At 42.2% G+C, this 288,358-nt stretch overlaps 1 protein-coding gene across 5 annotated transcripts; it reads left to right on the forward strand.

The window, feature by feature from the left end:
- The first annotated feature begins 31,526 nt into the window (after positions 1-31,526).
- On the forward strand, positions 31,527-146,420 carry P2RY8 (P2Y receptor family member 8). 5 transcript variants are annotated; one of them, XM_073616413.1, is made up of 4 exons: positions 31,552-31,706; positions 71,835-71,917; positions 96,291-96,363; positions 140,916-146,420. In XM_073616413.1, the coding sequence occupies exon 4, from the start codon at positions 140,963-140,965 to the stop codon at positions 142,040-142,042; it is 1,080 nt and encodes a 359-aa protein (XP_073472514.1). In that variant the 5' UTR covers positions 31,552-31,706; positions 71,835-71,917; positions 96,291-96,363; positions 140,916-140,962; the 3' UTR covers positions 142,043-146,420. The 5 variants fall into 5 exon arrangements, 3 of the variants coding, with proteins under 3 accessions (XP_073472514.1, XP_073472513.1, XP_073472515.1); XR_012241741.1 differs by lacking the exons at positions 96,291-96,363; positions 140,916-146,420 and adding an exon at positions 101,404-109,139 and having other exon boundaries at positions 31,527-31,706; XR_012241742.1 differs by lacking the exons at positions 96,291-96,363; positions 140,916-146,420 and adding an exon at positions 72,010-73,988 and having other exon boundaries at positions 31,527-31,706.
- Positions 146,421-288,358: the final 141,938 nt, after the last annotated feature.

Consider the following 288,358-nt stretch of genomic DNA (forward strand, 5'->3'; position numbering starts at 1 on the left):
TTTTTTTTATGTTACTAGGATCAGTAGTAAGAGTAATAGGAGGCAGAAGTGTAATGGGGACGGTACCATGGGCTTAGTTTTGGAAGTTTTGGTGGACATCTTAAGAAATGGCTGCTGTATTGAAAATTATATCATATAATGTAAGGATGTGGTCTTCTTACAAGAGACACATTTTTCGGAAGGGTCTATTCCCAGCTTGCCTCAGCATGCAATTAATCAATGGTACCATGCAGTGTCACCTATCGCAAGAGCAAGGTGGGTTACAATCGCCTTTAAGAAATCGTGTCCATGGAAACTGGGGTCCTTGCAGATGGACCCAGAGGGACGTTTTCTATTTGTGAAAGGCACACTGCATGGTGTATGCTATACGTTTGCATCAATTTACGCACCTAATGAAGGGACAGTTAACTTTCTTGTTAAGACTTTAAGGATGTTGGAAAAATTTAGGGAAGGATGTTTGATTTTGGGTGGGGATTTTAATCTTACACTAGATCCAAGTATGGATACATCAACAGGTAGAACTGTGTTGTCCTTTAGAGCCCTAAAACTTCTAAAGTAACTTTTACGTTCTCACCATCTTGTAGATAGTTGGCGGGTAACGCACACAGGAGTTAAAGACTACAGTTATTACTCTAAAACACATGGTATGTATTCCCGCCTGGATTTACTTTTGGTAGACCAATTTTATTTGGAGAATGTCCTCAACTGTACAATCGAATCCATAACCATTTCAGATCAGGCCCCTATAACCTTGACCCTTTATCTAATTCAAGTAGGCCATACAGAGCGGACTTGGCGGCTGAATGAGTCATTATTAGATAAAAAAAATATAGTGGAGGAACTATATAAGGAACTAAATAAAAGCATACTTTGAAATAAATGTGCCAGGGGAAGTGTCAGAACAAGCTGTGTGGGAAGCACATAAAACAGTCATTAGAGGGGAATTGATAGCATATGATTCGTATATTAAAAAAGAAAGGAAGAAAGAAATAAATGATTTATTGGAGAAAATTAGTGTACTGGAGACGAAACATAAAAAAAACCTTGACCCCGTAGATATTCAGCAATTAGAGAATTTGAGATTCGAGCTTTCACAATGCCTGGATCGTAGAGTTAAAAATAAAATCAGGTATTTTGCTAATAGGTTTTATGAACAGGGGAATAAGTGTGGGCGGCTATTGGCCAAACAACTTAAAAAAACAACAGGAATCTAGACATGTTCATAACCTATTAGTGCAGAATAAAAAGATAGTTGAAACGCAAGCTATAGCGACAGAATTTCGCAGATTTTACAAGGCACTATATAATATTCAAACGATGGATACTTCGCAATCAGGGGATATAGAGAGACAACATAGGGAGGAGATATGGGATTACATCAAAGACGCATCACTGCCCACATTACCTAATATGATCATAGAAGAAATAGAACGCCCAATTACGGTAGAAGAGCTGAGTGGAGTGATAGCAGCCTTGCCATTAGGTAAGAGTCCAGGGCCGGATGGCCTGACAAACATATACTATAAAAAATTTATTTCAGTAATAGCATTACCGCTATGTAATTATTTTCATTCAATTAATGCAACCAATACATTACCTCCAGAAGCCCTATTGTCCTATATAACGGTACTTTTGAAAGGGGGGAAAGACCCCCAACATTGTGCCAACTATAGGCCTATCTCTCTACTCAACTCTGATACTAAACTCTTAGCGAAGATCTTGGCCCTTAGACTTCAAGAGCATATAGGCGAACTAGTTCATCCAGACCAGACAGGATTCATGAAGGGACGTGAGGCGAGGGACAGCACTATCCGATCGCTTCACGTTCTTAATTGGATGCAATATGGCCCTGATAGAGCTCCAAGGATCATACTGTCAATGGATGCCGAAAAGGCATTTGATAGGGTAAACTGGGGCTTTATGATAGAAGTGTTGAGGGGGGTGGGTCTGGGTGAACGTATGATGGGATGGATAATGGCCTTGTATACGGATCCAAGAGCTAGGGTCAAGGTGAACAGTACACTATCAGAATGTTTTAATATACGAAATGGTACGAGGCAGGGGTGTCCATTATCCCCATTAATATTTGTGATGATACTGGAGCCCTTCCTTCGTAAGATTAGAGGAAATAGAGAGATATTAGGAACGTGTATTGGATCTGATGAATATAAAGTATCAGCCTATGCGAATGATCTACTCTTTTATCCCTCCGCCCCACAGACATCCCTACCAGCACTTATGTTGGAAGTGCATAGATTTGGTAACCTATCTAATTTTAAAATTAATTTTGAAAAATCTATTCTCCTACCTAGTCATGTCCCTTCAGTGCTGGCAAGGTCTTTGCTACATCTATATACGTTCATTTGGAACAAAGACTCCTTGGTTTACTTGGGGGTACACATTAGTGCAGATCAGAAACTGCTAACAATCTTAATTATGGCTCCCTTTTGACAGAGATAATAGGAGATATGAAGAAGTGGAAGGGCCAGTATCTGACATGGTTTGGGCGAGTAAGTGCTATAAAAATGAATATATTACCCAGAATAATCTATATATTACATACGGTACCGATTACATTACTAGAGACCCTTTTTAAACAAATACGAAAGTCGTTTGTGGCTTTTGTGTGGAACGCTAGAAGACCAAGATTGGCACATGACATTCTGCGAAGGAGTAAAGCAGAAGAGGGAATGGGACTACCAGATATCTCACTGTATTATAAGGCCATGGCTTTAGTTCGGATCCTGAACTGGCAACATGACTCTCAGTATAAACTATGAGTTCGATTAGAAAAGATAATGGCAGGGAGGAACCTGGCAGGGGCCCCTTGGATTCCAAGTTCATCAAGAGGGCTTTCACAGTGGGCATCACCATTGACACGGAATTTCTTGTTAGTATGGGATAATTTGAATAAGATGGGTAAATATGCTCCTCAGATGTCCCCTCTGGCTCCCCTGGAGGGATTCCTTTGGTTCCCACCGGGGGAGGAGACGGGTTATCTGGGGGCATGGGGTCAGGATGGAGACACCACGTGTGGCAGGTTTGCCCCACGTGAAGTCCTGTTAACCTTAACGGAACGGGTGTCAAGCTTAGGGAATATACCCTTAGCGGAATGGAAATACCATCATTTGGTGAGTTTTTTTAATAAAGTCAAACCCTTATTAAAATCTTTAAACTCACTCACTATATTTGAAAAGCAATGTGTACAACTGTCAGATGCTAGACATCTGCCGTCACAAATGTATAGACTGATTCTCAGTGGGCAAGACGCGAAGGTTACCTACTTTGTTAGAGAATGGGAAAGGGAATTAGATCAGATATTGACAAACACACAAATTAAAAAGATAATTAAATTAACCTATTCCACATCCATAAGTTCGAGGGTGCAGGAAATGGCCTATAAATTCCTAAAAAGATGGTACAGGACCCCAGTTAAATTATCCCAGATGTATCCAACAGCAGATGACTGGTGCTGGAGAGGCTGAGGGCAGAAAGGTACATTTCTCCATCTGTGGTGGACATGTCCCGCGATTAAACCATTCTGGAAGTCAGTTGCCCCATGGATTGAGAAATTGACCCCCAGATCCCCGGAATTTGCACCTTTACACTATTTATTCCATGGGATTCCTGGGTCTATTAAAGCCTATAGGAGAAGTATTACCCCGCACTTATTAAATGCAGCTAAATTAGTTATACCTAAATACTGGAGACAGACCCACTGCCCTACTCTAATAGATTGGAGGAATGAAGTTAACTTAATAATGGAAGCTGAGAGATGGGTCATTTATAGTGAAGGACCAAAGAGGGAAATTTGAAAAGATATGGGCAGGGTGGGTACATTATACTATAGATTTAGGGTAAGAGGGAAGTATCATGAAGTGGGTGAGATCAGAAAGTGGTATAGTCCCTAGGGACTGATATAACCTAAGAGGTTGACATAGAATTGGAATTGTGAATAAACTGAATACTGATCCTATTTAGGGGAGAAGGAGAGTACTCTCTTCTCTCTCCCCTTCTGCTACCTTTCTCCTTTACCCAGTCATCTCCCCCTTTTTTGGATATTCCCTTTGGGCAATAATATGGCTAATAATGGCCTCTTACACAACTTGACAATCACTCGATAAACATTCCTTTTTTTTTTTCCACAAGGGACAAGAGAAGGGGGTTATCACTAACCCCTTACTCCATTTAGTTTTTTGAAGGGATTAGTGTGGTTGATAAGGACACTTCACTTTCACTGGCATTTTTTTCCTTATTATATTATATGGCCATGAAGGCCTCATACACAATTTTTTATTTATTTATTTTTTTTTTTTCACAAAGGATCAATGAGGAGGTGGTTATCATGATTTTGAGGTTTCCTCTCAATTCATGTTGTGTTTATGGGACAGGAAGTGGGAGGGCATCTCCACAATGGGAACACAGACAACATGAAGTAACCTTTAAGAGATTTCATCTCACTTTTTGTTGTGTCTCCAGGACAGAAAGTGAGGGGACACCTCCCTATGGGGATACATCAGTAAGTGTCAAGAACCATGAAATAGACCAAGACAGAAATGCAGTAAAAATCACACCTTTTATTGTAATGGTAAAAATTTTACAGATCAGTAAACATAGTCAAAACATAAGCCAGGGATTGGAAGCCAAAGCACATAGTCAGAAAAGCCAGTGAACAGGAAACCAGAGATCAGCGTAGTCGGACGGCAGAAGAACAGGATCAGAAACCAGAAGAGGCGTCAGCCGGGAAAAGTCTTTCACAGGAACACAACAGAGATACTCCAGATATGTTGACCAAGGCGAAGGCACGAAAGGAACGAACAAGGCAATTTAAATAGCCAGAAGGGGCTGGCTGTAGGCTGGACTGACAAGCAGGTAATGATCACCAGGTGAGCCACTGTAGAAATGAGTGCTGGCAATAATCTGACAGCTGAACAACCTGAGCACAGAGAAGAGAGCTGCTGAGATCCCTGCCCTGACAATACCCCCTCCCCAACGACCCCTCCCCTTCGGAGGGGCACCAGGTTTGAGGGGAAAACGTCTATAGAAAGCATGGAGGAGGACAGAAGCATGTACCTCTGAGGATGAGACCCCAGAGGCTTCCTCTGGACCGTACCCTTTCCAATGAACAAGGTACTGTATGCGCCTACGGAACCTACGGGAGTCAATGATAGATTGTATCTCATATTCCTCATGGTTCTCAACCTGAACCGGGCAAGGACATGGTACAGAGATGGTAAAGTGGTTGCATACTAAAGGTTTTAATAAGGAAACATAAAATACATTAGAAATACACATGTTGGAAGAAAGCTCTAAAGCTTAGGCCACTGGGTTGATCCTATGGAGAATACGGAAAGGCCCAATATACCACGGTGCCAGTTTAAGTGAGGGAACTCAGAGTCGAAGGTTATGAGATGACAGCCAGACCCTCTCCCCAACTTGGTAGGAAGGTGCAGGTAGGCGTCCGTGGTCAGTATGGAGTCTGTACCTCTCACTGGCACGTCGCAAGGACTCATGGACCTGCACCCAAGTGGAACAGATATCACGGAGATGCTCCTCTAACGTAGGAATTCTTTGAGGAACAAATGTGTCGGGTAACATGGATGGCTGGAACCCCTAATTCGCTATAAATGGAGACAATCTGGAAGCGACATTGATGGCACTATTGTGAGCAAGCTCCGCCCAAGGTAAGAGGTCTGACCAGTTGTTATGGTGGTCAGAAATATAGCAACATAGAAACTGCTCCAAGGCTTGGTTGGCTTGTTCTGCGGCCCCATTGGACTGCAGGTGATACGCAGAGGAGAAGGAAAGCTGAATTGCCAAATGTGCACAAATGGCTCGCCAAAACCTGGGCACAAACTGGCTACCCCTGTCTGAGATGATAACCTTGGGTAGCCCATGTAACCGAAAGATCTCCTGAGCGAAAATGGATGCCAGTTCTTTGGATGTGGGCAACTTCTTAAGTGGAATACAATGTAACATCTTTGAGAACTGGTCAACCACCATAAGAATAACTGTGTTGCCCTGGGAGTTGGGTAACTCCACAATAAATAGGGTGTCGTGGTGTTTTACTCTGAGCATACACGGAACAAGTGGCTACAAAGGCGGTTACATCAGCGCGGAGACTAGGCCACCAGAATTGTTGAGAACTAGACCAGATGAGTTGATTCTTCCCTGAGTGACCAGCTGCCTTGGGAGAATGGTAGGTCTGGAGCAAAGCAGTGCGGAGATTCTCAGGGATAAAGCAGCAGTCACAAGGTTTCTCAGAAGGAAAATGGATCTGAGCAGCAAGAATTCTGTCACCCAAAGGTGAAGTGAGACTGCTGTGAATAGTGGCTAGAATACGATTGGGATGTATCACAGGAGTAGGAACCGACTCCATCTTGGAGGAGGAGGAAAACTGTCATGACAATGCATCAGCCCTTACATTTTTAGTACCGGGTAAGAATGAGAGAGAGATAAGCGTTTTGCCTCAGACAAGAATGTGAGATTCTTATGGTCAGTCAAAATAAGGACCGCCACAGTGGTACCCTCGAGGAGATGCCTCCATTCCTTAAGAGCTAAAATTATAGCTAACAGTTCTCTGTCCCCAATCTCGTAATTGCATTCTGCAGGAGACAATTTCTTAGAAAAGTAACCCCAAGGATGCATAGCGTTCTCAGAGGTAGGGAGTTGAGACAGAAGAGCGCCTACTCCAATCTATATGGCCATATGGTGTGACCAAATCCCCATAATTTTGAATATGTTCAGATGTTTTAAATAGCCTTGCAGGATTTAAATGTCATTTTTGTATGTGTGCGTAATCTTTTGTTCTGTTTGTATGGTCTTATAGCTGCACCATCTTTAATGTAATGCATTTTTAGGGTGTGCCCCCCAAGTCTTTGTTTGTCTATTGTATGGTCCTGACCAGATCCCTTGGGCTGGAGCACCCCATCCCCCTGCCATTACCTCTAATTAGTGCCCTTCTGTGTTATAGGAAGAGTACTTTAGTTCTCCCATAAAGAGGAGTGTATTTCTCCCATGGTTGAGAAGCAGGATCTTTCATTCTATGAAATAGTGTAGGACCCACTGATAATGGGGTACTTTGACGCAGTTGTGGGCTTAATCACTATATGACCATATAGAGTGACCAAATCCCCATATTTATTAATATGTTCAGGTGTTTTAAATAGCCTTGCAGGATTTAAATGTCATTTTTGTATGTGTGCGTAGTAATCTTTTGTTCTACTCCAGTCTCAGACACATCAACCTCAAGAATGAAGAGTATTGTAGGATCAAGATGTGCCAGCATAGGAGCTGAAACAAAGGCAGCCTTGAGAGACTCAAAGGTTTTAAGGGAATCCAGAGACCAATTCTGTGGGTTGCCGTCCTTCCTGGTCATATCAATCAGATCCTGGTGGCCTTGTTTTACAGGAATATTAGTGCCAGCATAGTTCTTTCAGGAGGATTGTTTATATAGGGTCCCTGTTGTTAGGGTCCCTGGTCATATCAGTCAGGGGTTTGACCAGAGAAGAGAAATTACGAATACATTCCTGATAATAATTGGCAAATCTAAGAAAACGTTGTAGCGGACGTAGACCTATGGGTCGAGGCCACTGCAGAACTGCAGATAGTTTCTCTGGGTCAGTAGAAATGACATAACCCAGAAATTGAACCTGTTCCCGATGGAACTTGCACTTCTCCAACTTACAATACAGGTTATTATCTCTTAACCTCTGTAGCACACGGGAGACATCTGTGTGGTGGCTCGCTAAGGATTTTGCATATATGAGAATATCGTCAAGATAAACCACCACATATCGCTGCAACATATCTCAGAGGACATCATTGATGAATTTCTGAAAAACTGCAGGAGTGTTGCAGAGACAAAATGGCATTACGAGGTATTCATAATGTCCGGTCCTGGTATTAAAACGCAGTTTTCCATTCGTCGCCCTCCTTGATCCTCATGAGATTGTAAGCCCCTCTAAAATCGAGCTTTGTGAAAACCATTGCTCCCTTGAGGCAGTCAAATAATTCTGTAATCAGTGGAATTGGAAAAGTGTTCTTAACCGTGATGCGATTGAGACCCCTATAATCAATACAAGGTCTCAGTTCACCACTCTTCTTTTACACGAAGAAGCCAGCATCAGCAGGAAACAAGGATTTGTGGATGAATGCCCGAGAAAGTGAACCGGCAACATAGTCCTCCATGGCTTTATCCTCCGAGCCAGACAAAGAATAGACCCGGCCACGAGGGTGCAAGGCACCAGGTTGAAGGTCAATTGCACAATCATACGACCGATGTGGAGGCAAACTACCAACTTGACCTTTGTCAAAGAGATCGCTAAATTTGCGGTACCCTCTGGCAAAGGAGCAGAGTGAAGAGGTGCTGAAGTGGATGTAAACCCAATTCATGAAATTTGACCTGGGCACGTATCTTTCTGCTGCTCCGTTCTTCTGTTATCAGCATGATAACTTCTGACAAGTTCTCTGTCAACTATGATAAAACCAGCCTGAATTTTGCGTCAGGATGGGTGGCTAATAGATTAGCAGAGAGCTGGTCTATTCACAGCACAGCTCTGCAAGTCTCTGCCTATGTGGAGAGGGGGTGTGTGCCTTTCCTCCAGTCAGCTGTCTCACAGTGTATGGCAAGAATCCACACCCACAGATGAATCAGGAAGAGAAAATTCTAACAGGACTTGCACTTTTTAAACAGTATATAAAGCTGAAGACAGCAGATATACATGTAAAACATATGTAGGAGGATTTGTTTCATCCCTGTGTATCATCTGAGGCTGTTCACTTCACCGGGTATATGTCAGGGTTTACATCCACTTTAACCACTTTCTGAAAACTGTCCTACTGCATTGTGGCGACCAGGAAAAAACCTCAGCATGATGCCAATCAAAAGAGGGCTTGTGCCTCTGTAACCAAGGATAACCAATGACCACCGAGTAAAGAGGTGAGGAAATTATTTGAAATTGGATTATCTCATGGTGAAGAGTCCCAAGGCCATGGTTAATGGAGCAGTCTCATGAATCACATGGGCAGGCTGTAAAGGTCTCCCATCAATAGCCTCAATGGCAAGTGGATTGGCACGAAGCTGCAGCAGAATTCAAGTGCTTAGACACAAAGGCACTATCTATGAACAGCCCTGCAGCCCCAGAGTCGATTAGAGCCTGTGTATCGATGGACAACTCCTTCAGGATAACTGGGGACACAACAACGCCACCTAAGGTCTGTCCCCTACAAGACCTTTGTTGGGCGGGTAGGACAAGACTTCAAAAAAGTGACCTGCCTGGCCACAATAAAGGCACAATCTCTCCCTCCTCCTAAAAGGCCCTCTCCTTCGCAGAGAGACTTGTAAAGCCCAACTGCATGGGCTCTACTTTACTGGCGGACTCGGTACCAGGAGGCATGGGAGGTGAGGGAGGCAAGGGGGGAATGCAAAGCTCGGAGTTACTATGTTGCTTCCACAAGTGCTCCTTAAAGGAAGGTCTGGAGTCAATGAGAATGGCAAACGTGGTTTGCCATTGTACGTCGGCAGAATGGCACGGGCAGGCAAAAGGACTTACAGGTACGTCCTTGCCTGCCCGCGGGTGGGGGATCCGATCGGACCCCCCCCGGTGCCTGCGGCAGTCGGCAAATCTTCCCCGGCGATCGGAGGTGAGGGGGAGGCCATCCATTCACTAGTGACAAATGAAATCAAAATAGTGCATATTGTCCATACATATTCTGATATAGTAACAAACTGGGGTGTTGAATTAGATGCACGGCTAACCCCACCGCAAAACTTTATCACATTAAAATATATCGTGCTTAGTATTCATATAGTGTCCATAAATACAAATAAGTGAATCCCTGTTTGGGTAAATCCGTGACTTCCACCGCAATAGACCCGTCACCAGAGGAAGATTAAAGGCTTACCAGACAGCCCTTAAAAAAAGGCATTAATAACCTCCACTTTGGATGTTGTCCCTTCAGTGAATGGGTCTCGTCCGGGAGCGATGAATAAGTGACAGCAGACGGTCATCAATAGGGAGAATTCACTCACTGGTGACATTGCACAGAGACATGATGTGTAAGGAGAAAAGCCAGGGCCTAATTCAACACCCCAGTTTGTTACTATATCAGAATATGTATGGACAATATGCACTATTTTGATTTAATTGGTCACTAGTGAATCATTGTGCACTGTGGTTTTTTCTTTTTTAATGCTTTTTCAATGTTTGTTTATATCCAGTGCTGCACTTTTCTTTATATATACAGTAGAACATGCCAGGCACACACTACACCCCCGATCCCCCCCCAATCACCCTCCCCCCCCCTGTCACACTGACACCAAGTAGTTTTTTTTTTTTCTGATTACTGCATGGTGTCAGTTTGTGACAGTTAGTGTGGTAGGGCAGTTAGTATTAGCCCCCTTTAGGTCTAGGATACCCCCCTAACCCCCCCAATAAAGTTTTAACCCCTTGATCACCCCCCGTCGCCAGTGTCGCTAAGCGATCATTTTTCTGATCGCTGTATTAGTGTCGCTAATGACGCTAGTTAGGGAGGTAAATATTTAGGTTCGCCGTCAGCATTTTATAGCGACAGGGACCCCCATATACTATCTAATAAATGTTTTAACCCCTTGATTGCCCCCTAGTTAACCCTTTCACCACTGATCACCGTATAAGTGTTACGGGTGACGCTGGTTAGTTCGTTTATTTTTTTATAGTGTCAGAGAACCCGCTGTTTATTACCGAATAAAGGTTTAGCCCCCTGATCGCCCGGCGGTCATATGCGTTGCCCCAGGCAGCATCAGATTAGCGCCAGTACCGCTAACACCCACGCACGCACCGTACACCTCCCTTAGTGGTATAGTATCTGATAGGATCAATATCTGATCCGATCAGATCTATACTAGCATCCCCAGCAGTTTAGGGTTCCCAAAAATGCAGTGTTAGGGGGATCAGCCCAGATACCTGCTAGCACCTGCGTTTTGCCCACCCAAGTGCAGCATCGATCGATCACTGTCACTTACGAAACACTAAACACATAACTGCAGCATTCGCAGAGTCAGGCCTGATCCCTGTGATCGCGAACAGTTTTTTTGGTAGCGTTTTGGTGAACTGGCAAGCACCAGCGGCCTAGTACACCCCGGTCGTAGTCAAACCAGCACTGCAGTAACACTTGGTGACGTGGCGAGTCCCATAAGTGCAGTTCAAGCTGGTGAGGTGGCAAGCACAAGTAGTGTCCCGCTGCCACCAAGAAGAAGACAAACACAGGCCCGTCGTGCCCATAGTGCCCTTCCTGCTGCATTCGCCAATCCTAATTGGGAACCCACCACTTCTGCAGCACCCGTACTTCCCCCATTCACATCCCCAACCAAATGCAGTCAGCTGCATGAGAGGCATTTTCTTTATGTCCTCCCGAGTACCCCTACCCAACAAACCCTCCCAAAAAAGATGTGGTGTCTGCAGCAAGTGCGGATATAGGTGTGACACCCGCTATTATTGTCCCTCCTGTCCTGACAATCCTGGTCTTTGCATTGGTGAATGTTTTGAACGCTACCATACACTAGTTGAGTATTAGCATAGGGTACAGCATTGCACAGACTAGGCACACTTTCACAGGGTCTCCCAAGATGCCATCGCATTTTGAGAGACCCGAACCTGGAACCGGTTACAGTTATAAAAGTTAGTTACAAAAAAAAGTGTAAAAAAAAAATATATATATATATATAAAATAAAAAAAAAATAGTTGGCGTTTTATTGTTCTCTTTCTCTCTATTCTCTCTCTATTGTTCTGCTCTTTTTTACTGTATTCTATTCTGCAATGTTTTATTGTTATTATGTTTTATAATGTTTGCTTTTCAGGTATGCAATTTTTTATACATTACCGTTTACTGTGTTTTATTGTTAACCATTTTTTTGTCTTCAGGTATGCCATTCACGACTTTGAGTGGTTATACCAGAATGATGCCTGCAGGTTTAGGTATCATCTTGGTATCATTCTTTTCAGCCAGCTGTCGGCTTTCATGTAAAAGCAATCCTAGCGGCTAATTAGCCTCTAGACTGCTTTTACAAGCAGTGGGAGGGAATGCCCCCCCCACCGTCTTCCGTGTTTTTGTCTGGCTCTCCTGTCTCAACAGGGAACCTGAGAATGCAGTCGGTAATTCAGCCAGCTGACCATAGAGCTAATCAGAGAGTGGCTCCAAACATCTCTATGGCCTAAGAAATCGGAAGCTACGAGCATTTCATGACTTAGATTTTGCCGGATGTAAACAGCGCCATTGGGAAATTGGGAAAGCATTTTATCACACCGATCTTGGTGTGGTCAGATGCTTTGAGGGCAGAGGAGAGATCTAAGGTCTAATAGACCCCAATTTTTTCAAAAAAGAGTACCTGTCACTACCTATTGCTATCATAGGGGATATTTACATTCCCTGAGATAACAATAAAAATGATTACAAAAAAAAAAAAAAAAAATGAAAGGAACAGTTTAAAAATAAGATAAAAAAGCAAAAGAATAATAAAGAAAAAAAAAAAAAAAAAAAAGCACCCCTGTCCCCCCCTGCTCTCGCGCTAAAGCGAACGCAAGCGTTGGTTTGGTGTCAAATGTAAACAGCAATTGCACCATGCATGTGAGGTATCACCGCGAAGGTCAGATCGAGGGCAGTAATTTTAGCAGTAGACCTCCTCTGTAAATCTAAAGCGGTAACCTGTAAAGGCTTTTAAAGGCTTTTAAAAATAAATGTATCTATTTTGTTGCCACTGCACGTTTGTGCGCAGTTTTAAAGCATGTCATGTTTGGTATCCATGTACTCGGCCTAAGATCATCTTTTTTATTTCATCAAACATTTGGGCAATATAGTGTGTTTTAGTGCATTAAAATTTTAAAAAGTGTGTTTTTTCCCCAAAAAATGCGTTTGAAAAATCGCTGCGCAAATACTGTGTGAAAAAAAAATGAAACACCCACCATTTTAATCTGTAGGGCATTTGCTTTAAAAAAATATATAATGTTTGGGGGTCCAAAGTAATTTTCTTGCAAAAAAAAATAATGTTTTCATGTAAACAAAAAGTGTCAGAAAGGGCTTTGTCTTCAAGTGGTTAGAAGAGTGGGTGATGTGTGACAAAAGCTTCTAAATGTTGTGCATAAAATGCCAGGACAGTTCAAACCCCCCCAAATGACCCCATTTTGGAAAGTAGACACCCCAAGCTATTTGCTGAGAGGCATGTCGAGTCCATGGAATATTTTATATTGTGACACAAGTTGCGGGAAAGAGACAATTTTTTTTTTGCACAAAGTTGTCACTAAATGATATATTGCTCAAACATGCCATGGGAATATGTGAAATTACGCCCCAAAATACATTCTGTTGCTTCTCCTGAGTACGGGGATACCACATGTGTGAGACTTTTTGGGAGCCTAGCCGCATACGGGACCCCGAAAACCAAGCACCGCCTTCAGGCTTTCCAAGGGCGTAAATTTTTGATTTCACTCTTCACTGCCTATCACAGTTTCGAAGGCAATGGAATGCCCAGGTGGCACAAACCCCCCCCCCCAAATGACCCTATTTTGGAAAGTAGACACCCCAAGCTATTTGCTGAGAGGTATAGTGAGTATTTTGCAAACCTCACTTTTTGTCACAAAGTTTTGAAAATTGAAAAAAGAAAAAAAAAAAGTTTTTTCTTGTCTTTCTTCATTTTCAAAAACAAATGAGAGCTGCAAAATACTCACCATGCCTCTCAGCAAATAGCTTGGGGTGTCTACTTTCCAAAATGGGGTCATTTTGAGGGGGGTTGTGCCATCTGGGCATTTTATGGCCTTCAAAACTGCGATAGGTAGTGAGCAGTGAAATCAAAAATTTACGCCCTTAGAAATCCTGAAGGCGGTGATTGGTTTTCGGGGCCCCGTACGCGGCTAGGCTCCCAAAAAGTCCCACACATGTGGTATCCCCATACTCAGGAGAAGCAGCTGAATGTATTTTGGGGTGCAATTCCACATATGCCCATGGCCTGTGTGAGCAATATATCATTTAGTGACAACTTTTTGTAATTTTTTTTTTTTTGTCATTATTCAATCACTTGGGACAAAAAAAATTAATATTCAATGGGCTCAACACACCTCTCAGCAATTTCCTTGGGGTGTCTACTTTCCAAAATGGGGTCATTTGGGGGAGATTTGTACTGCCCTGCCATTTTAGCACCTCAAGAAATTACATAGGCAGTCATAAACTAAAAGCTGTGTAAATTCCAGAAAATGTACCCTAGCTTGTAGACGCTATAACTTTTGCGCAAAACAATAAATATACACTTATTGACATTTTTTTTACCAAAGACATGTGGCCGAATACATTTTGGCCTAAATGTATGACTAAAATTGAGTTTATTGGATTTTTTTTATAACAAAAAGTAGAAAATATCATTTTTTTTCCAAATGTTCGGTATTTTCCGTTTATAGCGCAAAAAATAAAAATGGCAGAGGTGATCAAATACCATCAAAAGAAAGCTCTTTTTGTGGGAAGAAAAGGATGCAAATTTCGTTTGGGTACAGCATTGCATGACTGCGCAATTAGCAGTTAAAGCGACGCAGTGCCAAATTGTAAAAAGTGCTCTGGTCAGGAAGGGGGTAAATCCTTCCGGGGCTTAAGTGGTTAAAGGATGCCAGAAACTCAGGGTAACTCAGGACAATGTGTTTTTGCATCTCCCATAGAGGTTTGCTGAGACCAAGGCTCTAGCAGAAAGCAAAGACATAATGAAGCCTACTTTTCTTCTGTCCATGGGGAACGCCTGGGGCAGCATCTCAAAGTATATCCCAACCTTGTGGAGAAACCCTCTGCATTGAACTGTATTGCCCCCAAATCCCTGGGGAAGCGGAGCAGAACCAGACATACCTCTTACAGAATCAGGAGCACCTGTAATGCTATGGCAAACTGATCCATGCGGTGGTCCTGCTCATTCAATCTGGAAAAAATATTACCAGTTGGTGGATTGCCTGAATCTTCTAAATCCATTGCCTTTGCCTACTCTCAGGAACCATGAATCAGACTGAGACAGAAATGCAGTAAAAATCACACCTTTTAGCCACTTCCGGACCGGCTCATGCCGATATACGTTGGCACTTTGAAGAGGGATATCATTATGGCAGCAGCTAGCTACCATAACCCTGGTATCCTCTTATTCAGTGAGCGGTCAGTTAAAAGTGGTCCCTGCGGTGGATTCGTCGTGAGTTCACTTTTATCGGCAGCGGGAGAGGGCCCTCCTCCCACCGCTCTGTGGTGCCCTCCGTCGCTTAACGGAGCCATCGGTAGTGGCGGAGGCGATCGTATCCCCTCCCTGGCTTGGTATGGAGATGAGTGAGGTGAGGATGGCCCCCACCCGTCTCCATATCAAGGTGAAATCCACCTTCCAATAAAGGTGGATTTCAGGTTCCGAATAAGGGTCTGAGTGAAATTTTAAAGTGAAACTATACTCACCTCCACTCCATTGATGTGCTGTCCTTTATCACCTTGACACCTGACATCTTCTGCCAGTCTCCTTTCAGGTTCTGATTTTTAGTCACTTTTATTGGCTGGGACAGAATGATGTCACTCCCACACATCCATGGAAGTTCATTCATCTTGGCAGATGCTGAAATTGTACTTTGAGTTGTGTGTGCTGTGTATACATTAAGGTAGGAAAATTTTAGTTGAGAATTATTAAATAAATTAAATTAAATTAAAATTGTAATTAACTATTAAATTAAAAAGCATGTCTGTTTGCACATTTTTGTTTTATGAGTAATGTTCCCTTTTATTGTGTAAAGTACTACTGTTCATGAAAATTGGATTGTTCTGTAACACCACCTAAAGCTTTAAGACCCCCCCCAAGAATGTTATTTAAAGGCGAGCAAAATTATGTATTTTCAATGTTGCTATCAAAGCTGTTTCCTATGGCAGTGCCCATCTTCCCTTGTCCTTTTTTCTAGCCCAAAAAATAGCCAGACAAAAATAACCAGATTTGCCCCTCATGTACTTGTAACACCTTCCTAAGTAGATTGCTAGGTGGTAGGTAAATTTTTTTTGGTCTCACTGTAATCAGTGAAATTGCCTTCAATTGCTTTGGGCTGTCTAGAGTTCATTGGCTTGATTGCTCCCCCCTGTTTTCATAGGGAGGGGAGTGTTAAATAGGCAGCATAAATATTTATGTGTCAGCCAATCCCTGGGAGGTGTGCCCAGCAGGCGACTGGAGAAGAGAATAAGTAGCATGGGCTCTAGAACAGCAGGGGAGCAGGGGCTTCCCACCCCCCCTCAGGCATTTCTGCTGATTCAAGCTGACATTCATCAAGGTTCCAGTCCAGCTGTGGCAGAGCAGGGGTGGAAGGGGGGCATCTACTTAATCATCTCTGACACCCTAAGAGTTCTCCTGATGGATCCAGTCTACATAATTTCAATGGAAGGCACCTGGAGGGAGCTAAGAGTGTGCAGTTGCCCCATGGCCTCATGAGTACTAACTATAACACAAGATCCTGGTGGCCTTGTTTTACAGGAATATTAATGCCAGCATAGTTCTTTCAGGAGGACTGTTTATATAGGGTCCCTGTTTCTGACCTCCTTTTAAGTCCCTTGAGGGGAACTGTATACTGAAGCTTAGCAGGGAGAGTTGTTCAGAGAAGCTTTGTTCAAAGAGTGCCCGCTCATTATTGTGTCCTGTAGTCTGGAGTATCACATACTCTGCACCTCCTCCTACCATTCAAGTTATCAGTAATAAATCACCAAACAGACATTCATCTAGACTACTTTCTTGTGTCAGTGTGCTTGGAACTGGTGCTTTGGTGACTCGACAGCCCCTGCAGTAGTAGGAAAGAACCTTTGTCATCATTGTTATCTGTGTCATCTTCACTTTCAACCAGCGGTCTGTTCGGGAACTGTGCTACATACTTAATTGGGGTTCACAGCTTTAGCATGTGCATGCTTTATGCTGGATTCACTGAACCTCCTACAAACTGAAACCAGGTAATTTGCTCTTCCATAATGATGACTTTGAGGGCTTGTCCCCATTCTGGGGCAAGAGAAAAGAGGACTGATACATTAGCTGCTGTTAGACCATAGATAAGGTGAGTTTGTGTCTCTATTAGGTTCCTCCCTACACAGAACAAGCTTTACAGTATATCCTGCAAATGCTAGGATGGGGGTCAGGGCGGGTACAGATAGGTTCTATTTTTTGGGCCACCCAAATTTAGCTTTAAGGTGGAAATCAAGTCTATGCATCACTGCTGGAGATAGATTAAAAACAATGTTCAGCTTTTTGCTGTTTTCTTCCTCTCTGGGGATAAATTTGGAAAGCCTTCCAACAGAAATGTATATATCAAGAAACACTATTTTTCACCAGAGTGAGGAAAGTTTGGAACTTGTGTTGTACAATTTTTTTGTTGCCTGTGCTCTCAGTGGGGGGATTCTTCTCATATTTTTTCTAGCAATGATGGTCATCAGGACAGGAACTGATGGGAAATATCCTCAGCATTTTATTACTAGTCCTTGTGGAAGTGTCCTCTACGCTAAAAGGTTTACCATACTTTCATATGTGAATTACTTACACTTTTTTTTTTAATAGCTTACTTGCACTATGAGTTTAGTGGGCTAAGAGTTTTACAGCATGTCTGTAAATTTTATTATTTATCTTGGTCATTGTAAGTTAGTCACATTCAGGGGAACTTGTTCTGTTATATAAAAGATGTTGCTTCATGTTTCAGACAGATATGTCCTTTCTTAAAGTCCAACTCCAGGCAATTTTTTTTCATACAAATGGACCCAAGGCACGCTATAAGATAAAAAAAATGGCTTGATTACAATACTCACAGTCAATCCGAAGCAGTCTTCTGCAGTATTTATCTATGGGCACAAAAAGTCTTTGGTCTTCTGGGTTGAATTATGCTTAGCGAACATACTACAGTTGAATAGTCATCATGACCTCACCCCCTAAAGGGGCATCAGAACAGTCCCTTTCATTCATAATGCAGAGAGTGGCACTGACGTGATAACATCAGTGGTGCTTTCCACAACAGCAGAGGTTTATCATCGGCTAGAGAAGTGGTAAAGAGAAAAAAGACCCAGTATGTAACTTGGTCAACCTGAAGACATCTAAAAAGTGTAAATATAAAAAATAGCAAAACATATACAGTATGTGAAGGGCCCTGTGGGAGTCAGAGTTAAGTGGGAAAAGGGGGGCTAAGCCGAAATTGGGCCTTGAAGTGTTAGTTCACCTTTACTGAAAATTATGAACTACCCCCCCCCCCCCCCCCGGTCTCTGCTGCAGTTACCTCCTGGATCATACAGTTCCACCATCCACACAGCCTGCTGAAGCAATCCTGGGGTTTGGAAACAGTGCTGTTCTTCCTCTTCTCTTTCTAGGGATGCTGGGACAGATCAGAACGTTTCTGATTGGTCAGCACCAGCATATGACTGCTGCGTGGAGAGTGAAACTGTATGACCAACGGAGATGAGTTCAGTGGGAAACAGGGGGTTGTGTAGGGTGTTAGTTCACCTCCTAATTTTTTCTGAAAAGTCGAACTCTTACTTTAAGCATTGATATGTTCCAGATTCTAATTAGAACTTGAGGAACAAACATGAATAAATGGTGATTCATTAATATCATAGAGCAAGTCCAGCTGAATGTCGCTAATCACTACTAGCTATTTTACCAACAATTTAGTGCTACAGGAAGCTCACAGTGAAAGACCAGTATCTGATTTTTACTGATTGCAAAAGTATGCTGTGTCTGCAAAAAAATTTTTTTTTGTGATTTCTGTTTTTTGTTGCTTTGCCACCAATATGCTAAAAAAGAGGGTTTGGAACTTTAAATGAGGTAGATCTAGCATGGCTAAAAGATGAGTCAATGTAACAAGACATGTTTTATCCATTACAAAACATGACATGGCAATATGAGTACATACATAATAAGCATAACAATCAGATATTATTGACCAGATATTCATAAAAACAATCATAGCAACTTGGAGATGACATATTGAGGTATCAGACAATTTCCATAGTAAAGAATCGCTTGAAAAGCAGCATGGTGGGGTAGCTTGGGAGTGGATGAAATAAAACCATCTAAAAAGAAAATGGTGCCACAAAATTGGCCCGACGCACGTTACGTGGTTTCCTACCACATCATCATCAGGGGCGAGTGCACCAATGTCTGTAAAAAATCATAAGTAAAACGATATGGTCCAAAGTTACACCCAAACACAAAGGAGACTATATATGTAAAGGAGGGGAGAAATGAACTCATCCCACTAAGTACTTACATGTCAATTAAGTTTAGACCATGTGAACATGAAAACTGGTGGCAGCTTGAAATGTTCATCCCGGGAGCTCATGCAGGGGCCCGCAGGAGAGCCGGATGCACACAATGATCCCCAGAGAAAAGGAAACAGGTGGTCAAAAAGAAATCCATTTGGGCTCCAATGCTGTAAAAGTGAATAAATCAGGTAGACTATGAGTATATGATGATAAAAGTGAGTGGTGCTGCGCTAATCCAAAGCAATTAAAATTAGATAAAAGTGTGTGTGAATAAATAAATAGATGCGTGTATCACAAATTCAGTGCAATTTCTTAAAAGAAAGTATGTATGTGTAACCCAAATAAGATAGTCAATTATTTGGATGGCTGGTGCGAAAGTGGCAGGCATACATTATAAATAAATATTCACTTAAAAAAAAAAGAATTGGTATATTTACAGATCCAAAACGTGGTTAATGAGACTGCCTATACAGCAATAGCTAATATTCAAAAATCAGTTAAACATAAATAAAGTGCAAATATAAACAACGTGCATCTATAATAAAACCAGCAAAGTGTAGAGTGCAAACACAAAAGTGCAATGTGCAACCTTACGAGGTAATAACTAACTCTTATTCATATAATACATGTGTGTAAAGATGACATCAAAAAATAAAAAAGAAAAAAGAAAAAATGCCAAAGAAAAAGCGCATAAAAAAATGCATATAAGAGTCCGTTTATAAAATTGTGACAGCAACGTCCTGGCATGCACACGTTGCAATTAAAGTGCTGAAGTGAGCCACATCAAGTGTTTTCTTCGTGTACACAAACCACTCGGATAGGTAATGGCCCCTTACCTTAGGGTAATAGGGCAAAAGCATGTGTCAGGATAGTTGTTAGGGCGTCCACCTATAGGCTCCAAAACACGTCCCTCACTGTCCTAGATCCAAGGATGAAGTTCCCTCAGGTAGAATGCGGGGGGGTTGTAGGTATAGGGGGTAATCGGCAAAAGAAAAGCCAATAGTGTAATCCCGTTTGGTGAATAATTTTCTCTTTATTAATAAATAATATAGGTACTCACATAAAGATTAAAAAACAGCGGTATCAATCCGACGAGCGGCGAGCTCGTATGCCTCTGCTAGTGTATTCAGCCTGTCTCGTCCCTACGCGTTTTTTAATCTTTATGTGAGTACCTATATTATTTATTAATAATTTATTAATATTTATTAATATGCGCTTTTTCTTTGGCATTTTTCTTTTTTCTTTTTTCTTCTTTTTTCTTTTTTATTTTTTGATGTCATCTCTACACACATGTATTATATGAATAAGAGTTAGTTATTACCTCGTAAGGTTGCACATTGCACTTTTGTGTTTGCACTCTACACTTTGCTGGTTTTATTATAGATGCACGTTGTTTATATTTGCACTTTATTTATGTTTAACTGATTTTTGAATTTCCAACAACGGATTTTGTTGTCGGAAAATTTTATCGCCTGCTCTCCAACTTTGTGTGTCGGAAAATCCGATGGAAAATGTGTGATGGAGCCCACACACGGTCGGAATTTCCGACAACACGCTCCGATCGGACATTTTCCATCGGAAAATCCGACCGTGTGTACGGGGCATTACTTTAAGCATTGATATGTTCCAGACTATAATTAGAACTTGAGGAAGAAATACGAATAAATGGTGATTCATTAATATCATAGAGCAAGTCCAGCTGAATGTCGCTAATCACTACTAGCTATTTTACCAACAATTTAGTGCTACAGGAAGCTTGCAATGAAAATCCAGTATCTGATTTTCACTAATTGCAAAAGTATGCCGTGTCTGCAAAGGTTCTGCAAAAAAAAGTTTTTCATGATTTCTGTTTTTTGCTGCTTTGCCACTAATATATTCAATTCCCTTAAGTTGACACATTGCACCCAGCGTGAGCCCGCACCCTTCCTGTGTGAGAGATGTGAACGTTTCTATCACAATCTTCCAACGTGTTTGTTCTTATTTCTAAACTGCCCTATTCCTACTTCGTGGTATGGTGCATAGATATCAAACTGGATTATTAATGCTTTGTTGCAGGAACACCTATAAAGAAGCATTGAAGTGCAGGTACTAATGCGCAAACCAAAATAAATAATAAGCTAAGTACTGTAGCTGCCAACATACATGGTGTTCCGACACAGTGCTAATAATGTAATGAATAATGTGGCGCTTATTCAAAATGTAATGTGATGTATCTACAAACTCAGCGATAGATCAATTGAACAAATAATAATAATACTGGATGTGCAACTATACACAACAATGAATGAATACTGATTTCTTCATAAACAATATAGTGCAATATTCCAAAGTGAACAAATAATGAAAACGCTGGATATGCAAATATACACAGTAATAAATAAATATAATATCATTTTTTTCATAAATAAAAAAGTGCAATGATTCCAAAGTGACAATACAGTGAGAAAACGTGATAGACGTGCCTATTCTTAGAGTTCATAATAAATAAAGTGCTTGTGCAGAAAACAAGGGAATTCAATATGCCCCAATGCTTCCACCATCCGTAGTGCGCTAGTGGTTTGACCCAGCCTCTCATCTTAGACAAAGACCCCTACAGGTCAAATAAAGCCTCTGTATAAATGTAGCTCCAGGTTCCAAGGCAGTGAAATTCTTTCTCCATGGACACCCAGCCAGATAGATAATGTACCTTGCACTGGCGATGTTGATCTCTTTACAGATCGTTCCTTCCCATCAAATGTAGTTTACATGGAACAAAGAGAGGTCTCCATGGTGTAGTATTCAAGTATATAATTTATTAAACAACGTAGTAACTTACAGTTGAAATTAGCGCTGTTCAGCTTAACAAACAATGAAGCTTCCGGTCTCGGCCACGACCGGAAGTAACGTCATCCAGGTTCCTCCCGACGCGTTGCATCACTGATCAGGTGACTTCATCAACCTTACACTGATCACGTGACCTTACACAGCCTGTCAACTATCACAATGCAAGTTGCCCCCTACTTTAGGCAACAGTTCCGTTTTTTTTTTTTTTTTTCAGCCAGCCTACTGTAGAAATCGCCCGCTAGAGCATAAATAGCAACAAACAAAGAAAAAAAAAAGAACCTTGAAAATCATTGTGATTTCTCCACATTTCCTTTTCCTGGGAGAACACATGGATCTATAGCCTTTTTTATTCAAGTTCTTGTGTGCCTCACTTTGTGCTAGAGTCCTAGCAAAGGTGCGCGGTGAGGACATCTCCACTTTGCGCTTATGGTAGGCATCACTTAGTGGCAGTCTCTCAGCACGCTCTAATGCCCCGTACACATGATCGGACTTTCCGACAACAAAACCGTGGAATTTTGTTCGAAGGTTGTTGGCTCCAATTTGTCTTGCATACACACGGTCACACAAATGTTGGCCAACAATTACGAACATAGTGACGTACTAGACGTACTACGTGGTTTTATAGCTCTTTAGTGCCACCCTTTGGGCTCCTTCTGCTAATTTCATTTTAGTAGAAGTTTGGTGAGTGTTGATTCACACTTTTCTTTTTGCGTTTTTCATTTAGCGCTATTATTATTATTATTCTTGATATCACTTGAAAAAAAAAGCCTTTGAAAATTTGTTTGCAATAACTCCATCAGTATCCCCAGCAAAGCAGCATCATTATTATCCCATTAAAGAAGAAGAGAATTGTGCGCTGCATTTGGAGATTACCTAAATTGCCACGCCACAAATGTTAATTCTCCATTACGAAGGCTAGTTTACAAGATCGGCCGCTTCTGCTTCTGAGCATGTGTGGATTTCTGTCTGACGGACTTGTGTACGCACGATCGGAAATTCCGCCAACAAAAATTTGTTGGCGGACAATTTGAGAACCTTGATAGCCAACATTTGTTGGCGGAAAGTCCAACAACAAATGTTCGATAGAGCATACACACGGCTGGACTTTCCGCCAACAAGCTCACATCCAACATTTCTTGTCGAAAAATACGATCGTGTGTACAGGGCATAAGAGTTGATCTGTGTGCTCCTTTTCTGCTGCTTTAGGGTCTGGTCCAATGGGACCCTCTGCCTCACGTTGCTCCACTCTTTCTCCCCTTGACTATTTGGACTTTGACTACCCTGGAGTAGCCCACTTTTCTATATTCCTTCGTGACTGCTCTGCATCAAATTTTGGTGACCCTGGGATAGTACCTTCATCACTGGCTTCCCAGGCAGGCTCACCTTTCTCTGATGCAGCCTCCGGCTCCTCTGTGGCACAGCAAAAATTAAACAAATAGGTCCGAATGGCCGCACCCCAATGAAAATGATTTCTTTATTGTTATAATAAATCAATGCAGCAAGGATAAAACCACTGACGTGTTTTACACTGTTATAGCAGGTGCTTATTCATAACTCCTCTGTGGCACAGCTCACAGCCACCGCTGGCCTCTCTGGGACAGTTCTGGAGAAAGCATCTTTAAGTTAGGCAAATGTAGGGGGTTCCAGCTTCCCCATAGTGGACCTCAGCCCGTGGCTGCAGGTGTAACCCATGATTTTCAGTTCTGACCTCAAAGACACATCAACTCCTTCCCGCTTGACAGTTGTGGTGGAGGCATCTGAAGCCCACCCCTCGGTGCAGTAACTTATGCTCCAATCCATCCAAAAGACACTTGGTAGCAGTTTGATAGACAACAGATCTAGAATCACTTCCCTGCAGTGCTCACATCAGACCCAAGCCTTGATTACAGAATTCAGCTTCCGGCACCTCATGCACACAATCCCCAAGTGCTCTGCCCCTCTCACTGTGCACAGGGCCAGACATCCGCTGTGTGGCAGGTCCACTCCTGTGTCAGCAGCTCTCCCCGGAGTTTAGCCAGCCAGTCAGGACATCCCAGGGAAGTCGCAGTCTACGCCACCATCACAGCCCAGTACCTAAAAAAGCGATAGTGTGCCATCTTGGAACACTTATAAATTCTCTCCTGTTGTGCACAAATCAGACATAGAAACACCCCAAATCCAAAATTTCCAGTTGGTTGCTATGGGCGACTACAGGGATATCATGTAACTCGAGACCCAGGGTTAGCCTCAGAGGGGCTGCTAGAAATATACAGGTTACATGCACAGGCTCATGCACACCAACAATAATGGCTCAGTCTAGGGGATATCTTTTAAGATTTATTGCTGAAGAACAATTAATGGGAGCATAAACTTCTTAGTAGAAAGTCCTAACAGGTGTAGACACACACAACATTCCAAAATCAGGTTTTACTCATAATGTCCCAGGAGCTGTCTGCATTTACAGGTAGATTCTCAAAGAAGAGGATATAGATCCTTCTCCAGACTAGGACTTCAGGATGGTGCCCTCCAGCAAAAAATAATCAGGAATCTTCTTCAGGCCTGCAAGCCAGCTCCTGCTAAGGTCCAGATTGCAATTCTTCTTTCTCTTTAGCTGCCTCCCAGGGAAGGCAACCACAAAAGGACTGGAAACCTCCCTCATGAGGAAAGGACACTCTGGAGAGGCCTCCCAAACATTTACCTCCTTCCCTGTCATCTTCTAGATGCCTAGGGATTGGCTGGGGCATGATAAGTATTCATACTGGTCATTTGATTCTCCTCGTCCTATATTCTGAAAGCCTCTTCCAGAAGCAGGTGGGAGATATCAAACACCCAGTTAGGAAACCTTGTATAGACAAAAACAACCAATTGCTGCTCACATGATTACATTTAATCTAACAACCTAATGAGAGGAGGGTGCTACACAATCCATGTATATTTTTATGTTATCATGTTAAAAAAAATGCTGCCAAGAGGTGCCTACGAGGGAAGAGGTAATGAAATGGAGTACCCACTTACTCACTATGCTCAGATGCAGGCACAGACTCATTTAAATCTTTTTCCCATAACTCCCTGGGTTCCTGGACACACCCAGAGGAGATTAATTTCTCTGTTTCCCTTCCATCAACATCCCATTGCGACCATACCTGAACAGTCATAAGTAGATCTGTAGCCAGATGAGAGGCCCTCCACTGTCAGAACTGGCAGGCATACTCTAGAAGCATGCAGCTTCTTCAAAAGACCCAGCTACTAAGGGAAAACCCTCCCCCCAATTGCTACCAGGGTACTCTAGTTTCAGTGGTGTCCTTGGGCCTTGGATCCCTCCATCTGTTCACATGTGTTATCTAAGATAACCTGGATTTACTGTGAGAGACATTGTCTATGAGAATAATCACAAGTGTATGCATGCTTTGCTATTCTGACCCTGTTTTGCATTTATTTTGCACCTGTTTAGTAAAACAGAAGTTACAGTTATAATCAGCTGTCTGATTATTCATCCGATAACACATCCTGTTACACAACTAGCAGCTAATATCTAGAATTTACTTCTCAGCACCTTTAATTAGATACAATTTTGAACATCATCATTCATCCATAAAGGGTTAGTCCTAAGCCCCATACGCACGGGCCGAATGTCAGACGACATGGACCATTTTAATAGAAACCAGCCGACATTCGGCTCCTGTGTACTGCAGCCGGTCAGCCATTCAGTCGGCTTTTGTCGAAGGGGCATGACCAAAAATGGTGTGCTTCTCTTCTGGCCGGGGAGGGGGGGTGCTTCTCCCTGTCAGAACATATTGGAACAGCAGGGGCCTCCGACCTGAGCTGTCAGTCTTTTTTTGTTTTTTTGAAGGGTTGAACAAAAAAAGAAATAGTAGTGTGTACTAGGCTTTACTCTTCAGCTTATAAGAAAAGTGCTACTTTGGCGTTCCATACCAGTAGGCCATTTACAGGCTATCCACAAAAATTTCAAGTAGCAAAAAGGTGAATCCCCCCGCGTAAATGGCAGAATGTTACAACTGTATTCATAAAACAAAAGGAATAAGTGTACCAACTCCTTTAAAGATCACTGTAGACACAGCAGTTGAGCTAAGAGAGGAAGGGACCACTCACTGTGCATGCGCAGTCTTTGAACAAGCTGGTACACTTGATGGAATAACAAAAGAACACCATTTTAACAGCTGGAAAGTGGATTGTAACATGCTTGGGATGCTGCAGTACATAGGATGTTTAGTGGAAAATGTCCCTACAGTAACCCTTTAAAATACAGTATATGTAGAATTTTCTTAATTTTGAATATAGTAGGAAATGAGTAAAACCTCCTCTAAATAACCAGTAACCACTACCCTCTCCCATCACTCCCTGAAGCTCCCTGCCTTTTTTTAAATTATTATTATTTAACCTGCTGAACAAAATAAATCAATACATTTAGTAGTCTAAATTGAAAAAAAAATGTCAGGGAGCTACAGGGATGAACAGATTCCTCCATCCACACAATTGAGGTGGATAGAAAAATCCTCCACGCTGAGACATGGTATTCTGACAGTGGAACTCTCCCCTGTCAGAATACACTGGTCAACAGTGCCTGCAGCTAATTGGATTTCCAACTTTTCTACAAGCCTGCTTAACAGAAGTCAATCATTAGATTTACTTCTGTCGAACAGTAGCAGCCACATGTGGATCAAAATTTGGCCGGTTCCTGCTGAACCAGACGATTTTCTATTAATCTATGGTGATTTTATGAGTAAGGACTACTCACTGTGTTGCTTTCCAGTCAGGAGGTGTGTCCTTGAACAGTGGCGGGTGGTGCTCAAAATTTTTGGGGGGGCGCAAACAAACGGAAAAATTCTGAAAAAACCCCATCAATTGCAGCCTCACTGTGCCATCAATCGCAGCCAATGTGCCATCAATCGCAGCCACTGTGCCCATCAAATGCAACCACTGTGCCATCAAACACCGCCACTGTACTCATCAATTGCCCTCACTGTGCCATCAAACGCAGCCACTGTGCCATCAAACGCAGCCACTGTGCCCCATAAAATGCAGCCACTGTGCCCATCAATTGCCGCTACTATGCCCATCAATTGCAGCCACTGTGCCATCAAACGCAGCCACTGTGCTCATCAATTGCTGCCACTGTGCGATCAAACGCAGCCACTGTGCCATCAAATGCAGCCACTGTGCCCCATAAAATGCAGCCACTGTGCCCATCAATTGCCGCCACTGTGCCCATCAATTACCGCCACTGTGCCATCAAACACAGCCACTGTGCCATCAATTGCTGCCACTGTGCCCATCAATTGCCGCCACTGTGCCCATCAATTACCGCCACTGTGCCATCAATTGCCGCCACTGTGCCATCAATTGCCACCATTGTGCCATCAATTGCCGCCACTGTGCCCATCAATTGCTCCCACTGTGCCCGTCAATTGCTCCCACTGTGCCCATCAATTGCTGCCACTGTGCCCCATCAAACGCAGCCACTGTGCCATATCAAATGCTGCCAGTGTGCCCCCCCCGCCGGCCCGCCGCCTGCACTTGCCTGTCTCGGTGGGACAGCTCCTCGATGTCTTTTCCTGTCCTCTGCTATGATTGGACGCTTGGCTTTCAATCATAGCAGAGCCAATCAGCCAATCAGGTGACGGGTAACAGATCCGGGCACCTGATTGGCAGAGAGGTGGTTTAGTGCTGGCGCTCACAGGTCACCTTTTTTGACACCTATTAGAGCCTATGGCTCTAATCAGATGCTTTAAAACCACCCCCCCGCTGCTGTAGTTCAGGCGCCCTGCTACCAAAAAGGAGCCGGGCATTCATGCAATACCCTTTGCAGCTATAACAGCTTTAACTCTTCTGGGAAGGCTGTCCACATGGTTTAGGAGTGTGTCTATGGGAATATTTGACCATTCTTCCAGAAGTGCATTTGTGCAGGCCAAACAAGTTCCTCCACCCCAAACTCGCTCATCCATGTCTTTATGGACCTTGCATTGTGCACTGGTCCAAATCATTTGGTGGAGGGGGGATTGGTGTGGGGTTGTTTATCAGGGGTTGGGCTTGGCCCCTTAGTTCCAGTGAAGGGAACTCTTAAAGCATCAACATACAAAGACATTTTGGACAATTTCATGCTCCCAACTTTGTGGGAACAGTTTGGGCTGGCCCCTTCCTGTTCCAACATGACTGCACACCAGTGCACAAAGCAAGGTCCATAAAAACATGGATGAGCAAGTTTGGGGTGGAGGAACTTGACTGGGCTGCACAGAGTCCTGACCACAACCCTATAGAACACCTTTGGGATGAACTAGAGCAGAGACTGCCAGTCAGGCCTTCTTGTTCACATCAGTGTCTGACCTCACAAATACGCTTCTGAAAGAATTGTCAAACATTCCAGTAGGTACGCTCCTAAACCTTGTGGACAGCCTTACCAGAAGAGTTTAAGCTGTTATAGTTGCAAAAGATAGGCCAAATCAATATTGAACCCTATGGACCAAGACTAGGATGCCATTAAAGTTCATGTGTGTGTAAAGAAGGTAGGCGTCCCAATACTTTTGGTAATATAGTGTGTGCGTGTGTATATATATATATATATATATATATATATATACACACACAGTGCCTTTAAAAAATGTTCATACCCCTTGAAATGTTCCACTTTTGTAATGTTACAACCAAAAACATAAATGTATTTTATTGGGATTTTATGTGATAGATCAACACAAAGTGACACATAATTGTGAAGTGGAAGGAAAATGATAAATGATTTTCTAAATTTTTTACAAATGAATATCTGAAAAGTGTGGCGTGCATTTGTATTCAGCCCCCCTGAGTCAATACTTTGTAAGACCACCTTTCGCTGCAATTACAGCTGCAAGTCTTTTTGGGTACAGTATGTCTCTACCAGCTTTGCACATCTAGAGAGTGACATTGTTGCCCATTCTTCTTTGCAAAATAGCTCAAGCTCTGTTAGATTGGATGGAGAGCATCTGTGAACAGCAATTTTCAAGTCTTGCCACAGATTCTCATTTGGATTTAGGTCTGGACTTTGACTGGGTCAATCTAACACATGAATATGCTTTGACCTAAACCATTCCATTGTAGCTCTGGTTGTATGTTTAGGGTCATTGTCCTGTTAGAAGGTAAACCTCCACCCCAGTCTCAAGTCTTTTGCAGACTCTAACAGGGTATCTTCTAAGATTGCCTTGTATTTGGCTCAATTCATCTTTCCATCAACTCTGACCAGCTTCCCTGTCTCTGCTGAAGAAAAGCATCCCTTCAACATGATGCTGCCACCACCATGTTTCATGGTTGGGATGGTGTGTTCAGGGTGATGTGCAGTGTTAGTTTTCCGACACACATAGGGTTTTGCTTTTAGGCCTAAAAGTTAAATTTTGGTCTCATTTGACCAGAGCACCTTCTTCCACATGTTTGCTGTGTCCCCTACATGGATTCTCGCAAACTTCTTATGGCTTTCTTTCAACAATGGCTTTCTTTTTGCCACTCTTCTATAAAGGCCAGATTTGTGGAGTGCATGACTAATAGTTGTCTTGTGGACAGATTCTCCCACCTGAGCTGTGGATCTATGCAGCTCCTCCAGAGTTACCATGGGCCTCTTGGTTGCTTCTCTGATTAATGCTCTCCTTTGCTGGGCCTGTCAGTTTAGGTGGACGTCCATATCTTGGTAGGGTTGCAATTGTGCCCTACTCCTTCCATTTTTGGATGATGGATGTGCTCCGTGAGATGTTCAAAGCTTGGGATATTTTTTTTATAACCTAACCCTGCTTTAAACTTCTCTACAACTTTATCCCTGACCTGTCTGGTGTGTTCCTTGGCCTTCATGATGCTGTTTGTTCACTAAGGTCCTCTAGCAAACCTCTGAGGGCTTCACAGAACAGCTGTATTTATATTGAGATTAAATTACACACAGGTGGACTGTATTTACTAATTAGGTGACTTCTGAAGGCAATTGGTTCCAGTAGATTTTAGTTAGGGGTATCAGAGTAAAGGGGGATGAATACAAATGTAGGCCACACTTTTCGGATATTTACTTGTAAAGGAGTTGAAAAAGAAGGGATGAGAGGCTAACCTAGGTTATTAAAATAGTGCCACATCCAATATAAAGGATAAATATAGAAAAGAGTTCCCCTGGGCAGACTTTAAAGGCACTTAATGTTTGACTTGAATGGAAATGTATATACAACAGTATAAAGATAAACAAATGTTATTTAGAAAAAAACATTAAAAACAATACAATGAAACATAGACATATCTGAGTACTTCATTTATATCATTATACAAAAAGAATGGAAAGATGAAAAAAGAGAAGCTCTTCTCACACCCAACGCTTTTCGGGATATAGTATAGTCCTTCTTCAGGGATGCAGAGAGAGAGAAGAGAGGAATTTATATAATTTGTAATGATGCAAAAGTTGTTACAATGTTTCGTTGAATCACATTAAAAGGTTAGAATCAAAATAACTCTGGGTAATGGTACTGATAAGTTTGCTTTCTAGCGACAAAACGTGGGCATCAGAAAGGTCTATTAGTGTGTACCGAATAGTATTGTCCTTAAATTGAGGGAGTTCCCCCCGGGGAGCGCACATTCCACGGCAAGATGGTGGCCAGAGCGATATACTAGGGCAAATGGAGTCCCTGTATATGTAGATAAGATGGTAACAAGCAATATAGGATCAAAAAGGAATCGATTTGGTAACTTAAACAAAGTAAATGAGAGAGACCTGCCACACGTCCCAGCATCAGGCTGTCCAGTGCCTTCTTTTTTTATCTTTCTATTCTTTTTGTATAATGATATAAATGAAGTACTCAGATATGTCTATGTTTTGTTGCATTGTTTTTAACGTTTTTTCTAAATAAAATTTGTTTATCTTTATACTGTTGTATATACATTTCCATTCAAGTCAAACATTAAGTGCTTTTAAAGTCCGCCTAGGGGAACTCTTTTCTATATTTATCCTTTGTAAAGGAATTGTAAACCATTTATCATTTTCCTTCCACTTCACAATTATGTGCCACGTTGTGTTGGTCTATCACATAAAATCCAAATGAAATAAATTTACAAATTGTGGAAAGTTTCAAAGGGTATGAACACCTTTTCAAGGCACTGTATCCACTGTAATATACATATCCACAAACATACACACACATGCATGCATGTGTGTTTGAGCCTTGGTGTGCACACCCTAATGCAATAGGCTATGCACACCTACGATTAACTGTCTGCCTTGCATTTAACTGTTATTCCTCACAGTAGATGTCCTCTTGTTACTTGCAGAGAACGAGGAAAATAAAGCATGATAGAAAAAAAAAAAAAAAACATTTTATTGATGTTTTATTGTATATAAACATATAAAAAAATTTTTGTCAAATGTTTCATTTGGTAATTCATTTTCATATTGCCCCCCCCCCCCCCCCCCCCTTAGAAATACAACACTGCCCTATGATGCCACTCACTGAGTATTGCTTCAGTGTGACCAAACAACAAGTTCAGTTGAGTCTTCCCTCCTTTGAACCACGCCTCTTCTGCCAGCTGAGAAACAACTTCAGTTGAAGAAACTAATTTAATTTCCTGTCTTCTTTAAAATATTTTTCTCTCACATTTGATGACAAGATGACAAGGCTTCTTGAGTTGCAACTGTGCTCCATGCTGGGTAAGCCGTGATTGCTTGATCTTATCAAATGCAATGATTATTTCTTTTATTACTATTTTAATTCTTTTTTGTTTTTTGCATGTTGTTTAAGTTTCAGCTTCCTCTTTTAGGAGCTTCGTATCTACTGCATGAATCTTTATTCTTTCTGAACAAAGCAGCCTTTTATGTTAGTAGTTTGTATACAAAACTAGTAAACTTTGCTTTCTATGCTGTCATGTGCTTTTGTTAGCAGCTGCAGCAGTCTGCAATTAAGACGGCAGAAAGAACAAGATTCAATTAGTAATAAAAATAAATTATCGTTTAGTCATTAATAGAAGCATTACCGTAAGAGTGGTTTCAATATACTGTTCAGATTTTTGTTGTTTCGCAAGACTTTTTGTTGCCTTTTAGTGCTAAAGTATCCATCCTGCAATTTATTACGTGTTTAAGTATTTTGTAGTTATTCTTTTACTATTGCCAGAGTCAAATGGATTTCACTTATATTATTACCACCAGTGTTATCATTTACAGGTGCATTTCTGCAATAGTGTTCATTTCTTTTAAGCCCACAAAATGCATATATCAAAATAGACTTTGAAATACTTGAGGATGTCAGTTTGCGTAGTACAGAATTTGCAAGGGGCACAAACGCACAATAAAGCACAAAGGGCAAGCTATGGCTTATATTGTATAAATTATTAAAGATTAGACTATATAATGGAGAGAAATTGGGGCATATGCATGAAAACAAAATTGGAACTGTACCAATTATTAGATTTGACTTTTACAGAGAACATTAAAAAAAAAGGATTTTATTTTAATTTTTCCAATTTTAAGGCAGCAGCCCATTTGTTGAGTTTGTTTTTTAACCTCTTCCATCCCAAGGTACGTCATATGACATCATTGACTTTGCGGGGTTATATCTGAATGATGCCTGCAGCTGCAGACATCATTCATATATCGGCTTTTTCAGACGGCGATTCCCTACACTATAAGAATGATCATAGTGGCTGTTCCACCTCTTGATCATTCTTACAGGCGGCAAGAGGTGACACCCCCCCTCCCGCCGCCCTCCGGTGCTTCTACAGACTCACCGCTTCCATTGGTGAGTTGGAGACAGAATCTGCCGACCCCGGATGGTAACCATAGAGATTTCCGGTTGACCAGATGGTCGCCGGAGTCTCTATGACCGTTCGGAGGGCGGGAGCAATGTTATGACCTTACACCCGGCCTCTGCATTCAAACTAATTGCGCCACCTCGGCCGGGAAGCCGAGATCGTTTTATTTTTTTATTTTATTTCAGGCTTCCCAGCCTAGAGGTGAGATTTGGGGTCTTATTGACCCCATATCTCACTGTAAAGAGGACCAATCATGCCATATTCCTATTACAAGGAATGTTTACATTCCTTGTAATAGAAATAAAGTAATCAGATTTTTTAAAGCGCCCCGTCCCCGTGTGCTCGCACGCAGAAGCGAACGCATACGTAAGTCCCGCCCACATATGAAAATGGTGTTCAAACCACACATGTGAGGTATTGCTGCGAACATTAGAGCGAGAGCAGTAATTCTAGATCTAGAACTCCTCTGTAACTCAAAACATGTAACCAGTAAAAAAATTTAAAGCGTTGCCTATGCAGATTTTTAAGTACCGAAGTTTGGCGCCATTCCACGAGCGTGTGCAATTTTGAAGAGTGACATGTTAGGTAACTATTTACTCGCAGTAACTTCATCTTTCACATTATGCAAAAAAATTGGGCTAACTTTAATGTTTTTTATTTTTTTAAAGCATGAAACTGTTTTTTTCCCAAAAAAAAGTGTTAGAAAAATTTTCAAATACTGTGCGAGATAAAAAGTAGCAACGACCACCATTATATTCTCTAGGGTCTTTGCTTAAAAAAATATATAATGTTTGGGGGTTCTATGTAATTTTCTAGCAAAAAAATGATGAATTTTACATGTCGGAGAGAAATGTCAGAATTGGCCTGGATGGGAAGTGATTAAAGCCAAGAGTTTGAAGATCCCTCCAGAAGATAAAAGGAAACCAATGTATTGTGTAGGTTTGCAGAATGCTGTGCACTGTACAGAATGCAACACCTACATGTTTTTCAGAGAGCCCAATACATTTTTGGTAGATCCTGGTGGATCAAATCACAGATGGGCTTCTTATGTATCTTGGGAATACCAGTGGTGAGATCCAGAGCCAGATTTAGACCTTGGGGAGTCCGGGGCACTTTAAGTTCAGGGGGCCTCTCAACATAGAAATTAAATTTTATGACAAACAAAAGTGAACTGAAATGAATGACACACCACATTCGTTTTAAAAAATATATAGTTTAGGTTCTGAAGACGACACTTGTCTTGTTTTTTTCCTTTCTCAACTTTATTGACTGTTATGCCCCATACACACGATCAGAAATTCCATCAGAAAAAACTTGGATGTTTTTTCCAACGGAATTCCGCTCAAGCTTGCCTTGCATACACACGGTCACACAAAAGTTCTCTGAACTTTCGTCCGTCATGAACGCGGTGACATACAACACTATAACGAGCCGAGAAAATGAAGTTCAATGCTTCCAAGCATGCGTCGAATTGTTTCCGAGCATGCGTGATTTTTTGCACGTCAGAATTGCATACAGACGAACGCATTTTTGGATAGGAACTTTTTCCAACTGAAAAATAGAGAACATGCTCTCAATCTTTTGCTGGCTGGAATTCCACCAGCAAAAGTCCAATGGAGCATACACCCGGTCGCATTTTCCGATAAAAAGCTATCATCTGAGTTTTGCTGGCGGCATTTCCGATCGTGTGTACAGGGCATAAGAGATGACAAAGGTAATTGGAACATGCAAGTCATCACAGTTATGCATCACACTACAATATTTATAAAAAGTATTTCTTCTGGCACTTAGCATTTGCAAAATCTTGAACTAACTCATCAAACTGTATCATATTGATGAGACTGCTCCTGACAGCCAGTAGGCACAGAGCACGTAGCCTTTCCTGGGTCATCGTAGTTCCCAGATAATTCTTAATCAGTGTCAATTTGCTAAATGACCTTTCTCATAAACAACTAGTGACCATCATGCTCAAATATTTTCTAAGAGCTTAATTAATACCTAAGGTATCATCAAGCCCTTGATCATGTAATAAAACTGCCTGTTGAGATGGAGTGAGACCTGACCAGAGCTTGGCAAAGGCTGCAAACTGGACAATTTACTCAACAAACCTTCTATTGAAGTCTCAAGAGAAAATAAGTTAATTTTTTTTATAAAGGAAGTCTGGGGCCTCCTCTGACAGGGGGGCCTGGGGCAATTCCCCCTTTTGCCCCCTTATAAATCTGGCACTGGTGAGATCTCTGTACTATGTCCTAAGATTTATCCACCTGCTGTGGATGTAAGTTTAGGATCCTATACTGCCTGTGGAGTTCTCATTTTTATTTCATCAAAAAACAAAATGGCAGAGCCAAAATTTTCAGCAAAGACAGCTCAACACTAGAGATGCCAAGAACAAAGCCAGACCGAGAGGTACACAAGGAGACGCCAGTGCTTGAGAAGGAGGGAGAGGGGTGCAAAAGGCATCTGCAACCTATGCTGCTAAAGGAATTCATAGCTCATGGGGGGGAGGGAGTCATGATTGTGGGTGCTAAAGCACCTGGTACTGTTACTGGCCAAGAAGTATAGAAAGCCTAGGTGACTGAGCCCACTAGATTCCACCTATCAGTATGAGAGGATTGATTATTTTAAAGGGGTTGTAAAGGTAAGTGTTTTTTCACCTTATGCATCCTATGCATTAAGGTGAAGAAACACCTGGCAGTGACCGGCCCGCCCAGCCCCCCGCTTTATTTACCTGAACCCTCGAACTTGTCTCACGGGGACCTGCCATCTCTTGGTTAGGGGGGTTCTCGGCTGTTGATTGGATAGATTGATAGCAACGCAGCCACTGGCTCCCGCTGCTGTCAATCAAATCCAATGATGCAGCCGTCGGGGGCGGGGCCAAGTCCTGCATTCGGCGTCTACGGACGTCGAATGCTGGACTCAGGAGCACGCCCGCAAGGTAACCTCCCAGGGAGAGCGCTTCTCCCAGGGGTTATCTAATACAGGGAGGAGCCAAGAGAGCCGCCAAGGGACCCCAGAAGAGCAGGTTCGAAGCCACTCTGTGCAAAACGAGCTGCACAGTGGAGGTAAGTATGACATGTTTGTTATTTTTTTTTTTTAAAAAGGAACCTTTAGTATCACTTTAAAGAGTAAGCCCACCAAAGATGAATATTACAATTTTGTGGTAGATGATAAAGAGTTAAACCACATGACAATTTCATTCGAGGACTCTGTCGATCAGACATCTGCACTTGAGTTCCAGGGTCTGCACACTTGTGGCTATTATTAGGGGTTCCCACGCTTCTTGATCAGTTTTTTTTTTTGTATTATGGAGATGGCAGCAGGTGATTCTGGAACACACAAAAGTGGGTGGGAACACCCAAAACTCCCAGAAGTCGAAACTATGGCAAGCAGATCTCACTGTTGTATCTAGGAATAAGAAGAAGCCAGGGGCTTGCTCAGTCTTCTGGTCTCTACACATAACTAAAATATTAATTTGGGTGGACTGCCCCTTTATTACTGAAATAGTGAACTAACTCAATTTCCAGTTCTGTTTTAAAACATAGTTTATTTTGCTTCAGTATTTTTCACTATGTGCTCAGTTTTAAAGCTGATAATGCATTGCATGGATATTACAGCAGAATTGGCCTATGTTGACTTAATTTATTAGTAAGCACTCAGTCTTTCAGATAAAGTAAATTCCTGCAACCATTTGATATGTGTCTCAGTGTTTGAATATCAAATGGCCAACATAGGCACTTATAGTAAATATATATAATCATAAATACATTAGTTTGCCCTGATTTAGTAGTTATGTGACCTACAGTATATCAAACAGTATAATAAATGAATACAATAAACAAAGAACATATAATTCAAATACATATAATAGTCCAGAATGTGCTCAATAAAGGCATGTGTGAAAGTGTACACATAAAATCTATATAAAAAATGAAAATTTGTAGAATGAAAAAATTGTGAATTGAAGAAAGTTCCATATGAAATTCCATGCCAGGTGAGAAAGGGATCCAGGGACAGCAAATGCGATACCCAGGAAATTTCTACTCTAGGGGCTTACCAGAAAGCCAGCAACCCCTCTTACTCAGGGAGGTCAGAGAGCGCTCTATCAATCAATGGATCTAATAATGGAAACTTGAATATCAAATTGGGTGACTCCAGGCAGCCAATTCACAGGTAAAGCCAGACAAGTGACTCCAGATAGACAATCCACTTGGTCCTCACCTGCAATCAATGGGTCATATACTGTATATGCAAGATAAAAGGCTCCACATAGTGTAGTATTGTAAAAGCATCCATTTTATTTGAAAAAGTATTGCACTTACATTATATCAACAGTAAAAAAGCATATATCACATCCAAAACCGCAAACAGGTCAGTTTCCAACATCAAAGAGCACATTCTGGACTATTATATTTATTTGAATTATATGTTCTTTATCTATTGTATTCATTTATTACACTGTTTGATATAGTGCTGCACTTTTTTCCACTTTTTTTTCCACTTGTTATATGCTTAGTATCAAAGGTATAGTGTTCAGCTGCTGAATATATGATCCAAGCGCAGAAATCCTTTTTTTCTTTTTTAGTTATATGACCTGTTTGCGTTGTGCAGATAGGTTAACCAAAAACATCTACAGTATAAGTTTTACAGATCTGGCCATGTGTAATGGTTATAATGCCACATATCATTTTTATATATCTTTGAGGAGTAACAGAGGTTAGGATGACACATAGCTTTGAAGTATAATTCAGAGCTATCTCAAGGTGGGTGAGTCAAAGGATGCGTAAAATATGCATCAATGTCACATTCAGGAAAGGTTAAAGGATATCTAAACCCAAAAAGAAAAATGTAATATACCTCAGCCTTGGGCAGGGTGCCGCTATCAGTTATCGGAAAATATTTCTTTATTTTCACAATGTCTATGCAGGGAGCCTTCCTTCCTTTGTTAACCCATTCCCAATGCCTCCTGGTGGTCTTTAACCGATTGCCGACCAGCCGCCGCAGTTATACTACGGCAGAATGGCACGGGAAGGCGAATCGCTGTCATGTCAGCTCCAAAGGCGGCCACTAGGGGCGCGCGCCCGCTGCTCGCCCTGGAGCCAATGCGAGTGCCGGCTGTCTCGATGACCGCCAGGCTCCTGCGACCGCTTGTAACACGGCGAGAACCGGGAGCTCTGTGTAAACACAGAGCTCCCGGTTCTCTGAGGGGAGAAGTGACAGATCATCTGTTCATACAAAGTATTAACAGCGATCTGTCATCTCCCCTGGTCAGTCCCCTCCCCCCTTCAGTTAGAACACAGAGAGGGAACACAATTAACCCCTTGATTGCCCCCTAGTGTTAACCCCTTCACTGTCAGTGACATTTTTACAGTAATCAATGCATTTTTATCGCACTGAACGCTGTATTAATGCCAATGGTCCCAAAAATGTGTCAAAATTGTCCGATGTGTCCTCCATAATGTCGCAGTCACAATAAAAATCGCAGATCGCCGCCATTACTAGTAAAAAAAAAAAATAATAATAAAAATGCTATAAATCTATCCCCTATTTTGTAGACACTATAACTTTTGCGCAAACCAAGAATACATATCGGCCTAAACTGAAATTTTTTTTTTTTTTTTTTAAATGGGGATATTTATTATAGCAAAAAGTACAAAATATTGTGTTTTTTTTCAAAATTGTCGCTCTTTTTTTGTTTATAGCGCAAAAAATAAAATCCGCAGAGGTGATCAAATACCACCAAAAGAAAGCTCTATTTGTGGGGAAAAAAGGATGTCAATTTTGTTTGGGTACAACGTCCCACAACCGCGCAATTGTCAGTTAAAGCGACGCAGTGCCGTATCTCAAAAAGTGCTCTGGTCAGGAAGGGGGCAAAATCTTCTGGGGCTGAAGTGGTTAAGTAGGTCTTAGGGCCCTTTCACACTGGGGCGGTTTGCAGGCACTATTGCGCTAATAATAGCGCCTGCAAACCGACCCGAAAGTGCTGCTGCTTTGTCTCCAGTGTGAAATCCCCGAGGGCTTTCACACTGGAACGGTGCGCTGGCAGGACGGGAAAAAAAGTCCTGCTAGCAGCATCTTCGGAGCGGTGAAGGAGCAGAGTATATGCCGCTCCTTCACCACTGCTGTCCATTGAAATCAATGGGACAGTGCAGCTATACCGCCGGCAAAGTGCCCCTGCAGAGGCGCTTACCGGTGGTTTTTAACCCTTTCTCGGCCGCTAGCGGGGGTAAAACCGCCCCGCTATCGGCCGAATACCGACTACTGTAAGCGGCGCTTTACCGCCGACGCCGCCCCCGCCCCAGTGTGAAAGAGCCCTTAATGCTGGAAGACTTCCAAATCATGTGACTACTGTGATTGGCTGTCACAATGGGCTCATAATTGTCTGTCACAGTGGATGAATAAGGAAAAAAAGGTGTACTATAACAGTAAACCTAGGTCGGACTTTAAAGGCATAGGAAAAAATGAAGAGGTATGAGAATAAACATTATTTATTGAAAAATACACAACATGAATAGAACAATACAGAAGAATTAAAAATCATGTATACTAATACATAATGCGCAGTAAGCCCTTGTGTATCTATGCGTTTCACCGTTAGGCTTCTTCAGGATACAGTCAAGGTTCTACAGATAAAAAATAAAGCGAACGGACCTCACTGTCTTGCAGAGAGATAAGTCTCAATTATAAGTATCCAGAAACTGATTCAGAGGGTACCATCCCACTGGAAACAGGTTCTACTACACCACCGTCAGGATCTATGCACAGATGGGTCAGGCCAGCCCAATCTGCTAGTAAGAGAGGAGCAGAAAAAGCCAGATGGTTCCAGGGACAGGGGCAAAATAATGCACAAAGAGTGGACTCAGTACTAAAGAGGGAGGGGATCCAACTATGGGCTTCAAAGCCCACCAAGCAATGAGGACACCCACCGGAAAAATAGTCCAAATATGAGACTGAGAGATTGTCCACAATGTGTAGCAAGATTTTAATATTTAGACAATGATGTATGGCCCCTGGGAGACAGCCTTGTGCTAGTCACTAGTCCAACCTAGGTTTACTGGTATAGTACACCTTTTTTTCCTTATTCATTCCCTCAATTTACGGATGTGGCTATGTGAGTGCGTTCCTTTTCTGTTTATGTCTGTCACAGTGGTTACATGACCACGAGCACATTCTACTAGCTCCTAATCATAAGTAGAGATCGAGAGCTGTCTGTGACAGCTTAGCCTCAGTCCCTGTGTTAGGAGTGCGTAAGGAAGCATATGTGCAGTGTGTGAATGTTAAGGCCCACCTGCTGTGGTCGACAATAGGAAATGTCTGTTACATGGGGATGAGTATAGTTTATAGATGGAAGATAAAATTTGTTTTTGCTTTCAGTTCAGCTCACAGGAAGTGACAAGAAAATTGCATTTTGGAAAGAGTTATTTTCTTTACATGCTTTAAGTTTAGGTTTCAATAAATGACATTTTTGTCCTTGGGTTTAGTTCTCCTCTGAGGACCAATACTTAACGTACTTGTGAGGCCAAAACTTTTTTCTTTTTTTTTTGATAGAACAAGGAATGGTTAAAACCCTTGTCAGCTTTTTTTTAATGGTATCTGTGTCTGTAATTCCCCTTCACTTTCTGTCCTGTAGAGAGGACAGGAAAATGTTCCTAAACTGAAAAAAAACAGAAAGCCCCTCTTAGAATCCAGAAACAAACTTATCTCAATTTTGTCATTTCTGATAAGTTCCTTAAGGCTAGGTTCAAATTTTATTGTTGAAGTGAATTGTCTTATTGCACATGTGTTAATGCATATTTTCATTAACATACTTCACTTTAATGCCCCGTACACACGGTCGGACATTGATCGGACATTCCAACAACAAATTCCTAGGATTTTTTCCGACGGATGTTGGCTCAAACTTGTCTTGCATACACACGGTCACACAAAGTTGTCGGAAAATCCGATCGTTCTGAATGCGGTGACGTAAAACACGTATGTCGGGACTCTAAACGGGGCAGTAGCCAATAGCTTTCATCTCTTTATTTATTCTGAGCATGCGTGGCACTTTGTGCGTCGGATTTGTGTACATACGATCGGAAATTCTGACAACGGATTTTGTTGTCGGAAAATTTTATAGCCTGCTCTCAAACTTTGTGTGTTGGAAAATCCGATGGCAAATGTGTGATGAAGCCTACACAGGGTCGGAATTTCTGACAAGGTCCTATCACACATTTGTGTACAGGGCATAAGGCAGCCCATTCAAATGAATGAGCTGGCAAAACCCCAAAACATCCCAAAAAAGTATATGCAGCATTTTTTTACAACTCAGCTCACCACAACATTACTATGCCTCCCTGTGCTTTGTGGTGCATTTCATGTATGTTGGGATGGCAATGCAGCCGAAAATGTGAACCCAGCTTAAATTTTAAACATGTTTATCAATAAAGCTGGTACTGATTCTTTTTAAAATAAAGCTTGCTCTGTTGAAGCAAACTTGTCACCAAACTTAAATTGCTCATAAAACATGTGCCTATAAACCACACCACTGGACCTCCTGAATGCCTTACTACCTTTTCAATGCGGGCACGGCATGTGGACCCCCTGAGTGTATTTGGGCATATTACACGAATGGCCATGTCCTACTTGAATAAAAAGAAAAAAACTGCGCTAATAAATATGTAATTGAAAAACAACCTGATGAGAAAAAATAAATGAATAAATTGAAATCAATGAAGTGGATGAAAATATGTAAATATGTGACAAAAAAATCATCCATAGAGACAGAAAAGTCCAAACACAGAGGCACAAATCCCTCAGTCAATCCCAGTGAAGGTTGTGTAGGAAACATTGGATGAAAAACCACCACTCATTGTGATCCACCACCACATAGATGTCGCGCTTACCAGAAGGCAAGCTTGATAAGCCTGTAAGGAAACTGGACATCCAGACGCCTGACCAGTGGCGTCGCTTCTCTGTGTTCAGCGTCAAATTGGAAGTACAGCAGGCTTACGGACCATACACCAAATACAGGCTCAGGATCATGGAGATGAAAAAAAAGCCATAGTGTAAATCCGCATAACAAATTTAATTTATGAAAGAAATGCACTTACAAGAATAGGCAGTATAAAGCATCCATAAAAACAATTCGCCGGCCTGCGTTGCATACACCCGCTCACATCAGGGTCGCAATGACGTCAACGCGTCAACCTCCCGACGTACGTTTCATCTATAATTGACGTTGTCTGGGGAATGGGCGATGCACTGACACATCGCAATAAATACATGTGTGGGTAACCACGCCTCGTTGTGACTCCTCAGTGGCGGGAAACCAGAATGCCTCAATGACGAGGTATGTTGGGATGGCAATGGCAATGCAGCTGAAACTGTGAACCCAGCTTAAATTTTAAACATGTTTATCAATAAAGCTGGTACTGATTCTTTTTAAAATAAAGCTTGCTCTGTTGAAGCAAGCTTGTCACCAAACTTAAATTGCTCATAAAACATGTGCCGATAAACCACACCACTGGACCTCCTGAATGCCTTACTACCTTTTCAATGCGGGCACGGCATGTGGACCCCCTGAGTGTATTTGGGCATATTACACGAATGGCCATGTCCTACTTGACATCCTGAGGACACCTACAGGACACCATATATATATTTTTCAGTCCACTGGCACTTGGGTCTATTTTGACTACATTTTGGCCTTGCTTCAGTTCTTAACATCGTGAATGGACCATACTTTATGTACTACTAGCCGGTTTATATAAGATATGGATTTTACCACTTACTTCTGGGTTCCTCTTCCTTTTTGGATATATTAAGGATGCCTACGTACATTGTCCCTAATGACCTACTGTGAGTGATCCTGCCTTGTGTTAGGGTTAATGCAGAAGTGAGCCTGATTTTGCACTTTCAAGCTTTAGTAAATAAACCCCATTGTGTACTTAAAAGTGGGGTATGCCTGTAATAGCTGGATGTGCCTATAAAAAGTAAATACCTACCTCTCCTGGCTGCACCGCTGAAAGCTACTCCACAAAAGAGAAAGTGCTGGCTAAAATGTTCTTTTGAAATGGACATTTCCAGGAGTGTTTATCCCAAGACCCTCACTGTGCTCAGTGGTGCCTCCTACCAACGCCAACAATGTCACTACTGTCTTGTAGTGGCTTAAAATGTATTTCTACTTTTGCAGGCAAATTTTAGAAACCCTCACGATATGTTTTTTTTGAATGTGTTCTTATTCACACAGCATGCCTATAAATAATTTTCAAATATATTTCTTACCTTTCTACTTGTTGAGCAAGTTTATTCATGTAACTCTATAGGAAGTTTGAAATTGCTCAGCATAGCTTGTAATGTACAATTAGGGGACAGATTGAAGTACATTACCATACAATGGGCGCCGTTCACTAAAGCAGATCGCATGTGGTATTTAGGTGATCTGACACATTTTTCCCAAATACTGCGTGCAATGCTAAAAATGTCAATCTACTATCCCTTTATGTGGTATTTACCTCAAAAAGCAAAAACACATGGTAAATACCGCATTAAATGGCATTAAAATCAGGCACCATGTTCTTAACAACTATGACTCATCTGCTATCAGCAAGGTTCACCCGCTGGCAGTAGAAAGTAAACAAAAGAAGTAATGGCAGCACAATTAAAAAAGAAAAAAAAACAGCGTGGGGGGCCAAAATTTTAAAAAATGGCATTGGGTCCCCCCCAAAATCTATACTAGACCCTAATCAGAGCATGCAGCCCAGCTGGCCATGACCCAGGGGGGACGAGCCCTCCCGATCCATGCCAGGCCACATGCCCTCAACATGCGGTTGCTTTGGGGGAGGGGGGCATCCCATGTTGATGAGGACAAGGGCCTCTTCCCCACAGCCCTGGCCCAGTGAGGTTGAGGGGGGCAGCAAGAGGGCTTTAGCTAGGGGGCCCCCAGATCCTGCCCCCCCATGTAAATAGCCAAAAAAAAAGTGCAAAGTAAAAAAGAAAACAGTTTTTAAGTCCTCTATTCAACCCCCCACGCCCCAAAAAAAGTAGATCCAATGTCAATCATGATGAACACCAGCCGCTGACTCAAACGAAAAAAAAAAACCCCGCACTGACACCTGGCAGCCGCCATATGACAGCTCTGCTGCCTACCCGCCGCTAAATAAATTAAGGGATGGGGCCACCCAATGGTGTCAAATAGTGACCTTGCCCCCTTATGATGTGATCGACCCAGCAAGCCTCGTTTGATAACGTCCATGCCCATGGAAGGGGATGCTTTAAAAGCCTTTACAGGTTACTAGTTTAGAGTTAAACAGAAGGTCTGCTAGAACTATTGCTCCTACTCTGATGTGATACCTCACGTGTGGTGTAATCACCCATTTGCGGGGAGGGATAGGGGTGCTTTCTTTTTTTTTTTTTTTTTGTTTATTTATCTATTTTATTTAATTTTTTTTCACTTTTTTTTTATTCACCTTTATTGCTATCACAAGGGATGAACGGGATCCTTTGTGATAGCATGGGCAGTGAAAAGGTACCCTTTATTAAGGGTGGGTTACACTGCATACATTAAAAATAACACATATAAAGTGATTGTAGATGATCACCTTGTAAAACAACCCATTCAGTAGAAATAAGAAATAGAAATGAAATGCAAAACATTTGTGTATAGATATAAAAAAAATTATAAATACCTTTTTTTTTCCCTTTTTTTATAAGTGATCACATTTCCTCTGCTGCATAAGAGCTGGGGGGAAGAGAAGCAGGATACTGAGATTCCCAGTGAATGGCTGTGCAGGGAGGGGCGTGTTAGGACTAGTCTGATCATTGCAGAAGAGCAAGCTGAGTTCCCAGCACAGCTAGAGAACTGATCACGGTGTGCTCTCCTGCTTAGTGTGGTCAGTTTTTAATAGAAAAGCAGAGGGACTGGAAGGAGCACCAGGGTTTTTACACAAAGGAAGCAAAACAAAGAGAACGGGATCATTTTCATACAAGTACATAGTACAGCAGGCACATATCAGGAATATGAAGTACTGGGGTAACACTTTAAGGATGTATTAATGATTGCAGAGCTGCATTCATTTGTTTCTTTTTTATCTGCTTGGAATGCAGCTTTAAATGTTCACTTAGAATTGTCAGTGGTGCCACCTGGCAAAGGTGGTTAGGGACTTTCCAAGTAAAAACAGCATGGTGTTTCCTGCCATGTCCCATAAGTCACTCACTATCACATTCACTTTAACAGAGCTGGCAAAGGCTCAATACACAAATTTGAAACATCAAGACAAGGATTCTTATTTTCAAAAAGTGACAGTTAGTTATTTTCAGCCAATGGGATTTTAAAATTTCATTCACATAGCTCAAAAAAAATCTATATCCTTGTGTAAAGCTTTGTAAATCGAGTCTAATCAGATCACCGGCACTACCATTGCTTCACTTTACCCGATTTAGTGAATCCAATCCTATACTGTCTACATCAAATACTTAGAGCCCTTTCACACCGAGCTGCCCCGGGCGTCAGCAGTAAAGCAGCGCTATTTTTAGTCGTTTTAGCTGTGCTATTCAGCCTCTAGCTGGGTGATTTTAACCCCCCCCGCTAACAACTGAAAAGGGGTTAAATCCGCCCGCAAAATGCAGTCGGAGCGGCGTTTTGCCAGCGGTATCGCAGCGCTGCCCCATTGATTTCAATGGGGAGCAGCGGTGGAGGAGCGGTGAGTTCACCGCTCCTTTACTGCTCCAAAGAAGCTGCTGGCAGGACTTTTTCTGACGCCCTGCCAGTGCACCGCTCCAGTGTGAAAGTCCTCGGCCTTTTTTCTTACTAAGAGCGGGGATACTAAACACACTGTCCCCAGGCACTATAAACTGTCAACGTGTAGTCAAGGGGACACAGTTTGTGGTGATTGATAGGTATGTTCCCCCCTGGAGAGGTGGTGCCGTGACCAGAGGGGTCTCTCGTCTAGAGACCTTCTGGATCCACGAGCTCCGAATGTATTTTCCTTCTGGCATGAACGTGGAGCTAGACATCAATTCCTTTATTAACAAGGCCTGATGTCCAGGTCCAACATGCCCATCTTTCTCCTTTCTTCAGTATTTTTCTCCTTCCTTCAATATTTTCTTTTCCAATTTTAATTCCAAATATTATCTATGCATACACGTAGCTTTTTATTTTTATTTTAGGTGGGATTAGGATCCTTACATATTAGTTTTTCCACATGTTGGTATCCTAATTTAATGTTTTGACCTCTAGTGATTCTATTCCTATGGACTTATGTCACATATATGTCCAGCCATGTATAGATACATTTTATATACAGTGGTAGCTTTTTTCTTCTATGTGTATATTATAGTTGTTTGTACATGATTCCCCATGAGAGTCCACTCCACATGTAGGCACTCGGGTTTTTATTATTATGGTTCTTAATATTTTTTATTGTATTTTCCATTTTTTATCACTTTTCACATACATGTTTTTAACATGTTTCTCTAAGCACAGAAAATACATTTTATTTTTTTTTATCCCATGTGTGGGATAACACATCTAGCACACTGATCTCCAGCCATTCATCCACAATTTTTTTCTTTTTCTGATTATTTTTGGCCAAGGGTATGTTTTCCCGTTCCCTGTCTCATAGTCACACTGCCCTTTATTGTTTTCCTTGTTTGCATACAATAATTTCACCGATTACTGCGCCCCATATACATCATCACGGCATCTAGAATACAAGATGTTGTTGCCGGCCAGACGTATGATGCCATTTTGCATCAGCGCAGTGCAGCCCCTCTTTAGATGCCTCCCACTGAGTCAGAAGGGATCACATCACTTCCTTCCGGTGTACACATAGGCGCACCACGGCCTCTTGGAACACAAGTTCCGGACGTTGGCTGGAGATGTCACGTCATTTTCTGTTGTTTCCGGCCAGATGTACAATGTCATTTCGCATCGGCGCAGTGCGGCCCCTCTCTAGACGCCTCCCACTGAGTCAGAATGGATTACATCACTTCCAAATATTATCTATGCGTACACGTAGCTTTTTATTTTTATTTTAGGTGGGATTAGGATCCTTACATATTAGTTTTTCCACATGTTGGTATCCTAATGAATGTTTTTATAGTGCGCCGGCACACACACAGGCGCACTACGACCCTTTGGAACGCAAGCTCCGGACGTTGGCTGGAGACGTCACGTTATTTTCTTTTAAGTGCACTCTCGTCACTCCTTTTGTATTTTCACCACTTTGTTTATACAGTATAGCATGGACATTGAGTGCATTGACATTCAATGCCCAATATGACAAATTAGTGGACGCAGTACTTATTTTATTAGAGAAACTTCCGGCATGTGACTGCAATAGGCCCCACAGTGAGGCGTGGAATGCACGCCGAGCGGCCATTTTGCTCAGTTACCGGAAGTGACACTATGTACATGCCGAACACATTGGGAAGTGGACTCTCATCTTGGTGGTTACACTGTCTATATAAACCTTGCCGGTTGCAGTGGGGGGGACCCCCCCAGGCGATGTTCAAAGAGACGAAACGCGTCGGATAGGATCCCACTGCCGCCATTTTACTCATACAGCGCTGTTTTTATCCATTCTCATGTGAGTGTATTTCTTTCTTTTTAAATAAATTTGGTACACATTTTTTATGGAATTACACTATGTGGCATTCCTTTTTTCCTTTCCATCCAATGTAATTATCATCTACTCTGGGCATCACCCCTGAGGGACATACCGGTCCACGATCATCCCAGGACCTTCTCTCAACTTCCACGGAACCCCATCAGCTGGTTATCACCCAAGCTTGTTTGACCCAATTGAACGTATGTTTCTTTGGGTTCAAACGTTCCGGTAACCCTCCCTGTTGTCGGTGGTGGTGTTCCTTTTATTCCAGATGTCACGTGCACATTGATAAATTCTATGTATGAAGTCACACATTTATTGAGGACTATTATTCCATCACTTTGTATGAGTCATATACTCACTGAGGACTTCAATTCATTCACTTTTTTGATGTTCCCTTTTCTTACTTTTTATTGTTTGAAGTTCGCTAGTTTAAAGATTTAATGGTCTTTACAAGGGCTTACATATTGTGTGTTTATTTTACTTTTCATATTAGCAATACACTTATTTTGTTTTCTGATTTATGCACATATCCTACTGGCCGTGTTAGCTGCTTATTCTTTTGGGCAGTGCAGAATTACTTGTTATACTTTTTCACACTGGAGTGCACGGAGCAGCTGTTTTAGGGTGTTTTGCAGGCGCTATTTTTAATGCTATAGCGCCTGCAAAACGCTCCAGTGTGAAAGGGGTCTTAAAGTGGTTGTAAAGGCAGAAGGTTTTTTATCTTAATGCATTAAGATAAAAAAAAAAAAACTTCTGTGTGTAGCAGCCCCCCTCAGCCCCCCTCAGCCCCCCCTAATACTTACCTGAGGTCTATCTAGATCAAGCGATGTTGCACGAGAGACTCGGCTGTCTGGGACTCCCCTTCTCACTGGCTGAGACAGCAGCAGTGTGGTGACATTTGCTCCCGTTGCTGTCAATCACAGTCAGTGAGCCAATGAGGAGAAAAAGGGGTGGGGCTGGGCCCCAGCTCCATGTCTGAATGGGCACAGGGTGCTACAGCTCAGCTCAGGTGCCCCCATTGTTATTTTTAACAAAAGAAAAAACGAGTCTTTAGCATTATTTTAAAGCAGTATTAAACCCAAAAGCAAACATTTATTATATTACAGCTTACCAATTCTTAGATGTGATGGCTGCATTTGTTTCTGTTTTCTGCTTTCTGTTCTTTATTTTCACCTGGTGATCCAGCCAGCGAGTCTGTTGTTTTTTAACAGAATAAGCTCTCCTCCAAATACATCAGTTAGAGCAAAGGTGTCAAACTCAACTTCAATGTGGGCTGCATCAGCATTATGGATGCCCACAAAGGGCTCTTTGTATCTGTAAGACTATATAAATGTATCCAGGGCTTTTCTTTTCCTTAGATAAAAGGTGCAGGAACTTAACCACGCCCCCCCTCCTCCCATGCCGAACCACATTGAACAGTGGGTGTGGCCAAGTTGAACAGTAAGAAAATCGTTTAATTCGACTCCTCCATGATGACATCATGGAACTGGTGGATGGGGGAATCCTTCCCGCAGAGCTATTGTGTTATCCCGGTGGGGGGTGCCAGTAGCCGTCCCTTCTGGGACAACACAGAGTGATTATCGTTAGCGGCTAAAAAATCCGACATGCTAGTTGTACCCAAGTTGATCAATCGATCAACTTGGGTACAATCAGCCTGCCCATACATGGTTTGAATTGCGGTCAGTCCCTGCTGAACCGGGCCGAGATTTGAATTGTTTACCACTGAAAGAGTAATTACAATGATCAGCTTTTATTTATTTAAGCTAGATCTTTATCCCAGAAGAAAAAAAAATGTTTGGTTGACTGCTAATAAAAAATTAGCTGGATACTGGCTTCAATTTATTAGTGTATTTAGATCTGCTAGTACATCTAAAAAAAATGTCTGGTTGACTGCTAATAAAAAATTAGCTGGATACTGGCTTCAATTTATTAGTGTATTTAGATCTGCTAGTACATCTAACACTCCCCTCCCCCAAGTCTGGCAATGCTGCTGTCCAAAGGTGCCATCTGTGCCCCTTCATCCAGAGTGGGGGCACTCTAATACAGGAGGTGTGTTACTGGCCAGATCACCAGGTGAAAACAGAGGGAAAAAGCTGATATATATTACAATTTTGGTTTTATATTTAATACTGCTTTAATGCGGACCTAAATTCATCAGTTTAACTGTTTTCCGAAACAGTTACATTCAAGGCATGCTGTGAACTCTAACTGTCACAGTTGCTTGTGCTCTCAACCAAATTATCAAGACATCAAATGACTGGTGTCATAACTAATGACATGTGCAACACCATGACAATTGCAGATCAAGCAGAGGCTAAGATAGCAGCTCCTTTGGCTGTAAGGAACAGGAGGGTTTAATGCCGCTTTAAATATTTTAAGATCTTCGCTGTTTATAAAGGTCCCAAGTAATCTGCCATATACAGTGCCTTTAAAAATGTATTCACACCAAAAATGTAAACATATTTTATTGGGATTTTATGTGATAGACCAACACAAAGTGGCACATAATTGTGAAGTGGAAGAAAAAAGATAAATGTTTTTGAACATTTTTTAAAAATAAATATGTGAAAAGCGTGGTGTGCATTTGTATTCAACCCCAATACTTCATATTCCTGATATGTGCCTGCTGAACCAATATTTTGTAGAACCACCTTTCACTGCAATTACTGATGCAAGTTTTTTGGGGGATGTCTCTACCAGCTTTGCACATCTAAAGTGTGACATTTTTGCCCATTCTTTGCAAAATAGCTCAAGCTCTGTCAGATTGGATGGCGAGCGTCTGTGAACAACAATTTTCAAGACTTTGCCCAGATTCTCAATTGAATTTTGGTCTGGACTTTGACTGGGCCATTCTAACACATGAATATGCTTTGATCTAAACCATTCCATTGTAGCTCTGGTTGTATGTTTAGGGTCATCCTGCTGGAAGGTGAACCTCCCCCCCATGCCAGTCTCAAGTCTTTTGCAGACTCTAACAGGTTTTCTTCTAAGATTGCCCTGTATTTGGCTCCATCCATCTTCCCATCAACTATGACAAGCTTCCCTGTCCCTGCTGAAGAAAAGCATCCCCACAACATGATGCTGCCACCACCATGTTTCACGGTGGGGATGGTGTGTTCAGGTTGATGCGCAGTGTTAGTTTTCTGCCACACATACTGTAGCTTTTTGCTTTTAGGCCAAAAGTTCAATTTTGGTCTCATCTGACCAGAGTTCCTTCTTTCATTCAATTGCTGTGTCCCCCACATGACTTTCTGTAAACTGCAAATGGGACTTCTTATGGCTTTCTTTGAACAATGGCTTTCTTCTTGCCATTCTTCCATAGATTTGTGGAGTACACAACTAATAGTTGTCCTGTGGACAGATTCTCCTACCTGAGCTGTGGATCTCTGCAGCTCTTCCAGAGTTACCATGGGCCTCTTGGCTGTTTCTCTGATTAATGCTCTCCTTGACCTGCCTGTCAGTTTAGGTTGATGGCCATGTCTTCTTAGGTTTGCAGTTGTGCCATACTCTTTCCATTTTCAGATGATGCATTGAACAGTGCTCCATGAGATGTTCAAAGCTTGGGATATTTTTTTATAACCTAACCCTGCTTCAAGCATCCCCACAACTGTATCCCTTACCTGTTCTGGTGTGTTCCTTGGACTTCGTGATGCTGTTTGTTCACTAAGGTTCTCTAACAAACCTCTGAGGGCGTCACAGAACAGCTGCATCTATACTGAGATTAAATTACACAGGTGGGCTCTATTTACTAATTGACTTCTGAAGGCAATTGGTTCCACTAGATTTTTGTTAGGGGTATCGGAGTAAGGGGGACTGAATACAAAATAATTTATCATTTTACCATTTATCATTTTACTTCCACTTTACAAGTATGTGCCAATTTGTTTTGGTCTATCACATAAAATCCCAATAAAATACATTTACGTTTTTGGTTGTAACATGACAAAATGTGGAAAATTTCAAGGGGTGTGAATACTTTTTCAAGGCACTGTAAGAGAGGGCTGTATGCTATCCTTGACACCTGGAAACCATTTGGATTATTTTGTGTTAACTCTAGTATCTCTTGTTGCTGTCTTTTTGACATGTTTTTTTGAGTGCAAAATACATTGGCCTGATAACATATGATTTCCACCAAAATATCTCTAAACCTGGTTGACCCCAGTACAACTGTAGCTTAAAATAATTATGTTTGAAACATGACGGTACAAAAAGGGACCATTGTTGCATATATTTTTCTTCCTGGTCCTGCACTCTTGGCATAGTAGCTTCTTGAGGGTGAAAAACATTAGTGTGAGCTCTGGCGGCAATCAAATACTGTATATGCCAAAAAGCTTTAAAACTAGTTGGTGCCGTTTAAATTAAATACTAAAATCATTACGATTGAAACATATTGGTTACAACTGTTGCTTGTATTGCTTACTCCTGGTTTTGCTTTTTAGCACAGTATGTCTTGGTGCTATCTTGGTGTCATGTTCTTAAGTATGAAATCAATTGGCGTAAACACTTTTGGCCTATGTGTGATTGGCACTGACATATCTGTAAAACTGGTTGGCACCATTAGAACTGAAGACCAAAAATTTTTAGGCCTGTGACATGCCAGCCAAAACAGCACACATTTTCAGGATTAGAAACAAGCACACTGGAGAATTAGTATTAAGCCCAGGTTCACAATGAGCTGCGGGAATGAAGCTGAACTCGCACGATTTCACTCCGGCATTTCAGTCCCGATTTCGGCTACAATTTCAGAGACATCTGTGCAGGTTTCTAAATTACAGCCCAAAATCGCAAAAAGTAGTACAGAAACTACTTTTTGAAATCGGTCCGGCGCGGCACATGCAGCGTTGCACCCATTAGGACGGTGCAATTGCCGCTGATTTGACATGCAATTTGACATGCCATCTTTTAGCCCTGTGAACCAGGACTAAAAGACACATTTCTCAGTCCTAAGACACAGTCCTCAGACACAGTCCTCAGACACATTAGCCAAGTTAAGTTGTCAGAGGTCAGTTGTAAAGTATACCAAATGTTAATATAGGTTACAAAACCATTTCTACTTCTGCCTTATGCTATAAGACGCATGTGTAAAATGTATATCCCTGTTCACTCAGCAGTATTTTTCCACAAAGTTGATTCCCCTGCTGACTCTGCCATTCTGTTTAGTACAAAGTCCTGTCAAAAAAACAGACATCACAAGATGTCCACAGTTGCCTTTATAAGTTAGAAACCCCCTCTGTGTAGCTCTGTGATGATTCCTTGTTCTACTGTTCCATAAGGCAAGATGCAGTTTGAAGGACTGAATTCTAAAACCAGGCAAGTCAGGCTTCTAGTAATATGGAGCTAGATTCAAAAAGACAAATAGGTGAGCATTTTGTGGCTAAAAAAATAATGTCAGCTTCTGATGGTGTTTGCTCTTGAGTAGAAGATTTGCTTTAAGGCTGGGTTTCTCCGCATCCAATTCGCATAGCAGGAGAATGTGACTGGCTCTTTATGGAGCCGGTTCACATATCTCTGCAGTAGGTCCGGTGCATTTTGCAGGAAAAAGTGTGCCTTTTTTGGTCTGTTTCAGGACCGAATTCAGCCCAAAATTCAGGCTGAAATCGGACCTGAAACGCTGGACCAGCACGCACCGGACCCCTGCTGTGCGACGGATGCGGCTCATATGTGAACCGAGCCTTAAAGATGAATTCCAGGTATGGCAATATTCACACAGTTCCTCTGGTCTAGCTTGGGCCAATGTAAGTATATAAGTGTGTATATACCATAGCTGTGGAATCTCTGTGTAAGCTGTAAATCTCTGTAGTAGACATCAAAGATCATATAAAGTAAGTATGATTGATAACCTCTAGCACCAACATTCCGATAAAGATTAATATATAAAAAAATGATTGGATGAGTGGGACTTTAAAGGTTCATACACCCTCAGGAGAAAACACATAGAAAACATATGCGTAAAACCATACATTTTTGTTACATGAAATATTAAAAATGGGTTAAAAGCCCAGAATAAAAGTCACATTTAAATAATTCCTACAAATTATTACAAATGCAAAAGATAACAAGTGCTGTAACATCATATTAAGTCATGTAAATTGTGGGGAAGTGTATTATCCAATGTATTGGACAATAACCTCCCCACAATTTACATGACTTGATATGTAACAGCATTTATTATCTTTTGCATTCATAATAATATACTAGGGGAAGTTGTATGGGGGCTTGCTGAATTTTGTAGGATTTATTTAAATTTGACTTTTATTCTGTGTTTTTAACCCATTTTTAATATTTCATGTAATAAAAATGTATGGTTTTACATATGTTGTCTGTCTGTTTTTTCCTGAGGGTGATATGAATGCACCTTTAAAGTCCCACTCTTCCAATCATTTTTATTTATTAACTGTAGTAGACATCGCTACTACAGTGATCTCCACTAACTTCTGGGTCCCATGCCAAGCATCTGCCCTGCTGCATTGTGGACACAGGACACTGCTTGCTCAGTGTAGGCACCATTAAGAGAACGCTTTACATTTTCTCAAAATATGCAAAGTGTGGAGAGGTGGGTGATTTCATGATCTTCACCTTATCCAATCAGAGAACACACTGCTTTCATTGAGAAAATTAAAAGTTTTCTCTGAATGGCACCCGTGCCAAATGGGCGACCTCCTGTGTTCATGTAGGCAAAAGTTGCCATACCTGGGATACATCTTTAAGATTTTAGAGTGATGGACTTTACCTTTAAGGTTGGTCATAGGTGAGGCTGATGTCTTCCTTAGACATCTGCCCTTTCTAGATTACACTGGAATCCACCAATGTACATACACTGCTTGCTAGGGGGCATCAGTAAGCATGTTCAGACACAAGATAGTAGTCGTACAACAATTAGCAAACCATCAAAATTCTGCAGGAGACAATGCACTGCTGCTCATTTCTTAGGTTTTGTTTTTTATTCCCTCTAAAGCAGGTACACGAATGCAACTCTGCAAATATGGTTCAATACAGGTTTCCTCTCAGCTGGGAGGGCAGTGGATGCAAAAATTAAGACATATCTTTTTTTTACACAAAACTTGACTGTGCATGTGCATCTTAGGCAAAAAAGGTTTTAAACCTGTAAAGGGAACCTATAATAGCTTTGGTTAAATCTCATTTCAATGGTTTTTCTTTTTTTTTTTTCAAATATGATTTTATTAACGCCCAACATGGGCAAAGATATAACAATACAGACATATTACATTGTTAAATATCTTACACAAGTAAAAACATCAACAGTCTGAAGAGATGGGGAAAGGGGGGGGCTACAGATGTGTGTTGATCTTGTGGTTTTTTGTAAACGTATGACAGTTCCTGAGTTGGTGTATGATAATAAAAGTCTATTACATATGTACAATTTTCCATTTAGAGGAATAGGTAGGACAAGGAAACGCAAGGTGTCCCTGTCTCTACATCTGCTCCTCTTTTTCTTTTTCTATCACCCAACCTCTCCCACCTCTCCATTTGCGAATTTGGGAAAGTTGTAGCAAGAGGGAGACCTAGGGGAGAGAAGGGGAAAGGGGGAAAAAGGGGAGGGTAAGAAGGAGGAGAGAGCATGTATGTGGGTTCTGGAGGCAGGGTATAAGAGGGCCCTGATTGAGTCGGGACGATCCAGAGTTTTAGTCGCGTGGGGAGTTTTATTCCCGTTAGGAGGCTCTAAGCGCAAATCCTTCTGAGGAAACTATAAATTGTTTCCATAACGCCCAAGTCTTATTGTATTTTTCTTGCTGGTGTTTGGCAGTAAGTACTGAGTCCTCCATTTTACTAATATCTTCCACTTTTTGGATCCAGCGTGCCACTGTGGGTGGTGATTGCCTTTTTCCAACAAAGTGGAATGCAGGCCTTCGCAGCGTTTAGCAGGTGATGTACAATCAACTTTTTGTATAGATTTGCCGGTATGGTAGAGACATGTAACAGAAAGAAAGCTGGATCATCAGGAATAATGTATTCTGTGAACTGCTGAATTGTCGCTCTGATCGTGGACAAGAACGACAATATTCTTGGGCATGACCAGAACACATGTAGTAACAGACCTCTGTCTCTCCTGCAACTCCAATAAAGTTCGGACACTGCGGGGTAGTAGATATGTAAGGCATGTGGAGTATAGTACCATCTCGTTAATAGCTTATAATTGGTCTCTTGTATGTTGGTACATATAGAGGATTTTAGGGCAAACCTGACAATACGTTGAACCTGGTCTGAAACAAGTCAAGGTCGTGGCTTCTGCTGGAGAATTTAGAAGGTTGTACATTAATGAAAGAACCCGTGGGAGATTATCTTCAGACACACAGTATTCCTCAAATGTCGTTAATGTTTTATCAAAACGTTGCAGGTTTGGTATTGAGGTGAGGTAGTGTCGCAGTTGCAGGGCAGACCAAAATGGCAGCTGAAAGGGACCTGTATCGGATATTAATGTTTCCAGTGAAGGCCATGAGCCGTTTGTTACAAAGTGTTGTGCCCGCGTGCGGTTGGCCGCTCAAAGTAGATCCCCGATTTGAGGCTCTAGACCAGGGGGGAACTGTGGATTACCAATAATCGGGAACAGTGGTGAGTCGGGCGTGGATAGTGAGTGTGCAAAGCAAGCTCGCAGTCCTATGCGGAGTATTGTGCCTATAAATGGGTGTTTTGTCAGGTGTTTTGGTAGGTGGCCGTAGCACCAAAGTGCGCTCGACATTGGGATCTTTACCTGGCCTTGTTGTAACTGTATCCAGAATTTAAGGTCTCAATGTCTACACCAATGAATAATTCTCCCTAAGTGGGATGCTTGCTGGTACTTCCGCACGTCAGGGACCACCAATCCCCCGTTAAGCTTAGAGTGTGACAGAAGGTTGCGGGCTAAGTGCAGTTTCTTATTTGCCCAGATAAATTTAGTAACTTCAGTATGTACCTGTTTGAAGAATGACGTTGGAATGGAGATCAGGAGTGTCTGCAGCAGGTAAAAATATTTAGGTAGTATACATATTTTGATTAGGTTACATCTACCAAACCAGGAGTGAAGACCGTTCTGCCATGCGTCTAATAAGGTCTGAGTTTTAATTAGTAGGGGCGGAAAGTCAGGAATGGAGGTTCCTAAATATTTAAATGCGTGAGATGTCCATTTGAAGTTAAAACCGGATTGCAGTGTCGAAATAAGAGTGGTTGGCACTGCTATCCCCATAGCCTTCGATTTGCTGTAATTAATTTTTAGATTGGATATTGCTCCGTAAGTGTCAAATACCCGGAGGAGGTTTGGAAGGGAGATAGATGGGTTTGGTAGAGAAAATAACAAGTTGTCCGCATATGCTGAGACTTTGTATTGGGTATCTTCTACCTTAAGGCCCTGTTTGTCTGGGTTCAGTCTAATTCTACATAGAAGTGGCTCGAGAGACAAGGCAAATAAAAGGGGCGATAACGGGGAGCCTTGCCTGGTTCCATTTGTTATCTGAAAGGGGTCGGAAAGGAGCCCGTTGGTTTTGACTTGAGCAGTAGGGAATGAATAGATCTGGGAGATCCATTTAATCATGGACCTATGTGTTTTAGCACCGCAAACATATACTGCCAATGAACGCAGTCAAACGCCTTTTCCGTGTCGGTGTTGATGAATATTGATGGTGTATGGGTTTGGTTATGGTTTTTCTTTTAAATAAAAATGTTTGTTCTATTATTTAACTACTTTCCTACCTGCCCATAGACATATGACGTCCGCAGATGGGATCTCCAGCTTCCCGGCGGTATTGGCGGCGTGCACGCGCCTCGTCACTGAGGAGCCAATGCACGTGCCTGGCAGCCGCGGTGACCGCTGGACACTCGCGAACGCTCCTTACAGAGCAGGACCTTGGATCTGTGTGTTTACACACAGATCCACGTCCTGTCAGGGGAGAGGCAACTGATCGTGTGTTCCTTGTATATAGAGACATCAATCGGTCTCCTCCCCAAGTCAGTCCCCTCACCCCACAGTTAGAATCACTCCCTAGGTAAAACATTTAACCTCTTGATGGCTCCCTAGTGTTAACTCCTTCCCTGCCAGTGACATTTATACAATAATCAGTGCATTTTTATAGCAGTGATTGCTGTGTAAATGGTCCCAAAATGGTGTCAAAAGTGTTCGATATGTCCGCCGCAATGTCAAAGTCTTGATAAAAATCGCAGATCGCCGCCATCACTAGTAAAAAAAAAAAAAAATAATAAAAATGCCAAAAAGCTATCCCCTATTTTGTAGAGGCTATAACTTTTGCACAAACCAGTCAATATACGCTTATTGCAATTTTTTTACCAAAAATATGTAGAAGAATACATATCGGTCTAAACTGAGAAAAAAATTCGTTTTTTTTTTTAAAAATGGGATATTTATTATAGCAAAAAGTAAAAAATATTGTGTTTTTTTTTTCAAACTTTTCGCTCTTCTTTTGTTTATAGCTCAAAAAATAAAAACCGCAGAGGTGATCAAATACCAGCAAAAGAAAGCTCTATTTGTGGGGAAAAAAATTATAAAAATGTCATATGGGTACAGTGTTGCATGACCGCGCAATTGTCATTGAAAATGTTACAGCTCTGAAAACTGAAAATTGGCCTGGGCAGGAAGGGGGTGAAGATGCCCTGTATTGAAGTGGTTAAATACCGTCTTTGCTTCACAATATAGAATAAACATTTCAACACTCATGATAAAGTATTCCTAAAGCACTATGGGGATCATTTAAGCAAAATAGCAGCGGAGACCCAAATCAGGCTGCCTTTTATTTGCAAAAATCTTGGGAACAATTATATTGTGTATTTGAGACCCTTGCGTTTGGAATCTTGGGCAGCCAATGGCAGATTTGAAATGTTTTGAGTCAAATGTTTTACTAAAGATGAGACAGATTTTCATAGAACAAAACAGAGACACAATTAAGAAGTGATCAGCGTCAAGTTTCATTCTGTCCCAGTGCTACTTTAGAGTAGAGATGGGCTCGGGCGTGTTCGGGATCTTAGTCCCAACCCACCTGCCCGATCCCGCCAGGAAGCCGTCACTGCACACAGCTAATCAGAGGCAATGAGGCATTTCCCGGTCTGTGCAGCTGCAGATCGGGAAATGTCTCACTGCCTGCTATTAGCGATGTGCGGTGTCGGCTTCCTGGCGGGATCGGGCACATGGGATCCCAAACACGCCTGAGCCCATTCCTACTTTAGAGCATCTGAGGGAGTCATTTATGACTCAAGCTGTGACAATAATTCTGTCCCACAATCTGCCTGCCTCACTGCTCCTGTTAAGCATTGCCTTACTGTATGACAGAAATGATAAATGGTCCTCTATGGGATTTCTAAAGAGAAGGCACAGCAGATGTTAATTCCTTTTAAAATATATCGGGGGTTGATTTATTAAAGGCAAATAGGTAATTTGCTTTGCAAGGTAAGTTGCACAGTGCAAGGGAATTTTCCTAAAACTTAGTAAATGTGGCAAAGTTTCATTTGGTAAAGAATAACCAGTCACAAAAAAAACAACATTTTTGCTTGCACATTATTGAAAGATGGAAGTCAGCAGAGATTCACCTCATTCACTAAACTCTGGGGAAACTTCACTTGCAAATTGCAACTTCCCTTGCAAAGTGAACAATCCCTTTGCCAGCCCTAAATCAACCCAATTGTGTGTGATTGAAATCATAGGGAGTCAATGATCTGACTAGTTCCCTTGTTTGTGTAAATTTCACATTAGGTATTGAGCTCTGTAAACAGCAGGCTTTTATCCAGGAGATAAGGAGAAACTGGAAAACATATGTTAAACAAACACTGTCACTTTGCCCAATTAGAAACACATAGCCCACACCTTCCCAGACGTGTACATAATTGCCCAGATTTGTTCCCCCACCACATACCTGCTCCTAGACTGTCTAAGCTCTGGTGTCAGACTTTGGAGATGGGGTTGATATCACAGCATACCCTGGGTGACAACATTTGGGTCTGGTAACTTGGCCTAGCGCTGTCACATAGGAAAGCCCAAGTGCTCCCCTATATTTGGAAGCTCCCTTCAATTGCCTGTGGGGGGTGGGCTATGTGCACTGAATGGAAAAAGTGACTTTAAAAAGCTCCAGCTGCTAGGTTGAAAAGCTGAATACAGAATACCAATATGCAATATTGTAGATTCATATGAAATAGTTAGTGCTTAACATAGTAAATATTAAAATAATATATCTAAAAATCTACTTACAGTCAATTCAGTGTGTGCAGCAGATACACTATATTACCAAAAGTATTCCCATAGACACACTCCTAAACCTTGTGGACAGCCTTCCCCGAAGTGTTGAAGTTCTTATAGCTGCAAAGGGTAGGCCAATTCAATATTGAACCCTACGGACTAAGACTGGGATGCCATTAAAGTTCATGTGTAAAGGCAGGCGCCCCAATACTTTTGGTAATATAGTGCATTTCTAACAACTAAACTAAGAATATACCTTTTCTGGATTTTTTTCATCCATACACATCGATATTATAAAAGGCTGCTAGAATGCAAAGCTAATACCAGTTTTTTCTTTATGAGTGAACAGTGATATTACATATCGTAAATTATTCAACACTTCATGTTGTCCAAAAGTAAGCAAGATATGAAAAAAAAATCAGTCCTTTTTATAACTCCCCACTAAATATTTTTATTAAAACAGGAGGCATTAACATTTTTTTTTTTTAAATTAAATCTTTATTTATTCGATATGTAAAAACAATACATAAGACATAGAGACAGGAAACCATAAAAAAAGACAAAAGAAAATTATCTGTTGGTCAATAGGCCCATCAAGAGCCCAACTTGATACATGTAAATGGCTCCGACTGATCATCCGACATAAGGAACATAAGGGCATTTAATCTGCCATATTCCTATCAACAAATCCCGGTATCCATTAACACCCATCCATATATTTTTGTAACATAGAGGGTAATATCAGGGATAACCAACAGGGAAGGTCATAAGAGCACAACCAGAGAATGAAGAAAGAATAAAGGGGGGAGGGAAGATGGAAAGGGGAACAAAGTAAAGAGGTAACAGAGAACAGCACTCTAGAAGTATACAATAGAAGTATACAATAGAATACTCCCTTGGATCTAATCCATTGACTCTTAAACTGTCAATCAGCAACAAAGTCCCTCCGTTCAAGAAGTTGTTGGTTGAGAATTCAGTGGGAACAACTAGTGTAGTGAATCCACGTAGCCCGAGTACTGTAAAACTTGTCATGTCTATCTTTGCATGTCGCCATCTATTCCTCCACGGCCATAATATTGATTACTAAGTGAATCCAATCTTCCCTACTAGGAATTTGAGCTGATTTCCAGTGAACTGGAAATAATCATCTAGCCGCATTCAGAAGATATGGTAAAACTGATTTACAGTAATAGCTAAGAGGGAAGGTAGGGACATGTGACAAAAGCTCCTACAGGGAGCTGGGTAGTTCAAGATCTAAAATTACTCTGACCTGAGTTCTGATATCTTGCCAATAGGGTCTAAACTTGAGGCTTTCCCACCACACATACAGAAATGTGCCTCGCTGTCCACAACCCTTCCAGCAAGCACCAGTCAGTATTGGGTAGATTCTAGCAAGTTTGGAGGGGACCCTATACTAGCGAGTCAGTAATTTGAACCCACACTCTTGCATTTTCGTATCTACAGAGCTGGAATGTGGAAAGCGATAACGATGGTCACGTTGTAGCTCGGTGAATTTGCATTGCAGGTCTCTCTCCCATTCTCTTAGGTAAAGGGGTTTCCCCCTTGGCTCTAGTGACTGCAACATCCCATATAACACAGAGATAGAGTGCGGTATCATAGAGGTGGACATACAGAGCTTCTCAAGGGGGGTAGCAGAAGAGGGGGATTGATTGGCCTCAGGAAAACTGTTAATGAAATGTCAGAGCTGTCTATTGCGCCACTCATCCATAGGAAAATAGCCATATTGGTCCCTGAGAGCTTCTAGAGTTAGCAGCCCCTGGTCTTGAATAAACCTGCCACATCGCGTCTCACCATCAGAGGCCCATGAGAGAAAGAAGGAAAGGTGTTCCCTCGGCATGAACCAGGGGAAGCCCCCAATGGAGCCAGAGGCGAGACTGAGGGGGCAAGCCTTCCCATGCCATTTAAAGCATGCCACACCTTAAGGTGTGGATAGTAACAGGGGAGGTATATTCAGACAAACCCCAATGCTCCCTGGGTACCCAAGGAACCCGAGCCAAATTCCGACCCGCCAAGAATTTTCCAGAGGAACCCACAATTTAGTCATTAGCCCATGATGCCAGTCCAATATCTGCTGTAAGAAAAAAGCCTCTTAATATTTGCGAATGATAGGCACACCCATGACTCCCGTCCGCTTATGCTGCGTACACACGAACTGACTTTTCGACGGACTGGGTCCAGCGGACCGGAATCCGTCGAACAATTCGACCGTGTGTGGGCTCCAGCGGACTTTGTTTTCCCAAAAGTCTGACCTAGAAATAAAACATGTTTCAAATCTTTCCGACGGACTCGAGTCCGGTCGAAAAATCCGCTCGTCTGTATGCTAGTCAGACGGACAAAAACCGACGCTAGGGCAGCTATTGGCTACTGGCTATGAACTTCCTTATTTTAGTCCGGTCGTACGTCATCACGTACGAATCTGTCGGACTTTGGTTGATCATGTGTAGGCAAGTCCGTTCATTCCAAAGTCTGTCAGAAAGTCCATCGGAAAGTCCGCCGGACCTAGTCCGTCGAAAAGTCCGCCCGTGTGTACGCAGCATTAGAGCGCTGCAAGAAACGGGGGGCCAAACATGGGCCCCATTCATGCCATATATATCTCAGGAACATTGTTAAGGGTCGAGAAGAAAGATCTGGGTAAAGAAATGGGCACCATTTGCAAGTAGAAGAGTATCCTTGGTACATTCATTTTTAGCACTCCATCCACGAGAATGTTGCCCTGTCCCATTTTTGTAAATCCTCCCTTATGGTAGAGAGATAAAGATCAGAGTTCCCCAGCCAACTCAGGGGTGGTGTTGCCTTTTTGCCTAAGCTCTGCAGTTCAAATTTTCAGCAGTAAGTTCTGTAAGTCCCCTTCCCATGAGTTTTTTAATCTAGATCCTTGAGAGATAAGCTCTCCCCTGATGACTGCCTTATGACCCTCCCAGATGGAAGCCACCCCCACATCATCTGTGGAATTCTCCACAGAGTATCGAGATATCGAATCCGATACCCATCTTAGCACCACCGCATCATCTAAAATATTCTCATTTAGAGGCCAAGTCCATGATTTTTTGTCATAGGATAGCGTGTGTAAGGCAATGGAAACTGGGGCATGATCAGATATCCTTAGCGATCTGATTGACACACCGGAAAGAGAGTCCAATGAATACTGATCCATCATCTATGCGAGTATAAACGGCATGAGTTGCCGAATAGTAGCTGAAGTCTTTATCAGCAGAATGGAGTGTCCTCCAGCAGTCAACCAGATGTTGAGCATGTAGTGATTGAGGTAGGCAAAGGAATGTGTGGAGTGGCCTGTGGACGTATCCAGCTGAGGATCTGGACACACGTTGAAGTCACCCCCCAATATCAATTGGCCATCCCAAAAAGCCGAGAGTGACTCTAGGAAAGAATCCAGAAAGGTGAGTTGTTGAGTATTCGAAGCGTACACGGCTGCAAATGTAAACTTGCTGGCAAGGGTGGTGCCCTTTAAAAACACATATCTACCATTGGGATCAGCTAAATGTTCCTGTAGAACAAAAGGGCATTGCTTGTGTATAGCTATGGCTACCCCCCAGACTTAGGCCATGGAGAATTACTGAGGAACCATTGGTTATATAGGTGGGTTGGTAGACGGGGGACTGAGTCAGTGTGAAAATGAGTCTCCTGCAATAAAAGGATGTGCACCCCCAGTCTCTTCTTCTCCAGCCACAACTTACCGTGTTTACAAGGCAACCTCAAACTGCTGACATTGTAAGATACGGTTTTCAGGGAAGCCATGGCGAGGGATGGAGCCTGGGACCTTGTTGATCACCATCATGAATGGAGAGAGACCTGCAATGAGCCGATCCACAAGATGATGAGTGCTGAAAAAACAAGAAACTTACATAAAAACCAGAGAAACAAAAAATCAATAAAGTACAACGAGAAAATAAAACTCGGAAAAAATAGCCAAGCATCCAAATTCCACCAGTCGGGGGTCTCCACCCCATCCCTTGATCAAGGGAAGAGTGAAGACCAGCGACTAGGGAGAGGCCCCAATACAGAGATCATAACTCAGAGGAGTTGACCTATTGTGGGTAAGTGACACAACACTCAGGACAGATGCAGCAGAGCAGAGGACCCACTATTGAACAAGTGCAAATCTATAACATCAATGAGTTTAATTTCAAACAAATTACCACGGCAGCAAACGGGGGGGGGGGGTAATTTCTCAAAAATGGGCAACAGGATTTCAAAACATAGACGTGCCTGGAGAGTTCGTCAAGGCACCATTCCAGAGTGGGGAAATATGGAGACTGCGGTTACGACCTCTCCATCGAGCGTGTTAACAGGGCTGCGAAAGAGATGGAAGTGGAATCTCCAGTCTGGAATGTCAATTGTTGGAATGTCTGGAATGTCAAATGAAGGTGTTTCAGGAATTGGGGTAGATCATCTCTATTCCTCAAAACGTATTGCTGACTGACAGGTGGAAAGGAAAGCCCCATCTGTAAATAAGCTTAGCATCTTGTAGTGCCTCAAGGAGCGGTTTGAGCGCTCGACGTTGCATTGGCGTTCGCCTGGATAAATACGGAAAGAGAGATAATTTAGCTCTATCAAATTCCACATGGTGGACACCCCGGACATGAGACGTGATCCGTTCCTTTAAAGCGTATTTGTGGAGTTTGCAAATGATGTCCCTCGGTTTATCCAGATCTGCATAAGGCAAACAAAGTGCTCCATGAGCCCAATCAATTTCAATATGATCAGGTGCCTCACGGCCCAGGATTTGCTTAAAGATTACCTGCAGGGTGGGAACTATGTCCCGGGGCCCCATAGCTTCTGGCAAGCCTCTAATACGAATATTTTCTCTGTGGCTCCTGTTCTCAAAATCATCCATCTCATCTACTCTAATAGAGAATTAGGCTGTTGGTCTTGAATTTTGCATTTTTCAGTAAGGGCTTGCACAGTAGGTGACTCATCCTCCCACTGTTCCTCCAGGAGTTCCACTCTACCTCCAAAATGTGCTGTGTCAGCCTGCAGGGCTTCTATGTCCTGTCGCAGGGCCTCTCCGCTCTGTGAGCAAATAGCTCTAAATCAGCTTTAGTGGGAAGGGACAGAAAATGGACTCGCAGATCCCAATCTTCAAGGGTTTCTCCCAAATCAGATAGTTTAGCAGGACTGTCTGAGCCTGAGGGTGAGGTGCGGGGAGAGAGTGATAGCACAGACATCAGTGGTAAAAGAATCAGAGACGCTGCACATGCAGCATTTGCTTTCTAACTGGGCGCCTTCTTGGAATGTCCTGGAGGTTCCCATCGGGTCTCTGTAAAATAGGCATCCAGCAATTCCGAGCGGCCCCAGGGGCACCGCTGGGGCTGCGGGGACTGCTGCCCTTATGGGGTATAGTTAGGGGTCTATTCCTCCCAGTTAAGCTGCTGTAGGTGCAGGTATGACAGCGGGAGAGCTCTGCAGACACACGTCTTTACTCCTTCACACTGTGGCCATGCCCCCCAAAATTAACAGTTTTCATATATCGAGGCAATTAACCCATGGCGACCAATAACAAGTTACCCATTATTCTCTGGAAAAAAGACCCAAATAACAATGAAACATTGTGTAACATTATATTGCAACCCTACGTATAATTTTAAATGTGATTCTCAGAATAAAAAGTATTCACACTTTATTAAAGGAAGTGGTCACACACCAACATCAAAATCTATGCACAGACATAATGTCTTACTAGGTCAAATATTTCTCAGTTATTCTCCATGAATATTACAAGGTCATATATATATTTCTCAGTTTATACTCCATGAATATTTATAATGCCTTTAAAGTGGTATTAAACCCAAAAACAAAAAATTTATAAACTTCAGCTCACCAATTCTTAGACATGGTGGCTGCATTCGTTTTCCTTTTTTAGGCTTTTTTCCTTTACTTTCACCTTTTGATCCGGCCAGTAAATCAGTTTTTTTTACTCATTTTAACAGACCAAACTGTCGTGACATAGTAGCAGTTCGAGGGTTGAGACAAACTATTTAACACTGACGAGGTGCTTATAATGGCCAGTTTTTATTAATTCATGTAAAACCTTTTTCTCAAAAGGAAACAAAATAACTGCTGTAAATGCTTATAAAGTGTTAGCTGGAGTTCAATGTCAGTTTGCACTAGAGCCTGCCAGACTGAGAGATAGGGGTAAGAAATATCTATGCACCCCTAGACTAAACATGCATTTAACCCTAGCAGTGCAGAGGGCTCCACTACAAAGATCGATTTTGTCTAATTCCTGGAGGTCAGCTTTTAAAGCTGGTACAGATTTTATACAGATGACAATGACATTTGTTGTTGTCAGAACCTAAAACTTTCTGGACTGTCCTGTCCTGCAGCAATGGTTATGTCAGCTGCTTTTCTTCTGACTTTCAGCTGTTTTACATAGGAGTACTGATAACTGTCTAGTTGCATATACATCATTTGTCACAGATGGCTCATGCCTATGGGCAGCCAAGTCTGTTCCACTTGGGTGCATATTCCCCTGAACAATGTACTTTATTTTTATGTAGCAATTTAAATGATCAGAACTGCGGTACTTATATTTTGCCAAAAGGGCTTATTCATTAAAAGCTATCTTTGACTCCTTCAGAATTCCTTCATAACTCTCTCTTCCCCTCTCTCCTTTTCTCTCTAGATCTTCTATCATTTGTTTTGTTCCTGTATACACAAAGGCAGACTTAATTAGCCCATAGACATGAGATGACAGTTGCCAAATCCAGCTATTTTTGAGGAGACAATCTCATCTAGTGCAGCAAACGGATGTCCACTGGTGAGAAGCTCTTAGGGCTATATTGACCAGACAGGTTCAAAAATTATTTTTCTATTATGAGTTTAGAAATTCTATCCTGGTTGCTTTTGTTCTCCTCTGAGACAATCGGCACCATTAGCATCTTTCCGGGAACTCTCCACCATACCCTTTCCCAAAATAAACCTGGATATATAAAAAAAAGGATGAAAGCAGAGTGATCCTGTGCTAAAGACATAGGGTGCCATAATCTGAAACCAATACGACTACAACCAGATAAAAATGAGGGACTTTATAAGAAGGCACCTAAGGATACAGATTTAACACACAACTATAAAAATTATTTCCAAATGTATTAATCACAACATTTAAAAATTAAAAGAATCCAACGAAAGGATGCTGAATACAACAAAAAATAACAAAGACCACTCATATATACACTATTTTACAGATAGCATTTTGTGATCAATGTGTTTCAAACAGTAGATACATCCACTTTATCAAGACCAGCAGTGAAAGGGTTACAAGATATCCAGGAAATTTCATTGATCTCAATATAGTGGTCACAATAGATTGAACTTTACCCATAACAACGTGATAAAAATAATGTTCTTTAGCAAGGGACATACACTACACATGAATAATTCTGGTACCAAGATTATTGTGGACTGTAAATGGCCTCCACCATTGTTCCTGTTTCTTCTTGCTGGAGGTGGCCATTTTGCTGAAGCCCAGAGTACCTGAGCAGCAGTAGATCTTTAGGCTGTCAGTGAATGGGCCTCTACAAATTCGGCTTCAGTGCCTAAAAATCAAGAGGAACTGAGCATGTGCAGAGTAGGGTTAGACAGTGTATTACTGGATTATAAACAGTACAGACATGTATTTTTAATGTTTTAAATAGCTATACCTGCAAAAGGGGCCAGCCTGAAATGATCTAGCAGGACTTAATTTTCGACCAAGGTTCCACTTTAAGGCATTAAATGATTATATCAATCTAACGATATACACTATCTCCACAAGGCATTAGCTAATAGTTTATTCTTATAGGGGAATAAGAGGTAAAGAGGTCCAGGACCTAAAATGGAACTAAGCTGCATCTGAGCACCACAAACTGAAAATGCCATTTAACCGCTTCAGCCCCGGAAGATTTTACCTCCTTCCTGACTAGAGCGTTTTTTGCGATTCGGCACTGCGTCGGTTTAACTGACAATTGCGCGGTCGTGCGACGTTGCTCCCAAACAAAATTGACGTCCTTTTTTTCCCACAAATAGAGCTTTCTTTTGGTGGTATTTGATCGCCTCTGCAATTTTTATTTTTTGCGCTATAAACAAAATAAGAGCGACAATTTTGAACAAAAAACACATTATTTTTTACATTTTGCTATAATAAATATCCCCCAAAAATATATAAAAAAATTTTTTTTTCCTCAGTTTAGGCCGATCTTATTCTTCTACATATTTTTGGTAAAAAAAAGTTATAGCGGTTACTAAATAGGGGATAGTTTTATGGCATTTTTATTAATTATTTTTTTTTACTAGTAATGGTGGCGATCAGCGATTTTTATTGTGACTGCGATGTTATGGCGGACATGTCAGACATTTTTGACACATTTTTGGGACCATTGTCATTTATACAGCGATCAGTGCGATTAAAAATGCATTGATTACTGTGTAAATGACACTGGCAGTGAAGGCTTTAACCACTAGGGGGCGGGGAGGGGTTAAGTATGTCCTAGGGGAGTGATTCTAACTGTAGGGGGGATGGGCTGTGTGTGTGACGTCACTGATCTCTGCTCTGATGACAGGGAGCAGAAATCCAGTGACACTGTCACTAGGCAGAACGGGGAGATGCTGTTTACATCAACATCTGCCCGTTCATCCTCTCCATGAGGCGATCGCGGGTATCCCCACAGCGACCGAGTCCGTGGGACCCGCGACCCGACTCACGGAGCTCCCGGCCGGTGCGCACGCAATTGCATGGCGGGGAATTCAAATGGACGTACCTGTAAGTCCATTTGCCCAGCCGTGCCATTCTGCCGATGTACATCGGCGTGCGCCGGTCGGGAATCGGTTAATTCATTTTTAATATTGAAAGCAAATCCACCAATCCATGTCTCCATGATTTATTTTGTTGAGAAATCACTTTGAAAAACACCCCCTTAGCTTTTCTAGCCACGGCTATGATGAAGGGCAGAAGATTCATGTAGCATTTGCTTCCTGGAGTCCATCTGCCCTTAGCTCAGGTATCTGCACTGAGCTCCAGATGAAAGAAAAAAACATGCCCACGAAGACTCCTAGGATGTAGGTCATAAACAAGGAAGCAAAGTAAAGAAATGTAAAAAAAAAATTACTCTTTAGCAGCATAGGGATTAAAATAGTTAATGCTGATTATGAGATTTTAGTTCTGCATCAATGTTGTACTGTCATGAGATGTGATATTTGAGGGAAATTCCTCCCTGCCTGGTCCACAAAGTAAGAATGAGCCCAAAATAAACTTGCTAGTTTGACTGACCTTGTAGGTTTTGGGTGCTTTGTAGCATTCTAAAGACATGCTGCCCTCAGGATGGTTGTATCAGGCCTTGTTCAGTAAATCAATGAGCTACATGCATAGTCCAGTAAATATAAATGTAGTGCTAATCCCGGAGGAGCCAGAGGAATTACTTGTCCAGGTCTTCCCAACTTCAGCCCCACAGCCAGGCACACAACAGACTCGTTCTTTCTCCAAAGACCAGTCTAGGGTATGTTGTGTTTGTTGTTTTTTGTTTTTCGAGCACTTGGATAGGGATGAGGGAAGTGCTGGGATACTCCAAGAATAAGAACTATGTACAACTGAGGACTTGGTTTTCCTTTCTGAGCAAACTTTAGCGAAGTCCAGGATTGTAACAAACAGTAGACTTCAGCTTAACCTCCCTGGCGGTTTTCCCGAGTGTGGCTCGGGGTTGAAATTCAGTACCATTAGCGGTAACCCCGAGCCACACTCGGGATCGCATTGCAGGATCCTGGGGCGGCGTTACTTACCTTGTCCCCGGGATCCTGCGATGTCCCCCGCAGTGTCCGAGGGCTCCGTCCTCCTCCGAAGCCTCTCCGTGCCAGGCTCTGTTCCCTGCGAGCGGCGCGACGCACGGGGGCGGAGCCTGGCGGCAAATTCAAAAAAATGTCAAAATCATAACACATACAGTACTGTAATCTTACAGATTACAGTACTGTATGAAATGATTTCACATCCCTTTTGTCCCCAGTGCTCTGGCCCATGCCCTGCATGCAGTTTTACATGATATACACTGTTCTTTCTGCCTGGAAACTGGAGATTGTCCATAGCAACCAAAAAGTGTCCCTTTACGTCAAAAGTGGCTTTAGACCAGCTAGAAAACAGCGATAGTAAATTAGAACACTTGCAGAATTGAGCGATAGTGAATTGTGGGGAAATTTATTTTATTACTATTTTTTTTTATTTTTTTTAATTATTTATTTTTATTTATTATATTATAATTTATGTTTTTGTGTTTCAAACTTTATCATACCCGGGATATCTACTAGACTCTGGTTTGGACAGATTTAAGTGTGTTATTGTTAAGATTTACAGACCTACAATATAAAACGCCAAATTTCCATGCAAAATAATTGTACCGCTTTCAGCACCTAAAATCCGAAATAATCATACCGCCAGGGAGGTTAAGTAGTAGTAGAGCCACTAGAGCAAAGTCCTTTTTAAGTGGGCAAATAACTGGACAGAGCTCTTCAGGACACTAGCCAGTGTCCCCTTTAACCGACCCAGAGCTGACTATAACTAGGCACCATAGGGGTAGCTAGAGCACAAGGTCCCCAAGCTCTTGCAATGTCTGTACTCACAAGGCCCAAGGACAGATGGATGCCTCCTTCCAATCTTCCAAGCGATGCCCTCCAGTGATACCAGACAAATCTATGGCAGACAGCACCCCTCAGTCATCTTCTTCCAAGCTCCTTGGTCTCAGAATTCCTCCCTCTGGTCGCCCACCTGAGGCCTCCTCATAGCAGGCTGTGCCTGAGAGGGCAGCATGCCCCTGCCCCCACTCAGGCTGGACTCCTCCACTCTGGGACAAGATCCAGAGCTCTGTGTGCTCCCAGAAAAAAATATAGTCTCCCAGCATGCCTTCTCTCTGGGGTAGGCTGGGGCTGCATCAATATTCATGCTGCCATCTGCATAGCTTCACACCTATCATCCAGAAACTTCTCAAGCTGCCTGGATACAGAGGGAGGTATCCAGCAGACTGGCAGCAGTAGAGCACACAGATCAGGCCTAACTAAACAATCACAGCTCACTGGATACAGTGAGCCAAACTATGCTTTTACCTTAGCCAACAATTTAATAAATTCTGATTGATCTCAAAAGTGTCTAAAATGATGTCAAACTGATGTCAGAAAACACAAGCCCGAAGCCCGTCAGTACAGCCCTTTGGACACTCTATTTTTGTCCATGTAACTGTAATCTGAAAAACTTGTTGGATTCAACTGAAAACAAGTGTAATTTTTTTTGGAAGTAAGTATTCATATCCTGGTGTGTTAGCTTGTGAAGTGAGTCTGTTATCTGTTGTTTGGCCCCCATGCACTTCAGCACGTGGTACAGGCTGGGAACTGTACCTAGCACCATGTTGACTTCTTTACCCTGGTGGCTAGGTGGTTAACTCCTCTGCGTGGGTTTCCTCCAGATGCCTGTTTCCTTCCACAATGTAACAGTTCACAAGTTATAACTGTTACTCTCTTTTAGCACCAGTATTGAAACTGATTACGCTCTGACTGCCTATCGCTTGCAAACCAGTACATCACCTATCTAAATACACAAACCAGTTCCCCCCTCTGTTTATGCATTTATTATGTATACATCCTGTTTGAATCGCTCAGGTTTGTGGCCAACTTTATGTCAAACAAGTTTCTATGAAGTAGCCGAATTATGAAAAGGAACAAAGAGTGCAGGCAAAGTTGCAAAGGGGTTGATTTACTAAAACTGGAGAGTGCAAAATCTGGTGCAGCTCTGCATAAAAACCAGTCAGCTTCCAGGATTTTTATCAAAGGTTAATTGAGCAAGCTGAAGTTAGAAGCTGATTGGCTACCATGTACAGCTGCACCAGATTTTGCACTCTCTAGTTTTAGTAAAGCAACTCCAAAGTCTCTTAAAAATTAAGCCCCTCCAAGCCATTTCTGTCCATCTTTGCCAATTGCCACATTTTCCTGCCACCTTGTTGGCCCTCCTTCGTATGGCAACACATGTGACAGAATGTAGTGCTTGAGCATGAGCAACCAATCACCAAGTTTGTACATTGTCAAACGAGAAGAAAGGCGCCATCAGCCCTGTGTATTATGACAGGCAGACAACTGTCATTTTTAGGAGCATCCTATACATTTCCCTAAGCCTGTGTCTTGTTTTATAACTTGTATAGAATTGCACATGTAAATGTGTTGTTTAATTGAGAAAAAAATTGCTGGTAAGATTCTAACTATAGTTTATTTTTTGGTTTAGGTTTTAGTGAAGAATGTCTTATTTCTTGACAATCAGTAACATCAGTACAAGAAAAGGAATAAATGAACACTTATAAATGAAAGGTAATTGTAGGCAAGAATCCAGAAAAGTAAATATGTAATGGTTAAACCCTGGTGAAATAGCTAACACATGTAAAATATATATATGTTACAAGGATTATGTATCAGTTAGGCGTATACAGTATCGGTTCAAACTAATGCCAGAGGAGAAAAAGAAGGACCCTGTCAAGTGGCTGTCCAGAAGAGATCTAAAAATTAAGGTATGTATGTATTATTGAATACAATGGGGGTGCATGGAAGGGAGAGGGCAAGAATTGGGCTTGAAAGTTTACAGTTCTGAAGGTGTCCCCCTACAACCCTGCAGTTCTGAAAGTAAGGTATGTCGTTTTGCTGATGACACTAAAGTTTGCAGTAGGGTTGATATTTATGTAGGTGTCTATGACATGAAACATGATATGACATTGCTGGAAGATTGAAGAAAAGAAATGGAAATTGCCATTCATTTTTTTCTAAATGTCAAAGTATAATATTGGTGGTACAGTGTTGGCCAGACCTATAGAGGAAAAACTTTTGGGAATACTTATTTCAGATGATTTCAAAATGAGCAAAAAGTGAGGCCAGGCAGTGGGAAAAGTGTATAGAATTCTAAGTTGCATCACTAGAGGTGTTGCCAGCAGGAGGAAGGAGGTCCTGATTCCCCTATATGGATCTTTAGTGAGACCTTAATTAGGCCCTGTTCATACTGGCTTTAAAAGAAGGAGTTTGGAGTGCGTTTTTATAACTCTCCTCAAACTCCTAGTAAAGCAGTCTGTAATTAATACTTTGGACAGCGCACAGTGCTGTTCACATTAACAAAACATGAAGAGTTTGTGTCTGGTTGCGTTGCTGTGCTTCAAAAATGAAGCTTCATGTAGGGTTTGGAAGGAGTTGAAGCATCTTAACTCCTTCTATTCAAGTCTATGGTAAAGCACAAATAAAAATTCAATGGCTTGTGCTTGCAGTGAGTTTTCGGCACGTTTGCAGGGAGTTAGGCCTTGTTCACAGCAGCCAAGAAAAAACCTAGGCATCTATGGTGAGTCTTTAACGCTCATCAAACTCGTGTCAAAAGCACATAAGGTGTTTGTGGAGTGTTTTTAACTCACCGTTAACACGCGTTAAATGCGATGCAAACTCGACAAACAACTTACATTAACACTATAGGCATGTTTGTTAAGTCTCAGTATTTTGAGCAAGTGTGAACAAGTCCTTAGAGCATTGTGTCTAGTTCTGGAGACCTTTCTTAAAAAAGAATATTGATAAGATAGAATGAATGCAGAGACAGGGCAACAAAAAATGGTGAAAGGACTGAGGGATAAAACATATCATAAACTTCAGGAATTAAAGTGGTTGTAAAGGCAGAAGTTTTTTTTTATCTTAATGCATTCTATACATTAAGCTAAAAAGCCTTCTGTGTGCAGCAGCCCCCCTAATACTTACCTAAGCCCCATTTTGGTCCAGCGATGTGCACGAGAGCCTTGGCCATCTGGACTCTCCCTCCTGATCGGTTGAGACACAGCAGTGGCGCTATTGGCTCCCCTCTGCTGTCAATCAAAGTCAGTTAGCCAATGAGGAAAGAAAGGTGGTGGAGCCGAACCGCAATTCCATGTCTGAATGGACACAGGGAGCTGTGGCTCGGCTTGGGTGCCCCATAGCAAGCTGCTTGCTGTGGGGACACTTGGCCAGGAGCTCCTGTGAGAGACCCGAGAAGAGGAGGATCCAGGCTGCTCTGTGCAAATCCACTGCACAGAGCAGGTAAGTATAATATATTTGTTATTTTCAAAGAAAAAAAAAACAAGACTTTAGTATCACTTTAATATGTACAGTCAGGAGGAAAAAAGAGAAAGGAGAGATATGATTGAAACCTTTAACTATGGGGTGTGAATAAGCTTTAGGTGGGCAGCAGTGGCATCGCTAGGGGGTGGCTTTTGGGGCTATAGCCTCGAATCTGGGGCCCATATCCCTGAGTCTTTGCAGGGGTCCCCAAGGGGAGGGGAGGCTCTCTGGGGACCCTGATTTAAGTGGGGGGCTCTCTGGGGACCCTGATGCAAGAGGGAGGCTCTCTGGGGACCCTGATTTTAAGGAAGAGGCTCTCTGGGGACCCTGATTTAAGGGGGAGGCTTTCTGGGGACCCTAATGTAAGGGGGTCCTCTTTGAACCCTGATGTAAGCAGGGGGGGGGCTCTCTGGGGACCCTGATGCAAGGGTAAGGCTCTCTGGGGACCCTGATGTAAGGGGGGGCTCTCTGGGGACCCTGATGTAAGGGGGGCTCTCTGGGGATATATACACACACACACGTATATTACTGTATATACATGTGTATGCCTGCCCAAGCGTATGACTTTCTTTACTACACTACTATGGGCTCTAGCCCCAGATCTTTTGTAGACCTAGCAATGCCCCTGGTGGACAGTATTTTCAATGTAAAGCCAAGGTCAAGAACATGGGCATATGACCTCAAACTAGGAGGAAAGTTCAAAACTATTATTAGAAAATATTATTTTACTGAAAGAGTAGTTGATGGTTGGAATAAACATCCAGCAGAAGTAGTAAGTAAGAAACGTAGAGCAAATAAATATAGTATAAAGAAAGGAAGAAAAATCATACATAAATAAATAAAATAAAAACACAGGACAGACTTGATGGATTACTTGGTCTTTTTTTTCGACCATCACTCTCCTATGTGTCTAAAAACATTCCTAAACTCCTGTGCTGTATACATATTCTGGGGCAGTGGCATCAATTGTATCAAGGCTAACTAGCTCAAGTTTCCTGCCCTGGACAACTATGGCTTGGGGGGTAGGACATGGCTGCTTCCATCAGATGCCCATGAGATGGGTATGTAGATTCCTGCTGAGGCTAAATTCTATGTACAGTAGGTGTAAAATACATAATTTTATCCAGTTATATTAGTAAAATTGGTAAATGTGCTTTTACATACAACTAATTTACAGTTGGTATCCTTTTTTATAATAGCTCCCCCATATCCCTTGTACAACAAGCCTCAAATTGAGAGAAGGAGGGTCAGGCCTTTAAACTAATCAGGGTTGTATCGATTTGCAAAGTTCTAGGGGCTAACACTGTGAACATGCTTACAGGAGGGGAGAGTATATGCCTCATTCCATTAGTCTATCGCTGTCCCTTTACTGTCCAATCAGTGGGTGCATTAGAGGTCATAGGAAAAGGAAAAATCAAACTGCACTACAGTACATAGTAAATCTATAACCCATTCAAATTAATCAATAAATGAATAAATACGTGAAAGATAGCAGCAATTCTCCTGAATAACATAAATACAGTGTACAGCAATTGGAAAACATAGAATCGCGCTAAATACATAAGTGAATAATATGATCATGTACTGACTAATCAAATAAACAATCAAAAACCTAGTGAGTATTTAAAGTGGACAAAGGTGTACACATTGAAAGTAATTGAATATTGGGCATCCCACCTCCTCGTGTGGGAATGTCGCACCAATATTCCAATAACAGTGTAATAAATAAAAATTAATATTATTTGACCGCAGGGAAGTATCCAGAAAAGCCACAAGGCCTTATCCCCCGTGATTGAAAAGTCCAACCATGAAATATTTTTAATTGCCTCCAAATTATTCAAAATATCAATGCAACCAGATCCTACTACGGCATTACTTAATCTTAAACCTGTATGCTTGACGCATTTGCAGTTCAAGCTTTTTGTTCAGCTCCTCACAGCTGCAAAGCAAACTCTCGCGAAAGCATGGAAATCCCCTTCTTTAGTGATAGCTGAGTCAAAACATAGAATGAATAACTTTATGATCCACTCTAAAATGGCTGCCATAGAACACAATCAAATTCCAAAATTTGAAAAAATGTGGTATTCATGGGTTCACTCTTTCGCATCATCATCCTTTGATAATTCAGTCCTCCTGCCATGGTAGTTGATTATATGTGATGGAACTCAAACTTTACTAAACCCCACACTGGCTCTCGGATCAATCCAGTAAATCTCTTTTCTCCACTCTTCTCCTCTTCTTCCTTTTCTTTCTCTATTCCCTTTCCTTCCTCTCCTATCCCCCTCATTAATTCTTGAAGCTCATTGTTACTAATGTTGTATCTTATTCACATTATTTTGGAAATTAACATTGTAGGAATAGATGGATACCTTTTGATAAAATGTATCAGTTTTAAAATCTCTATTCCAAACATCCCTATTTATTTATCATACTTCATTGTGTGTTTTATATTCTTACCTACTTCTGTAAATATTGAGCTTCATTCTTTATGTTAACATGTATCCATAAACATGTATGTTAAGCTTATTACTATAAAATTAATAAAAATCTTTTGACAAGGAAAAGTCCAACCATAAAAAGTGTGTTTGCAAATAAGGAAACTTTTGAAGGAAATCCACCACCGGTGAGTAAGGGGTAACTGCTTACCAGAAGCCCACGATCCCCCACTACAGAGGATCACGGGAAGCCTGTGTACAAATAATTCTTGCAGGGCACATCAAATGGATCAGCTGTTATATGAAGTGGGGATAAAGCAACGATCTCCACAGCTCCTCAGCAGGGCTCCTAATAATCAAAGTTCTCCTCATGCCATAGTGGGGTCAAAGATGGATATACATAGCGGAAAGAGAAATAGACGCTCCATAGTGCAAAATCTTCTAATTTATTGAAAGTAAAAACTAATACACTTACATAAAAAAGCAGAATAGCAAGCCTTGTTTGTCTGGCCGGTAGCACACAGACCAACCCGTCCTGCTGAACGATCAGTAGCAACATGAGGTGACGTCAGTGCGTCGCTCCGCCCTACGTGGCGTTTCGTGATAGGTCACGTCGTCCAGGGGCACGGGCGGCACTGATCACTGACCCCAGCTTTGATCACCTTTGGTAGCCTTCAGATATTATCAGCCTGTTCAGCGCTGATGCGCATGTCCAACGAGTGGCTAAATCCCAAAGCGAGGTCTGGTGGGGTTTCCTAGGTATTTAGGGAGGTGACGCAGCGTGCCGCCGTGCCCCTGGACAACGCGCTGACGTCACCTCGTGTTGCTACTGATCATTCAGCAGGACGGGTTGGTCTGTGCTACCGGCCGGCACACCAGACAAACAAGGCTTGCTATTCCGCTTTTTTATGTAAGTGTATTACTTTTTACCTTCAATAAATTAGAAGATTTTACACTATGGAGCGTCTATTTCTCTTTCCGCTATGTATATCCATCTTTGACCCCACTATGGCATGAGGAGAACTTTGATTATTAGGAGCCCTGCTGAGGAGCTGTGGAGATCGTTGCTTGATCCCCACTTCATATAAAGCTGATCCATTTGATGTGCCCTGCAAGAATTCTTTGTACACAGGCTTCCCGTGATCCTCTGTAGTGGGGGATCGTGGGCTTCTGGTAAGCAGTTACCCCTTACTCACCGGTGGTGGATTTCTTTCACATGTTTCCTTATTTGCAAAGACACTTTTTATGGTTGGACTTTTCAATCACGGGGGATAACACCTTGTGGCTTTTCTGGATACTTCCCTGCGGTCAAATAATATTAATTTTTGTTTATTACACTGTCATTGGAATATTGGTGCGACATTCCCACACGAGGAGGTGGGATGCCCAATATTCAATTACTTTCTGTGTACTGTACTTACTGTGTACACCTTTGGTCCACTTTAATTACTCACTAGGTTTTTGATTGTTTATTTGATTAGTCAGTACATGATCATATTATTCACTTATATATTTAGCGCAATTCTATGTTTTCCAATTAGAGGTCATAGACATAGTTATGCTATCTAGTAGAGGGGCATCTAGGCATTGATATTGCTGGCTGAACAATAAAACATTTTTTTAGCAGGTAGAAAGCAACACTTCATCTATGTATTTATTTGTTTCCCTTCAACTTTATTTAGGCAAAGCTGCAAATTTAGAAAAAGGACAAACAAAAAGAAATCAATAAATTATACTGTATTTATGAATGGTTCTCTTCTCCTAAAAGTGAAGATTATGTGCACATGGTTGCCTAGTGTTTTGACATTCATCCAAGGGAGAACTTCCAGTGGAATCGCCTAGGCCATCTGAGCGGAGGTGGGAACGGGTACCTGTCAAAACTGAGTACCTGCTCCCCCACAAAAAAAAGCTCCAAAAGAAGAAGCGGAGGGGGGCAGGAAGACATAAAGCAGAATTTTGTTTTCACTTTAGGGTGAAGTTCCACTTTAACTTTAACTATTGTGATCTTAATGCACAACAGTGAGTGTTTCTATAGCTGCTAGTATGTATGAGACATTTACATTTTCAGTCCATGTGTCATTGCATTGAGAAAATATGACAATGACATTATCTGGTTCTGTATTTACAAAAGTAAAGGTTAATGTATTTTTATTTGAAGCTAGTTTAAGCATATTAATCTATCTTTACATTGTGAGAGGAAGAAGCAGCTCTGTGAACCAATCAATCTCTAGTGCATTGCATATTGCTATGAATATATTGCGGTGAAAGCTCGGTGACAGGAAAAAATAACAAAGTGATGACTTTGTCCATCAGGTGTTGCTCCTTTATTGTCCATTTACAAGGTTAAGAAGGGGCTGATAATTAAGCTGTATTGCTTTATTGCAAATTAAATAGAAGGTCAGCCTTGCTGTGTAAACTAACAGAAGGGCCTTGATCACTCAACAAGCTTGAACACTATCACAAATTATTTTACAGTTAAAATGATTCACATAAGTGTATTTGAAGTGAGTAATAAGCTGTTTTCATAGGTGTGCACAGCCTATTGCTTTGCATTTGTGTATGTATGTGTGTGTTTTTATTATATATATATATACACTGTATACAGTGGCAGCTGGTGTTCTTTTTTTTGGGGGGGGGCACAACCCCCCCCAGTGGCTGGCAGCACCTCAACCCCCCTCACGCTCACTGTCTACCATTCGGTCCGGCACTTATCCCATCTGGGTGGCAGGTGGTGGACAGCAGGCATCTCCTCCCCTCCTTTTCCGTCGTGCGTCTCTTCCCCTCCTTTTAGGCCTCTAATAGGATCGCCTGTCCTTTCAGCCAATCAGGTGATGAGTCTCAAGACCCGCTTACCGATTGGCCGGGAGGAGGATGAATGTTACAATAGCGAATATTAATATTAATTATTAATCCCGGACCTCAATTTCCGGGAGGCCGTCATGGGATGTCCTCCCCTGTGCACGCGCAGCACACGCACCCTTACTCACAGATCCGAGTCCCGGCCCCTTACCATGTGATCAGCTGTCAGCCAATGACAGCTGATCACATGATGTAAACAAAAGCTCTGTGATCGGTTTTGTTTTCTCAGCGTGAGGAGGAAAAAAAAGCCGATCACCGGCTTATGTCAAAGGGACATCGGTCCCGAAGAGAAAGGAGGCACATATGCCTCATCTGTGCCTGCAAGTGCCATCTGTCATTGCCACCTGCCAGTGCCCACAGTGCCCAGCAGTGGCACCTATCAATGCCCACAAGTGCCGCCTATCAATGCCCACCAGTGGTGCCAATCAGTGCCACCTAGCAGTGCTGCTATCAATCAGTGCCCAATCAGTGCCCATCACTGCCACCCATCAGTGCCCATCACTGCCACCTATCAGTGCCGCCTCATCAGTGTACATCAATGAAGGAGAAAAGTTACCTGTTTGCAAAATTTTATAACAAAATTTTAAAAAAATATAATTTTTTTTTTAAAAGAAATTCTGTCTTTTTCAATTTTTTTAACAAAAACTAAAAACCGCAGAGGTGATCAAATACCATCAAAAGAAAGCTCTATTTGTGGGAAAAAAATGATAAAATTTTCATTTGGGTACAGTGTTGTATGACCGAGCAATTGTCATTCAAAGTGCGACAGCGCTAAAAGCTGAAAATTGGTCTGGACAGGAGAGGGGTTTAAGTGCCCAGTAAGCGAGTGGTTAAACACACCTGGGTGGGCTCAGCTTGCATTCTCTGCGCTCCAAGCCCACCCTGTTTTGAAGCCTATTAGAGCCTCTGGCTCTAATCAGGTGCTTCAAAAAAACACTCAACCCCCCATTGGAATCCGTGCATCCGGCATCCTGAAAGGGGCCGGATGCTTGGATGGGGGGGGACGCCTGTGCGCCCTAATGGATGGGCCGCCCCTGACTATATATATATATATATATATATATATATATATATATATATATATATATATATCTCACACACACACACTCTTACAAATAAATGTAAAAAACATTATAAAATGTTTTAAAACTTAGACAGTGTTAGTAGGGCAGTGGACGTGTCAGTAGGGCAGCGATTGGTGTCAGTAGGGCAGTATAGGATGGTGTATAGTTTTTTTTTATATTATTGTTTTATTATTTTTTACTATTTTTTTAGTAGACCCGTTGGGGGGCTTTGGTGAAAAAATCAGCAGGGGGAATCTGGGCCACATGGGATGATTAGAGTGTGCCCCTGCGCACACCTATGACTGTTTTTCAGGAGTTTATTTTGAATATGATATTCTCCTGTTTGCCTTATTTACCTGTGATCAATTTCCACATTCTGCTATTGCAGACAACATGGCTTTTTTATTAATTGTTCTAACAATATCTTTGCAGTGTCAGAAATGTCTAGACGCTGCAAGGACAAACGCTGTAACCTCACTGCAACTTTCAGTACACATATATGTGTAAAGTAAACCCTGGTTAGGTTGTGGTAAAAGACATTTTTTTCCTACGATGATACATCCTGAAACAAAAAGATGACACACATTCTCAAATAATAATATATTTTTAATAGTTTTATATAAAGTATAATATAGTATATAAATTTTCAATTTGAGGTAAAGCACATATATAAGACCTGACTGCTCTATTGGCACAACATCTGCCACAGAACCCTCCATAAGCTAGGTCACAGATGGTTGCGAATAGAGAGGTGAGGAGGAAATTTTGGAAAGAAGAGGAAGAGTCCAATTGCTTTCTCAACTGACAGTGGCTAACTAACAGGCTTGCAATCCACCTGCAGACATGAGATCACTGCCAGATCTCACTATACTGGGCAACTGTCATCTGAGGTCTAGAGGTACTTTTAAGGCCTTGTTCAAACCATGTGCAGAAATGTCAGTTTTTCTGCACATGTTCTGCAAGGGCACAAAAAAAAATTGTTTTCTATGTGGGCTGTTCACACCACAAAACTGGTATCACGTGCGGATTTTTTTTCGCGCAAGAATCTGCAACATGTATGTAGTTTTTTGCACAGGAAAAATAATGACATGACATCAACATTGTTGCGATCAGTTACATAACTGACGCTCATGCAAACAGATGTCAACGTGCATAAAAACTCACGGAAACGCACAAGAAAACAGATATAAACTGAGGTGAAACTGATGTGTCTGCAAGTGAAAGCTGTGCAGTTTTCCCATCAGTTCCCCTCAGTTTTCATGTACGTATGGTGTGAACAAGCCCCAAATCTCCTTAAGGTAAACCTATTACACATCTCCACAATCTAAAGTTCTTGCTTAATGCCGAGCACACACGATCGGACATTCCGACAACAAATGTTCGAGAGGAGCTTGTTGTCGGAAATTCCGACCGTGTGTAGGCTCCATCGGACATTTTTTGTCGGAATTTCCGACAACAAAAATTTGAGAGCTGGTTCTCAAATTTTCCGACAACAAAATCCTTTCTTATAAATTCCGAGCGTGTGTAGACAATTCCGACGCACAAAATTCCACGCATGCTCGGAATCAAGCAGAAGAGCCGCACTGGCTATTGAACTTTCGGAATTTCCGACAACATTTGTGCAACCGTGTGTGTGCAAGACAAGTTTGAGCCAACATCCGTCGGAAATAAATCCAGGATTTTGTTGTCAGAATGTCCGATCGTGTGTACACGGCATTAGAGGAGGCACCACATAACATTTACTCCCACAAAGCAGGTGCCTTGCTCCAAAGGGAACCCAGACATGCAATAATGAAACTTTAACCATAGCTCCCAACTGTCCCTGATTTGGAACAAAGTCCCTCTATCCCTTTTTCCGCCTCATTTGTCCCTCAATTTGGTCTGATCTATATATTTGTATATAAAAAGCACTATTTAGCTTTCAAACAGTGTTTCCCAGTGCTAAACCTTTCATCCAATTTCTAGATTGCTGCATTTGTAAATGTCAAAAGCCAGTATAAAGGAAAGGTTGTGATAAAAAAAAAACACTTGTGAGTTTAACTAATCATTTTATTGTATAATTCTCTTTAAAGAGGCATGGCAGGGCGAGTGTCCTATGCCTACATACTTTTGCTAATAGGTGTCCCTCATTCCCATCTCAGAAAGTTGGGAGGTATGCATAACTTTAGCTCCATGTAGAATTCTGCTATACCTCCTGGCATCCAACAATGCAGTGCCATGTGCTTAAAGTGTAAGTAAACCCCCCTATTGTTTTCAGCTAAGGAAGCTGCCATCTTTGCCAATGTTTAATCTACAACTGCCATGATGCTGCACATGTGATCAGTTATGACACCAGCCATTGGATGGTTTGATAGCACAACCAATGGGAATGTTACATCTCCGGCACGTGCCAGAAATTAAACTGTTTTATGGATGGGTTTACTTACGCTTTAAGTGTACAACAGGGGTCCACTTTCTGGGGAGCAAAAGATATCTGCAGGCATCTTTTGATTAGATCATCTCAACTATAGTTCATCCTGACTGTGCTTTCATAGTTCCATCACCACTGTCACTGGAAAATCTAGTGGTGTGGGACCATTGGAGCCTCTCCACTAGTCTTCTAGGTAAATTAACACAGCGATCTTTCTGGTTGACCTTAAAGAGAGCATTCTTTTACTTGAGCATCAATGTAAGGGGACATTCTTTCAACAAATCCCCAGCATTAAAGGACATTCTTTGCATTGGCAAAAAGGAAGGGGGTGCCCCAAGGGGATTGTGTGGGTAAAAGGGTGGACAGGATATTGGCAATATAATCATAGAAGCTGTATATAAAAATATAAATGTTATTGGATAAATATATACAAAATAGAATAGAATATACAACAAACATCTAAAATCATGAAATTGAAATACATGTACAATAGAAATCAGCAGCTAATTGGATGTTGAGAGCACACAACATTACTAGACCGGAAGTCGATTGAATATGGTGGTCACAACAAGTCCCAACATGTTTCGGAAACAGAGAAAAGCCAAAAGGCTAAACAGACTCTGTATTAATTTCCTTCTTCAGGGGTTAGATGGAAGCATGCTGGTAACATTATGACATATATTCCTAGACAGTGTTGCACAGCATTATTCGAATAGATGATTCCTCACGCCTCAGACGGAAGGCTAAAATCGCATGGCAATATTCAGCAGATGAAAGCAAGGCATTTTATACTTTTAAAGGATTTTGGAAGATTCCCAGAGCACAAATAGTAGGTGGTTGAGGATGACGTTTTCCAGTGGGAGCGGCAAACCAACAAGTGCCTTAGACAACCGTTTAATAGCCAAGTGTCTGCAATTGCATGGATACCAAGGCTGTGCATTGGCCATCAAGGGCACTTCTCCACTTATTCTGACTTTCTGTTCATGGTGGTTACTGAAATGTTGTTGTACAGAGTATGTGTGTGTGCTCTTTGGGGAGGTGGGGAGTGTATTAAAAAATGATCTGTTCATTGCTCTACTCTTAGGCCAGTAACTTGTTCACTTAAAAGGTATCTAAACCTAATTCCTAAAAAATGTAATATATTGCAGCTTACCAGTCCTTAGAGTGATGGCTGCATTCCTTTTGTAATTAGTAATTCTTTTGTAATTAGTAATTTTGCCAGTAACAAACTTCCTGTCTTAGGGTGACACGCTACAGTATACAGTATCATGACAACAGAAAAAGGACAGGCCCAAAAAACCTTCCTCTCTCCTCTGCTCTATAGCATTTTATCATAGCAGACATTTTTTGCATAATAAAATATTTGTCCTCCCTAACAATAAACTTCTCCTATTCACTCAATTTTGGTCTGTTAAATATACAATGTTTGTCTGTTTGTTAACCTCCGTGGCGGTATGATTATGTCAGATTTTTGATGCTGAAAGCGGTACATTGTTTCACATGGAAATTTGGCGTTGTATATTGTAGGCCTGTAATTCTTATGCCGCGTACACACGAGTGGACTTTACGGCAGACTTTGCCCGGCGGACTTTTCGACGGACTTTACGACAGACTTTCTGAATGGACGGACTTGCCTACACACAATCAACCAAAGTCCGACGAATTCGTACATGATGACGTACGACCGGACTTAAATAAGGAAGTTCATAGCCAGTAGCCAATAGCTGCCCTAGCGTGGCTTTTTGTCCGTCGAACTAGCATACAGACGAGCAGACTTTTTGACCGGACTCTAGTCCGTCGGATAGATTTGAAACATGTTTCAAATCTAAGTCCGTCCAACTTTTGAGAAAACAAAGTCCGCTGGAGCCCACACACGATCGAATTGTCCGACGAAATCCGGTACGCCGGACCAAGTCTGCCGTAAAGTCCGATCGTGTGTACGCGGCATTAGGAATAACACACTTAAATCTGTCCAAACAAGAGTCTAGTAGACATCTCGCGTATGATAAAGTTTGAAACACAAAATTGTAAATTGCAATATAATAAATAACTATAAATAAGTATAACAAATAATAATAAAATAATAAAATGTATTCATAGTGTAATCAAATCAAAAACTGAAATTCGCTCAGTTGCAGAATTGTCGCTGTCATTACATTCGGTGTTTGATCACGGATTTCCCCACAAATCACTATGGCTAAATTCTGCAAGTGATTCTAATTTATTATCGCTGTTTTCTAGCTGGTCTAAAACTGCTTTTGACATAAAGGGACGTTTTTTGGATGCCATGGACAATCTCAAGTTTCCAGGCAGAAATAACAGTATATATAATATAAAACTGCATGCAGGGCACTGGACAAAGCACTAGGGACAAAGATTACAGTGTACTGTATGTGTTATGTGACTGCATGCAGGGCACTGTGATGAATCGAGCGGAGACACGGCTCGCATACACAGCGGAAGGACATTGCAGGATCCTGGGGACAAGGTAAGTAACTTTGCCTGGATCCTGTGATGCGATCCCGAGTGTGGCTCGGGGTTACCGCTTTTGGTATGGAAAATTCACCCCGAGCCACACTCAGGAATACGGCTAGGGAGGTTAAAGTGGTTGTAACCCCTTACATATACCCAGTGAAGTGACGGGCCTCAGATGATACACAGAGATTAAATAGTTCCTCCTACATCCTCCTGCATTTACCTGATACTACAAGCACCTTTAAAGTCCCGGGGGCTAATTTACCCCAATCCCTTTACCTTTGTATTTAGTTATCCTCCTACATAAGTTGTACCTGTCCATCTGCATGCTTCTCTTCTCTTTTCTACATCTGTTCAAAGTGCAGAATTTATAAAAAATTGTCTGAGAGTTCAAAAAAATGGGGCGGAGAGCTGAAATTACACTCTGAGAGCTGATTGGAGGGAAGAGACACACCCCCTCCACACAGCACACAGGATCAGAGCTGAGGCTGTCAATCTGCTGGAAGTCCCCTCCCCTGTCACCATATTTCTCTTGGTGTCAGGAAAACTTGTCAAAAGTGACTCATGCTGATACCAGAGGAACAAAGCAGCAGACAGAAATTTCACCTAGTGCTCTTAATTGAGACAAGTACACACTGTAGAGGGATATGCTTTGTTCATATTTCATATCTGAGGTTTACAACCACTTTAAGTGCAAAAATACTCATTGATGTGTTCAGAAAAAAAGCTGTCCCTTGTCTTGTTCTCGGTCTATGTTATCTCATGGAGCCAATCAGTCCTCCCAGTTCTTATCTTGAACTACAAAACAATTACTCTGCATGTTGCAGAGATGAAGAGAGATGGAGGATTTAGGTAGTTAAACAAAAAGAGTATTAGGCAGGGCTGATACTAATTTTTGTGACTTATGCCCATAAAATCTGGTATGTTGTCATTTACAATATGAAATTAGCAGCCTAGTGCATTTTTTGGCATACTGTATCTACAGGACCCACTTGCAGCTTATTTAAAGGAATAAAATATAGGTAAATGTGCATAGATGCACTGCGTATGTTTTTTTTTACCTTGACATACAGTTTAAGCAGATATTTCCATTTGTTCAGGGAGGTGTGTAAATGTCCCACATCTGCTAGGGTCACAATTTTCTCAAGCTAAAACCTACATATATTTCACATATCGAAACTGGTGCTGAACTTGATGGAAAATCCTTTGTGCAGTCATATTGCAGTATGAATTTTCCTATCGTCTTGCACAATTTTATTATAATATGTCTGAGATGAATATACAAACAATATATTTGATAATGGTTTTGGCATAATTGCTTATTTCTGGAATCTAATCATGCCATGTCTGCAAATATATAACCTATATTTAGATATTTTCTTTAGCGTTGTCCCATTTCTTCCATTATTAATAGATTTTCTCATTTGCCCCCCCCCCCTTTTATTTGTGGATCTGTCTTTGTTTATTTCTTTTAAGGCTCCATGCACACAGAACGATCAAAAAAAGTATTTCTGGATGTCGGATTGCTGGCAAGAAACGCTGCTTCAAAAACGCACTTTTCAGCAGTGTTTTTACAAGCGTTTATGTGTGTTATTCAGCCTCAGCATTTCTGGGCATTTTTAAAAATTACACCAGCTTACATTCAGCTCAAAAAACGCTGATAAAAGCACGTTTATGCGCGTTTATTGACGTTTTTCAGCGTTTTTTGTGGTCAGAGGAACTGCTCTTGAACGTGATTTTAGGGCGTTCAGGCAACAGCCATAAACTCCCCTGCTGTTAAACATCAAAAAAGTCCATGTGTGCATGGAGACATAGGATAACATAGAGGGGAGTTTAAGGGCTGTTAAAAAAAACGCCCAAACTCGCAAAAACGTCTGTTTATCTCTTTAAGTGTACATGAGGCCTTAATAAACTGTAAATTTTCCACCAGCTTTTGCAAATCAAATGTTCGTACTTTTTCCCTCCCCCTGTAGGTAGTAAAGCATGACTTAACTAATGCTAAGCATGCGTATGTTTGGTAATTAAAAATGCACCAATGCAATGTCATAGGTGAACATTTTAGAGCTCAGGTCAAGTGTATTGTTTTCAATGAACTTCTGTCCAGCCAGTAAAGTTTCTTTCAGGGCTTTTGGGAAAACTTTTTTGAAAAATAAAATTAAAAAAATAGACAAAGAGTTACCCTTGCAGAGGATTTCAGCGTCACAACAACAAAAAAACAAAAAGATCCTCTAGCCCTCTTGCTATCTAGACTGCATAGCCCCTGAACCTGTCTCCGCACAGATTTACCACATTACCTCATTCAGCTTGGTGACAAACAAATAGCCCATGATAGGGCTGCACAGGCTCCTGCCTAGGTACACACAGTCTTATAATACGTCTCAGGTGACAACCTTGAGGCCAGAAGACACTCTCCCAGTGGAAGGAGCCCTGAAACATAGACAGTCCTTATACTAAAAGGGCTGTGCACAGCTGCACAATCAGGATGCCGGTTTGCAGTAAATTGTGGACTGAAGGTTTCTTCCCTCTTAATCCTCCACAAAGCCTCTGGGCTTCAGAACCCAATCTGGGAATTACCAATCCTGGAAAAAAATGCAAAACAAGTTTTCTCAACTTAGAACCGAAATCCCTGGATCCTTTAAAGCGGCATAAGTGAGAACCCTGGGTGACATCTAACCCTTCTGACCACATGACAAGGGACAACCCTGTCACACTAGGTAGAGATACTATTGCCATAAATGAAAAGGTAGTTTTTTGTCAATGGTCAAAAAAGCTGTCAAACCGAGTCATATATCAATTGTCTTTCCTCCCTTCTGTGGGGATGAAACTTTTTTTTTCTGCATGTTGGGGTGGTAATAAAGATATTTGCACTTGTCCCAACACAAAAGCCGGAGGGCTTTCACACTGGAGCGGTGTGCTTGCAGGATGGTAAAAAAAAGTCCTGCAAGCAGCTTCTTTGCAGCGTAGTAGGAGCGAAATCAATGGGGCAGCGCCGCCAAACCGCCGGCAAAGCACCGCTGCATCGGCATTTTGCGGGCAGTTTTAACCCTTTTTCAGCTGCTAGCAGGGGTTAAAAGCGCCCCGCTAACGGCCGAGTAGCGCCGCTAAAACGATGGTAAAGCGCCTCTAAAAATAGCGGCGTTTTACCGATGAAGCCCGTCCGCCGCAGTGTGAAAGTAGCCTAAAAAAGTCCTGCAAGCCGCATCTTTGCAGTGTATACACCGCTCACTAAAGTGCCCCTGCCCATTGAAATCAATGGGCAGCGCCGGGTACTTGCGGGGGGTTAAAAGCGCCCCGCTAGCGGGTGAAAACCTCAGCAAAAATGAAGGTAAAGCACCACTAATAATCGCTTTACCGCCGATGCCCCATTGTGAAAGTAGCCTAAGGCCCCTTTCACAGTGAGGCACTTCTAAACTGCCAGTAAAACACTGAGCACATTTGAAGAACTTTTCAGGCGCTTTTGAAGAGCTTTCCATTCATTTCAATGGAGAGGGGCGTTTTTTCACCGCCCTGCCAGCGCACTAAGTTTTCGTGAGCTTTTCAGGCGCTTTTTTTAACGGGAAAGCGCCCGAAAAGTGCCTCAGTGTGAAAGGGGTCGAAGGGGTTAATTTATTAAAAGTAAATAATCTGTTCACCTTGTAAGGGAAATTTTACTTTTCTCTTAGCTAAGTAAATGTGCTGAAAATTCAGTTTGCAAAGAATGCCCAATCAAGTGCAAGAAAAATAAAAAAAAAACAGTATTTTTGCTTGCACATGATTAGATGATAGTAGTTAGCAGAGATTCACCTTATTCACTAAGCTAAGGGAAAATTTACTTGCAAAGTGAACAGCATTTTTGCCTTTAGCAAATCAACCTATAAGACTACGAGATAGGGCCTAGATGGAAGGCAAGGGAGTCTGTAACCAAGGGTTCTTGTAGCGGTCACATACAGTGGTGTTTAGATTAATGAAGTGTCATAAGACATGCAAAACTGCCAGCAAACCTGAAAAGCAATGTAAAAAGGAAGATCCACACTACCTAATCCCATATACATACCTCCCAATTTAGTGGTTAGCCGGGTGTCCGAGGATCAAGGCACCACATCCAATAAATGGTTGCCAAAAGAATATATATACAAACAATGTTATGTCAATTATGGCATCTTAAAAATCCCATAATTTTGTATATATACCTCCCAACTTTTTGAGATGGGAACAAGGGACACTTATTAACAAAAGTATCTAGGCATAAAACACACCCACCTGCCTTGCTTACCTAAAGGAGAATTATACAAAACAAATGATAAGTTAAACCAACATGTGATTTTTTTTAACCACTGTTATTCCTTTATATTGGCTTTTGGTATTTACAAATGCAGAAATGTAGAAATTGGATGAAAGGTTTAGCACTGGGAAACACTTTTTTGAAAGATAAAAAGTGCATTTTATATGCAACTATATAGATCAGACTAAAGAGAGGGACAAATGAGAAGGAAAGAGGGATGAGGGACTTTGTTCCAAATCAGGGGCAGTCCCTCGAAATCAGGGACAGTTGAGAGCTATGCATAAAACCCCTTATTAGCAGCTATATCTCAAAAGGATTTAAAAAATACCAATGCAGAAAATTTCATAAATGCCTCTGATGAAATAAACCATAAAATTACATCATAACATCAAAACATTTAAAAAAACATAAAAATGCACAAATTAACATGTACTGTAGTGTATAGGTGTCTCAAAAGCTGCAAAGTACAAATAGATGCAATTATAAAAGTCCATAAACAGATGCGTAACTAGAACCTTCAGGGCTCAGATACATGAAGGACCCCCTAGCACCCGGCTGGGACCCTTTCACATGTTCTGCAGTGGGCCTCCCCCCCTTGCGACTCTGGTAGTTCCGCCACTGGTGTCGGTCATTTTTTTTTATTTTTGTTATTTTATTTTTGAATCATTTTTTACCTTTTTTTTTTTTTTTTTTACAATTTTATTCTTTATATTATTATTATTTTATTATATTTTACAGTTTTTTAGGAGCCCCATTGGGGGACTTTGGTGAAATATCAAGGGTCTAAATAAACCTCTGATGTTCCACCTTTGAGACAGAGAAAGGAGATTGAGGACACGGCCCTCAATCTCCATCTCTGCAACCTCAGCTACACAGAATGAATGGACAGGAATACCTCTGTACAGGCTACTTTCCACAAAGGGGTCATTTTGGGGATATTTGTACGGTCTTAGTGGTTCCGGGCCTCAAGAAATGGGATAGGCCGTCAGTACATCAGAATTTACCAATTTTCAGATATACAGTATATGCCATAGTTTGTGAACTCTATAACTTTCCTACAGACTAAATAATATACACTGATTTGGATTATTTTCACCAAAGAAATGTAGCGGAAAACTATTTGGTCTAAATTAATGAAGAAAGATTATTTATTTGCAAAATTTTATTACAGAAACTAAGAATACCTTTCTAAATTTTCTGTCCTTTTTTAGTTTGTTTAGCAAAAATTAAAAAGTCCAGTGGTGAATAAATACCACCAAAAAAAAAAACTCTATGTGTCAACAAAATGCCAAAGATTTCATATGGGTACAGGGTTGTATGACCGTGCAATTGTCATTTAAATTGTGACAGTGCCGAAAGCTGAAACTTGGCATGGATAGGAAGGGGATGAAAGTGCCCAGTATTGAAGTGAATACATGATTTGGGTAATTTCAATGTCTTCCTCGTCACCCTCTATCCACTGCAGGGTATTTTTTTCAATTTCTGTTGCATTGGTACATGTCCCAATGGCACTGCCTAGCTTCCCATGCCTTTTTTGACAGTAGATTCCTATTAGCCATAAAAATGACCAGAACTTACTAACAGGATTCGCCTCCCATAGGCTTCAGCAAGGTTTGCCTTTAGCATTGGGTTTAATGAATTTCAAACAGAATTTGCCGAGCCCTTGGTGATTTGACTCATCCCAACATGTACATTACATTACAAGAGTAAACAAGTGCCCATCTAGCAGTATGTGTACAGCGATTTTACATTTTCCCAGGAGATTTAACAGAACTACATTTCTGATTGTTCTGCAAAACTCACAGTATTAAATACCGTAAATCTTCTGTATTTCCCAATCCATTCTGAACTTTGCCCTCAATGTTTACCCCTTCCTCATGCCACTTTCTTTTTTATGTCATCTTGGTGATCTTCCTTTTCTTTTCCCCCTTTTTTATTTTGTAGGAATTCATGAAGCTACAGTAAAAGCATGGATATAACCAGTCTATGAAGTTAATTCGATAAATGTTATTTTTGGCATCTCATAAAAGAATAGCTTATTTAGCTAATGCATTCATATTGCTTTTCATACCAACAATGAATTTAAACTGTTGATGTTCTCACAGGTTCTCGGACTGCAGACATTTTTCTTTTAATCCTATAGCTTGCATTTAGATTTTTAGAAATGCAAAAGTGTGTATTATTGCGTATTTTTGTTATACACCAATACACCATTTTAGTTTTGGATAGGGCAGGGAAAGGTTAAAATCTCAAGTTTTCAAGCAGAACTCTAGATAAATATAAAAGACACAAATTAATACATCTGTGTAACCATTGTTATGTTAATAAATGTATTTTTTAATGAAAGCAGTACCTAAACTTGAGATAGTATCAGCCTCATGCAGTCCTTGTAGAGGAGAGATGGAGTGTAAGAGGAAGAAGCAGTATGTAAGTAGGGGCCTGCCCTGCTCCTCTCCTGTTAGGGCAGTGATCCTCCTGTTTAGGCTTTAACCCTCTGCCATCTTGTGCCCCACTCAACGCCAAAGGCCTCCTCCCGTCATGCCTGGCAGTTGACCTTTATATCCCCAAAGGAAGGAATGTCCACACGTTTTTTTTTAACATATCTTGATATAAATGCAGCCTTACTTTATTTTAATACATTTTTTTTTTAAACGTCTTATTAGCAATCTCACTGATCAGCGATACAGCAGCAACCTTCCGGGAATCAAAGAACTCAATGACGTCAGCACATTGCTCCTCCCTACGCATTTCGCCAAACAATGACGTGCCTCAGGACGATGTCATGGTATGGCGAAATCCCTTTTAGTGATATAATGGGTTACTCAGTGTCCACATAAAAGACAGGGTGGGAGGAGCCCTAGAGAAGTAGATGTAGCCAGCAAGTGGAGGCCCTGGACAGGGCTAGAGGCCAGGGAGAGATAGACCTGCATCCGGAAGAGCTGACAGTAAGATTCCCGACTCTTATGGAGGTGAGATCTAGGGTGTGTTATAAAAGGCCTTTTAGGCCAGGTCATGAGTTCTCTGAGTGAGGCTACCCCCTTAGTGGGTCCCGGGACAGGGGTACCTATGGAGGAAGTGATTGCAGATATCCTTTCCCAGTGAGTACTAATGACTCTGGGTGGAGGGAGATTATTAAGAGAACATGCTTTACTTCAATGGCTGCACATTGCTTTCACATGTCACTACTGTGGACCATCCACTAAATGCGATTCACTATATGTTGTCAAGTGACCCTGGATGGTATGTCGGTGTGATGTGACTGTTTGTGTCATTCTCCAAATACCACCAATAAAGTGCATCAGCCCTATTTATGTGTGGACATTCCTTCCTTTGGGGATATAAAGGTCAACGGCCGGGAATGACGGGAGGAGGCCTTTGGCGTTGAGTGGGGCACAAAATGGCAGAGGGTTAAATCCTCAGCAGGAGTGTCACTGCCCTAACAGGAGAGGAGCAGGGCAAGGACTTGTACTCTTGACACCACACATCTAGCCAGCCGCAGGCCCCTACTTACTTACTGCTTCTTCCTCTTAGACTCCATCTCTCCTCTACAAGGACTGCATGAAGCTGATACTAGCTCAAGTTTAGGTACTGCTTTCATTAAAAAATACATTTATTAACGTAACAGTGGTTACACAGATGTATTAATTTGTGTATTTTATATTTATCGAGAGTTATGCTTCAAAACTTGAGATTTTAACCTTTCCCTGCTCTATCCAAAACTAAAATAATAAATAAATAAATAAATAAATAAATAAATAAATAAATAAATAAATGCTTTAATAGGGCTGTCAACGAGTACCTGTGCAAGTATGGCATGACGACAGGCTCAGGCCGCCTCGACTTTTTTTCCCCACGCCAATGGCTGATCATTAAGGATGCATGCACTGTATTGTCACCAGTTGAGGAGGCCACAAGGAGGGTCAGCAGTGACAGTGCATGCATCAGTGACACAATCCCTGTTGTGTTCCTGCTGGAGCAGACTCTGCATGGCATTATGGACAGGGCACTGGAGGCAGAGCAGCAGGAGGAAGAGGAGGACTTCCTTTCCTCTCAAGGCCCACTTTATCCAGACACCATCATTCCTATATCACAGAACACACAGGAGGAGAGAGGGGAGGAGGATGAGGAGGAGGATTTTGGTACTTTCATAAGCTTCGAAGAAGAGGAAGAGGAAGAGGAAGGAATGTGTCAATCTGTAAGTGATGGCTTTCCAACCCCAGGACCCTTGGGAGTAGTATGTGGCTGGGAGGAGGACGTTCCAGATGCTGTCGTCCTGAGTGACCCCGAGGAGTCTGCATCTCAAGCCTCGGCAAATTTGAGACGCATGGGCAACCTCATGCTTCAAAGCCTGTGAAAGGAACCAAGAATACGTGGCATAAAGGAGAAGGATGATTCCTGGTTGGCAACCATCCATGGCCACTGTTATAGGGGAAAGGTCTCAGAACTCATCCCATTCCCACAGAGAGTGCAGAAGATAAAGTCTCTTGAGGACACGTTAAGGAGGATTTTATTGAACATTTTTTCTGACTCCAGTAGGTTACAGTGTCATGGAAAACATAGTCTTGAGTCTTCTGTTGGTCAAGAGAGGAGCGTTGGAGAAGGCACCCGCCTAAGTGAGGCATTTCAGGATTTTTTAGTCCTCACCGCTCAGGGCTGTCAGCTTCCACATCCCATTGGCAGCGTCTGCATCACATGGTGGACGATTACCTCGGGGCCAAAACAGAGATGGAAAGCTTTCCAGCTGACGATCCACTGACTTACTGAGTCATGAGAATAGACCACTGGCCAGAACTTGCCCAGTATGCTATTGAGTTGTTGGGTTGCCCTGCATCCAGCATGCTTTCGGAATGGGCATTCAGTGCTGCAGGAGTTTTCATTACTGATCATAGAACGCGTCTGTCCACAGACTTTGTGGACCGTTTGACTTATATAAAAATGAATCAGTCCTGAAATACCAGCTATGAAGCCCCTGAGCCGATGTCACTGATTAAGTCTTTTTGGGATGTGGAATCTCTGCAGGACTTTGAGGCAGCCTAGCTTTGAGGGTGTTCAATCATTTCATCTGGAAGAATGTTTTTGGTATAGGATTCAGGGGCACAATTAACACCCAAAGACCAATTTTTCAGCCCCTGTTTGACAGGTGCATATCATTGCAATTTTTTACAGCAAAGCAATTCTTGCTTTCATCAACAGTACCTCTATAGGGTTACAGTGGGAAGGCGCCACCGACACCCAAAGACCAATTTTTACATGCCTGTTACTTCTATCCAGCTTCAAAGTGACACCAGAATGTATCCAAAAAATCTCTAACCTTCTTCCCAGTGCACTACATTGTGGCCTCATCATACACATTGGCTCCCCAGCTGTTGCTGCGCAAAATAAAGGCAGCTTGCAGGGAAAATGTCATTTTTTTGGGGCTTTATAAATGCAATTAATACTGCAGCAGATTCTAGACATGGTACAGATCTGCCACTTTACAGGTAGACTAAGGGGACCCCCCAGGCTCTATAGTGGAAGGAAATTTTAATTTTTATTCTTTCACTTTAAAAATCAAAAAAATCACTGCTCATTTAAAAATGACTTTTTTCACAAACTTTTTTTTTATTGATACATGTCCCCCCAGGGCAAGACCCGGACCCCTATAACCATTGTATGCCGAATTACTTGCATATAAGCCTTCAAAATGGGCACTTTTGATTTTTGACGTGCGGGTACCATTAACTTTAATGGGGTTCGTTATTGGGGTCCAAACTGTTGCGGTGTTCGAAAGTTCTGGTGCGAACTGAACAGGGGTGCGTTCGGCCCATCCCTACTTACAAGGTATTGAAGGTACTGGCAGTCAGGAAAATAGCAAATTAGCAGGTCAGCAAAGACAGCCTACATTTCCCTTGGGGTACAGACTTCCTTTTAACTACTCATGGACAATAAATAACAGTCATACTGAAACTCAACCTTATGGCATGCTGAAAGTGAATGTGGACTAGTAAAAGTGGACTCTTGGGAGCTCTTTCTTTGACTATTTGGGTAAATGATCTGCCTTAGTCCCCTTTCACACTTATACGACTCGTCCCACGATTTTGTACTGCAAAATCGTATGACAAGTCATTCTCCATGATTTTCAATGACTACCATTCATATTGGCAAGACTTTAAGTCGTGCCAACTTCAAAGTAGTCCCTGCACTACTTGGGTCCAACTTCCATGCGAGTTGTACTCCGTAGACCTCAATGTTAAACCCTCAAGTAGCATGTAAATCATACCTGAATAATATAGACACGATTTCAGTATGACTTTTAAGCACAAGCTGTAAGCACAAGCCTCACACTATGTATGTTTTCATTTGTTAATGCCAAAGTTGTGGCAAAGTTGTACAAAGTAGTACTGATTGCAAATCGCTGCAAAATTGTGCAAATTCACAGTAAAATTGCGGTAAAATCGCGTGACTTTGAAGTAGCACAAGTGTGAAAGGGGCCTAAAGGTACTGTTAACACTCCCTCTGGTCCTGGCAGGGAAGCTCCAAGTGTCTACTGCTTATATTCAAGATGCCTAATAAGAGAAAAAAGGTAACTGTCCAAAAATTCTGATAACGTATTAGGCCTCTCTTATGATAATAAATTCAAAGGAAAAAAACACTATGCAAAGATTTGTTCCTTTAATAAAAAAAAAAAATACATCTGTTTTCTTGCACATAGGAATCAATATGTTCTTTTGCACTATTTGCTCAACAGTGTTAGGCAGGCCATGATGAGTCCTTTTATTTTTTTCGTTCAACCAGCAGGTTGAACGAAAGAAAAAAAAGTACACAAAAAAGACTTGATTTCCCTATCCACACGTTTGATGTGGATGACAGAATCCAACCTGCTAAGTTATTGTATCCTAACAGCCGGGAGCTATAGCCGGCGGTGCTGATTGAATGGGGAAAATTCAACAGGCTCGGTTGATCGGTAGAATAACTTATGTACATCCAGCTTGCCCATACATGGACCAAAATTTGGCTGGTTCAACAGGGACCATGTATGGCCGGCTTTAGTTTGTATCTTGCATTTCAACAGCATTTATAAACATTTTTCAGCAGCTTTTACAGACTCACCTCCAGCCAAAACATTTTTTCTTTTCAACAGATTGGGAAGGATTAGGACTTCAGACAGGTTTTGTTGCAACATAAAGAGGGAAGACTATGCAGACTACATTTAGGTAAAATCCAGGTGGTATTTAATTAATGAATAATTAGGCTGTTCTGTAGACCATATGGATGTCTTGTGACCACTCATTTGTTCATGTGAAGGAATGTAAGCTCATGAGGGCTATTTTCTAATGCCCTGTACACACGGTCGAACATTGATCGGACATTCCGACAACAAAATCCATGGATTTTTTTCAGACGGATGTTGGCTCAAACTTGTCTTGCATACACACGGTATGTCAAAGTTGTCGGAAAATCCGATCGTTCTAAACGCGGTGACGTAAAACACGTACGTCGGAACTATAAACGGGGCAGTAGCCAATAGCTTTCCTCTCTTAATTTATTATGAGCATGCGTGGCACTTTGTGCATCGGATTTGTGTACACATGATCGGAATTTCCAACAACGGTTTGTTGTCGGAAAATTTTATAGCAAGCTCTAAAACTTTGTATGTCGGAAATTCCGATGGAAAATGTGTGATGGAGCCCACACACGGTCGGAATTTCCGACAACAAGGTCCTATCACACATTTTCCGTCGGAAAATCCAACCGTGTGTACAGGGCATAACAGTATCTAGCAGTAACCTGGAGTATTTCAGGAATCTGAAATTGCTGCTTTGGGGCTGATTACTGTGTGCAAACAGGAAGCAACAGAAGATCCAGTACCAGTGACCATTGTAGTCTGGGTGCCCACTTCGTCTGCTAGTCAGAGGGACAGTAAGTGTAAGAAAATTTCTTCAACTGGGCCAGAAACAACAAACACATTTTTTGGTACATGGGAGAAATGCTGCAGCCTCGGTAAAGTTTGTATTGCTTTTGTTACCTTCCTGTCCTCATGAATTTTTGTTCTGGTGCCACAGGGGTGTCATTGAGACACCCAGTGAGGGCAAATCTTCACAATGAAGTCATAGACATCAATAAAACTTGGTAGATCTTCTAACCGTTCCCTACCCTTATCAAAACTAAAAATACATAGTCTAAGGCTGTTTATGGAAAACATCTTCTTTTTTGCACAGAACTTCTTCTGGCCTGAATTTGTCAGATGTGTGTGTAGGCAGGTGCGGTCTATATTCTCCATTACAGGTGGTGCTCTTCCGCAGTGCCACTGTTGTTGGAGAGGAAGTTAAGAGGAACATGGTTCTTCTATGGTTTTCTGGGTCACTGGGGAAGCTTTCCTATCTGATGCTGCTGCTTCATGTGACTCAAACAGCCATCTTGGGTCAGGCAGAGCCTATTTAGGGCTCTGGTTACAATGCTCGGCACACATTTTGCAAATTGGCAGAGTAGGGACAGGTACCCTGTCTATTGGGGACGGTTCTAGTGGTAGTGAAAGGCTGGGATTAGCCCTTCCTTCCCTGAGCTGGCCGCTCAGCTAGCGGCTAATTGGCGGCTCCAATCTCTCCACAGTGACTCACCTGTTGTTGATATCCTGCTTGTCAGACCTGCCTACTTAAGCTGTCCAGTCCAGATGATCTCTGCCTTTGCCCTGATCACATCTCTAGAGATGCTCTCCTGTGCTCCTGTTAAAGACTTGCTTGGCTGACATTCCTTCTGGCTCCAGATCCTGCTTGCTGTTCTACTATGTTGTTCTCTGGTTCCCTGACGTTTTGGCTTGTCTAACTATCTTTTCCAGTTCCTGTACTCTGGCTATGTTTTGACTACGTTTACTCTGTTTACCTTGTTTTATTATTATTATTAAACAAGTGTGATTTAATTGTACTTCTGTCTCAGTCTGATTCATGGCTTCTGATCGAAAGGTTCTTGATGAGGAGGGAAAGCGTAGGGTTGCTGCTCTTCTGAGCATCTTCCAGATTAGGCAAAAGACAGCCATACCGCATTCTGTCCTTCTCTAGACATGCTGTCAGTCCAGCTGAAACCTGCTCTGTTCATGTGCTGGAAACCGTGAGTGCACCCAACTGGGCAGTCTTTTCACCAGGTTTGCTGTGAACTGCTGCTGCATTACTTCAATACAAGTTTTATATTGCACCCGGCTGTGTGAATTACAAGTTTTATATTGCATCCGACTGTGTGAATTATTGCCGCCGCACCACGCTGCACCTCTCACCCACATGTGTGTGTTTTTGTGTGATTTCACTTTGTCTAAAGATTTAATATAAAAAAAATAGCAAAGTATATGTAAACATTGTTTAGAGGAATTCCAAAATGGCTTCATAACTTAAAGGAGAAGTATAGCCAAAGCTTGTTTTGCTATACTGCTCTTGGGGATCCCAGGATTGCAGTTCGTTCTGCACTCCTGTGACCCATTTTCAGCCGACAGCGGGATTTACATCACAGAGCTGGTCCAGGCTCTGAAAATATCCTGACCATATGGTCAGGATTCGCCCAGAAGCATGGACCAGCAGCTAGCTCAGCCTCTCAGCGAGCTGCTAAGAGCCTGAGCTAGCCACTCCCACCCCCTCCTCATCACAGTACTCTAGTGAGCGCTGAAGGGGCAGAACAGAGAGCCAGTGACTGACAGTCATCAGCTCTCTGCTCACGGAAAATTGTGAACTGAGCGATCAGTGGTCTTTGATCGCTCAGTTCTTAGTCTCGGAGAACTGCTGCATCCACCTAGGTGAGTGTAATTTTTTTTTTTTATTTTTGTTATCTCAGATTTCTTGTTCAATTCTTACCAGATGTACTCTTAGATCTACTGCCTTTGATGGCTCGTTGACTTCATTATGCCAAGGCAAAAGAAATAAAAGATAAAAACATGCACATTTCCCTAACTTTTATCTTTCGCAAGTACATATCAGGTAGACATACCTGTTGATCTGCCTGAAGTGCATTTAGCTTGTAAGTACTGTTGTGGCATTTTTGTGGTGTGAGTAGCATCAGTCCACTCCATGTGTTTTGCAAAATTACTCAACCACTTCACTCTCAGATCTCTATAGCAGAAAGGCTTATCATTCTGTAGTCCAAGATAAGAACTATGAGAGCTCTTCGGACAACACAGGAGGTGTGCAGAGTTCACAGGTCAGCTTTGAAGTTTTGACAAGATCAACTGTTTTTTTGTACATTTTTTTGACCTTATCAAACAAATATAACAAAATTCTTTCAGTCATATAATAAACACACCAAAGGTAGCAAATATGAGAAGTTCATTGACGAGGCTCAGAGAGCAGAACAGAAACAGGGATGTGAAAAAAAAGTGAAATACAGCTTTATTGTGAGTGACATAATGGGAGCAATAGTGAAATAGCTATGGTTGGATAGTGACAGTAGTTGGACACTCTTGAATCTATAGACGTTTTACTCAGCATTGGGTCAATTTATTAAGCAAAGACATGGCATTTCCCTGGTCATACCACAAAAATGCGGGTTTATTTTTAAAGCACAGTGTTGTGCTTTATAAATGTTCTTAGCACATTTTTGTGAATAGGGAAAGAAAGTTGGGAGATGGAGAGCCTTTGAAAGGTCATGTGACAGGCCTATCATCCCATCACAGAGTGTTCAATGCAGTGATACGCAACTTATTAGTTATGCAGAAAATGTAGGCTCCACTGCTGTGTCCAGTGGACTGTGGATAGCGATAACAGGTCCCTGGATTAAGAAAGGCCCTTCTGTGTAGCCATACAGAATCTAGTGATAAAACTCCAGGAACAAACGTCTAAAAGTGCAACACCAGGACAGTTTAATACAAAGTTAGCAATACCTAACTGAATTAGGTTTTTTTTATCTGACTACAGTGGATATTTAATGTCATTATTGATTAGGGCCCTTCTCTCTGTTGCATTGAATCCCTAAAGTTTCTCTAAAATCACATCTACATGGGCTAAATAGCAGGTAAATGTTATAAGAAATTTCAAAAGGCAGTAATACTCAGCAGACAACCCGGGTCTATCTTTTTCTGGTCTATCAGCGGTAAGCTGATATCTGATTAATGGCTTAATCAGTGTGTGTTGCCATATTAAAGTGATATCAAACCCAAAAGCAAACATGTATTATATTGCAGCTTACCAATTCTTAGATAGGATGGCTGAATTGGCTTTCTTTTTTAGGCTTTCTTTAACTACTTTCATCTGGTAATCCAGCTAGTAAGAGAAGCCACCCTCTCACTAGACTGACAATGCTGCCGTCTGTGGTGCCTCCTGTGCTCATTCATCTAGATTTGTGTCTCACTAATACAGGAAGTGTGTTACTGGCCAGATGACCAGGCGAAAACAGAGGGGAAAAAAGTCAAAGAAAAGAAAACTAATGCAGCCAACACATCTAATAATTGGTAAGCTGCAATATAGTACATTGTTGGTTTTGGGTTTATTACCGCTTTATATATGCCCAATAGTGACGCAATCAATGAAGCTGGGTCATGTAACAGCTGTATATTGATTAGGAAATAAGGTACTTAATTTTTTTTTTTTTAAAAAGGCATTACAGCACCGTCATCCATATACAGAAAGAGAAGGGATGATGTGCATAAAAAGGTGTGTGTTTAGTATCACTTTAAGTGCTTGTTTTGTCCAGGGAAGAGGAGAAAGCCTTATACTCACCTGATCCTCCGAAGTCCTCACATCCATAGCAGGGCTATATAACTTGATAACATCAGGATTCAATACCTCTAGAGTGTGGAGGTGCAGAAGCTGCAGGGACCAGTCTTGTGCAGGGAGGATTGGAGGATCAGGTAAGTACTGGTGCATCTCATAAAATTAGAATATCGTCAAAAAGTTTTTTCCAGTAATTCAATTCAAAAGGTGAAATGTATATATTATATAGATGAAATACATTTGGACTTAATAAAACACAGTGGACCAACACCAGCAGATGACATGGCTCCCCAAATCATTGCGGACTGTGTAAAATGTTGCATTTCATTTGGAAATCAAGGTCCCAGAGTCTGGAGGAAGAGTGGAGAGGCACAGAATCCAAGTTGCATGAGGTCCAGTGTGAAGTTTCCACAGTCAGTGATGATTTGGGGAACTATGTCATCTACTGATGTTGGTTCACTGTGTTTCAAGTCCAAAGTAAGTGCAGCCCTCTAGCAGGAACTTCTAGAGCACTTCATGCTTCCCTCTGCTGACCAGCTTTATGGAGATGCTGATTTAATTTTCCAGCAGGACTTGGCACCTCCCACACTGCCAAATGTACCAATACCTGGTTTAATGATCATGGTATCACTGTGCTTGATTGGCCAGCAAACTCGCCTGACCTAAACCCCATAGAGAAACTGTTGGGTATTGTCAAGAGGAAGATGAGAGACACTAGACTCAACAATGCAAATGAGCTGAAGGCTGCTATCAAAGCAACCTGGGCTTCCATGACACCTCAGCAGTGCCACAAGCTGATCGCCTCCATGCCATGCCGCGTCGATGCAGTTATTCATGCAAAAGGAGCCCCGACCAAGTATCGAGTGCATACTATACTGTACATGGACAAACTTTTCAGTAAGCCAACATTTCTGTATTAAAAATCCTATTTTGTTTTTTTTTTATTGGTCTTATGTAATATTCTACTTTTCTGAGATACTGAATTTTGGGTTTTCACTAGCTGTAAGCCATAATCATCAACATCAAAAGAAAGAAATGCTTGAAACACATCACTCTGTGTGTAATGAATCTATAAAAAATAAATGAGTTTCACTTTATGAATTGAATTTCTTTCCTTGTCAAATTTGTTTATTGAATTTTAACAAATAGTATACATAAGTACATATGGTGGCAGCAAAATAAAAGATCACTTATATGGTAATAATAGTGAGTTGTAGTCCCAACATAAACTAAAAGTAGTTTAACTAAAACAATTTTAGCAAGGATCTAACTATTCAAAAGATTGTGTCATACATTGTATAAGAGAGGATAAAACCAACTTAGACCAGGTTAATATAAGATGACCTCAGGTAAAAAAAAAAAAAGGTCTTAATTATTATCAAGCGTATAGTTTTTAAAGAAAAAGAAAAAAAAAAGAAAACATTTATGATATTCTAAGGGAGACATCTTTCGACAGCGGCCGTTGGTAAAGTTAGATGCACAGATTTTGATGGACTTGACTAACAAACTCCAGCTAATACAGTTGCAGCAACAGTTTTTTTTCATTTGGAGTAAAGGTTTTACATAAATAAATAAAAGCTGACTAAATAAATCAAAGCAAACTCCCTGCAATCAACACAGGCATACCATTAAGGCTGTTGCAAGCGTTGGACCTGCGGCTGTGGCTCCTGTAAGCCGGCAATGTCCAAAGATATGTATAAGCTGGCACTTGACCAGGAGCGTGTGATAAAATATAGCTTTATTATCAATAAGGGTAAAACTCCATGAGTTTAGTACCTCTAAAGCATTTCAACCTGAAGCTGCCTTATTCATAGCTAGCTATAAAAACACCATATAGCCATTATTCATTTCAGCTCTTGAAGGTTTTACCCCCTTCATGACCAGGCCATTTTTTGCTATTTAGCACTGCGTTACCTAACTGGTAACCCAAACACATTTATAGAATTTTTTTACACAAGTAGAGCTTTCTTTTGGTGGTATTTGATCACCACTGACTGTTTTATTTTTAATTATATAAACAAAAAAAAGACCAACATTTTTGAAAAAAAAACAAAACATTATTTTTTACTTTTTGCTATAAAACATATCCAATAAAAAAAATTAAAATCAAATTTCTTCATAAATTTTGGCCAAAATGTATTCTGCTAAATGTCTTTGGTAAAAACAAAATTCCAATAAGTTTATATTGATTGGTTTGTGTGAAAGACATAGGGGTTGATTTACTAAGGGCAAATAGACTGTGCACTTTTCAAAGTGCAGTTGCACTCTGCAAGAGCAGTTGATCCAGAGCTTAGTAATAAGCAGAAGCTCTGCTGACTTCCATCATCCAATCATATGCAAGCAAAAATTATTTCCTTTTTTTTTCTTTCCTTGCATGTGATTGGGTATTCTTTGCAAAGTGAAATTTTACCTCATTTACTAAGCTGTAGAGCAACTGCTCTTAAAGGGTACAACTGCACTTTGCAAATGCACATCTATTCGCCTTTAGTAAATCAACCCCATAGTGTCTACAAACTATGGTATAAATATTGGATTTTCTTTTTATAGTACTAATGGCGGTGATCAGCAACTTTTAATAAGGCTGTGATAGTACGACAAACAATCTGAAATTAACTGACACTGGGGGAACTGACATTACCAGTGACACTAATACAGTGATAATACTATACACTGTGACTGTACCTATGACACTGGCTGGGGAGGGGTTAACATCTAGGGCAATCAAGGGGTTAAATGTGTGCCTCATAATATGTAATGTGTGGAATGTGTGCTGCTTATCCCTGTTTCGCAAAGATAAGAAAAAAGAGAGATTGTTGCCCGATCGGCGGCTCTCCTGACAGGGGGGGTCTGCGCTGATTGTTTATCAGCACAGCCCCTCCTCGGATGCCCGCACTAGACCACCAGGGAAGCAGGGAAGCCGCCAGGACCACCAGGGAAGGGGGCAACATGTGGATGGCCAGGTATGCACCCCATGGCCATCCACATGTGCCCCATGTGCCCACTCTGTGCCCAATCTGTGCCCATCAGTGCCCACAAATGGGCACTGATTGGCACCATTATATTTCAGTGATGCCCAGCAATGCCACCCATTAGTGTCATCAGTGCCACCAATCAGTGTCATAATTGCCACCCATCAGTGTCCATCGGTGCCACCTGTCAGTGCCCATCCATGCTCATCTGTGCCCACCTATCAGTGTCCATCAGTGTCCATCCATGCCACCTATCAGTGCCACCTATAAGTACTCATCAGTGCCACCCATAAGTACCCATCAATGCCACCTACGAGTGCCCATCAGTGACGCCTATGAGTGCCCATCAGTGCCACCTATGAGTGCCCATCAGTACCGCATACCAGTGCCACCTATCAGTGCCCATCAGTGCCACCTATCAGTGCCCATCAGTGCCGCCTATCAGTGCCCATCATCAGTGCCCGTCAGTGCCATCTCATCAGTGCCACCTCATTGGTGCCACTTCATCGGTGCCCATCAGTGCCGCTGTATCAGTTCCCGTCAGTGCAGCCATATCAGTGCCCGTCATTGAAGAAAAAAACCTACTTATTTACAAAAAATTTTAACAGAAACAAAGAAAAACTTGTTTTTTTTTCAAAATTTTCGGTCTTTTTTTATTTGTTGCGCAAAAAATAAAAACCACAGAGGTGATCAAATACCACCAAAAAAAAACCGTGCAATTGTCATTAAAATTGTGACAGCGCTGAAAGCTGAAAATTGGCATGGGCAGGAAGGTGTCTAAGTGCCTGGTATTGAAGTGGTTAATGGTTTGTCCCAACCTTCTAACTTCAACTTTTCCTGGACAGCTTGGCCTGTTGAAAAGTAACAGACTTACTGTCAGGATCAACAGGTGAAAACAAAGGAAAAAAATGTTTAAAAAATAAATCAAAACAAATGCAGCCCCCAAATCAAAGAATTGTTAACCACTTCAGATCTGCGCTATAGCTGAATGGCGGCTACAGCGCAGACCTGCTTTGCCGGGGCGACGTCTATTGACGTCGTCTCTTGCACGAGCAGCCTGCGTGCCCCCTGCAGGGCACACGCGGTGCGCTCTGTGATCAGCGAGTCTATGAGACACGCCTGATCACAGATCGGAGTAAGGGGTCAATCCCGACCCCTTGCCACATGATCAGCTGTCAGCCTATGACAGCTGATCATGTGATGTCAACAGAGCCGGTAATCAGCTATTTTTTCTCCTCGTGCTGACAGCATGAGGAGGAAAAAAAAGCAGATCACCGGCGGCCGTGAGAGGGACATCACCGCGAGCTGCTGCAGATTCTCAGTGCCTAACTGTGCCCCCTACCAGTGCCACCTAGCAATAGGCAGCAGTTTCGCCTACCAGTGCCCACCAGCGCCACCCTATTTTTTCTCCTCGTGCTGACAGCATGAGGAAGAAAAAAAAGCAGATCACCGGCGGCCGTGAGAGGGACATCACCGCGAGCTGCTGCAGATTCTCAGTGCCCAACTGTGCCCCCTACCAGTGCCACCTAGCAATAGGCAGCAGTTTCGCCTACCAGTGCCCACCAGCACCACCCATCAGTGCCCACAGTGCCACCCATCAGTGCCCACAGTGCCATCCATCAGTGCCTCAACAACAGTGCTGCACATTAGTGACACCTATCAGTGCCCATCAGTGTCACCTACCAGTACCCATAAGTGCCCATAAATGCCCATTGGTGCCGCCCATCAGTGCCACCTATCAGTGGTACCTATCAGTGCTCATCAGTGCCACCCATCCGTGCCACCCATCAGTGCCACCCATCAGGACCCATCAGTGCCGCCTAATCTGTGCCCATCAGTACCGCCTTATCTGTGCCTATCAGTGCCGCCTTCACTGTGCCTATCAGTGCTGCCTTAACTGTGCCTATCCGTGCCCATCAGTGCAGCCTATCAGTGCCCACCAGTGCCACCTCATCAGTGCATATCAATGAAGGAGAAAAATTACCTGCTTGCAAAATTTTATAACAAACTATGAAACATGATTTTTTTTTTCAAAATTTTTCATCTTTTTTTGTTTGTTTAGCAAAAAATAAAAATCCCAGCTGTGATTAAATACCACCAAAAGAAAGCTCTATTTGTGGGAAAAAAATGATAAAAATTTCATTTGGGTACAGTGTTGTATGACCGTTTAATTGTCATTCAAAGTGTGTCAGCGCTGAAAGCTAAAAATTGGTCTTGGCAGGAGGGGGGTTTAAGTGCCCAGTAAGCAAGTGGTTAAGCTAAAATAGAATAAAGTTTTGCTTTTGGGTTTAATACCACTTTAAAGTAGCTTTTGCAATGTCTCCAAGTAAGCACTATTGAGTTAAAAAGATGTACATCAATTGCATTGTACTCATTTTTAAGATAATACAGTGGGTAATTCAACAACTATCTATCCAAATCATTATAGTTATAGGCAGACTTCAGTGACAGTTATCTTAAGCAACATCCTGATATGATTTCACAATTCCTGTCTAAGTACTGGTTTCCTTTATGTGTGAAACCTTTTGGGTGGGGGACAACAAAAACCGTTTGGTCACTTGTAACCAGCTTTGTAGCTATTTTTGGTAGTGGAAAAAAATAACAACGTATAAAACCTCTTAAGGATAAAATATAATATATTTAGGATAATGTAACATCTGCTGTTTAATTACATCATCTTTACTCTTTGCACTGCCTTACTGCATGCACCCAAGCGTTCCTATATACTCCTTGTTCAACCCTTGCATTAAATTAGCACTCGTGGTCAGTCATTTTACTTTATTGCAAAGTAGTACTGGGAGCACTGGGTTCTCAACCGGGCCATATTTCTCCATAGCTAACATAGGCTTAGAGCTGCCAGGAGTAGCACACAGCTGCACATCATATTGCTGACTGTCAGTAGCACTTTCCTACATATAATAAACAGTTCCATACTGCATCCTGCCTGTTATTGGTATTCAGATGAGTTCTCATTTTTAATGTTCCTACACATTTTCTAAATCTCGTTAGTTCTAGATGTACTGAAGTAGAGTCAACAAAATGTGGGTCTTTGCTGGGAGGTGCTTTTCCATGACACAGCCAGGTTTCCATTCATGTTGAAGAGAACAAGAGGAATTTTCTTAGAGGAAAATAAGATTTTGATACCGTACTTTTCATCTTGGTCATAGAGGCTCATCTTAGCCCTATGTTCCTAAACTGAATTCATACAGCCTTATAGTGCCTGATTTTCCAAATTGTCAATTCCTGTGCATTGGTTCTCCTTTTGGCTTATTCTGGTGAGGGTCCCTCCTCTTTTGGGCTAATCTGCTTGCCCGCTTGATGTCTGGACAGATACCTGATTCACATATGGGTGAAGGTGTGTTTTTCATACCCTTATTCGGTACTCCAGAACCAATATATACTAAATCATCTCTACTTACCCATCTGCCCTTCATCAAAAACCCCTGAAGATGCCGACAAGGCGAAACACGTTGGGTTATGTTTATCTCCTTGGTTCTTATTTTCCCAGACTGATATAATTATTGATATCAGTGTTATATCTGATCAGTTACTGTAGGAGATATACCTTTTGGAGACAATGGGGAGTGTATGGGACCTAGTAGTATGATGCTGGTACGTTATGTTTTAATGTAGTGTCTTATGTCTTTTGAGACACATTTTAACAAATCTAATAAAAGAATGTTATATTTTTAAACGGTATACGACTAGTTATTCCAAAGGGAGGTTTTCAGCACCTTCAAAGTCCCAACTTTTTTCCTTTCTGTGCATACTTTACTCCAGGATGTGGTGCTGATAATCAACTGAATACATTTACATTCAGAAATGTACTGACCTCTTATCTTGTCATTGTGATGCTAGGGCTATTGTGTTGACTGGAATAGGGGGAAGATGGCATAAAGCCTAGTACACACTAGTGGTTTTTGCTTAGTTCAACCCAGCGGGCTGAAGGAAAAAAAAAGGGAAGCGCTCGGGAGGAGATCCTATACTAACAATCTAATGTTAGTACAGTGATCTCCCCCTGCTGAGCTACTGTGTTCTGACAGGGGGACTGCCTCCACCCCCAACAGAACACACCAGCCAATGGCTGAGAATGTTGAACGAATGCTGATTGGCAGACCTTTTCTGGTCATGCCCTTCAACAGAACCTGGACGTTTGGCCGGCTTCTGTAGGACCGGCTGCCATGCTGGCCAGTTTCTACTGAACTGGCCCATACTGCCTGATATTCGGCCCATGTGTACGGCCCTTAAGACATTTGGCCTGAGGGGTAGGCAGTATAAATATGGCCCAATGGATGGTGCTATAGCTGTGGTGCTGATCGAGAGAAACTATTTCAACAGGCTGGTTGTACTAGATCAACTTATGTACAACCAACCTGCCCATACACAGATCCATGTATGACCGGCTTTAGTGTACCAGGCTTGGACAATAAGCACTTGCATTATTAGTGGAAAAGCTGTTTTATAGTCCCTATGTAGGGTGCATTGTCACCAAAACTAATTGCACAGTGATATATATAAACAATATTTTAAAGGAAACATGTAAAGATATACCGGTAGCTAGATCATCTCTCTCGCTGCTACTTACTTTGAATGAAAAACATTTCATTATTAGTAATTGAGAATTTGCTTTTGTTTTTTCCTTCATTTAATAGTTTAGTCTCCCTTAACTAGTCAGTAGCACAGGTACATGCGTATACAATGTCAGCCACATTGTGCCATATCTTATGAGAATCACATGATTCTCAGAATCACAAGGTTGGAAAAAAGGAACATGATTTGTTTTGTTCTTTTTTTTTTAAACTATTTTTAGTGGGAAAACACGTGCAATTATTCACAAAAGGGAATGTTTCATAAAGCCATCGCACATCTAGTTTGTTTATTTTGTTTTCAATTGTTTATTGAGATCAAGAATTGCAGACCTCGGCTTTTTGATCAGTTTGTGACTACTTAAAATAAGGAAACTTGATCCACTTTGATGACACAAGTTAAATATCATATAGCATAGAAAATATATGTGACTGAATGGAACTGTAAAGGTTATTGTAATTTTGATGTACAAATACAGTGCCACACTTTACATATATATTGTACATTGACATAAGTCCCTGCCCGCAAGGAGCTTACAATCTAAGGGCCATTTTGCCCACCAGCATGTCTTTGGTGCGTAGGAGGAATCCAGATGCCTGGAGGAAACCCATGCAGGCACAGGGAGAACATCCAATCTCCAGACATGAAAGAAAAAAATGTGCAGGACTTTAAATGAGGCACAAAAGACGTGTCTCCATCCCTATATTGGTTTCAAAGAGGAAAAGTTCGGGACTTTAAATGAAGCATATGACAGACCATAAAATGTATAAACATATTTATTGTCAAGGAGTATATCCAGCACATAATATATACATGCAGAATTAAAATATGTACTAAACGCAAATAAATTAAATATATATACACACAAACTGTAGGAATATAAAAAGAACATGGTAGATTGAAGTCATGACTGCATCCTAAATAGGTCCAACGCGTTTCATGGTAAAGACCACTCATCAGGGGAAAATGCATCAGCATGTCTAAAAAAGACCAATAAATTCTAATAAGAAACCTCAAAAATAATGTAAATATGTATAATAACAAGAAAGGGAAGTATCCAATCCTACAAAACTTACATGGCGCTAGTAAGCAAGACATACAGTATGGTCCAACCAGGGACCCTGTTGAATCTACCATGTTCTTTTTATATTCCTACAGTTTTTATTATTATGCCTTACTCATCATATGGAGCCCTGTTTACAGGCCATCGGCATGTGCTTTGACACAAACACAATATATGTGTGTATATATATTTAATGTATTTGTGTTTTCTACATATATTAATTCTGCATGTATATATTATGTGCTAGATATACTCCTTGACAATAAATAAGTTTATACATTTTATGGTCTGTCATATGCTTCACTGAAAGTCCCAACTTTTCCTCTTTGCAATCTCCAGGCAGGTAGAGCCGTGTTTGGGATTTAAACCAATGACCCTAGTGCTGCTATGCAGAAGTGCTAACCACTTAGCCACTGCCCTGCCTATTGTGAATGATGCCTATTTATAAAGCTATAAAGATGCATCTAGTGTTAATAGGCAGCAAGAATATATTGGGTCCTAGGGCATCAACATACTAGCCATGCAAGCACTAGTGTACATTGTTGAATCAACGCTAACGATGGGCCACTAACACATGCAATGTATCATTGTTATTTAAAGTATGCTTTATCTTATCCTGTGCTTCTGTAACATTATTAAATCTAACTTGCAGGGCAAATTGACAATGTCTCTGTAAAGAAACACTACCCCTCAAACCAACCCCCTATACTCATACTACCAGTATTTACTTGCTTCTTCCTCCTCTGCAGACTGCACTGAAATTACTAGTTTTAGCAACTCAGGGAGCAATGGTGCAACTCCATAATATAGTGCTCGAAAACAATGGTCTACTAGACCTGTACATTATGTCATAGAAGGCAGTCACATATTCTCTATACTTCAAAAGTATCAGGTTTTGTTTCTGGCTGTAGGGAAGGAAGGAGTGAAGGAAGGAATGGTGGGGAAGCATAGTGAGCATAAGAGGGTTTGGCCGGGGGGGGGCTTTGCAGAGATGCTGTCTCTTTGACCTGCATGGAAAAGGTAACAATCTCTTTTTAAAGACAGGCAGTCACCATGAATATTTGTAAGAGTTAAAGGTAAGGGCAGCGAGATCAGAAATTACACCACATCCCAATTTAAACATATAAATAGAGAGGAGGCGCAAACCACGGGACTTTTAAGGTGCCAAAGAAAAAAATAGATTACCGTATTTATCGGCGTATAACACGCACCCCAAGTTTAGGAGGGAATTTTAGGGAAAAAACTTACATTTAAATGCCCATCAATGCAGCCTCATCAGTGTCCATCTGCAGCCTTGTCAGTGTCATTTGCAGCTTTGTCATTGTCATTTACAGCCTTGTCAGTGTAGCCTTGTCAGTGCAGACTTTTCATTGCATTCTTCCAGTTTAAAAATGACGCTGGGTCCTCTTGGCCACTCTCGGGTCCTCTCGGCCACTCTTGGTCATTCTCGGGTCCTCTCGGGTCCTCTTGGCCGCTCTCGGGTCCTCTCGGCCACTCTTGGTCATTCTCGGGTCCTCTCGGGTCCTCTTGGCCGCTCTCGGGTCCTCTCAGGTCCTCTCAGTGCCTCTTGGGTCCTCTCGGCGGCACTCGGGTCCTCTCGGCGGCTCTCGGGTCCTCTTGCGGTCCCGAACGGAGCCAAGAGTAGCCGAGTGTACTTGGCACGGCTCCGCTCACAGTCACGCCCAGTCCCTGTGTTATGTCCATCATAGGGCGGGACTGGGTGTGACTGTGAGCCGAGCTGAGCCGAGTACACTCGGCTATGTATCTCGGCGGCTCGATCCTCCGCTCACAATCAGCGGGGGATCGGAGCATAATAATAATATAATAATAATCAATTCCTGCGTCTGTTTTTTGTGCTTTTTTGCCATGAATTAGTAATGCTCTATACTCTATTTAGTTTTAGCTTCGTTGTAACATCATACACGGTCATCAAAATACCATAATAGTGGCTAAAAAAGCTCAGGTGCACCTTGTCATATGGCAGTGAGGCTCAACTACATTTGGTGAGTAGGGACCTTCACCTTACTTTTCCACAGTTTGAGGGAGCACTTTTCCACCTTAAATCAGCAATGTGGGATCTAAACAGAGAGCACGTCTTTTTAATTTAAGGAATCAAGGATTGTAATTTATTCACTGCATTTGGACTATTACTATTGCATACTTTGTATTGCTTACATTTGTGTCACTCAATTTTATATTATTTATGTCACCAATTTCCTTACACTATTTACTGCCTGAGCTAAATTTTGATAAAAGACACGCAAACAAAGCTAATGTAAAAAGATATTGTCGGGATTACATGAAAGACATGTTTTAAATGTACACTTTAACATTTCTCTAATATCCTATAGGTATAGTGTACTATGTAGTGTAGGTCAGTAAGCCAATAAGGACAGCAGGGGACCAGGAGATCTAAATCCTTGAATGTGTTGGCTTCCTGCAGAGACTTTTTGGGACAATTGCTTAGAAAGGTTTCCTCATCAATACTACTAACCTGTATTCCTCTGCACACCAGCGCTCGTACTGGGAGAGAGAAGAGCAAAGCTCTAAGTAAGTAAGAGTTTTATTGCTTTGCACAGTGCCCTCTGCGAACGTGCTTATAGGAGGAGAGCAAAGTGATGGCCTCATTAGGGTATGGCAGGGGATGGCCCTCTGCTCCACGCTCCTTTGTTATACAACCACAAGCTGGGGTGGATCCTAGGTTAAACTGTTTAAGTGGCTAAAGTATAGTCTGCATAAAGGTCTAGAGCCAGGCAGAGGCATCTAGATCATAAAATTAAATAAAAAAATTATTTAGTTGCCATATTTGTTAATGAATGAAATAATAAATATCAATCTGCACACAAATACCACAATCACACCAGGGAGTGAGCTAGCACTTGGAAGTGATAACTCTCTAGCTCAATGTCTAACAATAATAAAATATGTAGTGCAGCACTACCCTCACCAAACTCAATTCACATAAAAAGCTTTTAATAGTCAAGTGTTATAAAAATAATGGTGTAAAGTCTGTAAATATTACTAACAGTATGGCATTGTATTAAAACTAAGGCAAAATCTTAATAAATCCAACAAGTGTATTAATATGTAAAGCACATTTTAAAGTATTAAAATGTTATAGAACTAAAATAATGTGAACAATTCCCAAATATATGTGCACAGCAAAATAATAAAGTCACAATCCACATGAGTTCACAAGGTCTGCATATTCTTTTAAATTACACACTGTGAAGTGCAGCTCAAACACCAGTATGCTTATCATCCTGCAGCGGGACTATTTCAGAAGGTTCTTTCTGAAGAGACCCCCACTGCAGGATGGTACAGGTAAAGTAGCGGAGTCTGCAATTTTAATGACACCATCATGCTAATGGGGGCTCAGGATCCATGAGAATAGTGGTGAGCTCTGAGTGGTGGCACATTGGTTCCATCCCTTTGGTTCACATATATTAGATCAGTTTAACATGTGCTTTTACTACTCTGCTAGTGAGTGTTTTTACTCCTTATTGTTGAATAAAGCATTCAAAGAGCACTAAGAGAGTTTTTATGTTTTTCATATGGATACATATGTGGTGATGAGTATTATGCAGAGGAATCATTGCTCTGGAAGACCTAAAAACAACTCTTGATCTGGATGACTTAGAAGTATTTAATCCCTGTGGAGATACAACCGTGTTGGACCTCATGTCCTTGAGGAACACATGTTATGAAGGTGAGCAGGTTGGAGTGACATTGGTGATCATGCTGCACTTCACAGTGTGTAATTTATAGGAGCACACACACCTTTTAAGTCACTTGGATTGAGATTTTATTATTTTGTTGTATACACATATTTGTGGATTGTTCACAGTGTTTTGGTTCTAATACTTTATATTTGAACTTTGAGATGTGTTTTACATATTAAAACACTTGTTGGATGTATTATGATCTTGCCTTCGTTTTCACACCTTGCGTTTCCTAAGATTTATAGCTTTTTCACCATTATTTTAATATCACTTGATTATTGAAAGCTTTTTCTATTAATTAAGTTTAGTGAGGGTAGCACTGCACTACATATTTTGTTATTGATATTTGTTAATTAACTTATTTCATTGCTGGAGTTCAGTTTAATTGCAAGGAGCCTCCATTCAACTTAGTTTTCTTAGCATGTTTGGCCTTCTAATAAGAAAGCCTAGCACTACTTAAATACATACTAGCAGCTGGTATTTAAGTAAGCCTGACTATCCACCCTCTGATTGGTGGAAGAGAGAAGATATGCCTATCTACATTTCCTTTGAGTTATTCGAGTAGTTCTGTATGTTTTCTCATCACTTTTGATATTCAAGTTTATTTCACAACACATCAATTATCTGAGCTTCAAAAAGCTGGTTCTCTTATTTGGCACTTGTCATCTGTGATATGTAAGTGTCGTAAGTATGAGTTTTGATAAAGACAAGGTCTTCTAAACCTCAATAAAAATTAAAGTTTTGAATGTGATCCATATTCTAAGACCCGTGAGCGGCTCTCTCTTTTTGTCTTGTGCACGTGGGCAACGTTATACATATTTTATACAGGATATACTGTACAATATATACACCTTCCCTTTAGGGCTTGTTTACACTTGCTTCAAAACATGGCTTCAAACACGTTTTTTTAAAGCTCTCTGAACGCCAGTCAAAGCACCTGTCACTAAATAAAATGGTTAGCTTATAGTCTTGTTTACACCTTGCGTTTGCTTTGTTTCATAAATGATACCCCATGTCGCTTAAGTGGTGCTTCAAAGCATCTTCAAAGCCTCCATAAAAGTCTATGACAGTGATCTCTTGAGGCACCTGAAGCTTTTGAGAGGCTATTTAGCTTTAGCACTGCTTTGCTTTGTTTTGGAAATTGCAGGTATGAAATATCAGCACACACACACGGGGCATCTGCCAAGCTTCATTAAAGCTTTAAAAAAGCACCACCGAAGCATCATGGAAACACCACTGAAGCATCGCAGAAGCATCAAAAACACATACAAAAAGCATGTTTAAGCAGTAGGCGCTTTAATGTATGTTGAAGTTGAAGCAAGAGTAAATGAGCCTTAAAGTGACTATGTAATTTAAAAAAAGAGAGATGATAAGAGGCAGGTAGATGGGGTGATTGGATGTTTGGTTTGCTCTACTACAGCTATACCTAGTTGTAAAATAGAGGCTGAGCAGCAATTTTATTGTCTTTACTTGTGTTGGGCTAACAACAATAATTAGATAATCTATCTTGGATTTGAATCTCAGTAGAATGTTAAGATTCAGGTCTATATTTTGCTTGTTTGTTTGCAATGGGTTTTAGGAGAATATCTGTCCTCATTGTGGTATTACATAATATTTCTCACTGAATAAGTTAATTAGAGAGGAACAATTTATTCATTCACGTCAACCTTCTCAAATCTTCATCATAGGAAACCAATTACAGACAACGTAGGCAGAAAAAAAAACTCTTTGAGTTTATAATGCAATTATTTTACTTGCTTAATTCTTGAGTTGTCTTTTTATCTTTCCATCATCAAATTAAACTATGAGGTTAGATTACAAATAGGTTACTGCAATGGAAAACAATTTGACTTGTAAAAAATTGAAAAGAGGGTAATGCTGGCCTACATTGGGCAGTTTGCAGGCACAAAGACCCCAACATATCCCATGCACTAAGTACACCCTATTACTTAGCCCTCCCCTACCTGATATAATACATTACATTTAAATTAAGGAAATTATTAAAAACTTTTTTTTTCACTTTCACAACAGGAAGTAACAAGAAATCTTTCCAAAGTGAATGAAAATCCATTCTTAGACAGTTGTCACTAGTACAGGTGTCCCCATTAAAAGATCTCCCGTGACCTCATTTTCCAGTGACAACTGTAAAATGTTTGATTTTCCCTCACTTTCTGTTTCAATGACAGTGTTCATGAGCACAGAGAGGGTGAATCTCCCCAGTGGGGACACAGAAAGCAATAAAAGATATTTATACAAAATTGCAAAAGGATAATGCTACAGTTAGAAAATGGCCCCATAGAAATCTTCTGGGACCACAGCTCCCCACAAAGCTGCCCCTGAATGGTTAGGTGAAAACAAAATGGTAAAACCAAATGGTTAATGTGTGATGTCAAAGTAGCTCTATGCCACTTTATATACTCAAAAAGGAAATGTGATACCACATATCAATATATAGTTAGTGCACCAATGGAATCTGTTGAGTGGGCAACCAACACTATACAATGAAATGCTACATTGACAGGTGGGTGCTGCAGCCTGTCAATCAGCAGGGTATACTCTATGTAGGATGCGCACAAGGGGAGAGGGAAACAACAGGCGCAAGGGCCACCATAGTGCAGTATGATAAATTCTACATAAACTGATCTGTACCAGGAATCCATGGCCATACACCAATATAATTTTAGTAGAATTGTCTCTTTTTTTGTCCAAAGTGGCAAGAAAAATCAGGATGGAAAATATTTTTCAGGTGAACAAATTTCGAACAGTGTATGTCGTTTTCGTCAGGAAATTCCAATGATTCCAAAATGAAATGTTAAAAGTAAATTAATTTTTCAAGTACTTTGGAATGACAATAATCAAATCTATGTTGACATTATCAAATGTGCTGACAAGGTTCGTATACCAGTGTATGGCCAGCTTTGGAAAGATAGGATTAAATACGGTTTTTAGTTCTAAGTACAAGAATACTTAATCATCTTTATTGCTCTTAACATAAAAGTAATTTTAAATATAAACATCACCAATATGCAGTACATTAATAAAGAAAACTGTCTAGCTGGGCTGTTAGCATTCAGAAACATAGAAAGATTGTATTCTGGAGTCTTCTATACAATAATACGTTTTACAAATACTATTCTATACAATAATACGTTTTACAAATACTGTGCTGTGTTTACATGTTGAATTACTCTTCAAGACACTGAGCAATGTGCTCTTATCAGATGTTTATGCAATACATCCTGTCTGTGTTCTGGTTCAAACAGCACTTTATGTGTGGAACAGTTCACATTGCAAAAGCGTATACAAACAAATTGCATATATATGGGTCAACCCCTCTTTTTTGCAGCCTGCATCATCAGAACACTTTGCACTTAATAGTGCAAAAGGGGCATCCATTTGGTTATAGTAGTATGCTCTCTATTTTGTTTGGGATGGTGCAGGAGTCTGTACTTTTCTTTTATGTACAATATATTGAGCATCTCTATATATGGAACTGCTTTTAGATTATTAAAAATAAAGATATTTGGGTCAATTCAATAAAGCACTACTAATACAGTTTTCTGGCACTATGACACTTTTAAATGATCTGGGCCAGATTCAAAAATCCCAACCGCCCCTTATTTTACTGACACATGCAGCAGATTCAGGTAGTTCTTAATAGAGCCCCTTTTACAAATTAGTGCTATTAATGCACCAAATTCAAAAATAATTACCTCCAGTTTGTAGATAACTAAACTGGAGGTAATTAAGACCCTCTAACTTGGAGTGCAAAAACACACAAAATGTCTGTCCTTGTACACTGTGTAATGGGCGCCACATTTACCACCACTACCCTCTCCCTCTTACTGGTTGTTCAGGATGATGTCGGCTTCACAGTCGACAGCCTCCTAGCAACCAGTGACACAGCACTGGGCAAAGCTTGATGGGGAAGCTGTGACACTAGTTCCCCATCAAGTCCGCTCTCCCTATGTAATTGACAGCTGGCAGTGGGCAGATTCTAAAGTCAGTAGCAGGCTTTCTGTTGGCTAAGGATCTGCCTGCTACCTGCTGTCAATTACACGGGGAGCGAACCTGATGGGAAATTAGTGTGTGAATCCCCATCAGGCTCTGCTCTCCGCTGCTGCATTGTCTGACGGGTGCAGCAGAGAGGAAGAGGCACGGTTGCAGGGCTGGGACAAGGGTTGGGCAGATGGGGTGGCTGCCCTGGGCACTGTGTTATCATGTGAGGTGGGGGGGCTCCGCAAGGGGATTGGGGGAGGGAGGTTTGTGATGGGAGGAGGAATTTGGGGGTTGGCAGGGCTTAAGAATTGTTCTAGGAGGGTCAATTTGGGTGTGTGTGTTAGAAGTGGTGATTTGGAAGGATGTGTGTTGAGATGGGGGAAGAGGATTTGTGCTGGGAGGGGGGATTTGGGGGGTTTGTGCTAGAAGAGATGATATGATAGAGGGGGCAGGGGATTTTTGCTAGTAGGGAGGATTGGGAAACATTTGTGCTAGGAAATTTGGGGCGGGGGGGAATTTGTGCTTGGAGGGGGATGGGGGTGGGATTTGTGCTGAGATGGGGGGATGTGTACTCAGAGGGGAAATTTGAAGGTTGGAGGATTTGTGCTAGGAGGAGTGATTTTTTTGGGGGGGATTGTGTTGGGGGTCTTGGGGGGGAGCAAGGATTTGTGCTGGGGGGGGTAAATTATGCTTGAGGTGTAAGCATGCCGATTAGTGCTCAATTTTTTGTTTTGTTTCTTTTGGGGGGAGGGGGATTTTTGCTGATGCATAATGCTTATACATCTTGGGGGGTGCAGTTTTGCTTGTTCGCCCTGGGCTCTAGGTGACCTTGTCCCGCCACTGGGACAGAGTGTCATATAAATGCTCCAGTTTCATTGCGCCTCCACACTCAGAGTATACCCTAGATTCATGTACCTGTCTCCCACACTGACATTTATCGCATAGAGACACATTGTAATTCTAAAGAGTGTCTTAGACACTCTCTATAAATTACCCTCTATTTATTAACATTGCACTTGGAAATAAAAAACTTTATAAACCTATCTCTCTTGGGCCGCTTTCACATGGGCTTAGAGGTGCGGAAAAAACAAACATTTTAGCCACATACCCTTCTGTCAACGTGCTAATGAGATCCTACAATAGCACATGGGTGGGACAGTATATACCAGCATGTTAGAATTACTTTACTTTGCGTGGTTTCAAGAACTTTAGGTTATTCAAAAGACTTTAGTGAACTCAATTGAAGAGTGCTATAGCATTTTTGATGCAGGTTTTTGAAGGGTTCACGTCCCTGTGTGAAAAACCTGTAAGCCAGAGGTGGCATTTTGGCAACATTTATTAACGAGCAATGAAGCATGTGAAGGATGTCTTGAACATGGGTTCATGCTATAGCCTAGTTAAACCACACTAATTATTTTGCTGCATCTAAACCCATCTGAATGAGGTCAACACTTCCTGAATTTAAATATAATTTAACCTCAACACTTAACTTGAACCTAATAAGTAAACTGAACTCTGACAAATAACATAACCCCCAAAGTGATTCCTTTATGTTGGCAATACAACTAAGCTATTACTAGATGCAATTATTTTCAAAGATCCTTCAGTTAAAAATGTTCATTCAAAACAACAAATGAAAGATCTACGTTGGTGAAATTTGATTGGATTATTCACTAGCATGGTTTGTTCTTTATCCATTTTTAAATGATTTCTCAAAATATGCATCATCTTGAATTGAATTTTAAGAAAAAGTTTTAAGCCTAGTAACATGGGCTGAATGCAGGGAGACATGGGTCAGTTCAATAAAAAACGTCTGACATTCGGCCCATGTGTATAGCATCCGGTCCAACAGAAGCCAGCCATTCGACTGGCTTCTGTCGGGGGAGCATGCTGGAAAACCAGCAGCCAACCGGCTCTAGATCAGCGCTCTCATCCAATGGCGTGGGGCGTCCCCCTGTGAGAATATGGCAGTGAATCTGCTGGGTTGAACGAAAAAAAAATGATTTGTGTACTAGGCTTTACTTAACACTACCAGTGCTTGGTGATTGACCCAGCATTGTCGCATGGGGGAGGGGCTAAGTCCTCCACCATCTGTGAACTCTGCTTCATGGATTTGTCTTCTCTTTCAAAGTGGTTGAACAGAAAGGCAGAGGGGAGGTGATTGTGCTGGGTGCAGGGCTTTTTTTTCTAAAAATATAAGTGCAGATACTCTCTCCACCCTGACCTACCTCTGAGCACCGTCCCTTGTTTTCGACCCATATCCACCTCCTAGTACCACTCCTTTTAATTTGTGGAGTTATGTTTTTTGTATGGAATTGGTTAATGATAATAAACACCCCCCTGCAGCAACAACACATTTCCCCAAGCAACAACAGATCTTTCCTAGCAACAATAGACCCTCCACCAGGAACAAAATACACCCCCAGCAACAATAGATCTGTCCCAGAAACAAAAGACCCCTACTGGCAACAATAGAACCCCCAGCAGCCAGCATCAATAGACCCTTCCCCTCAACAGTTTTCCCCTACAATATGAACCCCAGCAAAAATAGATCCCCCACAACAGTAGATCCCCCAAGCAACACTACAACCTCCAGCTATAATAGATCCCCAGCAGTCAGCATCAATAGACCCTCCAGCACACCCCATCTCCTTTTGCCAGTATATATATTTTGTGCTGGAGGTGCTGGAACTGCGTTTCCCCATGTTTCCATAGAAAAAAACCCTGGCTGAGTGGAGGGAGGAAGTACACCTGTTGCTTTGCCTCGCAGAGATAAAGCAAATATTTACTTTGATACTAAACAATCTTATTAAAGCGGTAGTAAACTTACTTAAGAAAAAATAAACTTTTCCCTGCAAGGTAAAGCCATAATATGCTACTATGCATCACACATGTAAGCTGTTCTTTCAGAGCGCATGTGCCTGTGACGTCACCGACTTCTGCTCACTGGAATGTCTCATTCCAGATATTCATTTTACATACAGGTAATCTTTATTACATGCTTACCTGTAGGTAAAAATAACATTCAGGAGTTTACTACCACATGACCAGCATAACATTAACTCCACTTATTTGAACCCCCTCCCAGTTTTAAAGCAGAGTTTCACCCAAAAGTGGAAGCTCCGCTTATCAGCCTCCTCCCCAACTCCGGTGCCACATTTGGCACCTTTCCGGGGGGAGGGGAAATGGGTACCTGTTTTTGACAGGTACCTGTCCCCACTTCCGAGAGATCTCATGGTTGCAAGATCACTCAGAAGTTCGGCCCCACTCCTCCTTCCCTCACCGTTGGGCCATTCAGAAAGCGCAGTGCGCTTCATGCAAGCTCAGTAGGGAACTGGCTGTAAAGCCACAAGGCCTCACTGCCAGGTTCCCTTACCACGAGCGGCAGCACCCGAGAGCCGATGAAAACCTAGGCTGGGGTACCGACATCGCTGGATTCCAGCACAGGTAAGTGTCCTAATATTAAAAGTCAGCAGCTACAGTATGTGTAGCTGCTGACTTTACATTTTTTGTTGGGGGATGCAGAACTCCTCTTTAATCTCACCTGTTCCCGATCGAATGTAATTTTGCTTACTAAATCCTAAATCTACTTGTGAAAATGTTTCTGAAAGATGAGTATTCAAATACAAGGCTAGATTATATTAGGGAAGATTACTGTTATGGAGGTTATTACAGGGAGGATTGTGCTGAGGGTTAGAGGATGTGAGGGAACCTTAGAGTAGGACATTGCTTACAGCACCAGGAAATCTGCACTGAAAACTACCACTTAGAGATAGAGGCAGTTGAAGCTATTAGGAGTTCTGGCTTTATTCTGACTTTGCTTGTTATAATTTTGTTTGTGAGTTAGTAAATATTGAAGTCTAATGCCCTGTACACGCAACCGGTTTTGCCGTCGGAATAAACTTTGAAGGTTTTTATGACAGAGTTCCGACCGAATTCTGCTCAAGCTGTCTTGCATAAACACGGTCACACCAAATTCCGACCGTTGAGGAACGCGGTGATGTACAACACATACCACGGGACTAGAAAACGGAAGTTCAATAGCCAGTAGCCAATAGCTTCCATCTCGTACTTACTTCAGAGCATGGGTCGTTTTTGTTGCGTTGGAACAGCATACAGACGAGCGTTTTTTCCCGATAGTAATTTGTTCCATCGGAAAAATATAGAACATGTTCTCTATCTAAGTCCGTCTGAAATTTTCAACAGAAAAAGTCCGATGTGGCATACACACGGTCGGAATATACGATGAAAAGCTCTCATCAGACTCTTTCTGTCGGAAATTCCGCTCGTGTGTACGCGGCATAAGGGTTAGTGTGACCAATGCAATTAGTACTTTCAGAAATGTAAGCAATGCCAGCCTTCCTATTTCTTTTAAATAAAGTATACATTTCCTTCCATGCTGATTTGATGGCCCTCTACAACTATCCGGGGGGGGGGGAATTTAAGACTTCCCTAATGAGCCGTAATGGGCATTTCCAATGCTACATAACTTTTACCTGGGAACTTCTGTTGTAAGATTCTGCATAAAGACAGCAAGGAATTTTTGGGTTATGCTGAATAAGTAGACAGCCAAATATTACAACTTTTAGAGGTGTGCTTTGACAGTGACGTTCCTGTGGTGTTGTTAGATTATAGCAACATATTCCCAAGAACAAGTAAAGGTGACTCAATACCATACTATCAGCACTAAATCAAGGCAAATGTAGCAATATGCAAACAACAGACAGGCAGTTGTGGTATTATAAAAGCAAAACAGTTGTACTTATGATTGTACTTGTGATTATATCAGCAATAAACATGGGCAATACACTAGCAATACTTACAGCAGATAGACAACCTTTTTTAACAACACACTGGCACAGGGGCGGACTGATAACTCATGGGGCCCCCGGGCAATAGGAGATTATGGGGCCCCCAGGCAATCAGAGATTATGGGGCCACACAGTATAAACACACACAGTATACAATCACACAGTATACACATACATGTACACACAGTATACACAGACAGATGTAAAAAAAACACAGATTTATACATACTGACCCTGGTTTTACTGAGGCTGGCAACCCTGATGGGGCCCCCTAATGGCCCAGGGCCCTCGTGCAGTGCCCGAGTGGCTCAATGGTCAGTCCGCCCCTGCACTGGCCTTTTAAGACAATATATTGGCAACAAACAGGCAACTGTGCCAATATACAGCAAACAAGCGGGCAATTTTGGACAACAAATAAACAAGAAAAGGCAATTATGGAAATTCTAAAGCAACAAAGGAGCAATTCAATGGCAAGTGTGGCATATCTTGGGCAGAAATGGGTAATCATGATACTTTGTAGGATTAAACAGCCAATTGTGGTGACCTGCTGGCAACAATTGCACAAACGTGATAATACGAATGCAGCTTTTAAATTTCAAACTAAAGAAATAGCTATTTCAGAGGTCTCAGTTCAATCAAACAATGGCTAAAATATTCCCTGCTAAAACCTTTCATAAAACAGTCTAAAATTATGTGCACAAATTATATAAAATTAAAAAGCTTTTAAAAAAAATTATTAAAATTTTAAATAAAATTAAAAATCTCCATATAAAAGAAAGCCATCCGTCTTTAGAAGTTGTGAAACTGGTACATACTACATATAGGATGTTGCAGCAGTTACACTAGAAATGCATTTTAAAACCTTTGTGTAAGTGGTAACTGCATAGGAAGCAGGACATGATGTAATCAAAGGTAAGCGTTAGCAGAGAGTTTGATGTGGTTTTTCAGAATGTTTGTTCTTTATGTGATGCAAATTTTTATAAAATGTATTTTGGGTATTTAATTCTTGTACGTTAGGTCTTTTGTTAACTGTAAGTTCCAGTAAAAACAGTTAACTGCAGGCGTCAAAAGCAACAAATTCAACAAACTTCAGTTCCTCGGAAAGCTTTGCAGGTGCTGTCTGTAGAGAAAACAGGAAGTTCTTGTTATATATGCATTTTCTATAATAGAGTCACGAGCCTAAAATTTCGTTTTGCTAACTAGGTTAATGTTTGCAGCTGGCATTATTTATTGGTATATAACACTCACTTTTTCACCATGAAAATCGGGTGCAAATAGTTGTGTGCGTGTTATACGCCAATACTTCAATTTTAGCTGCCTCGGAGGGTACAGGGAGGGGCCGGGACGAGCGCCGTCAGATTACATACAGGAGAATTTCATGTTTACTCGGTGGCCTCTGTAATAGGAAGTCCCGTCTCCTGGGCCGCCATTGGACCACTTTTCTGTCTATCATAGGAGATTCTCACTGTATGTAATCTGTCGGTGCTCGTCCCGCCCCCCTCCCTGTCCCCTCTAGGCTGCAGATGGATATCGATCAGGCTGCACAGATAGCAATGGTGAGGCTGCTGCATTGATGGCAATGGTGAGGCTGCTGCATTGATGGCAATGGTGAGGCTGCAGATGGGCACTGACTCTTATTTTGCTTCAAAGTTCCTTATTTAAAAGTTTTTTTCCTGAAACTTCCCTCTTAAAATGAATGTGGGTGTTATACGCCTGTGCGTGTTATACGCTGAAAATATGGTACTTATGGACCAGAAGTATTTGCCCCTTAATGAACCAGGCTATTTTTTGCCATACGGCACTGCATCGCTTTAACTGACAAACAAAATTGACGTCCTTTTTTTTCCCACAAATAGAGCTTTCTTTTGGTGGTATTTGATCACCTCTGCAGTTTTTATTTTTTGCGTTATAAACAAACAAAGAGTGACAATTTTCAAGAAAAAAATATTTTCTTTACTTTTTGCTATAATACATATCCAAAAAAAATATTAAAAAATGAATTTATTCATCAGTTTATGCCGATATATATTCTTCTACATATTTTAGGTAAAAAAAAAAACGCAATAGGCGTATATTGATTTGTTTGCACAAAAGTTATCACGTCTACAAACTAAGGGATGTATTTGGGGACTTTTTTTTTTTATTATTGTTTTTACTGGTTATGGCAGCGATCTGCAATTTTTAGCGGGACTGTGACATTGCGACGGACAAATCTGCAGTGATGGGAGTAAGTCACACATGTGCAAGTCACAAGCAAGTCTCAAGTCTTAACCTTCAAGTCATAAGCAAGTCCCAAGTTACTGTGGCAAAAAGCAAGCAAGTCAAGTCGAGTCCCTGCTAGAAGTCCAGCAAGTCAAGTCAAGTCATTTATTTTGGTCAAGTCACAAATTAAGTCAAAATACTGATCTACCCCGAAGCCGGGACTCGGGGGGAGCTTTCTTTTGTGGGGGGCTGGGGGGGGGGGGGCGGCGGCTTTTGCCTAGGCCAAGACACAGAACTGGTGGTGCCAAGTCATTGCAAGTCATTGCAAGTCAAATAGCCCAAGTCAAAGTCAAGTCGCAAGTCATTAGTGACAAGTCAAAGTCAAGTCGAGTCATTTATTTAATTTTGTCAAGCAAGTCGCAAGTCCTCAAACAGGTGACTCGAGTCTGACTCGAGTCAAGTCATGTGACTCGAGTCCCCCACCTCTGCAAATCTGACCCCAAATGACACTTTTTGGGGACCAGTGACAATATTACATTGATCAGTGCTATAAAAATGCACTGATCAATGTAAAAATGACACTGACAGGGAAGGGGTTAACACTAGGGGGCGATCAAGGGGTTAACTGTGTTCCCTCAGCGTATTCTAACTGTAGGGGGGGATGGGCTACCTGGGAAATGACAGAGATCACTGTTCCCGATCACTGGGAACAACAGATCTCTGTCATGTCCCCTGTCAGAATGGGGATCCGCCTTGTTTACAAAGGCAGATCCCCATTCTGCCTCTGTAATAAGCGATTGCAGTCTGCCGGTGGACATCTAGTCCGCCTGACCCGCGGGCATGCCCTCACAGCCTGCAGCGGGCGCGAGAGTGCGCCGCCGACAGCATGCCACCACAGCTGCGCCTGCATGAGCCACTGTCCAATGATGGCAGTTCGTGCAGGAGAGCCAACCTGCCACAGTACAACTGTGGCAGGCGGTCGTTAAGTGGTTAAAATGGATGCATCAATTTTCCTGGCAAAGCACAAAAATATCATTGCGTATAGGCAGATCTGAATATCAGATTTTATTAGTATTTTAAATAAATATAATATAAACAGTCCCCCTTTTCACTTCACTGTCTACTATTAGTAATTTTCTGGACTTCCTTGGCACCGGGTTCTGAACTGAAAACAGAGGCCTAAATACTGTATATGGTAGGATATATGGTATATGGTAGGGTATATTAAAACCCATCAGTTTTTTTCAGTGTCCAGTTAGGGAGATTTAACCACACTTCCAATCCCAAGGTCAGGAATAGGTGAAAGGAAATCTCTGTAAACTGCAGGTGTCACTGGAATAGGCGTCCTCATTAGAAGATTTTTCCTCTATTCCTGTTCGGGTGACCTCTGTAATGTAAAATGTCATTGCCATCACATTCTGTCCCAGTAAAAATAGTCATCAAGACAAATAAAAAGAGCGAGATTTCCCAGTAAACAAGCTAAAAATAAATAAATATAATAAAAAATAAAAATAACCCTTCCAAACACTAAGGATTCAATTTATAAAAATAATTTGATGTGCAAATGTCTCAAGCATTGAATAATCATGTATTTAGTCATATATGTTTATTTTCTGTGATCTTCAGCATCATCTAATGGCCATAATGTGGTATTTTTCTGAAATGGCTCAGTCAGGAAAATACCGCTTTATGACCACTTGATGGAGCTAGTAGGAAATAAACATATTAGGCAAAAATATTTGTAGTCTCCCTGACGGTATTCCCGAGTGTGGCCCGGAGTTAAATTTCAGCACCATTAGCGGTAACCCCGAGCCACACTCGGGATTGCATTGCAGGATCCTGGTGCGGTATACTTACCTTGTCCCCAGGATCCTGCGATGTCCCCCCGCGCTGTCTGTGGGCTCTGTCCTCCGCCCAATGCCTCTGTGTGCCAGGCTCCGTTCCCTGCAAGCGTCACGACGCACGGGGGCAGAGCCTGGCGGCAAATTAAAAAAATGTAAAAATCATAACACATACAGTACTGTAATCTTACAGATTACAGTACTGTATGAAATCATTTCACTTCCCTTTTGTCCCCAGTGCTTTGTCCAGTGCCCTGCATGCAGTTTTATATTACATATACTGTTGTTTCTGCCTGGAAACTTGAGATTCTCCATAGCAACCAAAAAGTGTCCCTTTACGTCAAAAGTGGCTTTAGACCAGCTAGAAAACAGTGATAGTAAATTATAACACTTGCAGAATTGAGCGATAGTGAATCATGGGGAAATGTATTTTATTATTATTATATTATTATTTTTTTTAATTATTTATATTTATTTATTATATTATAATTTATGATTTTGTGTTTCAAACTTTATCATACCCGGGATGTCTACTAGACTCTTGGTGGACAGATCTAATGCCGCGTACACACGGTCGGACTTTTCAGCTACAAAAGTCCGATAGCCCGTCCGACAGACTTTCGACAGACTTTTGGCGGACTTTCAAAGGACTTTCTAACGACCGGACTTGCCTACACACAATCACACCAAAGTCCAACGGATTTGTATGTGATGACGTACACCGGACTAAAAGTCCAGTAGCCAATAGCTGCCCTAGCGTCGGTTTTTGTCCGTCGGACTAGCATACGCACGAGCGGATTTCTGGGTCCGGCGGAGTTACGATGTAAAGATTTGAAACATGTTCCAAATCTAAAGTCCGTCAGATTTGCGACTGGAAAAGTCCGCTGAAGGTCCGGTGAAGCACACACACGATCGGATTGTTTGCCAGATTTGGTCCGTCGGCGTCCGTCAGACAAGTCCGGTCGAAAAGTCCGACCGTGTGTACGCGGCATAAGTGTGTTATTGCTAAGAATTACAGACCTACAATATAAAACGCCAAATTTCTATGCAAAATAATTGTACCACTTTGAGACGCAAAAATCTGAAATAATCATACCGCCAGGGAGGTCAAACATATTACGCAAAAAAAAAATGTTATTATTTGTGACAGCTGAGCGAGTGCTTGGGACATACACACAGCAAAGTTTTTATAATTAAAAAGAGTAAAAAAAAATGTGACTTTGGATATATTTTAACCTAACCCTAACACTTAACCTCCCCCTAACACTGAACACTTACCCTAAGCCTGCAACTTAACCCTTGACCTTAGAGGAGTGGGATAAATGACGGCTATTCAACTTTTAGCAGCAGAAAAAAAAAGTATTATGAGGGAAATCTCTGAACATTACAGCCAATGCTGGTTTTGCTATTTTATTTTTTAATGGCCTGCTTATTTTTATATGGTTATATTTGGCTGGTGTTCTGTTCTAATTGCAGTCTGCATCCCTGTTGGGGAAATGCATCCCTCTTTCTGTCCCGATGACAATTGTCACCGGGGACAGAAAGTGAAGGGGAAATCCAAAATTTTAAAGTTGAAACAAGAAAAAAATCTTCTAATGAGGACATCTGTTCCAGTAACAACTGTCTAGGAAATTATTTCCCACCACTTTGTAGAGATTTCCTGCTGTGTTCCTGGGGATTGGAAATAATTAGAAATCTCTCAATGGAACACAGACAGCAAATAAATAAATAAAAAAGGCAGGAGTTGTAACTGTTCACTACTCTATCCCAAGCTAGAAAATAAAGTTTTGGTTTTAAAAATCTTTGAATCAGCTTAACAGGCAGGCATTTAGCAATTTCAGAAGAGCCTACATATTTCTTTCAGGGCAGTATTTCCCAAAATGTGGGCAAATACAGGTAGCAAATAATTGATAAATGTGGTAAATCTTTCAAAACATCTTCAGAATTAAAAAAAAAACAAAAAAACGCACAAATGCACATTAATCATTTGCCCCCTTTGTAAATGTTCCCCTTTTTTGTCAATTGTACTACCATGATCTTGGAAAAGGTTAAAGTGATTGTAAAGTTATTTTTTCTAATTAACAAACATGTCATACATACCTGCTCTGTGCAATGGTATTGCACGGAGCAGCCCCCATCCTGCTCTTCTTGGGTCCCCCACTGTTGCTCTGGGCTCCTCTTCTTCTGCGTGTGCCACCATAAGAAGCCACCTCCTATGGGGACATACATGCAGGATCAATCCCAAACCAGGCTGTGTGTGTCTACAGACTCACATAGTGTAGCTCAGCCCCTTGTCACTGGATTTGATTGACAGCAGCAGGAGCCAATGGCTCCCACTGTTCTCACTGAGTCCAGTGAGGAGGGAGAGAGTGCTGGATCAAGATTGGGCTCAGGTAAGTCTAGCTGACAATAGAAGGTTTTTTACCCTAATGCAGAGAATGCATTAAGGTAAAAAACCTTCAGCCACTACAACCACTTGCCGACCGTCTAACTAAATATAAGTCATGATTTTTACATTAAATACCGGGGCAATGGCAGCAGCTAGCTACCATAACCCCGGTATCTTTTTTTCAGTTAGACGGCCGGTTTTCTAATAAAAGTGGACCCAGCAGTGGATTTGCCACGGGATCACTTTTATAGGCCTCGGGAGAGGCGCTCCCCTCCCGCAGCTTCCCGGGGGTTTCTAAACTTACCGGAGCCGTCGCTAACCTGGGAACCAATCCGGTGTGGCTGATGGCTAGGCAGGAAGCCGAGTGAGGGTAAGATAGCCCCCATTTGGCTCTATGCCCTTGAAGGACCAGAGCCATGTCTGACGTAATTTCCGCCTCTTGGGCATAAACAAGAGATTTTTTTTCCCTTGAAGGCAAAATGTCTTTTTTTTTTGCTTTTAAAGGTAAATGAGAGATCTGGGGTCTTTTTGACCCCAGATCTCTCAATAAAGAGGACCTATCATGTTTATTTCTGTTGCAAGGGCTGTTTCGATTCCTAGTAATAGGAATAAAAGTGATAACAAAAAAAAATTAAAGGGATAGTGCAAAAATAAAAAGTAAAAAGTAAAAAAAAAATAAGAAAAAAAAAATTAAAGTGGCATTAATTGCTCTGGTTAACCTAATGCACCTAATTGCACCTAATTCAAAAACCATCTGCGACAGTTTTGGTTTTCACCGTGATTCCTGCTCCAAATTTAGGTAGCTCTAATTTGCTCCACTTCTACATTGTGACAGTACACCTGTGCCAAAATTCAAAATAAAATACAGACAGTTTGTATCTTACTATCTAAGACCAACTTTTAACTCAAATGTGTTCTAAAAGAGGAGCAGCATGTGCCAAATTCAAGTACAAGTTCTAGACAGGTACATAAATACACAACTTTTGGAATGCATGTAAACTTTTTTGCAAAATCTGTCTACACCAGTCTTTATAAATTCCAGGGACTGTTTTTAGAAGATGGAGTGGATGTTAGTGGTGCAAAAAAACAAAGTATTCTTTGTGCAGAGGTTGGCTTCATTATCTTAGTTTATCATGATTATATATCTGAAGGTGGCTATATTCCTTTTGTGCTTTTTTACTGTCCCATACAGAGCATGACACAATAAAGCTCAGTTCACACTATGAACCACATGTAAATCGTACAGGAACCGCACAGCATTAATGTTCAATTCACATGTGATTCAGTTCATTTTGAATGGGCTCAAATCACACTTCATAGTGCATGCAGCAATTTTGGCACCGCACTGCAACGGGATCAAATGGTTGCCTTGTACCATCCCATTTTGTGTAATCGGGTGCAGACAAACATTCTCGCTTGTGACCTGCGTTTGGGGTGTCATAAAGACTGCACTGACACCCACTGCGGATCGCAAGGGTAGTGAGATTTGAATGTGGTGGGAAACGTACATGGGTCGCCGCATTTCCCGCACCACATTAGTGTAAACCTAGCCTAAAGGAGAATCTGGTAAAGTTCATTTGTGGTTCAAGTCAGCAAAATCTCATTGATTTTAAATGAGCAGTACACGTGACAGCTTAGAATCTGCATTTTACTATAGCTGCTTTGCTCTGTACTGCATTTCAGTGCAGCATGTCCTATTGATAGTTGAAAGGAGCTGCTTATAACCCTAGGAAACCATTTAAAGCTTGTGACTCTCTTTAAAATCATAAAAGTCACCTTTATTTTGCTATCCTTATTGACACCAATACATTTTTCAAAAATTTCTAATTTTCACAAAAATCTCATGATTTTTGCCAAAAGTTCAGGGAAATTAAAACTCAGAATTTTTCAAATTTCTCATAAAACAGAGGATAAAGTTCTTAGCAAAGTAAATATTGAATAGGTATCACATTTATTTTGCTACTGAAGTTCTGAACAGTAATGCCTATTGTAAGTAACACCTATATAGCTTTGCCCGAATACTAGATATATTTCACTGGAAAATAAATTACATTGCCTTGCAGACCACATATGGGTTGAAGATAACGGTTAAAGGTGTTATTTTCTTTAGTTAGAGTCGATTGAAATAACAGTTATGCAGTTTTATAAATATTTATTTGGCATAAACAAGAAATCCACCTATTCACTTCTTATAGAAAGTGCTGATGTGGTTGGCCAAAATTGAATATAGAGTGCACAAGTGCTAACATTTACAGTGGGGCACAAGGCCCTAGCATTACATTTACTGGCTATTCAAATTGGCTTCTCTTATCATCTCTAGTGGCTATTATCACTGTTTATATATATATATATATATATATATGAATATTGTGATCTGAAACACATAGTGATGTACCTGCATCCTGCTGGTCAAGTGCCTAACAATGTTTATCTGCCCATGGAACTTTAAATAAGGAACATCATCAACACACAAATTAATTAAACATGAAATAGTAGTTTAATGATGTAACCGCATACAAATACACATGTAGGAGAGATAACTAAAAATTAGACACCGGATTGTATATATTTCAAAATATTTTCACATAGAGTATAGATCAGGGGCATTGCTAGGTCTACAAAAGATCTGGGGCTAGAGCCCATAGCAACGTAGTAAAGAAAGTCGTACGCTTGGGTGGGCATACACATGTATATAATTGTGTGTGTATATATCCCCAGAGAGTCCCCCCTTACATCAGGGTCCTCAGAGAGCCCCCCTTACATTAGGATCCCCAGAGAGCCCCCCCCTTGCATCAGGGTTCCCAGAGAGCCTCCCCCTTGCATCAGGGTTCCCAGAGAGACTATAGCCCCAAAAGCCACCCCCTAGAGACGCCACTGGTATAGATTATATCTCTAAATCTATTTAATCAAAATGCTTTCAAAGATTTTTTTATACAGTTAGATTGATAGAAAAAGCACATCCCATATCTCAACGCATTTTGTGAACATAAGTTCACTTCCTCAGGAGTGGATGCCACTGAAAAGATATCTGTACAGTGTGATGGAAAGGCAAAAGTTAACTTCAGTCATCTTTTCATTAATAAACAAATTTACCGGGGAGTAATGCCAATTCAAAGGGACACAGACTTACAAATCAGGCATAATCAAGGCTTAAAAAAGTGTGCCAAAATGAGTCTACCAGTAACGCTAAACACCATTAGATCTTCCTTATACATATAGATGTTGATTTACTAAAACTGGATATTTTTTTTGTCAAAGCTCAATTAAACAAGGTGAAGTTAGAAGCTGATTGGTTACCATGCACAACTTCACCGGATTTTGCACTCTCCAGTTTCAGTAAATAAACTCCATAGAGTCAATATTGCATATAGGCCCCATAGGTTTCATCCCATCATTGGGAGGCACTGCCATGGGGGAAAAATAGAACCTCCTTCCTGTCAATATGGCCAAAAATGGCATGTCAATTTTTACAAAAATGTAAAAATGGCATCGGGACAAACAAATCCTAAGTTAGAGCATGATGACATCCCCTTCTCTGCATCACAGAAATTGACAGTACGTCATGAAGCTAATAGCGTTATTGCGTAGAGCCATCAAACCCGGAAGTTAAAGTGGAAGTAAACCCTCCTATCGCTTTCAGCCAAGGAAGCTGCCATCTTAGCCACTGTTTGATCTTCAACTGCCTTTAAGCTGCACATGTGATTAGGTATGACACCAGCCACTGGATGGTTTGACAGTTTGGTTGAGAGCACAACCAATGTGACAGATAGCATTTCCGGCATGCGGGAAATGTAACAGTTTTTTTAAACTTATAAATCGATGGTTTTACTTCCACTTTAAAGTCCCATGGGCAGATGGGCAGTACAAAATATTCATGTTTTACTCTTCCTTCTCATGCAAATCCCTGAGTTGGCTGACTCACTAAAAACATTGGGCTACATTCACAAATCGGTATTTTCATCTTTAAAATCTGCGGTAAAATAGCTCATAGCATTTAAAAAAAAAATGTTTGCAATTCACAAAAAACGCTACTAAAATACCACATGTGGTATTTTATCGAAATGTGCGGTATTTATCTCATGAAACCATGCAGTATTTTATCTCATGCGATATCTAGTGGGATGGATACAGTGGAGAAGAATTAGAACCCCTGTCAGTTTTTATTGCTAATAAAGAGGTAAAATGGTTTAAACTGTAGAAATATGGCAACTCATTAAGTCAGTGCGGTCCCTGCAGCATATGTATTAATACAAAAGCAAAAACGTGGCTAGAATACCAGTCAAAGGGAAGCTGCACTAACAGGACACGTGTGGTGTATCAAAAACAACTAAGCTCAATTAACCACTTCAATACCAGGCACTTACCCCCCTTCCTGCCCAAGCCAATTTTCAGCTTTCAACACTGTCACTATTTAAATAACAATTCCACAGTCATGCTACACTGTACCCAAACAAAATTTTTATCATTTTGTTCCCATAAAAAGAGCTTTCTTTTGGTGGTATTTAATCACCTCTGTGGTTTTTATTTTTTGCTAAACAAATAAAATAAGACCGAAAATTTTGAAAAAAAAAGTTTTTCTTTGTTTCTGTTATAAAATTTTGTAAAAAAATAAGTTTTCCCCTTCACTGATGGGCACTGATAAGCTGCACTGATGGGCACTGATAAGGCAGCACCAATGAGGTGGCACCAATGAGATGGCACTGATGAGGTGGCACTTATGGGCACTGACGATGGGCACTGATAGGCAGCACTGATGAGCACTGATAGGTGGCACTGATGGGTGGCACTGGTATGCAGCAATGATGGGCATTGATAGGTGGCACTGATGGGTGGCACTGATATGCAGCACTGATGGGCATTGATAGGTGGCACTGATGGGCACTCATAGGTGGCACTGGTGGGCACTAATGGGCACTGTTAGGTGACACTGGTGGGCACTGAAAGGTGGCACTGCTGGGCACTGATAGGTGGCACTGATGGGCACTGATGGGTGGCACTGATAGGCATCACTGATGGCACGGGCAGGCAATATTAATGGGGCACTGATTGGCAGCTGCCTGAGCACTGATTGGCAGCTGCCTGGGCACTAATTGGCATATCCCTGGTGGTCTAGAGTGGCATACATGTTGGGGTTCCTTTGTGGGCATCCCTGGTGGTCCTGGCGGCATCCCTGGTGGTCCTTGGTGGGCATCCGTGGGGGGGCTGCGCTGATTAACAACCAGCACAGACCCCCCTGTCAGGAGAGCAGCTGATCAGCTCTCCTCTAGCTGGCAGACGTGTGAGGAAAGGCCGATAAATGGCTCTTCCTGTTTACATTGTGATTAGCCGTGATTGGACACGGCTGATCACGCGGTAAAGGGCCTCCGTCAGAGGCTCTTTACCGAGATCGGAGATGCAGTGTGTCAGACTGACACACCACACCACCGATCTCCACTCTACACGCCCCCACAGGCTTGTGAATGCGGCTTATCCTGCTGGATGTCATATGACGCCCAGTCAGGATTACTGAACCACTTCCCAGCCGTCATTCTGCTATAGGCCGGGTGGGAAGTGGTTAAGTAAATAAAAAATATCTTTAAAAACGTCAAATATTGAATGAAAATAGCATAATAAATCACACACATATATTAATACCCTTTTTCCACCCAAAAAATACAACGTTTCTACTGGTGGAAGAATGATATTTATATATGTGTGTAATTTTTGCTACTATTAACCTCTGGAGGAAACCTAGGGTTCCATGGAACCCTGGTTGAGAAACCCTGCTTTAAAGTAATTTTTTATGTGGTATTTGGCAAAGTCATTGCTATATCTTTGGACAGGTCTGTTTTTTCTTGTTAGAGAATGGCCATTGTTATTCTCTGATGTTCTTCAAAGTGTCATTTTGGTATCCATCTGTCAAACCTTCAAAATAATGACACCCCTCTCCTAACAGCTCAAGTTTCACACCTTTGTAAGAATACTTGTCTATTTATAGTCCCATTCTGTCTTGGGAATATTCAAGCCAAAAATATCTCTAAAAATAATTGTGAATAAGTAAAATATTTCCACTATATATGACATATGTTCCAACAAGGGATTAGACCATTGTGATATGCATGTTCATTGTATTACGTTTGGAGTGTTTGGCAGGTTTGCAGCAAATCATGGATATGCTTGTATATACACAAAAAAGTCTCTAAAAATGTTGTGAAATGACCATAGAAAATAGATATATTTCAGTACATGTAATGGGGCGGATTAATGGGGTGCAAGTGCAGTTACTCTAGAGCTTAGTAAATGAGGGGGAGCTCTGCTGACTTCCATCATCCAACCATGTGCAAGCAAAAATGCATTTTTTTCCCCTTGCATGTGATTGGCCATTCTTTGTAAAGTAAAGCTTTACCTCATTCACCGTAGAAAGTGGCAAATTACACAGTCTATTTGCCAAGGACCAAGCCTATTTTTTACACTTGTTGTTTACAAGTTAAAATCATTTTTTTTTCTTTTGCTAGAAAATTACTTAGAACCCACAAACATTATATATTTCTTTTTCAGACACCCTACAGAATAAAATGGCGGTCATTGCAATACTTTATGTCACACCGTATTTGCGCAGCGGTCTTACAAAGCAATTTTTTGGGGAAAAATACACTTTTTTAATTAAAAAATAAGAAAACAGTAAGGTTAGCCCAATATTTTTTTTATAATGTGAAAGATAATGTTACGCTGAGTAAATTGATACCCAACATGTCATGCTTCAAAATTGCACCCGCTCATGGAATGGCGACAAACTTTGACACTTAAAAATCTCCATAGGCAACGTTTAAACATTTCTATAGGTTACCAGTTTTAAGTTACAAAGGAGGCCTTTTGATAGAATTTTTACTTTCGCTCTATCAATCGTGGTGATATCTCACATGTGTGGTTTGAACAACGTTTACATATGCAGGCGCAACTTACGTATTCTTTCGCTTCTGCGCGCGAGCATGGCGGGACGGGACGCTTTCAATTTTTGTTTTTCTTATTTATTTTACTTTTTTTTTTATTTTACACTGTACCTTTAAAAAAAAATTGGACCACTTTTATTCCTATTACAAGGAATGTAAATATACCTTGTAATAAAAAAAAATCATGACAGGAACTCTTTAATGTGAGATCTGGGGTCAAAAAGACCTCAGATCTCACATTTACACTTAAGTGCAATTAAAAAAAAAAAGTATATTTTTTTTTCAATAAAAAAAAATTGTCCCTTTAAGGCCTTTGGGGGGAAGTGACGTTTGACGTCACTCCCTTCATCCAATGGCATTGGGTCGAGTGGGGGCCATCATTCCCTCACTCAACTTCCTGCCTCTCATGAAGCCACCGTGGGGACCACATTTATCTCAAAGCAGACCGCCTGCCGTTGAAGAAAATACCAGGGTTACGGCAGCTATCTGCTGCCATAACAACGGTATTTAACGTCAAAGTAGCAACGTAAATCCACCATGGGCAGACCGGAAGTGGTTAAGATAGAACTATAGGCACAACTTTTTTCAACTCTTTTTCATTTTGGATAGAATAAGGGATGGTTATAACCCCTGTCAGTTTTTTTTTTTTTTTTTTTTTTTTGCCATCTGTGTCCTATTGGAATATTTTTCCTCTATTACAAATCTGGTGACAACCCAAAATTTGGGATTTTTTTTACTTTCAATGATAATGGTAAACTGACTAATATAGAGATGGTGAATCTACAACATTACAAATCTGATAGGTGTTCTAATTTACCTCTACTCTATCCAAAACTGAAAAAAAGTTTTTTCCTTTAGTTATACTCAATCCCAATGATTTCAATATTTACATATCTAAGTTTCTATGCATTACTGTTGAGAGAACTGATCCAAAAAGACAGAGAATACTCAAAATTGGCTATTATATTTTTACATTCCCTAAATACCGCATGCCTGGACCACTACTTAATTACCGCATGCATTTAATTATTTATTTCCTTCTGTGAACTGACTTTAACCCCTTTTCATGCAGTATTTACTGACAGTTTTGAGCGTTTTGCGGTAAATACTGCAAAGCGGTATAGTGAATTGACAATTTCAGGATCGCATGCTATATTTAGGGAAAATATGTCCAGACACCTAAATACTGCATGGGAGATGCTTTTGTGAATGGAGCCCAATGTACTCTGCTTGTGGCTGATATCCCATCCTAGGAGTTGCTAAAAAGACCCTGTTATCAGCCTTTAGTTTTTTTGTTTCTCATTGTTTTTCATTGAGTACAGTGAAAGGTCATACAAACACAAGACTTGGAAATTTCCCCTGCAGTATCAGTACATCTTGTAAAAGTACAATCTAAATGCAAATAACTGAGGCAAGATGGAAGACCATCAAATAAAACTAGTTTCGAGAAGGCTAGATTTGGGTCCAAAAATGGCATGCAAGTATGCAGAAGAGGTGAATTAAATTATCATTTAAATCTAAAACAAATTGAATGCAAAATTGCAGATTCCGAAACCTATTCAAAACAAGCTGCATAAAAGGGTATTTACTACATCAACCTTCTAGTATTCCAATGCTATATACACGCGATAGGATTTTCCGACAACAAAACCGTGGATTTATTTCCGACGGATGTTGGCTGAAACTTGTCTTGCATACACACGGTCGCACAAATGTTGTCGGAAATTCGGAACGTCAAGAACACGGTGACGTACAACATGTACGACCACCTGAGAAAAATGAAGTTGAATAGCCAGTGCGGCTCTTCTGCTTGATTCCGAGCATGCGTGAAATTTTGTGTGTCGGAAATACACACAATCGGAATTTCCGACAACGGATTTTGTTGTCACAAAATTTGAGAACCAACTCTCAAATTTTTGTTGTTGGAAATTCCAACAACAAATGTCCGCTGGAGCATACACATGGTCAGAATGTCCGACAACAAGCTCACATCGAACATTTGTTGTCGGAAAATCCGACCGTGTGTACATAGCATAAGAGTGTGGAAAAGAGTGTCAGTTCCAAATTAGACAGAAGATTGAGTAAAGTAAATGATGAAAGAGAGAAAGGAAAAGGAATAGTAAAGAAAAACAAGCTTCCTGGCTAAGGTTCTGCTAAAGGTACTACCTAAATATTAGGTTTAAGTGGGAGACTGTATGTAGCTTATCCACGGATTCCGGAATCTTTCTAACCACTCCTGTTAATCCCACAGGATGCTTACCAATGACAGCAAACTTCCAAGCCTTAGTGAGAGATATTATTGCACCCAAGAATAGGTAAATAATGAGTCTTAAAGTGTGCTGGAATATTAGCAATTGGTTTGTGTAAGAGGGCAGTCTGGTGGATACCACATAACAGTGAGATAGGACCTTTTAATTCACCCCTATGTGAATGATATTGAGTGTTCCTCTGTGTACTCTAAAGGTCCATAAATTCCAGTCCTCCTCACTGATCTCTGAGCCTAAGTCTGTCTTCCACGCCAGTCAATAAAGGAGCTTGGTGCAGATAGCAAAGAAGCAGAGAAAAGCTGATACAATGCCCCCTTTCTGTGTTGTTTCCCTTATGTAACTGGTCTCAAAGACAGTTTAGTAATAATGTCTGTCACTCATTTGACACAGTTTAAAAACATTTAAGATTTTGTGTAAGCGGAAAGCTTATAGGGAAGATTCTGAAGAAAATAGCCTGGGCTTAGGAAGGCTCTGTGATCAAGGTATTGTCCAATACAGTATAAACCCTTACCCACCCACTACTTAAATCGATGGAATTGTAACCCGGGTGGAAATGCTGGGTCATGGAACACTGGGACTATTGGAGAATGTATGGATTGAAGAGTATATATGTTGCAGGAGTTGTCCCACAAGTGTAATGAGTGTGATAGAATGGGTTATTGGATTGTTCTGTTTTTTTCAGACATCCACATTGGGAGGTTTATGGGATGAGAAACACTTACATGTGCTTCAACGCTTATCCAGTTTGATTTATAAGTCGTAGGGTACATTTGGAACAATTGTGTGATTTGAGTTGTCCTGATATATTTTAAGGAAATGCAGGACCACCAAGCTTTCTGACGGCTTGGGGCATATAACATCTTGAGGACAAATTCACATTCCCTGGAGCCCCAGATAAAGTTTAAGATACAATATTCAAAGCTATTTAAATTAGAGGAGGGAATATTTTGACGGTCAATGTTAGAAAATATTTTTAGTAACAAAGTTAGAGATTTTTCCCATACTTTAAAGAAAATAGGTAGACTATTTCCCTTATCAGTTTAGTGAAATGAGGAAACCAGACTTTTACTTTTTAATTAATATAGCTGCAGTAGTAGGGAATAATAAATACTACAAAGTATTTTCTATTTCTTATGTTCTGGATAAAGTCATTTTGGAAGTGTAGGACCCCCGTAAGTACAGTGCTCTGTGAGATGACAGCAGAAGGCCTTCCTGGGAGCTGCAGACAGAAATAAGCTACAGAGCAGAAGCAGCCCTGTCACTTGTTCTATGGGCAGCTTCTCCCATGCCAGGAATTTGCGAAGGGATTCTGTGGATGTTGGTTGGATGACATTGGGGGTGCTGCCCTCCGCTATAGGACTCTGGATAGCTATATGATTGGGGCAGTAACTAAAATCTGCAGATTGGCATTGTGATAAGCTCTGTTGCTTATCAGCCTTGTCTGATTGTAGGTCAGCCTATCCTGCAAGCTCCTTCAGTACTATTACTAATCTAGATTGCCTTGCTCGGATACTAGATATATCTATATCTAGGTTAATAGTAATAACACTTTCTGGGGTTCTAATAAGAAAGTTTATGATAATTACTGTACTTACTATCACAGATAAGAAGCAATCATTAAAATGTTCAATTACCTGAATTTCTTTAAATGGCTAAAGGATAATTGTTATCTTTACTGAAGAATAGAGTACATGTACATTTGTGAAGCATATTTGTAAATTGATCTCAGTATACAGAAATAATTGTGTTGCTATTGTGCTAGGTTACTTTTATTATTCAAATATGTATTCGATTGAAGTACAAAAAGTGCATGAATATTTATTTTCATATTGCAAAGTGAAACAAAGTGGAAACTTCATAAAAAGAAGATGTTTCATCACCCATCCCAAAAACAATTTTAGGATATTTGGCACAGCCATACAAATCATTCCTTTCTGCTCCTTGGCTAAACTGTGCATCCAGAGCTTCCTGTTTGCAGCTCAAATTCAGGAAAATTGTATAGAGTAAATTGTTCTGCATGTAAACTGCATACAGCTGCATCAGGCTTGTTAGGCATTGTTAGTGGAGTTTATGGAAATTATGATTTTATAGAGCTAGGCTTGGGGAGCAATGAGAAGGAATAACTTGACATGTTATTGTATGTATACCCCTTTTTTTAGGATTGCTGATTGCTGAGAGAAGTTAAAGTAGAATTCCAGTCAAATACTACAATGCTTAAAAGAGAAGTAAAGGATTTTTTTTTAGAATCATACTTATCTCGGTAGATGCAGCATCTGTCCCCCGGCGCCTCTGTACTGAGAACCGAGTGATCAAACACCGCAGTTCGCCTGGTTTTCAGAGCTCCGTGAGCACAGAGCTGCTGACTGTCAGTCACAGCTCTTTGCGCTGCTTCCTCCTCATTCATTGGAGCACTGGGCTATGGAGGGGCGGGGGTAGCCGGCTCAGGCTCTTAACGGTTTGCTGAGAGGCCGAGGTGGGTGTCAGTCTAGGTACCTGGTGGATCCAGACTTTAAAGCCACGATGAGGTGGTGCCTGGACTGACATCCGTGCCATCAGCAGAGAGCGGACTTCAGCTTGCTCTCTGCTGAAAACGGGTCACAGGAGTGCAAAACGAACTGAAAGAACTATGATCCAAACAAGCTTTGGCAGGACTTCTCCTTTAAACCTGCTCTCATTCTAAGCCTTTTCTAACTACCCTGTAAAGAAAGATGTTTATACTTACCTATTCTGACGGTGCTCCGGTCCAGTCATATTATCTCTCAGTCCTTCAGTGAGGAAGAGAGATCGCTGACAACAGCTGCAGTGATTGGGTAATGTTGTCACTCAAAGGTCTACTATGGGGCATCCATTGTCAGCTGTCCCTCCTCAACACTGAAGTCGGAGCTGGGAGCCGATCATTTGACTGGACCAGAGCGCCCTCAGAATAGGTAAAGAATTCCTTTACAGGGTAGTTAGAATTGAGGCAGGAGCATGTTTAACTATATTAACTATATATTTGACTGGAATTCTACTTCAAACATGTAGATATATTCCGTTTTAAAAAGGATGTACTGTGCTTTGCACTAGTTCAGTAGAGGACTTTTTGGTTTCTTTTGGCTTCCTTACCAAAAATTGTTGGGTTTTACCATCCTATTTTGCAAAGTGAAAACTCTGCACTGGTTTAATAAATCAACCCCAATGTTTTGTAACATTTCCTGTATTTCAGTTTATGGGTTATATTTCAGCTTATATTATATAATGTTTAAAATGTGGGTTTTGTAGTAAGTTAAAGGTTTTATTAATTTTTATTTTTTTTTGCAGGGGCCTTTCTTCAAATGTCAGTAAAACGATCCTAACCTTCAGCCACTATGAATCTGTACAGCTTACCAAATGATTCCACACCAGACAATGAAACTTTAGCCATTCTTGAGAATAAACTCATCTGGGTTGCCTTACCTGTTGTGTATTCACTGGTGGTTTCAATTAGTGTTCCGGGCAATATTATTTCACTATGGATTTTAATATTCCACTCTAAACCAATAACATCTTCAATAATACTCATGATCAACCTGAGCATCACAGATCTGGCCCTTGCCATGTTTCTTCCATTCCAAATAAACTACTACTATAATGGGAACAACTGGATTTTTGGTAAAGATCTTTGTAATGTGGTGACAATCATGTTTTATGCGAATATGTATTGCACAATACTGACAATCATGTTGATCAGCATAGAACGTTACTTGGGTATTGTCCATCCCATGAGGTCAAGTATGTGGAGGAAGAAAAGATACGCTGTTGGGGCAATTATTATCATTTGGACCACAATACTTGCTGCATTCTATCCTATGGAATCGACTGACTTAACCTATGAAGTGACGCATCTAAACAAAACAACATGCTTTGATGTTCTCAAGTGGAATATGCTACCAAACATATTTTCCTGGGCAGCCTTCATTATTGTACTTTTTTTCATTTTATTCTTAGTACCCTCCGTAGTTACTATTGCTTGTTATGTTTCTATTATTCGCAAGCTTATTCAGACATCCAACAGACATGGAACTGGGCAGGAGAGGAGATCCATCAAGCTTGCCATATTTGTGCTCATAATATTTATTACCTGCTTTGCTCCCAACAATTTCATTCTTCTTGTACATACAATTGTGCGCCTGTTTTTTAACAAAAGCTACTACCATGCTTACAAACTCTCACTTACTCTCAGCTGCTTAAGCAGCTGCGTGGACCCATTCCTTTATTATTTTGCTTGTAAAGACTTTCGAAAGAAAGCATTAGATTTATGGCATCGGAGATGCAGAAGAATAGAACGCTCTGAGACCAGGCGCGGTAGCTTGTTCTCTGCACTTACATTTTCCAGTGGACAGATTGCGATCTTAGAAAATGGAAACAATCACAAACATGAATGTAAAAATCGTGAAAGTGATATGTAGCCAAATTTTTGTTGGACTCCGTCAAGGAAAAATGGGATTTCAGTCTATCAGCATTTAAAGCAGATCAGTGGGAATTTTAACAACCAAGCCTTCGGGTTTGTCTGATCAATGAAACAGCGGACACGGATAAAGAATCACTGTATGAAACATGTTTAATAAAAAAGACTTGAACAATAAAGTGTACATAACAAGTTGGTGCCAATTTTTAAAAATTGGAGAAAGTCAAACCAGAGATGAACTGAACTTGAGCCTGAACTTTTTTTCTGATCTGCAAAAGAAATATGACAGCTCAAAATGACTGGGTAATATTACAACAAAAGTACCTCTACTTTTCTTTTCCTCCAGTTTTTTTTTAATACAATATGCTTAAATCTGTTTAATAACATAGAAATGGTGACCAAAAAATAGTTAATTGACTGGAGCAAAATTAATTGCATTATTCTGTGTGGATCAAAATGCTTTTCACTCACACCTTATATACATTTACCAACCCACCAAAATTTAAGTGACAGCACGCCTGTTGCTTTCCTATAATTCAGGACTCTCTCAGGTTTAATACTCTAAACAGCAGAAAAAGTTGCTTTTTAATAAAAAAAGAAAACTCCAAAAATCGAGTGTGTTTGTAATTGTTTTGGTTTTGCCCTGCTAAACTGCATTTCAATGTGTTTTTATCAATAATTTTTTAAAAGTGTGGTTGCAGTTTTGACCTAAAAAATATTTGCCTGGTACAATTAATACTTAGCTGTTACATGGAAGCAGGACAATAATTCACAAAAATACTGCTTTAACCCATACAGTGGTTATAAACCCATGGAATTTTTCCACATCCAAAGAATAAGGGTCACCCCCAGCAATTATTTTCTGAGGAAACGCTGTGAAAACAAATGAATGAATACATTTAATTACAGTAAGTCTAAATTAACAATCATGGTATACTTTCCTACTCTGTGCAATGGTTTTGCCCAGAGCCGCCCTGATCCTCCTCTTCTTGGATCCAATGCTGGCACTCCTAGCCCCTCCCCCCCACCGAAGTGCCCACCTAGCAAACTGCTACTTTAACTAACCTATCATGTACAGGGGAAATTTAGGTTTCAGGTTTTGCCTTGCCCATACTTTATACACAAGGCTAGGTAAACATTTACTTTGCTCGTTGAACAGTATCTACTCCTTAAGTGAGTCAACTTATGTAATGTAGTGCTCCAATACACACGGGAGAAAAGAATTTTGTAATGTTATTTTGCAAAAACATTTTTTTGACAGGTTAACGTTAGAAAACAACATAAAAAAATGAAATCATAAAAATTGTGAAAGAGTGGAACTCGTTGAATAATTTACAATACATATAAGGACCTGTTTACACGTGGTAAAAAGTGCATGTTACTGCAACGCATTAATCACTGCAGTGATCACTGTGCTGTGCAACCGGTGGTGTGAACAGATCCTAAGAGTTCAGTAAAAGTTATTTTCTGTTTCCTGTTACATTCATGAGAACCTGAATAATTCACCTTTGGTTCAATCGAATAAACATCATAACTAGAGATTAACAAACTAGTTCATTTCCGCTGTGCTGATGATTTGTCTGATATGCTCCGTTTATGTGTTTCGCGGCACAAACACTTGAAAAATTTTCCACTGTTGCCTTTTTAAAATGTAAAAAAAAAATGATGTGAGGTTCTTCAGAAAATCCCCAGTTTTGTTTTTTACCTGATCTTATCTAGAAGGGTTTAGAAAAGAATAGCAGATCTGAGGCAACTATGGACTTTCATGGTACAATAAGGACTCACATACATGAATTATAAAAATATATACATTTATTTAGAACAAGACATTGTTAAAATAACCCTTATAGGGAAAAATACAGTACACGTAAAATAAAATCTCTGAAAAAGAACAGAAAAAGTAAATGTTTATCCGTCCATGAAGGGGATCAGATAGTCATCCTGGATCAGTTCAGCCTCTACCTGTTTCGCGGTAAAACCTCTTCTTCAGGAGTAAACTTCAGAGTTTATTTGTATATGTGTGAATATCTCTATAGAGAACAAACATATGTATGAGCAAACCTCAAAACAATACATTGAAATAAGTACATTTATAGTTGCAGATATTTGGATATATGTGGAACCCAACTCTATCTGCCATAGAGGCGAACCACTCCACGGTTCCGTAACCCAAATTTATAATAAACGAAATACAATTCCACCCAGAAAATGTGTCCCCAAAAGGAATGGATATGCGTAGCTTACCAACGCAGGACTGACATAAGCCAGTAGGGTCGCTAATTCCCCAAAGGGCAATTACCCGGGCCTGGTGTGGAAGCCAGGTCACAGTATAAGAAATACAGAAAAAAATGTCAAAAATAAACAATAAATAAACAAAGAATGATATGTAACTGGTATTGCTTAACCTGTTTGACAAGTGTGCTTGCAATTTACATAGTGAATGTGCAGGGTAAGCCACATTCAGATAAATGTAAGAGATACATATCTCAGATAATACACAATATTGAAAGTTTATCAAAGATAAAGTAGATGCTGTTTGGGCCTGAGAGGGTGGGAATCTCCGCAGATGGTACACTGGAGTTTGAAGCAGGTGAGGAAAAACTGTAGAATTTCTATCAATAAAGGGATTATCTAAACACTGTGTATTAACAACACATGCATATCACTAATACTGCCATCCAGATCATAAAATCAGAGATGGAAAATATAGACACTCACCCTACTCAGATGGATAGAATGAAAAACAGCATTTTATCATTTGGACCAAAGGTCCCATCAAACATAGGTGAGGTCGATTGAAATATGTCAGGTTTTGACAGACTTAACCATGGTCAGATAACCCTAGGGATTATAACAGAGGACAAAAAGAGATAAGTACAATAACACCAAGGTAGGACATTTCTGCAAATTGCAAATAGCCCAGGCCTCCGCAACAACCCTTACATAAATCCATGCTTGGGATCAGATACACCGCCGTACGCATCACCAACGTGTAGCCGAGCGATGGGAGGAAGCTCCCATTATATAAACCCAGCTTCTATCAGGTGGTGTCACAGTACAGCACAGCGCGCTAGCGCCAGCCGATGACATCACCAAACACGATCCGGGACTGCGTATTCGCACGCACATGCGCAGTACCACAAAATGGCAAATAGATCCAGAGAGACGATCCACTCTGGGATGCTGTTCGTCTGTCCATAACAAACGTCCAACAGCACCATCTGGTCACAATTGGACAGAAGATCACACACTAGCCCAAAGTACAGAGAACGCCCAATGGCATGAGATAGCACCGCAGGTAGGAAGAGAACAACCAGCCCACAGAATACGAAGAAAGCTGTGGGGAAAGAAAGGAAATGACTTGGTGAAAGTGAAACAGTAAGTGTGTGTGTGTGTGTGTGTGTGTGTGTGTGTGTAAAAATGGATGTCTCAGCCTAGGCTGCACATCAAAGGATGGATGGGTGTGCGTGTTTAAGAAGGGTCATAAATGATGATAGAGAGAAATAATAAGTGTGAGGGAATGGGACTGTGTGTGCATCATAGGGACAAACCAAAGCTGCCAATCACCTGGGTAAGAGTGTGAAGAGTTAGGGTGATTACCTGTGTAGTGCAAGTGCGAAGCAGGCTGGTCACTCCGTCACCGCGGCGATGCATGGAGTGAACCGGTTCAAGGTCGGGTGCGTGCTCACGCCAACGTCATGTAGGGGCGTGATGACGGCATGTGGAGGGGAGGGAGAACTTACTCCGCGATAAACCAATCACGGTAGCTTCCCGCCCACACACCGCCAATGCCCAAGAATGAAAATACCCCTACTGACTCCCACAGTGCGGCGTCAAAAGGCGCCGCATGCGGGACGTGGTGACATGATTCCGATGCGCCAAGGTCGCGGCCCGTCCCCATCAAGACGTAGGATGGGCCACGGGTCCCAAACTGGGCGCATCGCAACCCCCCGGAAATGAGACCAGATAGACACCAGTACCACCTCCCATCTAGAAAATAATTGTAGATATATAATTAGACAATATAATTAGATTATATAATTAGACAATAGTAGGGGTTTTTTAAAGGGTGTAAGGGTGGATTGATCAGGTCACGGAAAGCGGCTATTATGTACTAATAGATGTTTCATTGTTCTAATTTTAGTTAAATTACATCTGACTCCTGATGATTGGTTGAAAGCCAAGAAACGCATAGAGTTACCAGCTTATGGATGCACATATTGTTTTATTGTAAAATCATTTTTTCTTTGAAATTGTACCTATTGTATGAATTATGTCTACTGTCTGATGGTCTGTATATGCCTAACTGTGTCCTATGATGTTTTTTATTTTTGTACTATGTCCAAAGATGAATTTTATTAAACTATTTTGTACCATTAGCATCTTGAAAATCCTTTGCGATTATGGTATTGTAGGCTTTACGAATAACTATGGACAGTACACCACACTATGGATTATAGATATAATACTGGTTTCAGGTCAATTCAATTTGACTCTGACCAATTAGCTTATACATTCATTGACATGTCTCACGCAAAGTCCCGCTACTATCCCCTTCTTTTTTGCGCCAAATAACAGGGATGGAGGCATGTCAGTGCATTTCTTGGTGTGGACAAGTCATAACTCCTTTTTTTTAATTTATCTGAGTGTGGTTTATCTTGCACATTGACTATGCGAATTGCAAGCACACTTGTCAAACAGGTTAAGCAATACCAGTTACATATCGTTCTTTGTTTATTTTTTGTTTATTTTTGACAGTTTTTTTCTGTATTTCTTATACTGTGACCTGGCTTCCACACCCATATATAGAGATATTCACACATATACAAATAAACTCAGAAGTATAATCCTGTACATGTAGGGCTGAACTGATCCTGGACGACTATCTGATCCCCTTCCCGGATGGATAAACGTTTACTTTTTCAGTTTTTTTTCAGAGATTCTAGTTTACACGTACTGTATTTTTCCCTATAAGGGTTATTTTAACAATGTCTTGTTCTAAATAAATTTATATAATTTATGTATGTGAGTCCTTACTGTACCATGAAAGTCCATAGTTGCCTCAGATCTGCTATCCTTTTCTAAATTTACAGGACGATGGTACTTTATTATATTTCTATTTTTTCAGTAGTGATAATCAATCTTATCTAGAAGGGTGTTCACGTGAACATTTTATGGAGGATGATGTACCTGAGGTAATATCCTTTTCCTGGTGCCTCCATGGCAGCATGCCTGTGACAAGCTCCACCTTGGCTCCTCCCTCAGGACCAGTGAATATTATAAAATAAAAGGATTAGTGCACTCCCAGCATTCTCCTTTTTTTCTTTAACCCCTTCCCGCCGAGCGTACACATATGTGCGGCCTCGGCTTTCGAGGGTTATACCGACTTGCAGCTGCAGGCATCATCCCAGTACCATTTTTTAGAGCGGGTGATTGGCTTTCCAGGTATAAAAGCCGCTCGGCTGTTCTACCAGAGGAGCAGGAGGGGACATCCCCCCTCCTGCCGCTTCCCGCCGCTCTTAGCGGGCCTCCTACCCCGCCGGGAGTCCCGATCCACAATGCACCACCTCCAGCGCCTAGAGACAGACTGGAAGGAAGCCAGAAACGGCTTTGTTCCATTCTCCTGAATGTAAATACCGAAGTGGCGTCAGAATGACACTTCCGGTTTACTCAGCTGCCAATGGCGCCGGATTAAAAAAAAAATACAGTATTCAGATTCACCGTTTTCGGTGCAAAGGAGGGATTTGGGGTCTTTTAGACCCCCGATCCCTCCATAAAGAGGACCTGTCACCACCTATTACTGTCACAAGGGATGTTTACATTCCTTGTGACAGCAATAAAAATTATCAAATTTTTTTTTTGAAAACACAATTTAATTATAAAAAATAAATAAAATAAATAACAAAAAAACATTTTTTTAAAGCGCCCCTGTCCCCGCGAGCTCGCGCAGCAAAGAAAACACATACGGAAGTCGCGCCTGCATATGTAAAAGGTGTTCAAATCACACATGTGATTTGATTAAATCACACATCACGATCTTCAGAGCGAGAGCAATAATTCTAGCACTAGAGCTCCTCTGTAACTCTAACTTGGTAACCGTAAAACATTTTTAAAGCGTCACCTATGGAGATTTTTAGGTACCGTAGTTTGTCGCCATTCCACGAGTGCATGCAATTATAAAGCGTGACATGTTTGCTATCTATTTACTCGACATCATCTTTCACATTATACAAAAAAATTGGGCTAACTTTACTGTTTCATTTTTTTAAAATTCATGAAAATGTCTTTTTCCCAAAAAGTTACGTTTAAAACACAGCTGCACAAATACTGCGTGACATAAAATATTGCAACAATTGCCATTTTATTCTCTAATTCTCTGCAAAAAATATATATATAATCTTTGGGGGTTCTAAGTAATTTTTTACCAAAAAATACGGGTTTTAACTTGTAAACACCAAATGTCAGAAATAGGCTTAGTCATGAAAGGGATTTATACCTCATGGTCAGTGAATGGTGGTCAAACGTCCCTTACCTCTGCAGTCAGCAGCTTCCAGCTGGGTTCAAGCCTCTCCCAGGTGCAGTCCTTATTCTTGGGCAGCTAAATGCGCTGATAAGATAGGGAGTCCCTTCTGTGGGTCTTTTGGGACAGCAGTTGTCTCTTAACTAAGAGCTCTTATCTGCATTTATATACTGGCATTTGCTCAAGCCTGCAGCAGAGAAAGTAGCTATATCTATTTTTCACTCAGCCTTCCATTTCTCCCTCCTGTCATCCATTCTCTTTCTCTTTCCTTTCCTTGCGTTCTTCTCTGTTTTTCGCTTTCTTCCTCCCCCACCACCTTCCTCTCCTTGCGATATTGTACCTTCATTCCTGGTTACTATAGTGGGCAGCGCGCACCTCACGCTGACTTTTCGGAGTCCCTCAGCGTCTTCCTGCCCGCTCTATGCATGTGCGGACGTCAGGAGCCGGCTTTTCTTTACTCAGGAATACCGTTTCCTTGCTCCAGCTGAAATACCAGCCGCTAACTCCTTTATCTTTCTCTAGCTGCTTTTTCTGTCTGTTGCCTAAAATAAGCGGTACGCCACCCGAACAAGACCCTTTCCAACATTTAAGGTAGGGACCGTCATCCAGGTGAGTAAAAAAAAAAAAAGAGAGCACTTATGCTGGTACGTTTATGTATTTCAGCCTTGTACGCCAGAATAGTCCAAGTGGACATCAAGGCGACATAAACAAACCTATGAAGGCCCCAACCAGATCAGGATACCATGCAAGCGGTGAGGGTTTATCCGTGAAAAGACATAGTTCTTCACATTCACCAACTCTCAAATCCCTAAATGCCGAGCATGCGGGGTCATCCCATTACCAACCAATTGGTCTGCAAAAGCTGTTTTAGAGTCAATGCAGCAGACAGAGTCAGAGGGTTAACAGGTAAGCTGTCCTACTCAAAAGATAGGCAGGGGATACATAGCGGAACGAGCAACAGCAGTTCCATTGCAGCAATTAGCTCAATCTCCTCCAGAGGAGTTAGCTCTTCCTGGCCCATCCTTGAGAGAATCCTCTCACCACGCAGCAAGTATCCCTCCTAGACATCTGGATGATGGTGGGCCATCTGAAGATACCTCAGAAGAGCTCGGCCCTCGGACTTCAACTTTTTCCTAGTTCAGTCCTATGTCCAGGCTGTAAAGCCAGCTAAGTAGTCAAAAGATGTACTTCCCATTTCTAATGAAAGAGGTTTCCTTCTTTTGGCTCGGTTTCCACTAGTGCGACTTGTCATGCGACTTGGAACTGCAAAGTCGCATGACAAGTCGTACCCCATGATTTCCAATGAGTACTGTTTATCTGTGCAATTTCAAGTCGCAACGACTTCAGAGTAGTCCCTGCACTACTTTGGTCCCAATTTGATGCGACTTGAGGTCCACAGAACTCAAGAATGCACAGGCATTGTTTCAAGTCGCATCAAAATCTTGGCAAAATCGTCCGACTTTCAGGTTGCAATAGTGGAAACAGGCTTATTCTGATGGATGATATCAGAGACATTGTTTTTTCCTCTCAATTGGCTAGGAAAACTTTATTCACAGCTGGAAAAAGATTCTGCAATGCCAGACAGTTTGCTGGAGGTAGATGCGGCAGTGGTTCGTGTAACAAAGAATTTCATCTCACCATCGATAATTCAGCCTCAATTAAGGATCCTTAAGGGCTCTTTCACACGGGGCGGATTAGTGATGATCCGGCCCGTGAACACCCGCTTGCTCAGCGGGGATCGCTCCGCCGATCCCCGCTGAGCAGGAAAATGACAGGACGGACCTGTCAGAGCGCCGCTCTCCCCTATGGGGGATCGGATGATGACGGACCGTAGAGTCCATCATCACCCGATCTGATCCGAAAACGGATGGAAAAGTAGGGTTTTCCTCCGTTACAGTTTTCGGATCGGAGCGGGTCGGATGTCAGCGGGCATGTCACTGCTGACATCCGACGCTCCATAGGGTTACATGTATGTCCGTTTTTCATCCGAAAACGGAAGGATGAAAAACGGACATACGGATCCTCCGTGTGAAAGAGCCCTTAGACAGATGAATAGACCCCAACTTAAAGCAGCTTACCAAATGGCAGGTAAACGCCTGGAAGTCAGCAATTACCTTATCTGTATCCAAAGCCCTGTGGGCATGGACCAAAAACATTGAAAGAGTGATTCATAAAAATGTTCCTAGGGAAAATATAGTCAAGGCTTTGGACGAATTATGGCTCTCAGCAGACTTCACTGGTGAGACGGTGTTGCATACAATTCGTTACTTCGCAAGATCAATGTCACTACTTGTGATAGCCATATGGGTATTGTGGTCAGAACTACGGGCAGCTGACACTGTCAAAACAAAATTAGTATAAATACCCTTTTTTTGATGGTACAGTGGTATTGGTAAAAGTATTTAGTAAGCCACCAATTGTGCAAGTTCTCCCACTTAAAAAGATGAGAGAGGCCTGTAATTGTCATCATAGGTATACCTCAACTATGAGAGGCAAAATGTGGAAACAAATCCAGACAATCACATTGTCTGATTTGGAAAGAATTTATTTGCAAATTATGGTGGAAAATAAGTATTTTGTCAATATCAAAAGTTCATCTCAATACTTTGTTATATATATCCTTTGTTGGCAATGACAGAGGTCAAACGTTTTCTGTAAGTCTTCACAAGGTTGTCACACACTGTTGCTGGTATGTTGGCCCGTTCCTCCATGCAGATCTCCTCTAGAGCAGTGATGTTTTGAGGCTTTCAACTCCCTCCAAAGGTTTTCTATGGGGTTGAGATCTGGAGACTGGCTAGGCCACTCCAGGACCTTGAAATGCTTCTTACGAAGCCACTCCTTTGTTGCCCAGGCGGTGTGTTTAGGATCATTGTCATGCTGAAAGACCCAGCCATGTTTCATCTTCAATGCCCTTGCTGATGGGAGGAGGTTTGCTCTCAAAATCTCAGGATACATGGCCCGATTCATTCTTTCATGTACACGGATCAGTCATCCTGTTTCCTTTGCAGAGAAACAGCCCCAAAGCATGTTGTTGCCACCCCCAGGCGTCACAGTAGGTATGGTTGTTCTTTGGTTGCAACTCAGCATTCTCTCTCCTCCAAACACGACGAGATGTGTTTTTACCAAACAGTTCTACTATGGTTTCATCTGACCATATGACATTCTCCCAATCCTCTTCTGGATCACCCAAATGCTCTCTAGCAAACCTCAGACAGGCCCGGACATGTACTGGCTTAAGCAGGGGGATACGTCTGGCACTGCAGGGTCTGAGTCCCTGGCGCTGTAGTGTGTTACTGATGGTAGCCTTTGTTACGTTGGTCCCAGCTCTCTGCAGGTCATTCACTAGGTCCCCCCGTGTGGTTCTGGGATTTTTGCTCGTTCTTGTGATCATTTTGACCCCACGGGGTGAGATCTTGCGTGGAGCCCCAGATCGAGGGAGATTATCAGTGGTCTTGTATGTCTTCCATTTCTTAATTATTGCTCCCACACTTGATTTCTTCACACCAAGCTGCTTGCCTATTGCAGATTCAGTCTTTCTAGCCTGGTGCAGGTCTACAGCTTTGTTTCTGGTGTCCGACAGCTCTTTGGTCTTCACCATAGTGGAATTTGGAGTGTGACTGTTTGAGGTTGTGGACAGGTGTCTTTTATACTGATAACAAGCTCAAACAGGTGCCATTAATACAGGTAATGAGTGGAGGACAGAGGAGCCTCTTAAAGAAGAAGATACAGGTCTGTGAGAGCCAGAAATCTTGCTTGTTTGTAGGTGACCAAATACTTATTTTCCACCATAATTTGCAAATAAATTCTTTCAAAAATCAGACAATGTGATTGTCTGGATTTGTTTCCACATTTTGTCTCTCATAGTTGAGGTATACCCATGATGACAATTACAGGCCTCTCTCATCTTTTTAAGTGGGGGAACTTGAAAAATTGGTGGCTGACTAAATACTTTTTTGCCCCACTGTAAATCACTCTTTGCAGAAAGGTTACAGAAAGCCATTTCCCGCGTCACAGGAGGAAAGTCAAACTTGATTCCCCGGAACTGCAGAATTAGATGTACCCGGGGATTCAGGGATGCTTATTTGCACGCACCCATACTACAACTGTTACAGAAGTATCTGAGATTTTCCATCGACCAGGCCCATCTACAATTCCAGAGAATGCCCTTCGGACCTTGCACTTCTCTCAGAGCCCTCACGAGGGCTCAGATCACTATCCAAGCTTCTTTATGAGAACTGGGTCTCAGTTCTTATCACTAACCAGACGATATGCTCCTTTTATCAAAAGACTTAGCCTAGCTAGTGGAACACAGGTGGATGCTGTGGCCTACACTATCAAGATGGGTTCAAGAAAAGGAAGGGGGAGGGGGACGGCTGCAGTTAGCTGCTCCTGTCAGCCAATGTCTCCACCCCCCGACAGGGAAAAAAGAGGGACTAATCCGGTACTCGATATAAGTATGTAGTAAACATAAGGGGTAAAAAGGGGAATAACAGGTTTTGTAAAAAATTCAATTTTAATAGAAACAATAATTAAAAAGTTACAATACCGCATACAGTTGCGATTTGAAACAATGACAATACATACAACCATATGGATTACACCCAATTTTGATAGTAGATATATATATAGCTTAAATTCTCGACCGGTTTCGCGGTTCTCACCGCTTCCTCAGGAGAGCCATATCTATAGTGTGACATAAGATAGTTGTAACAAATACAGACATCTCAACAAGTGCATATAATAAAATTATTATCGCAGCAGAATTATTAATGATACATCAAACCATTACATACAGATTATAAACAATAAGGACAAGCTCACCCATTCAGGAATTCTCTGTGGGTATGCAAGGCCCCATGTGATTCCCCCTGCGGTGGACACAGGGGATGACAAACAGCCTCTGGTGGATAAATTTAGGATAAATGAATTGTACAAGTCACCAGACTATAATATCCAGAAAAAGGTGGGGTATAGAAGTGCCAGTAACATATCTGTCAGAAATTCCTAAACAATGGTGCAGTGAAGGGGCAGAAAAAATGTGATATTGCTTGAGATTTAAGGTACTGGGGAGACAGAAAAGGGAGGAGGGAAGAGGGAAAAAGAGGGGGGGGGAAGGGAATGAGGAGGGAAAGGGGTGAAGGAGAACAGAGGAGCAGAGGGAGAAACAAGGAGGAGAGGGAAAAGAGGAGGAGAGGGGAAGGAGAAGGGAGAGGGGGGAAAAGGGAGAAGAGGAAGGAGGGGAAGGGGGACAGAGAAGAGTGAGGAGGGGGGGGGAAGGGGGGGGAGGGGTGAGGATAGGGGAGGAGGGGGCGGGGGATCAGGAAGGAAAAGAACCCGGTAATCCCATCCATGCAAGGGAAAGGTAAAAGGCTAGAAGGAACTGCACACTGATGGTATTAAGGCTGACACTCACCACCTGGAGATTAATTGGCTATATGACGCATAAGCTGGGGTGGATGAGAGCTTCCCATTAAGAGGACCGTGGAACAGAGAGGTCAGGGAGGACCATGAAACTGTTAGCAATAAGAGCCCCCTAGAGCTGGAACCATTAGTGCATAAAAAGAGGGAGGTCACAGCAGCAACTGAAATCAAAATTTATATATCAAGATTACCATACACATGGATATACAGAGGGTTAATCCACAGGTAGTATAGTGGTATAAATAACTACACTGGGGATAGATTGAGCAAGGTTTAAAATTACGTAAGGTAATGCAGGCTGACAGTGAGTATGAGACAGTCTATTCCAGGCTGAGAGGCACTAATCACCAGGGAAAGGGAAGGCAATGAAAGTATAGCAGTGAACAGGGAATCTGATAACACTGCATACAGGGTTATACAGGGGCGCCACACAGGGTTAAATTCGTGCGGACCAAGGATAAGAGGTGAAGGGGAAGGCTGACAAATAGCGGGGAGAGAGGGGGAGAACTCACCTATAAGGGGCGATCCTCAGCCAGCGCAGCGTCAGGAGGCTGTAGGCTCACACAGCGGCCATTGCTGGCCGCTATAAAAGCACCCCAACCCGGAAGTCAGGGACGGCAAGGAGGGGGCGGTCCCTGACGTGGCCGGGTCTGTTCGCCCGCACTGCGCAGGTGCACAGGCATGTGCTACTGCGCAAGCGCGCGCTCCTGTCAAAGGGAAACGACTTCCCAGACACGGAGACACAAGCAGCCCAGAGGCTGCCAGGGCAAACATGTGTCCGCCGCAGAAAGAAGTATCAAAGCACAGCAGTGACCAGCAGAACCTGATGGTCAAGGGAGAGGTTGTCCTTTAACAGCAAATAGTAAAACATCATGATAAATCAATAGTATATAAAGGAAAACGGTATATTGATTACATATGTAAACATTGCAAGTGTCAACAAACAACAACAACAAAACCGCCCCCTCCTTGCCGTCCCTGACTTCTGGTTTGGGGTGCTTTTATAGCGGCCAGCAATGACCGCTGTGTGAGCTTACAGCCTCCTGACGCTGCGCTGGCTGAGGATCGCCCCTTATAGGTGAGTTCTCCCCCTCTCTCCCCTCTCTCCTCTTTATTTGTCAGCCTTCCCCTTCACCTCTTATCCTTGGTCCCGCACGAATTTAACCCTGTGTGGCGCCCCTGTATAACCCTGTATGCAGTGTTATCAGATTCCCTGTTCACTGCTATACTTTCATTGCCTTCCCTTTCCCTGGTGATTAGTGCCTCTCAGCCTGGAATAGACTGTCTCATAATCACTGTCAGCCTGCATTACCTTACGTAATTTTAAACCTTGCTCAATCTATCCCCAATGTAGTTATTTATACCACTATACTACCTGTGGATTAACCCTCTGTATATCCATGTGTATGGTAATCTTGATATATAAATTTTGATTTCAGTTGCTGCTGTGACCTCCCTCTTATTATGCACTAATGGTTCCAGCTCTAGGGGGCTCTTATTGCTAACAGTTTCATGGTCCTCCCTGACCTCTCTGTTCCATGGTCCTCTTAATGGGAAGCTCTCATTCACCCCAGCTTATGCGTCATATAGCCAATTAATCTCCAGGTGGTGAGTGTCATCCTTAATACCATCAGTGTGCAGTTCCTTCTAGCCTTTTACCTTTCCCTTGCATGGATGGGATTACCGGGTTCTTTTCCTTCCTGATCCCCCGCCTCCTCCTCCCCTCCCCTATCCTCACCCCTCCCCCCCCCCCCTCCTCACTCTTCTCTGTCCCCCTTCCCCTCCTTCCTCTTCTCCCTTTTCCCCCCTCTCCCTTCTCCTTCCCCTCTCCTCCCCTTTTCCCTCTCCTCCTTGTTTCTCCCTCTGCTCCTCTGTTCTCCTTCACCCCTTTCCCTCCTCATTCCCTTCCCCCCCCCTCTTTTTCCCTCTCCCCCCCCCCCCTTCTCCATCTTCCCTCCTCCCTTTTCTGTCTCCCCAGTACCTTAAATCTCAAGCAATATCACATTTTTTCTGCCCCTTCACTGCACCATTGTTTCGGAATTTCTGACAGATATGTTACTGGCACTTCTATACCCCACCTTTTTCTGGATATTATAGTCTGGTGACTTGTACAATTCATTTATCCTAAATTTATCCACCAGAGGCTGTTTGTCATCCCCTGTGTCCACCGCAGGGGGAATCACATGGGGCCTTGCATACCCACAGAGAATTCCTGAATGGGTGAGCTTGTCCTTATTGTTTATAATCTGTATGTAATGGTTTGATGTATCATTAATAATTCTGCTGCGATAATAATTTTATTATATGCACTTGTTGAGATGTCTGTATTTGTTACAACTATCTTATGTCACACTATAGATATGGCTCTCCTGAGGAAGCGGTGAGAACCGCGAAACCGGTCGAGAATTTAAGCTATATATATATATATCTACCATCAAAATTGGGTGTAATCCATATGGTTGTATGTATTGTCATTGTTTCAAATCGCAACTGTATGCGGTATTGTAACTTTTTAATTATTGTTTCTATTAAAATTGAATTTTTTACAAAACCTGTTATTCCCCTTTTTACCCCTTATGTTTACTACATACTTATATCGAGTACCGGAATAGTCCCTCTTTTTTCCCTGTCGGGGGGTGGAGACATTGGCTGACAGGAGCAGCTAACTGCAGCCGTCCCCCTCCCCCTTCCTTTTCTTGAACTTGATACTCGGGATGATGGTACCTTTACCCTTTGAAATAATCTCTTTAACCTAGGCGGTTTTCCTTATACTATCAAGATGGGGTTGGAAGGTAAATCATCAAACGAGTCATCTTTTCTCCAGTTTAGGTGCCTTATTTAACACTGCAAAAGGGACGGTGGCCCTGCCATCTCAGAGTGTGGGCGATTATTTAGAAAGTAAGGAGGGTGAGGACATGATCCTACATACCAGCCTCGAGCTAACTTAACTCAATAGGGATTTTTGTCTTTTTATATCCAGATGGTTATCTCGCATCAACAGCATTTGCTCTCTCAGATCAAGGACAAATCAGTTCTGATATGGATAGACAATAGAGCTGCAATATCATACATATATCACCAAGGCGGAACCAACAACAGTTCCTTACTACGGGAAGTGGAACCCATCATTATTTGGGCAGAGGGGAATCTGAAGGACCTAAGGGTAGTCTATCTTCCAGCCCACTTAAACACAGACGCCAATCACCTATCCAAAGGATTCCTGTATCCCAATAAATGGTCCCTACAACCAAAGTTATTCAGTTGGATTGTGGGACAGTGGACCTTTCCTGAACTGCATCCTTTTGCTACAGCAAGCAATATCAAGCTGCAGAGGTTTATTTCACATCTATCTCACCCTTGGGCAGAAGCAAAAGATGCCCTGTCAAGTCCTTGGGCATGCAATCTAATTTAGGCCTCCTCTGGCCTCCTACCTCAAATTCTCTCGAGACTTGCAATATCAACAATACACTGTGATAACAGTACTGCCATATTTGCAGGGAGACCCATGATTCCCTAGGGCAATATTTCTTAGTGTCCAGCCTCCAGTAAATATTCCTCTGATACCCATTCTTCTGGCTCAAGGCATCACACCCATCAGAATCCTCACAAATTGAACCTTCACATTAGAATGTTAAAACAGAAGCTTTAATCATTAGGATGTTCCTCCAGAGTTGTTTCAACTCTGCTCAAAGCACAGGAGCCTTCAATGAACAATACTTGTGACAAGGTTTGGAATAAGTTTAGATCTTTCACGAACGGCAAAACTTCAATCCTGATGTACCCTCTTCCTCCCAACTCCTTGACTTCCTGCAAGCAGACCTTGATTTAGGATTAGGATTAAGCAATTTAAACGTACAGCTGGTGGCGATCTCTGCTGTGACAACAAGAGATGGGCCAAAGATCCTTTAATAATCTAGTTCTTCAAGACAGTCAAGAAGATAAGCCCACCCATAAAAACAAATCTTTCCCACTTGGGATCTCTTTATCACTCTGTAGCCCTTATCCAAACAGCCTTTTGCCCCATCTGATTCAGCATCCTTGTGGAATCTCACTTGGAAACTATTTTTCTTTGTGATGATGGCATCGGGCTGGGGAGTATCAGAACTTAAGGCTCTGGGATCAGAAGACAATAATATCATTTTTTGTACTTGCATAGAGTGGAACTTGGAACGGTACATGGATTCATCCCTAAGTTCTCCTCTTCCTCTACTATCTCTAAGCCTTGGGCCCTGCCAATCTTTTCAGATCCAATTTTGACCTTCTTCACGAAGATGATATAACTTCGGTACTAAGACACTATCTTCAAGCCACAACTCCCTTCAGACTTTCATCTAACCTATGTGTAATACTCCAAAAAAAATAATTATAACAGGGGCAAAGAAGCATCATCTGGGGCCCTCCGGCCATTTCGGAACTGCAGTATCCATCCTGCTTAGTCATGTCTGTGAATATCAGAGCTTTACAATACCTCATGAGACATGTGGTTCTGCGGCAGCTGGGGAGCCATAGTTTGCAGATCCCTGCTCTAGTACAATAGTTTCATGGATAATCAAGTTGATTAAGAAGGTGTACAGGGATAGGGGACTGGAACCCACTCTTCAGTTGGGCTGTATGCCAACGGGTTGTTTTCTGCTTCTTGGACGGCCAGAACAAACGTATCCATCAAACCGATCTAAAGGGTAGCATCATGGTCATCCCAACATGGGTTTACGTGACATTACAGAGTAGACCCGGCAGCTTTCTCATCTATAAAAACTGCCAAACAGGCTATCAGGCCAGCATTTGCCTATTTTAAATTATTTTTCAAATAAATCTTTTACTATGCATCATCCCACCCATTTCAGCTAGTTATTTGTCACAGGTATGCTGCCATGGAGGCACCAGGAAAACAGAAAATTGTTTCAGACTTACCGTAATTTTCTTTTCCTGGTGCCTATCCATGGCAGCATACAATCCCACCCTCGGTATGCTATATTACGTAGAATGCTGGCAGTGCACTAATCCTTTTCTTTTATATTATTCACTGGTCCTGAGGTAGGAGCCAAGGCGGAGCTTGTCACAGGTATGCTGCCATGGATAGGCACCAGGAAAAGAAAATTATGGTAAGTATGAAACAATTTTCTGTTTTTTTAAACTTTTTTGAAGTTTCAGCATGGGAAGTTGACAATGAAGACTACTGTCACTGGGACAAAATGTTAAAAAAAATTCAAAAGTTTCAAGTTGTCACCAAATCAGGGTGGATCTTCAAACAGGGACACTTGTTCCAGTGCCACTTGTACCCTCAGTTCAGAGGGATTTTTTCCTATTGCGGGAAATCAACTCACAGGAAGTGATGGAAAATCTCCCCTATGGCACAGAAGGAAGGAAAAAAAATCTGGGATGGGGTTTAACAATTCCCTACACTATCCAAAATAAAAATATTTTGACTTTAGATATACATCAATTATTGTGGAGCATCTAAAAGTACCAACAGGTTTAATCGGAAGTTGATATAAGTAAATGGTTATTATTTTTTTTCTACATGCACAAGAGGGTGAGTTATTAAAGGAGTATGTCTTTTATATCTGTTGAGTATGGCTATTTTCATTTTGAACTGCCAAGAATGAGGGAATAAATAACGAAACGTCTTTATGCATGACTGGATGGTTGAAAACGTAAAAACTATTCACCTTTTGTAAATGGACCCTAATATTTCAATAAGAATTTTCTAAAAATGTATGTAGTGTGGAAAGTGTTTTCTGTGTATATATATATATATATATATATATATATATATATATATATATAGCAAAGGTGAGGTAAGAAACCTTTTTATCAGCGGTTTTCACCATTCTGGTATTTACACCTTCTCACACACAGCAATTATATTGTTTTCAGTTAGCTAAAAATGCCCACAAAATATGTGTGCACTGAGGAAAACGAGAAATCAAACGAGGTGAGAATGCTAACTTCATCTAAAACATGACTTTTATTTAAGGTGATAAGCCACAAAATTGCAAGAAAATGGCTAGCAGATAACTGGTTTTTAACTGCCATGGAGAAGTCAATGTACAGGGAGCAATTAATTTAAAATGGTGTTATATATTCCATTGTTGGTACTTGTATAGATTTGTGTAGGAAACAGAGTTTAGAGGAACTTTAATTGTGGTATTTGGCTTCTTTGTATGTTAACATGCATATGCAACCAAGACCTCTGATTTTGTCTGCTTTCGTCTTTGCTACTGTATGTCTGTCATTTAAAAAAAAAAAAAAATTATAATTTTTCTACGTTTTCGTTTGTCCAAGAGGTTGACCATTACTTCCCCAGTGTAATTTACAGAAAACACACACAGGTGCCTGTGGTGCTTGTTAATGGCTGTGAATTGAACCAGTGATAGTTCAGGTACATATTCACCAGCACACCGGGAATCTGATGAAGGGACCCTGCATGGCTCCAAAACATTGCACTTGTCTTGTCTATATTCCTATCGCACATATTCCTGGAAACAAGGCTCCTCAGTAATGGGTGCTGCAGGGATTGCCAGCTGGATACCGGAAACACCAAGTCCATGTACATATATGCCATCACACCAGGAATCTTCAGTTATCGTCCAAGGGTTTTGCAGATCACATCACAAAGACAAGTGCAACGTTTCAGAGCCATGCAGGACCACTTTGTCAGAATGCTGGTGAATATGTACCTAAACCATCATTAGACGCCATATAACAGACTTACTGTACTGACCTGATCTGAGCAATTGGATGACCAATCACAGTGATGACAACTGTAAACACACTGCTGTAAAGTATACACTGGAGATCACTCCCCTTTCTCTTGTAACAGGAAACAGTAACTTATAAATGAACATTTGTAAATGAATAGTCAGCAACGAATAGTCAGCAGCAGCATATTAATAGTTAGGGATTTTACCTGGCTGTGGGATTTTCTTTTTTACCCTTTTACCCCCGCCATTCCACTCATATACATCTGATCGGATAACCTGAATGTTCACCCTTCACTGCTCTTATCCTGCACACTAACCCTTTTATTTCCATCCTCCCACTGTATGTGACCTGTACATATACTCCATTCACCTTCACATTCTGTGTATGACCTATACATTAAAGTACATAGTGCACCATTACCATGCTCTATGTCCTAACCATCTCAATACCAGAATGTTCATTTGCAAGAAAATTGTGGCAAAATGGGATGCCCTTGGTGTGTCTACTTTCCAAAAAAATGGTAATTTGGGGGATTTTCATACCGTTCTGGTATTTTTATTGGATATGTTTTATAAACAGAAGTATAGTAAACAGTTTTTTTTAAATGCTTGATCTCTTTTTCCTTTTTATAGTAAAAAAGACTCAGGTGTTATTAAAATCACCAAAATAAAACTCTATCTGTCTAGATATTCTAAAAATATTATAACATTTATTTGGGTACTGTGTTGCATTAATTGTTAATTGTCAGACAAACTATCACAACGCCAAAAAATGACCTGGTAATTACAATTGCTCAGTCTTATGCAGTCTTAAGAGTTTCTATTGATGCATGCAAATAATTTGATGATAGAGCTACATGAAGCTTCTTTATTTCTGAGAACAATTGTATTAGTTATTACCTAGTGTTCAATAAAAAATCTTGTAATAACATATCAGCCCCTACTCTGCCCTCATCCTGTCCAGTACCTATTCTTTCTAATTGTAAATACCTTGATATAGTGATCTCTAGGGAGGTCACGAAATTTGTGGGGCTAAATTATTATTATTAATATACAGGATTTATATAGCGCCAACAGTTTACGCAGCGCTTTACAATATAAAAGGGAGACAATACAGTTATAATAAAATAAGATACAGGAGGATTAAGAGGGCCCTGCTCAGAAGAGCTTACAATCTAATAGGGTAGGGCAGGTGGTACAAAAGGTTGTAACTGTAGAGAATGAGGTGATGGAAGTGGTAAAAGATTAGTAAGAGACGTTATAGGCTTTCCTGAAGAGATGAGTTTTCAGGGATCGCCTGAAGGTAGCAAGAGTATGGGATTATTATTATTATTATTATACAGAATTTATATAGCGCCAACAGTTTACGCAGCGCTTTACAATATAAAATGGAGACAATACAGTTATAATACAATAAAATACAAAAGGATTAAGAGGGCCCTGCTCAGAAAAGCTTACAATCTAATAGAGTGGGGCAGGTGGTACAACAGGTTGTAACTGTGGGGAATGAGCTGTTGGAAGTGGTAGGAGATTAGTTGGAGACGTGATAAGCTTTCCTGAAGAGATGAGTTTTCAGGGATCGCCTGAAAGTAGCAAGAGTAGGGGATAGCCGGACAGGTGGAGGTAGCGAGTTCCAGAGGATGGGAGAGGAGGAGACGAGAGAGCTTGAGAGTAGGAGGTTTTGAGAAGAGCGGAGAGGATGATTTGGGTGATATTTGGAGACAAGATTGGTGATGTGGCTTGGGGCAGAGTTGTGAATGGCTTTGAATGTTGTGGTTAGTATTTTGAATTTAATTCGCTGGGTGATTGGGAGCCAGGGATTGGAGGAGAGGGTTGGCAGACACTGAGTGGATGGTAAGGTGGATAAGGGAGTTGCAATAGTCAAGGCAAGAGATAACAAGGGAGTGAATGAGGAGCTTGGTAATTTCATTTGTTAAAAAGGGGCACATTTTAGAGATGTTACGGAGGTGAATTCTACAAACTTTTGACAACGATTGGATTTGAGCCTGAAATGACAAGTCAGAGTCTAGGATTACACCTAATACCCTGGCGTGTGGGGAGGGACTGATGGTTGCATTGTTAATTTTGATGGAAAAGTCGTGGAGGGGGGGCACGGGCGGGGGGGAATATTAATAGCTCAGTTTTAGAGGGATTTAGTTTAAGGAAGTGGTGCGACATCCATGCTGATATGTCAGTTAGTAAGTTAGTAATGCGAGAGGAGACTGAAGGAGTGAGGGGAGGAGTAGACAGATAGATTTGGGTGTCATCAGCATATAAGTGGTATTGGAAGCCGTGGGCGGTTATCAAGTGACCAAGGGAGGAGGTGTAGATAGAGAAGAGAAGGGGTCCAAGAACAGAACCTTGGGGGACCCCCACAGAAAGGGGCAATGGAGAGGAGGAGACAGAGTTGTAGGTGACACTGAAGGAGCGCTGTGATAACTAGGCAGAGAAACAGGATATAGCAGAATCTCGGAGGCCAAGGGAATGTAGTTTATTGAGAAGGAGCGGGTGGTCAACAGTATCAAAGGCCGCAGAGAGGTCAAGTAGTAGGAGTATGGAGTACTGGCTGTTGGTTTTAGCAGTTAGTAAATTGTTAGTGAGTTTTAGTAAGGCAGTTTCTGTGGAGTCATATAGAATGCTTACCAGATGGGTTGGACCTCTTAATTACAGGAGGCCATGCAGGCATAGACTCCTAAGACACTGGATAGACACAATACGGTTGCTCTGGATATCCTCGATAATTCCCAGCATATACCTCTTGGTTGCGGCAATAAGGCAGGTGGACTTCCAATAAATTGTAACAGTCCCCAAAGAAAAAAGGAAGGGTACAAAATCTAAGAGCAGTCCGTATGATTCAACCGTAAGTAATTTATTTAATAAGAAACAAAATTAATTCACTTGAAAGATGCACTGAAACAGTGTTAATCAATGAGTGGCGGTAGCAAGTAAAAAACAGACTGTTCGCGTCCAAACAGCTGTGAGATGGCAGCAGGTGACGTCCGAGTGTAAACTCCACCCCCGTATGCGGCGTTACGTCCACAGGACTTCTTCAGCGAGGGTGGAGTCGTCCTGTCACCCAGAAGCCTAAATACACGCCGGACTGTCAGCAGGGGATGTGTCAAAACCGGAACCGGAAAACACTTCAGAATCGGATAATTCTAAAGTGGAGACAACGACTGAAGATGTAGCGATTAGTAATGAAATGTCCCTGTTGAAGACCCCCTTGGTCGAAACGCGTCGGGCGATCTCCCCTTCCTTACGCTGCTTAGATTTTATTTTAATTGTGATCACTTTTATCCATTTTTTGTATGGTATTTTTAGAAATAAAAATCCCTGGTTTACCTGCACTATGCAGAAGCTTTTTATTTTTTATTTGCATATTATCCCGATGCAAGAAACTGCCTTCCAGTAGTCCTACTTCCATCACGGGGTCTGGATCAAATCTGTCCCCGGCTTCTCCTTGGAACACATCCTTGAGGTCTATTGGCTGATATCCAGTTGGCGGCCCTTCCTGATGTTTCTTCACCCCACCAGAGAAGTCAAGAAGTGAGACAGAGGTTCCACCGTTCCGGATATCGTTTTCCAGCCTAGGTTTGGCTCCATGCACCATTGACTCCATGTCATATGACAGTGGAGTCCACGTCATCTGGTAAGAGTACCCATCTTATCTTACTTCCTGATGTTTTCATTCTGATGCCCCATATCGAGATGTTGGTTTACAGCTACGGAAGTTCTGTACCCCGTTGTTGACTCAGTCACAGATCCACACCGTGCACCATTGACTTTATTTTCTAGTTTCACATAATTTTTTGGTCCATACCAGTTCCTCTTAATAATTTGAGTTTGGAATCATCCATTTACCATATGTGGACACTTTATACTGTGTTTGTTCATTTCATTTCACTTATGGTTTTTGCACATATGCTTTACTGTTCAGTACAGCATCTCTTACTTAATTGTTTCACTACACCCTAATTTCCTATTACTTCTTAGCGCTGCATTTTTTTCCCATTTACCAGTAATGAAATGTCAACTAACTTTAAATAGGTGTAAGCGAAAATTCATGATACTGTATATTACCGATCTCCAAATAAAACAAGGATCAATTATAGACTACATGAAAACTTGTGCAAATAATGAAAAAAGCATACTGACACCTGCGGCCATCTCATACATAAATATAGTGTATTTAAAATACATATAAAATGCAAATATCTGAGAACTTAATACACAAACAAATTATATAAACAGAAAAATTATATCATTACACACAAAGGGGGATGAGTTATAGAAACACGTAAAAATAATGACAATTAATAAAAAAGTAAGAAAATTAAATTAAATTAGATTAAAATATAGTAAGGGACAGATAATCCTTATTTGTCAGAAATGAAGCAGTTGAGGTCAAACTCAATGTTTAACCCCCTAGGGGCTGCTACTCTCATTTCTATAATCCACAGAGACTCTCGGCGACTTAACTGCCTGATAGAGTTGCCACCAGTGTTTCGTGACTTTTTCTATGCCCCAAAACTGCAATCTCTTAGGGTCCCTATTATAACAAATTCTGAAATGTTTAGATACATAATGTGTCTTTAAACCTTTTTTGATATTATTAACATGTTCAGCTATGCAGACTCCCATGGGTCTAGTGGTTCTACCCACGTATTGAAGTCCACATTCACACTGAAGCAAGTACACTACTCCTACAGTGTCACAAGTGATTAGATTTTTAATCTGGTAAGTTCTATCAGTGGCAGTAGCTCGAAATTCTTTCCTTTTCTTAACATTGGATTTGCATTGCCTGCATGCTGGACATTTTCCGCATGCATAGAACCCTGACAAAAATTAAAAATTCTATTTTCTTTAATCACAGGGGGATCAACCACACCAGGGTCAATGATGTCCCTCAGGGTGGGTGGTCTCCTGTAATCAAATCTAGGACGGACAGGAAGGGTTGGACCTAGAATAATATCCTTTTTTAAAATATCCCAATATTTAAGAATAATCTTTTCCACCTTCTTGTATTGGATATTGTAATCTAAAATAATCCTATATTCGGAGGCAGGCAGCTCTGTGTTCATATTTCTATTTGAAGAGCAGGATGAAAAACATAAAAGACAAAAGTCCCATTAGGCCAGGGCATCTTTAATATTAGTGGTGTAGATTTGGAGTGTTGAGTGTTGAGTGTTGTAGAGTGTTGAATAAAAAGGAAGCTTCTTACCTAAACCCTAGTGCTTGTAGAAGACCGATCATATATTTCTTTGCACAGGCTGAAGTGTGAGGAGAAGTGTGGAGTATTAGTATTGTGAAGTGTTCAGGAATCAGGAGAACACTGAGGCATATGTTTTTATATGTATAGCCCTGACTATAGATCACTCATGACTCCTTCACTAGTGTCATTTCCTGCCTCCATATTAGATTGCAAGCTTTACAGAACAGGGAAGGCACTTATTCCATATTTGCCATTTGTACATGAGACCCATTTATACCAGGATCTGCTGGTCTTCATTGCCTATCCTTACACTATGGAAATAGAAACAATTATTTGTGTCTGTCTATGGAGACAAGGGGAAGGATTTGAACAATGGTCCCCAAGTTGACTAGCATCAGGGCCCCTAGATGACTGTGTACATGTTCTGTAAAAGAGCACGTGGCTGCTGTGTACAGTGTAATGACATGTCCCAATATTTGATGTGAGTGTGGAGGATTATCTGTGTATGCATGTTACCTCAGGATTAGGGCACTGCCATTGTGCGTGGATCCTGTTTTCACAGACAGTCTGTGTATAACACCCTCTGCGGCCCGCCCGTGTATGTATGACATCCAGAGTGTATACCCCTTGTCTTCATAGACATTCTATGTGTGGCACCCAGTTGTGGCCCCTGTTTCCAGACAACTTATGTATGGCACCAGTGTGGTCTTTGTATATATGGAACCTAGTGTAGCCCCCATTTTCATAGACATTCTATGTATGATACCAAGTGTGGCCCCTGTTATGTACTGTACCCAGCTTCCATGGATTCCCTTCTTCACAGTACACAGCCTCAGTTTACCTCAGCAGCAGCAGCCCAGTCCCCTGTATGTGTGTGAATACAGGCATGACACGCTGTGTGTGTGTATGTGTGTATGTGGAACGCTAAGGTGACCATACAGATTGTAGACGTGCATGGTACAGTCGGTGTATAAAGCACATATTATGTGATAGAGAATGTGTGTCCTCTGCTTGTCAGGTGGCAAAGTGCTATGTTGCAGAGGGGGAGGAGAATGTGGCCTCCTAATCACACACACACAACCTATAGAGATATACATAGAAATAAATTAATACAATATTCATATTAATAGGGCTAATCGGGGCACCAGGATGGGGAGGCAGAAAAATATGAATCTCCAGCCACTTGCTGGGGATTTGGAATTTTAAAACGCCTGTTTTCCGTCCCCTAATTCTGCGTCCTTTCTCTTGTGCCAGCCAGTGATGGCACGAAGAGAATGTATAACCCTGTCCCAACATTACGCACTACTGTTTAGCGGCAGTTCAGCACAGCTTAAATGTTCAATGCTGTATGACATCCATCACATTGCAGGCACAATGTGAAGGAGGTACCAGCATGGCAGTGCAGGGTGGCAGGAGGGTGTGTGTGTGATAGGGGGAGGGCAAAATGCACCTTTGCCTAAGTAGATAGAAAACCTTGTACCAGCCCTGTTTCCTGTTTATAGAGACTCTCTATATACAGGAAGGAAAAAGGTGTGTGTGTGTGTGTATATATAGCTGTATACACTACACAGATATACACAAATTGTGCTATATACTCTGTCCTGTGAGGCTGAGCTATATACTCTGTCTTGTGAGGCTGAGCTATATACTCTGTCCTGTGTGTGAGGCTGAGCTATATACTCTGTCTTGTGAGGCTGAGCTATATACTCTGTCCTGTGAGGCTGAGCTGTATACTCTGTCCTGTGAGGCTGAGCTGTATACTCTGTCCTGTGATTCTGGGACTGTATAATCTGTCCTCTGATGCTGAGCTGTATACTCCTGACGCTATGGGTGGAAGCAAGTGCAATACAGGGGACAGAGTGGTCGGATTCTATAAGGGGTGGGGCTTATGAGCAGTGGGAGGTGTCAAAAAGGAAGGGCGAGGTCTGGCGCCCCCATCCTAAAACTTCACCAACCGCCACTGCCTTTACCCTGATTGGTTGAGCCAATTTGGTTAAAATTATACTTATGCCCCAACTATTATACCTGCTTTACAACTCTCCTGTAGTCATTCCTCTTAAAACATTCCGCACAGTAAACTCCCTTTAACATTCCCTTTTATGGAAGCAGGGCTCTCTCCGGATAAGACTGACGCAACTTCAACACCAGAAGACTATGGGAGGCATTGCTTTACTGCACCCTTTACCGCACGGTTGCAGTATATGGTAGCGGGCATGTCCCCGTCTGATAGCAGCACTCTGATGCCTTGGGATGCTACTTTAAAGATAGTTGTTTGCTTTGTCTCTGCCTGAGGGACTAGAATCCCACTCTTTTGCTCAGCCCAATAGATCTTATCCCACCTATCGGCTGATGCAAAAGGTATGGCATAGAGCTAAGCAATTGTAGGAGGTCATGGGGTACACTGCTTATCTGGAACTCTCTAAGCTGCATTATGCTCCCAAGTGGCAAGAGTATGGTATCACACATGTAAAGCAGATTTTTACTGGTGGTCGGTTGATGCCTTTCTCTGCTCTGCAAACCAAATTTGGTCTCCCCCAGCAGGTGTATTTCTATTACTTGTAATTAAGGCACGCAGTGTCAGCTCAGCATTTTCTTCCTGATTTTTGTCTTTCCACTACCCCAGTGTTTTCTATGATGCAACAAGTTACTTCCATTAAAGGTTTTATTTCTAACTGTTATTCATAGCTGCTTGGGACATAACTGGACAAATATCCCTGTAGGGCTAGAGTGCAGTGGGAGCCAGATATTGGCAAATTGACAGGAGATCAATGGGAGGAAGCTATGGAGGCAGTGTGTTATAGTTCCTTAAATGTGTTGTAACTCCTCTCACAGTGATTTATCCTGCTTAGAAGGCATTATACACCTTTCAAACTACAAAAAAATGGCCTACTGGTGGACCCCCTTTGTCCCAAGTGTTGGAGGGATCATGAGGATCTGCTTTATATGTTCTAGCGCTGCCCTTAGCTCCATAGATACTGGGACACTGTCCTTCGTACAACCAATCAGGCTTTCCAATTGAATTTATCTCTGGATCCCTGATCTTGTATTCTTGGTATTTTGGATCCGGTGATTTCTGCCACTTTCGTTCAAGAGGCTCCAGGGCCTTATTTCAAGTTTATAAAGTACTTTTGATGTATTGGAAAAGTTCCTCACCCCTGTCCCCACAGGATTGGATTACTGATATGAGTATCACCCTTTATTATGAAAAAATGATATACCAACATAGGGCTGTCTCACCAAATTTGACAGGGTATGGGATGGATGGCTGGCTATATCGGGGTTAAAACCCATGGAGCTGGTTTTACATCAGTTATTAGGTTGATTTCTCAGGCTTATTGCCTAGTCACCATGATACCTGAGGATCGCTTTTACCCCCGTATTCTATGTTTACTTGCATGGCTGTTTATTACCCAACTTGTATATTGGTCAATTTGTGATAACTGAGCTGAGGTTCTATATTTATATCCGCAGATTTACTGTAATTTAAACTACTGCTGATTTCTATGCCTGCTTGTATATTCAAGTTTTAGATAATTTGCTGTTTGCTGATATATCTGTGACCCAGATTTTCTTGGAACTCTTTTCTGTGCTGGTTAATAAACTTTGTCTTTGATATAAATTTTTATTTTTTTTTAAAAAGCCAATTTTTTTCCTGCCTCTTTTAGTACTATGAGGACCGTAGTCATTATTTTCCTTGGAACATAATAGGCAAATCCTAAGATTGCAAAACGCCCAATTGACCTTTTAGTTTAAATCAGCTAAATACATTCTAGGTGCATTAAACCAACAGGTTTACAAAAAACTACAGTTTTTTTTTCTCTTCTGAAAGCAGCCATGGCTGTAAAAGAGCAGGGCTGCCATGAGCATGCTGTAGAGAAGGACCATTGTCTTTTAATATGTAAGCAGTGGTCTCCTTGAAGAGGTCTAGGATATCCTTTGCTATAACTTACCAATTAGCAAAACTCATGCTGCTCACTGATTGGAGAGCTCTGGCTGTGACATATAATAATCATATAGATGTAAATGTAATAGCTCACATTACTTTAGCTACCACTTCAGCTACTGTTTTCCTTTGCTAGAACTCAGTAAGAAGAATACTAAATTACTTCTTAATTTAGGTGTATAAATTAAGAATATATAAATAAAAAAGACATGCTGATTACATTAATATATTTTCCTTCTACACAGCCTGAAGCTAAAACATTTCTGAAGTAAACGTGGTATCTTTTTAAACTGAATTTGTATAAGCTAAAACAATACAATTCTTTAAATTGCTATTGTTAATATCTGTGGCTCTACTTACCAAATAATAAAGGCTAAGGAAAATAAGAAGGTTTATGACCTATTAACATTTTCTAACATTGCAATTTTAAAAAAATGGACCTCAATAGTTAAATGGTAAAAATAAACATGCTCTAAATCCCTGTCTTCTAGTTTCCTTGTCTGATGTAAACAAGTTATCCATAAACTATCAGCATAGAGAAGTGTGCACTATTTTTGGAAGGCACTGTAGTTTACAGAAAGTAGTACAGGAAGGAACTGGGCGAGACACACATTTACAGCATTAAAAAACAGCAAGAGGTGAGCAAATAACTAGATAAAGGAAAAATCATATATCCCATTAAAAAGTGAAGTTAGTAGCATTGTATGCTAGTTATTTGTCTTATTGGGTTAGAAAGTAAGGAGAATCTCTCTAACAGGAAAAAAAAAAAAACACATAAAAAAAGCAATAAAACACTTTTATTAGTAGAGCAGTAAGGGTTTGTGAACTATATTTTTGTTACTGTCTGTTCTCTTTGTGATGGGATTCCCTTGATTTCTGTGGTGTTTTAGGTTACTGGAAGGACATTGGAAGGTGATGAGAATTCTCTGTTCTTTGGGGTTTTTTTGCACTGACATTTTAAGGGGAAACTGTTATATTTATTTATACCTTTTTTAAAATTTTTATTATAATAAAAAAAATTGTCTATATTATATTTTTAACTATATACACTCACCGGCCACTTTATTAGGTACAACTTGCTAGTTCCGGCTTGGATCTCCTTTTGCCTTCAGAACTGCCTTAATTCTTCGTGGCATAGATTCAACAAGGTGTTGGAAACATTCCTCAAATATTTTGGTCCATATTGACATGATAGCATCACGCAGTTGCTGCAGATTTTTTGGCTCCTGTTCCACCACATCCCAAAGGTGCTCTATTGGATTGAGATCTGGTGACTGTGGAGGCCATTGGAGTACAGTGACCAGTTTGAGATGATTTGAGCTTTGTGACATGGTGCATTCTCCTGCTGGAAATCAGAAGATGGGTACACTGTAGTCATAAAGGGATGGACATGGTCAGCAACAATACTTAGGTAGGCCATGGCGTTCAAAAGATGCTCAGTTGGTACTAAGGGGCCCAAAGTGTGCCAAGAAAATATCCCCTACACCATTACACTACCATCACCAGCCTAAACCACTGATACGAGGTAGGATAGATCCATGATTTCATGTTGTTTATGCCAAATTCTGACCCTACCATCCGAATGTCACAGCTAAAATCCAGACTCATAAGACGAGGCAATGTTTTTCCAATCTTCTATTGCCCAATTTTGGTGAGCCTGTGTGAATTGTAGCCTCAGTTTCCTGTTCTTAACTGACAGAAGTGGCACCCGGTGTGGTCTTCTGCTGCGGTAGCCCATCTGCTTCAAGGTTCAATGTGTTGTGCTTTCAAAGATGGTATTCTGCATACCTTGGTTGTACGAGTGGTTATTTGAGTTACTATTACCTTTCTATCATCTCAAACCAGTAGGCCCATTCTACTCTGACCTCTGACCTCAACAAGGCATTTTTGTGTACATAACCTCCGCACACTGGATATTTTCTTTTTTTCAGACCATTCTCTGTAACCCTAGAGATTGTTCTGCGTGAAAATCCCAGCAGATCAGCAGTTTTTGAAATACTCAGACCAGCTTGTCTGGCACCAACAACCATGCCATGTTCAAAGTCACTTAAATCCCCTTTCTTCCCCATTCTGATGCTCAGTTTGAGATTCAGCAAGTTGTCTTTACCACGTCTAGATGCCTAAATGCATTGAGTTACTGCCATGTGATTGGCTGATTAGCAATTTGTGTTATCAAGCAATTGAACAGGTGTACCTAATAAAGTGACTGGTGAGTGTATATTTTGATACCAACTCTTTGTTTTACATATAAACATTTAATACAGAACTCATCTCGTAGAAAACCCATAGTGCTTCAAAGAGTATTATGATTTTTCTAAAGAGGAATCACATAAAACTGTTATGCCCTGTACACACGGTCGGACATTGATCGGACATTCCGACAACAAAATCCATGGATTCTTTCCGAAGGATGTTGGCTCAAACTTGTCTTGCATACACACGGTCACACAAAGTTGAAAATCCGATCGTTCTAAACGCGGTGACATAAAACACGTACGTCGGGTCTATAAAACAGGGCAGTAGCCAATAGCTTTCGTCTCTTAATTTATTCTGAGCATGCGTGGCACTTTGTGCGTCGGATTTGTGTACACACAATCAGAATTTCCAACAACGGATTTTGTTGTCGGAAAATTTTATAGCAAGCTCTCAAACTTTGTGTGTCAGAAATTCCGATGGAAAATGTGTGATGGAGCCCACACACGGTCGGAATTTCCTACAACAAGGTCCTATCACACATTTTCCGTCGGAAAATCCGACCGTGTGTACAGGGCATTCGTTTTCAGACTCTTGAAGTATGTTTCGTTTTGTCATATGCTTGAGCTTGCACTATTGAGTTCTGTAAACAACAGTGCAAAGAAAGAAAGAATAAATGCACTAAACACTCTCCTTAAATGTTTTACAGGTACATATTTGCATGGCAAAATAACCAATATTCTATAAATAAGTTTAGCAGTACATTATTCGTCGTACCTAGGAATTTTTGTAAATCAGGGGGTCTGAGAATTGGAGTGGGGCAGTGTAAAAATGCATGTAATGGTTGCGACACATGCCGAAATAGTGGCAATGGTTCTGGCATAATGAGGTGAATTAGGTTTGGTGGCGGTGTACATACTGTATTGTAGAAAATATTGGGCTAACAGAAGAGAAAAATAAATACTCTGGCCTTTGGTGTAAGGAATAAATAGAATTTCACTAAAAGGAATAAGTATCCCTACTTCAGTGGTATCACTGCAAGGAATAATGCAGCTGCATCGGTGTAAGTTGGAGTAAAGAATGCCAATGATGGTGATGCCAGTACAAGGAGGACTGCCTTGGCATTTATGTTAGTGGAATGAAAGAGAGTAGGGGAGCAGATAGCTGGGGGGCTCTGTGCATTGAACAAAGTGGCCCTGGGTGGCTCTAGGGAAGAGGGCAAGTGAATCTGAGAAGAAAAATGTATGTTAGAGCACTACAAGTAAAATGGGATTACATTTTTTTTAGGAAATGCCGTTTCACACATACGTGTGTTGTTTATGTTTTCTTTGCCCGCACTGTGTACATTCTGTAGGTTTTGCTTATACAGCCGAACTCGCACGATTTCAAACCGGCAACGCAGTCCGACTTCGGGGGCTATTTGACAGACATCTGTAGGAGTTCATGCACATATGTCCATTCAAATTGCCCCCAAAGTCACCAAAAGTAGTACAGGAACTACTTTTGGGAATCGTTTCGGCATCACAAAGTCAGCGCCACAACTGTTCGGATCGTGCCATTGCCGGTAATAGCTTCCGATTTGGCATGCGATTTGACATGTCAAATATCATGCCAAATTGGCCCAATGTGAATGTGGGCTAAAGGAAATATTTATTAAGGCCAAGTCAAAAGCTGCCACTGATGATCGTCTTCTGAAAAAAGTGTAGGGACCCATTAACACTTGAGCATTGTGGTTTTTGTGCATTATTTTGCATGTATTTTAGCGCATTTTTGAAATGGAACCATTCATTTGAATAGGCTTCCTTCCACTTCAAAAACTCACTAAAAGAAGCTCATGTACCATATTCTGGACATGAGCCAAAGTTTTTTTTTCTGGCATTCCGTCACGTGGAAAATGCTAGGCAAAAAGTGCAACTGCTACTCATGTTTGGAGTGCCACTAAAAAATAATGCGTTTTTTTAGCGCATTTTTCTAGCCCAAGTGTGATCGGGTCTAAATACTTGCAAAGTTAAAACTGACTGAAACTTATTTACAATCAAGATCAGTAAAAGCAGAATTCTTTGAGCATCCCTGTTGCCCCTCCTGGAGTGTGGTGCAGCAATTGCCACTGGAATGCAGTTTCCAATGAACAGGTTTGCTACTATATTCACGGCTCTTATTGGGGTTGGGGTGGGAGTCTTTGTAAAAAAATGTTTTCTTGTATTGACTGGGTCCCTGTATACTGTATAGTAGACTGATTTTTTGGGGTTCATGGCACCCGAATGGAAAAAAAGTAAAATTGTAGCGTGCTGAAGATCAACATATCTCATGCTTACACCACATCTGTCAGGATGGCTGGAGATGTGAATCCTGGTCAGACAGACAAATTTAAAAAAAAAACGAACTGTGGATTAAAGATACCACATTTTCTGAATGGCTCATAAAAGCAGAGATTATACTGCGCACACATGAACATGTGATAGTAAGGTCCAGCAGTCTTCACCAGCAACTCCCAACAATCAGTTTACAGCATGTGACTTGTTTTCGCTGAAGAGCTAAAGTTGCAACATCAAACAATAAAGAAATGGTGGGGTACAATATATGCTAGTCTCTATGGTCACCATAACAATTAATAAGGGTTTCCTGGGCATTTTATAAAGTTGAGTACTTCCCAGGAAAGCACCTATTACATTGTCTAGTGTACATTTCCAAAAGGAAAGCTTAGGAGCCACCGGGTCTCCTTCACATTACAGGAACTGGTTTCATCAAACTCCACGTGTTTACTGTGCAGTTTGCTTTGCTAAACATTAACAAAATGGCAGCCCTATCATTGGGAACATGTCCCATAGCACATAACTGAAATGAGCAGCATATAAGTAATCCTAGGCAAAAAAAAACCCAGAGAAAGGGTTTATTTTTTGCATGGCGACCCCAGTGAGTAAACATCAACTACCTGCAAAACACAAAAGTACAAATGCTTATCAGATAGCCCATATTGATCATTAAAACATAGCTAGCCTATAAAGAAGCTGTTGTACAGTTATACTGTAGCAGTGGAAATAAACTCTAATGCTATGAAAGCCAAGATTAATTAGGCTCAATTCATTAAGAGGTGTCACTAAATGTCACTAAATACATAATACCTATAGGAGGATGACACCACTTTTTCAGTTACAATAAAGGAATACACTACCGACACCAATCTGCCCATTAGACATTGAAGGAGCAGTAGCAGACTGATGAGGTCATATCTCTGCTCACGCTTCTCCTTCCACCTATCAGGGTGTTCCTTTTTAGGACATTTGCATGCAGTGTACTAGATTCCCACTGCTTGCTCTCCCTTTCCCAGGCTAGATTGACTTTTTACATGGATTTTTATCATAACAGCCTTTAAAATACCACTGACATTGTCATATTAATACTAGTTGTAGTAAACCTCTACTTACAGAATAGGCTGACTAAACCTTATTGTGTGCCATTGTTAAATAATCCTTCATTGACATGAACATGTAAGATGCTGTATCGTGAGGATAGCAGTCAAGCAAAAGAAAATCAAGGTTGTAAATGAAGCTTATTGTACTAAATGGCCCACTTGATATGAAATCTCTGAGGAATGCAGATAGAAAAAGGGTTCCAGGAGAAGAATAACCCTCACAAGTTATAGTGAAAGGTTGGACTGGAACAATATAACATAACAATCCTGCAAACAACAAACTCATGATAAAAAGGTTTGAAAAGCCTAGCTAATGTTTATTTAATGCCTCAGTTTAGTTTTTTTTAAATCAGCACAAGGGACGATATCCAAATTCAATGCAAAGATTCCTGCTGGCTGGTCTCTTATTCCAAACCCGAAGTCCTCTGCACCTCCATCCCATACCCCCACAGCTGCAATCTTCTGGTGCTGCAGGGGTTATTGAGATCAGCTGGACCTGTGACAGGCAATCATCAAGAGTGCCAATTATGCCCACCCTTTCTGTTCCCCTCCTCCATTCATAGAAGCTGTACTATAGATTCCATCAATAAAAAGCGACCCATGAATATAGGAAGTGGACCATTCATTCATCCACCCATCGTTCATTCTTAGGAAACTTTTCATTGGTGGAAGTTATAGTACAGCTTATAATAATGGAGGAGGAGGACAGAAAGGGCAGGTATAGGCGTGTTTGCTGGGTTGTCCTAAAAAAAAACATACTCACATGCACAGTGAATCCAGATTTGTCTGGTGTAATTAGCCACTCCATCACCTCAATTCGGATCCCTCACTTCCATCTTTTCGTCTTACATTATCAGAGGACTGGCTGTCTCTTCTTGGTTATTGCAGCCAGCCCCCTGGTGATGCATCGCGATGCATGTGCAATATGGTGGAGATTGTTTGACATATGTCCAGTGTTGTGGAGATAACACAATGCCTCCTGGCATGCAAAACGTAAGTATCCCAGGAGGCTTCCTTCGGGAGGGAAGCTTCATTCGCTCATAGATGAGAAAACTGGGAAATGCAGTGGTTGAGTCCCGCAAAAAAAGGTATTTTATGATTAAAAAACAATGTTAAATATCTGATTGTATTTTGATGGAAGAGGAGAAAAATTATAAAAATTCACTGAAGAGGGTGAAGATCCACTTTAAGTATACTTAATGCACCGTAGAAGAGAATAATAGCGGTCTGTGTAGATACTCTGAAAATCTTGCCATCACACACACACCATATCACATTGGAAAATGTTTACTTTTGATTTGGGGATCTTATCAATGTATTACTATAAATAAAAAAAGAACCACTTACACATGAAGAGAACACAGCCAGAAGAAGCACACTTAAAAATAACTTTATTATTCCATTATGGATTTACTGATAAATAGGCCCTTTTGATTACAGTTTTCCAGCAGCTATTTGTTAAACATCTTATGGCTACAGAAATAGGTCAACTACAAGACAATCAGACTTCTTCTTTTTTTGGCGTGATATCAATGATTCATTCGGAGTTTAAATGAATAAATATTACATTGGAAACAGTCCAATAGATTTGCAAGAGATGTATACCTCAAATCAGTTTAAGTGTTTGTAACTCTAAACTCTCCTGCCGCTATTATTAAAAAATAAAAGATTACAAATTGTCACTGCCAGCTCCTCTTTTATAACAAGGCATAATACACAGGATAAATGTGTTAATAAAACGAAGCTTGTAAATACCTTTTTACAGCTATCTTCAGGGCTATAGCGGGAGGGGCTGAGCAGCCACATGACCTCCCCGGTTGACATCAGAGGGAGATCTCGGCCCCTTCCGCAATAGCCCTTGATCAGAGTAGGAGACCGACTGGGAATCACGTTACCGGCCTGAAGATAGCTGTAAAAAGGTAATTACAAGCTTTGCTTTAATAAAACATTTACCCTGTGTGTTATGCCTCATTATAATAGGGGGCTGGCAGTAAAATACATTTTTGTGGTAAGAACCACTTTAATATGTCATACCTCTGGCAATACCCGGGGCTTATTTCATAATAAAACAACATACTCCTGCACATGAGTGAATTGACTCAATGGTGCTCTATAACCAGGTAAAAAAATGGATAATTCCTTGGATGCCTTGCTGCCCTCTAGGACTGGGGTCGTCCTGGCCTAAATAAAAAGAAATAAAGAAAAAGGGCGCACTGGCCTAGTGCATTATCCAACAAATTTATTAAAAATATCTGATAAAACCAAAAAGATGTCTACTCACAAATATAAATTTGTAAACTCGCTCATCAAGCCCCATGAGTGGAAAATCGCTTGGATTACCAGACCAACGTAGGGACCCTAGATGGGACCCTGCTGGCTGACAAGTTTCGAAGGATCAACCTTCTTCCTCAGAGCATCATTTTCATAATATAATAAAGCTTATTTCATAATATACTTCAAGGAGAAATTATATTTATTTATGCACAGCAAGAAATCACCAGTTTTCTAAACAGCGTAGTTAGAAAACCCAAAACAAATGAGTTGCTTTTAATTTATTTTGCTCACTTATACTGTATATCTTTGTCTGCAAACACATGAAAGCCTAAAGGCCCGTACACAGGATCAGAAAATTGTACGAAAAATACCACTTTCTTAGCGATCGTACGATAATCTGATTGTTAGTACAGAGCTTTCGAGAGCCGATCACGACAGTTCATCCAATATTATCAGATCGGAAAAGCATGAAAATTTTTCTTCTACGATACTATATCGTACAATTTTGATTTAATCATTACAGTTGTTCCAAAATGCAATACAAATACACTACAACATATTACATCACTGAATATTTATTCTGTCATATGAGAATTTGTGTAACTCTAGAAAAGTCTTCATTTTCTATATGAGATTAGCATGCAAAAAAAAATAAAAAATCTCATTGTGAGTACCAGGCATTAGTTTAGGTAAAGTTTGGTACATTTTTTTTATTATTATGAAATTAGCACCAAGGACGTTACACACAATTATTGGTGTGAGTTTTTGTGCTGGTGCCAGTTGCCATAGTGGAATTTTGAAGTCCTCTGCCCCACTCCCATATCCCACAGCCATAATCTTTCAGTGCTGGGGGGATAAACTTAAGCTGGCCAGAATACCTGCTGTCAGAATACACAAATCAGTGCTGCAACCTCCTGCCTGCTTTTATCCTACATGGTGGTTAAACAGAAGTTGATCACTAGATCGACTTCTGTTCAACCGCAGTGGCCACAAATGGATTGACCTGCTGAACCGGATGGATTTCGATCTATGTATGGCCAGCTTTAGGCTTACCCCATTTACATTATTCCCTGTCCCATGTAGGTGTATCAGGGTAATAGGCACATCCCCAGGCGCAATAGTGCAGGGATCACGAACCGGCATAGGCAAAGGCACGCTGGCGCGAATAAACGTACAAGGACGCGCAGCGCCCTGAATAGGCGAATGCTCATGCACAGTGGCACACGCACAGCGTAATAGTGGCGCCACTGCCTATTTAAACCCGCTGCTGACAATGGTGCATTGCTGGTTTATCGTCAGCTTCCCTCTGTATTCCTGTGCCTTGTATATCCTGCTGATCTGATTTCCTGTGTACCAACCTGGCTTGCCTTGACCTCCTCTTCTTGTTCCCCTGGCTTGACCCTTTGGCTTTTACCCTGACTTATTCCTGCCTGCTCTCTGCATCTGATCCCAGCCTGGCTTACTGACTCTGCTTTACCTGTCTCCTGTGCTAAGAACTGTCTTACTGTGAATGACCCCTGGCCTGGCTCCTGACTCAGCTATCCAGTCTGCTCCACTGGTCCGCATCTCCTGAACTTTCCAAGCACGCCTGCCTTACAGTATACCTTGCCTGTCCCAGAAAGCTCCTGGCAACCAGCTCCAACAATCAGGCAACCCATGCTTCTGTGAGCACCACGCCACCTGTGTTACCTTCAGAGGTGTGCTGCGCTCGGCCGCAAGGGGAGCCCTCCCAGCATCTCGGCCTCCTACCAAGTTCCTGACAAGGAGCTTGCAATCTAATGTCACTATCACAGTCATACCCATTAAATGCCATTTTTTATATAAAAGTAATTTTTTTGATTGAAGGAAGAAAGTCACACAAACACAGGTTAAACATACTCCCCGTTGTTGTGAAAAATTAAGACCATAAGGTATATACTGTATATACTCTTCATGAAAATGTTGAGTGTACATACAGTATATAGAGTATCTGTCTGAAAGGGCAAGCCAGCAGCCAAGATGGTGGCCACAGAAAACGTCCTGAGCTTCCAATTCCAGTAAGGAGAATGCCACGGGTGAGCCTAGTGCACCATGTGACAGTTCATGGTGCCAAATGGGCTATTTAGACTGGGTTAGCACCCAAATTCAGTGCTGTCTGCTCTACAGCATTCCCCATGTGTTCCTGCTATCAATTAACTGATACCTGTTCATGTTGTTTGACCCGGCTTGTTGCTGACGTTCCCTGCTATATGCCTCCATTGCAACTTAAGGCTCAGAGACTTTCAGTACACCTGGCAGATGGTTCCTAGATGCCATCGCTTCACCCCTGTTCCCGGTCATCCTTGGCACGCCATGGTTAAAAGCTCACAACCCGCATGTCAATTGGGCCACAGAGGAAATCAATTCCCCGTACTGCCTCCAACACTGCTTACAAGAAGCCCCTTGTGATCAACCTTCCCTGTTGTGCCTCAACACAGACCCTGAAGCCTGTCAATCTGTACCAGTAGTATAGCATGACTTCCTGGATGTGTTTAGCAAAAAAGGGGCGGAAACTCTTCCTCACCATCAGCCATACGATTGTCCAATCGAACTTCTCCCCGGGGTTGAAGTCCCTTTCGGGAGAATCTTCCCTTTGCCCGAACTTGAACTTGTTGCTTTAAAGGACAATATTAACAATAACTTAAAAAAGAGTTTCATCCATCCATCCACGTCCCTGGCCGGAGCGGGAATTTTCTTTGTGGAAAAGAAGGACCACTCGTTACGGCCTTGTTTGGATTATCGTGAACTTAATAAAGTTACCGTTGAAAAACGTTATCCCCTTCCACTGGTGCCTGAATTGTTCCAGAGGCTCTGTGCTGCCACTATTTTCACGAAGCTGGATCTCCGAGGTGCCTGTAATCTGGTTCGTATACGAGTGGGGGATGAATGGAAGACAGCTTTCTGCACGCGGTTTGGGCATTTCGAATATCTTGTCATGCCTTTTGGACTTTGCAATGCCCCTGCTACATTACAGCACTTTTTTAACAATGTCTTCTGAGACTTCCTGGATTTGTTTGTCATAGTATATTTTGACGATATATTAATCTTCTCCCCATCTCTAAACAACCACCGCAAACATGTTATGAGTGTACTGGGCCGTCTTTGACAGCGTGGACTTTACGCCAAACCCGAGAATTGCGAGTATGAATGCCAAGGTGGGATTTGCAAATTTCTACCAAAAATTAATTAGGGAATTCTCAGCAATCATCACCCCATCACACAGCTGACCAAACAAGGCACTAGATTCCGTTGGTCCCCGGAAGCTCAGACTGCCTTTGAGACTCTGAAAAAGCTGTTCACCTCCGCATCTGTTCTGAAACTGTTCTGATCCAGCCCTGCCTTACGTCTTAGAAGTAGAAGCATCAGAATCAGCGGTTGAAGCAGTACTTTCCCAAAGGCAGGGGTCCCATAAACTATCAACTGCGGAGAAGAACTATGATGTCGAGGACCATTAACTTTTAGCAATCAAAGCTGCTCTGGAAGAGTGGAGGTACTTACTAGAAGGGGCCGCACATCCAATCTTGATCTATACAGATCACAAGAATCTGGGTTATTTAAGGACAGCAAAGAGGATAAAACCCGGCAAGCCAGGTGGGCACTATTCTTTTCCAGATTTGCCTTTCATATAACTTACAGGCCTGGGTCGAAGAACACAAAACCCGATGCGTTGTCACACATGTTTAATGAGTCTAAAGAAACTTTACCTCCAGATACTATTCTGTCTTCAGGGAACTTCCTCCTTCTACAAGGAGACTTGATGTCTCAGATTAAACAAGCTTCAGTGGGGAGCTCCCCACCCTCTGGAATTACCTTACAGGCAAAAGACGGACTGCTTTGGTACAAGGACAAGATCTTTGTACTGGAGGATCTCCGAATTTCCACCTTGGGGCTGTGTCATGATCACGTGCTAGCAGAGCATTTTGGCATTAGTAAGACTTCTGAACTGGTGCAACGGACATTCTGGTGGCCTATGGTGGAGAAGGACTGTAAGAGGTATGTGGAATCCTGCACCACTTGCATCAGCAAATCCAAGACTTGGGGTCTGTTGAAACCATTACCTGTCCCAAATAGACCTTGGAGAATGATTTCAATAGACTTTATTGTGGAACTTCCCCCATCTGAGGGCTACAATACCATCTTTGTGGTGGTAAATCGATTATCTAAGATGGCACATTTCTTACCATTGAAAGGTACACCATCAGCTCGAGAGACTGTACAAATCTTTGTCAAGGAAATTATAAGGCTTCATGGGGTTCCAGCAAATATCATGTCTGAACGAGGGATGCAGTTCACCTCCAGGTTCTGGAGAGCTTTATGTGAATCCCTTGGGATTGAACTATCATTTTCATCAGCTAATCACCTGCAAACAAATGGACAGACAGAAAGGACCAACCAAACTCTTGAACAACACCTACGCTGCTTCTCCTCGTTTTCCCAAAATGACTGGGTTTTACTACTTCCTTTAGCCGAATTCTCTTACAATAATTCTGTTCACTCGGCCACAAAACAGTCACCATTCTTTGCCAATTATGGCTTCCATCCTTCTTTTCTGTCTAATACAATATCGGAGTGCCCTGTACCAGCTGTCCTTGAAACAATGGATTTCTTTAGTACTAACAACAAATTGTTACAAGAAAGAGAAGAGGAGAATTGATCCTGAATCCTGGTGATCAAGTTTGGTTATCCACAACAAATCTGAAATTAGCCTGCCCATTGAAGAAACTGGGCCCTGAGTTTGTGGGGCCGTTTTCAGTAAAGAAGCGGATCAACGATGTTGCTTATGAGTTAGAACTACCAGACTTTTTCAGGATTCATCCTGTGTTTCATATAACCCTGCTTAAGCCTGCTATCCCTGATTCCTTTCCTGGATGAAATGTTGGTTCACCTGAACCCATAGTTGTCAACGGGTTAGAAGAATTTGAGGTTGAAGCAATTTTAGATGCAGAAAGAGGAAGAAATCAAATTCAGTACCTGATAAAATGGAAAGGGTATGGGCCAGAGGACAACTCATGGGAACCAGAAGGCAATATTCATGCCAAGAGGCTGATTCAGGCTTTCAAAAATTCTCATCCTGCCACATTGGCCCAGTTGGGCAGCCGGAGGCTGCCCATTAGGGGGGGGGCGCAATGTCAGGAAGGGCATGCCAGCAGCCAAGATGGTGGCCACAGAAAACGTCCTGAGCTTCCAATTCCTGTAAGGAGAATGCCGCGGGTGAGCCTGTGTGCGCCGGTGTGCCGCACCCTGTGACAGTTATTGGCACCAAATGGGCTATTTAAACAGGGTCAGCACCCAGATTCAATGCTGTCTGCTCTACAGCGTTCCCTGTGTGTTCCTGCTATCCATTACCTGATACCTGTTCCAGTTATTTGACCCGGCTTGTTGCTGATGTTCCCTGCAATCTGCCTGCATCCAACCCCGGCTTGTCTCTGACTTCGCACCTGCCTGCTCCTTCTGCTACCTCGCAGCCAGACTGTTACCGATCCGTCCTCTACCTTGACTCCGCTCCAGCCTCTGCATCTGTTCCTGACTTGCTCGCCTGTGTATGACCCAGTCTGCCTGTACCTGCCTTCTCTCCACTCCTCTGGAAGCAACCATCCCATGTAGCTGCATCTGCTTCCCAGCCTATTGTGTTCCAGTGTCAGTCTGTTCCAGCTTCCAGCCTACCCACTGTTACTGGTTTTCTGCCGTGTCTGGATCCCTCCACAACCCCGCTAGAAGTTCCAGCCCAGCTCGGCTGACAGTGATTTTGCCAGACACTCGTGCGATTCTGCATTCCTGTGCGTCCCATCTACTCTAGCAGGGGCCTCGAGTCAGAGGTGTAAGAGAGGCCGTCCTCTGCATATCAGGCTCTACCACCAGGTACGTGACAGTATCTCACAAAAGTGAGTACACCCCTCACATTTTTGTAAATATTTTATTATATCTTTTCATGTGACAACACTGAAAAAAAAAACACTTTGCTACAATGTAAAGTAGTGAGTGCACAGCTTGTATAACTGTAAATTTGTTGTCCCCTCAACACCCCTAAGTGAAAATGTCCAAACTGGGCCCAATTAGCCATTTTCGCTCCCTGGTGTCCTGTGACTCATTAGTGTTATAAGGTCTCAGGTGTGAATGGGGAGCAGGTGTGTTAAATTTGATGTTATCGCTCTCACTCTCTCATACTGGTCACTGGAACATGGCACCTCATGGCAAAGGACTCTCTGAGGAATTGAAAAAAAAATGTGTTGCTCTACATAAAGATGGCCTAGGCTATAAGAAGATTGCCAAGATCCTGAAACTGAGCTGCAGCACGGTGGCCAAGACTATACAGTGGTTTAACAGGGCAGGTTCCACTCAGAACAGGCCACGCCATGGTCGACCAAAGATGTTGAGTGCACATGCTCAGCATCATATCCAGAGGTTGGATATAGATGTATGAGTGCTGCCAGCATTGCTGCAGAGGTTGAAGGGGTGGGGGGTCAGCCTGTCAGTGCTCAGAGCATACGCCGCACACTGCATCAAATTGGTCTGCATGGCTGTCATCCCAGAAGGAAGCCTCTTCTAAAGATGATGCACAAGAAAGCCTGCAAACAGTTTGCTGAAGACAAGCAGACTAAGGACATGAATTACTGGAACCATGTCCTGTGGTCTGATGAGACAAAGATAAACTTATTTGGTTCAGATGGTGTCAAGCATGTGTGGCGGCAACCAGGTGAGGAGTACAAAGACAACTGTGTCTTGCCTACAGTCAAGCATGGTGGTGGGAGTGTCATGGTCTGGGGCTGCATGAGTGCTGCCGGCACTAGGGAGCTACAGTTCATTGAGGGAACCATAAATGCCAATATGTACTGTGGCATACTAAAGCCGAGCATGATCCCCTCCCTTCGGAGACTGGGCTGCAGGGCAGTATTCCAACATGATAAGGACCCCAAACACACCTCCAAGATGACCACTGCCTTGCGAAAGAAGCTGAGGGTAAAGGTGATGGACTGGCCAAGCATGTTTCCAGACCTAAACCCTATTGAGCATCTGTGGGGCATCCTCAAATGGAAGGTGGAGGAGCGCAAGGTCTCTAACATCCACCAGCTCCGTGATGTCATTATTATACTAGATATAAATCTGGTGTTATAATTTAACAAATCATATGCCAAATCATGTATAAAAATGTAAAAACTAATTTACATAAGTGATTCCAGTTAGCCCTCAAGTAAGAATTTGAATACCCTGAATTTATTTTACAGAAAAGTATTTTAAATTAGCACCATTTGCAAGAGATACGTGAGTATCTGAGAGTACTTATGAGCTGGTGTAAAATGCTTATTTTTTGCCATGACCATACACATTACAGTCTGATTGCATAGTCTCCTTATGTATCAACAATTATGTAGTGCAATAGCCTTTCTGATTGGATACAAATGGAATGGTTAATTTATATTTTAGGCCATCATATTATCATATTTTAGTAAAGCTAGGAGATTTGAATATATTTTACAATTGGACTGTAATGTGTATGGTCAACTTAAAGAGGAACTGCAGTCTGCTCACATAATTTGTAATAAAACATCTTTGCCATTCTGAAGCTTTCCTCCAACCACTTTGCATATTATTTTATACATACTGTGATTCTGTACTTGCCAAATATGCAGCAGAAATCTCCCTCCACTAATGCCCCGTACACACGGTCGGATTTTCCGACGGAAAATGTGTGACAGGACCTTGTTGTCGGAAATTCCGTCAGTGTGTAGGCTCCATCACACATTTTCCATCGGATTTTCCGACACACAAAGTTTGAGAGCAGGATATAAAATTTTCCGACAACAAAATCCGTTGTCGGAAATTCCGATCGTGTGTAAACAAATCCGACGGACAAAGTGCCACGCACGCTCAGAATAAATAAAGAGATGAAAGCTATTGGCCACTGCCCCGTTTATAGTCCCGACGTACGTGTTTTACGCCACCGCGTTCAGAACGATCGGATTTTCCGACAACTTTGTGTGACCGTGTGTATGCAAGACAAGTTTGAGCCAACATCCGTCGGAAAAAATCCTAGGATTTTGTTGTCGGAATGTCCGAACAAAGTCCGACCGTGTGTACGGGGCATAAGTCTGGCTGCAACCATTTTAGCTTATTGGTAGCAGAAGCTGCTGTCTGTTCATTTCCTGGATTTACACAGACACACAGAGGCACACCTCCAGCCAGGGCCGGCCCTACCATGGGACCCGATGGAGCGATGGCTCCAGGTGGCTCTTTCAGGGGGGTGGCAAATTGCAGCCCACCTGCTCCGCTGCGGATCCCACTGTGAGGAGCCCGGTGCTCTGCCGGAAAAGATCCCCCATCGGATAGTGTCCGGCCTGTACTGCGCAGGTGCAGCGCTTGCGCAGTACGGAGGACAAAGGAGACGCCAAAAGTCTCCGAACACGAACAGCTGCTCATCAGCTCAACAGGGTGCCTGCGCAATTAAGAGTACATTGTGCCACACGCTCACGCTGTTCATGTTCCGAGATTTTTGGCGTCTCCTTTGTCCTCCATACTGCGCAAGTGCTGCGCCTGCATAGTACAGGGCGGACACTATCCGATGGGGGACAGGAGCGTGCGGGGAAAGGGCTCATGCACACAGCTGTAAGGTGACTGTACAATGTCCTGAGTCTCCATAAAAGCATTTCTGGGACCCACCACTGCTGTGTTCAACTGCCCATAGATAGCAAATAGACAATGTGTTTGTACACAGTTATGTGCCAGGGGTTGCGCAAAACACTCACATGCACACAGATGCGTGTTCTGAATGCAGTTAGTCTCTCATGCTTCATGAAAACCACAACACACAAGTGCATACAGATGCATTTTCTAACTGCTGTCTGCGGGCAGAACAGGGGAAGTCAGTCAGTGGGCGGGACAGTCGACTTGTGAGCAGGCTTGCTGACCAATCAGCGGGCCGGTGGGCGGGGGACCAGAGAGATGACATCATCTCTCACCGCCCGTCCTGCATCACTGCAGCTCCGCCCTCACTGTGCAGCCGCGGGCAGCAGAGAGATTACATCATCTCTCTGCTGCCTGCCTTTACTCTGGGACTCAGCAAGTGGCAATCCACTACGTGTGGCAGGTGACATTGTGGCAAGTGACAATCCGCAATGTGTGGCAGGTGACGTGGCAAGTGACAATCTGCTCTCCGCTACGTGTGGCAGGTGGTGTTGTGGCAAGTGACAATCCGCAACATGTGGCAGGTGGCGTTGTGGCAAGTGACAATCCGCAATGTGTGGCAGGTGGTGTCGTGGCAAATGACAATCCGCAATGTGTGGCAGGTGGTGTCATGGCAAGTGACAATCCACAATGTGTGGCAGGTGGTGTCGTGGCAAGTGACAATCCGCAATGTGTGGCAGGTGACGTTGTGGCAAGTGACAATCTGCAACGTGTGGCAGGTGGCGTCGTGGCAAGTGACAATCCGCAATGTGTGACATTGTGGCAAGTGACAATCCGCAATGTGTGGCAGGTGATGTCGTGGTATGTGACAATCTGCAACATGTGGCATCTGAAGGAAGGTGACGTTGGCAAGTGGCACGCTCAGGGCTCCCACTGATTCTGCATTATGGTGAGTTGAACTACTTTATTCTATATAACAATGTAATAATAGAAATATTGCACTTCAATAATTTTTTTTTGCGATACAGCACTGTATCGATTTAACTGACAATTGCGCGGTCGTGTGACTTTGCACCCAAACAAAATTTACGCCCTTTTTTCCCACAAATAGAACTTTCTTTTGGTGGTATTTGAACACCTCTGCGGTTTTTATTTTTTGTGCTATAAACAAAAATAGCGACAATTTAGAATATATATATATATATATATATATATATATATATATATATATATATATATATATATATATATATATATATATATATATATATATAAATATATATATATATATATATATATATATATATATATATATTTATTTATTTACCTTTTGCTGTAATAAACATCCAAAAAAAGAATAAAGATAAAAATGTCTTCATCAGTTTAGGCCAATATGTATTCTTCTACATACAGTGCCTTGCAAAAGTATTCACCCCCTTGGCTTTTTACCTATTTTGTTACAATACAGCCTTTAGTTCAATGTTTTTTTAATCTGAATTATATGTGATGGATCAGAACACAATAGTCTAAGTTGGTGAAGTAAAATTAGAAAAATATATACATAAAACTATTTTTCAGAAATAAAAAACTGATAATTGGCATGTGCGTATGTATTCACTCCCTTTGTTATGAAGCCCATAAAAAGCTCTGGTGCAACCAATTACCTTCAGAAGTCACATAATTAGTGAAATGATGTCCACCTGTGTGCAATCTAAGTGTCACATGATCTGCCATTACATATACACACCTTTTTGAAAGGCCCCAGAGGCTGCAACACCTAAGCAAGAGGTACCACTAACCAAACACTTGCATGAAGACCAAGGAACTCTCCAAACAAGTAAGGGACAATGTTGTTGAGAAGTACAAGTCAGGGTTAGGTTATAAAAAAATATCCAAATCTTTGATGATCCCTAGGAGCGCCATCAAATCTATAATAACCAAATGGAAAGAACATGGCACAACAGCAAACCTGCCAAGAGACGGCCACACACCAAAACTCACGGCCCGGGCAAGGAGGGCATTAGCCAGAGAGGCAGCCCCGAGACCTAAGGTAACCCTGGACGAGCTGCAGAGGTCCACAGCAGAGACTGGAGTATCTGTACATAGGGCGACAATAAGCCGTACGCTCCATAGATTTGGGCTTTATGGCAGAGTGGCCAGAAGAAAGCCATTACTTTCAGAAAAAAACAAGATGGCACATTTTGAGTTTGTGAAAAAGCATGTGGGAGACTCCCAAAATGTATGGAGGAAGGTGCTCTGGTCTGATGAGACTAAAATTTTACTTTTTGGCCATCAAAGAAAACGCTATGTCTGGCGCAAACCCAACACATCACATCACCCAAAGAACACCATCCCCACAGTGAAACATGGTGGTGGCAGCATCATGCTGTAGGGATGTTTTTCAGTAGTCGGGACTGGGAAACTGGTCAGGGTTGAGGGAAAGATGGATGGTGCTAACTACAGGGACATTCTTGAGCAAAACCTGTACCACTCTGTGTGTGATTTGAGGCTAGGACGGAGGTTCACCTTTCAGTAGGACAATGACCCCAAACACACTGTTAAAGCAACACTTGAGTGGTTTAAGGGTAAACATGTAAATGTGCTGGAATGGCCTAGTCAAAGCCCAGACCTCAATTCAATAGAAAATCTGTGGTCAGACTTAAAGATTGCTGTTCACAAGCGCAAACTGTCACGGAACGTCCCACACTCCGCTTGAGTGCTTCCGTCATATACCGCTTCCTAAGTTCTGGAACACGAATCCAATGGATCTGGCTATAGGAACCCCAAGAACTAGACAACACCAGTCTTGGAGTACATCAGAACTGTTTATTATGAATCAAAGTTACAAGACTTTTTATGCCGTTGGAACCTCCTCTAACAATACAACTGTAACCTAATTAACATAATTAACACGAGCTAATTAACTAAAAAATTTACCTAGACCAGATGAAAGACTTGTGGGCACCGAGCTTCACACAGTAGTATAAACACAATAGCTGCAGCTCCAATAGGAGTCGTCCCGCCTCCTACATTGTATAGAGGACAATGTCATCAGCTCCTTCAATTAACATAAACACAGGTAGTTGGAATTGATGACACCAGCATCTCCTCACAAGATGTGTCCCAACAGTATGAATCAGTCTTATCAGCAGGGGGCTGCTGGAGGAATCCCCCCTCTCTCTTCAGGGACACAAATCTACAGTAAGGAGTCCCCAACAGCATCAAACAACATACAATATATACATATATACACGACTGAGTCTGATTAGTACAGTTCAGACTGGATTTCTAATTCACTTCACAAAGAGTATTGTTCCATTGAAAATCCAGGGCCCATAATCAAAAGGCAACAGGCTTGCATTCAGACCTCTCCAACAGCCTCTGTCCCGGCTAGGTTTGTCACATTTCTCCCCTTTCGGCAGGAGACTAACACAGGAGGAGACCCCAGATGGGTTGACTCCAAAGTTAGTCCATAGTTCCAGTCCTCTACTGCCTGTACCCACACAGTACCCCAAACAAATTGTTCCAAAGAGAGTATTACTCATCCAGCCATCCTCTGCCTCTCTCAGAGAACATATCCGCCGCTGGGGAGAGGCCCGGACTGGCCCTTCTCCCTGGAATCCTTTCTGCCGCTGGAGAGAAGACAGGGGGACTGGGCTCACTCTATCCTGCTGTTGGGGATCTGGGCTGACTGCCCAGCATCCCTGGGGTATACAGGTGGGGACTGAAGCCCCATCCACCGACACCAGATCAAGCTGCAGTTGTGAGGTGATGATTCTCTCCTTGGATCCTGATCTGCAGCTCGCGATAGACTGCCACCTCCTCACCTTGGGCCTCCACAATTGCTGCAGATGTGGGGCAGAGGTCTTGGACCCTCTGTCCAGTTGCCAGCACTTCTGCTGGGGGTTTGCCAGGTGGTTCCTCCTCTACAGAAACGTCTATTAAATCCCCAGTCTCTGGAATTGGTAAAAGTGTGGGACAGAGGTCTTGGACCCTCTGTTCAGTTACCAGATCTTCAGCTGGAGAAGTTTGTTTTAACTCCATAGATGCTGCTGGCAGAAAATCACATGTCCCTGTCAGTGTTGTGGGAGAAAGGCCGACTACCTCTTCTCTCAAGAAGGCCGAAGCCACTGTTGATGCTGGGCAGAACACAGTGAACTTTGGCCCTGATAGCAGCTCTTCTGCTGGAGGCTCATCAGGTTGTTCTTCCTCAGCAGAAAAGTCTATCAAATCCCATGTCTCTGCAACTGATGTCTGGGGATAGAAGTTCACCATCTCCTGTCCGTGGAACTCAGAAGATGCCATCAGTGCTGAGCAGAGCGCAATGAAGTTTGGCCCTAATCCCAACTCTTCTGCTGGGAGCTCACCCGATGGTTCTTCCTCAGCAGAAAAGTCTATCAAATCCCCTGTCTCTGCAACTGGTGTCTGGGGATGAAGGTTCACCATCTCCTGTCCATGGAATCCAGAAGATGCTATCAGTGCTGGGCAGAGGTTAGCAGAGCTCTGCCCTGTTGTCAGCACTTCAGGTTTGGGGATGGCAATCTCCAGATTTTCCACTGCAGATTCTCTGGCATGCTGCTGGACAGGCACATTCCTCCATCCAAGATCATCCCATGCAGAAACAGGATCATCAAGGTCAGTCAGCACTTGCTGCATCCGCCATAAGACATCCGCCTCCATAGCTGTGGGGGCAGGTTGGCAAAGCACACTATTGCTCTGCCACATTGCCGACTCTTCAGCCAGGATTTCCGGGTTGTCAGCTGGTATTTCCTGATAGTCTCAGGCAAAGGGAGCCCAGCCCTGGCACTGAGCAATGTCTAGCAGCCGTCTGTAGGCGATCTCTAGCTCCCATTCCTGAACGGCCAGAAACTACAAATCTTCCTGTGCCCAGTGCACTTCCGAAATGTTCAGTAGCCCTTCTCTGAAATCCATGATTTCGTCCACCCGCCACTCCAAATCACTCCCAAAGTTAGAGTCCCCTGTCAGCTTCACATACAACAGTCCCAAGCCGCCGTAGCTTAAGCCTTCCGTTGGGTTGTCATCCGCTATCCAGGGACATGCTTGGGAATACCTGCCACCGGAGGGCTCTGTAGCTCTCATCCAGCTTTATCTCTGCCCAGACCAGCCTGCTTAATTCAGCTGTCTGCTTCTTGTGTGGTTTTTCTCCCAAAAACCGCACACGCAGTCCGTACTGTGACCAGTACCTTTCCTCGATGGAGGGGAGAACTTTTCCCTGGTGTCGCTGCTCACGGGCTAGCGCTTCCTTCCAGAGTTTGCAGCGAATAGAATCACACCATCCCTGCAGGACCTGCTCTGATACTGGTCCTCTGTGCTGTATCTGCATCTCTCGCAACCTCCTTCTGAATTCCTCATCCATGGCGGCTGGTATCTGTACCTCTCCTCTCCTGCTATCTGGACCTTGGATCCAGATGGAAGTTTGGATGTCCCAGACTACAGGAAGCTTTCCCGCTGCTTGCACCAACGTCCCACACTCCGCTTGAGTGCTTCTGTCATATACCGCTTCCTAAGTTCTGGAACACGAGTCCAATGGATCTGGCTATAGGAACCCCCAAGAACTAGACAACACCAGTCTTGGAGTACATCAGAACTGTTTATTATGAATCAAAGTTACAAGACTTTATATGCCGTTGGAACCTCCTCTAACAATACAACTGTAACCTAATTAACATAATTAACATGAGCTAATTAACTAAAAAATTTACCCAGACCAGATGACAGACTTGTGGGCACCGAGCTTCACACATTAGTATAAACACAATAGCTACAGCTCCAATAGGAGTCGTCCCGCCTCCTACATTGTATAGAGGACAATGTCATCAGCTCCTTCAATTAACATAAACACAGGTAGTTGGAATTGATGACACCAGCATCACCTCACAGGATGTGTCCCAACAGTATGAATCAGTCTTATCAGCAGGGGGCTGCTGGAGGAATCCCCCCTCTCTCTCCAGGGACACAAATCTACAGTAAGGAGTCCCCAACAGCATCAAACAACATACAATATATACATATATACATGACTGAGTCCAATTAGTACAGTTCAGACTGGATTTCTAATTCACTTCACAAAGAGTATTGTTCCATTGAAAATCCAGGGCCCATAATCAAAAGGCAACAGGCTTGCATTCAGTCCTCTCCAACAGCCTCTGTCCCGGCTAGGTTTGTCACACAAACCATCCAACTTGAAGGAGCTGGAGCAGTTTTGCAAGGAGAGATGAGCAAAAATCCCAGTGGTAAGATGTGGCAAGCTCATAGAGACTTATCCAAAGCGACTTGGAGCTGTGATAGCCGCAAAAGGTGGCTCTACAAAGTATTGACTTTAGGGGGGTGAATAGTTTTGCACATTGACTTTTTCTGTTATTTTGTCCTATTTGTTGTTTTGCTTCACAATAAAAAAAAATAAAATCTTCAAAGTTGTGGGCATGTTCTGTAAATTAAAAATCTTCTAACAATCTATGTTAATTCCAGGTTGTGAGGCAACAAAACACGAAAAATGCCAAGGGGGGTGAATACTTTTGCAAGGCACTGTATGTTTGCTAAAAAAAAAAAAAAAAACGCAATAAGTGTATATTGATTAGTTTGTGCAAAAGTTATAGTGTTTACAAAATAGGGGATAGATTTAAGGCATTTTTATTATTATTCTTTTTTTTTACTAGTAATAGCGGTGATCTGTGATTTTTAGCGAGACTGCGATATTGTGGTGGACAGATCAGACACTTTTGACACTTTTATGGAACTAGTGACATTTATACAGCGATCTGTGCTATAAAAATGCACTGATTACTGTGTAAATGTCACTGTCAGGGAAGGGTTTAAATGTGTTCCCTGGGAGGTGTTTCTATCTGGTTGGGATGGGACTGAAAGGAGGAGGAGAGAGATCTCTGTTCCTAATCACTAGGAACAACAGATCTGTCTCTCCTCCCGTGTTCAAATGGAGATCTGTCTATTTACATTGACAGATCCCCGTTCTGGCTCTCTGTGGAGCGATCGTGGGTGGCCGGCTGACATCGCAGCCGCCGGCCACGCACAGGTCCTTTTATACATGTATAGAGCCATGTGTAACAAATTTAGATGCGCAACCAAAATAATATAAATAAATGTATAAAAACCACATAGGTGTAGGAACGATAAAACACAAATAGTGCCACAATATAGTTAATACTCCATAACAGATATCAATCCGTGTAAATCTGTTGAAATTGGACTCTTCAGAAGGTGTTTGCTTTACGATTGCCTTATTCACCCCGCAAAAAGGGCAGCCAGACAACAGACAAAAAAGTGATTTTAAAGAGCAAAGGGCAGCTTACCAGATCTGTTGATGTCAGGTCCTACAGCTCCACCACGCACCAGCTGACTGGCTTGAGCCTCGGCTGTGATTTCTTATTGAATACACCATTTTTTTGGATGTCAGTTGCTTATCATCATATTGCAATAAAGAAACCTTGATTTTAGTACTGCACCGTGAAGTCTTCTTTCTACCTTTCATAATACGCTCCACGAGCGATCGTACCCTGACAAGGGTCCCACGAAGCATACTGCAGCAGTTGGAGAGTTGCCTTTGGAGGGGAGGATTCGGATATCGGATGAACGTGTGAACACACCGTCCCTGGCTGATTGATCTCTCCTGTGTATGCCTATATGATCTCTATAACCTGAGATCCAACAGATCTGGTAAGCGGCCCTTTGGTCTTTAAAATCACTTTTTTGGCTGTTGTCTGGCTGCCCTTTTTGTGGGGTGAATAGAGCAATCGTTACACCTTCTGAAGAGTCCAATTTCAACGGATTTACACGGATTGATATCTGTTATGGACTATTAACTATATTGTGGCACTATTTGTGTTTTTTTCATTCCTACACCTATGTGGTTTTTTATACATTTATTTATATTATTTTGGTTGCGCATCTAAATTTGTTACACATATCTATTAGCTGAATATTCAGGTTTTCTAGTTGCAGCACCACTTTTTTCCTTTTTTAATGTTTTTTTATCAACAAATATACTTTATTTTGTTTCACCGCTTTTTACCAACACATATATTTTTAAATATAAGTATATGCACATATGTTAGAGGGTTTAGTGCGGATATTCCACCATATATAATGTATAGAGCTATGACAGGTCCTCTTTATACTCCTTTACATATATAGAGCCATGACAGGTCCTCTTTATACTTATATATACATGTATAGTGCCATGACAGGTCCTCTTTATACTCCTATACATGTAAAAAACCATAACAGGTCCTCTTTATACTCCTATAGACATGTATAGAGCCATGACAGGTCCACTTTAGTTATCATGATATAAAATAAAGGATGTGGGAGCATTTTGGTGGTCGTGATTTTTTTTTTTTTGGGGGGGGGGCAGCATTTCATTCTTGGTACCATGCAGCACAATGTCTTGGGCCGGCACTGCCTCCAGCTCTGCAGCCCTGCAGCACAATTGGCCCTCTTATGACTCACCCCCCCTCCCTTCCTGGCAAACTCTCACGAGAGTGAGAGGGAGAGATGTGAATGATGTCATAAGCCTAGGCTAATGACCAAACAAGAAATAGAAAGTGGGCTGTATAAGGTATTTACTGGCAGAAAAAAAATGTTTTACTATCCAAAGTTAAAACAACAAGGGCAGAAGATTTAATAGATGGAAAGTTGAAAAAAATTACTGACGGTCCACTTTCAATCAGTCTATCATCACAACTTCCTTTCTAAAAGAATTATCTTACTTCATCTCAGCAGAAGTCTGACAAAGCAACTGCAGTGGAAAACAATTTTATTTTGTTTAGCAGTTTTGCCATTTTCTTCTCAACTATAGAAATGTTTATAAAGTCATGTCAGATGTGCACTTTCAGGACCTGTGTCAAACACAGCATTTTATGGAGCTTACATAACCATCTACTAGGTGATATATAATAAATATCCCAACAGGGCCCAGGAAAGGGTACGCAGCTTCTAGTTCTTCCATTTCTCGATGGATCTGGCAAGATATTTCTCAGGCTTATGTCTCAAAGGGTGAGATTCCATTTACACTAAAAGTGTTGGGACTTCCCGGGTTACTGCTTATCAGGCTTAAAGCGGAGTTCCACCCATTTAAAAGTCAGCAGCTACAAAAAGTGTAGCTGCTGACTTTTAATAAACAGATGCTCACCTGTCCCACGGTCCAGTGATATGGCCACCCGCAGCCTCGCTCCTCTCCCTCTCCTCTCTGTGGCGCCGGTATTGCAAGTGTTGGCACCTGGCTGTGGCTTCACAGCCGGGTGCCCACTGCGCATGTGTGGGCCCGCGCTGCGCGTTATGAATGGCCGGGCAATCTTCTGGGACTTGTGACATGTCCCAGAAGATTGCAGGGAGGGAGGGGGAGAGGTGAACTTCCGCTTGGTGCCACGGCACCAGCAGAGGAAGTGGGACCTGGGTACCTGTGAAAACTAGGTACCCCCCCCCCCCAAAAAAAAAAAATGACATGCCAAATGTGGCATGTCAGGGGGTTACGAGTACTTAAAGCAGAAGTTCCACTTTTGGGTGTAAATTTGCTTTAAGTAGCTTAGGTTTGTAAAGCTGCTACCTAGGCTTTGGTTCATACCCTTACTAGGTTTTATCAAGTGGATGTTGATGACGCTAAGGATGCTTTTTTCGGTCGGTGTGCTTTGCAGGCAACTGTGTGAGATTCTTACCTTTCTGGGGTTGGTGGTTCGTAGTTGTGTGTCCCCTCCCCTCATTTCATTGCTTTAGGACATCCCTATCGTTATGAATTTGAAGATGCTCTGTGTCCCGAGATGTACAAAAAAAGAAAGTCAGATTTTTGGTTACCTGTAAAATCCTTTTCTTTGAGTACATCATGGGACACAGAGATCTTGCCTCTGATAGTACATGGCTTGCTACAAAAACTAGAGCCTGCCCTAATGGGGGAGGAGTTATACCCTGGAGGGGACATTATATTAATATTATTGCTTTTTTGCCAATGTCCACAAGCACCTGAAGGTACGAACATAGCCCTATTGTTATGAATTTGAAGATGCTCTGTGTCCTGGGATGTACTCAAAGAAAAGGATTTTACTTTTACAGGTAACCAAAAATCTGACTATACTAAGTTGGAATTGAGCGTTAACTCAACATACTCTGGTCTTTCATAGTTAATGGTACATTTACAAATTATGTTTTGTTTCAGATGCACAGAGAAAATGTGTTTTTACTGAAAGAATGTATATAGTGCATATAAAGCACAAATATTGTGCAACATACTAAACAGGGGCTAACATCTTTTTATGCTGCTTTAGACAATATATAGATTTTTGGGGGTCTTTAGTAAATGTGTCAGCCCATAATATTATTTTATCTATATTTTTGGAATATGCAGAGTATGCATACGGAATTATTTTGGGAGGGGCTCAAAGACCCCCTTCCACACAAGGTTTACATATTGTACATGTGCTCTATAAATACGTATAATAAATAAAACTGTTATTCTGTCTAGGACATTGTGTGGTCTTTATCCGACTTTACAACTGAATGTATAGCACAACGTTTCCTGCTTCAAGCGGAGTTCTGCCTTCCCCCCAAAAAATTAAACGTCAGCATCTACACATACTGTAGCTGACTTTTAATATTAGGACACTTACTGGTCCTGGAATCCAGCGATGTGGGCACCCCAATCTATGTTTCCAATGACTCTCGGGTGCTGCCACTGCCATTGCCTGTAAGGGAAACCGGCAGTGAAGCCTTCGGTCTTCGCAGACAGTTCCCTACTGCGTATGTGCAAAGCGTGCTGCACTTTCTGAGTGGTTTGATGGCGGGGGGTAAGGAGGAGGGGGCCAAACTTCTGAGTGATCTCACCGTGGCTAGATCTCTTGGAAGTGGGGACAGATACCTGTCAAAAACAGCCCCCCCCCCCCGAAAGGTGCCAAACGTGGCACGGGAGGGGGGAGGAGGCAGATAAGAAAAGCTTCCACTTTTATAAGATAAGATATACTTTATTGTCATTGTATACATACAACAACATTTTTCCGGATACTCTCTTTACAGCAGCAATAAAACATTTCTCAACAAAACCACACATACATACTCCTAGCACATGCCCACATATCTATTTAAATATATAAAAATATAAAATGTTATTTAAAAATAAAAAAATAATTTTTTTATTTTTTTTTTTAGAATTCCACATAAAATTCCTAAAACACTGTACCTGATGGGGTTATAGACAATACAGCCCTAGGGAAAAAACTATCCTTTAAGCGATTAGTGAGCATTTTAAGTGCCCTATATCTTTTCCCAGATGGCAGTGGGACAAAAACACTGTAACCTGGGTGGGTTGGATCAATACTAATAGCTTTTGCCTGCTTTTTTAATCGGCTGGCATATGCTGTGTCCAAATTCGGTAGCTCTGTTCCTATGATCCGCTGTGCTGTTTTCACCACACGAGACAGGCACTTCTTATCCTCCGCCATGCAGCTGGCATACCACACTACAGCACAGTGGAGAAGAATAAGAATACTCTCAATGGTACAATGATAGAAATTGACCAGAAGCTTTAAGGGCAATCCAGCCTGCATCAGTCTCCGAAGGAAACTGCTGCGCTCTTTTCACTAGAAAAAAAGTATTTTGAGACCATGACAACTCCCTTGTAATATGCACTCCCAAAAATTTAATAGTGTCCTCCCTTTCCACCTCCTCACCATACTATTATTTCTTTAGTTTTTGCTGTATTGAGTAGTAAATCATTTTCTCTACACCACTCAACCAAATGTTGAATTTCCTGCCCATAAGCTGTCTCATCATTATCTTGTATGAGTACCACTAAAGTGGTGTCATCAGCAAACTTACAGTACAGTCGTGCGTAAACAATGTAAAAAAGGCCGGACTTAACACACATCCCTGTTGTACCCTTGTATTTAAAATAATAGTGTTAGACATCTGATCTCCTATTCTCACCATTTGTGGCCTTTTTGTTAGAAAATCCATAATCCATTAACGCAGCAATAGACATAGGCCCAAAGTTTTTAACTTTTTCACTAATTTGTCAGGAACTACTGTGTTAAATGCAGAGTTAAAATCAATGAATAACATCCTAACATATGTGTTTGAGTGCTCAAGATGTGTCAAAGCAATTGCATCATCTGTGCATCTATTTGCACGATAGGCAAACTGATACTTATCCAGATTAACAGGAATGCTTGCCTTAAAATGTGATAATACGAGCAAAAACATTTTATGATGATAAGAGTTAGGGTAGCTGGGCGATAATCATTTAAGCATGATACCCCTGATTTTTTTAGGTATTGGGACAATAGTAGTAGATTTAAAACAAGAAGGTACTGCAGCCTGCTTCAATGACAAATTAAAAATATCAGTAAAAACACCTGCTAACTGGTCTGCACATCCCCTTAGTATACGGCCTGACACCCCATCTGGTCCTGCTGCCTTTCTGATGTCAATCTTCCTCAAATTTGACCTGACCTCATGTATTAACTCTGCTTTAAAAAATGGTGTATATAGCTTTTCTTGGTATATAAACCAGCAGAGAACTAATGGAGTTAGAATAAATTCTAAGAAATACAACTGCAACCATTTAAATATAAATCACTTGCTTCTAATAGCAAGGCACAACACTCAATTAGTACAAGTGTGGTAAAACAGATGTTCTCCCTCCCTTAATACGTCTAATCTGGATAATTCTCATTCTAAGTTCCAAAAAGCTCATCATGTTAGGTTAAAGCAAATGAAGTTAAAGCTGAGCTTCAGGATAAGCAAATATAATCTAACAGGAGTCGTGTGTATACTTATTTGAATCTTGGTGTACTGTGCACATTCCGTCCAGATCTGTGCAGTAATTCACTGAGAAACGTGTGCAGGAACCTTCTTTAACCAATTGCCGCCCGCCGGCTTTCATATGACGTCCAGGCGGCGCGGCTCTTGTTCTGGGAGGACGTCATATGACGTCCCTCCATTTAAACAGGGAATGCGCGCGATCGTGTGCGCGCATCCCTGTTCCTTCGGTGCGGCATGTCACGGAGACACCACTCGCCACCGAAGGGGTTGAACAGCCATTGGGCATGGCTGTTTACCACGTGCCTTAATCACGGCCGATCACAGGTGGTATTGCCCTACTTTGCACGGCGCATGCGCACGATCACGTCGGTGGCGGCGTGTTCCCGGGAACACTGCTCGTCACCGACGCTTGTAAACAGCCATTGGCTGTTTATCACGTGATCGGCTGTGATCCTTTCAAATAAATTATAAAACAAACCGCGGTAACGAGATGTTACCAGGTTCTCCTCCTCACACACCGATCGTGTGTGAGAAGGAGATTGCGGTAACATCTCGTTACCGCTTACAGTGTACACCAATCACACTGATTGCCCCCCCCAATAAAGAGGACCTGTCACCACTCATCAAAGTACCTGTCACAGTTCATCTGAGTACTGTCAGTCCATATGAGTACCTGTCACAGTCCATCTGAGTACACGAGTACCTGTCAAAGTCCATCTGAGTTCCCGAGTACCTGTCACAGTCCATCTGAGTACCCGAGTACCTGTCACAGTTCATCTGAGTACCCGAGTACCTGAGTACCTGTCACAGTCCATATGAGTACCTGAGCACCTGTCGCAGTCCATATGAGTACCCGAGTACCCGAGTACCTGTCACAGTCCATATGAGTACCTGAGTACCTGTCACAGTCCATATGAGTACCTGAGTACCTGTCACCGCCCTTCAGAGTACCTGAATACCAATGACGAGCCCATCAGAGTACCCAAGTACCTATCTGTAGCCCATCAGAGTACCCGAGTACCTGTCACCAGGTCATCAGAGTACCCGAGTACCTGTCACAAGGCCATCAGAGTACTCGAGTACCTGTCACCAGGTTATCAGAGTACCCGAGTACCTGTCACCAGCCCATCAGAGTACCCGAGTACCTGTCACCAGCCCATCAGAGTAACCGAGTACCTGTCACCAGCCCATCAGAGTAACCAAGTACCTGTCACCAGCCCTTCAGAGTACCCGAGTATCTGTCTGCAGCTCATCAAGTTACCCGAGTACCTGTGTCCAGCCCATCAGAGTACCTGAGTACCTATCTGCAGCCCATCAGAGTAACCAAGTACCTGTCACCAGCCCATCAGAGTACCCGAGTACCTTTCTGCAGCTCATCAAGTTACCCGAGTACCTGTGTCCAGCCCATCAGAGTGCCTGAGTACCTATCTGCAGCCCATCAGAGTACCGGAGTACCTATTTGCAGCCCATGCCTCATAGTATATATGTTGGGGTGTTTGCTTTCCAAAATGGGTTCATTTTGTGGGAAATTCCATTGTCCTGGTGCTCAAAGACCTTCAGAAGTGTTATAGGTAGGAATAAAATGAGATGTGTAATTTATGCTCCTAGAACGCCTGAAAGTACTACTTCAATGTTGGGCCTCTGTATGTGGCCAGGCTGTGTAAAAGTCTCACATATGTGGTATCACCATATTCGGGAAGAGTATCAGAATGTGTTTTGGAGTGTAAATTTGCTATATACATGCTATGTGTTAGAAATATCTTATAAATTGACAACTTTGTGTAAAAAAAAAATGCGTTTTCATTTTTTTTCCACATTTTCCAAAAACTTCTGGAAAAAAATAAACCGTTCAAAAGACTCATTATGCCACATAGATTATACGTTGGGGTGTTTGCTTTCCAAAATGGGGTCATTTTGTGGGCAATTCCATTGTCCTGGTGCCAGGCTGCCTTCAAAAGTGTAATAAGTGGTTGAGAAATGAGATGTGTCATTTATGCTTGTAGAACGCCTGAAGATGCTACTTCAATGTTGGTCCTCTGTATGTGGCCAGGCTGTGTAAAAGTCTCACACATCGCCATACTCGGGAAGAGTAGCATAATGTATTTTGGGGTGTAATTTGTTGTATGCATATGCTGTGTGTGAGAAATAACCTGATAATATGACAATTTTGTAAAAAAAAAAAAAAAAAAATCTTCATTTTGCAAAGAATTGTGGGAAAAAATTACAATTTAAAAAACTCACTGTGCTACTTACTTAATACCTTGGAATGTCTACTTTCTAAAAAGGGGTCATTTGGGGGGTATTTGTACTTTTCTGACTTGTTAGTGTCTCAAGAAATGAGATACACCTGATGTGCTGAAGGCCTGATCAGATGTGATCAATTTTCAGTGATTGGCACCATAGTTTGTAGACTCTATAACTTTTACAAAGACCACATAATATAAACTAATTTGGGTTATTTTTACCAAAGATATGTAGCAGTATAAATTTTGGCCAAAATTTATGAAGAAAAATTACTAATTAGCAAAATTTTATGACAGAAAAAAAGAAAAAGGCATTTTTTTTCACAAAATTTACGGTCTTTTTTTATTTATAGCACAAAAAATAAAAAACCCACTAGTGATTAAATACCACCAAAAGAAAGCTCTATTTGTGTGAAAAAAGGACACAAGTTTCATATGGGTACAGTGTTGCATGACTGAGTAATTGTCAAACTGTGAGAGCGCTGAAAGCTGTAAATTGGTCTGGGCAGGAAGGGGATGTAAGTGCACTGTATTGAGGTGGTTAAAGTGGATGTAAACCTGATTCATGAAATTTGAGCTGGGCACATATATCTGCAGTGTTTTATTATCTCTCTCCAAAGCACTGAGTCCTATGGCTTTCTCCTGCTCCGTTCTGTTATGAGCATTTTAACTTCTGATAAGTTCTCCGACACAGGAGATAAAACCAGGCTGAAATTTGTGTTGTGGGAGGTTGCTATAAAGCACAGAACTAAACTATTCACGAAACAGCTCTGCGTGTCTCTGCCTGTCTCTGCCTATGAGGAGAGGGGGTGTGTGCTTTTCCTCCAATCAGCTGTCTTGCCTGTATGCCCAGACTTCACACTCAGTGCTGAACAGGAAGAGAAAATATGTAACATGATGTGCACTTTCTAAAGAATATATAAAGCTGAAGTCAGCAGATATGCATGTCATTTGATATTTGTTTAATCTCTGTGTATCATCTGAGGCTGTTCACTTCACTGGGTATATGGAGGGTTTACATCCACTTTAATAAAGATAGGGCACTGCTGATCTCTCTATTTCCACAATCTAAAACCAATAGAAGAAGCTCCTGACGCAGACCCACCCCATCCTCCACTCTCCTCTATTGAGAAAAGCCTGTACATTGTTTACATTGCATGTAACATGCTTTTCGAATGAGGGAGAGTCTGATGAGTCCCCCCCCCCCCCATTCACAAACCATGTTACAGGCAGTAAAAAATGGGTGGGTGTTTTGGGGCGGGGAGGGGGGCCCTGTTGATGGGGACAAGGGCCTCTTCCCGACAACCCTGGGCTGTGGTTGTCGGGGTCTGCAGGTGGGGGGCTTATGGGAACCTGGAAGCCCCCTTTAACTAGGGGCCCCCCAGATCCACCCCTACATAAATGGGTATCGGGTACATCGTACCCCTACCCATTCACCAAAAAAGTGTAAAAAAGTAAAAACCACAAGAGACAATTTTTGACAAATCCTTTATTAAAAAATATAAAAAGTGACAGCTTTGACAGCTCTTATATAGGCAAGGGCAGGGCCACCCGGTGATGTAACCGTGTGACCCTGCTCTCTTCTGACGTCACATGATGTCAGAAGAGGGCGGGGTTACCAAGTGGCCCCGCCCTTGCCTATATAAGAGCTGTCAAAGCGAAGAGAGAGCAGTCGGCGGGAGACCTTCCATGGAGGCGGGGCGTTTCCCATTTTTGCTATTTTTTGGGTTCGTCAGGCGGCGTGATCGGTGGATTTACATCGCAGGACACTTTTTTAAAAAATTTTAATAAAGGTTTTGTCAAGAACTGTCTCTTGTGGTTTTTACTTTTTGACACTTTTTCTGGTGAATAGGTAGCCGACACCTATTCATATGGGGGGGGGCGGGATCTCTGGGCCCCCTTATTTAAGGGGGATTCTGATAAGCCCTCCGCCCTCAGACCCCGACAACCACGGTCCAGGGTTGTCAGGGAAGAGGCCCTTGTCCCCAAAGCACCCTCCCTATGTTGAGGGCAAGCAGCCTGTATGGTTCAGGGGGGCTCTCACTTGTCCCCCCATTTCCTGGCCTTCCAGGCTGCATTCTCAGATAAGGGTCTGGTATGGATTTTGGGGGGGACCCCACGCCATTTTTTTACAATTTTGGCATGGCGTTTCCCTTACAATCTATGCCAGACCCAAAGGGCCTGGTATGGATTTTGGGGGGGACCCCACGCCGTTTTTTTTTTCAATTTTGGTGTGGAGTTCCCCTTATAATCAATTCCAGACTCAAAGGGCCTGGTATGGATTTGGGGGGTATGGATTTTTTTGGGGGGGCCCCATGCTGTTTTTTTATTAATTCTGTCATAGGGTTCCCCTTAACCATTTCAATACACTGTATTATATACTCTGCACTGCAATGTATTATATACTCTGAACTGCACTATATACTCTACACTGCACTATATAATTTGCACTGCATTATATACACTACACTGACTGCACTATATACTCTGCATTGTGTTATATACACTACACTGACTGCACTATATACTCTGCACTGCGTTATATACACTACACTGACTGCATTATATACTCTGCACTGCGTTATATACACTACACTGACCACACTATATACTCTGCACTGCGTTATATACACTACACTGACTGCACACTCAATCCACTAACTACCATGCCTAATCTCTCTCCATTAATGTACATTATACACGGCCGCCATGTAAGCAGTCTTATATAGTGTGGGGCGTGGACTTAGCCCCTGAGCCATGATTGGCCAAAGACACCCTGCCTTTGGCCAATCATGGCTCTCACTGTACATCGCGCTGTGATTGGCCAAAGCATACAGGTCAGCAGCCTTCAATGAACTGCAATCTTATAGTTTAGGAGATATTCGCAGTGCCTACAGGAAAGCCTTATTATAGGCTTGCCCGTGGGTACAAGTGGTAGAACAGAGTTTACTACCACTTTAAAGTGACACTAAACTCTGGTTTAAAAAAAAAAAATCTATATTTACGTATGTATTCTCAACTCAAGAAAGTACCTTCTATTGCTTGAAGTCACCTCCAAATCCCCATTTTTTTTGCCGCTGTGATCTGACTTCCTGTTAGAGGGTGGCTATATTCATTAACCATGGTCCCACTGTATGTAGGAATGTAGCCACCCTCTCTTGCTCACTCTCAAGATGGACTAAGGACTATGGGATGTGTAGTGTACATAGAGCAGTGCATATGGCCACAGCTAAAGTGAACCAATCTAATGGCAGTGAGGGAAAAAGAAGAGGTTTAGGAGCTCATGATGTATACAAAGGGGCAGGAAAACACAGAAAGAAACTATTTCCTAAAAAATAGATTACAGGGCTATTAAGTAGTGGATTTGTATGGATTATTTTTTGGAGAATTAGGAAACTGTTTAGTGTCACTTTTATCTGATGGCTTCAAAACAATTGTTTCTGGTAGCCTCCCTGGCGGTTTTCCCGAGTGTGGCTCGGGGTTAAAATTCAGTACCATTAGCGGTAACCCCGAGCCACACTCGGGATCGCATTGCAGGATGCTGGGGCGGCGTTACTTACCTTGTCCCCGGGATCCTGCGATGTCCCCCGCAGTGTCCGAGGGCTCCGTCCTCCTCCGAAGCCTCTCCGTGCCAGGCTCCGTTCCCTGCGAGCGGCGCGACGCACGGGGGCGGAGCCTGGCGGCAAATTCAAAAAAATGTCAAAATCATAACACATACAGTACTGTAATCTTACAGATTACAGTACTGTATGAAATGATTTCACATCCCTTTTGTCCCCAGTGCTCTGGCCCATGCCCTGCATGCAGTTTTACATGATATACACTGTTCTTTCTGCCTGGAAACTGGAGATTGTCCATAGCAACCAAAAAGTGTCCCTTTACGTCAAAAGTGGCTTTAGACCAGCTAGAAAACAGCGATAGTAAATTAGAACACTTGCAGAATTGAGCGATAGTGAATTGTGGGGAAATTTATTTTATTACTATTTTTTTAAATTTTTTTTAATTATTTATTTTTATTTATTATATTATAATTTATGTTTTTGTGTTTCAAACTTTATCATACCTGGGATATCTACTAGACTCTGGTTTGGACAGATTTAAGTGTGTTATTGTTAAGATTTACAGACCTACAATATAAAACGCCAAATTTCCATGCAAAATAATTGTACCGCTTTCAGCACCTAAAATCCGAAATAATCATACCGCCAGGGAGGTTAAATCAACAACTGCCCTTCTTCCAGATTTGATAACTTAATCTAAATTTCTATTTTCTTTTGTTAGTTAAAGATTTTATATACTGTAGATATTGAAATATATAGGACCTAGTGTGGGAGTCTCTCGCCTTTATTTTGCTATATTTTGTAGCATGACCCTGAATTATTTTTAGAATCTTACTTAGTTGCTTAAGCCAGCCATACTTGAAATCAAAATTTGGGCGGTTTAGTAGGAACCGGACACATTTCGATCCATGTATGGGCAGGGAGGTTGTACAGAAGTTGATTTACCGATTGACTGTTGACTGTACAACTACCCTGTCAGATTTTCCCCACTCGTAGCGCCGTAGGATATAGCTAGCGGCAGGAAATCTCTCCACTCTCAAAATACAATAGCTCAGCGTGGAGGATTCCCCATTCACCTTGAATCTATGGATGAGGGAATCAAGTCAATTTTTTTTTCATTCAACCCACTGGTTGAACAAAAAAATAATTATTCATCTCTGGGCTGCCTTAGGCTCTTTTCACACTTGTGCGACTTGGGATCCGACTTTCCTACTGACGACACTACAAGAAGTCGCTGCGACTTCAGAAAAGGTTCCTGCACTGCTTTGGTCTGCCTTTTGATGCAACTTTGGTCCAGAGAATGTAAAGTCAGATCAAAGTTGCACTTAAAGTCGCATCAAAGTCACGGTCCAAAGTTGTACTGGAAACCGTGTGACTTTGGAGACGGCCTAATGTAAAAGGAACCAAACAGGGGCTCATTGTTGGTGAGCAGCAGCCTATTAAACTCATTACTAAATGTTTTGTTACATTTGCAATAACTTATTCAGCCACCCTTTCTAAGTACTTATTTATTTTGCAGCAGTACACTATACACTAGGCTTTCATTAGGGCAAATAGAGGCCTTGTTGGCATTGTTAGTTACAGTATGTGCTGGCCGATACCTATCTAGATAACTCTAATGTTTTACAATCTTTATTAAGTCGAGGCACCCTTTATTATTATGCACTCCATTCTAAAATGTAAACAGCTAAATGAAAGTGATAGTAAAGTCTTGGTTTTTTTTGTTTAAAAATAACAAACATATTATACTTACCTGCTCTGTGCAGCAGTTTTGCACAAAGCAGCCCAGATCCTCCTCTTGCCATGTCCCTCGGAGCCGCTTCCGGCCCCTCCCTCCTGCCGAGTCCCCCCACAGCAAGCAGCTTGCTATGAGGGCACCCGAACACTGAGACGCTGCTCTGTGTGTCCATACAGACACAGAACCGCGGATCGGCCCTGCCCCCTCGCTCTCCGCATTGGCTCACTGACTTTGATTGACAGTCAGCCAATGGCACCCACTGCTGTGTCTCAGCTGATCAGGAGGGAGAGTCCTGGACAGCCGAGACACTCGTGGACATTGCTGGATCAAGATGGGGCACAGGTAAGTATTAGAGGGGTTGCTGCATACAGAAAGTTTTTCATAGAATGCATTAAGCTAATAAAACCTTCTGCCTTTAGAACCACTTCAACCACATGCCGACCAGCGCACAACGATATACGTTGGTACAATGGCACAGCTGGGCAAATGGGCGTACAGGTACGTTCCCTTTAAGATACGGCATTATGGGTGCGCGCACCCGCCGCGTTCTCTGTGACCATGGGTCCCGCAGATCGTGTCACGGAGCAGAAGAACGGGGAGATGCCTATGTAAACAAGGGATTTCCCTGTTCTGCCTAGTGACATGACAGAGATCACTGCTCCCTGTCATCGGAAGCAGTGATCGCTGTCATGTGAGTTGAAGCCCATCCCCCCACAGTTAGAATTACTTCCTAGGACCCACTTAACCCCTTCATCGCCCCCTAGTGTTTAACCCCTTCCCTGCCAGTGTTATTTATACAGTAATCAGTGTATTTTTATAGCACTGATCACTGTATAAATGACAATGGTCCTAAAATAGTGTCAAAAGTGTGCGATGTGTCTGCCATAATGTTGCAGTCACGATAAAAATCGCAGATCGCCGCCATTACTAATAAAAAAAAAATTATAATAAAAACTCCATAAAACTATCCCCTATTTTGTAGACTCTACAACTTTTGTGCAACCCAGTCAATATACGCTTATTGCGATGTTTTTTACCAAAAATATGTAGAAGAATACATATCGGCCTAAACTCAGGAAAAAATTAGTTTTTTTATATATTTTTGGGGGATATGTATTATAGCGAAAAGTAAAAAAATTGATTTTTTTTTTAAATTGTTGCTGTTTTGTTGTTTATAAAAATAAAAGCCGCAGAGGTGATCAAATATCACCAAAAGAAAGCTTTATTTGTGGGAAAAAAGGGACATCAATTTTGTTTGGGTGCAGCGTCGCTTGACCGCGCAATTGTCAGTTAAAGTGACGGTGTGCCGAATCACAAAAAGTCCTCTGGTCAGGAAGGGGGTAAATCCTTCCGAGGCTGAAGTGGTTAAGAATTTTACATAATGCAGCGGCATTGACACAAGTAGAACACCCAATATTAGAATTTATTCTTACAAAGAAAATACATCTCTGCACACTGGTGCTGACTAGATTCCAGTGTTTCCCTTCTCTCTCTGTTTCTTCCACTCATTTAGCTAACATGACCACAGTGCTGACAGAGAGAGTTAAAGGGGTTGTAAAGGCAGGAGGTTTTTTATTTAATACATTCTATGCATTAGGATAAAAAGCCTTCTGTGTGCAGCAGCCCCCTCAGCCCCCTTAATTCTTACCTGAGCCTCCTCTCTATCCAGCAATGTCCATGAGTCCCTCGGCTGTCTGGGGCTCTCCCCTCTAAATGGCTGAGACACATCAGCAGCGCCATTGGCTCCCACTGCTGTCAATCAAAGTCAGTTAGCCAATCACATGAGAGAGGGGCTGGGCCAAACCGCAACTCCATGTCTGAATGGACATACAGAGCTGCAGCTCGGCTCAGGAGCCCCAACAGCAAGCTGCTTGCTGAGGGGGCACTCGACAAGAGAGAGAGGGGCCAGGAGCAGCAAAGAGGGACCTGAGAAGAGGAGGATCCAGGCTGGTCTGTGCAAATCCACTGCACAGGGCAAGTAAGTATAACATGTTTGTTATTTTAGAAAAAGCAAAATAACGAGACTTTACAATCACTTTAAATAAGGATGACGTCAGGCGCCAATGTCCTCCTTATAAACCGAGACATTATCGGTTGTCAAGCCACGTGTGGCTATCCAGCATGATGCTCAAGGTTGTACTTCTTAAGGATGCTTTATTAACCACTTAAGGAACAGCTGTTGCAGTTATACTGCGGCAATGTGGCTCGATCCCGCAAAACGCCATAGGTGTACGTCAGCTCGTACACAGAGATTTGTGGGCGCGTGTGCACGCGTGTGCACACCCCATTGGCCAGCGGGGGAGCCAATTAGTGGGTCCGGCAGACTCAATGTCCACCGGCGACATCCTCGATCATTCCCCGCAGTGCGAGAACGGGGATCTGCCTGTGTAAACAAGGCATATCCCCGTTCTGACAGGGGAGATTACACAGATCCTGTCTTTCTGCTATGTATGAAGATGGATCTGTGTGTTTCCCCAGTTACACAGTACCCCATACAGTTAGAACACACAGTGAGGGAACACATTTAACCCCTTAATCGCCCCTGATGTTAACCCTTCCCTGCCACTGTCAGTAGTACAATAACAGTGCATATTTTTAGCACTGATTACTGTAATAAAAGAGACGGAGTGTTGTATTGCAAAAAATAGCCTGGTCAGGAAGTGGGTAAATCCTTCTGGGGCTGAAGTTGTTAAATAAAACCTGTACTGATAAAACATATAGACTGCATTGTTCTCCTTTTGAAAACAGTTGCCTAACTGGCAAGGTATTCCAATGGCTTCAGCTCTAAGCTAGGGATTTGCGGTGAGGTCAGTGGCTGGTGAGGCACTGGCTAGTATTAGAGCCAGATACACAGAGGTTACATAAACTGCAAACGTTAGAGTGAGAACAAAAATTCTAGCACTAGACCTTCTCTAAACATGTAACCTGTAAAAAATTTTAAAGCATCGCCTATGGAGATTTTTAAGTACTGAAGTTTGGCGCCATTTCACAAGTGTGCGCAAAGACATGTTAAGTATCTATTTACTCGGTGTAACATCATCTTTCATAGTATACAAAAAAATCGGGCTAACTTTGGTGTTTTTTTGGGGGTTTTTTATTCATGTAACAGTTTCTCTCCAAAAATAAATGCATTTGAAAAATTGCTGCGCAAATACTGTATAACATAAAAAGTTGCAATGACCACCATTTTATTCCCCAGGGTGTCTGCTAAAACAATATATATAGTTTGGGGGTTCTGAGCAAAAAAATTTGGATTTTTACAGGTAGGAGAGAAGTGTCAGAATTGGCCTAGGTTGCAAGGGGTTAATTACCATACAGTGGGGACGGAAAGTATTCAGACCCCCTTAAATTTTTCACTCTTTGTTATATTGCAGCCATTTGCTAAAATTTAAGGGGGTCTGAATACTTTCCGTCCCCACTGTAAGTAAGTAATATACAAATAATTATTATATATTATTTTTAAGGTAATTTACTATATTTTCAAAAACTGTACTCAAGCAGGGTGCTTAACAGACAAATTACTGAAGTTTGAAGTTATAAGTTCAAACCAGTAATTTCACAGTAAATAGATAAATAATAATATATTATCTTATAACATATAGCATAATAATATATTATTTAGCGTGTACCTTTTAAGCAGCAGCAGATTCTCATTCTTCCTCTTAACCGTGTGAGAAAAACATGGGATTATGGGTAAATCTTATACTACACATAAACACGTTTTTTCCTTGTAGTTAGGAGGGCTGGGCTGAAAGGGAGTATTTGTCTTTTAGACACATCTCCCCTTCTATGACACTGCAGTGAGAGGCCAGCCTCCACTGCAGCATTTTTATTGGACAGCTTGGGCCAATGGTACTTTACCATTGGTCCAAGACTCCAGGCTGTCCATTGAGCTCAGTGCCTCTGACAAGAAGTGAGGAGAGGCACTGTGAGCTCATCCTCTCAGTCTGCTGCAAACAGAGTATGCCAGCTTGCATTTAAATGGGCTGCTCTGTATTTAGCTCCTGACAGGCTGTGCAAGGAGCCCCGTATCTCCGGAACCATAGATGATAGGAGCCCAGTGGTGGGGTAGGACTTCAGCTACCTACCCCCAAATTTGGGGTCTCTGTGACCCCAGGTCGCTGTTTTTTTTGTTTTGTTTTTTTTTATGCTCATGGCGTACCTGCCTCCCTTGACTGCACATCCCTGCTCTAAGCCATTGTTTCAGAACAAGAATGCAATCATAAGTTTTTGCTGTTTTTCTAAACCCACTAGCTGCATGCTAGGGACTCAGGAAGCATTGAGGTCAAATACAGCCGGACCAGCATTTTCAGAAGGAGATGCAATGATGGCCTCTATAGATCACTCAGTACAGGCTTCCTTTAAATAAAATTTAAAAGATTTAATAGTATTCCAGCACTGTCAAAGAAAATGCAATCAGTTCTGCTTCAGTTGAAAAATTATTAATTTCATATACTGAGTAATGAGACTCATACTTTGGCAAGAGCTACCCTAATTACAAAACATATGAGCAGAAGTAAATTGTCACATGTGAAATGAATTACATCATTTGCAGAACTTTCAGAAATTATATCTTGTTTGTCATATGTTGAATCGGGTTCTTTTTTTCCAGCCTTAATCACAGATGGTGTGTGTCTCAGGAAGTATTGGTGATGCTAGAGACTTCCTAAGGTGTCAAGTTCCCAATACGGACCAAGCGACAAAGATTAATTACAGCTTGTTATGAAACTGTTCTTCCAGATGTTGTAGCAGATACATAAAAACAAGAATAAAGGAACATCTGAGAGCCCTATTCAATCAAGTACCAATGCGTATTTTTAGACATGCAAGAGTTTCTCACATATGAAGACATGATGCAGATACTGTATGCACTTACATACTAATTTACACTTATTTTGCCATAAGAAAGACAACTATGCTCTGTGCATGTATCATGTTGGGCAGCTTGCAGAGGTTTTGGACCTTTCTGATCCAAAACAATTTTAACATATCAGGTATACACCTAATGATTCTTCCATATATAGCACCCTCTACCAATAGGTAGGTGCTAGTAATAGGGTTTTTACTAGGAGACTGTCAGCACAGGCAAATTTAGGCAGGCCTATGCTGCAAGCTAGCCCTGTCTGTTTTGATCTGGAGGCTGGGAGTGGTCAGAGTAGCAGTGGGTGTGGCCACCTGTGCTCCAGTTCTGAGGTACCTCCCCTGCTTCCAGGGAGAATGTTCTGGAAGAGGGGCTGGGCCTAGGACTGGAGTGGCAGGCAGCTCATATGGGAGCCCTGACCAATGCCCAACTGGTATTGGCAGGGGGCAGGCCTCCTATATAAGCTGAGGTAACATGCCACTGGGGAGAGTTGTCAGCTGAGTGAAGTGGAGGATGGAATACTAGACAGCAGCAGGAGGGCACCCCCATCTGGGGGGGTGCGCTGATTGCAGGAGGAGGCCCAGGGAGAGCTGCGAAGGAACTTTGCCTTTACACAGTCATTGGCAATGTCTTTATCATCACACGGTCCTTGATAAAGAACTCCTGGAGCAAAGGGGCAGGTGAAGCTGTCGGAACATATGGTCCGGTCAAGTTCTCCATCAAGGATTCAGGGCAGAGAAAGGTCGGTGAGTATACCACAGTGGAGAGCTGGATGTGCCAGGAAGTCTGTGCGGGAACTTTGCTTTTACACGGTCATTAGCAAAGTCTTCATTATTACACGGTCAATGATGGGGAGTCCTGGATCAGAAGAGAGACTGTGGGGATATGTGTCAAATCAATTTGGCCTGAGGGCACAGGATTTGCAAGTTGGGCTGTCTGGGAACAGTAGTCCACCATCCAACATGTGCTATAAAAATACTAGGCCTCCGGGGAGAGGTACTGCAGGCCTCTGGCCTAGTAGCAGCGAGCAAACAGAGCCAGTTTAAAGGAACTATTCAGAGTGGGTCCTTCTAGCATACAGAAGAAGATGTGACATACTACTACTTTAATAAGGTCATGATAAGTTTGTGCAGGAGGAGAGGCGTTCTGGGAACATCACCCTTACACAGTCAGAAGTTATGTCCTCACGGTAATAAGGAATTCTTGGAAGCAATAGTGTGCGGGAGTTAAGCAGAGGAGGAGCAATAGTCTGCATGGTGATACAGGAGGAAGATCATAGCTACCAAATATGCATATCACTTCTTCAGGCTCAAATATGTGCTAACTTTTAATAACCTTAAGTATGATGACAAAATTAACCATTCTATGGGCATCCCATATACACCTTTCCCTCAACCAAGTTGTATCCAGGGGCGGACTGACCATTAGGGCCCTCGGGCAACGACCGAGGGCCCCATGGCCAGTAGGGTGCCCCATGAGTAGGGACAGTCACACTCTGTAAGAAGGTGTCCCATTACAGCTCAATCCTGGGGTTTGTCAGTAGCAGCGTCATTGCTTCTAAATACATATACTGCCCGGCGGTGTATGTATTTAGAAGTTCAGAGTCTTCTTTCTGTCTCACCCCTCAATGTTCTCCTGCACACTCGCTCTGTGTTCCACTCAGTCAGATCCTCCCTTCAGTGCAGTGTGATGGGAGAACCCGAAGGAGGGGCATAGCTACTGCCGACTACTGCACGCTATATGCAGGGAGGGAGGTGAGTGAGTGAGGAAAGTTGTCCTGGAGGTAAGCTGCACACACTAAAAAGTTTCATGTCAGGAGGAAATTTCTGTGGGAACATGTGAAGGGTTAAACTTACACTTTATACTGTTTTTCACATATCACGTGTAGGGAAGCACATTAATTTCAATGGCCAGCCCTACACGCAAGCAACATGGAAAAGCCATGAAAAAGTCCAGTTCGGTGTGCACGTTTGCAGATGCATGGGAGTGCCATTACCAATTATTAGAACTGCTGTGCATCTGATTAAAGGGCAGCTAATTTCTGTGCATGTTGGGAAAGCATACACTTTTTCATGAATTCCCCCAATGCATAGATGTGAACTTAGCCAGGGCCGCCTTTAATATTGATTGGACCCTGGGCAAAACTTTTCTTGTGCCCCCCCCCCCCCCATGCAGTTTCGCTCTCCATCTGCTACAATAAATAGCAGCTAGACTCAAAATCAGATTACTGAATCAGATCAGGCAGCTATTGCGATTGGTTGCCAGAGGTTACAGTGTATCATTAGTGCTCACAGACTGGTAGCTAGAGGTTACAGCACACATTACAGGTCACTGAGTAGTTGCTAGAGGTTACAGCACACATTACGGCTCACTGAGTAGTTGCTAGAGGTTACAGCACACATTACGGCTCACTGAGTAGTTGCTAGAGGTTACAGCACACGATTTCTGCTTGTTGATTGGCTGCTAGAGATTACTATGGATATGACCTCAGGGGGGCATGATATATATATCAATGCCGCCAAACGCTGCTATTTACATATGAATGCCGCCGCTATTTACATAAGAATGCTGGTAATTTACATGTAAACACGGGGTCTGCAGGTGAGTCATCTGTACACAACAAAAGGGCAGAATTGGGCAGCATTAGTAGCAGCACTTCACACTGAGATATCGGGACACAGCACGGGACTAAAACCTCAAGGGACGAGGGAATTTAAACCAGGATAGTTGGCAAGTATGAGGCAGCTGCTTTGGGCCCCACAACAATGACAGGGCCCAGGGCAGCTGCCCCTTTTGCCCTGCCTTAAAAACGGCCCCGAACTTAGCCATTGGGGTTAATTTACTAAAGACAAACAGACTGTGCACTTTGCAAAGTGCAGTTACTCCAGAGCTTAGTAAATGAGGTAAGGCTTCACTTTGCAAAGAATATCCAATCATGTGCAAGAAAAATAAAAAAAACAGCATTTTTGTTTTCACATGATTGACAATGGAAGTTAGCAGAGCTGCTGCTCATTTACTAAGCTTTGGAGCAACTGCAACTTTGCAAAGTGCACAGTCTTTTTCCCTTTAGTAAATCAACCCCATTGAGTGTTTAAATTATAGACATGTGCATTCGTTTTCATCCGAATGCATTTTCGTCCGAATTTCAGGTATTTTCGTTATTGTTTTAACAAACGATAACGAAAGTGCAGAATACGAAAACTGAAAGATCCGACATAAACAAATGCTTTATTTTCATTTTTGTTGCGACAACAATTCGATATAGATAGGAGATTCGACATGACGCTGACAATAACAATCTGTGTCTATCAAACCTGTGGTCGAATGTGCCTAACCTTAGCTCTATTAGTCCAAGATTATTCTACATAGAGAGAAAAGATTTGACATAGAGAGAAAAGATTCGACATAGAGAGAGAAGATTTGACATAGAGAGAGAAGATTCGACATAGAGAGAAAAGATCGCTGCTGGAATTGGGTGGGGGAAGTAAAATAAAAATAATGATGATGGTGAATGTTATTGGCTGATTGTAACCAAAGAGGAGGGGCAGTAAAATAGCTAGAACTAAGTACACACGTACAGCCAACTTACTTTCACTTATGATTTGCTAGCAGAGAGAGAGACACACACTGAATCATTTCAGAAGACAGTCAATCTTAGCTGGTCCGTTTGTCAGAGAACCTGAATTATTTAGCAATTAAGCATAAGCACAGCAGCAGAACAATAGTGAAGCAAGCTACAGTTCAACTTAACTTTTTCATAATAATCTGCTGCTATTGTGTTAGTGTTGTGAACTTTTTAGTGATACTAGTATTGCTAGTGTTGTGATAGCCTCAGAGGCTGCCCATGTTGTGGGGGGATTTACTATTATAGATTCTATATTATAATGCCATATCAATATCTGACACACCGTCGGATGCCGTGCCCGCCATTGCACTTGGAGATTGAGAAACGAATGTGAAAGTTGGCTGACTGTTGGGGTAGAGTAGATCATTCAACATGAACGGCGAAGATTCGACAAAGCAATGAAAAACATACAAACTTCAAATCTTTGGCTTATGGTGTCTGTCGAAAGCTCTAAGAAGATTCGACGGAGCAGCTAAACTATACGACGCTGCAATCGTACATTTCCGGTCAAATGCATCCGCCCATAGGCTACAGAAAAATTCTAATGTTGGTTGACTAGTAAAATAATAAATATAATTATTACTAGTCATACATTAGAATTCTACTACAGCTAGCTTGTAGGCGGAAAATTCGACCGGAAATGTACACGTACAGTTTAGCTGCTCCATCAAATCTTCTTTGAACATTCGACAGACACCATAAGCCTTCAATGACAGATTCGACCTTAATTAGTTTGGATTTTCAGACGAATTTTTAACGAAAAACGAAATTAATAAAAACGAATTTCGGGAGTAACTAAATACATTTATTTTTCGGACGAAAACGACATTCTGAAAACAAAATATTTCAGTGTGCACATGTCTATTAGTTTATGTGTTGAGTTTAAACTTTTGGTTGTACAGAGTTTGGATAACACAGGGTTAGAAAAAGAATGGTCATAAAACAACTTCACATTATCTGGACATACACAGAGTGATTGGGGGTTGCACATTATTATAAGAAGAGGTTGTTCTCTTTGAGCAGTACCATTGTGTTATTTATTGTTTTATCTATTAGTAGATGAGCGCAGAAGTTTTTTGATTATAGACATCTTTATCTAAATATTTCTCAGCCTCTGCCTCCCCCCAGCTTGCATAACCCCCAGGCTACTTCATACATCAATCTGACAGACATCACTTTGAGCTACCCCCCAGCTGAGTGACATTATTGCATGGTCACTTTTCATTCTCCACCTTCCCAACAACCCTAGCCGGTCACCCCTCAGACACTGCCACTGAAATAAATCCCTCCACAACTGACTCACCCCCACCAACTGTCTCACACCCCCATCCCACTGGTGCTTGGGGGGGGGGAGACCCCTGCACCTGCAGTTATTCCCACCAAGGGGATTGTGTGTGGATAGAGCGGGTGGGGGAAATAACTGAAGCCGATCTTTTGTGACTCTCACTGCAGCAACTGAAAGATTGGTTCAGTTATTTCCCTCACTCGCTGCACTAATCTGGATTTCTCTCACTGACAGCCCCCCCCCCCCCCCCGCAGCACTGCCAGCTTCCCTTCTTTCCTCTCCCAACAGAATTGACCAGCCCCTTTCTTTTGAAAACAGTGAGTGATTGATACTGATCACTCATTGTATTTATTCATAACTGAACATAGTAAACTATGTTTACTATGCTTCAGTTTATGAATGGGCAGTAGTCTCTGTCTCCTGTTCATTCATTTTCAGTGCAACTGAGGCTGCAGAGAAAGGGACTGTGGAATCTATGTCCTCAGTACCTGTCTCTGTCATAAAACTAAGACTTCAGGGGGTCTGATATCTCACCAAAGACCCCCCCCCCCCAACAGAGTTGAGAAAAAAATGTTTAAAAAAAAATTTAATTATTAAATTAAAAATTTGATTTAAAAAAATTAAACATTGTAAAAAAAAATTTGTAAAAAATCTGAGTGGTGTTAAACTCTGTACTACCACTTGTACCTACAGGTAAGCCTATACTAAGGCTTACCTGTAGGTACTGTGAATATCTCCTAAACTTGCACCATTTAGGAGATATTCAGAGTGCATGCAGCTGATGACATCATCAGCGCATACACTCTGAAAGTCCGGCTTACAGTGCCAGACCTTTAGAGCCCATGCTGTTAAGGTGGCACTGCCCATGAGAGGCTCCCAGTACATTTATTGGGTCACCAGCTTTAAGTGTCCTGCCACTCTTTATGTCACCAAGCTAGGTGCCCCTCCACAAAGGCCGTGCTGCATAAATGTTGCATCAGAAAGATGGCTGCTTTGTGGTGGCCATCTTTAAACCTGGGGGCCCCATGATCCCCTAGTGCCCGGGGGCCCCATGAGTTGTCAGTCCCCCCCCCCCTGGTTGTATCCCCCCCAATAAACAAAAACAGAACCAGCAAAAGACTGTTCATTGTCTCTGCAAGTGATATATGGGAGTCTGGCAGCGGGGTGAATTGGTTGATGTTTGTTACTAGTGGCAACTACACCGCTACACATATAACTAATAATATTGCATTGATACATATTTTGTTTTGGGAGAAAGTGGGAGGTGACCAGATTTTCCTTTAGTGATATCACCATCCACAAATTAACCACCTCAGCCCCGGAAGGATTTACCCCCTTAATGACCAGGCCATTTTTTGCGATACGGCACTGCGTTACTTTAACCAACAAGTGTGCGGACATGCAACGCTGTACCCAAATAAAATTGATGTCCTTTTTTCCCACAAGTAGTGCCTTTTTTTGGTGGTATTTGATCACCTCTGTGGTTTTTATTTTTTGCGCTATAAACAAAAAGTATCAACAAAAAGTAAATATCCAATAAACAAATGTAAAAAAGAATTTTTTTTCATCAGTTTAGGCCAATATGTATTCTTCTACATATTTTTGGTAAAAAAAATCCCAATAAGTGTATATTGATTGGTTGAAAAGTTATAGCTTCTACAAAATAGGGGAAAGATTTAGTGACATTTTAATTTTTTTTAATTGTTTTTACTAGTAATGGCAGGGATCAGCGATTTTTAGTGAGACTGCGACATTGCGGCGGACAAATCTGACCCTAAGTGACACTTTTTGGTGACCAGTGACACCATGACAGTGATCAGTGGTATAAAAATGCACTGATCACTGTATAAATAATAAAATAACTGGCAGGGAAGGGGTTGACACTAGGGGTAATCAAAGGGTTAAGTGTTCCCTAGGGAGATGCTTTCTAACTGTCAGGGGGACGGACAGAGTAGAGAGAGATCGCTTTTCCTGATCACTAGGAACAGCTGATTTCTCTCTCCTCCCCTGTCAGAACGGGGATCCGCCCTGTTTACATAGGCAGATCCCCGTTCTGCCTCTGTGAGGAGCGAATGCGTGTTAGCAGGCGGACATCGTGGCCGCCAGGCATGTGCATTGGCTCCCATGTCGCATGCCCCCTGTATCTGTTACACGAAAGGACGTACAGGTACACGGTATATGTGCAGTGGGTGGTCTTTAAGTGGTTAATACATTTTCAATAATGTTCTGAAAATATAAATTATATTGGAAGTATAGTCAAATACTAACTAAGCCTAACCTTACTCTCGCCCCCATTTTAAGCCTATTAAAAGAAAGAAGTCTATACTTACCTATGATGGGGGCAATTCGATGCGGTCACATGATCTCTCCAGCAGCTAGCTTCAGTGTAGAGGAGAGATCACCGACAATGGCTGCAGAGCCTTGATGATGATGTCTCCCATAGGCTTTCTATGGGGAGTTCATTGTTGGCTGTCCTTCCTCTACACTGAAGCTGGCATTGGGACCCGATCATGTAACCAGACTGGAGCGGTCTCAGAATAGGTAAGTATACAAATCTTTTCTTTCACATGGTAGACAGAATAGGCTTAAATTGGGGGTGACTGTATGTTTTACACTTAGTTATTATTTGACTGAAATTACACTTTAACCACCTGGACACTTTCACACTTTTCCCTGTCCAGGCCAGTTTTCAGAGCTGTCACACTTTCGATGACAATTACTTAGGCATGCAACATTGTACCCAAATGACATTTTTATAATTTTTTGGAGATAGATAGTACTTTCTTTTGATGTTATTTAATTACCACTGTTTTTTTTTTTTTTTTGCTATATAAACAAACAAAAAAATAATCTGAAAATTTAGAAAAAAAATGTTCTTAGGTTTTGTTAATACATTTTGCAAATAAATCAAAAAGGGTAATGAATGTAACACAGACCAAAAGGTAGAGAAAAAATATATATAACATGTCACAGTGTATTATACATTGTAAATTAAAAACAGCTCACATGTAAGAAATGGACTCCAGATCACCAGAGTGAAGTGGCAGATAATGTGAATCGCACAGGTCAACAATCCCGGCAGATGGTGAGGCCATTGGGGGGCCTAGTTAAAGAATAAATAAATAATCACCACAGAAAACCCCTAAATACTGTGAATTAGGGTTACCAAATACTTGGAATTATCCCCCGTCAACGAATCACCATCCCCATTGGGGGGGCCTAGGCAAGCATGGAATACTCAAGTCCTGGACCACGTGGATAGTGGCTGGAATGGCCGGGTGACACCCGGGGAGATGGGTAGAGCTGTAATTCTGGCAAAATGTTGTGGCCATGGACCAGAAGTGACACACTCAGGAACTGAAGGTAACGTCAAGTACTTGCAGAAGAGCCAGAAAAAAGCTCCGCTGTTGAAGGCAATGATGGACACTGATGCAATAGATTGCTGCTCCAAAGCTGCTGGAAACCACAGGAGAAAGACAAATGGGGATTAACGCGGCCAATTGCTTGGGACCAAGGACTATATGATTCAGGGATTACCCCTTCTTTAGGTCACATTGATGGTCAGCCTCTGATCGCCTCTGCATGAGTGTTCAGTGAATATAGCCTAGGATAGCTTCAGCTACAGCCGGGGCCGGATTTGTCACAAGGCCACCGAGGCCAGGCCTCGGGGCGGCAGTGGTGCAGGGGCATCGCACTTCTGCGGCGACTTTGCAGCTGCCCCCCCTTTCGAGCAGCCCATTAAAGCCTATTAGGGGCACTGGCACCGATGCCCGTAGAAAAGATGGCCGCGAGCCGCCCACGCAACTGCACATGCGCCGTTCCGAAGCCGGCCGGGCTCGGGAAAGCTCGTACGCGCTCGGCCGGGCGGCGCATGTGCAGTAGTGTGATTGCACCGCCCGGCGCCATTTTTGAAAAAATCGTAGGTAGTAATGTCAGCGGTGCGGCGGCGGGGGAGAGAGATGACATCTCTCATTGCCCACACCACTGTTCCTCCATCTGATGGCAGGCAGCATGGCAAATGACATCCCCGGCTGGTGGCAGGCAGCGTGGCAAGTGACATCCTCATCTGGTGGCAGGCAGCGTGGCAAGTGACATCCCCATCTGGTGGCAGGCATAGTGGCAAGTGGCAAGTGACATCCCCATCTGGTGGCAGGCAGCATGGCAAGTGACATCTACAGCTGGTGGCAGGCAGCGTGGTAAGTGACATCCCCATTTGGTGGCAGGCATAGTGGCAAGTGACCTCCCCTATCTGGTGGCAGGCAGCGTGGCAAGTGACATCCCCATCTGGTGGAAGGTATAGTGGCAAGTGACCTCCCCTATCTGGTGGCAGGCAGCATGGCAAGTGACATCCCCATCTGGTGGCAGGCAGCGTGGCAAGTGACATCCCCATCTGGTGGCAGGCAGCGTGGCAAGTGACATCCCCATCTGGTGGCAGGCAGTGTGGCAAGTGACATCCCCATCTGGTGGCAGGCAGCGTGGCAAGTGACATCCACAGCTGGTGGCAGGCAGCGTGGCAAGTGACATCCCCATCTGGTGGCAGGCAGCGTGGCAAGTGACATCCCCATCTGGTGGCAGGCAGCGTGGCAAGTGACATCCCCATCTGGTGGCAGGCAGTGTGGCAAGTGACATCCCCATCTGGTGGCAGGCAGCGTGGCAAGTGACATCCACAGCTGGTGGCAGGCAGCGTGGTAAGTGACATCCCCATCTGGTGGCAGGCATAGTGGCAAGTGACCTCCCCTATCTGGTGGCAGGCAGCGTGGCAGGTGACATCCCCATCTGGTGACAGGCAGTGTGGCAAGTGACAGCCACAGCTGGTGACAGGCAGCGTGGCAAGTGACATCCCCATCTAGTGGAAGGTATAGTGGCAAGTGACCTCCCCTATCTGGTGGCAGGCAGCGTGGCAAGTGACATCCCCATCTGGTGACAGGCAGCGTGGCAAGTGACATCCTCATCTGGTGGCAGGCAGCGTGGCAAGTGACATCCCCATCTGGTGGCAGGCAGCGTGGCAAGTGACTTCCCCATCTGGTGGCAGGCAGCATGGCAAGTGACTTCCCCATCTGGTGGCAGGCAGCGTGGCAAGTGACATCTCCATCTGGTGGCAGGCATAGTGGCAAGTGACATCCCCATATGGTGGCAGGCATAGTGGCAAGTGACATCCCCATCTGGTGGCAGACAGCATGGCAAGTGACATCTCCATCTGGTGGCAGGCAGCGTGTCAAGTGAGAGATGGTGGCAAGTGAAACGCTCAGGGCCCCCAATGATTCTGCATTATGGTGAGTTGAACTATTTTATTTTATATTACAATGTAATGATAGAAATAATGTTTTTCAATCATCCTGACACCATACCAACCATGGTGCCGGGGATGATTGAAGCACTAACACCAGCCATTGCCCTGAAAAATTGCCCACAAAAATCCTTACCCCTCGCGCCCATACCCTGAAGTATTTTCAGTCTGTACAATTAAAGCCAGTTATTTTTAGTGTTCTCATGTGTGGAGATATGTTTTTAATTGATCTATTGTAGCAGTCATTGATAAAGGACGTGAATGGTGGGGTGTGTGTGTGTGTGGGGGGGGGGGGGGCGGCATTGAAGGACTCGGCCTTGGGGCGGCAAAGGGAGTAAACCTGGGCCTGGCTACAGCAGTCCCTGTTCCTAAAAGCCAAACAGGCCTAACAAACTGGTATGTGGCTGTTCCCACAGCTATGTTCTCTGGCTAGGAAGTACAGGAGGCTGAACAAAGGGTAAACAAAACAGTGTGGTTCTAGTAGAGCAGTTGTCTGAGTAGTATGAGTGGGACTGGTGTCATGCAGGAACTTAGCCAGTGAGACATGCTGATGGGTCATTACTGGTGCCAGGCAGAGACATGGTCAGCAAACAGGCAAAGGAGTGGTCCAGGCAGAAGGCAGGAATATGGTCCATAAACAGGCCAGGTTCACCACAGGCAGCAGGCAGGGATGTGGTCAGCAAATAGCCAAAGGATTGGTCCAGGCAGCAGGCAGGAACATGGTCCATAAACAGGCAAGGGTCAGTGCAGGCAGCAGGCAGAGATGTGGTCAGCAAATAGCCAAAGGATTTGTCCAGGCAGCAGGGCCTCGGACAGGTAAGACCTGGAAATGGGCTAGAGGCTTCTTCCCATCCAAAGCTCTTCAAAGTCTCCTTCAAATTTTTCAGAATTACAAAACCCTGAGAAAACCAAAACCTTTGTTTTTTCCACTCAGAAATACTACTCTGGAGCCCCTCACTGGGCTTACGTGAAACCCCTGTGTTCAATCCCACTACTACAGTGGCAGGCAAAAGATCAGTTCAGGTGGCCGATATATGGCCGATTAACAGGGTTAGGTCAGTTCAGGCATATGGCAGAAGCAGGATCAATAAACAGGTAAATGGTCGGTACACATGATATCAGATACAAGAAAATGGCAGGCAGTCACATGAGAAATATCTTCACCATATCTTTACTAATAGCATATTGAGGTATGGTAGTGCCTGAAGCAGTCTCCTATACAGAGGCCAGTTTCTGAGGGATATTAATGGCAGTAGTATTGGGTGTCATGCCTTACTCATTCTCTGCTACATACACATTTTTTTTCTGTGGTCTTTGGCCTGTTTCGGTAGGAGGGATAATACCTGGGAAGTGTCTTTTCTGAAGCATGCTCACTGCATCAGAGCAAAGTGTTCAAGTGCATTGTCTTATTTAAAAATAGGGGGTGTTGCAATTTATTCTCAAAACATTAGGTAAAATCCAGGTCTTTCTGTGCACTTGATGGAAGAGTTGTACAGGGCCAACTGGAAAAGGTACATGGATTCTTTTTCGTACCAATGTGAATAGATCTTCTGGTAGCTAAGTAGGGCTGTAACATTTGGTCATTATAATCCACATCTCCCACGAACTGATTGTAATCGTGTATGCACGGTTTTTAGACTGGACCGTGCCCTTCCTTGGTTTTCCACTGAGGTATTATTGTGGTTGGAGGAAAGAACATACACATCCTACTTATCCCTCTATTTAAGGGCCAAAATCTATTTCTTCCACAAACTGGTGGACTCCCGCTTGTTCAGCTTTGTGGTAACCAATCTTTGTGGGAAGCCCTTGTGGTTTGGTCACACTGTACCACACAAAAGTATGCTGGAGGTAAAGGTGGTGGAAAAATGGGGAGGCTGGTGTAAAAAGTATCGACATAGAGGTGGTACCCCTAATGGAAAAGGGATGATACAAGGTCCCACACAATTTTTCCACTGTTCCCCATATAGGTTGGGTATTCAGGGGGCTCCAGCTGGCTGTCCTCTCCTTCATAAACCCAGAAGTTATACGTGTACCCTGTGGCCTTCTCCCAAAGTTTGTATAACTTAACCCTGTATATTGTCTGTTTACTTGGGATATAATGTTTGATGCCAAGCCTGCTGGCAAAATAGATGAGGGACTCATTAACTCATTTTTGTTGGGAGTATACAGTGCCTTGAAAAAGTATTCATACCCCTTAAAATTTTACACATATTGCCAAAAACATAAATTAATTTTTTTTTTAGGATTTTATGTGATAGACCACCACAACATGGCACATAATTGTGAAGTGGAAGGAAAATGATAAATGGTTTTCAATTTTGTTTTACAAATAAATATCCGAAAAGTGTGCATTTGTATTCAGCCCCCTTTACTCTGATACCCCTAACTAAAATCTAGTGGAACCCATTGTCTTCAGAAGTCACCTAATTAATGAATAGAGTCCACCTGTGTGTAATTAAATCTCAGTATAAATACAGCTCTTCTGTAAATCCCTCAGAGGTTTGTTAGAGAACCTTAGCGAACAAACAGCATCTTGAAGGTCAAGGAACACACCAGACAGGTCAGGGATAAGATTGTGGAGAAGTTTAAAACAGGGTTAGGTTATAAAAAATTATCTCAAGCTTTGAACATCTCACAGAGCACTGTTAAATCCATCATCCGAAAATGGAAAGAGTATGGCACAACTGCAAACTTACCAAGACATGGCCATCCACCTAAATTGAAAGGCGGGGCAAGGAGAGCATTAATCAGAGAAGCAGCCAAGAGGCCCATGGTAACTCTGGAGAAGCTGCAGAGATCCACAGCTCAAGTGGGAGAATCTGCCCACAGGACAGCTATTAGTTGTGCACTTCATAAATCTAGCCCTTATGGAAGAGTGGCAAAAAGAAAGCCATTGTTAAATGAAGTCCAGTTTGCAGTTTGCAAGAAGCCATGAGGGGTACACAGCAAACATGTGGAAGAAGGTGCTCTGGTCAGATGAGACCAAATTTAACTTTTTCCCTAAAAGCAAAACTATGTGTGGTGGAAAACTAACACTGCACATCACCCTAAACACACCATCCCCACCTTGAAACATGGTGGTGGCAGCATCATGTTGTGGGGATGCTTATTCAGCAGGGACAGGGAAGCTTGTCAGAGTTGATGGGAAGATGGATGGAGCCAAACACATGGCAATCTTGAAAAAAAGACTTGAGACTGAGGCAGAGGTTCACCTTCCAGCATGACACCCTAACCATACAGCCAGAGCTACAATGGAATGGTTTATATCAAAGCATATTCACGTGTTAGAATGGCCCAGTCAAAGTCCAGACTTAAATTCAATTGAGAATATGTGGCAAGACTTGAAAATTGCTGTTCACAGATGCTGTCTGACAGAGCTTGAGCTATTTTGCAAAGAAGAATGGTCAAAAATTTCACTCTCTAGATGTGCAAAGCTGGAGGAGACATCCCAAAAAGACATGCAGCTGCAATTGCAGCTAAAGGTGGTTGTCATAAGCAGAAAGATTTTGAGGAAGGTACAGGGAATGATCAATGAATTGTAGAAACCTCATTTCTCATTGCATAGTGTGTTCTGGGCATACGAGAATAGAGTGGCATATGGTGAATGGGGTGTATGGACCGGTAGAAGTAGACCTTGTTTTTTTTTTTTTTTTGTGAGCCCCATATTTAGTGTAAGTCCAAGAAAACTTTACATTTTTCCATTATGACAGGTTTCCATTTAAATGGATGGGCGTAAGATGAATTTGGATTGTTGCAATGTATTGGTTGGCATAAAGATTGTACTGGTCCACAATTAAATTCAATAAATCATTGGTGAATAAAAAAATTAAAAATCAATGGGCGTAACATTTTTAGTTATTATAGCGCTGCTGGTTGCCTGCTGCTCTTCAGAGCGCCTCTTTCTTTTTGTAGGCACACTTCCCTCCTCTGATTCAATTACTGACCCACTGCTCTCCATGGGTTTTTATTCAGTTTTATTGCTATGTTGCTGGATATTGCGGTTTTTAATTTTTAAAGATTTATATGTCTTTTTTGGCTCTGCTTGGTGAGCTTTTTTTGACCCAGCTTTTCTCAAGTGTGGATGGCTTTCTGCTTCGATGACTGGTGAGGTTTTACAGAGGTCGCTGGTTTTAAGCTTTACATGCGTAGTTTGCTGCTTACATACAGTATATGCAGCTTGGTGGCTGGTGAGTGTGTATTGATGGTGGCTGGATAACACAGTGGTGTCATTGTGCTCTATTTGGCAGAAGAAATACACAGACACGTGGATTTAATCAGTGGACTTTATTATATTACCTTATATGATATTTGTTCTTAAAGGGACAGTTTCTTACACATTCACTTGTATTTATGGTGACATTTTGTTTTTTGTGATTTTTTTATTTGTAATTTTCTTTTATTTTCACTTGTTGGTTTCTTATATATAATATAATTTGGCGCTGCACCCTATATAAATATACCATTTGGGAGGTTGATGTACAATATATTGACCTGTGTTGCTGGCTGCCAGCATTATTCACACTCTGAAGAAAGAAGAACAGTCCTGGAAGGCTGCACTCAATAAAAAAAAAAAAGCACCTTTATTGTAACAAAAAAAGATTAAAATCCAAAACAGGTCACATCAGAGGTGGATGATACAGGAACAGCAGCTAACGCGTTTCACATCTACTGATGCTTACTCATAGCTAGATTGGAAATTATCAACTGTGTGTATATAAAGAGAAAGTGATTTGAAAAACATAAAACACCTGGCAATAAACTCAGAGTTTGAAACACTGCACCCATTACACAGTTAACCTTCAAAGTCACAGAAAATGAAATATATTAATAAAAGTTAGATTGGATTAAAAACCATTCTCTATACAAAAGATGCTGGGAATCCACAATTGTTCACAGAATGTAAAAAATCATTATATAACCACAGGTAATGCAAAACAGTTGGAAAAATAACAAATATAAAGTAATTAATATAAAAGAAGTTCTGCAGAACACTATGTGGAATAAAAGATGTTACATCTGTGCCGAACACATGTGATACACATAGACACTGTAATGCGCTAGAGGGTTGTCTCTATGAAGAGTATCAAAAAGAAAATACAATTGACGACTGACAGATTTAAATCATTCATAAATGTCACATTGTATGAAATACATCAAAAAGTAATAATGTATCTGATAATAAAAAATGGGCAACCACACAGGCGCATGAGAGTGTGAATGTGAAAATAAAGACCTGAACCGCAACTCATGTAATATACCGTCAGGGTTGGACTGGGACAAAAATTTGGCCCTGGACTTCATCCAGACTGGCCCACTTTGACAGGTCCCTCCCATGCCGGCTGGACAAACCCGCCTCCCCCGGCCTGCCACCCAAGCCCCCCCCCCCCACTAGCCATTAGCCGTTCTACATTATTTCTCTTATAGACAGTACCAGTGGGGAAGTTAGACATTATTTCACCTGGGGCAAAGAATCAGTTTGCCCCCCCCCCCCAATGGGACAAGATTAGGCAGGAAAGTGAGGCCACCCTCCTTCCAGATCGTATGATGAGCTTCTCAGTGTTGACCCCTGAGCATCATGCCTGTATTCAGGCGCGCTGCATAACTAGCCAGGGAGAGGAGGTGAGCACTGTGGGGGGGACAGAGGACCGGAGGGAGGCAGCGGTCCACTGTCAGTGAAATCGGCCCACTGAGCCATCGGCCCACCGGGAAACTCCCTGTAGTCCCGATGGCCAGTACATGCCTGTATACCGTAATCACACAATAATATAGTGAATACAGATTGGGCAAATAGCCAAGAGAGAAGACAATGGAAAAACATCAGAGACAAAAATAGTGAGAAAAGTTTAACAGGAAAAAAAATGGAAAAATGCATATGTATATTATGAGACATGGAGTCTCACTTAATCTGCTGCAAACGGGATAAAAGACCAGAGGGAAATAACGAAACTACACTGCAATCACTATGGCACAGGTAGCGAAAAATGAATGTTTGTCATTATGGATATCTAAAACTGAAAATGAGAAGTGCCATGAAAAGTGCCATCAAACACAAAGACTCACTCCGTCTATTGCAATCGACAGAATTACTTAAATAGGAGATAATGTGGGTGTACCATATTCAGTATGCTACAAAAAGCGAACAATGCTGATGTGGAGAATACTGTTTATGAAAAATAAATTTTAAATTTTAAATTTTGAATTTTAAATATTAAATTCTACTGTTCCGTTGTAATGGAATAAAATGACATGCCTAAACATAGATCAGCGGAACCTTTTTGATCCGTAAATTCAAACAGCAGTGCATAATCATTGTAGCATTGAATATGCTTAGATTATACAGCCATATATAAAATAAGTTGTTACATTGTTGAGAGGTTTGTGAAAATAAATAATAAAATAAAAAATCACGTCTGATACATATTGTGAGCAATGAAGTCTCACTTAATCTACTGCACATAATAATGAAACAAAAGAAAAGTTATCATAATAAAGCTACACTATGATCACTGTGGTACAAGTAGCAAATATGTATACTTGCCACTATGGATATTTGAGTCAAGAGTGAAATTTGCCAACAAGGACAGAGTCTCACTCCATCTGTTGCAATCAACAGAATTGCTTGAATAAAAGGAAATGCAGATGTACCATGATCAGTGTGTTACGGGAAGCCAACAGTGTTACTATGAAAATGCTGCTTATGAAAGATGAATCTTATTGAGCAATAGTAGCCAAAATTACATTAAATAAAGTAAAATAACTAGACAATGGATAGCGGAACTTAATAGTTCCGCTAATCCTAGCAACAGTGCATAATCGTAACTGTGTAGCATTAAATATGTTTAGATAGTACAACCACACATAAAACCAAAACTCCATTATTGAAAAGTTGTTATAAGATAAAATAAATAGTGGAGTGAAAAATCACATCTCATACACCTATGATGAGCTGAACGAAGACTGCACAGCATATCAAAGAGTATGAATCAAAAAATCAAATAAAATGATGATTTTATAGATTTATTGATAGAAATGTGACACATCCCATTCAAAATTCAGTCCTAGGGGCTGCCTGGTATTCAAAATAAAATACATCTGACTTCCCATTTACACAGGATATTAAACTTATCCCCTCCTCTAGGTGTTTTTTTTCCTTGTCAAAAGAAGTTTATTGATTATACAATGTTATAAAGATACATAAAGTAAGTTTACAAGGATCTATAAAGTAAGCTCATTGTTTTACAGTAGGGTTTATATAGGTAAATATCATGAAATTTCAAATATTAAAGATTGGGTTCACGTAAACCTAAATTAAAGATATATATCATTTCCTTAGTTACTTTTGTAGGTATTTAAATGATTTATACCTACTATACATATTGTTTACAAGTAGAGTGTATATAGGTCAAATAAATTCTGATAATGAGCTTTAATCGTAAGGTGGAGAAAAGGAAAGAGAAAGAAGAAAAAGGGTTGAAAGGTAGAGGTATGGTCCACAAGGTTGTCCCGCTCGTCAGTTTATTATTCTTTTTAGTTCTCATTTAATCTGTTACCATGGCAACAGGACAGAGTCATTGAAGTTTGACAGGAACTGTTGTTTTATCCAAGGATGCCAAAGTTTTTCAAATTTTGGAATTTGATTTTGATCGATGGCTACCATCTTAGCATGGGACATTGTATTATTCATTCTGTGAATTGTTTCTGCTAGTACCAATGTAGGAGATTTCCATGCCTTGGCCACTGTTTGTTTTGCAGCCGTTATTAGTTGGATCATTAGTTTGAATTGAGAGAGTGTTAACCATTCCGGTTTTAGATTAAGTAAAGTTAAATATAGATCTGGTTGTATTATTTTTTTAAATATTTTAGATGCAATCAGGAAGACTTCCTTCCAGAAGGTTTGGATTACTGAGCACGTCCACCATATGTGTAAATATGTGCCTATTTCTGGGCATCCTCGAAAACAAAGAGCTGAGGTATTAGGTGAATATTTTGCCACTCTAGCGGGTACAAGGTACCAGTGAGTTAGGACTTTATAATTTGTCTCCAGTGCTAAGATGTTGGGTGAAGATGACTTAGATGTGAGCCATATGTTAGACCAGTCCGTGTCTTCTAAAGTTCGTCCCAGGTCCTCCTCCCACCTCTGAACGTAAGAGGGTCTATTAAGATTTGCTACTCCATACTAGGTGTTTTTTTTAATCTTTTCTATTCCCTGGATATTGAGGCTTTTAGTGTCTTTCTGATGGTTTATGTTCCAATGTCGCGCTATATTGGTGGCATGGTTTTTTCGATATCATAAAGATGATCATAAAGACGATCTTTTAATCTACGTGTGGTTCTGCCAACATATTGCACGCGACATATGGTGCAAGTAATGACATACACGATATAACGTGTGTTACAGTTGATGACAGAACGTATCTTATGGGTGTTACCTGTAGAAGCTGACATGATAGTATCTCCCTTTTTGATAAAGGGACAATAGGAACAACCACGGCTCCTACATCCAAAAGTGCCCTGGATTGATAGCCAATTACTAGATGTGCTGGCACTGGAAAAGAGACTAGGTGACAAGATAGTGCCCAGGGATGGGGGCCTCCTGGAGACCGTACGGATGCCCTTATGAAGAATACAGGAATATATGGGATCATGATTCAGTACCGGAAGATACTTGGTGACTATCTTTTTAATCTTATTAAATTCTTCGCTATAGGAGTGGAAAAAGTAGGGATGAGATTAGATTTATTAGAATTACTGTTTATTTTGTTGGATGATTTATCAGCAAGGAGTTTACACCTGGGTATCTGATTAGCTATTTTAAGACCTCTGTTAACCAGTTTCCGACCGCCTCACGATGATATACGTCGGCAGAATGGCACGGGCAGGCAGAATCACGTACCTGTACGTGATCTGCCTCCCGCGGGCGGGGGGGTCCGATCGGACTCCCCCAGTGCCCGAGGCGGTTGGCTTCTGTCCTGGAGCGATCAGACGTGAGGAGGCCATCCATTCGTGGCCCCCCCCTCGCGATCGCTCCCAGCCAATGAGAATCTTCCTCTGCCTCTGTATAATAAACAGTGGCAGAGGATGTGATGTCATCGCTCCTCGGCTCGGTATTTTCCGTTCCGGCGCCGAGGAGAGAAGACATCTGAGTGAGTGTAAAACACACATACACACAGTAGAAAACGCCAGGCATACATTACACCCCCCATCACCCCCCGATCCTCCCCTGATCACCCCCCAATCACCCCTCCCCCGTTACACTGACACCAAGCTGCATTGGTGTCATTTTGTGACAGTTATAAGTGGTAGGGCAGTTAGTATTACCCCCCTTTATGTCCAGGGTACCCCCCTAACCCCCCCTAATAAAGTTTTAGCCCCTTGATCACCCCCCGTCGCGAGTGTCACTAAGCAATCATTTTTCTGATTGCTGTATTAGTGTCACTGGTGACGCTAGTTAGGGAGGTAAATATATAGGTTAGCTGTCAGTGTTTTATAGCGTCAGGGACCCCCATATACTACCTAATAAATGTTTTAACCCCTTGATTCCACCCTAGTTAACCCTTTCACCAGTGATCACCATATAACTGTTACGGGTGACGCTGGTTAGTTCTGTTTATTACTGAATAAAGGTTTAGCCCCCTGATCGCCCGGCGGTGATATAACTTAGGTTTTAGGGTCAGATAGGGTCTGCGTCGCCCCAGGCAGCGTCAGGTTAGCGCCAGAACCGCTAACACCCACGCACGCAACATACACCTCCCAATATTTGATCCGATCAGATCTATACTAGCGTCCCCAGCAGTTTAGGGTTCCCAAAAATGCAGTGTTAGCGGGATCAGCCCAGATACCTGCTAGCACCTGCGTTTTGCCCCTCCGCCCGGCCCAGCCCAGCCCACCCAAGTGCAGTATTGATCGATCACTGTCACTTACAAAACACTAAACGCATAACTGCAGCATTCGCAGAGCCAGGCCTGATCCCTGCGATCGCTAACAGTTTTTTTGGTAGCGTTTTGGTGAACTGGCAAGCACCAGCCCCAGGCAGCGTCAGGTTAGTGCCAGTAGCGCTAACACCCAGCATGCACCATACACCTCCCTTAGTGGTATAGTATCTGAACGGATCAATATCTGATCCAATCAGATCTATACTAGCGTCCCCAGCAGTTTAGGGTTCCCAAAAACGCAGTGTTAGCGGGATCAGCCCAGATACCTGCTAGCACCTGTGTTTTGCCCCTCTGCCCAGCCCAGCCCAGCCCAGCCCACCCAAGTGCAGTATCGATCGATCACTGTCACTTAAAAAACACTAAACGCATAACTGCAGCGTTCTCAGAGTCAGGCCTGATCCCTGCGATCACTAACAGTTTTTTTGGTAGCGTTTTGGTGAACTGGCAAGCATCAGCGGCCTAGTACACCCCGGTCGTAGTCAAACCAGCACTGCAGTAACACGTGGTGACGTGGCGAGTCCCATAAGTGCAGTTCAAGCTGGTGAGGTGGCAAGCACAAGTATTGTCCCGCTGCCACCAAGAAGAAGACAAACACAGGCCCGTTGTGCCCATAGTGCCCTTCCTGCTGCATTCGCCAATCCTAATTGGGAACCCACCACTTCTGCAGCGCCCGTACTTCCCCCATTCACATCCCCAACCAAATGCAGTCGGCTGCATGATAGGCATTTTCTTTATGCCCTCCCGAGTACCCCTACCCAACGAACCCCCCCCCAAAAAAGATGTCATGTCTGCAGCAAGATATAGACGTGAAACCCGCTATTATTGTCCCTCCTGTCCTGACAATCCCGGTCTTTGCATTGGTGAATGTTTTGAACGCTACCATACATTAGTTGAGTATTAGCGTAGGGTACAGCATTGCACAGACTAGGTACACTTTCACAGGGTCTCCCAAGATGCCATCGCATTTTGAGAGACCCGAACCTGGAACCGGTTACAGTTACAAAAGTTACAGGTGATATATGCCAAAGCATGGGGGCAGCAGGGGCAGAGGAGCGATTTGCTCCTACCTTTTGCAGGAGGATGCCCCCCTGCTTCGGCATATATAAATGGTGCATGTATGCCCATCATTAGAAGTGGGTGGATGAAGGGAGGTATTCTAATGGTGGGCATACCCACCGATCAATCTCTTTTTTTCGTTCAGCCCACAGGCTGCATGAAAATAAAAAGATTACAATATATGCCCAACAAGGACCAGCAACGTACTGGTATGTTGCTGGACTTTGAGTGGTTATACCAGAATGATGCCTGCAGGTTTAGGTATCATCTTGGTATCATTCTTTTTAGCCAGCGGTCAGCTTTCATGTAAAAGCAATCCTAGTGGCTAATTAGCCTCTAGACTGCTTTTACAAGCAGTGGGAGGGAATGCCCCCCCACCGTCTTCCATGTTTTTCTCTGGCTCTCCTGTCTCAACAGGGAACCTGAGAAGCTGCTGGTGATTCAGCCAGCTGACCATAGAGCTGATCAGAGACCAGAGTGGCTCCAAACATCTCTATGGCCTAAGAAACCGGAAGCTACGAGCATTTCATGACTTAGATTTCGCAGGATGTAAACAGCGCCATTGGGAAATTGGGAAGGCATTTTACAACACCGATCTTGGTGTGGTCAGATGCTTTGAGGGCAGAGGAGAGATCTAGGGTCTAATAGACCCCAATTTTTTTTTTTTTTACAAAAGAGTAGCTGTCACTACCTATTGCTATCATAGGGGATATTTACATTCCCTGAGATAACAATAGAAATGATAAAAAAAAATGAAAGGAACAGTTTAAAAATAAGATAAAAAAGCAAAAAAATAATAAAGGAAAAAAAAAAAAAAAAAAAAGCACCCCTGTCCCCCCCCCCGCTCTTGCACAAAGGCGAACGCAAGCGTCGGTCTGGCGTCAAATGTAAACAGCAATTGCCCCATGCATGTGAGGTATCACCGCGAAGGTTAGATTGAGGGCAATCATTTTAGCAGTAGACCTCCTCTGTAAATCTAAAGTCGTAACCTGTAAAGGCTTTTAAAGGCTTTTAAAAATGTATTTATTTTGTTGCCACTGCACGTTTGTGCGCAATTTTAAAGCATGTCACGTTTGGTATCCATGTGCTCAGGCTAAGATCATCTTTTTTATTACATCAAACATTTGGGCAATATAGTGTGTTTTACTGCATTAAAATTTAAAAAAGCGTGTTTTTTCCCAAAAAAATGCATTGCGCAAATACTGTGTGAAAAAAAAAAAATGAAACACCCACCATTTTAATCTGTAGGGCATTTGATTTAAAAAAAATATATAGTGTTTGGGGGTTCAAAATAATTTTCTTGCAAAAAAAGTTTGAGAAGAAGAGTGGGTGATGTGTGGCATAAGCTTTTAAATGTTGTGCATAAAATCCCAGGACAGTTCAAAACCCCCCAAATGACCCCATTTTAAAAAGTAGACACCCCAAGCTATTTGTTAAGAGGCATGTCGAGTCCATGGAATATTTTATATTGTGACACAAGTTGCGGGAAAAAGAGCAGTGCTCGGTTTTTGGGGTCCCGTACGCGGCTAGGCTCCCAAAAAGTCTCACACATGTGGTATCCCCATACTCAGGAGAAGCAGCTAAATGTATTTTGGGGTGCAATTCCACATATGCCCATGGCCTGTGTGAGCAATATATCATTTAGTGACAGCTTTGTGCAAAAAAAAAAAAAAGTGGCACTTTCCCGTAACTTGTGTCAAAATATAAAATATTCCATGGACTCAACATGCCCCTCAGCAAATAGCTTGGGGTGTCTACTTTCCAAAATGGGGTCATTTGGGGGGGGGGGTTGTGGGATCTGGGCATTTTATGGCCTTCAAAACTGTGATAGGTAGTGAGGAGTGAAATCAAAAATTTACGCCCTTAGAAATCCTGAAGGCAGTGATTGGTTTTTGGGCCCCGTATGCGGCTAGGCTCCCAAAAAGTCCCACACATGTGGTATCCCCATACTCAGAAGAAGCAGCTGAATGTATTTTGGGGTGCAATTCCACATATGCCCATGGCCTGTGTGAGCAATATATCATTTAGTGACAACTGTTTGTACATTTTTTTTTGTCATTATTCAATCACTTGGGACAAAAAAAATGAATATTCAATGGGCTCAACATGCCTCTCAGCAATTTCCTTGGGGTGTCTACTTTCCAAAATGGGGTCATTTGTGGGGGTTTTGTACTGCCCTGCCATTTTAGCACCTTAAGAAATGACATAGGCAGTCATAAATTAAAGGCTGTGTAAATTCCAGAAAATGTACCCTAGTTTGTAGGCGCTATAACTTTTGCGCAAACCAATAAATATACACCTATTGACATTTTTTTTACCAAAGACATGTGGCTGAATACATTTTGGCCTAAACGTATGACTAAAATTGAGTTTATTGGATTTTTTTAATAACAAAAAGTAGAAAATATCATTTTTTTTCAAAATTTTCGGTCTTTTTCCGTTTATATCACAAAAAATGAAAACGGCAGAGGCGATCAAATACCATCAAAAGAAAGCTCTATTTGTGGGAAGAAAAGGACGCAAATTTAGTTTGGGTACAGCATTGCATGACCGCGCAATTAGCAGTTAAAGCGACGCAGTGCCAAATTGTAAAAAGTGCTCTGGTCAGGAAGGAGGTAAATCCTTCCGGGGCTGAACTGGTTAATAACCGATTTTGAGTATCCTCTAAACTCAAATCTCACCGCCATAAGTGTAGATTCATGATCAAAATCAGTTTGTTTGCTACACAGCCTCTTAAGTCTAAGAAATTGGCCAACTGGAATGCTATTGACTGTATGGCTTGGATGGCCAGAATCTGCCTGCAGGAGCATGTTACCCACACTATGCTTCCTGTACAAATTGGAGATTATCCTGCCATCCTCCCCTGTTAACCTGACAACAAGGAACTCTATGGTTTTGGCATTAATTTTTCCAGTGAATCTCAGGTTAAGCACATTATCGTTTAAATATGCTAATCATTTATCCATGTCAACATGCGGATCGGAGACGAACAGGAGATGTACCTGCAATAAAAAATTATTATTATTATTATTCACACTCTGTCACTGACTTTTACTTTAAATATTGTTGTCCTCTATTTGGTGGAAGAAATACACAGACACGTGGATATAATCAGTGGACTTTATTACATTACATTATATGATATGTGTTCTTAAAGGGACGGTCTCTTGTATATTCACTTGTATTTATCGTGAACATTTGTTTTGCGATTCCTTTTTTTTGTGATTCTTTTTCTTTTCACTTGTTGATTTGTTTTATATTGTAATTTGGAGCTGCTCCCCATATAAGTATACCATTTGGGAGGTTCATGTATATTGACCTGCGCTGCCAGCATTATTCACTCTAGCGCTGAATTCTACTCTGTATGTCTTAGAATTTGAAAGCTGTAATGCTAAAATAAATAATAATAAATTAAAATATTTGCTTTTGGATTTAATACCACTTTAAAGCCTAAGTGCAGCCAAAATCAAGACAGAAAAATCAGCACAAGGGACACAAGGGACTTACAACTTCCTCAAAGTGTTACTAAACCCACAACAGTAAAACCAGTCTGTATATGCAGTAAAGCATGCTTGTTGTACTCACTGTGGAACCTAAGGGGTTAATCCTCTGCATTGTGGAAAAAGGTGGTTTGATCTTGTATGCACAGACCTCTTTTTCCACTGCAACCAAAATATGTCCGGATGAGAGAGAGTTACTGGAGTCATGCTGCACATGCTTAGTTTGGTGTGTATTGCTAGAGGGTTTTTTTTTCTCTTGGGAGAGTGCATGTGATAAGCACAGGGCCAATCAGCACTGTCCAGACAGAGGGTCAGAGGCCCTGGATCCTGTTAGGACAGCTCAGTGCAGTATAAAAACTCCTCCTACAAGCTTTACCAGGAACTGATAGAAGTCCCAAGACTGCTATATACTGCTGATGAGAAAAGGTATTTAGCAGTTTATATTTACTAAAATAATTGCATTTCCGTGTTCTGTGTACTGTGGAAGACCAGATACAGTGAATGCAGGGTCCTGGGTTTAGTAACGCTTTAAGATGTGTCCCTTGTGCTGATTCCTCTTCTGTTAGTGAAAAACGTTTTCCATCCCCCCACCACCAAAATTTACCAATGTAGTGAGGGTAAATACAACTAATGGGCAGTCATAGGCTCTTAACCTGTAGACCTGACAATGCTTTCTGCCTAGCTGATCTATTCATAGAAACTGTATGTAGCGCTAACATTTTTGCTTTCTAATGCCATATAATGCAAAGGTGATAGACAATGTTATAAACTGGTATTTGGCTCCGTCCAGTGGTAAAAATGTGAATAGACTTCTTTATTTTTCACACACAAGCTGAGCAGGAAGTGACATAATGTTTACCTTGTGAAAGAACTCACTTACCCAGAATGCTCACCTATCTACCCATGAACACTGGGTGACTGAACTGCATGCTGGGTAGGCAATAAAAGGGCCAGTGCGGCCATTTTCTTTCTCTTGTTCCTGGGACGCATGGTCTGCCAGCAGGGCCCTGTGGGTGTGTGTGTCCCACAGAGCCGCGGCCTACATTGTGCGGAGCGAACTTGAAGCCTGAGGAGAAGTTCACACCACAGCGTGCTGGAGCACCAGTGTGGTCGGATCGGGAAGGATCCAGAGACCCTTGACGGAGGTAACTTAGGACTCCCGGTCATCTTGTGAACAGTGTGAAGGCATGGTCGCAGCAAACAAACTGAGATCTTGTGGAGCGGAGGCATCCATCTGTCTGGACCTAGTGTGGTGAGAGGGCTGATGCCCAGAAGTGTGTACCGCATTTCACACAATTAGACTGATTGCAAAGTGTTGCTGGGACTGGTAGTCCTACGGAACAGATCAGTTAAATAGAGTTACACTTATACAGGCCTCAAGCCTGATTTCATTACCAAGTGACTGCCGCTGGAATAATATACTGATATACTGCTGTATATTATTATACACTGCTTTATTGGTCGGTATTACAATACAATGGCTAGCAGAGGACAGAAGATAAAGGACTACCTCTATTATTGCAAGGCCTTGCATTCGGTCACAACAGGGAAGGACTATATTATAAGGCAGGAGGAGCTCCTTAGTAACTGTGTTGTGCTGGGTGGATAACTTTACATGACTGTGTTAATTACAGCGTGCTGTAAGGTGCTCAGAGTTAAGACATTGTCATTCTGAGCATTGGTCCCACTTGGAGACACGCCTACGAGGGTCATCCAAGAGTTCCTTATGTGTTAAAATTGTTGTGAGTACCCACTGTGCTGTCGCATTACGTTTGTGTGACGGTACAGCATTGTAGTTATTGTTTTATGCCAGTTCCAGTAAAGAATACATTCTGGTTAATTACAATTGGTGTGAAGCGTTGTCTCTTTTCCATGCAGGTGGAACAACGGATATCAAAGGTGAAGGTAAAGGTACACTATTGTAATATTGTACATTGTGTGGTTATCCTTTGTTGTTAGCTTCGCACCAACACTGCACCACAGCTGTGTCAAGGGGACTGAGCCAAGTATTGGGGGTGTAAGAGCAGAGTACAGGCCCAATCAAAACCGGCAGCTCCTTCGGGAGTAAGTGCTACATGTGGGGGCTCATCTGGGATAACTGTTACTCTGCAATCAAGCCCACCCTCCATAGCCCTAGAATGGACCCCCTTACTGTGGAGCAGTGGTGCGAAGCAGAAGGCGCCTGCTCAGAAGCGAGCGTGACGATTGAGCTCTGGGGAGATGTCTGGGAGAAAGAACAAATCAGCAAAGTGGTGAAGACACTGTCCCCAGATAGAAAGGCAATGGTGGTTGCTGTCAGGCCAGACCATGAGACCTCCCACACCTATTCCCTGTTGGAGTGGAGAAAGGGAGTTCCTGAGAACTTTAAAGGCACCAGTGTGAAATTAGCTGATAAGACCAAGTTTTAACTCACACCCGGAGGGACCAGGTGAAAGCCTCACCAGCTCCACGCAAGTGAAATCAGCCAAAGCAAAGGTGTCCACCCAGTCACGTCCAGCCGTGGTTGAACCAAAGCTTTTGACAGCCCTGGGGGACTTTGTGGCCAAATGCCAGAAGGCATGTAGCACTTACCCCCTCAGGAGTGGCTGGTATTTGATTGGGCTTACCGTTCCTTTACTGTTTCACCATATCCGTCATAGGGGTCCCATTAAAGACTTCTTTCTCTGAATTTAGCTCCGAAACACGGTCTCTTTTTCCAATGCTTTATTTAAGAAAGACACATGCAATAGAGGGATGAAAGGTTTAGGGAAATTCAGGTAGCTTGGAATTGCAGATCAGGAACACTTTCTTTGATCCAGAGGACAACAGCTCCACAACTGGATTCAGCAATTACCAGATAGGCCTCTCTCACTGACCTAGCAGCTGGTGCGATGCTCAGTCATAGTCTCTGCCACAGACTTTAAGATTTGGTATAACTGTTACACAATCCTCTGCCACAGGATTGGGTAATTAGCGACTTTTTGCAATGTCAAGGCTTGATCCCATAGTACCAGTTCCCTTCTTCCGAACCTACGGTACTGTGTAGTAGGTGACCCTGGATACATCCTCCAATTGTGTCTCCAGGCTCTTCTAGAGGCACTGGCCTTATTGCACAGTCCTCTCCTGAAAAGTCCTCCCCTGGATCCTCCAGTCGCTCGGCTTCTTCCCGCAGGCAAAACAGCACAGGACCATCCCTGGATCGGTAAGCCCCAAGACTTTTGGGCCTACCTTCAGCAACGACGCCAGCCAGCCCCGAGACAATTTAGCGGCAGCGACACACTTTAGGCCAGGAGGGCCATCAGGTCAGAACTCCTCCCCTGTCACGAGGTCTGTCCCATAAGTACCCCCTCCCAGAATTCACAGCAGGCAGACCACACCTACTGACTGTTTCCAGGCAATGAGGCACTCAATACACCCAGCTTGTTGCAATTTCCAACCTTGGCCGAAATAATAGCCATCCCTAGGCCAAGGGGAAAACCACACAACCAGCCAAGCTGAAACAGAACCAGAATTTACAATAATGGCAGTCTGAGCTAAACTACAGCTTCAGACAACTAAAATGTAATTATTACGTCTGTATTCAAAATACCAGCGCTACATACTCTACTGCTGCAATAGACGATGTCCTCATCGTCTGAAAAAGAAAAAGAAAGACCCTCAGTCCTGAGTAGGGATGAGCTTCATGTTCAACATCGTCTGTTCGCCCCTTCGCCGAATTGCGAACGATATGGGACGTTCGAGCCAAATTCGTGTGGCGCGTCACGGCCCATAATTCACTGTGGCATCGCAGTCCATTGCTGGCTGATGATTGGTCAAGCATGCAGTATGACCCGCATGCTTGGCCAATCACAGCACCGTCTGTAGAAAAAGCTGTAATTGGCCAAAGCCAGGATGGCTTTGGCCAATTATGGCCCAGGGGGTTTAGTACACGCCCCACACTATATAAGGCCCTGTGTAGTGTGTGTTCCGGTGTTGAGAGACAGAGAGACAGTGTCATTTGATTTAAGTTAGATAGATTAGGCAGGACAGTCAGTCAGTTAGCTGCACTTACAGTGTATTGTGTATATATATGCATCCCAGGTGTTGTATATATATATATATATATATATATATATATATATATATATATATACACTGTATTCAGTTTAGCTAGATCCGTTCCTGTTATTATCTTCCTACTGACAGGCAGGCTTGTGTTGTTACAGTATTTACAGCTACCTGAAGAAAATTGCTGGTGTTCTTCTGATCCTTTTAGTACCACAGTCAGGCAGCTAGACTATTTACAGTTAGTGTAGTGCGTCCTCCTCACAGTGTTCAGCTAAAGCTACAAGTTAGTTTAGTGTGACCTCTGCACAGTGTTCAGCTAAAGCTACAAGTTAATGTAGTGCGTCCTCCTCACAGTGTTCAGCTAAAGCTACAGGTTAGTGTAGTGCGTCCTCCTCACAGTGTTCAGCTAAAGATACAAGTTAGTTTAGTGTGACCTCTGCACAGTGTTCAGCTAAAGCTACAAGTTAGTGTAGTGCGTCCTCCTCACAGTGTTCAGCTAAAGCTACAAGTTAGTGTAGTGTGTCCTCCTCACAGTATTCAGCTAAAGCTACACGTTAGTTTAGTGTGACCTCTGCACAGTGCTCAGCTAAAGCTACAAGTTAGTGTAGTGTGTCCTCCTCACAGTGTTCAGCTAAAGCTACAAGTTAGTTTAGTGCGTCCTCCTCACAGTGTTCAGCTAAAGCTACAAGTTAGTTTAGTGTGACCTCTGCAGTGTTCAGCTAAAGCTACAAGTTAGTGTAGTGCGTCCTCCTCACAGTGTTCAGCTAAAGCTACAAGTTAGTGTAGTGCGTCCTCCACACAGTGTTCAGCTAAAGCTACAAGTTAGTTTAGTGTGACCTCTGCACAGTGTTCAGCTAAAGCTACAAGTTAGTGTAGTGCGTCATCCTCACAGTGTTCAGCTAAAGCTACAAGTTAGTGTAGTGCACAGTGTTCAGCTAAAGCTACAAGTTAGTGTAGTGCGTCCTCCTCACAGTGTTCAGCTAAAGCTACAAGTTAGTGTAGTGCATCCTCCTCACAGTGTTCAGCTAAAGCTACAAGTTAGTGTAGTGTGACCTCTGCATAATGTTCAGCTAAAGCTACAAGTTAGTGTAGTACGTCCTCTGAACAGTGTTCAGCTAAAGCAACAAGTTAGTGTAGTGCGACCTCTGCACAGTGTTCATCTAAAGCTACCTGTAGAAGATTGGTGGTGTTCTTATACTACAGGCAGGCAGTTGATTTTGCTAGCTGCAGTATCAGTATATATATATATATATATATATATATATATATATATACATACATATATATATATATATATATATATCCCAGCTTAATGCAGCTACATCTCACTGCAGGCCATTAGTATGTCTGAAAGGCCAACAAGGAGAGGCAGACAGTCACAAGCCAATAAAAGAGGGCAAGCAGGCTCTGTGTCTAGAGGCAACAGTGCTGGTCGTGGAGACGGTGCATCCTCATCAGCACGTGGCCGTGGGACACGCTTGGCCTTTTTTTCGGCAACTGGCCGTGTTGAGCTGGAACATGCGGAAGACTTGGTCGAGTGGATGACCAAGCCGTCCTCACCCTCCTCATCCTCTCTCACCCATGCTCAGGGTACTTTGTCTGGCAAAGCAGCTGCCAACGCGGCCTCTTCCCTCGGCTCAATGGCATCAGTGACTCCTTCCCTAGCCCCACCATGTCCTCCTGAGGAGTCCCTCGAACTCTTTGACCACAGTGTTGGGTACATGCTCCAGGAGGATGCCCAGCATTTAGAAGGCTCTGATGATGATACTGAGCTAGATGAAGGCAGTAACGTGAGCACGGACAGAGGGGGTGCCCAAGAAGGACAGCAATCTGGCAGTCATGCTCCCCCTGCTGCAGGGTGAGCAGCAGGAGGGAGGGGATGATGAGGTCACTGACTCAACGTGGGTGCCTGATAGGAGAGAGGAGGAGGAGGAGGCACATCACCAACGAGGAAGGATGCCCTCCAGGGGCCAGCCTAAGGGCAGCACACTGACTGCACCCCGCATGTGCAGGGCGCTACTGTCTCTGCACGTTATTTCAAAAGTTCTTTGGTGTGGGCCTTTTTTGAGATGAGTGCATCAGATCGCACCGCTGCTATTTGCAACATATGTCTCAAGCGTATCTCGCAGGGCCAAAACATCTCCCGCTTGGGCACCACATGCCTGACCAGACATATGTTGACCTGCCATGCAGTTCGTTGGCAAGCATTTCTAAAAGACCCACACCAAAGAACAAAGAGGACCTCTCCTTGCTCCTCATCAGCTGAGATCTCCAACCCCACCTTCAGTCCTCTCTGAGACCTGCACTGAGAGGAATGAAGGTGTAGAATTAGGTGTGTCACAACCAAGTACTTGTGGGCAATCTGCTTTCGGTACACCGACATCAGATTGTACCAGGCAAATTTCCCTGCCCCAGCTGCTGCACCGCCGAAAGAAGTTCGCTCCCAGCCATCCACATGCCCAGCGGTTGAATGCTAGCTGGGCAAAATTGCTAGCACTTCAACTGCAACTTTTTAGTTGGTAGACTCTGCCCCCTTCTGTGAGTTTGTGGAATGTGCGGTTCCTCAGTGGCAGGTACCCAAACGCCACTTTTTCTCACGGAAGGTGATTCCGGCTCTCTACCGGCATGTGGAAGGCAATGTCCATGCCTCGCTGGACAGGGCGGTCAGCGGTAAGGTGCATATTACCGCTGACTCATGGTCCAGCAGGCTTGGACAGGGACGTTACCTAAGTTTCACCGCGCATTGGGTGACTCTGCTGGCAGCTGGGAAGGATGCAGGACAAGGTGCAGTAGTGTTGGAGGTTGTTCCGCCACCACGCCTCCAAAATGCCACTACTAATGATTCTGACACACCTCTCTCCTCCACCCTCTCCTCTTCTTCTTCCTCCATGGCCTCTTCCTGTGCTTTTTCCTCGGAACCAGCGGTGCTCCGTAGGTGTTCAAGGGGCTACGCAAGTATGCAGACCAAAAGATGCCATGCGGTGCTTGAGCTGGTGTGCTTGGGGGACAGGAGCCACACTGGGGCAGAGGTTCTGTCATCTCTGCAGGGGCAGGTTCAGAGGTGGTTGACACCATGCCAACTTAAGGCAGGAATGGTGGTTTGCGACAATGGCACCAACCTCCTCTCCGCCCTCCGATAGGGACAACTGACCCATGTGCCCTGTTTGGCTCATGTCCTTAACTTGGTGGTGCAGTGGTTCTTGGGCAGGTACCCAGGCTTACAGGATGTCCTGAGGCAGGCCAGGAAAGTCTGTGTGCATTTCCACCGGTCATATTATGGCGGTGCTCGGCTGGCAGACCTCCAAAAGGAATTTAACCTGCCCAAGAACCGCCTAATCTGTGACATGCCCACCAGGTGGAACTCAACGTTGGCCATGCTGCAGAGGGCCATCAATGAGTACCTCTGTGACTATTGCACCAGCGGGCCATGATCAGGGATGCATGCACTGTCCTGTCACCATTTGAGGAGGCCACGAGGATGGTGACAGTGCTTGCATCAGTGACACTGTGCCATTTGTCCACCTGTTGGAGCACACACTGTGTGGAATAATGGACAGAGCACTTGAGGTAGAACAGAGGCAGGAAGAGGAGGACTTCCTTAGCTCTCAAGGCCCCCTTTATCCAGACAGTGTTCCTGCGTTCCCGCTGATCACACAGGGAGAGGAGGAGGATTGTGTCAGTATGGAGGTGGAGCCTGGCACTCAGCATCAGCAGCAGTCTTTAAGGGATCATTTACAGTCCCAAGAAACACATGGACTTGTACCTGGCTGGGAGGAGGTGGCTGCGGATCATGTCGTCCTTAGTGACGCAGAGGACTCCGGAACTAATGCCTCAGCAACCCTACGCTGCATGGCCTCCCTGATCCTGCAAAGCCTGCGGAAGGATCCTCGTATTTGTGGTATCAAGGAGAAGGATCAATACTGGCTGGCAACCCTCCTTGATCCACGTTACAAGGGTAAGGTTGCGGACCTTATCTTGCCATCGCAGAGGGAGCAGAGGATGAAACATCTTCGGGAGGCCTTGCAGAAAGGTCTGTGCAACGCGTTCCCAGAGACTGGGAGGTTACAAACTCCTGTTTCTGGACAACGTGTTGCTGAGGCTTCGGTCAGTCAAAAAAGGAGCGGTGGAGAAGGTGGTCGTCTGACCGATGCGTTCAGACAATTTTTTAGTCCGCAGCCCCAAGGTATGATCGGTTCCAGCAACCATCGCCAGCGTCTGTTTTACATGGTGCAGGAATACCTAGGGGCAAGATCTGACTTGGACACCTTTCCCACCGAAAATCCTCTGGGTTACTGGGTCTTGAGGATGGATCACTGGCCAGAGCTTGCACAATATGCAATTAAGCTACTGGCCTGTCCTGCATCCAGCGTTCTTTCGGAACGCACATTCAGTGCTGCTGGAGGCTTTGTAACGGATCACAGGGTGGGTCTGTCCATCGACTCAGTCGATCGACTGACCTTCATAAAAATGAATCAGTCTTGGATCACCACCAGCTACCAAAGCACCTGATGCTGATGTAACCGAATACAATTTTTTGAAATGTCATATCCCTTCAAAGACTGCCTATGCTGATGCTGAGTGACTATCCTGTTATACTGAGTAATTATCCTCTTCCTCCTCAATGATCATGATGATAGCATTTTTGGTTCTGGGCGCCGCCAGTCCCGCCACCAGTGCCTAAGGCCCAATTTTTCAGCCCCTGTTTAACAGGGGCATGTAATTACAATTTTTCATGCAATTTTTTGCAGCAGGGCTAGTTCCTGCGCTCCAACTAGAGCATCTGTGAGGGGTTCCAGTGTTGTGGCACCAGCACCAGTGCCTAAGGCCTAATTTTTCAGCCCCTGTTCAACAGGGGCATGTAATTAGAATTCTTGATCTAATATTTCACAGCAGGGCCCGTTTCTGCGCCCACCAAGAGTATCTGTGAGGACTTACAGTGTTGTGGCACCAGCACCACCACCACCACCAAAGGCCCAATTTTTCTGCCCCTGTTCAACAAGGGCATGTAATTACAATTCTTGATCTAGTATTTCACAGCAGGGCCCTGTGAGGGCTTACAGTGTTGTGGCCACAACAACACCTAAGGCCCAAATTTCTGCTGAGTATATAGGGCAGGCCCCTACTTTCAAACATCCAACTTACAAACGACTCCTACTTGCAAACGGAAGGAGACAAGAGGAAGTGAGATGAAATCTACCCCTAGGAAGGGAAATTCTCTCCTGTAAGAATAAATATGGGAAAAACTTTTCTCCTTTCCACTGATGCTTTATCACCAATCCTTGTTTCACAAAAAACCCCAAATTTTCAAAAATCATTTGTCATTGGTACAAAAAGTGAGGTGAAATCTTCTGAAGAGGAGCACAGACAGCAAAACAAATGTCACAGGGGTGATAACCCTTCCCTAGGTTTTCCAAAAAGCATTAAAATAGATTTTTTGGCTGAAGCTAAACACATTAAAAATGTACTAGTTCAAAATTACAAACAGATTCTACTTAACAACAAACCTACAGTCCCTGTCTTGTTTGCACCGCCTGTATACTGCTTTTCAGAGTATATAGGGCCTGGGGCCACACACCTTTCCTTTTTTAATTTGGGTGCGGGGTTCCCCTTAATATTCATACAAGACCCAAAGGGCCTGGTAATGGACTGGGGGGTACCCATGCCGTGTGTCTCACTGATCTTCATCCATATTGCCAGGACCCGACATTACATTAAAGCCGCAAGCAGTTTTAAATGACTTTTTTTCCTTTAAAAATGAAATGAAATTTTGTGCAGGGACTGTTCTAAGCACGATAAACACGCGCCACTTTACAGTCATACTATAGACACCCCCCAGGTACGATATTTAAAGGAATTTTTCACTTTTTTTTTTTTTACTTTTTTCATTAAAATCACTGCTCCTGAAAAAACGGCCATTTTAAAAAATTTTTTTGCATTGATACATGTCCCCGGGGCAGGACCCGGGTCCCCAAACCCTTTTTAGGACAATAACATGCAAATTAGCCTTTAAAATCAGCACTTTTGATTTCAAACGTTTGAGTCTCATAGACATTAATGGGGTTCTAACATTGGTGCAAATTTTCGGTCCGTTCGCACCAGAACCGGGGGGTGTTCGGCTCATCCCTAGTCCTGAGAGTCAAGTACCTGAATTCAAAACTTGGATAGGAAGGGAAAAAAAGGTAAAGAGGTAACAAACTGTACTTTTAACTGTAATACACACAGGAGAATCACATTGACATAGTTCCCCAGATCTCAGTATCTAAACCACCCACTCTCCAGCAGCTTGACAGAAGATTCAGCTGAACCTGAAACAGAACACAAAAGGAAAATCCAAGACACACATATCAATATACAACAGAGGAAGCAAAGCCCCATCTCCCAGAATATGAAACTCTCTTTCCCCAAATGTTTCCTTTTTTTTTTCTCAACCGTAGTTGTGCAAACTCCTACCACCTAGTGGCAGAAAGCATTATAACAAGTCCTTGATGCAGGTGTTAGAGCAGGTAGAGAATCTTGACTCGCAGATGGCATTTAACTAACACAGTCCTCATAGCATAAAGACTTTCTTCTTCCAGAACCGGCATTAACAGAACAGTCACTGTGGTGGATCACCAATAAAAGAGAGGATCAGGCAATGCCAAAGCTTTTCTCTGTGCATCCACAGTGGTAATAAAGTATACAACATCATCCTTGCCCGGCCGGCAGATGACCACTTTAGATGTAAATGTGTCTCCCGTAGCTCCAATGAAAAAGACATCCGTTAAAACGATCATTCATATCTGAGGAACAACCTGTTTTCCTGAAAGGCTTCAGCACCTTTAAGTAGTCCCAAACATCCTCACGGTACCAGCTCTCTCTGTTTTCCTTGATCTCCCTCATGATCTCTCTGGAAACATAGGGAAACTCTAGTCCATACTCAGTGACTACTCGTTTGTTCAGCAACCGCTGTGATCGGGCAAGCCTCGGCAGAGATCGAGTGCTTCCCAACCCAGGTGGTACACAGGAAATTGGCAATTTGTGCACCATACTCACAGGCAATTTCTTTGGCCCAGAAAAACTAATATTTTCAGTCACAGTCTCGCTAGCAACTGCAGGGGTTTCCACCCGAGATGATGTACTCCCCGAGTCCATTGCTATCCAATCAGACAGGTTAAAGGCTGAAGCAGCATCATCGACATTTGCTCATAGCATCTCTTGAGACATGGTTTCAAACAAGTCATCGTCTCCGGAGACATCCGACAGAGAGTCTATTTCAGAATCCCGGAACTCCTCTGCGGGCACATATTTGCAAACAGTCCCTTTATGTACATTCCCCTGAGATCTCTCACCCTTTCCCATCGTGGATTCCTCAGGAATAGCTTCTTTCTCTGGATCCCATTCAGGTAGTCTCTGGGGTAGGCCTCGACCACGGCCGTGGGAGGCTTTCACGTATACCACCTTCTTTTGGGTGGGTGCAGCAAAGTGGGTAGTTGTAGAAGTGACAGCGCTAGTAGTGTCCACTGTTAGTTCTCGGATAGCAGTAACAGCGCCATCCCCCTCAGGAATGTTTGAGGTAGCAGATTTGGAGAAACTAGGCCCAGCCGTAGGAGCAAACGTAGCTGTCTCTTCTATAGCGATGCCCGTGGCCCAGTCCATCCGGTAGATATGGGGTGGCATGGTCGGTTCTTCTACGGCAAACAGGTACTCCCCGCAGTGTAGACATTGGACAAATGGACGGGGGTTTGCAACCAGTCCTTCACACCTGTTGCATAACATACCCAAGGCCTTGACATCTTCCGTCGTGTAGAATATGAAACGCCCATGCGGTTTCAGGCGAATGCCAGTGTCCATCAGCAGCGTTCCAGGCAGCCTGACACTTGTAGCGGTACCCCCAGGGAACATCCTGGGTCCCATAGCAGACTGCATTCCTGGCATTCTGAACATGGCTTACAACAATCAGATCTTCCCTCTGAAAGTTCAGATAAACACACGTGGTGTCTCACGCAGCAAGTAAACGGAGGACTCCTTCCACTGGTTCCTCTGGTCATGCAGCTCCCGGGCTTTCTTGACTCCACTCACAGCTCACGTGGCCAGGTAGTGACCTGCAATTAACCCCTTTTTAGAACAATGGCACAGTTCAGAACCCTCTATTGCATAAGTTCCCAGTGAACAGTTTCTTTTAGCTGCGAGAGGTGACGGTAAATCCCAGACTCGAGCCCCCACATGTAGCACTTACCCCCTCAGGAGTGGCTGGTATTTGATTGGGCTTACCGTTCCTTTACTGTTTCACCATATCCTTCATAGGGGTCCCATTAAAGACTTTTTTTTCTGAATTTAGCTCCAACACACAGTCTCTTTTTCCGATGCTTTATTTAAGAAAGACACATGCAATAGAGGGATGAAAGGTTTAGGTACCTTGGAATTGCAGATCAGGAACACTTTCTTTGATCCAGAGGACAACAGCTCCAGAACTGGATTCAGCAATCACCAGATAGGCCTCTCTCACTGACCTAGCAGCTGGTGCGATGCTCGGTCATAGTCTCCGCCACGGATTTTAAGATTTGGTATAACTGTTACACAATCCTCTGCCACAGGATTGGGTAATTAGCGACTTTTTGCAATGTCAAGGCTTGATCACATAGTACCAGTTCCCTTCTTCCAAACCTACGGTATTGTGTGGTAAGTGACCCAGGATACATCCTCCAACTGAGTCTCCAGGCTCTTCTAGAGGCAACGGCCTTATTGAGCGGTCCTCTCCTGAAAAGTCCTCCCCTGGATCCTCCAGTCACTCGGCTTCTTCCCGTGGGCAAGACAGCACAGGATCGGTAAGCCCCAAGACTTTTGGGCCTACCTTCAGCAATGACGCCTCGGGCCAGCCGGCCCCGAGACAATTTAGTGGCAGCGACACACCTTAGGCCAGGAGGGCCATCAGGTCAGAACTCCTCCCCTGTCACCGGGTCTGTCCTTAAGTACCCCCTCCCAGAATTCACAGCAGGCAGACCACACTCACTGACTGTTTCCGGGTAATGAGACACTCAATACACGCAGCTTGTTGCAATTTACAACCTTGGCCGAAATAATAGGGTGCCATCCTTAGGCCAAGGGGAAAACCACACAACCAAATAAGCTGAAACAGAACCAGAATTTACAATAATGGCAGTCTGAGAAAAACTACAGCTTCAGACAACTATATTTTTATTTATAGCGTCTGTATTGAAAATACCAGTACTACATGTACAACAGCTATTATGAATGAAACGTCTTCTGTGAATGGAGCATGGGTGGATGATTGATAGATCTGCTCCCTCCATTCATAGATCATGTGATTTTTACCAGGCTTTTGGGTGTGGGTATATGCTACTATAGACACTTAGAAAAAAGCCTCTACATGGATGTATGGATTTATGCACCCAGATGAATTAACCCTAAATAGGAAAGAATTGTATGAAAAGGTTTGCGGGTTCTTGCCTGTGCAAAATGCAAAAAAAAAAAAAAATTAAAAATACAGGCTCTGACAATGAAAGGATTAGGTTGGACACCACTGATTAAAAAAAGTTTAGGGAAACTACTAGCCAGGGTGGAAGGTGAAATTGATATTTTATTTATTATTGATAAAATCATTCAGTGTATTTTTTGTATTAGTACATATAGATTCCATATTGTGGAGCCCTTTGTAGCATTATATTGCATAATGCTGGCCCCATTTATTTATCGATACAGTGCTTTCCTAGGTTTTAAATTATGCCAGCTACAGAATTGTTTCTTTTTATATGCATGAATGTGTCAGGAACCAGAAGTGCAGTAAAAATCACACTTTTTAATAAAATGGTAAAATGGTACAAACAGAGCAAACGTAGTCAGAACATAGCCAGAGTTCGGTAACCAGAGCAGGTAGTCGGAACAAACCAGTGAAACAGAAATCCAGAGATCAGCGTAGTAAAGGTAGTAAACAGGATCTGGAACCAGAAAGGAAGTCAGCCAGGCAAAAGTATTTTACAGGAAAACACAGCAGAGAGTATCCGGATATGTTGACCAGGTGAAGGCACAGGAGATCTGATCCAGGCAGTTTAAATAGCCAGCTGGGCTAGCTGATGACCAGGAAATGAAGACCAGGTGAGTCACTGTGGAATGAAGAGTACTGGCAATTAACCGACAGCTGAGCACAGAGCTCTGAGAAGGAAGGGCTGGGTCCAGCCATGACAGAATGTTTCTGTGTATACTGTATATACAGTATATATATATATATATATATATATATATATATATATAAAGCTCCAAGGGTAGCCACGGCACTCTATGCTTGAAGTAAATGCTGAGGTGCTCATCCACAAAGAAATCCATATAAATCCAAAACTAGTTTAGAGGCACTCACGGGTCTTGCAAAGGAGGAAGATCAAAAATGGCAGCGTTTTCATTGTTAACGTTTTGATGAAGCTCAGTCCATCCATCTTGAGAAAGATGAACTGAGTTTCATCAAAATGTTAAAAACACTGCTGTTTTTGATCTTCCACCTTTGCAAGGCCCATGAGTGCCTTTAAACCAGTTTTGGATATATATATATATATATATATATATATATATATATATATACACACACACACACAGTACATTTTTTAATGCAATTTACTATTTTATATTAGTAGTGGATAATCTACAGCCAATGACAAGCAATGTCCAACACTGGGAACTTGTTATGTACATGAAGCATCTGTCTGCACTATAAAGTGTTACCACATCACTTAGAATGATGTTGAAAACACATTGCACAAAACGGAACTTCCTGGCACCTGCTCACATCTGAGGAAATTGTTTTTTATTTTTCACGTAACATGTGATGTGTCAGGCAGCGCATTACTGTTCTTCCTACATAATTCCTTTTTCGTATTTTAAAAAAAAAAAAAAGAGTTGCAACCAAACTATATACCACAAACGGTAGATTTGCCAGTAAAAAAAAACACTGGAAACCCTCAGTATAAAAAAAAGCTAATGAGAATGACAAAGGAGTCCTATATGCTAATAAAAAAAAAACACAGTTGAGATTTCTTATTGCAACCCTGTGTATTATTCATATAGAACAAAGCAACAGATATGCTTTAATGCCTCCCTCCCCACCAGTAGCATACTCACCTTTCCTGTGTTTGCTCATTGAAGTGAGAAAAGGAAGCACTATGTGAGCTTCAGATCACAAGGATGAGGACTCTCCCCCTCCCCTGTGTGATGATGGCAATAGGCCAATCACCATGCACCAGTACTGTCACATGAGCAGAAGGAGCAGTGTCAGTAAAGTCACCAAAAGGGCCCCTGTGTGAGATACATTTTTACCCCTTTCACTTATTCAAATACTGGTCACGTAAAAATTCACTCTGTATCAACTGACAGCTAGACAGAAGTCTATACAACACTAGTATAAATGGGCAGCTAACTAACATAGGGCACAGTCTCCATAAAAAGCTTGCCCAGTTCTGGGAAAGGGAGTTAAACTGATCAAACACTAGTAGATTTCCAAACAAACATTTGTACAAAAATCCACAGTACATTTGTTGACTTAAAGCATGTCGTTCTAAAGCACTTTGAAATTTTCTTTGCTTTTTACGGTCAGTTTTGGAGTCTGGACATTCCCAAATGAAACCAGATACACTTTTAGAAATTTCCCTGTTCAAGAGAAATTTTCCATCCCGCTTCTCTAAACTACAGACAAAAACAAACGTCAATTTTACCCCACTAGAATTTTTTTAAACTAAATTCTACTAGTGTATAGCCAGCTTTAGAAACATGTTGTTCCATACCCAGAAGTACTTTCTTCACTGAAGTGAAGGGCTACATTAACCAATTTCTTCTCTATTTGTCTGATGGGAAACATGGTATTGATGTATTTAAAGTACACTTCATTGTTGAAATTGCCTCCTCTTTCTCTATTAGAGTGACTGGCTGCCTAGAAAACAATGCTGCCTTCAAATGGAGTGTGGTCTCTGTGCTGAAAAAAAAACTGTAAACCAATTGGAAAATAGTATTGTGATGAAATGCATTAATATGTAGCTTGAATATAATGCTGTGCTCCGTGGATAAGCATTTAGTATTTTAATGTTTTAATGAATAATTGCAATAAATGGTTATTTTTATAAAAACATGCTTTATATACATGTTGCCTTAAAAGTTTTTTTTATTTATAGATTAATACTTAAGTATACAGTGCTGTGTTCTGCCAGCAGGACAGGAACTTTCCATCTCGCTCCTGGGACAAAATCAAATCAGGCTGACTGCTGCTTAGCCATTTCCAGGAGGCTTGGTGTTCTATGAATGAATGCAAAGCTTCCTCTGATGTGCTGAATCAGAGAGTGTGACATCATCCGCCCGCCTCTGTGTCTCAGCCAATAAGTGTCAACTCTAACTTGAAGTTCAGGGACAGGCGAGTGCCTGTCTCTGTACACTGTGTAGCAGAGTGGCAAGTTTACCCCTGCTACCCCCCATCCCTACCTGTCACTGGTTCTCAAGGATGCTCTCGGCTTCACAGTCAACAGGCTCCTAGTGACCAGTTATGCTGACAGTAGGTACAGCCTGATGAGAAAACGAAGGGTCTAGTTCCCCGTCAGGTCAGCTCTCTCTTTGAGATTGACAGCAGTCAATGAGGAGAGCCAATAGCAGGCTGTGTATTGGCTATGGATCCATCCACTTCCTGCTGTCAATCATAAAGGAAGCTGGCCTGATGAGAAACTAGTGTCTCCGAAAGTCCATAAGTCTTCGCACACCGATCGGCAAAACTCCTCTGCTACCATGTGGTCTGTGTGACAGCTGCAACAGTGAAGAGTGAACTCAGCTGCACTGACAATGGAGTGTCCTCAGCGCACCTCCATATACGCTGCTTTATTTTACATTTAGAAACACTTAAAGTGGTGTTCTGGCCGAAATTATACTTTTAAATAAAAATACCCCTATAATACACACGCTTAATGTATTCTAGTAAAGTTAGTCTGTAAACTAAGGTCTGTTTTGTTGGTTTATAGCAGTAGTTTGTTATTTTATAAACTTACAGCAGGCCGTGGCCATCTTAAGTGTGGGCATCTGAAGCCAGACTGTATTTCTTGCAGGATCTCATCCTTCAGATCTCGCACATGCTCAGTGCAGCACAAGCAGTGTAATAGATTTCAGGTCAGGTTTCCATAGCAACGGCAGTGTCAGAGGAAGTTGCCGCCCCTTCCCAGAAGGCATTGCAAACAGGAAATGATGCGATGGGCCACAGCCAGGGAGGAGGAAGTGAAAAATGAATACAGCAGATATACAGTAGGTGCTGAGGAAAAAAAAAAAAAATATCCAATTCGTTTACAGTGCACAGTTTAGTGAGGGATGCTGAAGAGTTGTAACAGTGGGCGGAACTCCACTTTAAAGTGGTGTTCCGGCCGAAATTATACTTTTTAAGTAAAAATACCCCTATAATACACAAGCTTAATGTATTCTAGTAAAGTTAGTCTGTAAACTAAAGTCTGTTTTGTTAGTTTATAGCAGTAGTTTGTTATTTTATAAACTTACAGCAGGTCGTGGCCATCTTAAGTGTGGGCATCTGAAGCCAGACTGTATTTCTTCCTGGATCTCATCCTTGTAGATCTCGCACATGCTCAGTGCAGCACAAGCAGTGTAATAGGTTTCAGGTCAGGTTTCCATAGCAACGGCAGTTTTAGAGGAAGTTGCTGCCCCTTCCCAGAAGGCATTGCAAACAGGAAATGATGCGATGGGCCGCGGCCAGGGAGGAGGAAGTGAAAAATGAATACAGCAGATATACAGTAGGTGCTGAGATAAAAAATAAAAAAATATCCAATTTGTTTACAGTGCACAGTTTAGTGAGGGATGCTGAAGAGTTGTAAAAGTAGGTGGAACTCCACTTTAACTACAGTTTCCACTGCTTTGTCCAATCTTCCAGCGATGCCAAATCATGTTCCATGTTCACTTCCAAGAATATGAAAACTATTGCACACCTTTGTGTCAGGTCTTTTAACTGATGATACAAATGTGTGTAATAGGGTTAATATTCCTAGAGGTGTCTGTAACATGAAACATTATTTGGCATTGCTGGAAGATTTATCAAAGAAGTGGAAACTGCAGTTCAATGTTTCTAATGTAAAATAATGCACCTAGGGAAAAAGACTCCCTTAACAGAGTACAACATTGGGGGTACAGTGCAGGCCAGACCTATAGAGGAAAAAGATTTGGGGGTACTTATTTCAGATGATTGCAAAATGAGCAAACAATGTGGCCAGGCAGTGGGAAAAGTGAATAGAATTCTAGGATGCATTACTAGAGAGGGATCTCCAGTAGGAGGAAGGAGGCCCTGATTCCCCTATATAGATCTTTAGTGAGACCTCATTTAGAGTACTGTATACATTTCTGGAGACCTCGTTTACAAAAAAGATGTTGATAAAACAGAATGAGTCCAGAGACAGGTAACAAAAATGGTACAGGTCTAAAGGAAAAAAAAACCTAGCAGCAGAGACTTCAGGAACTTGAGATATACAGTTTAGAGTAGAGATGTGCAACCTTTTGCGGGCCACAATGAGGAGAGCGTGGCATGTCCGCTCTGTACTGTATATGCAAAATGGACCCGCACACAGCTCACTCTACTCTATGGCGCTCCAATCCAATCTGTCAGGCGGAAGGGGACAGATTCCCTTCTGTTTTTTTTTAGCGGATTGGATTGGACGTAGATGGGTGTAAACAGACACAAGTTCATTTACATCTGCCGCTCCATAGAGGTGAATGAAGGGTCCAATTAGAGACAGACCCAATCAGACAAATCATGTGAAAGGGGCCTAAGGCTGCTTTCACATCGAAGCGCTGAGGTTTACCTGCACTAGTGGCTTTCCTGTGGGTTAGCTGCACTTTGCCATAGACTTAATATTTTTTTTTATCATATTCTGCAGGTGGGGTGCACTTTCTGAAACTGCACCAAAATTTCAGAAAGCGCCCCAAACCCACAGGTAATAACAGAAGTCTATGACTCAGTGCAGGTAACCTGCAGGTGAACTGCACTGCACATGCGGATCAGTTTGAAAGTAGCCCAGTAACTACTGCAGAACAGATATGACCACATATACACTGTGATTTTAGTAATCAACTGACCTAAAATAACAGTCATCCATTCAGGTATTGCCTGCTGTTGCTGTCCCGGATGGAGTGCATTTGGTATCACTCCGCCTGTGACAGGAGCCGGCATTATACAGGAAGCATCGGCTTGTGCAGCTCTGCTCTGCTCCACTTGCTTCCTCTACCGCCAGCTCCATTCACAACGCTAATGCTCTGGAATGGCGGGTTGGCTACCTACGATCTGCTTGCTGACCTGCCATCCCAGAGCACGAGGTCACGGGCCACATCTGCCACCGGTTGGGCACCCCTGGTAGAGGATAAAGAAGGGATAGGAGAGATATGATTGAAACCTTTAAACACCTCAAGGGGTGAATAAGGTTCAAGAGGGTAGTATTTTTATTATGAGGCCAAGATCAAAAACACAGGTACATGACTTCAAACAAGCAGAGAAAAGTTCAAAACTAATGTTAGAAATTATTATTTTACCAAGAGGGGAAAGGGTAGCTGATGCTTGGAATAGACTTCCAGCAGAGGTAGTGAGTATGTGGATTCAAACATCCTTGGGACAAACATACAGTATATCTATTCTCAGACAAAGGCTAGGTTCACATCTATGCAGGTTGCGGTTGATACGTTTTTCCTGCGTGTTATGTGGTGCATTTTGTGTTTTTGAACACGCGTTTTCGACACCTTTTTTTGGGCCAATAGGAAAGTATGACAGTTCTGTTAAAGGAGTATGACTTTGATGTGACTTTGCACTCTCTGACAGTCAAGTAGCATCAGAGTAGTGCAGGAACCTTTATGTGCCCAAAGTCGCATATTAGGGTTAGGATTAAGGGCTAGGGTTAGGTTTAGAGTTAGGGTTAGAGTTTGAGTCAGGGTTAGGGTAATCAGCAATTATTAGGGTTAGCAGTAACCGTTAAGGTTAGCGGTAATTGTTAGGGTTAACCCAACACATACCACTAACCCTAACCCTAACAATTACTGCTAACCCTAACACTTAGCAATTACGGTAACCCTAGCGCTTAACTCTAACCCTAACATTTAACCCTAACCCTAGCCCTTAACCCTAACCCTAATATGTGACTGTGGACACAGAAAGGTTCCTGCACTATTTTGATGCGACTGATGCAACTTTGATGCTACTTGAGTGCCAGAGAGTGTAAAGCTGCAACAAAGTACAGAACTGTCATACTTTCCTATAAGCCAAATTAAAATCCATTGAAATCTGTTATACACAAAACACAATCTTCTGCAGGGAAAAAAAGTCTCTGACCCAAAAGACGCACCAGCTCAAAACCCACAGATATGAACTAGATCCATAGCAAACCATGTTAAATGGACTGAAGTGCGTTTCTGCAAAATGCACTAAAAATGCATAGGTGTAAAGCAAGGGAAAATAGTAAAAAAAAAATACGAAAACATATACATGAAAAAAAAAAATTGGGGCAGAATCGCCGGACCACTCTTTTTTCTGCCATCATTCTATGTTTCTAAATCTGTGAGAACACCTGTGGTGCCATCTGTTGTGAGGACACATGATGGATTTCTTAAGGGTGTCTTAGACACTCTAAAAATTCCCCAGACTGAGAAGAGAAGAGAGCAGAGTGAACGCTTCTTCTTGTCCAGTCAACATGATGATGTTCCTGACCAAGCGGTGCTGCTGCAGTGGAGCTGCTCAACTATAGAAAAAACTCTTATGCCGCGTACACACGGTCGGACTTTTCGTCTACAAAAGTCCAACGGACTAAAGCTGGCTGGTAATCCGTTCGTGTGTGGGCTTCTCCGGACTTTCAGCAGACTTTTTCAGCCTCAAATCCGACGGACTTTAGATTTGAAACATGCTTCAAATCTTTACGTCGTAACTACGACGGACCCGAAATCCGCTCGTCTGTGTGCTAGTCCGACGGACAAAAACCCATGCTAGGGCAGCTATTGGCTACTGGCTATGAACTTCCTTATTTTAGTCCGGTGTACGTCATCACGTACGAATCCGTCGGACTTTTGTGTGGTCGTGTGTAGGCAAGTCCGTTCGTTAGAAAGTCTGCTGCAAGTCCGCCGAAAGTCCGCCGGAAGTCTGTCGGACAGGCTGTCGGACTTTTGTAGACGAAAAGTCCGACCGTGTGTACGCGGCATTAGATTTTGATTGTTATCCCTGTCCCTACTAGGGATAGAGACAGAGACAAAAATACATATATTTTTTTTACAAGCAAAGGAAGTGTGGGAAATTTTACCCAGTGGGGGCGCAGACAGAAAAAAATGTACGTGTGTACTCTTTCCCACTTTATTTTAAAGAAAAAGAAAAACTCTGACTGCAATCAGGCTTCAACGGATCAGCTGTGTTTTCTGGCAGCAGTGTCTAGATCACAATACTTGATGAATAAAAATACAAATGCTCTGGGAGGTAAAACAGTTCTCAAAAGTATTTCTTCTGCTTATTCAACTGAATGCTTTAAACAGCAAAAAAAAGAACCATCATGTGGAAATGCACACGTTTCTTAGATTACATTGATTATGAAAATTGTCAAAAATGTTTTCAATATATAAACAGATAACCTTATATTTACATAGTGTTTCTATCTGAAGAGCACAGCACCTTGCTTTGCAGCTTCTTGTGTCTAATAGTCCCATCTTTCTAGGAATTGATAAATTACTGTTATATTCCAATTTTTCCAAGTTATTAGGCATTTAAAGACTTTTTTGTGGGTTATGCCCTATACATACTGTAGTCACTTAAAATTGAGGAAACAAGAGCATTGGAGGTAGTGAAGATTGATATGAGCTCAGGCTCATACTCATGGTACAGTGATTGATTTCAGTCCAATACAGTGATCACTAGGTCACTACTAGTTCAATGTGTCATTACTTTTATTTTTTATTTTTTCAAATGATCACAACAGCATGCAGATAAATTGTATAACAATGACTATTTTGTGTCCTGCTGTCCATTTCCTCTGGATAGTGGGACCACAGTGAGAAATCACTCCTCAGATACAATATAATACATCTTTGCATATTGTCTTTGGATAAATACAGTAGCCCTGCCATAAATTCTAGGTTAGTAAAGCAAACTGGGTCACAGAAGCGCTCATTTATTTTTGTAGGAATGTCTCCCACATGACCTTGGAAATGCAGGTACCATATTTTCCTCCTTGTTGAGCGCCAAGCAAGGTTTACATAAGAGGCCTATCCTGGGGTGGGTTCTTCTGGGCTATGCTAGGCACTTTGGATAGAGTCACTGCCTTACATATGGGGTACCTTTACTTGCCTGGACAACTAAACTCTAGTTAATGCACTTGATGTTAAATAACACTACCACGGTCACTGTTGCATTTAGGAGGGACACACAGAGCCAATGCCCCCGGAACCTGTCCAGCATATCTATGCTACCTCACTCCCAGTAACAGGGGTCCCACCGTGCACCTAACGTGGACTCCATGTATACTCTTCCTCCAGTATCGGTGGAGGCAGCAGCTCCTCAAAGATGAGCTCTAGGGAGCTCCGGCAGCTTTACCCACCGGGTGAAGTCTTCGCTTCATTAGTGTCACACGACATAACTGTTGGAGATACAACAGATTTCAGCTTAGCCTATTAACTGCAGTTCTCAAACAGGACACTAGATGTCGCTAATGCTCAGTGGTGTGCTGTGCTGTGCAGTTTTCTATGATATGTTGTATTTCCTGTGTATAGTGTTGTACTTGTTGGTTTCTTTTTCTTGTCTGTGTTCTTCTTACCATGTGAGGTGATATCTGTGTACTTCTTGCCAGTTATGTTCCAATAAAGAAGTTAGTTCCTGTTACTCCACAACGTCTGATCTGAATTGACTCCGCTGCACCTAGCAATCGCACTCTGCAACAGGTTATGGGCCCAGTGTCCGGATAAAGTCATACAACCAGGTGCGGCCCAGGCAGAACAAAGCCTTGAATGGAAGACAGTGTGGCTGATGCGGAGATCGACATAAGGAAAGTTTCCAGTGACATCTCCTACAGACAAGTAAGACTGTTTGTATATAAAGGAGGGAAAAAATGGCCAGAAACTCAGAGCTTAAACTCTCAGTGGCCATGCTGAACAATGACAATTATCAGTTATGGAAGTTCAAAGTGGAAATGCTATTATCCAGAGATGACTTGTGGGAGGTTACTACCACAGAGAGGCCACAGGATAATAATCAGGACTGGGACAAGAAAAACAGACAGGCACGGGCCACCATAAGCTTACTAGTGAAGGATGATCAGCTCATTCATATACGTCATGAGGACGCAGCGAAAGGCACATGGGACATACTGAAAAGACTGCATGAAAGATCCAGTTTAAACAGCAAGCTGTTTTTGCTGCGGAAACTTTACAACATGAGACTTGGCAGAGAACAGGACATGCAGGAGCATATAAATGCAATGCTGGAAGTGATTGCGCAACTCAGATCAATCGGGGAGAATATAACAGACAGTCACGCTGCAGCCATGTTGTTATGCAGTTTGCCTGATACATATACTGCACTAATCAATGCACTGGAGACACGACCTGAGACAGATTTGACGCTAGCATTTGTAAAAACCAGGCTCATAGATGAGTATCAGAGAAGAAAGGAATTAGTGCATGACTCCACAGAAACCGACACCAGAACCACTCTTAGCCCAGTTTCACACATGTGCGGTGCGAATTGAAGCTCAGGTTTCACTGGGGAGATAAAAATCTCCTGTTCAAAGGTTCATCTGCGTTTTAGCTCAGGATCAGTGAGCAGGGAGGGGGGGGAGAGGGGGAGGTGTAGTGAGGAGAAGGAGAAAATCCATGTTCAGAACGCAATGCATCTGCGAATCAGATGCGTTCCCATAGAAGATACTGGGCTTGTAATTCGCAACGCAATGCCCAGAAAACACACAAGTTTTTTGTGCAATGTGCAGTGCGAATGCAAAGCACATATGTGAACCAGATGCATTCATATGAATATATTTTAAAATGCCCTGCGAATTGGATGCATTGTAAGCCGCATCTAATTCGCATAGGTGTGAACCCGGGCTTAAAGTTGCAGATGCAAAGTTACACAGGAAAGAGACCAGAGTGTGTTTCAGATGCCACAAACAGTGACACATAAAGAAAGACTGTACTATATGGAAAGCAGAGCAAATGAGACAGCGTCCCTCTTATGCTAAACAAAAGGTCAAAACCATAATCAATGATCCATGGGAAGGAAACTGGAATGCCACATTTAAAACGACAGGCAACAACAAATGCCAAGGCTGGTGTATCGATTCCGGGGCAACCAGTCACATGACAAGTGATAAAAGTTTCTTCACAGAACTTGATCTGAACAACAAAGAAACTATTTATCTCGCAGATGGAAGCAAAATACATGCAGAAGGACATGGGCATGGAACCCTTGTATGTCCGGATGATGCGGGACACAATTTAGCCATACCAGTGAAAGATGTGCTTTATGTTCCTAATCTAGAAGGAGGACTCTTATCTGTGAAGCGTCTAACAGCCACAGGACTCACTGTAAAATTCCAAGGTGACAAGTGTTCTATTCTAAACGGCAAACAGACAATAGCAAGTGCCAAGCTGGATGATCATCTATATCACCTCGACACAGTGAAGGAAAAGGTGAGACTATGTACACACAAGCACAATGACTGTATACATATATGGCACAGACGTCTAGGTCACAGACACCCAGAATGCATACAGGAACTAAAAAAGGAGGAATCTGACAAGGGATCTAACAGTATGCCCTTGTCCAGTTACTGTTAAGTGTGAATGCTGCATTAAATCCAAAGCAACAAGAGCAACACTTCCCAAAGTCAGTCAGAAGAGAGCTTCAAGACCACTTGACTTAGTTCACAGTGACGTGTGTGGTCCTCTAAACCCACCCACACCTGGAGGCAATAGGTACATAGTGACTTTCATAGACGACTATTCAAGATACACAGTCACCTACCTAATGCAACACAAGAGTGAAGTTTTGGACAAATTAAAAGACTATATAACAAAGACCAGTAACAAGTTTCAGAGGAAGCCTCTCATACTCCGGAGCGATAATGGAGGTGAATTCACAGGAAGTAAGATACAAGAGTACTTAAAACAGAATGGAATAGAACATCAAAAGACAGTCCCATATACACCAGAACAAAATGGAGTAGCTGAAAGAAAGAATAGAACTCTGACTGAAATGATCAGATATATGCTGACAGACTCTGGATTACCACGAAAATACTGGGGTGAGGCAGCCATGAGAGCTACATATTTGCAGAACAGACTTCTTTCCAGAACAATGGAGAGAACCCCATATGAACTATGGCACAATGAGAAGCCAAGTGTAACACACCTAAGAGTTTTTGGATGCAAAGTATTCATCTACATACCTGAAGAAAAACGCACCAAACTCCAGAACAGAGCGTTTGAAGGTATCTTCGTTGGATACAGTGACACTGTTAAGGGTTACAGAATTCTAAATCCCAAAAACAACAAGGTTACCATTAGCAACAGCATAACTTTTGTTGAATATTTAAGAGACAATGTAATGACAACAGTAGAAACGAGAATAGAAGAGCAAACTGACATTGACCAGCCCATCTCTGTAACTTCCGAACAAACAGTTGAAGTAAGTGCCAGCACTGAAGAGCAGAAACAAGAAGACTCAGACACAAAAACGAGACGTTCAACAAGAGAAAACAAAGGTAAACCACCTATACGTCTCTCATACAAAGCAAGTACTGCCAGTATCAACGAACCTGCGAGCTGGGAAGACATATCTCAACTTCCAGAACAAGAAGCAAGTAAATGGATAAAGGCTGCTGAGGAAGAGATGAAATCCATGCATGACACCAAAACATGGACACTTACAGAACTACCACCCGGAAGGAAAGCCATAGGCTGTAAATGGACTTTTAAAGTGAAATTCAATGCAGATGGCACAATTGAACGGTACAAAGCAAGACTAGTAGCCAAGGGCTATTCTCAAAAATATGGAGAGGACTATGATGAGACGTTTGCACTAGTAGTCAAGCACACTACAATACGGACTTTACTGACAATATCCGCCATAAGGAAAATGCAAGTGAAACATTTTGATGTGAAAACCGCGTTTCTACATGGCGATTTAACAGAAGAAATTTACATGGAACAGCCGCCAGGATTCAAAGACGAACAAAGGTGAGACCTAGTATGCAAACTTCGCAGGAGTATATATGGTCTAAAGCAAGCAACCAGGGCTTGGAATATAAAAATAAATGAAGTGCTTACACATCAAAACTTTCTAAGGAGTAAAGCAGACCCCTGCTTATACACAAAGAAATTGGCAAATCGATGGGTCTATATGCTCATTTATGTGGATGATATCCTGATTGGTTTGGGCAAGAAAGGGATGAAGCAGAAATACTGAAAAAACTAAATCAGCACTTTGACACCAAAGATCTTGGCAACATAAAGAATTACCTTGGTATCCAGATCGAGAGAGAGGAAGATGGCAGCTTTCTTCTGAACCAAAGACACAAAATACAAGAAATAATTGAAATATTTGGAATGGAAGACGTCAAACCGGTAAAGTCTCCCATGGAAACCAACTACCTAAAGGAGATGAATTGACAAGATAACCCATTACCTACTAATACTCAATACAGAAAAGCAATAGGGAAATTGTTGCACCTTACTACTGCTACAAGGCCGGACATTGCAACAACTGTTGGAATCCTATGCAGAAAGGTTTCGATGCCAAGTAAAAAGGACTGGAATGCTGTAAAGCGAATCATTCGCTATCTGAAAGGGATTTCGCACTACAAGTTAAAGTTACCAGCAAGTGATGAAAGCACCCTAACAGGGTATGTGGATGCTGACTGGGCAGGAGACACCAGTGACAGAAAATCTACCAGTGGCTACTTATTCTTTCTGTCAGGTGGTGCCATCAGTTGGACTAGTAGAACGCAACTCTCTGTTACACTGTCGTCTACTGAAGCAGGATATGTCACTGCAGCGCAGGCAAGCCAAGAAGTTATATGGCTAAGACAGTTATTAACAGACTTGGGTCAACCACAGTTGGGACCAACAGAAATCTATGAGGACAATCAAGGATGCCTTGTACTTGCGCACATGGAAGGAGTTAATTCAAGAACCAAGCACATTGATGTGAAGTTTCATTTCTTAGGGATCTTCAAGAGCAAGGTCTTCTTGAGTTACTTTATTGCCCAACCGAGGATATGACAGCAGATATCCTTACAAAGCCCCTGACCACTGAAAGACATTCAAGGCTTACAAAGAAGATAGGTTTAACAGACTAAGCCTTAACTGTTGAGAAAGGGTGTTGGAGATACAACAGATTTCAGCTTAGCCTATTAACTGCAGTTCTCAAACAGGGCACTAGATGTCCCTAATGCTCAGTGGTATGCTGTGCTGTGCAGTTTTCTATGATATGTTGTATTTCCTGTGTATAGTGTTGTACTTGTTGGTTTCTTTTTCCTGTCTGTGTTCTTCTTACCATGTGAGGTGATATCTGTGTACTTCTTGCCAGTTATGTTCCAATAAAGAAGTCAGTTCCTGTTACTCCACAACGTCTGATCTGAATTGACTCCGCTGCACCTAGCAATCGCACTCTGCAACAATAACAACCCCTGAGCATGTGGGTGAGGCCATCCCTGTGAATTGCAGTGTTTCAGGATCTTTTTGGTGAGTGTATCAGCTCCGGAGTTAGTCTTGGGAAAGTCATCAAGACCGATCTTACCGCAGAGATCCTCTTCAAACAGGTGCCAGAACAGCTGTGTATCGCAGATATGGCAGCGAGCCCGAGGGTCAAGTGTGGCCAGGCACCTCTTGTAGGTAGGACAGAGCACCAGAAATTCTTCCCAGGTGCCTGAAAGGCAAAGAGCAAACCTGTATACTGGTTGATAGTATTCCCCGGCATCAGCATGTGGAGGGTTCCACTTCCAAGGTAATAGTTGACCGGCCATTGTGGCTAGAAACAGCGCACATGAAGTATATGCGCATTCTTCAGGATGCTATATACGCCCTTTATGAGGATATCTGACAATCTGGTGATCTCATGCAGGAGCCAATCAGGAAGCAGACATGACTAGTCACATTTACTATTTGCTGGGCAAGCCTGGACAAGTTCTAATTAGCTAAATAATGTCATAGTCCCTTTAGAGGTAATCTTCAGGTGTGTGCAATAGGCATAGCCCCACTTTGGATGCCAAGTTATGTAGGGGCAGGGTAGTGTGCTGGTTGCCATGCCCTCTATACTTCCCTCCTCGTTAGGCGCCAAGCAAGGGTCACATAGGAGGCCTACTCCGGGGTGGGTTCTTTTGGGGTATGCTAGGCACTTTGGATAGGGCCACTGCCTTACACATGGGGTACCTTTACTTGCACAGATGCCTGAACTCTAGTTAACGCTCTTGATGTTAAATAACACTACCACTACCACTCATTGTTACATTTAGGAGGGACACACAGGGCCAATGCCCACTCTACCTGTCCAGCGTATCTCCACTGCCTCACTTCTGGTAACGGAATGCAAGAGGCTACCCTACCTGTCACATGCACTCTCTTATGACAGGCTGCTAGAGAAACCTTTGTTACCCTTGGTAACCACTTGTATCTTCACACTGTATTAACTCTTGTACTGCTATCTCCATACATCAATGTGCTTTGCTGACCCACGCTATAAACTGTTTGTGCCGGTTACTTGCATTACACCCCTTGAGTAACTTCAGGCCAGACAAAGATAACGTTTCAGAAGCTATACTTAAAGAAACTTGGCACGACAGTCAAACAAAGGCAACAGTCTTTCCCTAAACTAGTCCCTAACTCAGGCTTGTGGCTTCTCCAGCATGCCTGCCCAGGATAGAGTCCATAACTGGCTGAGTCCATGATGGTAGTGTCCAGGATAGGCATCTTCAGGGTGGAATGCAGGTCCCAGCAATCTCCCTAAGCTGTAAAAGGTGTTCATTAGCTGGCACTCTGGTCTCAGCAAATTTCAGCAGGCTAGCAGGATGAACTCCGGCAATGGTACCAGCCAACAGCAGCACCACTCTCCCGCTCCCCTCAGGTCTGGACCCCTGGCCCTTTTATAATGCACAGAACAAGTGGGTTGGACCCAAGTAAGACAGCCACGGAAGAACCTGGAAACACAATTACCACTAACCCTCCTGACTGGGGCAGCAAAAAAACTCTACCTGCCTACAAATACACTATAAATGAAGGGAGCCATGGTGTCATGATGACACCAATACACTATGAATAAAGAGAGCCACGGTGATGTGATGACACCAATACACCACAAAAGAAGGTAGTCATGGTGACGTGAATACACTATGAACGAAGGGAATCGTGACGCAACAATACGAATACACCACAAATTAAGGGAGCTATGATGATGTGATGACATCAATACACTACTAATGAGGGAGTCATGGTGACACCCTTAGAGCTGATGGGGTCATGACTCCCTGAGTTCGTAGTATGCCCTCAGTCTTTTAGTGTAAATAACACAGGATGTTATTCGACTGAGACTGAGGACATCTTGTGGTGAAAAATAAGCATTGTTCCCAATTGAAGGTGACTATTGCAGCCTGAGCTGCTTTTTTATTTTGCTTATTGCCTGGGAGCCCATTTAATAATAATAAAATAAAATTCCTAGAGTAGGACTTTAAGGGTCCACCATCTATCTGTATCCAGCTGTGAATTGCGACCACTATTCCTCACTATGTTATACATAAACAAATAGGGAAAGAGTATAGTAAACAACTGTATAGGTGAGGTCAAAAATATGGGCAGAGGTCAGCTCCAAAATACTTCAACCTAATATGGTACCAACATCCCTAGGTTATATGAAATAGATAGGTAGAGGATATGGGACTTGAAAATAGATATTACGTCCACTAGACATGTGCATTCGTTTTCGTCCGAATGCATTTTCGTCCGAATTTCAGGTATTTTCGTTATCATTTCAACAAATGATAACGAAAGTGCAGAATCTGAAAAACGAAAGATCCGACATAAACAAATGCTTTATTTTCGTTTTTGTTGCTACAACAGTTCAATATAGATAGGAGGTTCGACATGATGATGACAATAACAATCTGTGTCCATCAAACCTGTGGTCGAATGTGTCTAACATTAACTCTATTAGTCCAAGATTATTCTACATAGAGAGAAAAGATTCGACATAGAGAGAAAAGATTCGATGTAGGGGAGAAAGGATTCGACGTAGGGGAGAAAAGATTCGACGTAGGGGAGAAAAGATAAATAAAAATAATGATGATGATGAATGTTATTGGCTGATTGTAACCAAAGAGGAGGAGCAGTAAAATAACTAGAACTAAGTACACACGTACTTTGGCTTATGGTGTCTGTTGAAAGTTCTAAGAAGATTCGACGGAGCAGGTAAACTATATGGCGTCGTACAGTTTAGCAGCTCCGTCGAATCTTCTTTGAACATTCGGCAGACACCATAAGCCTTCAATGACAGATTAGACCTTAATTTGGATTTTCGGACTAATGCAATTTTTAACGAAAAACGAAATAGATAAAAACGAATTTCGGAAGTAACTAAATAAATTTATTTTTCGGAAGAAAACGAAATTCCGAAATGAAATATTTCAGTGTGCACATGTCTAACGTCCACACTTTTCAACATGTTTCACCGGTGTGGCTTCATCAGGAAAGGGACGCAACAGTACATATTTCTCAGCTTTAGACGTGTATGAAAGAGAAGAGAAAATATGATATTAACATACAACATTTTTACATATTATAAACCAACACACACATGGCTGTAGATCGCACATGAGAAAAAAAAAAAAAAAACCCAAATGACAAACCCTCCCAACCCTTATATGGGGCATGAGAGTATATGTTCAAATGGAGATTCTTCCAGTCAGCCTAAACATCCCCATACCCCACTCCAGTCCAAATGTAGACAGATCTCCCGTAGGAAGGGATTTAGCTTATCATTCAAAGTCTCATAGTAATGCCTGTAACATATAACATATATTCAATATTTTTGATTTTTGAGTTGTAAAGGGGGGGAGCACAAGTTCAAAGCAGGCCCCAGAAACATGAAGCGTACTTACCTCCAACTAGAGCATTGAAAGAATATATATAAATACTGGGAGCTCAAGTGGACGAAGCAGATACAGGATCCTTTGATTAGCATTAATGTATTTGAAGATTTCACTTATTTAGGAAGTACTTGATAAGTACCGATGCCCCCTATTGTGGAAAGCCCCTCGCCAACCAGCGGTCACTTGGAACCAAACAGCAGTTGAGGCAAACAGGGCAAAGATAAACAGCAGACACAGCCGATGACCAGATGATAAGGCATCAGACCTATGACTATCTGTAAATCACAAAAAGGAAAAAATAAGCTAACAACCAAGTTTCAAACGGAAATAAGAGGAATTAGTGTTCCATTGATCAAAAAGTTACCTGTAAACTCATCACCTTGTCTCCTGAGCTCCCAGAGACTACCAACATGGCCAACGCCATGGCGGGTTTAAATATCCCTCCCAAAATGCGGCGTGTGACACCACGCCGCGATGACGCAACGCGGACACAGAAACAAAGGTGCACGAGGCACAGGCTGACACCCGGAAGCCGGAAGTGTGGAATTGCCGATGCATGCTACATGTCGTCACCACAAACATGCAGTGCAGACACCACCTGAGTGGAGAAATTCCATCTCTAGGTGTGTATGTCTGTGAGCTACGCTGATGGAGAGAACTCGGGAGGCTGTGTCACAAGGGAACTCTCAGGGCGGGCAAGCAGCAGAATAAAGGATCCTCAAAAATGAGGTACCAGTCCCGCTGCACACCCTTGGCCGTCCGTACGGGGATCTAAGGCAAAAAACGAACTGGAGTATGGGCATAAAGAACATGCCTGCCTGGAACAGAAAGAAAAAAAAAGGGACATACAGTAAACTCATGAACAAAAAAGCCACACGTGTGTATTACATCTTTTTAGAGAGAATTTTCACACAAGTTTCAACAATACAGGTAATTGAGCAACACATAATATACATTAAGTACATTTCATTTTGGATAATATCAAACCTCATTAAAAGAGAGAAAAACTGGCAAACACTGTTTCCAAAGGGCCTCATCCGGCATCAGCCCAATACAAGTGCATCAAAAGCTCCAAAGTTACAGGATGATGCGGAAAAGGAAAGGACCAGGGAAATGTGGTGGCAAGGTTGAATGAGGGATAGAGAGAGAACGGAGGCTTAAACCAGCTATAGAAAAGGTTTATAGCTAATCCCCTCATTCAACCCCGGGTAGCGAGTTGCCTGTAACAAATAGATCCATCTTGTCTCTAATTGCAGTAGTTTTTTATCAATGCCCCCCCCCACATCCCTGCTGGGGTAGATGCTCCAAACTAAAGAAGCCAATAGCTTTAATTTGAGATTAAAATTGTGATATTGTCCTACATGACGACTGATGGGTGTTTCCAACTTGTGTTTAGAAATTAAAGATACGTGATCTCTTATTCTACAGGAGAGGGGGCACTTCGTTTTTCCTATATAAAAAGCTCCGCAGGAGCATTTCATTATATAGACTGAGCCTACTGATTGGCAGTTAGTCCTATATTTAGGAGTCCATAAGTTATTATTAGGGAGCACAACGCTCCTTCCTTCAAGAATGAAGGAACAGAAGTTGCACTTGCCACAACGATATGTACCAGGTATTTGAGGTCTAGTTGTGTCAGTGCTTCAATAATGATTGGTCACCAAGATGTCTCGTAACGACCGAGACCTCTTGTACGTAATTTCCAGGTAGGGTTTGATAAATCTCGAGATTCTCTGATCAGCTGTCAGCAGGTACCATAATTTTCTGTAAATGCTGCGTAGCTTTGTATGTTGTCGATTGAATTTGGTTATAATACGTGTTGACGTTGTTGATTTGTTATGCCTAGGTTTGTATAGCAAGGCATGCCTGTTCTGGCTGTTCACCCTGTTGAACGCCTTCTTCAAACACTTCCTGGTCAAAAGTCGGTCATGCAGTATGTCTGCCTCTCTTTGAAAGTCCTCCTGTTGTGTGCAGTTGCGTCTAATTCGTAAGAATTGACTATACGGTATGCTTTTGATCAATCTTTCAGGATGCGAGCTGGTAGCATGTAATAGACCATTGCCCGCTGACGATTTCCTGTATAGAGTAGAGCAAAGTGCTCCCGATTCATTTATAAAAATGTCCACATCCAAGAAAGTAATTCTTGATTGATCAAAAGTATAAGTAAATTTCAAATTGTATGAGTTGGTTTGCAGACTATCCAGAAATTTCAGCAAATTTTCTTTTGATCCTGCCCACACCATGAAGACATCGTCGATATAACGATTCCATGATAGTATCTGACCAATCTCCAATGATTTTGACTCATCCGAAAAAAGGTCTCGTTCCCACCTCCCCAGGTACAGGTTTGCACATGAGGAGGCACATTTCGCCCCCATAGCAACACCCTGTACCTGGAGGTAGTGGGAACCCTTGAAGACAAAAATGTTGTGAGTTAGTTTTAAAGTTCAACAGCTCCAAAACAAAGTCATTATAATTCCGAGAGTCAAGGTCGCATTCAGCCAAAAATTCACCTATGACCTCAATACCCCTTGTATGTGGTATAGAATTATATAGGGCTTCTATAGCTATCACAACCAACCAAGAACCCGGAGGTGTCTCCAATCCATCCGTGATCATTCGATAGTGTCCTTTACATATGAGAATAAGCTCTTTACATGTGGGTACAGGTATTCATCAATCAGTTGACTTAGCTTTCTCAGTCAGGGAGCCACACCCAGAAATTATGGGGCGGCCCGGGGACAAGATAGACTTTTGTGCACTTTGGGTAGTGCATAAAAAGTGGGAGTGATGTAATTGGTCATATTCAGAAATTCAAAAGTCTTTTGTTCTATAATGCCCCTATGTTGTGCCCTTGCTATGTCTCTGTATTTATTCATATAGTAGTTAATGTGGGACGCTGGAACTGGTCTGTACCAAGTTGTATTTAAGATGATATCATAGCACATTTTTTCATACTGATCCACATCCATGATAACGAGGTTACCCCCTTTATCTGATGACTTACAGTATTTTTATTGGAACTGAGGTTATGTAATGCCTTTTTAATGCGTCCGTTGGGTGCCAAATGCATTTTGGCACCAACGGGGAGAAATATTTAAACCCACCATGGTGTTGGCCATGTTGGGATTCTCTGGGAGCTCAGGAGACAAGGTGACGAGTTTACAGGTAACGTTTTGATCAATGGAACACTAATTCCTCTTATTTTCGTTTGAAACTTGGTTGTTAGCTCATTTTTTCCTTTTTGTGATTTACAGATAGGCATAGGTCTGATGCCTTATCATCTGTCATCAGCTGTGTCTGCTGTTTATCTTTGCCCTGTTTGCCTCAACCGCCGTTAGGTTCCAAGTGACCACTGGTTGGCGAGGGGCTTTCCACAATGGGGGGCATCGGTACTTATCAAGTACTTCCTAAATAAGTGAAATCTTCAAATACATTAATGCTAATCAAAAGATCCTGTATCTGCTTTGTCCACTTGAGCTCCCAGTATTTATATATATTCTTTCAATGCTCTAGTTGGAGGTGAGTATGCTTCATAATTCTGGGGCCTGCTTTGAATGTATTCTCCCCCCCTTTACAACTCAAAAATCAAAAATATTGAACATATGTTATATGTTACAGGCATTACTATGAGACTTTGAATAATAAGTTACATGCCTCCTTACGGGAGATCTGGCTACATCTGGACTGGAGTGGGGTATGGGGATTTTTAGGCTGACCGGAAGAATCTCCATTTGAACATATGAGGTACGGGAGGGTTTGTCATTTGGGTTTTTTTTTTTGTTTTTTTCTCATGTGCGATCTATAGCCATGTGTGTGTTGGTTTATAATATGTAAAAACGTATATTAATATTATATTTTCTCTTCTCTTTCATACACGTCTAAAGCTGAGATATATGTACTTCTGTATATTCACTAAATAAATTGTTGCGTCCCTGTCCTGATGAAGCCACACCGGCGAAACATGTTGAAAAGTGTGGACGTAATAACTATTTGTATGTGATTACAGTTTTTCTTCGCTGTCAATGATGGGCAAATGTGTATGTGCCTATGACTGTGGTCTATACTGTATTCCCTACTTTTTATCATCAATTTTTTGTAATAAATAATTTAATTTTTTAGACTTGAGTATATTATTATCCTTATTTTCTTCACATCAAATGTACCTTTAAAGTCCCATATCCTCTACCTATCTACAACTGTATAGGTGAATCAATGGTTTGTTTCTTTTGCAATTACTGTACCTACAGGTTCCTACTCAAAGCTGGATGTTTACGTTAATTCTAACTCTCCCCTAATCTAAACTGACACCATATGCCTGGAATTCAACCAACACATAAAAAAATGCAACTTGTGATGTAACATGTGTTGTGATCTGTAATATTGGGCAGTTCTCAGATGTTTGGCGACTACACAAACCTCAGACAGGGAATATTCATTGTTGTTGTGACACTTTAGTTGCCCAGTGGGAGCTCATCTTTAAGGTGTCTGTAGTGTCTTGTTACAACTACCAAGCAAACAACATAACCACAAAGCTTCACCACTTTAGCTATTTCCTGTAAAGATCTTATCCAGTAAAGATCTAAGTGATGTCTACGGGGAAATACACAGTTGTTACCAAGAGGAATTATTATAAACACTGCTTGTTTTTACAATTATGAAAGTCTAGTAGGTTTTAAATGGGGTGATGTTAAGCTACACCTCACATATACAGTAGATATAATTATGGTAACCCTGCAACAACACAGTTTTTGAAATTCGTGCTGAATGGGGCAGAGCACAAGCTTTGCTGCACAGACTTTACTTTGATGAAAACCTTACTCTCATTCCAAATGAGACTTGCACACAATTGCATGGACCTGCCTCCACAAATAGTATGTAAAAGCAATTCAGCATTGTTTGATTAGAGTAAAATAGGTTGGAGTAAAATTAAAAAGGATCTTCTCCCTACCCCCTGATATATAGTCTATATTTTTACCCTGCTTACCCAATGCAGTGTTCTGCACTGGAAAGATACTTACCTACCCAGTTGGTCCAGCATTCTCCCTTGAAATCCTGTTGTCTGTAGATGGCACTCAAGTCTCATGCCTCCATCTTCTCCTGGGACGTAATCGGGAGGCTGTTCTGGGTTCAGCCACCAACTCCCAAAGACACCTCCTGCTGCTTTGGTGAATGGAATTTAGTGTGGAGCTCCCGGTGTCTTCTGATGTCATTCGCCTAGGCAATGATGAAGGATGGGGGTGGGCCGAGACCTTTTCTTTAAAAAAAAGTTAGTAAACAAATGAAAAAAAAAAAAAATACCTGTGTAACGGAGGGGGGTGGGATGGAGAGGAGGAAAGTATACTAAAAGGGTGAAAATACACTTTGAGATGTTCTTTTGACATTTATCTTGCTTTTAACCACTTGCCGACTGGCTAACAGTTTTTTCCTGCTGACCAGCTGCTTGAGCAGACACAACAACGTATTAGTACGTCACCCCTTAAGGAAGAATATTCCTGTTTATACAAAATTCCTTGCTGTGTTTGTCACAGAATCTAAAGGCAAATTTCCAAAATGTGATTATTTTAAGCTGTTCTTTTATGAGCAGACAACTTAAGGCGTTTTGACAAAATACATTGTTGTTCAGTCCCAGAAGATGACCAACTATTTCCTGCATTTTAAAAAATATACAGGCCTGTTTTCAGAATACTTTGCTGTTTTAGTTTCAGTAGCTTCCAATTTATTTAGAAATCAGTGCACTATAAAATGCATTTTTTTTGTTTTTGTTGCTTTAGTCGCAGGAAATGGCAATCTATTCCCAAAGTCAGTGCACTTAAATCTGTGCCCCTTTGGACAAAAAATTGGGTCCTGGTTTGACAAAAGACCTTGCAGTTTTAGTGCAGATTTTTTTACAATGAGTTCAGAAATAAATTGGCACCACTTAGCAATTAAAGCGCACCTTGCTCTACTGTTAATCCCCCCCCCCCCCAAATTAGAAATCACTTAAAAAAGGGGTTACATTTAAAGTTATTACAAAACAATGTATTTATATATATATATATATATATATATATATATACACACAGTGGGGAGGGAAAGTATTCAGACCCCCTTAAATTTATCACTCTTTGTTATTTTTTTTTTTTTTTTTGTTAAATGTTTTTATTGGTTTTTACACAAAAGTAACAATAACAAATACAGAGGAGGGAGAGAATAGTACAAGAATAAGTAAAAGTAAAATACAGTTCTGTATGCTGTTGCGGACGCAGCCGCTGAACTCTTGAGCGAGAAAGGTAAATCATTATATTTAAATTGTAATATTAGATCGTATAGTGAGGGGGAAAATTATACGTAAAAAAATACGTAAGTATTGTCAGCAGAGAGTAATATTCTTGTGATTGTCGATTTGAGTTTGGGGGTATGGGGAATCTTCAATAACAGAGGGGAAAGTGAAAGGAACAGTATTTATCCAGGGTAAGGAAATAAGCGTTATGTTAGTCTTTATCACGATGACCGTGGTGTTATGTAAAATATTGTTTGTATTCGTCAGTGGTGGTGAAGTGAATCCAGCATGTCCATGTTTTGATGAACTTAGGTTGTGTTTCTTTGGCCTGATGTATAAGGTCTTCCATGACCATCGTTTTTTGTATGCGTGTGAACCAGTCTGTGATGGATGGTTGGTCTGTGGAGCGCCATTTGAGAGGGATACAAAGCTTAGCAGCGTTCACCATGTGCATGGCCAGAGATCGGAGGTAGGTTGACAGTGGCAATTTGGAATGATGGAGCAGGAGTGTTGCAGGGTTGAAGTCTAGCGTGTAAGTTGTTATCTTGCTGATTAGTTTGTGCACTTCTACCCAAAAGGGTTGAATTTTCGTGCAGGACCACCAGACATGTAGGAACGATCCAATTTCAGTTTTGCATCTCCAACATGTTTGGGTAATTGACGGGTCAATATGATGTAGTGTCAGTGGTGATCTGTACCATCTTGATAATATTTTAAAGGCGTTTTCCTGTACTTGCACATTAATTGATCCTTTGTGGGCCAAGGTATATATTTTTTCCCATTCTGCGTCGGTGAGAGTTATTGAGAGGTCCTGTTCCCATTGTCTGGTAGTCCAGTGTTTCGACGGTGTATGGGTTGTGAATAGGAGTGCATATGTCTGGGATATCAGATGTTTTTGGGGGTCTTCACTTTCGCATAAGTTTTCGAATGTGGTGGTAGGTCTGGACCAGTCCGGTTTAGGTTTAGGTTTGTCACACTCTTTGTTATATTGCAACCATTTGCTAAAATCATTTAAGTTCATTTTTTTTCCTCATTAATGTACACACAGCACCCCATATTGACAGAAAAACACAGCATTGTTGACATTTTTGCAGATTTATTAAAAAGAAAAACTGAAATATCACATGGTCCTAAGTATTCAGACCCTTTGCTGTGACACTCATATATTTAACTCAGGTGCTGTCCATTTCTTCTGATTATCCTTGAGATAGTTCTACACCTTCATTTGAGTCCAGCTGTGTTTTATTATACTGATTGGACTTGATTAGGAAAGCCACACACCTGTCTATATAAGACCTTACAGCTCACAGTGCATGTCAGAGCAAATGAGAATCATGAGGTCAAAGGAACTGCCTGAAGAGCTAAGAGACAGAATTGTGGCAAGGCACAGATCTGGCCAAGGTTACAAAAAATATTTCTGCTGCACTTAAGGTTCCTAAAAGCACAGTGGCCTCCATGATCCTTAAATGGAAGATGTTTGGGACGACCAGAACCCTTCCTAGAGATGGCCGTCCGTCCAAACTGAGCTATCGGGGGAGAAGAGCCTTGGTGAGAGAGGTAAAGAAGAACCCAAAGATCACTGTGGCTGAGCTCCAGAGATGCAGTCGGGAGATAGGAGAAAGTTGTAGAAAGTCAACCATCACTGCAGCCCTCCACCAGTCGGGGCTTTATGGCAATGTGGCCCGACGGAAGCCACCTGAAGGACTCCAAGATGGTGAGAAATAAGATTCTCTGGTCTGATGAAACCAATAAAGAACCTTTTGGCCTTAATTCTATGCGGTATGTGTGGAGAAAACCAGGCACTGCTCATCACCTGTCCAATACAGTCACAACAGTGAAGCATGGTGGTGGCAGCATCATGCTGTGGGGGTGTTTTTCAGCTGCAGGAACAGGACGACTGGTTGCAATCGAGGGAAAGATGAATGCAGCCAAGTACAGGGATATCCTGGACGAAAACCTTCTCCAGAGTGCTCAGGACCTCAGACTGGGCCAAAGGTTTACCTTCCAACAAGACAATGACCCTAAGCACACAGCTAAAATAACGAAGGAGTGGCTTCACAAAAACTCTGTAACTGTTCTTGAATGGCCCAGCCAGAGCCCTGACTTAAACCCAATTGAGCATCTCTGGAGAGACCTAAAAATGGCTGTCCACCAACGTTTACCATCCAACCTGACAGAACTGGAGAGGATCTGCAAGGAGGAATGGCAGAGGATCCCCAAATCCAGGTGTGAAAAACTTGTTGCATCTTTCCCAAAAAGACTCATGGCTGTATTAGATCAAAAGGGTGCTTCTACTAAATACTGAGCAAAGGGTCTGAATACTTAGGACCATGTGATATTTCAGTTTTTCTTTTTTAATAAATCTGCAAAAATGTCAACAATTCTGTGTTTTTCTGTCAATATGGGTTGGTGTATGTACATTAATGAGAAAAAAAATGAATTTAAATGATTTTAGCTGCAATATAACAAAGAGTGAAAAATTTAAGGGGGTCTGAATACTTTCCATCCCCACTATATATATATATATATATATATATATATATATACACACACACACACACACACACAAACAGAGACACACAGTATCTCTCAAAATTGAGTACACCCCTCACATTTTTGTAAATATTTTATTATATCTTTTCATGTGACAGCACTGAAGAAATTACACTTTGCTACAATGTAAATTAGTGGGTGTACAGCATGTATAACAGTGTAAATTAGCTGTCCCCTCAAAATAACTCAACACACAGCCATTAATGACAACAAAAGTGAGTACACACCTACATGAAAATATCCAAATTGGGCCCAATTAGCCATTTTCCCTCCCTGGTGTCATGTGACTTGTTAGTGTTACAAGGTCTCAGGTGTGAATGAAGAGCAGGTGTGTTAAATTTGGTGTTATCACTTTCACTCTCTCATACTGGTCACTGGAAGTTCAAATGGCACCTCGTGGCAAATAACTCTCTGAGGATCTGAATTGTTGCTCTACAAAATAATTTTTCATGTGACAACACTGAAGAAATTACACTTTGCTACAATGTAAATTAGTGGGTGTACAGCATGTATAACAGTGTAAATTTGCTGTCCCCTCAAAATAACTCAACACACAGCCATTAATGTCTAGACCGCTGGCAACAAAAGTGAGTTCACCACTAAGTGAAAATGTCCAAGTTGGGTCCAATTAGCCATTTTCCCTCCCCTGGTGTCACATTACTCATTAGTGTTACAAGGTCCCAGGTGCAAATGGAGAGAAGGTTTGTTAAATTTGATGTTATCGCTCTCACTCTCTCATACTGGTCACTGGAAGTTCAACATGGCACCTCATAGCAAAGAACTCTCTGAGAATCTGAAAAAAAGAATTTTTACGCTACATAAAGATGTCCTAGGCTATAAGAAGATTTCCAAGACCCTGAACTTGAGCTGCGGCACGGTGGCCAAGACCATACAGCTGTTTAACAGGACAGGTTCCACTCAGAACAGGCCTCGCCATGGTCGACCAAAGTAGTTGAGTGCATGGGCTCAGCGTCATATCCAGAGGTTGTCTTTGGGAAATAGACGCATGAGTGCTGCCAGCATTGCTGCAAAGTTTGAAGGGGTGGGGGGTCAGCCTGTCAGTGCTCAGACCATACGCCACACACTGCATCAAATTGGTCTGCATGGCTGTCGTCCCAGAAGGAAGCCTCTTCTAAATATGATGATGCACAAGAAAGCCCGCTAACAATTTGCTGAGGACAAGCAGACTAAGGACATGGATTACTGGACCCACGTCCTGTGGTCTGATGAGACCAAGATAAACTCGTTTGGTTCAGATGGTGTCAAGCGTGTGGCGGCTACCAGGTGAGGAGTACAAAGACAAGTGTGTTTTGCCTACAGTCAAGCATGTTGGTGGTGGGAGTGTCATGGTCTGGGGCTGCATGAGTGCTGCCAGCACTGGTAAGCTAAAGTTCATTGAGGGAACCATGAATGCCAACATGTTTTGTGACATACTGAAGCAGAACATGATCCCCTCCCTTCGGAGACAGGGCAGTATTCCAACATGATAACGACCCCAAACACACCTCTAGGATGACCACTGCCTTGCTAAAGAGATAAGGGTAAAGGCGATGGACTAGCCAAGCATGTCTCTAGACCTAAACCCTATTGAGCATCTGTGGGGCATCCTCAAACGGGAGGTGGAGGAGTGCAAGGTCTCTAACATCCACCAGCTCTGTGATGTCATCATGGAGGAGTGGGAGAGGATTCTAGTGGCAACCTGTGAAGCTCTGGTGAACTCCATGCCCAAGAGGGTTAAGGCAGTGCTGGAAAATAATGGTGGCCACAAAAAATATTGACACTTTGGGCCCAATTTGGACATTTTCACTTAGGGGTGTACTCACTTTTGTTGCAGCGGTTTAGACATGGCTTTGTGTTAGGGTAATTAGAGGGGACAGCAAATTTACACTGTTATATAAGCTGTACTACTTTACGTTGTAGCAAAGTGTCCTTCCTTCATCTACAAAAGAAGACAGACAAAAGCAAATCAATAATTCTTAGAATATACTGTAGCTAGTCAGAACCACGTGTGAATGTTAACCCATATATTATGTCTCAAATAAGGGAAAATTGTTATCAAATACTTACTGTAATTTACCTTTCCTGGCCCATCTTCACGGCAGCACACAACGGGTTAACACCTCCTCTGGAGCCCCACATGACCACCCGTATCTAGCTGAATATAAAGACAGCCCCTCCCCCAACTAGGTTGTTCGATAACTTAGCCTGCGGCAGGCCACTAGGGAGGGAGTCCTGTGCTGACGTGAGGATGGGCCAGGAAAGGAAAATTACAATAAGTATTTGATAACAATTTTCCCTTTTCCTGGCCCACCTCCCCTCGGCACACAACTTGATATAACAAAGCTGATATAGGGTGGGAGAGAACAAATGAAAAGAGACACTGACAATCAAACAAAGCTGCTAAAGCCAGAGAGAATTGATCTCTCTTGTGCGAAACTTGCTGGTCACATATTAGCTTGTAAGGTTGAATGAAGGCACCAGACCTTCAAGCTAGCCCTTACCTATATCTTCCAAGCAATCCTGGCATAACTGCCCAAAGGCTGCCACCCCTCTCGTCAAATAGGCTTGCAATTGTTGCAGAAAAGCATACTTTCTGCATGCCAATCACCCTGGTAACCATACCTCCCAACTTTGAGATGGGAATGAGGGACACCTATCAGCAGAAGTATGCAGGCATAGGACACACCCTTCGCCACGCCCCCTTAAAAGGAGATTTTTACACCACTACTATTCCTTTATATTGGCTTTTGGAATTTACAAATGCAGCAATTTAGAAACTGGATAAAAGGTCCAGTGCTGGAAAATACTTTTTGATAGATAAAAAGTGCATTTTATAGACATCTATATAGATTAGACCAAAATGAAGGAGGAATGAAGGACATTGTTCCAAATCAGAGACAGTCCCTCGAAATCAGGGACATTTGGGAGCTATGCTGGAAACCCAAGAGTGGATGACTCTTGGCCTGATGGCTAAATGAAAAGATTGTACACTTTCCTCTTTTAACCAAGTACACTGTTAATAACTCCACCATGTGTAAGAAAACTGAAGTCTTTCTGCTGTGCACCCAGTGATTCCCGTGTGAAATTTGGAGGGACTACTTCCAAGTTTTTTCTGGAAACTGGATACCACTTTAAAATTGAACTTTGGAGATAGATGTGGTATCCCTATCTCTGGTAAAAGAAACAACAAAAAAGACACCAAAGGGCCCTTGCAGGAAAGTGTTGCAATCTTCAGCATCCTCCTGTCTGAAGTAGTTGCTGTCAGGAGAACTAGTTTTACCGTGGGGTACTTCAATGGAAATGAAACCAATTGAAGCAACGGGTGCTCTCAGATTCAAGCCCAAGTCCCACAGGGGGAACAAGGATTTCTCTCAAGGTCATGTATAGATTGTCATCTGGAAGAAGCATCTGGTCACTGGCTTTTGCATCCATCTGCAGCCTGTAAAAAGATAAAGTAGAGATCTGTACCTTAACTGGAGTTGTATGCCAGACCAACATCTGGCTAGAGCAGGAAACGCAGGAGAGAAAGCTTTCGCTAAGCAAACAAAACAAACCTCTTTCATATCCTTTCCTATATATTGTTCATGGATGATCTTCTGGTCACCAAGGTCTGAACAACCTCAGATGAGAATACCTACACCTCTATTAAAAGTAGTCTCATTGGATTGGGTGCTGTTACTGACCTTGCCATGAAACATTTCATTTGACCAGAGACAAAGATCAGACAGAAAGTTCCATGGCACTGTGAACGTATCTTGTATGACTGAGTCTATGAATTGGTATTCTGTTGCAAATATCAAAAGCTGCATGTTCAGTGAAGTCTCCCTGAGAACTACTGCCGGGATGCCCCAAAGGGCCAATATTGGTATGAGGCACTTGTAGAAAAAATATTCTACTTAACCGAACCAATAATTAGATTTTTCTTCCCTGGCAAGAAGGCCAACTTTAACTAAGTGGTTCTTATTTGCAAGATGTAACAAGAAAAAACTTTTGGTGTCCTCTTGTCAGGCAATGTAGGCTACTACAGTCTTGTTGTCAACCTTACTCAGCCCCCTGGAAGATCCTGAAAGGCTTGCAATGCTAGAAAAGACTTCCTTCTATTCAGGATACCTGTGGAGTCTGCGTTTTAAAAGCGTTCCAATGGCCTTGCACATCCTCTTGGTGTAAATAAACACATTTGATTCCTTCAAACTGCAACAGGCCAGAAGGCTCCTGCCTTAAGTACTAGAAAAACTGGGGAGAAAGGCCCACAGATGATTCTATGTTTCTGGCATTACTGACATGATGTCCTTGTAGCAGTATGAAAATCTTGCAAACATTTTTTTCTCTTCTGAAATCTGTTGAACATAAATTAAATGAATTAAGTGGTCAACTTTGGAATTCTCCATTGTACTCCCACCTGTCCTCTGGACCCTCCAGAAGGAGGCTGCAACCATCAATTTCACTCAGGCCCCCTGGTCCCAACTGCAAGACACTGGTTGGACGCACCTTCAAAAGACTTTCCAGCCATCTTGGCAGCTTGCTCTGGACTTGATTTCATGTCAAAAGTAACTTTGAGACACCTCCACTGTGATCTGTTAACTCTGCAGTCTGTCCTATAAGGTTTGGCTTACTGCACCTTCTCAAGTTCAGTAGGCTTGAGTGAAGGATGATCTTACTAGTCTGTGGCCACCGTCCAGACTTTTCCTCCTGTCATTCACTTAAATGCATTGTTTGGTGTTTGGCCAAACAATAACCTCACATTATAGGAAATGTCAAAGGCTTGTGTAGAAATTCCGCCTGCCCTCCAGTGGCATAACCATAATGCTCTCATAGCAGTGACTGAGTGCGCTAGCGCTTGTAATAGGTCTACCAAAAGCATCAACGAAAAGTCAGTTGCTAGATTTAACTCTTTCTGGAAACTATGGCAAATCTTGTAGTTTCCTGTGTTGAATATGGTCTTCTGAAGAGGTCTCGTTCATCCTTCATCGATAAGCAATTTACACTCTTCCATTATGGGAAAAGACCATCTTCCATCATGAGCGATTTATGCTCTGCCATTGTGGAAAAAATACCATCCTTCATGAACGAGTGATTTACGATCTATCGTTATGGGTGTTGCTTTTGACATGGATATTTGCAGCATACTTTCTGCTATAGCCGTCTTAATAGGCCTTAGAATTTTGCACAACCACATGCTTGTGAGGCAACCTGTGCAATTTAATTTCTCTGCCACTGCAGACTGCATGCAGGCTCCAAAAAGCACCCTCATCTTCTATCATGCTGGTATAAACACATGTGCCAATCTCCTGGATCCTGTCCCTTCACAAAGTAAGTGGAAACAACTCCTTTAGAGTGTATTGACCACATGCTTAATGAATGTGACAACCTGTTAGGTGTCGTCATCCTGCAATCGTTGGCGGGTCTTATGTTTTTTGGAGCGTTTGCGTTCAGGGTTTCGGCTCCTCAAATAATGCAAAACACTTTCATTTGCATATTTTCCTTGAACACTCTTTTAACAAACATGTCCCACGTTGTCCCCTCCTACCTTTGCTAATCTTCTGTGCCACTAACAGGTGTAGCAAGCTCATATTTGCACAAAATATATGGAGAAAAGCATCTTACCTCTCACCAAAAAACATGGATCCCTGTTTCTTTAAGACCCATCTGCCTTCAGCCACTTACTTTAAAGTATCAGCAGGTGAGCTTCAGGCAGCATTTCCAAAGGCAGACAGCAGACACAGTCAGAGTCAGAGACAAAAAACAGTCAGACTGTCAAACCCACAAAAGTACACAGCATAGCAGGGGAGACAGGACAGCACATCCAGAGACAGACAGAATCTGAGGTAAGTCCTTTACCTGGAAGGACTGCAGAGAGAGAGGGAGAGAAGCCCTCCCAACTGCAGACCTCCAAAACCATTAACCCCATTGCATGGTGTCTGGCGATTCCCATCCTGTGCTGCCCATCTCCCTGCCCCCTGTGACACCATTCACAGCTGCTCTCAGACTGACAATAAAGCCAGGGTGCAGTGTAGTGCACTGCATATAAAAAGACAGGGAAAAAAAACCCAAGAGAGAGGCAATGATGACATTTCAGAGCTCATATAATACCACACCTGTACAATATCAATGCTGTTTAAGCATTATTTTGCCCGCAGCCTTGGCACAAGGCACCTCAGTTTTTAGAAAGATTTACTTTCAGCAGTCTGGGTCTTCCAAATCCATGAGAGGCTGAACATGGAGGGGTAGGTTCGGCAGGGGGGATGCAGCAAACAAATGACTTATCAACAGGTGGCCTGGAGAAGACCAAAAAAGAACATCCTAGTTGGGGGAGGGTCTGTCTTTATATTCAGCTAGATACAGGTGGTCATGTGGGGCTCCGGAGGAGGCATTAACCCGTTGTGTGCTGACGGGAGGTGGGCCAGGAAAATAATATTAATTAACCAATAGTAATTAATAATATCATCATTACTAATGTAACTGTTAATTATAAAAAATTCATAATTATTTTATGAATTATGATAATTATATTAGTATTTACCTAAATATACTATTATAAATAATATTATAGAATTACAAATAATAATAATAAATAATTGTATTACAAATAATTAGATGAAAAGGCATAGTTACAAAAATATAGTATATATGGTAGCAAAGACATGCACTAATAGTAACCCATGAAACCTTATTTGGAAAATGAAGGACGTGTGATTCAGCTCCAAGACTTGACGAAGGCAAATTAATAGAACTTAGCGCACAGCTAATAAGAACCACATGTGAATTGTAACTCAGTATATCGTAAGTGCAGGCACAGCAAGATTTAAAGCAAACTTGAGCCACTGAAGACAGCAGTTAATTAAATGTTCAAGGCAGTTAATTAGTAGCATAAGTGCATTTGCAGGATGATGTATAATCATGCACTTGGAAAATGAATCAGATCAATGGGTTTTCAAAGCAGAAGCTGCACTCAACCAAAGTAAAAGCAGCCGAATCAAGCAGAAGAGGACTATGAAATATGGCCTAGGAAGCAAACCCCACTGACTGGCCCTTTCACAGTAGGGATACATACCTATTATATATTGGAAAAAAAGTGCAACAGTACCTACTGGACATGGTTTATTGTGAAATATGATTTTGCATATACTGTATAAAAGCTAAAAAATATACCCACATCCTACTGGTGTCTGGCAGCCAGGCATACAGCAACATTCTCTCTTTTGGCTCAATTTTTTGCAATTTTTATTTATTTATTGCTGAACAGCTTGAATAGGGTATTGGGAGTTGTAGGATACTCCAGAATGCTAAACGAAAATAAGAGGACACCCCTCACTCTGCAGCTACTTCTTAGAACAGTCTTTTCAGCAATAGCTCAGAGAACAGAGGGTGCTTGGACACTATAAGCAATGACCCTGTTCAGGCAAGTCTTAGTATTCATATACCATGGGGTTTTTTTTTTTTTTTGAAAAATTTTTTATTGAGGTTTACATAGTATAAACATGTATAGTGCAGTAATGCCGAGGCAGGTTAACTCATATACATACATATAGATGCATACTTCTATACATATATATATATAAAGTAAAAAAAAAAAAGAAAGTAACTTCTAAACAAGAGAAAAAGGGAAGGGGGGGTATGCCAAGCGGGTTACATTTACCTATATAACAGCAGCTAACTAGTGCGTTTTATATTTTGATAGGTACTTGTATCTTTATAACCTCAGGAGTGGAAGCAAGATGCAGAAAACAATGTCCTATGTTGATGCAATATGATCTAACTGTAGCAATGAAAGTTGCGAGAGTTACCAGTGGCAGAGATACAGGAGACATGGAAGTCAAGGAGTGCAATGACCTTTTGATGAGTTATTGTGGTTGGTAGGTGGGGGGATCAGTCTGGGTAGGAATTTTTAGGTTACCCAGTGAGTTTGTGATATCTCTTTTCAAGTACCAGTCCGTATATCGGAATGGGCGCTTGACGTCCTGTAGAGCTTTCTGGGTTAACGTGGCTTCTATATATTTACGCCATCTCATGAAGAAGCGCGACGTAGAGCGAAAGTTCAGTGTGATGGTGTCTAGCCGCTCCATGTAAAAAAGTGACATCATATCTTTTTTCACTTCGGGTAGGGCAGGTGGAGTCGTTGAAATCCAGTGATTTATTATCATTCTGCGGGCTACTAGAAGGAGTAGGTGTGCCCATTGAGGAATATTTATAGGTCCTCTGGCTGTTGGAGAGGATGATTGGGGCGTGTATCCAAATAGGCATAACAATTGATCCTTTGGGATCTGTGTTTTACTGATGTTGCCAACGTGATCCAAGATAGAGTTCCAATATGTGGTTATGGCTGTGCATTCCCTAAAACGGTGTAATAAGGTGGGGCGGGATTCAGAACACCAAGGGCATTTAATTTGACTTGGATTGTCCTTGTTGAAGTAAAAAGGGTAGTAGGCTCTGTGTATGATCTTAAATTGGGTTTCCCGCCACGTTTCCGATAGCGTAAGTTTGCGAACTTGTCTGTATCCTTCTAGTATTCTTTTCTGACAGTTCATCGTCTCCCAAGATAACAGACCATATTTGAAATGGTTTGAGGTGGTATTTTGCTGATTGATGTTGGATGAAGTAAGAATATAGACTGGTGATAGAGTAGTCATTTTGCTGTAGAACCGTGTCTATGAAGGATTTCTGAAAGGGATCAGATTTGGGCCCATAGCAAGATTTCAGATAATCGATTAATTGATGGTAAAAGAAGATATGTGCCGATGGCAGGGAAAACTCTCTTGCTAGCGATCGGAAAGGTTTGAAGCCTCCCGATGTACCTTGGTATATAGATGCTACTTTCGTGAGGCCGTGTGATCCCCATTGCTCAAATGCTTTGTGTAGCGTGGATGGGAGAAACATAGGGTTTCCTTGAATTGGTAAATGTCTTGAAATATTTGATGGCAGTCCCAGTAATTTCCGTACTTCTCTCCAGGCAACGATAGTATCTCTGATGAGTATATTTGACTTGAGGTGAGGCGGTAGAGCATTGAGATTAGAGTGGAGGACAGCTGATAGGGCGTGTGGCGAGGTCATTGCTCCTTCAGAGAGAGTATTGCAATATTTAGACTTTCCTTTCAGCCAATCCAATCCCTGCCTAAGCAAACATGAGAGATTATAAAAACGAATATTGGGCAGACCCGCCCCACCCTCGGACTTCGGGAGGCATAGTTTTTGCAGTGCAATACGTGTTTTTTTTGCAAGACCTTATAAAAGATGTTAATACTTTATGAATTTTGTGCACATCTGAATGTTTTAGTAATAAAGGTATGGTCTGCATTGGGTAGAGCAAGCGTGCAAACGATACCATTTTGAATAAGTGGCATCTCCCAAAGAGCGAGAGGAGGAGGGCCGCCCAAGCCTCCAACTCCTGTACAATCTTAGTTATTAAAGGGGGGTAGTTAAGTACATAGAGAGAAGAAGGTTCACGGCCTATGTGTATGCCTAGGTAAGTGATATAACGAGTTGCCAGAGCGAACGGTGATAGATGTTTCCACTTAGCAGATAATCGTGGGTGAAGTGGTAGAATTTCACTTTTGTCAAAGTTTATTCGAAAGCCTGAGCTCAGTCGAAAGGCAACAAAAAGCTCTCGTAGTCTGTCAAAGTCTGAAAGAGGATCAGTGGAGAACAACAGTATGTCGTCTGCAAATAAAGCGGATCTGAGAACTTGGTCCCCAATTGCGATCCCACTTACTCCATCGTGGGAGTTGAGTATTCTGGATAGTGGCTCAATGACTAAGTTAAAAAGTAGGGGGGAAAGTGGGCAGCCCTGTCTTGTTCCCTTTGTCAGGGGTATCGAGGCAGACATGAAGTCAGGGGTGACAAGGCGCGCTGTTGGAGATGCGTACATTTGTTGAAGAAAACTCAAGATAGGGACCCGTGAAGCCAAACTGTTGCAATACCCGAAAGGGTAAACTAACCTTGTCGAAAGCTTTTTCGGCATCTAATGATATAATAGCGACACCTTGATCAGGGTGTGTTTTAGCGTAATGTAACGCCATTAGCACTTTTCGTATATTTAAAGTGGCTGATCGACCCGGAACGAATCCGGATTGGGCTGAGTGTAGTAAGGAAGGGAGTAGAGGGGTCTACTGGCAGTTGGGGGTCTTTCCCTTTTTTAGATATCAGTTTGATGTGGGCTTGTGTCCCCGTAGGAAGATATGGCCCCCCATCCCACATGGCTGCGTATACATGTTTTAGGGTGTCGGGAAGAAAATCGTTGGTCATTTTATAGAATTCGGCCGTGTATTCGTCTGGGCCTGGGGCTTTAGTTGATGACATATTTTTGATCGTTTGCCGGATATCGTCGGTTGTGAAAGGAGCATTGAGTGCCTCTAATTGTGCATTTTGAAGTCTGGGTAGACGCACTTTAGATAGGAGAGCTTCAGTAGTGGCTTGATCAGTTTGGTCAGCTGCATATAAATCTGTGTAGTATTTTGTGAGTACATTGCTGATCACGTCAGTTGACGTAGTTAGGGATCCATCCGCATTTCTCAAAGTAGAGATGCGAGTGGGTCGTCTCGGTCCCGAACATAGTTTAGCCAGTAGTCTGCCCGCCTTGTTGCCATACCTGTGAAAATTTAATTTAGAGTATGACATTTTAGCTGCCTCCTGTTGTTCCACCCAGAGATCAAATATGCACTTAGCCTGCCTCCATGTTCGTATATTATCAAGTGTACGGTTTACAGTTAGGCGTTCATGGGCTGTACTTAAGGCTTCACTAGCCTGGATGTATTGCTGCTTGGTGTGTTTCTTAAATTGTGTGGTATAAGAAATGATAGTCCCTCTCAAAAAAGCTTTGCCAGCTTCCCAAAACAGATTGGGTTCGGTAATATGAGCTCCATTGGTGGAGGCATAGTCGTTCCAAGCTGTGTATAGCGTGTGGCGAAAATCTTCATTATCCATCAAGTAAGATGGAAAGCGCCACATGAGCAAGGGGGAGGAAGGTGTGGCCTGTGTCGGGTGTATAGTGATGGGGCTATGATCGGAGAGCCTAGCGTCTAAAATCTCTGATTCGCATAGGGTGGTTATTAGTCCAGGGGAGGCAAAGAAGTAGTCGATGCGAGAAAAGGAGTTATGTGGGAGCGAGAAGAAAGTGTATTCCCTATCAGTCGGGTGATTCAGACGCCAAGTATCTACATATTGCATGGAAGCAACGGCTTGTGCTAGAAGAGTAGAGTCGAATGTTAGGGGTGTTGCATTATGTGTTCGACGGGTCGAGTCTTTTGTGTGGTCTGCTAGCGTGGACATGACCGAATTGAAATCTCCGCCCACTAGATGCATGGTTTCAGTAGCGGAGAGTATCCATTGAACCATGTCTTGGAAAAAGGAGATGTCTGGTACGTTAGGAGCATAAATGTTAGTGATAGCCACTTGTTTGGTGTCTAAAGTCATGTGTAGGGTCATCTTGCGGCCTGCCGAGTCAACCCTAACATCTGTTATCGTGTGTTTTAAATTCTTGTGTAGTAAAATAGCCACACCCGCTTTGTGACCAAGTGCTGGCGAACCATACACCGTGCCCACCCACAGTTTGCTTAAGCGGGTTAGATCGTCTGCTGACAGGTGTGTCTCCTGAAGTAGGGCCACATCCGTACGAAGACGCTTCAGATGTCTAAGGATAGCCATCCGCTTACATGGAGAGCGGAGCCCCTTGACGTTCCATGAGATAAACTTTAAGTGGTTCCCACTGGTTGAAGAGGCCATGTCTGATGTAGAGAATCGTATTGGGTTAAGGGTTTGTAATAGAGCCCCCATTCAGACAATGCATCTGCAATCTGGGAGTCACCAAAGTTTCCTGAGGTTACAGGTACTGACCAGGTGAATACATTAACATAAACATATCTATTGAAGAGGAAAAACAGCTTGGCACAGGTTAAACAGGAAAAATCCTTAATATTCATTATAAGCTTCACTTTTTTCCACATGAGGTTCGACTACTTATCATGGCTCCCATCAATCTCCCACTCCACTCCCGGCTGCAGGGGTTAAGCCAGAGGGAGGGGGGTAGAAGGGCAGGGGGGAGGATATGTGGACAATTTGCAGGTCATAAGGACTGAGGTTATAGATGGAGCGTATCGACTCCACACCTAGGGGGAAGTGTCAATAAGAGAGATTATAGCCTGTGAGTTGGGTCTGGAAAGGGGGGGGATCAAAGGAGCGGATTGGTAACTGAAGCCT

The sequence above is a fragment of the Aquarana catesbeiana genome, linkage group LG02 (genome assembly GCF_042186555.1).
Source record: "Aquarana catesbeiana isolate 2022-GZ linkage group LG02, ASM4218655v1, whole genome shotgun sequence".
NCBI lineage: Eukaryota > Metazoa > Chordata > Amphibia > Anura > Ranidae > Aquarana > Aquarana catesbeiana.

Coding starts and splice junctions, on each gene's coding strand:
- P2RY8 (XM_073616413.1), top strand. CDS start 140,963: ATGAATCTGTACAGCTTACCAAATGATTCCACACCAGACAATGAAACT.